General features: G+C 39.4%; 18 protein-coding genes, 3 long non-coding RNA genes and 2 other non-coding genes across 36 annotated transcripts; 13 read left to right on the forward strand and 10 right to left on the reverse strand.

The window, feature by feature from the left end:
* Nucleotides 1-17,053: 17,053 nt before the first annotated feature.
* LOC121635407 (thymosin beta-12-like) lies at nucleotides 17,054-18,980 on the reverse strand. Its single transcript, XM_041978529.1, has 3 exons — nucleotides 18,829-18,980; nucleotides 17,589-17,702; nucleotides 17,054-17,485 (listed from the first exon to the last, which is right to left on the reverse strand). Exons 1-3 carry the CDS (start codon nucleotides 18,938-18,940, stop codon nucleotides 17,457-17,459), a joined length of 255 nt encoding a protein of 84 aa, XP_041834463.1. The 5' UTR covers nucleotides 18,941-18,980; the 3' UTR covers nucleotides 17,054-17,456.
* Nucleotides 18,981-19,778: 798 nt separating this feature from the next.
* Nucleotides 19,779-30,191, reverse strand: LOC121635406 (ribose-phosphate pyrophosphokinase 2). Its single transcript, XM_041978528.1, has 7 exons — nucleotides 29,895-30,191; nucleotides 25,761-25,944; nucleotides 24,188-24,286; nucleotides 23,917-24,041; nucleotides 23,472-23,645; nucleotides 23,133-23,292; nucleotides 19,779-21,744 (listed from the first exon to the last, which is right to left on the reverse strand). Exons 1-7 carry the CDS (start codon nucleotides 30,014-30,016, stop codon nucleotides 21,652-21,654), a joined length of 957 nt encoding a protein of 318 aa, XP_041834462.1. The 5' UTR covers nucleotides 30,017-30,191; the 3' UTR covers nucleotides 19,779-21,651.
* Nucleotides 30,192-31,093: 902 nt separating this feature from the next.
* LOC121635506 (histone deacetylase 4-like) lies at nucleotides 31,094-97,922 on the reverse strand. Of its 4 annotated transcripts, none has more exons than XM_041978710.1 (27): nucleotides 97,674-97,922; nucleotides 94,536-94,849; nucleotides 79,283-79,351; nucleotides 69,708-70,033; nucleotides 65,425-65,575; nucleotides 63,222-63,345; nucleotides 60,890-61,008; nucleotides 52,607-52,735; nucleotides 52,400-52,509; nucleotides 51,774-51,908; nucleotides 51,449-51,641; nucleotides 49,538-49,761; nucleotides 43,195-43,413; nucleotides 42,618-42,813; nucleotides 41,868-42,001; nucleotides 41,675-41,777; nucleotides 41,545-41,591; nucleotides 41,349-41,456; nucleotides 40,091-40,146; nucleotides 39,736-39,823; nucleotides 39,505-39,624; nucleotides 37,851-37,948; nucleotides 37,509-37,627; nucleotides 37,223-37,356; nucleotides 36,858-36,942; nucleotides 36,578-36,722; nucleotides 31,094-34,328 (listed from the first exon to the last, which is right to left on the reverse strand). In XM_041978710.1, exons 2-27 carry the CDS (start codon nucleotides 94,555-94,557, stop codon nucleotides 34,289-34,291), a joined length of 3,294 nt encoding a protein of 1,097 aa, XP_041834644.1. In that variant the 5' UTR covers nucleotides 94,558-94,849; nucleotides 97,674-97,922; the 3' UTR covers nucleotides 31,094-34,288. The 4 variants fall into 4 exon arrangements, with proteins under 4 accessions (XP_041834644.1, XP_041834642.1, XP_041834643.1 ...); XM_041978708.1 differs by having other exon boundaries at nucleotides 31,094-34,331; XM_041978709.1 differs by having other exon boundaries at nucleotides 31,094-34,331; nucleotides 97,663-97,922.
* An 8,788-nt stretch (nucleotides 97,923-106,710) lies between these two features.
* On the forward strand, nucleotides 106,711-111,305 carry LOC121635508 (angio-associated, migratory cell protein). Its single transcript, XM_041978712.1, has 11 exons — nucleotides 106,711-107,068; nucleotides 107,228-107,368; nucleotides 107,455-107,574; nucleotides 108,388-108,527; nucleotides 108,860-109,004; nucleotides 109,667-109,750; nucleotides 110,057-110,172; nucleotides 110,269-110,363; nucleotides 110,443-110,533; nucleotides 110,776-110,930; nucleotides 111,113-111,305. Exons 1-11 carry the CDS (start codon nucleotides 106,978-106,980, stop codon nucleotides 111,186-111,188), a joined length of 1,254 nt encoding a protein of 417 aa, XP_041834646.1. The 5' UTR covers nucleotides 106,711-106,977; the 3' UTR covers nucleotides 111,189-111,305.
* Nucleotides 111,306-115,784: 4,479 nt separating this feature from the next.
* LOC121635788 (G-protein coupled bile acid receptor 1-like) lies at nucleotides 115,785-122,569 on the forward strand. Of its 2 annotated transcripts, XM_041979120.1 has the most exons (4): nucleotides 115,785-116,268; nucleotides 116,902-117,039; nucleotides 117,547-117,960; nucleotides 119,708-122,569. In XM_041979120.1, the coding sequence occupies exon 4, from the start codon at nucleotides 119,763-119,765 to the stop codon at nucleotides 120,780-120,782; it is 1,020 nt and encodes a 339-aa protein (XP_041835054.1). In that variant the 5' UTR covers nucleotides 115,785-116,268; nucleotides 116,902-117,039; nucleotides 117,547-117,960; nucleotides 119,708-119,762; the 3' UTR covers nucleotides 120,783-122,569. The 2 variants fall into 2 exon arrangements, with proteins under 2 accessions (XP_041835054.1, XP_041835055.1); XM_041979121.1 differs by lacking the exon at nucleotides 117,547-117,960 and having other exon boundaries at nucleotides 115,785-117,039.
* Nucleotides 122,570-123,398: 829 nt separating this feature from the next.
* On the reverse strand, nucleotides 123,399-127,867 carry LOC121635787 (intermediate filament protein ON3-like). 2 transcript variants are annotated; one of them, XM_041979118.1, is made up of 9 exons: nucleotides 127,645-127,867; nucleotides 126,204-126,412; nucleotides 126,026-126,086; nucleotides 125,850-125,945; nucleotides 125,593-125,757; nucleotides 125,387-125,512; nucleotides 125,072-125,292; nucleotides 124,946-124,971; nucleotides 123,399-124,111 (listed from the first exon to the last, which is right to left on the reverse strand). In XM_041979118.1, exons 1-9 carry the CDS (start codon nucleotides 127,798-127,800, stop codon nucleotides 123,912-123,914), a joined length of 1,260 nt encoding a protein of 419 aa, XP_041835052.1. In that variant the 5' UTR covers nucleotides 127,801-127,867; the 3' UTR covers nucleotides 123,399-123,911. The 2 variants fall into 2 exon arrangements, with proteins under 2 accessions (XP_041835052.1, XP_041835053.1); XM_041979119.1 differs by having other exon boundaries at nucleotides 123,969-124,157; nucleotides 127,645-127,866.
* A 260-nt stretch (nucleotides 127,868-128,127) lies between these two features.
* On the forward strand, nucleotides 128,128-131,841 carry LOC121635786 (keratin, type I cytoskeletal 18-like). Its single transcript, XM_041979117.1, has 8 exons — nucleotides 128,128-128,573; nucleotides 128,659-128,741; nucleotides 128,831-128,987; nucleotides 129,066-129,227; nucleotides 129,318-129,443; nucleotides 129,808-130,037; nucleotides 130,200-130,234; nucleotides 131,393-131,841. The coding sequence occupies exons 1-8, from the start codon at nucleotides 128,187-128,189 to the stop codon at nucleotides 131,677-131,679; spliced, it is 1,467 nt and encodes a 488-aa protein (XP_041835051.1). The 5' UTR covers nucleotides 128,128-128,186; the 3' UTR covers nucleotides 131,680-131,841.
* A 610-nt stretch (nucleotides 131,842-132,451) lies between these two features.
* arpc2 (actin related protein 2/3 complex, subunit 2) lies at nucleotides 132,452-140,954 on the reverse strand. Its single transcript, XM_041979153.1, has 10 exons — nucleotides 140,733-140,954; nucleotides 138,986-139,020; nucleotides 138,294-138,406; nucleotides 137,014-137,059; nucleotides 136,627-136,813; nucleotides 136,361-136,454; nucleotides 134,670-134,796; nucleotides 134,463-134,563; nucleotides 133,987-134,087; nucleotides 132,452-132,949 (listed from the first exon to the last, which is right to left on the reverse strand). The coding sequence occupies exons 1-10, from the start codon at nucleotides 140,804-140,806 to the stop codon at nucleotides 132,928-132,930; spliced, it is 900 nt and encodes a 299-aa protein (XP_041835087.1). The 5' UTR covers nucleotides 140,807-140,954; the 3' UTR covers nucleotides 132,452-132,927.
* Nucleotides 140,955-141,915: 961 nt separating this feature from the next.
* On the forward strand, nucleotides 141,916-150,412 carry LOC121635899 (C-X-C chemokine receptor type 2-like). Of its 5 annotated transcripts, none has more exons than XM_041979299.1 (3): nucleotides 141,916-142,006; nucleotides 148,920-149,128; nucleotides 149,211-150,412. In XM_041979299.1, exons 2-3 carry the CDS (start codon nucleotides 149,005-149,007, stop codon nucleotides 149,975-149,977), a joined length of 891 nt encoding a protein of 296 aa, XP_041835233.1. In that variant the 5' UTR covers nucleotides 141,916-142,006; nucleotides 148,920-149,004; the 3' UTR covers nucleotides 149,978-150,412. The 5 variants fall into 5 exon arrangements, with proteins under 5 accessions (XP_041835233.1, XP_041835235.1, XP_041835231.1 ...); XM_041979301.1 differs by having other exon boundaries at nucleotides 149,214-150,412; XM_041979300.1 differs by lacking the exon at nucleotides 141,916-142,006 and adding an exon at nucleotides 147,916-148,351.
* A 3,924-nt stretch (nucleotides 150,413-154,336) lies between these two features.
* On the forward strand, nucleotides 154,337-165,468 carry slc19a1 (solute carrier family 19 member 1). Its single transcript, XM_041978681.1, has 6 exons — nucleotides 154,337-154,481; nucleotides 155,818-156,449; nucleotides 158,301-159,060; nucleotides 159,747-159,939; nucleotides 161,873-162,014; nucleotides 164,281-165,468. Exons 2-6 carry the CDS (start codon nucleotides 156,147-156,149, stop codon nucleotides 164,473-164,475), a joined length of 1,593 nt encoding a protein of 530 aa, XP_041834615.1. The 5' UTR covers nucleotides 154,337-154,481; nucleotides 155,818-156,146; the 3' UTR covers nucleotides 164,476-165,468.
* A 3,437-nt stretch (nucleotides 165,469-168,905) lies between these two features.
* On the reverse strand, nucleotides 168,906-176,767 carry LOC121635494. 2 transcript variants are annotated; one of them, XM_041978684.1, is made up of 11 exons: nucleotides 176,389-176,767; nucleotides 174,697-174,838; nucleotides 174,462-174,595; nucleotides 174,178-174,338; nucleotides 173,673-173,769; nucleotides 173,433-173,525; nucleotides 173,319-173,339; nucleotides 170,407-170,427; nucleotides 170,269-170,295; nucleotides 170,129-170,188; nucleotides 168,906-170,035 (listed from the first exon to the last, which is right to left on the reverse strand). In XM_041978684.1, the coding sequence occupies exons 1-11, from the start codon at nucleotides 176,462-176,464 to the stop codon at nucleotides 170,016-170,018; spliced, it is 852 nt and encodes a 283-aa protein (XP_041834618.1). In that variant the 5' UTR covers nucleotides 176,465-176,767; the 3' UTR covers nucleotides 168,906-170,015. The 2 variants fall into 2 exon arrangements, with proteins under 2 accessions (XP_041834618.1, XP_041834616.1); XM_041978682.1 differs by having other exon boundaries at nucleotides 174,462-174,587; nucleotides 174,689-174,838; nucleotides 176,389-176,765.
* A 1,051-nt stretch (nucleotides 176,768-177,818) lies between these two features.
* Nucleotides 177,819-182,207, reverse strand: LOC121635670 (cytochrome P450 4F3). The gene is made up of 13 exons (XM_041978954.1): nucleotides 181,834-182,207; nucleotides 181,545-181,689; nucleotides 181,410-181,463; nucleotides 181,077-181,204; nucleotides 180,813-180,934; nucleotides 180,586-180,732; nucleotides 180,067-180,196; nucleotides 179,891-179,957; nucleotides 178,944-179,073; nucleotides 178,726-178,859; nucleotides 178,472-178,536; nucleotides 178,308-178,390; nucleotides 177,819-178,218 (listed from the first exon to the last, which is right to left on the reverse strand). Exons 1-13 carry the CDS (start codon nucleotides 182,035-182,037, stop codon nucleotides 178,008-178,010), a joined length of 1,620 nt encoding a protein of 539 aa, XP_041834888.1. The 5' UTR covers nucleotides 182,038-182,207; the 3' UTR covers nucleotides 177,819-178,007.
* Nucleotides 182,208-183,767: 1,560 nt separating this feature from the next.
* LOC121635669 lies at nucleotides 183,768-190,485 on the forward strand. Of its 3 annotated transcripts, XM_041978953.1 has the most exons (7): nucleotides 183,768-183,920; nucleotides 185,315-185,358; nucleotides 185,810-186,314; nucleotides 187,439-187,688; nucleotides 188,619-188,868; nucleotides 188,944-189,511; nucleotides 189,681-190,485. In XM_041978953.1, exons 3-7 carry the CDS (start codon nucleotides 185,833-185,835, stop codon nucleotides 190,057-190,059), a joined length of 1,929 nt encoding a protein of 642 aa, XP_041834887.1. In that variant the 5' UTR covers nucleotides 183,768-183,920; nucleotides 185,315-185,358; nucleotides 185,810-185,832; the 3' UTR covers nucleotides 190,060-190,485. The 3 variants fall into 3 exon arrangements, with proteins under 3 accessions (XP_041834887.1, XP_041834885.1, XP_041834886.1); XM_041978951.1 differs by lacking the exon at nucleotides 185,315-185,358; XM_041978952.1 differs by lacking the exon at nucleotides 185,315-185,358 and having other exon boundaries at nucleotides 183,768-183,904; nucleotides 185,803-186,314.
* Nucleotides 190,486-194,438: 3,953 nt separating this feature from the next.
* LOC121635679 (probable G-protein coupled receptor 34) lies at nucleotides 194,439-227,236 on the forward strand. Its single transcript, XM_041978963.1, has 3 exons — nucleotides 194,439-194,454; nucleotides 225,709-226,255; nucleotides 226,332-227,236. The coding sequence occupies exons 2-3, from the start codon at nucleotides 225,729-225,731 to the stop codon at nucleotides 226,837-226,839; spliced, it is 1,035 nt and encodes a 344-aa protein (XP_041834897.1). The 5' UTR covers nucleotides 194,439-194,454; nucleotides 225,709-225,728; the 3' UTR covers nucleotides 226,840-227,236.
* Nucleotides 197,140-198,371, forward strand: LOC121635678 (probable G-protein coupled receptor 34). The gene is made up of 2 exons (XM_041978962.1): nucleotides 197,140-197,681; nucleotides 197,803-198,371. Exons 1-2 carry the CDS (start codon nucleotides 197,155-197,157, stop codon nucleotides 198,311-198,313), a joined length of 1,038 nt encoding a protein of 345 aa, XP_041834896.1. The 5' UTR covers nucleotides 197,140-197,154; the 3' UTR covers nucleotides 198,314-198,371.
* Nucleotides 211,307-213,108, forward strand: LOC121635684. The gene is made up of 3 exons (XR_006009510.1): nucleotides 211,307-211,598; nucleotides 211,723-211,780; nucleotides 212,403-213,108. It is a non-coding gene; the product is annotated as an uncharacterized LOC121635684 (long non-coding RNA).
* Nucleotides 227,237-229,724: 2,488 nt separating the features above from the next.
* On the forward strand, nucleotides 229,725-229,840 carry LOC121635941. Its single transcript, XR_006009572.1, has one exon. It is a non-coding gene; the product is annotated as a 5S ribosomal RNA (ribosomal RNA).
* Nucleotides 229,841-234,450: 4,610 nt separating this feature from the next.
* LOC121635940 lies at nucleotides 234,451-234,569 on the reverse strand. The gene has a single exon (XR_006009571.1). It is a non-coding gene; the product is annotated as a 5S ribosomal RNA (ribosomal RNA).
* Nucleotides 234,570-242,849: 8,280 nt separating this feature from the next.
* LOC121635190 lies at nucleotides 242,850-243,826 on the reverse strand. The gene is made up of 3 exons (XM_041978274.1): nucleotides 243,822-243,826; nucleotides 242,940-243,567; nucleotides 242,850-242,876 (listed from the first exon to the last, which is right to left on the reverse strand). Exons 1-2 carry the CDS (start codon nucleotides 243,824-243,826, stop codon nucleotides 242,943-242,945), a joined length of 630 nt encoding a protein of 209 aa, XP_041834208.1. The 3' UTR covers nucleotides 242,850-242,876; nucleotides 242,940-242,942.
* A 40-nt stretch (nucleotides 243,827-243,866) lies between these two features.
* LOC121635677 (probable G-protein coupled receptor 34) lies at nucleotides 243,867-246,835 on the forward strand. Its single transcript, XM_041978960.1, has 2 exons — nucleotides 243,867-244,400; nucleotides 244,477-246,835. The coding sequence occupies exons 1-2, from the start codon at nucleotides 243,874-243,876 to the stop codon at nucleotides 244,985-244,987; spliced, it is 1,038 nt and encodes a 345-aa protein (XP_041834894.1). The 5' UTR covers nucleotides 243,867-243,873; the 3' UTR covers nucleotides 244,988-246,835.
* A 6,173-nt stretch (nucleotides 246,836-253,008) lies between these two features.
* Nucleotides 253,009-255,133, forward strand: LOC121635686. Of its 2 annotated transcripts, XR_006009513.1 has the most exons (4): nucleotides 253,009-253,070; nucleotides 253,718-253,854; nucleotides 254,417-254,516; nucleotides 255,072-255,130. It is a non-coding gene; the product is annotated as an uncharacterized LOC121635686 (long non-coding RNA). The 2 variants fall into 2 exon arrangements; XR_006009514.1 differs by lacking the exon at nucleotides 254,417-254,516 and having other exon boundaries at nucleotides 255,072-255,133.
* Nucleotides 255,134-258,787: 3,654 nt separating this feature from the next.
* LOC121635685 lies at nucleotides 258,788-260,434 on the forward strand. The gene is made up of 3 exons (XR_006009512.1): nucleotides 258,788-258,875; nucleotides 259,984-260,044; nucleotides 260,301-260,434. It is a non-coding gene; the product is annotated as an uncharacterized LOC121635685 (long non-coding RNA).
* Nucleotides 260,435-269,625: 9,191 nt separating this feature from the next.
* LOC121635192 lies at nucleotides 269,626-271,828 on the reverse strand. The gene is made up of 8 exons (XM_041978275.1): nucleotides 271,808-271,828; nucleotides 271,629-271,672; nucleotides 270,960-271,009; nucleotides 270,787-270,867; nucleotides 270,301-270,471; nucleotides 269,977-270,182; nucleotides 269,848-269,850; nucleotides 269,626-269,752 (listed from the first exon to the last, which is right to left on the reverse strand). Exons 1-8 carry the CDS (start codon nucleotides 271,826-271,828, stop codon nucleotides 269,630-269,632), a joined length of 699 nt encoding a protein of 232 aa, XP_041834209.1. The 3' UTR covers nucleotides 269,626-269,629.
* Nucleotides 271,829-280,362: the final 8,534 nt, after the last annotated feature.

The raw sequence follows: 280,362 nt of genomic DNA on the forward strand, positions 1-280,362 counted from the left end.
CAGTGGTGGAGTGCCAGGGCTTTGAAAGGAAAAGGAAGAGAGAGAGAGAGAAAACAGATTTATCTTTATTTGCACAGCGTAGCCCCTCTGTGTCTGGAGGTAAAATTATTAACAGAAGAGAAACGAAAATAAATAGAATTAGATATGACAAGATTACATAAGCGTATGAATAAATCCATTTCCAGAAAAGCATTTATGTAGAAAACACTTATAAACAGCTTATTCCTAAAGTTTAAAGTCAAGTTCACTATTTAAACACTTTTTGATGGTAAAACAGGCCTTGCTTTCACCCTCCAGAAGACATTTTCCATCCAACAAAGTCACACCTTTACAGGGAATTTCTGACAAGTCTGAGCCAGAAAAAGACAGAAGACAACAAACCTTTGCACTGTGTGGTCGCAGCAGGCCTGTGCATGCTTCACCCTTACACTGCAAAGACACATATGCATGGCCCGTGAAACATAAACTGCAAGCAAGTCCAAACACTCTTCCCCCCTGGGTCTGAAGCAAATCAGCGGATCAGCTAGTTTGAGTCGTAGCCATTGATTTTCTCAAGCCATCTGTTCAGTTTTGGCCCTGTTATACATTTCCATGACAACGCAGCATTAATAAATGGAGTCTTATTTAAGTCTGCAGTCTGTTCATGTGGCGAACGTTTTTTTCTTCCTTATTTGTACGTTTATTACACTGAGCTGTAATCTTGTACTCTCTATTCCAGGCCTTACAATGAAAACCTGCTTAAAAAATGACCAAAATACACACTGTTTTGTGACCCGTCTGATTTAATGGCAACCAGATCACAGTGTTATTTAGATTTAGAGGAAGTTTACAGTGCTTTTGAAAATGCAACCCTGGCCTGGCAAGCAAAACAGAACATCCCTGTCACTTGTGCAGTTCCCATGAAAACAGAGCACCTGGCTTTTCTCTGTGAACAGATCCGCTTTCTCCTGACCATATCTCTCGCGTTTTAACAATGAGTTTTTCAATTCCCCAGGGTTTTGGTCAGTCCCAACACTCACGTCTTACACACACACTTAAAAAGTATGTGACCAGTTGTGAACGATAAGATATCACAGTTGTTTAAAAGGTGTGAAACATGTGTTTAACTGTAAGATACACAAACAATAAACTGCAGGCTGATGGTTGTCTCCCACAACAGAACTAACAATGTCTGTCAACACTTAAACTGCTTAATTATAAATTGTGGTAACTACAATAATAGAACAAATCATATAATTAACTAGTACATAACTGATGATGAAATAATGCATTAATTAATGCAGGATCTATCATGAATTCCTGTTGCTCATTATGAACTAATGTTGATTTTAATGTAGATTCATGTGATTACATCACACTCAATAGATCCATCTTAATTCCATTCCATTTTTAATAGAAAATGATTGAAAGTTTTGAAGTCATGACACTTCATGCTTATTTCAACAAGCTTACATACCATTTAAAATACAATATAATACTTCTGTTATTTCAAAATGAACCCTAATGCTAACCCCTCTATTGTTGGCATGTTTATTTTTTTGTTTAGGTTTACGCCATCAAATTCAGCAACTTTATCCAGTCTGAGTTCTGTAATGTTCCCCTAGTGGAATCCTTCAGTAACAAGCGTGGTACAAAAGCAAGTAAGTGAAAAATTAGGCCTGTTACATTCTCCACAAGAACAGAAAACATCTGTTCTTCTTCTTGTAACTTGTTCTCGACACATCAGCCGAGCAGAATTTACTTTATGTTGGGACGCCCAGGAATAACTGTGTGACTGGTTGGAAATTTAAAGTAGGTGAGGTTGATGTAGAAAAGTTTGAAGTAGACAGTTGTCATGTCTGCTTTTCCGCTGAAAGATTGAATAACTTTGAATAAATAGTTTAAACATTGGCAATATTAGGTGGTGAGAAATGTGTAACATGGACAACGCTGCATACACAACCCCTCTTGCCACAAAGGTTTTTGTAAAGTATGCAATAGTATGAAACAGACCAAAATAAACTTTTTTTTTGTTCTTGCCACTTCGAGAACAAGTATCAAGTTTTCTGTTCTTGTGGAGTACATAGCAAGCTTTACACTCATGGCCTAGCCAGTTGCCTATGCAAGCACGAGTGTAAAAGTAAATGTGTCAGCCTTACATGCACTTCCATCCATAATACAAATTACTTATATGCAAGTTTGCAGATGACACAGCTGCAGTGTGGGTGATAACCAACAATGATGAGGTAGCCTACAGAGAGGAGATCCAAGCCCTCACATCCTGATGTTAGAACAATGACTTGCTCAACACCAATAAGACAAAGGAGCTTGTCATTTATTTCAGGAAACACAAGAACACAGGCTAGTTTGGTGGCTTATGGAGAAGAAGTGGAATGGGTGGGGTGTTTTAAGTACCTTGGTATTAATCTCTCAGAGGAGTTGACATGGGGAGTGAAGAAGACCCAGCAGAGACAATTCTTCATGTGTACACTTAGAAAAATTGGGCTCCCACAAAAACTCACTGTAGAAGATTTCCTAAGCGCATTGCATGGTTCTCCAGCTGCACCTCAGGGGAGATGAAAGACCTGCAGTGAATCGTCAATTCGCCTGGAGCACATCTACCCTGCCTGGTTGAGAAATAGAGCTTAAAAAATCAGGTCTGACTGCATACACCCAGGACATACTCTCCTCTGGCAGGCTCAGGGTCACAGGGGCTCAGAAAGAAAGACTGAAGAACAGTTTCTTCCCCCAGGACAATGAAAGCACCCTTGAAAGGCTGAGGCACAGTTTTTTTTTTTTTAATTCATTGTCTTATCATTTTTTTTTCATGATCTTTATGCCTTACAACTGCAATAGTTCTATTAGAATTTTTTTATTAGATCATTTATTACATATGCTGCTATTTATAGGATTGCTGTCACAGACAATTTTGATGCATAGAAATGCACAATGACTGTAAAGGTTACATGTCATTCTATTTTCAATGCATTTGTACAAAGCATCTCCTCATTTTCCTAACTGCAGTTTTATCCTAACAATAGACGCTTAGCATGCTCGCAGAAGATATGACGTCTTCTCACCTGACTGTTCTGGACATCTAATGTAATTTAGTGGAATTTTGATATCAGGGAATCTATTTATTAGATTACATATGCACTTAAAGTCTTTATCTAATTAGCTTCCTAGCAGAGATGACTATATGTGAAGAAACTAAAAGATTTAATTACTTTAGTGGAACAGGCAGGATAATTTCTTTCCCCTTCGGAGTCTTCATGCTAAGCTTCTTTAAGCACAACTTTACAGTAGTTTCAGTCTAAGTCTTAGCAAGCAGTTGACAAAAAAGGGTTTTCCAAAATAGCAACTAAATGCAAAGTACAGCTGTTTCCTTACATCAGCATATGACGCTAACCAGGAAGTCAGGTCCATATATTATCTGTTGCTGCCTTTTCAGACAGCATGAAATTGTCCATGTGAGATGTGAAAAGCTCTTGATTTTGGTATTTATTTTTTCATCTGGTGTTCTAATAAAAGCTAACAATGCAGCTACATTTACATATGGATATGTAAGCCATGTCACTTACTGGTTTCTTGTTGCTTATTTTAATGTTTTAAGTTCTGCACTCCGTCAAAAAATGGAATATCACTTATTAGAAGAATGAATTAAAGAAAAATGAAAATCTGCAACTGTTACTCAGTAATTTGGAGACTAGACTTGGCTGTAAATCTAAAATAAAATTCATTTAACTTTAATTCAATAAAGAGATAATGCTTCACTGACATACAACCAAATAGAAACCTTGTGTTACACTGACAACTGAAAACTGCAGCTGTTGTTATTTCTGTATGTAAACCTAGTCTATATTTCCGTGTGTGAAATTGTCAGATAGATGCTCAGTGTAAGCCATGTCAACCTCAGCACTGAAAGAGTAGGAAACAGGAAAGTCGGAATGTAAACCCCCGAGTAACATCAAACTCCTTTTGTGTGGCAGTCTTTCTGACTGTATGTCATTAGTTATGTAAGATCCAGCTTTAGGCCCCACTCACACAGGCCCACTGCATGAGCCTGACAGGATCTTCTTGTCTATCCAGAGTATCTGGCCACATTTTCTTCAGTGTGATCAGCATGCTGTCAGGGTGGATTAATGTGTGTCAGGGTGTTGGTGTGGTTTCTCTGGCAGGTTGTTGAGTGTCTCTGGACTCAGATCCAGTCAAAACATGCTTGTTCTTTGTTAGGTTCACTTTTAATATACTGCAACTTGCATATGCATAATATTTGAGTGCATTCCTCTTCTAAAAGGCACCAAGATTTCATATATTGAGTTAAGGTCAGGTTTAGCTACTATTATCATGGTTTTCAGATAGTACTTCAAATCTTCTTAACCATTAAAGCTTCCTAATCTGTCAGTGTTCTCAGGAACGTGAATCAGCATGTTGAGTCTGTTTAGAGTAAAGAAAAAATTTAAGCCCTCACTCCCAACTAGTTGCCAGCTTCTACCCAGCACAAGCCCTAAAATGACATGGATGTGCAAAAGTGAGAAGCCATTTAGCAGAGATGTTCCAAATTAATTAGGTTGTATTGACTACAAGACGCCTATGAGACAACATGTCCAGTGGGTGCAGGAATGCAAGAAGATGCCAGTCTCCCTATTGTCTCCCTATCAAGATGCTGAGGAGAATATAGACACAGCATTGTTTGAAAACTTGAGTTTTGGCTGGACCACTATCTAATCTCATTGCCCTGTTAGCTTGAAGGAATGTTTAGAACTGCTAATGTATTTGTCTCCACTGACTCTCTCAATGTCAGCAGACTTATTGAGGTGTCTTTCAGAGTTCCTTTAGCAAGACACAATTAGCTTTTTTCTTACGTACTTAAAAACCAAAACAACACTGCAACCCTTTAAAAAGTATAAAAGTTGCTGCAAGAACAAGATAAAACATTCCACAAAACCTTGTTTGAGGGATACAGCAGAAGCCGAATTACAGATTTTTGTAAGGAAGGATTTCATAGATTGTTGATGTACACAACCAACACACTAGGTGTTTTCAGAATAAACAGTGTAGTTTTCATAGCTGCTGTAGCCAATGCTAACTTGTTTCCTGGATGTTTGCATAGCAATTAGCTCAGTAGTTGAAGTAATCCTTCAAGTTGTCACATTTTCACCAAGACTGTTTCGTCACTCCGCAAGATTTGTTTGCTCGTCTTAAAGAGTTTCTTAAACAGGATTTAGGCACAATCCTTTTGTACAACTCTAAACAATGAGGAAATGGCTGCTTTAGTCTTAAGCAACAGAGAATTGACAGTAATCACAATGATATTTCTGTAAAATGACAAAAAGCACGACAGGGTTTCACACAGGATAAGAAACCCTACAGACTTCAGATGACGTATCGCTTCTCACATGCGCTTTCAACATTCTGTAGCTGTGTGAAACTCTTGCAGTGCTATCAAGTGCAAAGTTTTTAGCTCTTGGGGATATAAGCGCTCTTGTGTTTGCGGAGATTTGTTATGGAAAGACACAGATCGAGGGTGGGCCAGTTTCTGGGAAATAACCCTGTTCTGACCTTTGGGAGGGGAAGCAGGGAGTGGGTGGATAAAGCCAAGGCGGAGGAGGAGGATTCTTTGGGATTTTGTCCCTGTTCGGTACACCCCCACGTCAACCAAATTTCTCCCTGTGTTTCTTATGTTAATCTACCCTTGCTTTTTCTGAAGTTTCCAATCTGAGCTGGGGGCCAAACAATGTTCATAACAAGCCACAGTATGGAGAAATATTCCCATTTAATCAAATCAAAACAAGGTTGAGATTGAGTGGGATTCACTCTCTTGGCTCCCACAGGGAGAATATTTTGGCTGCAGCATTATAGCCCATTTCATGTTACCTACGCATCATCATACTTTGCGTATTTTTAAACCCTCAGTCATGTATTTTCTTTAAATGAAACACTTATCCAATAACATGTAAGAATTCTGTTTTTAAGTGACCTGGAGCAACCTTTGGGAGACAAAAGGGATATAACTGTCACCTCTTTTCTTCATAGAATTATTTTCCAGGCATTTTGGGGGTGTTTTAGCTCTCAGCTGACATTCCCTACCTACCCACTTTTCCCTCCGACATCCCGTGAAGTCCAAACTACACTGCCATTTTCATGTACTCTGTGACAGATTGGAGTGAAACCTCTGCTTCTCTGTGCCAATCTAAATATTTATATTCAGATGAAGGCAGTTTCAGAGGATGAAGCCTCTCTGTCTGTTATACACAGACACACACAACTTTTTGTATTCAGCCATGTTGCTGCTATTATTTCAGTTTTTCTCAGAAACAATTCTTTATGAAAAGTGACTTTGTTAGGTTGTTGTGCTATTGCACACTTGGCTGACATTTAACCCCATAATGCTGCATGTATCATATTTCTGAGACCTTTTGCATCATTTTATGGTAAAAACTTTGCTCAAAACCCTGTACATAATCTGATGCTTGTCTTCTGTCTCCTGGTGGATACAATAATAACACAATAATGCACTACAATAATTTTGACATATCACACAGTAATAAACAGTATTAAAGTGGTAGTAAAATTATTTTTCTTTGTTAAAGGGTCAAATATAGACTTCAGATGTTAAAAATTAGGCTTTTCTCTACCATTTTTTCTTGGCTTTAAAGGGTTAAGGCCTCTTATATTTTGTTGTTTGTGGCAAAAGATTGTTATTCCTGGGATCCCAGCTTTTTTGCATCATGTGGTTTTGGTTGTGATTATGTTGTGTCCTATTTTGTGAGTTTAAGTGTCAAACAGTGGTATTTAAAAATATTGCTTCAGGGAAGAACGGCTGGTTTTTGTCTAATTGTAGATGTCTTTGAAATATGGATGATATTCAGCACATTTGGCAGGTTTTAGTACTGATGCAGTTTAAATGTGGTTCCTGATGCTGTAAAGCTGTTGAGATTATGTCAAAGACAAATTTGTCTTAATTCTGCCAAGCTGGGACAGACCAAACAACAACATAACGCTGTGCCAAATGAAACCGTTACAGCGCAGCACTGACGGCATGATTGTTGTTGTGCCCGTTTTGGCAGCATGCCTACACTTGAATGCAGAGAGGTTTTTCAGGGGCAACACAGGGCATGGGGAACAATGGGGGGGTGGGTGGCGTTTGAAGCCCAGCCCATAGTCCTGGCTGCCAAAGTTACTCATGTGCTAGATTTGCAGACAAAGAGGGTGAGTTGGTGCTCTTCTGGGCAAAAGTCCAGTAGAACTTGCGACGGTGAAGGATTGGTAGTGGGGGTGGCAATGAGGGAATGTAGGCACACGTCTGAACTAAGCTTTTATGGAAGAAAGGGGCCTCAGCGAACAAAAAGACACAGGGACTGGCTGTTTCTCTGAAGGGGGTACTTTGGCATCTGGGTATTAACCCAGCAACGGCCCAATTCTGTAAAGTAAGCATGTGCAGGAAGTGCAGCTTGCGGAAAGCACAAGGAAAATAGTGTTAGCATTACTGCTTCATGAGCACTCTGTGGGGAACCACATGGATCCTCTATACTCCTCTTATTGCTCACTGTTTCCTTTTTTAGTCAGGTGCAACTTCTTCACGTTACTTCCCCTTTTGTATGGCTTGTTTTTGTAGGAAATGTCCACCACAACAAACGAATCCTGTATCCACAAACCTTCATAATTCATTAATATGGACCTCAGAACAAAGTCGTTTAACCTTTGATACTCAAAGAGAGGAAACTTGGCAGAAGACAGTGCAGTTTTCACCCAAAAACAGGAAGAGCAATCAGTTCCTTCACTTCCTTGTGCACTCATGTCGGCAAAGATCCTGCAAAGTCTTACATAATTTCAAACAGAAGACTTAACTGAACAGCACAAAAACGCCTTTTGTTGCAAATCCAAAACAGTAGTGTGTTACCTTGTTTCCACACAAAGTTTTATTTTTCAGTGATTAATAACCTTAACAATAGCTGCTGGACTGTACTTTTGTAACTGAGATTATAGTGTACGCTGTAAGTAAATCAGGTCTGGTTATCTTTATTGATTGGGTGTTGGCCTATATTGCAGACACGCTATCAGTCAGTCTGAGACTACATGCTTTATCAGGTAGTAAAGAGTGCTGATTGTGTCTGTGGTGGATAATTTTATTGTAATGAGTAAGTGAACAGTTAACATTAAACATGTCTATAGCTGCTGGAGGATGTCTTGCACCTTCCTGCAGATGTAATGCTGCAGATTTTATATAGAAAGCTAAGTGAAGGCTTTGCCGCATCAGTTTCCTCTCTGACATTCATGCTCACCACAGGCCCTAATGAGGAAGTATTAAAGCTCTCTGGGTGAACAGTTAAATTTATTGTTTACCAGCAACAAAGACATTATCTCTGCCCTGTTTCTGTTGAGAAATTCCTGATCTGTTGCCACGGAGACCACTTTGACTCAAGTCACACGTGATGGGGACAGAATAAGCCACTGCTTGTATCAACTGACTGTTGAAGAATATAAAATGTCTTAAGAAAGCTTTCCGCTAAGGTCATTTAAAAGTTTGCAACTTCCTAAAAGTCCCCCTTTACATGGTTCTTGTTGTTTAAAGTATCACTTAAACTAATTCTGACACTTTGCTTCCAAAAAGAGCAAGTGCAGTAATTACTGAGAGGAAGTAAAGTGCAGCCAGACTTCTCTTTTAGAACTGACTCCGCTAACAAAGGCCTTTTAATAAAAAAAAAGACACATTTAAAGTGCTGAAAGGCATGCTGAGGCATTCAGGAGACCAAGGAAGCTGAGATCTTGGCTTTGATCACTAAATGCAAGACACAAGAAATGAGCTCAAAATGAATTTAGTAAACCTGATAAACATGTTGGTTTGTGGCAGATTTGTAGATTTGATCTATATTTTCTCCCCTAACACTGATCAAACCTACAGACTCATGACTGTCGTGTAACAGTATTCATGCAGAGAGGCAGTAGGTTATTTTCAGCAACATTTATAATCATTTTGTGTTTTGCCAAAGCAAAGTACTGACTGAGAGCAATGACCTCCTTTAGACAAAACAGCACGTTGTGCAGAATTCCTTGAATGTCAGATAGATTTGTAGTTTCAGGTTTTTGTGTTGTGTATTTCCTGATGTCCTTAACCGTCCCAGATGCTTGACAACAAACCTCAAGTTCAATTTGTTCAACAATCGTTTTTCATCTCACTTTTTCCTGCTTCTTCTTACAGCATGTTTTAATCATGTAATACTGATGTGGCTGAGAGAAAATAGGCCACAACATTATTGTATTTCTATGCACACACTACCTGCATCCTGTTGTAAGCTATGGTGATGTAAAAAACTTCAATAAATCTCAGGGTGAGGCAAAATTTTCCGCTAACAAGGGAAAATCAGCCAATTTTTGCTGTTCAAACAGAAGACTTTACTGAATCTTCTGGCTCTCATGAGTGTGTGTGTGTGTTTCTGGGGATGTGACTGCAGGTGTGGGTGTGGGTGTGTGTTGCGGCATGGTGTATATTACTTCCCTCTGTTAAATTCTCTTGTATTAATTGAATCCAGCAAATTTCCATGATGGCAGTTTGTCCTAAATTAGAAGAGAAAAACCACTTTTATAATTAGCTTTTAAGGATTTTTTTTTTCCCATTATTAGAACGAAAGATTCTTTTCAATTTTTTTAAAACTTAGCTAGTTAGCATAGCTTTTCACATAGAAATCAAAAGATTATAGCATTGTCTGGATGTTTTTTTTTATTATTTATTTATTTTTCTTCTTCTTCAGTGAGTATTTATGCCAAAATATTAAAAAATAAACTACCACTGTCATATTCATGACAATAAAGAAGAAATAAGGTTAGTTTGCATTTTTAATATTCTCTAAACAACATATTAATTCTTATTTTTTTTCTTTGGTTTGCTAAACAAAAACATAACAGGAAATCAGGATTATATTTAGACTTTCAAGACTGTATCTTAAAAAGTGAATGTTGACAGTGTGAGGACTAGTGTTTTGCTTTGTGTGCACTCTTTGGCTGGACTCCAGCTTCCTTGCTGCCTTACCTTGCACTGTAGGTATACTGCTTTGCTGTTGTTGACACAGTTTCCAGCTGACCTTAGCCCAGTGTGACTCACCACCACGCCAGCAGGCGGTATTGCCTCTAATCTGACCTTGCCTACAGGAAAAAAAAAAAAAACTCAATGACATGACAAACAAATACAAAACACGGAGTTAAATGAGATGTGGGTGCAATTTCACCTTTAAATCCTGAGATCCTTTAATTAAAACATATTTTGACCCAGCTATGTGTGTCTTACACCATTCAGCAAGACGCATTGAAGTATATGGAGATAATATCCTGTGTGCATTTCAGACCCCAGGGAGTTGTTGTGCAATGACGACTTTGGGCAATAGTGTTGAAACAACACCATGAGGAGCTTAAACCCAGAGAACAATGAGATGAGGAGCAGAGGGTTACTCAGTGTTATGTGCTATCTTAAAGAGCGGAGTTTAAACACACTATTAACCTGAGTGCCTCATCACAAAGGCATTAATCTGATAGACAACAAAAGGCATATTTGATGTGCTTTCCTTTAGGCCATATACAGAGAAGAACAGTGAGACACTGTTTGGAAATTATAAGAAATACAACAAGTACAGGCATTAAATTATCAGCATGACTCCACCCTGATAGCACAGACACAAACTGGAGAATGTTGGCAACTCTACTGACAAACAGTATTCATTCCTGGTTTAATGTGTAACCAGAAGCATGGGGCAAAAAACCCAGCAAGTTCTTAATTACAGGAGAAGAACGCAGTTTTATTCAGGGACCCACAGCTCGAGTTAGGACAGAGTGAAAAGCTGCAGGCGCCTTTCCAAAAGTGAATCATCATTCAGAATTTGTGCAACACAAACAATGCAGGCTAAAAACGTGTCCCTAGGCATTTTACCAGCATCAAATCAAATTGATCAACGTGTGCTGCAGGCTAAAGCATGCACACGTGTGCCTTTAATGATAACATTTGTATTTTGTTACAAATGTGTAGCCTCATGAAAATACCAAATGTAAAAGTTTTGCTAAGCTTCATCTTTACCTTCAATAACAGCAAAAGGTGAATAAAATCTCCCTATTTAAAGAATATCTTTAAATGTGATGCAAAGTTTACTGGCATCAAAGCAACTTACCATCTTAGTTTTAAATAAAATGGACTGATGGTTGTTGAGATATGCAAGAAGGTACAGACAGAGAAATTTGAAGTTAATCTCTTACAACTACTACAGATGACCACAAAATTATCTATAAATGGGATCATCATCAGCTCAGGTAATCTCCATGTAGTTCAAGTTTTTATAGATCTTTTCAGACTTGCTTTTGAATGCATTATTAATTTTATTTACATCTCCAGTTCCTAAAAGTTGGGATGCTTTGTAAAATGTAAATTAAAGCACAATGCAATCATTTGCAAATCTCATCAACCCATATTTTATTACCAGTAGAACATAAACAACATATCAGATGTTTAAACTGAGATATTTTACCATTTCATATAAAATATGAGCTCATTTTGAATTTGATGGCAGCAACTCATCTTAAAAAAGTTGGAGCAGAGTGTATACTGTTGTGTAGCATCCTCCTTCTTTTATAACTCTCTGTAAACATCTGGAAATTAAAGTTTTAGGAGAGGAATGTTGTCCCATTCTGGTCACATTGAGGAATTTTTTCTGAAATTGTAGTTTTTATTTAGATTATTTTTTATTTTTTATTTAGAGTCCAGATCTGCTTCTGGTTCTTTTACACTGAAATCTTAACTTTATTTCTTTATCTGAGCTTTTTCTTTCTGTTTTTATGTAATAATTTTTTATCTCTTTTAATCTTTGTTTTTTAATAAACTTGTAATGTAATGTTTTTATGTTTTGTGTAAAGCACTTTGAATTGTCTTGTTCATGAAGTGTGCTATACAACTAAATTTGCCTTGCCTTGCCTTAAAATATAATGTTTAAAAATATCAAATATATGTTAGAGATTATTTATAAAATGACATTTATTCTTGAAACAGGAAAAACACCCATTGGGAGCATCTGTTTCTGTGGGGGGGGGATTTCTTTACACAAAAGCTTGTGTCTGAAGAGTAGTTTCCTCAACCCTCGGCTCCACACTGCTGCATGTCACTCTGATTAAGAAAACCTAAATATGGGAATGGCATGACAGAGCTTGTTATTAACAAGGGGTAGTAATTAAGGAGATCCCTCCCGGGATTACCCGGGTAATTAACACTAATGATCAACATTTTTCCAGCGAGGGATTTGGCCTCTCGCTGGCCTCAGGGTGCTGCACTCTTTGTTTGGCTTAAATATCATGAAGTAGAAATATTTTGACCAAGTGAATGCCCTGTTAGTCTGTTTATGTGAAGGATGCTTCCAGTTTCTAATCTACCTTGCTCTGAATAAAAATACTGAAGACCTTTTTCATTGCAAAGTAGCTGTCTTTTTAGTCTTTTACTGGAAAGCTATTTTAAAAAGGGAAGTCAGCTACAGTAAAGCTAAAAATACTTTTTGTAACTACAAAATGCACAACAAGTATTCCACGAAACAAGATCTTTGCAGAAAATTCCACTGTGCTGTCTTTTTAAAACAGAAACTAAAAGTGTCTGCAAAAGCAACATCATCTCCAGTGAGGAGAAAGAGGACTTGCAGATCTGTGCCTACAGCAGGGGAGGAGGCGGTAAGTCTGCATCGTGGCAGTCGCCTGCAGCCTCTGCTCAGAGGAAATGTCGGGGCTGTCGCTTTGTATGAACCCTGAAGACAGCAGTGAGAGCTTCTCTGTGTTTACACCTGACGGTTGCATCAAGGGGACACATCAGTTGCGTGATTTGAGCTGCAGGAGTCTTGTGGTTTGGTATTTTCAGGAGTTTCTCATCTAGTCAGTGATGAGTGCTGCTCTCTATGCAGCTGCATTGATTCTGCACCATGCTTTGGCTAATGCATTTACAAGCAACAGGGACTGTCAACACTACTCGGGCAGCATCGATCGTGGACCCACCAGGGGCCAGACTAATAGAGCATGTCCAGGATAATCAACCCCATCTAGAGACAAGCAGCTGAGCCTGCTGTAGTCTGCAATATGAGGCCACAATTACTCTCTTAGTTCATAAATGTGACAGTGTAATTAACAGTTTAACCAATCCTTTGACTCCAATTATCATTCATGCAATCTGAAGGGTAGCACTCACTTCATAGTTGCAAAGGGTAATTTTTCTCCTTTCTTTTTTCATGCAGCAAGGAATTGGCTCCTGTGAGTGTTTTGCTCACCTTTTTGTGTCTGAGCACTTTGTGCCTTTGTACAGACAAGTGCTATAAAAAATTAGTTCCCGCTTTCCTCCTCACACGGACCCTGAACAGTACTTATCTGTAAACACATTGCACAAAAGAGGACATGACTGGTGAAACATTTTGAAGCTCTTGTTGTTGTGAATATTTGTTTCACAATAGAGCAACTTTGTGATCAGCTTCTGTTAACATTAAGGGTTTAAGTCCTTGTCACTGCGCCATGTCAGGATGTAATGTTATAAAACATGGGTGCCCAGGTTCGGTCCTCAAGATCTACCATCCTGCAACTTTTAGATGCAACCCTTCTCCAACACACTTGAATCAGATGTCATCTGTGTGTCATTCAACTCTGCAGAGGCCTGGTAACGAGTCAGTCATTTGATTCAGGTGTGTTGGAGAAGGGTTGCATCTAAAAGTTGCAGGATGGTAGATCTCGAGGACACGACTTGGGGACCCCTGTTGTAAAAGCAAAAGAAAATGCAGAAGCAGTGTGTAAAAAAAATCAGAAGTACCCTAGTTTGTAGAACTACCTCAAATAGCAGTTAATTTAAATAATTTTCGGCATGATTTTATCAGTTTTTCACATCTTTGTGACACCAATCATTTAATCAATCTTCCTACCTAAAATGTGTAAATCAGAACAAATTACAACTGGAACATTTTTTTCTTAATTTTATAGGTATAAATAATAGATAAATTACCCCTAACAGTTTAGTAAAAAAAAAAACTCATCTGCAGATATGATGATTCCTTCTATTACTTTGCTGTCCATCATATGACTGATTGTCTCGTCAGGCCTACATTACTGATTTCCAGCATCGATATATCAACATTATGGCTAGTCTGTTTCCAAATACATTACGTTACACTTCACTATTATAATGCAAACAGAAAATAAAATAAAATAATAAACTTCTTGTGTTGTTTCTGGCCTACTTCAAAAAGATCCCAGCCAGCTCAACTTTCCTCCATATGAAGACATGGAAGTCCCCGGGTACTTTGAGAGCTGTATTGAATTACTCATCAGTCACATATTTTAAACTGACCTCATGTGCCTAATGCTGCCATATGTTGCCAAAAAAAAAAAGAAACACTATTGGGGAGCAGTTGCATTTGATTAACTCTGATGCAGCAGCAGGGAATTAAATAACAAATGCTGCATATTAGCTGCTTTCAACTAACCTTCTTCTTTCAGTGTATGTGTGTATCACACAATAGGTGTGTTGACAGCAGAGATAGCAGCACACAACTAAAAGATCTCAGACTGTTTAAAGAGATTTGCTTTAAACAGGAAGCTGTAATAATGACACAAACATGCTGCCCTAAACATGTACTTCCTGTTTGGCCTCCTGTTTCTGTTTGCTTCTCTGCAGTTGTGAAGGCAGATATTTTTAACAAAAATAGTCAAGTGTTAACATGTGGCTAGTGGTAGGCGCTTTCCCCCTTTTGATAGAGACAACAAATGTAGCTCCTGGGTGTGTAGTTGCCATGGAAATCCACAGCAGACCCAGTGTTTGTCTTTGTCAGTGAGAATAGATAACTGATTCAGAAGAAGAGTAGACTGCATATAATACTCAAATGATAACCTGTTGGTGGCTCAGCAGGAGAGGATAAGATTGTAATCAGAGCTGTTGTGTTTTATGTCTTCTCAGAATTGTTGATATCATCAGATTTCATGGAAATCTACCCAATTGCTGTAAAATATTTCAGTTTTTATTAAACTGGCTGAAAAAGTTCCTTCCCAAATCAATCACATCTATAAACCTACGTCCATTAAGTGCAGGGAGACAATCGTTTAGCACAGCTGCCTCTTAATAGTGCCACGTGTTTAGTCTCTGACCGTTAATCAATCAGCCACTCTGTTAAGCATGCCAGCAACAAAGAAATGAGTCCAGTAGAGACACAATGCTGCAGGAGCCAGATGGTCAAATACGTTTAAATATAGACAACCCAGTAGAATGGGATGCTTTCATAATCTCCAAACACGCCAGCAGGGCAGGTTTGATGCCGACCACTTGCCAGGGAGAAAATCTCTCCATCAGGATGTGCATCGCGCCGCCCAATACCAGGCAGTGACTCAGCAGCAGCTGTTGCCATGGGTTACCAGACAGGACACCCATGGGGGATCAACTCAGTGCTGACACATCTGACTCCTTCCAACCCCCTCAATAATGATTCCACCCCATCAGCTGCTCCACAACTAAACCCTCAACTTTCTCCAGAGGATCTCCAGTAGGGAGAGGCAAGGGAAGGGGAGGTGTTAATCCCATCTGAGACCATGGAACTGGCCTAGTCTTACTACACTAGCCCACTAACCTGCACCCTCCTCCCTTACGCAGATTAATACCTTATTAGGAACAGCTGATTTAACAGCAATCCACTTACACCAATGAACATGCAAGATCTGCAGACTGTTGTGTTGGCGAAGATCAATCACATCTTCAGCCAGAGAGGGAAGAAACCAAAGTTCTTTGATCATGTCTCCTCTTTGCTTTCAGTAACTGGCATTTATCCACCTGATCAATACTGAAACAAAGACCCATCTGACTCAATGTTCAGTCATATCCCTCGTAATCACTTCTAGCTGTAAGCATAGGATATGGATCACTACAATCAGAATGACTGGAGGGATTTTCTCATTTAAGCTCTCAAGTATTGTCTTCCATTACTTATACACTTTTAATGTATGCCACTTCCAGGTTAACATCAGCGATGGCTGGCTAATGATATTAAGGCTTTGGCTAATTTTAGGACAAAGGCCTAAGTACATTTCCTGCTAAGGCTACACCCTGTACTCTGGGTCAGGTCAGGATAGGATGTCCCATGAGCCACTGCTCACAGCTAGTTAGGTTGCTAGACAGACAATGTGAGATTACCCCAATTCTGACAGCCATTAGCTTAGCTTTAAAGTGCATGGAACTTGAGCTTTTCAGTTGGTGAGATTTATTTCCTGAATTACAGGCAAAGTTTGTGCCTCCCACTATAATTACCAGCTTTAAAGTGAGCCATAAGCTGGCAGTTGTCATCCCTTCAAAGTCCACCTCATATATTAAAGCCCTTCAACAAAACAAGTTTCACTCCTCAAGTAATGTTATTTAGCATCCAACAGCTAACTGGTTCAAGCATGCTCCAAATTGCTTCTGGGCGCAAGGATTGTGCAGCAGTGTTAAGTGCATAAGTGTGAGGATTTGTGCGGCTTGGCTAAAGGAAGCACTCGACAGTACATTCTTTAGTAACAAATTTTTATTACAACATTTCACGGTTTCCATTTCTGGTAATGGTTTGTGGCAGAGTAACATGACTGCTGGAAATTTACAAAACTCCAAAAGAATTTTGATTTACGGTTCAAAGCAAAAAAACCCAAACACACAGAGCCAGTTACTGGAATCATTTTTCCACCCACCCACCCCTATTTGAGACAATTCAGAGATTGCAACATGAAAGCTACCCCAAAAATCAACCCCCCCCCCAAAGAAAAAAGCCATAATGGCCAAAGTACATTACAATTTAACCGTAAATAAGGTCCGTCTTCCAGATCAAGATGGAATCTGTTACACTTAAATCCTTGTGAACATATATATAAAAAAAGAGAAAACATTGTGACAAACACTATCAATTTTGGGGGGCATTTACATTTTGGCCAGCAAACAAGTTGTGCATTTCCGAAAATTAGGTGGTGAGAAAAAAAAAAAAAAAAAAAAAAAGGCTTGAGGCCTTAGCTTTGGCGCAAAAGCAGCCACACAGGAAGTTGAGTGGTGAAGATGGTGTTTTTTGAGGGGGGTGAAGGGGGTGTGAGACGTTGATGAGCTTCCTGGGACGCAGGCCACGCCCCATCCCACACGTTGCACGTCAAAGTTGGCAGTCAAGGCGATGGTATAGAGACAATTTGTTTTGGAACCGTCTTCTGGTGTTTATCCCCGCCCCTCCCTCTCTGCAGCAGACAAAATCATCTCCCGACAGAAAGACGAACATGAAAGGTGACATTTGCGGGGGGGCGGGGGGACAGGGCCCGACTGCCCCGACGAAGGCATCATCCGTCCACGGGCTGTGCAGCTTGGTTACTGTCGTCGTTTCATAATTTCGGTTACAAAGTTATACAGCTATAAAGAAGTGACTGAAAACAAGGCAATGCAGGAGGACGAGGTGGGGGTGTACAGTGCATGTCGGGAGAGAGGGGCTTCACGATGCTGCCTTCTCCTGTTCGATGGCTGTGGAATAAAAATAAAAAAAAGGTTGATACCAAAAATCAGAGTCATATCCAAGCATAACAGGATTTTTTTTAAGTAGTGATGCAATGCAGCCTGAACTCACTCTCTTTTGTAGGCAGGGGATTCTTCTCCTGCGTCTCTGTCTTCTTCAGCTTGGTTTTGTCGAATCTGTTCACCTCTGAAACGTCGGGCTTGTCGCTCATTGTTGCAGTTAAGTCTGTAAAGAGGGAGACAATTGAGTTAACATAAGTCTGCAGAGAGGCTAAAAAAGCAGGAGATAAAGCACGATTTGCTTTAAAAAGGCCACAGACAATTGCGTGATAATGGCGCAGTTTAATATAGTAAAAACCAGTCAAGCATGTGGACTACCCTGACGTTTTTAAAAATCAGAAGGGCGTTGCCTAAAATCTCAGACACCGAAAGTCATTTGTTCAGTTATGCTACACGCGCAACCGCAGACTTCGTCAAATGCGCGTCCGCCTCCTTTTGTTCCCCTGCGGGTTTAGCCAAGCCCGATTTGACCGCCATCCATCCCCACTACCCGACACACAGCCTGGGATGTTGCACACGAGGGAGAAGCCGCTACAGACACAATGACACTGAACGCAGTTCAAGGCCGACATTTACATAACAAAAGGAGTTCCCATGGTCGGCACACCGAGTGTAGCTGCGGATACAAGACTGTTTATCTGGACACACATCTTACAAATAATCTAAATAAAAAAAAAAGGGTTACAAGTTATCTTGTGAGGTGAAATGTCGAGTTTTAAGCGTCCACATGAAAGCCGTGCAACATCCGTAAATTCACTTGTAATTTATTTCCCCCCCTTGGGGCGCAGTCTGAAGGAACCACCGCCCAGATTTGCTCTCCTTTTCAATTCACACCTCAGTTTTTAAAATCTTGTTTCACTCCACTTCTCTTTGAGAGAAAAAGAAAGCCCACGCTGAAATACGCCCACATAGCGTTCAGAGACCCATGAAAGCGTCGTGGACTGTTTAAAAAGCTGCGTTTTGATAACGGCACTAAGCGCATGGAGCTCGAGCGCATACACACACAGCAACAAAGGGAGCTGGTTAGCGATTGAAACAAAAAGCACTCATGCTTGGCTTGTTGTCACTTTAAAACACAAACAGGGATTTGTTATTTTTGAATACTGCAGATAGGAATTTAAGAACTTGTTTATTTTTATTTTTTATTTTAATCCCACTTCACGTTCGCCACATCATTCCTCTGCTTCTTCACCACATTCCAACATTAATCCCACAGTTTAGTTCTGCCAGAGCCGCAGACGTGGGGGCGAAGCACAGAAGGTGCTGGAAGTGTTTGATGAAAAAGCGCTTACCGATGTGTTGTCTGATGGCTGGATGGTCTCTGGTCAGTGCGGTGCAGCAGTAGTGGCGCGTCTTTGCGCAAGCATCAGATATAGTCAGAAATATGCTAATGACATCTGACATCACCACATCGCTCACATCCTCCAAATCCCCCAAATCCCCCTGCTGGCGGAGCATAAAACCTCCATCTTCTGGGACCAAAATAAAAAACAACAAAGCAGCTAAATATTTTTATATCACAAAAGATTGAATGGACGTCCGTCCGTTTATTGTCATTTTAAAATACATAAGAAAAAAAAAAGTAAATGCGGTCCTGAAGGGTTCGGCTTTTTTTTTTTTTTTTGCATCATGACTTTTACATATTTTTTATTTTACAAATTCTTACAGCAAAAGACTTTTCTCAAGCAGTACGACTTTAGCTGTGCTTTATCTGAAAATTATTTTCCTGTGACTTAGAACCTGCTTTTCCTCATTATTTGTCTGGCATTCATGCATGTTGAGCTCCACCTGGTGGCAGCTTAACAGCATCTTCACTAAATCTCCATGTTTGACTTGACAACATGCAAGGTCTGTGTGCCTTTATTGTTTCATTTTTGAGGAAAGTTTACCTTACATTCAGTTACAGAAAGAGTAAAAGCAATTTCTTTATATTTAATTATTTTCCACTTATAATTAAAATTCCAGTGTTATTAGTGGAGAATGAAAAACAAACTGGATTGCTGTTCCAGAGAATTTCACCTGCCATTTGTGGTCAATCAGACAGGCTGTTTGCAAATCAAAGCCAATCAGTCTTCCTTGTCTGTGGACAGATGGGACTCCACCTCACTTTAATTAATCAATTCACCCCATAAGGACGTGTGATCAGAGTGTACAAACCTCCCACACTAAACAAGAACATGAAATTTCAAAGGGTCGCTCAAATATAATTAGGTTTTAAAAAAACGAGTCTTTGACAAACAAAGATGGGTAGAAAACATTTATTTGTCAACAAATTATTGAGCAGATCATTAAGCTATTTAAAAGCAACCTGTGTGAATAAACTTTTCTGGGCTCAGATGCATTTAGGATGCACCTTCAGATAGCAACAGCATGAACTGGAAGTGGTCATCTAAAACAAAAAGTCAAATCTATGAAAGAAAACGACTTTTTTTCATGCAGTTGTTTACTTAGGATGATCCTGTATTATATGCAGTGAATCATTAATACTTAACTGACAACAAGAAAAACTTTGAGCCAAATAAGCAGTTATATCAGCTTTAACTGCATGGTGGTCACATCTGGTGACTTTGACTTTTACATCCTCTTCATCAAATGTAAACAGTTGGGACAGATTATCACACATATAGCAGTGGGTAAGAAGCTGATGCTGTATGAATGCTTTATTATGATAAAAACATGTTAGTGTTGATGTAGAACCCTCATATTGTATTAGTACATTGCATGCTGCATTCACTTGCACTTGGACATATCAGCTTTAGCATGGTAAAGGTCAGTTTACACTAAATATTTGCTAGAATTTGAGCACTGAAGTCAGGTGAATGTTTGAGGCAGTTTTACAAAGTTTGGTTTGGAGTATCATCAGGGAGAGAAGAGTTGTGAATGCTCAACTTTATTACAAAAATGTTTATCCAAATTAAAAGTGGAAAAAAAGAATTATCCTTCAATTTAAACAGGCTGAGTGTGAGCTAAAATGAAGCTCAACTGGCACAAGAATTATTCACCCAGAGATGATTACCCCCAGTTTGTAAAGTTGCATTATGGGTAATGCAGGCTGCAGGAAACCTGAAAGCATCGCAAGAGTTGCGTCTGCTGAAGAAGCAAAATGGAGACAACCAAGATGGCTTCTGCACTCTATTTTCATAGCTTTATTATTAAATGAACAGCTTTTTGTGTTACATATATATGTATATATATATATAAACCATTTATCTTCAATCCACGTTTAAGCCACTTTCTGGAGAACAGTGAAACCTGCTCCATTTAAACTGAAGCGACCTGTTAGCTGTCACAACGACCACACATTACGACAAATCGTGGCTGGAATCTGAACACTAAAAGCTTCGGGCCTGATCACATTTCATCCACCTTTTTAGAATGTGGGCAATGCACCCACAACACCTCATATCTTACTAATTTTTAATACAAAAAAAAAAAATCAGAGGGTTGCCATAAGCTGGGACAGTAGCTTTTTGGGAGAAAATGATACAGAAGATGCATCAGAACATTTGGTGAAGTACGATAAAAAGTTTTAAAAAATAGTGTAAATGAAACTGTGGTCACATCAACACAATTATATAACGGCTGCGTACCTTTCAAACTATTGTCAGGGGCCTGGTGATAAAATAAGATTCAAATATTACAATCAAGTCAGACTATTAGTGAGTTAAAGGTTAGTAATACTTGCAGGAGCTGTCAAGACAAACATTTGGGGGGAGTTCCAGCATTTTTATTTCAAATTACTTTAATGCAGAAAGAAGCCTCAATCTTATGCATGACATATGCTTCATTTAGAGTAAATTCTTTGAGGTAAAAGCATAAAGAGAGATGTGACGTTAATGGACCCTTTGGTCGAAGGCTCATGGTTCAGGGCTGAAAATGAAACAGGAAATGATTGATGATGCTCATAAATACAAACTTGGTCTGAAAAGAGAAAAGTGTTTTACTTTGCTGGGTGAAAATGTCACTGACAATGCGTAGGTGTGACCTTTTAAAAAGTCACTTGTATTAGGCCGAAACCCATCAGGACCTTTTTGAGCCTTTTCTGCAGAATGTGAAGCCAGAAGTGCCAGACGAGTGACCTGGTGGGAGGCTTGGTGGGGGCAGGCAGATGGTCTTCACAGAGGCACGTGGCTGAACAGATACGACACAGATTCACCGTTGTGGGTTCTCCTGATGGCCTCTGCCAGGATCATGGAGATGTCGATGACCTAGAGGAAATGACAAGGCTGAAGTGGAAGGAGTGTAAAGCCTGCTTGAGCATTGTTAATCGTTTTCATGTTTGCATCTGCTGCTGGCGAAATAATAAGAACTCCAATGCAGTGTCTAAGTAACTTAAACGTCCAGCTTCAGATATCACCGGAAGTAAAACTTATTCTCCCATTAAATCGCCTCAATAATATATTTTTGTTCACCACACTATTTTGTAATATAGATTTAATCGTGGTGTGTTCAGTGTCCATGAAATCCATGATGAACACAGCTGTCCATCATAGTCAATTATCAGTCTGTAATTAAACGTGTGCATGCTGCAGATTTAGGACTAAAAAGAGCCTTTAACCTGTATGTTTTCTAATGAATAGCAGGGATTGCCTCTGGTTACACAGAAAAAAGGCAGATAGCAATTTAAGAGAGTATAACCCCACATCTTCTCTTGATAACTTCAGGCTCTTAGCAACTTATTTCAAGTCTTTGAGTTGCTAATATATGCTAAACGATCCATGTGGAACCTTAGCTAGGCCGGAGATCTTTAATGGGTTCGACACACGGGAGGCGACGTCCTTCATTCTCCATTCGTTTCTTATGGAACTTGTGCGACGAGGCAAAAATTGCTGCCCTCCTTCAGCCAAGCTACAGGCGACATTCGTGCATGTGAAATGTTGTGCTCGCTCACGTAAACGAGCACATGGGGGCTTGCAACGTGACAAGAAAATAGAAAAGTGTTTAATTTTTGTCGCATGGCACTACAACCAACCAGCGAGGATTTCACCTACTGACCAATAAGCTGAGAGCAGGCTAGAGAACACAGTCTGCAAACACTTTCAACATGGAGGAACAGATCATTTTAGCTGTGTCTGACTTCCCCTACTCCTCCCACTCCTCATTAAAGAGTAAACTATACTCTTTCATGTCAGTCTCCAAAAGTCTCCAATATCACCATCTTGTATTTATTTATATTATTTTTATCTTTTTACTCATCTTTGCTGCTATGTTGGTGCAACACTGAGAAGTTTTTTGTTTTCATTTTTGTCTTGTCACTCGGTCAAGTACCTGTCGGTCAGGTTTAATGTATGTGTGTTTTGTTAGGGAATGCCAAATGCTATCAATGTTTCCGCAAAACAAACTTACCCACAGGTATTAATAAAGTAACCTTGAACCTTTTTTTTTTCTTCGATATTTCAAAAAGTTACTCTGTCATGGATGCAATGAAGTCAGTGTAACTTGTTACTACCCACCTCTGAACACACCTGAATCTACTTAAATAGATCCAACAGCTTGTCATTAAGCTTTGATATGAGTCAGGTATGTTGAAGCAGGGAAACATGTAAAACTTGCAGGACAGTTTTAGTTTATTTCTGGTAAAAGCAGGTGGAGATACCTGTATTTTTGGGCATGCCTTCATCTTCTCTTCCTGTGGGATGGTGTTGGTTACCACCACGGCCTCAAACGGGGCGTTGTTGATGCGCGAGATGGCCGGGCCTGAGAATATGCCATGTGTGAGGATGGCGTAGACCTTTGTAGCGCCGGCATCGATTAACCTAAAGAACAGAGTGAAGCTGTGAACTAGCTGTAAACACAGATGATTTAATGACAAGTTAGGATGCAACATCTGAAAGGATGAAAGCAGTTCAATATGATGGAGTCACCACATCCATGTTCAAAAGTTGGCAGTATTTAACAGACTTCATGTAACAAAGAGGCTTTAAAGGATGCTGACTTGTCGGCAGCATGGCAGATGGTGCCGCAGGTGTCGGCCATGTCGTCCACCAGGATGGCCACGCGGTCCTTCACGTCCCCAACCAGCACCATTCGATCCACCTCATTGGCCTTCTTCCTTTCCTTGTGGATGAGGGCAAAGTCCACGTTCAGACGGTCTGCGATGGACGTCACGCTGAGGAGGAAACAGGAAACAGACAGAAAGAACCTTTAACTTTCATTGTCCTCTTTCCTGAAGGAGCTTGTTCGTACAGAAAATGACTTGTAACTGGAAAAAAGTGCCGAACGAAGCAGATGAAAATCAGAGGTTTTGCTGATGTGATGAAACAGGACTCCGAATGCACATCAGCTGTTTACAACTCTATTAAACTATTATCTGTAGTCTATTAAGATTACATCACACTAAGATGTGTGTTGTTCTTTGACCTTTTACCATGGTGACTTACCGTTTTGCCCCACCAGCATCAGGAGACACGATGATACAGTTCTTCCACTCAGGAATATTTTCTTTGATCCACTGCAGTACAGCAGGCTCTGCATATAGGTTATCTACTGCAATGTCAAAAAAGCCCTTTCAGGGAAAAGAAAAAAAAAGAAAGAAAGAAAGGAAACAACTTTCTGTTAGTCATTTGAACACAAGTAATCTTTTAATAACAATTTTCCCTGTTCCAGCTGACAAAGTGGACTGACAAACGGCTGTAAAGGTTGCAAACTGACCTGGATCTGTGAGGCGTGAAGGTCCATGGTGATGATGTGGTCTGCACCAGCCACAGACAGCATGTTTGCCACCAGCTTGGCTGATATAGGAGCTCGACTCTGGAACAAGCAACACTCAGCTTGAAGTAAGTGAAGAAGGAAGAAGTTTTAAACTCGCTTGCCAAGAACTTAGTTCTGTCTCTATGTGCAAAACTGGAGATCTTGTGTTGTTAGTGGTCTATAAGTTTTCCATCAAAGCCAGTCTGGAGCATCACCTGCTTGGCTTAATGTGTTCAAGGCTTTAAAATTTGTTGACTAAACACTAAACAAGCTGTGGACAAAGGCTGATCTGATTGGAAACTCATGGCAACTGGATGGTTGCTCTATAAGCACCAGCAATGAAGTGAGCGAAGTTTCAGCTGAGTTGAAATTATTCAGATATTTTTGCCAAAATGTTTTCACATTCCTCATTTGTAAACAATAATCCTTTTTATTGAAGGGTATCAGGAAGATTTATTATTATTATTTTATAACTGGCCCAAAGCTAAAGTTTGGGCTTCTTGTATTTCTAAATAGGAACAAAAAGGGTAATTTCTTCGAAACACCATATTTTTGTAATATCTGTTCCAAGCTCGTAAGAATCTTTTTTTCCCCCAAGAAGTTCCCCGAACAAGAGATGACTTTTGAATTCTGGATAAGGAGACTGGGATCAACAAATCCTGGTTGGAAATCAGGAAAAGACAGGGTTAGTAAATATCTGTTCCCATCCACTTCACTGCCCTCTGAGCCAAAGCTGTATTTATTGATATTATGTTGTTGCTATAACTCCTAAGGCTAATTTAGGACAGTGAGTCTGTTCTGGTTTTAAATTTTAGCTTGTCCTTTCTTAACAATAAATATGGTACAAAACAATCATAACCCTAATATGACAATTTAGGCATTAGCAAATGATGAAAACATGCAAAGCCCAAAGCTTTAGCAACACATTTCTCTGCCTTTATTCCTGCCATTTGAAGTGTACAAAACAAAAGAAAAACTCTAATCTTAGGTAAGACGGTAAAAGAACTTGTTTATATTTGCTTTCATGCATTCTCCAGACTGTAATAATTGGTGTCGCAAGTTATTTCCAGTTTCTGTTTTGGCAGAAAACCTGCAACTGTTAAATTTTAGAGAAATCCTTGTCTGTGGATGAGGTAAAGTATTTGCATAGTTTTGACCCTCACATCATGTGAGTAAAACGAGCGTTTATTTTTGGCAACTGAAGCTCATTGCATGTGCAGGCAACAGTGACAAGAAGAAACTAATTCTATCTAATTCTTAGGAAAACTGTGTGCCATCAAGCTGAAAATAACCTTATGGCTTCAAACAAACCTGATTTGCTGCTGTAGTTATATTAACTGAGACAACACAAGATAATGATTTACAAGAGTTGAACCAGATTCAGAATGCAAACCAGCTCTCTGCTGTGACCTTTCAGCTCTTAAACTCTAAGCTTTCTCATTATTGCATCAATGTTTAAACGTGTCCACCTTCACTACAGGAGTAAAATGATGACCTTTAACATGCATTTATCTGTTGCAGCTTTGCAGGTTACCTTGTCTTTCTTGTCCTGCCGGGCGTAGGGGAAGCAGGGGATGACGGCAGTGACGCGGGACGAGGAAGCAATCTTGCAGGCGTTGATCATAATTAGCAGCTCCATCAGGTTGTCGTTGATTTCCCCGCAGCCGCTCTGCACGATGTACACATCCTCTCCGCGCACGCTTTCACCTATTTCCACACTGTTTCAAAAACAAAAATATAATGCATTACACAATCACATTAACTTTTCATCTTTGGACCAGGCACACCTTTACTGATGCCAGAATGGAGCTGGACCAAAACCACACTGTAGCTACTGTAGACTGAACTACATAAGCAATTCTATTGTTACTACCTTGGTGCAACAGCACATCTAATCGATGGTCTCTGCACTCAGACAAAAAACAACAATGGTTACAAAGAGAAAGAAAACCACAAAAAAGACACAAAAGACTTTCAGTCTGGTGGCCCTGTGCAGGGGCGCTGTTTTCTTCAATGCCTGACCCCAGATAACTGGGAGATAACCGCTGTATGGTGTGGCCAGTTAAAAAAAAAAAAAGTTTGTAAGCTTTTTGACAGCTTAAATCAGCTTCCTCACTACAGTTTCCCATCTGGATGCAAAAATACTCCAACAAGCTGTTCACTGGAGATCTGAACTAAGATGGAGAGTAAACCTTAAGGCTCGAAGATTAAGAGATGCTTTGGAAAAATGCATTCAGTGTGAAAGCAGCATGAAGCATTCCTATTTAAAAATGAGCAACATGTGTGTGAAACATTCCTCTGTGGGAGATCATTAGGTCCTCTGGGCCCCAGTCATGTGATCTCTGTACATGGTCAGTTGTTCAGAGGGCTGGGTCTGTATTGACGGTCACAAAGCCTCAAAACTTTTATCTGAAAGTTGAGACAGGCCATAAGCTGTAATGATGATGCATTGTTGCAGCGCCCACAATCAATAAGCATGCAAACCTATTACCTCAAATTAACATGTTTAGTTTAGTGGAATCAAAGCTGTGACCGAACACGGGTTCAAAGAGCAAAATGTGGCGACAAAGACCTTCCCCCCAAAAAAGATGTTATTCATACTGCATCTGTCAACACAAGCTTATGGGAAAACTATTTTTTTTTACTTTTACTTACAAAAACAGTAACTTTTCTTACACAGAAAAAAAAAAAACTGACACTGAAGCCAATATTATAACAGAGTTTAAACTCTGATATTACACTTAACATTTTTTAAAGTAAAAAACATGTGCATGTTTCTCTTTGTGTAGTCCTTTATATAAATAAAAACGAAATAAAGACTAATTCCATTTAATCATTTTTGCAGTACTAGGCTTATATTTTATGTTATATAACTTATTTATATTTAATCTATTTATATTAGTTATCATGATTTCGCTTCAGGGATAAATTAAGCATTTGCTCCACTTTTGTTTAGATTTCTAATTATTAAATTTGAAGCACAACCAGCCAATTAAAAAAAAAAAATAAAAACTTCTGACTGAAAGTAGTTTTAAAGTTAGTTAAGTTCAGAAAGAAACTCAAAAACATTAAATGTAACATCAGATGGTTTTCGCTTTAAAAAAAAAATGTGTTAAAAATCTGACGAGTCAGAGAAATCTAGTCAGTAAATTTCAAGCTTCCAGTCAGTTGGATGTGCTGTAAATCAAATATCGTTATTTTTCTTATTATACAACATATCTTTAACCAGTTGGTCATGCAGCAGTTAAAACTGAAGACATTAACAGAAATATTAATCAGCTCTGACCTACTTTTATTTATTTTTTAAGCTATACAGTGCTGTATATTTGCATCAGTGTAGACGGTCACTTCATTTTGCTACACACCCGTAAGTCTGTGAAATCAGCCAGCTAATGGCTTCAAATCCTTGCTTTGTCCCCCTCTTAATCTCTCCCCTGGTGGGCTTTGTTTGAGCTGAATTTCATACAACAAATATTAAGAATACGGTTATTTGGGGCATTGCTTTAAAACATTTCCCAACACAAACTGAACAGCAGTCAAGGTGAAGACAGAGTTTTACCAAACACTGAGAAGCAAAAGTAATGCCTATCATGAGGAGAATTATAACAATGAGTTTTTCTACATTTTCCCAATTACACTCTATTCCTGAGTTTATCCAGATATACATGTAAACTAAGCTTTTACATTTTGTATGAATCATTGCTCTATGCTCTGTACTCTTAAGGCTCCACAAACATGCCATCTTGTAACAACAAAATACTTATTTTGACGTTTGATTCGTTCAAAACAAACAAAAACTTATTAAACTCGCTCCTTTCACTTTAGTCCTTGACCTCTGCGAGTCACTTGGCAAAACATGGCACAACATTAGCATCTGTGAGACTCAACTCCCTATTAGTGTGAGAAGACAAGGAAATAATCTTTGTTTGCACTACTGTGCCACACAAAACAGCAGTGTTTCCTTGGGGGGGGGGGATTACTCTGTGCATAAATATGAGTTTTCCCTGGATTTTTACCGCTGTGAGTACAAACATCACCAACAGAAAGAGGACTTGTAGGGGGATAAAGGGGTCTGGACACCATTAAATGCTCTGACCTTGTTTAATACATGAGAGTGAGATTAGACATGAAAATACAAAGTACAGTGCATGCTGGGTGCTTTTACCCAGACTGAAAGCATCAGCGAGTGACCCAGCAGGAATAAAACCCAACTCAAATTATGTTAATGCTCACTGAGCCACCACATCACAAAGCACACTGAAAAGTTCTTATTGCATTAATAATGAATGTGCATCTTTGCAATTAGTAGAAAGCTGAAGGCTCATATTTTTTGCCACAGGTGCATGTTAAATTTACAGCTGCAGTGGAAAAACACTTGTATGATGAGGCCAGCAACAAGGCCGTAAGGTCATCCTGCAGACAGGTTCAAACAACATACATGACCTGAACCAACTGTGTTCAAAACCAGCCAGTAAAAGTAATAAAGTACCTCAGCAATGCTGCGGAAAAGAAGGCTAGTTGCAAGCCTACTGACACTCATTTAACAAATAATCAGCCAGGCCAGTTTGGAAATTAACGCAAAATATGTGCATGTGATTCAACCATTGGAGAGTTACGTAAATAACTTTCCTGACATGAGCTGGAAAGTTATTAAGACGGCACTGAGAGCTTCAATCGTGTTTAACTGAAAGCTTCTGAGACACATTCGTCAATAAAATAATAATAATATTAATAATAATACTGCACTGACTATGTTTATCTGTGTGGCATTAATGAAATTCTACTCCTATAAGGTGTGAATAAGAGGACTGAGCCCTTTGTGATCGTCTTTTGCTAGCGAGATAATGTACATCCGTCTCAAATGACAGTAAGCTACGCAGCATCCACAATCTTCGCCTGCGTACAGCGTTAGTTGTTCGCACATTTCGGACCACGAAGGCTATTAACCTACATAAAATTACTATAAAACGTAATTCTGTGTATTTTAACGTTTCAACCAAACACCAAAAAGCCAACTAGCTAGCGAGGTGAACGCAATACGGCGCTGAGTTAAAATAGTTCCCATGCGACAGGCTGCAGCTTTGTGGCTAACCTTACACGTTTTCGCTGTGTAATAATATATATATATACTACTTCTAGTTCATGGGGTATTACTAAATTATTTTAGAACAAAAGAGATGGGTTAGGGGGCGTTTTCAACACGGGCACAAAATGTGACCAGATGGCCACACACCGCACAGGTAACAGTGAAACGAATAAAACAACATTACGCCATCTTTCAGCGACTCTTGTTCTGTCTCTTTTTTGGCTCACTTTGACTTTTTGTGATATGAATCCCGTGTTTGAAATAAATAATTAAGTAAAGACATGTAGTCACTTAATCAGAAAGAGTAATACACCATTATTAGAGCCTTTGTCCGATAAAGTAAACGCCGACATTAGCTAACTAGCTTGGTGTGTTTACATGTGGCTAGCTAATCACGTGTACCCTTTACAAGTCTGCCCGCTAAATAGTAAACTACCGTTAGCTTAAAGCTAACCCTTCCACATGTGATACCGAGGATGAGGCACCTGAGTCATGGGCTCAGGCACGAAAACGCGAATTTAACACATTACATATGTGCCAAATAAATAAAACAGCATCACATTCGCATAAAAATATACTTGCCATGTCTCCTGGTTGCTGAACTTCTTCGTTATCACCTTCCCTAGCTCCAGCCCCAGTCGATCTGCCACTTTCTGGGACAAATCATGGTGGGAGCTCCCGCTGAAAAGCACGATGTTAGGCATGTCCGAAAAAATTGTGCACTTAGTTGAAGAGAAAAATATGAAGAAAATAGGAGAGAGAGGACCTCCCCGCTTGAGGGTGTTGAAGACGGGGGAAAACGAGCCTGCTAATGCTGCGGTTCTGGCATGGCACTGTTGCAGAGCTGAGGAGCGTCGGTAGAGAGGAAATATCAGGTCTGTATTTGCATGGTGACGGAAGTGCCCGCTCCTCATTGGACGGTGATGTCACTGGTACGTGGTACACGTAAACACACACAAGATTTTCCCTGGGCACATAAAACTTTAAAGTAGGTTTAAATCTGCTTAAAAATTCACATCTGTACCTTTCAGTCAAACTATTAAACTATTATCGATCACATCTTAAACAGGCATTTCTTTTAAATTGCTGTTAAGTTAATAATTGGTTTATTTATAGGTTTATTTTAATTTTTTTCATGTGTAATTTTTTTTTCTTGCTAAAATAAAAACCCAAAGATTTACATTTTCCAGCCTGTTAAAAAATATTTGCAACATATCAGATTTTCACTGGCAGAACAAACTAGTTTTTATTGATTGCATCACTTTTTAAAATGATTGTTGCAAAAATTAATCTAAGAAAATCAAAGCCGAAGGGAGTCATCTGACAGCTTCTGCTTGGACTTTGCCTGAATCTTGCATGCACTCTTGTGACACTAGGCTTTATAATTAGATTTTCCACTCAAAAAGAAGTCATCTGAGACTCTTACTACGTCTCCTTTTTTTCCCCCCTCTTCCAAGTCCAGCATCATTGCAATCATGTGCTGGACAGCTAGTTTTCAAAACCAGTAAAGGTCAGAAATTGAAAGAACTTTCTTGAAAATTAAAGATATGCTGAGGAATGCCTCTACATTCACTGCTATTGATTAATTGGCTTGTATTGTGCTAACAGGGACTTTGAGAGCATCTCATCTTCTCATCTCTGAGGTGATAAAGGAGAAACACGATATGAGCGTCCTCAGGTCTTTTAACAATCATCTAGATTAGAGCCTTCACATCTTAAAACCAGTTTGTTGTGAGACATAAAAAAAACCACAAAAACAATGAGACAACCAGAGATGTTTGTATTTTTCAGAAATATATTCTATAGATGATTAAGAGATGAAATGTCCAAAGCGTAGGTCCCAAAGAAAGATAACATTTTTCATCAATAGAGACAAACAACAAATAAAAATAACTTTTTTATCCATTTACATGTAAACCAAGAATCGCTCTTGAGCCACAGTGGTTTTATATATATATATATATATAGAACTGGCCAAGGTGGATGTGACAATCAATCAATGATGCCCTTTTTTAAAATTAAAAAAAAAAAAAATCCCAAACCGTTTCTCAGACAATACCCATCATTTCTGATCCGCTGTAGCTGAAAAAAATCTTTGAAAGAGCAACATTCTTTGGGAGAGTTTTCTTTTTTTTTTTAAGGTGTGACTGTAGCAAAGGTTTGGCAGAGCACATCCCTCTCAAACACAGTCCATACATGTTGTAAGTGCTGAATCGTGTTAAAATCACTTATTGGATAGTCAAAATATCAAATGCTTCTCCGGGAGTCATTTGGACAAAGTCTTTTTAACTGTTTGCCCACCAGAGAGGAAGAAAAACCTTCCCACGTGGTGCATTTGGGGGAGGTTATATTTTAAAGTCCTCCAGTGTTCTTCTTCTATTGTGCAAATACTTTTTTTTTTTTGTTACATAGACAAGCAGGCATGCTGACTCACAAACCATGCAAAGAGTTAAAGTTTGCGCGAGCAGACAGCGAAAAAAAGAAAAAAGTAATAAAGTTTCTACAAAAGAACCTCAAATTCACCTCTAAAAATAAAGCCAAATCAAACAAGTAACAAGTGGAATGTTTTGTTAAGACATGAAAAATATCAACTCAACCTCAAATTGTACAAGTTTATAAAATGATATCAACTTAAAATAAACATGATAGTCACTAATTTAACAAAGCTGTTGACACATGGGGGTTAATTTGAGCAATAAAGTCGTAGTGTGAGATCAGTTGGATTCCAGCAGGAAAAAAAAAAAAAGAAAACAGATGTCAGACGTGAGAGTGCAACATGATTGGCTGATGTTTTTTCATTCATCCCAAGCTGGCTCAAAATACCACTTTCCTGACATCCATGTCCTCGTCTTCTTTTCCTGCTGCAGAAAACTCAGCCAGCTACATCAAAACGGCTTGGAAACCTCTTCATGGATGATGTTGTCACAGTCGAAAGGTAAGTGCATATCACCCATGCACAGGAGGAGAATGTATTGATTAGGCAACAAAGTGATCAAATGTGTTAAGTTGATTGCAGTGCCGTGTAATGACTCACTCAAGGGCAACTTGGAAAAACAGTGCAGTCGATGACGAGTTAAATATGCTGCTTTTTCTTTTTAAGTTCATGGAGTAGCATCATATGCCATACTGTTTTTTGCTCACAATATCATAGCTGTCATTAGTTAGAGTAAATTTATAAATTTTCCATATACAAATCTCCTATAAACAGTACATGTTATAAATACATAAGTTGATGAAAATGCAGAAAGGCTGAGGGAGCCGTAGAAAGAAATAAAGTGTTGCTCCTTGTTTGTGATAAATACAAGAAAGAAAGAAGTCTTGAACAAGAAATGACAACAGCACTACGTACGTGAATGGCAGCCCTATAACTATCCTGAAAACGGATAAAAACACAGAACAAAATCTATGGATGAAAAAAAAAAAGTTAGAAAAATAATCTTATACAATAAAAAATAAAAAGTGGACACGCTTACCAAACACATTTCTGATATTGTAAATTGACAACTTGATGCAGAAATCATACATGTAGATACAAACCGACAATACTCCATTACTGCCTGTCAAAATATATTCAATTCAATATACATGACTAATGTTTAGCTCACACTAAGGTAGTTGCCAACTGGCAAAGCATGAGAGCTTGATCAGCACATGTAAAGAAATGCCTACCTGATCTGCGACGGATTAAATCAGTAAACACTTAACTGGGTATTGGGAGCCTTCTCTTAAAGGACCAATACGTGAAATGTTTGTCGAGCCGTCAGCAAAGAGGAGAGAAACTGTAAATGCAAACTCATGCTTTGGCTTTTCTTGCTTGGCTTTCTCTTTTGGATAACATTCAAAGAAATCTTGCGGTAAAGTCAGGCCTCTGCTCAGATGCATGCTTTAATGTGTCGAAAGCCATGACCTCGGTTAAAGGGAAGCTACATTAAAGGCTAAAACCTGTTTGAGAATTTGCAGTCAAAATCCTTGTTTGAATTTCTCCATGTTTGCACCTTTTTTTCTACTGAAGCTGGCAACTACCTTTACAAAGCGTTTTCTTTCTGTCTTTCTTTGTCTTTTTTTTTGTTTTTTACAGAAAAATAGATCCATCCAAAAAGTAAAGTAACTCTTCAAGAGAGGCTGTGAGAGACATAAATGCTGTCTTCATCACGTTCCAAGTAAACATGCTGAAAGATTGTTTGCTTTTTGTCGTTCTTGCGATCTCCATCTCCCTTCCCTCCCTCCCTCGCACAGGTTCCTCGGGGGGGAGAAAATCTTTTAACTTAAGGCAATCTTTTCCTGAACAATCCTGAAATCAAGTGGACCCTCACCAAGGCACTCCTCTCACTCGTCAACCTCCAACGACAGGCTTCTCTGGGTGAGGCGACAGTCTCGCCGTCAAATCTTTAAAAAAAAATCTCCTCAAACCAACCAGAATCCACAGTGAACGCGGCTGGTAAAATGTTATCTCAGTCTCCGCGATGCCCCTGTTTTGTAGGGAAAGAAGTTAAGAAAAGAAAAAAGAGAATCCCCGAGCTGCTTTCAGACAGCTGGGGGTCGTCTGCTGTCCCTGGTGTCCATACTGAATGTGGTCAGAGGGCAGCTGCGTAAAGCACCGTATGTTTCTGCACATGATGAGACCTGATCTCGCCCCCGCTCCAAAGACACTCGCCCACTGCTGTGATCACTCAGTTAGCCGCTGTGGGCTAACGAGGAGGGTTGCGAAGACTGAAAAAAAAGAGTCTCTGAGCGAGTACTGCCAAGCAACGCTGTTATGTTTTAATTTTCTTTTTCCAGTTCAGTCCTCTGTCTTCTGATTGGCTCCCTACTCTGAGGCTGAGCCCACCCCCTCTCCCTCGTTTTTGGCCGAGGGGCCGCCAATCAAGGTGACTGACGTGGTGAGTGGGGTTAGGGGGACTAAATGAAGGGATCAGTCGAGACTCTTCTCCGGAGAGGTCAATGGTAACACTGCGACACCCTCACGGCCGCCTCCGTTACAGCGGTGCCTCTTCCTCCATGGGCTCATCCTCTGGCCTGCTGGGAAATACAAAAGGTTACAACCCCATGCTTCATCAAAAAACTCATAGTGACCGAGCCTTTATGGACATGGATCAGGTACAAGACTTCAAAAATATTTTTTAATATCCTCTTAATTTCTCATGAAAGCAGATTAAAACCTAGTTTCAAGAAAAGTTGGTAAATTTTCTAATATACAACAAACACTGTAATCTGTAATTTGTTAATTTGTTTGAACCCTTATTCAACAGACACCAGTCCAAATAATATAGAATATGAAGATATATCATGCTGTGCTGCATGATGGGAAAGGAGCGCCATCTTTTAAGGAACGCTCCTCTGTTTACAACCATCATTTCCTGGTTAGATTTGATTTTGCCGTTCAAACCCTAATTACTGACCAAGAAATCTTAATAGTGACCAAGATGTGGAAGTCTTTCAACTGGAAAGAAATTCTGGGGACACACTAAAGAGATTCAGTATCTCCCTGGGCTGGGAATGCCCTGGGGTCCCCCAGGAAGAGCTGGAGACTGCGATGTCTGGCTTTCCCTTCTGAAGCTGTTGCCTCTGCAACCTGATCTCAGATAAACAGAAAACAGATGGATGGATGAAAACGAGCAATCTGGTGGAGCAGGAAAGTGATGGAGAAATAAAAACATAGAAAGAAGATGGACTTTACAGAGAGTTACTAAATAATTCAATCTGTTCCTCATCAAAATCCGATCCCTGTTTTTGGGAACTTTGATCCAGTAAATGAATCATGATACTTCAAAATATATTCAGCAATGTGTTTATTCTATGGAGTCATATATATGGTTGATTAATAATTATCTACATTAATATTAAAGGTGTTTTAACACTAAAACTCATTAAAATGGGTTTTTTAACTTGCAGTTTGTAAGGATCAGAAATAGCCTGAGATGTAATTTTTTTAGAGGTTGATCTTAAAGCTTGAGTGTTGAACCCAGTCATGAATGTAGAATTCAGTGACGTCCACCAAAGGATTGCTCTTTCTGAGTATGGATGGATTAAAAATCTCAATGCAAGATAAAGAATATCTATAGAGCACAATATAAGAAAAGGACATAAATCACTGCAGGATACATGTGACCTTCAAGCCTTCAGGCAGAACTGCATGTGAAAGCATCACACCACCACAATATAGCCACATGGGCTCAGAAGCACCTTGGAAAACAATATTCATTAAATACATTCAAAAGTTCTACTGTAGGCAAATGTAACATGACACTATTACACAAGGAGGAAGCTGAATAGAAACCTGCAGAGTACTCTGGACGTGATGGACAGAAAGACAGTGGACAGAGTCCATGTTTCAGCTGCTTTTGGGAGGAAAAAAATGAGGTCTGGGTCTACGTGACAAAGAAAGACCATTTAAGCTGTTATCATGAAAAGGTGCAAAAGCCACTGTCTGTGATAGGATGGAGTTGCATCAGTGACCATGCCACGGATGACTTACATACCTTTTAAGCTGCAGTTGATGCAGATACTTAAAAGATTTAGAGACACACACTGCCATCAGTTGAGGATGGAAATTATAATCATAAAATAATTACTCATTTATTGCTCTTGTTATGAGCCCTTGAGAAGCTGTCAGCCAATCGTCTGCAAGTGCTCAGTTACAATAGCAGAAGATTCTGAGGCAATGTGGCGGCATCACGCGTTAGAGCTGTCCTACCAGCTCCCTTTAATGATTTAATGACTTCAGTTTAGGTCTTGTTGTAGACTCTGAGGATGACTGTGTCAATAAAACATCTCCAAGATAGGGAGTATCTCAGCTCCAAAGTGCAAAAAATAGCTTAAAAGCACCAGTTTTATATTGATTACAGACACAGATCCTTAGTTAAGTTGTAATACAGTTTGTATTTTTGACCTTTTGGTTGAAATCTTAATATGGATTACGTGATCCTCTGGTTGGCAGCAACAAGTTGGATGATTTTATCCTTCCCTGGCTGGTTGGTTTCTTGTTTCTAACATATTTTAGCTCAACTTCAGAGGCCAGCTTTGAATGCAGATGGCAGTTGGATTTGTTAAACATACAATTTGATCAGTAATGAAACTGAAAATCATGTCTTATTACTTGCGTCTGTTTGATAAAGGTTTAACTATTTGTTGTATTTTTTTAAATCTCCAAACTTCTCTGAAAATTGGGTTTGTATTTTGGAGCTTCTGCTGTCAAACTTATGATGCAGAAATAGCAGAGGAAAAAAAATCCTCATGATCTTTACCAGTGATTCCAGACGTGTTACCTTTGATCCATGGCGTTGGTGTTGGCCACGGACAGAGAGGCCATGGCGCTGACGGCCTCTGCCTCCTCGGAGTCTCCTCGTTTGGCCTCCAACAGGGAGAGCCCCAACCGCGAAGAGTAGCGATGCACAGAGCGCCAGTACTTACCTGAGAGGACGGAGGACAGAGACAGGGGAAAAAGCAGAGACACAGGTCAACAATAAGCCAGAGTAGTATAGTTTTTATATTTCTCTTCACATAACAACTGTGATGAGATGTTTGTGTTTCTGAGGCTGAACGTACTGTGAGTCTCTATAACTTTCTCCAGCGAGCGAACAGCGTTGGGGTTGGGCCTCTGCTCGAGGACGGCCTTTGGGAGCGGGTCCAGCTGGACGGGATAAAAACACGGAAATATAAACATGAACATGCATTTAATATGTTTTTGACAAGGGGTTTTAATGGAAACTGGGAGCCTAATAGTAGATTAATATGACATAAAATGGAATGAAATATCAGGAATAATGAGTTTATGAGCCAAATTCAACATGAAATATGAGCTTCCGTATTAACAACATCCCGCTCTGCCCTATCTGTGTTGTTTCCAGCGTCTTCGATGCATCCTTTCACTAGAGTTCAAGTCTTGTCTGATGACAAAGTGACCTCCCTACCTCCTGTCCGAGCAGGGCGGCCACACAGGCCTCAGAGGCATCGCAGATGGCGGTGAGGTCGTGCCCTCCCTCCAGTGCTAGGACCACCCGGCCTCCTGCAAGGGTCATCAGCTCTCTAGTCAAATAGCCAAAACCTGCAGGGAAGAAGCAAGAATGCAGTGAAAATATGCAAATAAATCTTTAACATGCTGTTCGTTACTACATTTAATCCAGTTTTCTTGCATCTTGTCTGGACTACAGCTGGACTGTGAGATAAGAAACAGACTTCAGATAATCTCATGCTCACATTTGGACGTCAGAGTGTAGCCACCCAGCGGTGGAGGGTGTCCCTCCACAGCGTCGAAGCCAGAGGAGACCAGCACGATGTCCGGAGCAAACTCATTGGCTATTGGCATCACCACGGACCTGATAGTGAGAGGGTGGAGCGTGATGATTATCGGCTGATATGTCAGTGTGAGAAGAAGGAAGAAGTCACTCACATTATTTTTAAGCAAACAGATACTTTTAAAGAGGTATTAAACTTAAAAGCTGTAAAAGTTACACAAAAAAGCCCAATAAAGACAAAATAGTAAACTACTGGAAAGAAATGAACATTTTCCTGGTGTATCTGTGTAATATGTTCTGATACCTGAAGGCAGCCAGGTAGTCTGCATCTCCCATAGGTGGGTCGAGGCCTCCGGTGAATGCAACATTGACATTGAACCCGACTCCAGGTCCACTGCCCACCTGCAGAGAGAAGCACACCTGCCATTGACATTTGTACAAAAAGGATAATATTTAAAAAAAATAAATAAATAAAAATCTAGTGACTTCCAGCCGCCTGGTTTGCATTGACCTAAATCTAAAATGTTTTAATCCATAAGATGTTTTCTTTTAAGTGAATTCCAGCCAAATTTCCGCATAAAAAACCTGAGCTGGGAATATTGTGCTGGAATTGTATCTATTTCTAGCCCTGAATGGTGTGTTGGAACAGCAGAAGCCGTTTCTGTTGTTGCATGAATTTGCATGGCTTATTTTCTTTCCCCCCCAAAGTTTTGTGAAACCAGTATTTCATTTATGAATGACAAAGTATTACAATCATCTAACTGGTTAAACTATAAAGGGTGCAAATAATATGCAGAAATTAAGGAAAAAAAACTCATAAACAGTTGTGTTTCCATCAGATGAGTGTGGTCCGTGATAGAAACACAGCTGCAGAACCATGTGCTGTTTGTTGTTTGTAGGTGGTTGTGGAAGCATGGAGCATGTTGCAACTTCACTTACCAAAGGAGCTATGTTATTATTTTATTATAAAATTTGTCATTTTTTGAAGCCGTAAATGAGAGAGTTGATTAATGCCATGTGGAATTGCTTACCCAAATAAAATTAAACTGAGTGAAAATGGAAACTTAAGAAAATATATAAACAAAAATGTTTTGAAAGGTACGAGCTCAAGGAAGGAGAGCATTTCATTGTCTAATGGCTTGGTTGCATTATTTGTAGTTGTGTTTTTTCTGTCATCTTCTATTTGTCTTTTAGGATCTGCACATCTGAGACCGTCTTTCTACTATTTAAACACTGGACAAATGAGCAAAGGAATGAGGAGGAGCGTTGGTTAGTGAGCGACTGAGTGAACAAATGATTACTGGGTAAAAGGTAAATCAAAAGTATTGATTAATTACAGCAACAAGGGGAGGACCTGAAAAGCTTTTACTCCTCTCACTCCTTTTTGGACCTAAGTGAAAATTGTATGTTTTCTTCTTTGGGTATTGTTGTATTTGTACACTATGGTTTTTGTAATAATTTATGTAGTTTATCTTTCTTAATTTAGTCTTTTGTTAGCAATAAAAAAAAAATAAATAAAAAATAACTACATAAATAGATAAATACAAATTAATAATAATAATTAAAACAGGTTTCATAGGCTTCTACTCTAAAAACTGTCATTAATATATAACAGATAAAATAAAATAATTTCTCAAAGCTGATCAGCAGGTGGCGCTTTTGTACAACAACAACAACTCATTTTCAGTACTGTATGTTGAAAAGCTTCATCTGGCCATCGCTACACTATTCCCAAAGGACTTTAGAGTTCCATTATAATCAACACTGAATGAAAAAAACAAACAAAATAAAAACATAGGTGTAATAAAAGAAACATGACAAAGAAAAAAATAAAAGAGCTGTAATCTTAATCCAGAAGAATAAGTGAGTTGTGCAGTGTTGTGCTTAAAAATGTGTATTTCCTGTTATAAGAGGCTATAATTAAATAAGTTATGAGTTAAAGAATTTCAAACACACACCTCGTCAGGTGCTCCACTTCCTGGAAAAAAGTTGCCATCGTCATAGCGATGAATAGACATATAAAGGACATTAGGGTCGTCGTAAAATGCTTGCTGGGTGCCGTTGCCATGGTGAACATCCTGAGGGAAGATGGTGCACACAAAATAATTACAAACCTCTCCATTCTGACTGAAGAAGCTCTAGAAACTAGGAAAGGTTTTTAAAGAGATGTAAAGACTTAGAAGACTGACCCAGTCCACGATGAGGATCTTGTTGACGCTGAGTCTCTGCTGCAACAGTTTGGCTGCAATGGCCACCGAGTTAAAGTAGCAGAAACCCCTGAAACATCAGCAAACAGAGAAAAGTCACTTTCCGGCTTCATTTTTAATGGTTTTATAGTACATTTTGAACACTTTGCAAGGAGGATATTAAAAATAAATACAACAGTCCTTGAGATGGCTGGTAGAATGAAAGCACTTGGTACTTTATATGCAAATAAATTGATTGTTTTATGTCATTTCTATTCTACAGGAGCCTGTTCCAGAGCTGGTATTTGTACATGCATAGATTGTCTCCAGCTGAGTGCGGTGATGACTGTGGCCTTACATGGGAGTGCTTTCCTCTGCGTGGTGTCCAGGGGGGCGAACCACTGCGAAGCCGTTCTGAAAAGAAGCAGAAACCACAAAAGTCTGTAAAGCCTGGTACACACATAACGATTTTTTTAATCTTATGAGATTTTTTTTATCAGTTCAAGACCTCACAAGTGAAGATAAAAAAAATCAGGCATTAAAACAGTTTTGATCATGTGGTGTGCTCCAATAATCTAATCATAGAACAACACACACATGACAATGCTTTCCAGCAACTCGTCTAGAATCTAGTCCTCCAAGCCAGACAAACGTCGAGACGTAGAAGAAGAACCATAGCAACAACCAGCAAAAGAAACGAAGAAGAAGAAACAGTTACAATCAGAAAACACAACACGCAGCATGGAAGGGGATATATAGGATGAGGGAATGATGGTGGTCTTGGGACTATTGTTAACAGAAAAAGCCAGAACTGAAAAAAATAACAGACTGGAGACGGTGTGAACACCGACTTTATTTACTTCCTTGTTCCCCAGCCATCTCGCTCTCTGATTGGCTACATTCCGTACCACGTCACCACCCACGCAGTCACAATGCACGAGTCGTCAGCGTTCCTCAGAAATCAACTCTGAAATATTGAACATGTTCAATGTTCCCGATTGTCGGCTACGACCCGTTTCGGAGCGGATTATTGGAACAAATCGGCTCGTAACCACAGACCAAATGATGATTGGACAGGAAATCTCACGATGATCGAGCGTTTGCCGCCCGAGGCCGGGATGAGGTAAAATCAGGGCAAAAACAGCCCAAAAACAGTTATGTGTGCTAGGTTTTAGCCACAGCAGCACTGATCACTCAGTCTTTCCTCTTTGTTTACAAAGCAGCGGCAAACCACTGCTAAGAACATTATGATTTACCAGATGGGTGGCTGTAAAGTCAGAAATGCGGCTTTTGAATGAAACACAATAACAGAGAGCATCTATGAGGAATTATATTCCAGAAGACAGCCCACACTGAACCGCTGCTTAAACAATATGTGGTTTTATGTTAATTTAAATGGTTGTTTCATAAAAAGGACGTTTAAACCACGCTACCACAAAAATGTATCATGATGCAAGTTTTCTTTCTCTTCACAAAACTCATCAAACTCATCTGTTTACAACAGCTTCATGCAGCATCATCATCTTGTTTTCTTCCTTTTTTTAAAGCTTGTGAGAAAGCCTGCATCTCTGAGATGATAAATTTGGCAACGTGGGAAACAAATGAAGAAAGTCCACCTTCAGCTCTCCAGTAGCCACTTTGAAAACAAGCTCCACTACGGAGCCGACAGCAAGGCGAGCAGCGCTGGAGGAGTGGACCTCATTCCAAATGGTGTCGCTGTCCACCTAAAATGCACACGAGCACATCAGATGTGACGATATGAGAAGAAAGTGAAATTTAAATTGTTTTTGGATTAATTTAAGGTTTTCTTACTCCAACTCCTCCACACGGTAGCCGTACAAACATTGGAGTGATTGAACCTGGTGGTCAAGAAGTAAACATTAAATGAATGGATATCAAAAGGAGTGATTACATCTTTGAGCATATTTATATGAAAGCTTACAATCAAGTTTCTGTCGAAGTGGGTTGGTTCCATAGAGTAGCACATGGGCTTCAGAGTGAACTGTCTGAAGCTCCTCTAAAGTGGCCTTCCTCCCACGGATGCACTGCACACACAAAGATGAACAGAGCTGTCAAATTCAGTTTATCACTTTGCAAAATGGTACCTTGCTTCTGTATTTCCACCTTAAACATACCTCACACTGTGCTCTGAGCCCGGTCTCCTGCAGCCGGGACCAAATGCTCTGAATGCGCCCGGCGTGCTCCGGATGGCTGTTAGTGTTTCCACACATACACTGGTGCTTCTGCATCAGAGAGTCGTACACCAGGCCTGAGGAAAAACAGACATATGCACTCATTAAAAATGTGCCCTTCATCTTATACACTGTACAGGTGTCTAAATCTACAATGGTTTTATTTTGGCTCTCTCAACCAACTGCAACATATTTAAAAATGCAAAACCTTACAGCCTGATATTTGCACATTTTCCTTGGATTTTCTAAGTACTTTGAAAGTAAGGGGGAGTAAAGTAGGTCAAACTAAAAATACCTTCGATGCATGCAAAAACTGCTACAATATTCAACATCCTCACAGCTAACGGAAGTATTTTTTTACAGCTTCCTTTAATATTTTATTGTTCATTGAGTTAGGAAAAGAAAAAGTTCTAGGATAACTTACTGAGCTCGGTCATTTCTGCTAGCAGATGGCGCTTGGCACCGTTCATCTTTTTTCTGGCCAATTCACCTGCTTTTTAGATGGATTTTTCTTTCTTTCTAGTCCCAAATGCATAAAGCACGCTTCTCAAACTAATGCTCAATCAAATAAAAACTACTGGCAGCTCATCATGGATTTGAAACTTTAACACAAAGTTACAGAACAAACTTGACATCAGAAATTAACGGAAAAGGTAGAAAATGGGAAAGTTAAGCGTAGCAGTGGATGGTAACCTGTGGTGAAGCGAGGCTTGACAGGCGGATCGGACGTGGTGACGCTGATCGGAAAGGAGGAAGCTGAGGCCGGAGATGACTGTGCCCTGGATAGGGGGCGGTGTCCAGGGAAGGAGATGGACAAACCGGCAGCCTCCATCGAAGCCTGATAATTCCTCAGCTGGTGAATCCGCTGCTGCTCCAGCAAGAGAGCCTGCTGCTCAAAAAACACAGAAATTATGAATGATTCTGTGGAAACACTTAGAATGCAAGTCCTCTATTGCGTTAAGGGAGTGAGGGGAAGAAATGTTGCCTTAAATATTTTTTTATGCAAATACAGTGTGTGGCCAACAGATGGCAACCAGAACAAAAGATGTAGCTTCGATTTACTCTTTGAATTTAATCACTGATGCCATTAGCCACAACATTCTCCCAACCCAAATTATATTTCTAAGTGTTCCCCTCTAGGACTTCCCCAGTAACACCTACACCTTACTGCCAAGCAGATGTTGAATCGACTCCCTGAAACTCTGTATTGATTCTCTCTGCCTACGTCATTTTGCATCCGTAAGCTTGTTTAGCAACACCCCCGTCCTACCTGTCGAAAGAGCAGCTCCTGCTCGGCCTGCCTCTCCCTCTCCCTGTGCTGCTGCAGTGCCTCCTCCTGCAGCTCCTGTGGATCGGGGGGCTCCTGCTTGATAGTGACCCCCGGCGGAAGAGCTCCCCCATCCTGGTGCTCTCTTAGCTCTTCCTCCGTCTCCTCGGGATGGCTCTGGTGCTGCCGGGCCACAGGTGACTCGCTGGGCTTGGTGATCATCTGCAGGTCACAGAGGGGACACAGTGAGGACACAGACGGTGGAGGGTGATGATGCAGTGATGTAAAATTCATTTCCCAATCAAACTACAAGATGTGACTAATCCTCTTCACTATGTGAGGCTTCATTCAGACAAAAGAGCAAATCTGAATCTAATTCCTAAAAAAAACATTCTTTTCTCCTTTTAACAGCTTAATTCTTTTTATTCAGTTTGCTAACTCGTTCATCAGAGACATTCCACAATTCCCATTGTGCTCCTGTCAATGACTCATTAACGGCTCTGCTGTTAACTAAGTTGTTGTGTTAACATCTATTGTCTATTCATTCACTTTCCACAACATGAACCATTCCAGGCCTACAGAATACTCCATGCTGTGGCTGTTTATGATGTGAGGACTTATGAGAAGAGAATTGTTTGTTGAATGTCTCAAGACTAGGCAGCATCCTCAGGTGTGTTTTTGTGTACGAGTAGGAGTATATGTGTGTGTTCCCAGAGCTGCGAGCCTCTGGGTCCCCTGGCTCTGTGCCACAGGACAGCATTGACGTCAGAGCACTCATTCACATTCCCCCTCCCTTCTCCTCTTATGTGCTACTGTCAGGGTCCCCTTTGCATTCAAACAGATGTCTGTTTCCCCCCGTTTTTCACGTTTCAACCTTGCTGAATCCCCTCTGCTCTACTTTCCCAGAAAGCTCCCCTTTGTCTGGTTCACACCAAAGTCCCCTTTTTCCTTAATGATCACAAAGATGGGGCAAATGAATGAAAAAATGAATAATAAAGCAGAAGTACTCAGATCCTTTTCTTTCTTCCTGTTTAAATCACTAAAGAAAATGAAAAATGAAATTCTAATTTTTCCTCTAAGCTCATTGGAAGCATCAGTAAATAGCCATTTTCGTGCCTCTCTTTGAGATGCACTACTGCAAGGGGGTCCAGCTCAGGTCCTCGAGTGCTGCAATCCTGCAGGTTTTAGATGTCTCCCTGATCAACACAGATTAAATGGCTCTCCTCAACAGCTTGTTGTCAAGTTCCGCCCAAGCATGTTGACTCATCAGTCTACTTTATGTGTGCTGCAGCAGGAAATATCCAAAACCTGCAGGACAGCAGGCCAACTTTGGAGACCCCTGCACTACTGGGCTCAGGTCCAGAAACTTTTTTTTACTCCAGGACGTACACTTTCACTTTTTTTTTTTGTTTATTTAGCACTGCTCTATATTTTTCGGCATCAATCTTATTTGCTATCCTGACTCTACCAGTTCTATTCCCACAGCATGATGCTGCTATCTCCATATTCCACTGTGTAGACGGTGTTAATGAGATTAATTGGTTGTGCAATCAGTCATAATAATCTTTGTACGATGCCATGCAATGCGATAAAATGGTAAGAGATACTACAATGTGATAGGATGCAATACAATATGATGCGATGCAATAGGACACAATGTAATACTACAGTACCATGTAATACAGTATAGTGCAGTACGATACAATACAACACAACGTGATACATTATGACACGATACTATACAATATGATGCGATACAATTCAATACAACAACACATTATGGACAATACTAAATGAAACAATAAAATATGACACAAACATTATGCAATATTATATGATGGGATACGGTACGATGCAATATATTATGGCGCAATGCATATGATACAGTGTAATACGGCACAATACATTACGATGCAACACAATACAATATGATACAATACCAATTTGATACAGTATCATACTATATAATAAGATCCAATACAATATTATGTAATATAATACCCTACTGTCCCCTTTTAGAATTTTTTCTTGGACTAAAATCCTGTACATATAAATCCTTAAAAGTTGAATTAGAAAATAAACTCAATTCGCCTTTCATACATAAACTATACAAGTCAGTGACACATGCAACTTCAACTACTCTCGGTGTAAATATCCCAACAACAGCTTATAAGCCTGAACCTCTCTAATAATCAGGAAGACATCAGTGATGAATGGCTTTTGTTTGGCCTACAGTAAAAGCCTAACAAGTGCAGTTAGGATTGCCCTACCACCACAAATACAATGAATCACATTTATTGAGACCTTCGGCAAAAACTTGAAGCACATATCGTTCCGTCATTAAAAGTTACATGATTACACCATTTTAAAAAAGCATGGGAACACTAACTAAAAGAAGTTAATAAAATCTTTTCCCACTGCCAATAGTAGCATGTTTATCCTCTGTGCTATGGGAACTGCATCATACTCAGAACTGGGCAACAAACTAACACAAAATTCCGTAACTAACATGAAAAGGGTGGCATTACATTGTATCCAACAGAATGTGTCCAATGCACACTTTAAATGGTGGTGGATCCTTTCTGGACTTGTGCCTGAACATCTCACAAGTCTACAGATACTTCTACCAAGATAATGGTACAGTTTTAACTCTGATGTACATGTTGCATAGACGGGCTTGGACCTTTCCTGATTATGTCAAATGATTTAATTAGTTGACTGAACTCCAATCAAGCTAGCAGGGTGCACCAGAGCTCAACAGCCATAAAAAAAGCAGTGCAAAGTTGAAGCAGACATCTACACACACATTATACATTGACTCAATGTGCTGAATGATAAAAAGGAATAGTTGTTATGCAGAATTTTAAAAATACACAAATTGAGCTGGTCATCAGTGATATTTAGAGGTGACAGTGCCAGATTTTGATAACACAAAGCCAAAGTAGCAGCTTCCCAATGTTAACTGTTTCTCTGTAAATGGGCTCTGTGGATATGTTAAGTACGGCCAATTATTTCGATAAAATATGTTAAAATATGTTAAAAAATGTTAAACGATTTCTTTAGATTTACAACAAAGAGAGAGCATCTCTATTTCAACAGTTTGAAGTGAAAAGAGATTTCATTAATGAGGTACACGTTTTCATTTCTTTACTGTAGAACCTGTTTTTGGTGTGCCAGAGGCTGTTATAGAGGTGTTCTTGTGAAAAGTTGCCACTCGAGAACTCTGAAACATATGGAGGATGTGAGACAGAGTAGAGCGGGGGAGGTGCGGGTGGAGGAGAGGAAATCCCTTGTTTCATCCACCCACCTCTTCTCCAGCAAGTCCTCTGCCTGAATAGGTAAAGCCATCAAGAATGATGGCTGCTTGCTTCCTCCATGCCCATATGAGGCAGAGGCTTCCGCTCTGTTACCATGGCAGCGCATGGTTACCTCGCAGCTCGTCTCAGCCACAGTCACAGAGATACACGCTGCTATACATGTTAACCCATACCTGCTTCCGCCCACTCACAAACAAAAATACTACAGAGAGAAAGAAAAGGGCAAAATAAAGCCAGCGACTTCACACATATCCACAGCCAACACGTTACAGTATTTTCTATGCTGCTGGCTGCTGCCTACACAAACTACTACACTACATCTCCAGAGATCTGCAGCTAACAGCCCTGCCAATTATCTGTTTATCTGAAAGCGGTGTCAGATCCATGGTTCCATCCATCACCTGCCCTCATAAGCATGGTGACAGGCCTACTCATAACATGTCATAAAACAATAAAACTAACACGTACAACTTGCTGAACGATAAACAGCATCATCTGAATTTAAACACAAAGAAGTAGCTGTAATTCTGTAGATTTCAACTGAAGTGCAGCATTCAGCTCTCATATTAAAGTAGCAAATGTGTTTCTGACTAGTTTTGATGTCACAGTGACATTTATTATGTACATTCCTGGAGCTGTCATTTCCCAACAGCTTCCTGAGGCTGAGAAACCACAATTTACAACTTCTTTTTCCAGAATGCTGCATCCCTTCACAGCTTGTGTTGTATACACACACACACACACACACACACACACACACACACACACACACACACACACACACACACACACACACACATATATATATATTAGGGCTGTCAAAAATAACATGTTAACGGTGTTAATTAATTTATGTAATTATTTATGTTAAAATTTTTATCACAATTAATGCTTGCACAGCATGACAAACCCCATACATCCGTCATTTCTCTGTTATGACAGCGGTGTGTGGAAAAAAGATGGAAAAGATGAGCCGGGTGGGTCTAAGGATGGACTTCAGAATAAACAGCATTAATGGAGCAATGGACGTCGCCTCCGTTGAGAATGTAGATTTTTTTAACACACACTCTTTTCCTGGTGAGAGGGTTCCACACCCACACTTTTCCAGCATTCTTTTTAAAACTTGTGACAGCCCAGCTTCGTTTTGCACCAACATGTCTGCTCTGGTGGATCTCTGGTTGTCTCTGTTTGAGCAGCCATGGCTGTCGGTTATCAGCTGATCGGCTTTTCTCTCGTTGAGTTTGTTTATCATTCAGCTGAGAAGGAGGAATCTAGCGTTCATGCTTCATACCCTCACATAATTACCCAAACATATTGTTTTTGGCAGGGCCCTCTCTAACAGTAGCTAATGAAAGGATGTAGCTGTAGAAAGGATTTATACTCCAGCTATGCAGGGGTGGGTCTAGAAAAGTTCTGATCGGTGCCAGGTACGAGCACTGACCAAGAAAATGTGTAAAAAAGTGAAGAAAAACTAGTAAAACAAGCAGCCAATGATGTATTTTACCAGCAAGTGCTACTTTGAGTGATGCTGCTGTAGGACGTTTATCACTGCTGCACAAACACTCACACTTCAACGATTACAGGAAAAACTTGTTTTTATCCAGATCGTCAGTTTTATCAGAGTTTCTTCATCAACGTTGTTTAACTTCAGTCGCCACATCGGCTGGTTTTATGACAGATGTTATCACCATGGAGACGGTTGGTGAGATGATGATATATGAATTCTGCATCATTATCTAGAACATGGTAGAGATGATTTAGAACAACATAGAGACGTACATTACATGCTGCATTTACTGACCATTGGACATGATGTTTAGTCAAGGGAAGGTCAGGTAACAGTAAATATTTGTAGCATCGGCTTGTATTGTTGATACAATACAGTAAAAATGGGCAAATAGTCGCGAATGGTGATTAATCATTTTGAAATTATTTGAAATTTCTTATTAATTTTAAAAATGTGATTAATCTGATTAAAAATTTTAATCATTTGACAGCCTAAACAACGCAGAACATTTGTCAGTGCATGGTTTCCGATACACCGATTAAATTGATGGACACCTCAAAGCTTGGCTAAATCACTGTTGCCAGTTTAACTACTTTGGTGCTATATTTAGTGAGTTTTCAGACCACTCTAGTGGCTATTACAAAGAAGCAACTAGCAACAAATCTAGAGATTTTTCCTGGTGCTAATGGATATTTTTGGAAACTGATGTGGAAGCATGTTTTCTTCTTCTCATTGAGCATTGCCTCCACCCCTCCCCCATCCAGTGGCGCTCACAGCTACAGTCATAGCATGAGATGTTCACCTCTGCTCAATGACCAGACTGAAAATGAAACTCGTAAAGCCGCTGCTGGCTGATCCCATCCTGCCTTACAGTCAGATATCAACGTCTATTAATGAAGAGTGTGGATGAGAACGTTCAAAAAGGTAAATGTACTGTAAAACATTTTGGACTCTTAATCAGAGAACAGCTGGAGCTGCTAGTTAAAGTACTTAAAATGTAACTTTAACTTTAGGTCTGTTCAGTTTTGGCCACTGTACTGTTTTGAACTGAAATGCAATTAAATGCATTTTTCCAGCCATTACTGGAGCTTGAGTTTCACACCTCAGTCTGGGAGAATCTGCAGTATGTTACAGGGCAAGGCTACTCAATTCGGTCCTAAGAGGGCCGTAATCCAGCAAGTTTTCCACGTATCCCTGCTCAAACACACCTTAAATTAGTGAATCATTGTGCAGAGCTTCATAGGCTGTTAAATTTATTTAATTTGATTCAGGTGTTTTGAAGCAGGAATAAATTGAAAACCTGTTGAATTGTGGCCCTCATAGGACCAAACTGAGTAGCCCTGTTGTAGAGACTGCTGAGCACCAGCAGAGCTCATCAAGACTTAAGGAGTAATGGGCAAAATAGACAAAAAGAAGAGACCAAGTTAACTTTACACATGAGTATTTTTTTTTTAAAGGAAGTCTCAAACTACAAGGAGTAGAGGAAAGGTGGAGAAAGAAAGCACACAACTGTAGCTTTTACCTTGTTGAGATGAAGCTGCTGCTGCTGGAACTGCTGCTTGTGCTTCTCCAGGAACTGCTGGTGCTGCTGCTGGACCACCAGCTGCTGCAGGGCCAGAGCCTGGGCATGTGCCTGGGCAGCGCTCCCCTGAGGGAGTGGGGCTGACTGAGTTCTACCAAGGGGACGGTGCTGCCTCTGCAACTTGGCCATGGATGCTGCTGAGGACATAGACAGGCCACTTACACCTAGGACACACACAAAGACAACAAAAGGCCGTTATTACATATGGTGAAACACCAAACTGCAGAGCAGGTAGATCAGATTAATTATATGCTGGAAGGTTAATGTAAAGAGAGATTACACCAGAAATACATAGAAGTATAAAACCAAATAATACCAAAAGTAACGTTTCAGGCTTATTGCTGGTACTTTTGTTACTCAAGCTGTTGCTAATTATGTTTTTCCTCAGTCTGTCTTCCTATAGGTGCTCCCAATGATTGTCTGCCATTAAGTTTCTTTATAGGTGTAGCAGCTGGTTTTTCTGTTGAAGTCATACAGTTGTTGCAGTAACCTTTTGTATCTGTTTCCTTTTTCTTCTCCTCACTCTCCCTCTCTCTTCTCCTCCTTCCCTAGTTTCCCCTTGTCAGGTTCAGCATTAAATGTAATTTAGCAGTATAAAAAAAGAACAACCACGTATCAAGGTTATACAACGTAATAGTCTCATATATGGCAAACCAGTTACAACACTTATGTTTGTGAAGCTCCTTAAGAAAACTATGTTGGACTGTGGAAGCTGTTTTGATTATGATGAACAACTATTTAGACTAGCAGCCTTAATGATTAATAGCTGCATGACTGCATGATCAATTTTAGTGGTGAGTTCAGGGGGAAAATTATAGTGTTTTTCCACATTAAAAAACAGAAGCATCATTGGAAAAATAAAAAAGAAAAAGGTTTGTGTCTAAATGATGGGGCGAATGATGACGTAGCTAAAGTCTGTTCATGCCAAAATGAATGGAGAAAGAACACTTGAGAAAGATTTTGAACTTCCAAAACACACACACACACACACACACACGCACACACACACACACAAATAATTCTAATTCAAGAAAAATAGGAGATGTGTTTCCTTTTTTACTCTCACTGCTGTTGAACCTAATACTATTTAACAGATGTATCTGTAAACTAAACAAAACAACCATCTGTGCTGCCATACTGAGACTCTTCCATTGTGATCGTAAGCTCTGAAAAAACCATCTTAGACCATTTGAAATGTATCACTGAAAACAGACTCTGGTCAAGCCTGTTAAATGATCTTAAAGTTTGACTACTGCACAAATATCAGTGTTTTTAAATCCTGTATAGACAAAGCTTGAGAAGACATGGAATTTTAGCATTAGTGGTACTTGTGAATGAGGTCTTTTTTATGACTTTCTTTCTTCTGGACTAAGAAGTAATGTATCGCTCTCAAAATTCGCCCCCTCCGGTCTTGTCCTGCGCGTGGGTGTGCACATATCCTTGTCTGTACACTCTTATGCGTGGACAGAGACATACATACGTCTGTATGTGCGTCACAGCTCATTCACAGCTAATGCCCCCCTGAAAATAGAAGCTATGTTTTTGTCAGTGAATGAGTTGATGGGAAAGGGCACACAATGCACCCATGTCACCCTCTCATAGCGTATGCTGACATATGAAAGGAGCTCATTAGTTTCAGCAAATGAATGGACGTCTGTCAGTGTGAGGGAGCACAGAGCACCACACATCTCTGGGAGTGTGATGGGTTTCCACTGTTACACTGTTTCCATCAAAGCTGTATTTGCTGATTCCTGCTTATCCCTGTAACTGCCATCAATTTTACCCAAACTGCTACTCATACTTTGAGTATACCACTCCTATGTCTAGTCAAACCCACAATAGTATTCTCACCTGTCACCAGAGGGCTCTGCGCCGGACTTTGCTCTATTAGCACCATGTGTTGGAGCAAGGGGCTGTGCGAACTGTGCCCGCTGGCTCCTGCTCCAGCTTCTGCAAGATAGGGGGTCAAGTGGCCGCCAGAGAGGAAAGGGGGACTAAGGGAAAGGGCTGGCTGCAGACCTCCATCCTGCTGAGCCGATGTAACCTGGAGGAAAGAGGACAGAGGGAGAAGGTGATGGGTTATTTTGAATAAAAAAAAACACAAAACAAACAAAAAAAAACACTGCATCAACAAATTCATGGATGCAAATTCTGGCTTTGAGCTGTTCCTCCTTACATTGGAGGCGGCAGTGGCTGTGGCAGTGGCGGGCAGCCCCAGGGTGATGTTGGGTAAGGATGGTGAAGTGTAGAGAGACAGCTGGTTAATGGAGCCCTGCTCGCCAGCGCTGCACAGCCTCTGGGCCAGAGACGCCTGGAAAGCACATTTAAATGATTTATCTTTGTTTACATAGTGAAATAAACCTCTAGCATGCAGGAAAAACAGCACAGAAGATGTCCACATAGGGCAAAAGAGCTACATTTGCGCCCTCCCAGTGTTAGAACATTGTCACAGCCATAAGCCTCCTCCACACTGCCTGAGTGCCCCTAATGGCTGCCACAAATAGCATCCTGCCAGCTCTTCAGCCTCTCTCTTCAACTTTAAGATGCCTCATTCAGAGCCTTTGTGCATGCAACAGGCTGTAATGATTAGGAACTAAAAAATTGGCTCCCACACAAAAGTACAAGACTAATCTGACAGCTTGTATACACTAAATTTATGCACAGTGGCATGAAAACATTTGGGTACCAAGGTAAAAAAAAAAAAAAAAAATGAATGTGAGTACAACTTTATAACCAAACGGTATTTTTAGGATTCACTTGTAACTTGTTGCATGCTGTGAGTGTGTGTGTGTCCTGTGTTACCTCCGTGCTGTTGGAGACAGACACAGTGATGCCGTTCTCATTGGGGATATTGTTGGAGCTGTTGTTCGGGGAGCTTGGGCCGGAGCCGGGGGCACTGCTGCATGCAGAGTCTGCAACACACACAAGAAGATAACACATGAAAGCTTTGCAACACCAGATATGGCTCTTGCACATATGTGTATGTGGTTACTGGTCTGGTTAAGGTACCTGCCATGTCGAGTGAGCGTTTCTTAGCGGTGCTGATGGGGCTGTCTCGACGGCGAAGCAGCGGACTGCTCCGACGCTCGCTGACTTTCTGCTTCAGCCGGGAGCGCAGCTTCAGGTTGGGCTCTGAGGCTGCAAAAGAGACCAGTTGTTAGAACTCCACATTGCTACATCAGCATAAAACCAAGTCTTTTTGTCTTTTGTTGAACTGAAGAAGATTTTTTGGGTAATCATTTCCAATAAATGTACAATCACACCTGTGTAGCTACAACCAGGTGCATCACTTGTTCTTTTTGCAATCAATCACACTGAAAGACCTCAACAGAAAGGGGTTTCCTCTTTGATATTTGACTCTGATAAACAGCATTTTAACCCATATTTTATTCAAATAACTAAAAAGCTCCAGCTCACACAGCCCTGTCAAGCCCCCTTGTTGCTAAACTTCTAACTGCCAGCAGTGCAACTTTGGATAAATCAATCAGTGGAGCAAGCAGAGTTACCTGAGCTACAGCTTTCAGCTTCAACTCTACACACTGATCTGCCATGGAGCACCTTCCACAAAGCTGCCTTGTTATGAAACCTGTTTGTTAGACAAACTGTACACGTTGCTATTCATTTAGTGTACAATTCATTCTTGCCACTACGATGCTTCTGAACAAGCCAAATTGTAATTTTCCCAAAGACAGCCTAAAAAGCATTTAGCTTCAATTTGGGAGCTGTGTCTGACTGCTTAAATAGCATTTTGGTCTTTTGTGTTAACTGTCACAGACTTGTGAATGGAGACAGGAAGAAGGGAACAGTATGTTACCTTGGCTACAACCACAGGCACTAAATCTGTGTTTATTTTTTCTAGCCAATCAGCAGCCTCGGCTTGTTTGACCATTTGTGTTCTAATTTTTTAAACATTAAAAGATCCCAAAAAATCCAAAAATGGGGCATAACTATTGAGGATTATGACAAAAAGAGCATTAATTTGCTATTAAATCTGTTTTACTTTAAAAGCTGAATGAATACAGAAGCTGTCTTCCTTGCTGCACTTTTTTTTTAGGAAACAGTCATGAACTTGTTCCGTTTTGCAGTGTCAGATAAAAATAAATGTGTTGAAAAAAGAGAAGTGTGAAATATGAAGTGTGAAGGTACAGTAACACAGAGTGGGATGGAGAGTTCAGTCCAGATGGAGTCAAACCAATTAAAGTTGACGGGAGTCTGTTTCTGAAGCCAGTTTACTACAAAACCAATAAAGGATTTGATTCAAAGTTTTACAACCACAGAGGCAATGATCCTCTTTTCATCAAATAAAAGAAACATATAAAACTTCCAAAATGTAGTTAAGATAACATACAATGCACTATTATGTAAAATAAAGTAAAACCATAGTAACAAAATATTTGGTTTATACCATGATTTCTACATAAAACTACATACATAAGGCCTGGATCTAATTATTGTGGGTAAATACAACACATAAAACCTGCTAATAGCTAACTAGCAAGTATGCCAAAGCATAAAAGGAATATTCATTTGTAGTTGATGCTGTCTCACTTTGAAGATTAAGTTTTGTTTTTTTTTTCTTTTTTAAGAAAATCTATACGAGAGCAAACACCTGTTCAACTACTGCTGATCCTTTTTTTTAACATAGAATGAGTCAAATGTCTTTTTTAAAAAATAAAAAGGTGAAAAATCCTTGCAATTGGCATGTAAACTAACCAGTTGCTCAGGTAACTTGAGACCATCTGTATGCTGAATGGTGTATGACTAGTAAGTGGATGGAACAAACTAAAGATATTTATTTAAGTGTATATAAAGCACTTTATGCTTGAATTGCGACAATTCAGGTTTTTAACTTTTCATAGCTCAGGGACTCATTAAAATCGTTGCACTGAAACTATTAAGAAGTGTCCTTAGTTGAAATTTGTTAAGTTTTGTACTGCACTGTAGCGTTTTTTTCTGCCAATAAAATACAATGGTTTTCAAGGCGACTATTCACAGTATGGATAAATGCTTTGACTTTTATCATCTCACACAAGCAGAAAAGATTTTAAAGAAACTGTAGCTACTGGCAGTTTGATTTTATTCTTTTAGTGAATATTGATTTTTATGTTGCACAAGAACTTGAATTCTGCAAAACTATCTCCTCCTTTTCCTGTTTAAACTGAATAATCAACCCAGCATTTACTGACAGTAAGGGGCCGCTGAGCTTCCTTAAATGATGTAGCACACTGTTGGCTTCCAGATATAAAATCACTTGTTAGTAACCAAATGAAAAGATCTTTGAACATAAAGCTGCAAAATGTCAAGAAAGCAAATCCGGCAGTAAATGCTTAATGGAATCATCAACAGTCTGCTGATCAAATCTATGATGTGAAATCACTCTCTTAACATTAGAAGAGTTATAATGATTTTTAAAAGGTGGATAATCCAGCATGAGAGACCCCCAAACAACCAAGGCAAATATGCAGTGAAAGCCAAGTGGAATCAATAAAGAAAATGTCAATGCCTGTGTACGAAAATTTGCTTTGCTCTCGGGGTGGATTAAAAAAGAAGACAATGCAATGTACTAGCAGATTGCGTTGTTTTACAGCATATCCTTTCATACGCTGTAAAGAATTCTGTGATATTACAGTTATTTTTTCAGTTTTCTATTTTTTAATAATGGGGAAATACCAATACCAATCAAATATCAATACTTCAATGCTCACGTTGGTAATGACAGTGAGACCTGGAGGGGCATGATTGCAATTTTGTAATATTGGATATCTGTGCTCGTCATGGATTGTCCATAACAAACACCATGTACATGTGGACACCATAAGAGTGTCCACATGTGCACTTGGCACCAGGACACTCTAGGCTGCAGTTCGATGATCGACTTTGTAGTCGTGTCGTCGGACTTGGGGCCACATGTCTTGGACACTCAGGTGAAGAAAGGGGCGGAGCTGAAGCTGATCACCACCTAGTGGTGGTGAGTTGGTAGGGGAGGATATCGGTCAGGCCTGGCAGATCCAAGAGTGTTGTGAGGATCTGCTGGGAACATCTGGCGGGGTCCCATGTCAGAAAGAGTTTCAACTCCCATCTCTAACAAAGCGTCAACCATGTCCCGGATGAGACAGGGGACATTGAGTATGAGTGGGCTGCGTTCCATGCCTCTATTGTTGAGGCGGCCAACTGGAGCTGTGGTCGTCAGTGCCTGTCGTGGTGGAAATCCACAAACTCGTTGGTGGACACCAGCAGTGAGGGATGCCGTCAAGCTGAAGAAGGAGTCCTATCGGGCCTTTTTGGCCTGTGGGACTCCAGAGACAGCTGATGGATATCGGCAGGCTAAGCCGAATGCGGCTTCGGCAGTCGCCAAGGCAAAAACTCGAGCATGGGAGGAGTTTGGAGAGGCCATGGAGAATGACTTACAGACAACTCCGAGAAGATTCTGGTCCATCATCTGGCGGCTCAGGAGGGGGAAGCAGTGGTCCAGCAACACTGTGTACAGTGGGGATGGGGGGCTGCTGACCCCAACTTGGGACGTTGTGGATCAGTGGAAGGAATACTTCAAATACTTCAGATGAGGAAGAAGAGTCAAGGGACCCTGGCACTGGCTCTCCTATCTCTGGGGCTAAAGTTGCTGAAGTGGCCCCAGAGGTAGATGAGGTCTGCCCAGAGCTCCTTAAGGCTCTGGATGCTGTAGGGCTGTCTTGGCTGAAACGTCTTTGCAGCATCACATGGACATCGCAGACAGTTCCCCTGGACTGGCAGACTGGGATGGTGGTCCCCCTTGCTTAAACATGTTTAAAGCCTGGTACAAAAATCCATTTTAGAATTAATAGGTCAAGTTTACCTTCCTGACAACTGTGAGGGGGCTGAAATCCTTTCTAATTCATCCGTTTCGATGTAATTTAATCTTGAAATTCGGCATAATTAGGGGCGTGTCCTTTTGATTGACAGGTATTCAATTTCTGCGGCAAGAAGGTAGAGTGTTGCACAACCGTGGTTTTTAGCTGGCTAAAAAATGCGCCTTAGCTTTAGCCCGCCTACTTCCGCTGGCTGGTTAGCTACCGTTAGCTCCAGGTTAGCTCAGTTAGCTCTTAGCTACAGGGAGCTTGGAGTTTGACTTATCCCTGGATAAGTGGAGGAAAATGGATGGATGGATAAAATTTACACTTTTTGGCATGTAGTCAGGGGAAGCCTGGAATCGAACCACTGACTTTGAGGTTGGCAGACGGCCTGAGCAACAGCCACAATTGTTTCTATTTGAAATGTAATTTTATAAGAAAATAGCAAAACTGCTAAATTTTAGTTTAACACTTAATATTATCTTACTTTACTGTGAAATTATTAATTCTGTTAATTTACATTATATAAAATTACATGTACATGTAGTGTTGGCCGACAGGTTAAAGAGGTGGACTTGGGCCTGGAAGACTCAGGTTCAGGTAAGCAGACTGGAAAAGAAGATGAACCATTGTAGGACCTCGAGCAAGGCCTTTAACCCCCAACTGCTCCCTGGGAACCAGAATGCATTCTAGATATCACTGCTCCAAGAGATGGGTTAAAGCAGAGGACCAATTTCCCAACTGAGGCTGATAGAGTATATTTTAATCCAAATTATTTATCAATGATATACAAATTTATGACATTGCATACTGACTAGATACAAGAATCTTTCATAATATTGGATAATGAAACCAACTGATAGCAATCTTCTGTCACTTATAAACTAGTTTTTTGTATTTTTTCAGATTATGATCATATTTATGGGTAATTTAATTATTATTATATGAGCTAATGTCTTTCATTAAACATTAAAATTCCAAAACAAAAGATCACAAGCAAATGTAAAGCTATAAACAATTTTTTTATTATTATTGAATTTAACTGTAACTTTACAATTTTTTTCTTCGGTTTTGTCACATCATCGTCCTAGTGTCCCAGCTAACACTATATTACTTTTTTATTTGTTTTATTTTAACTTTTAACTGTGTGTGTGAGAATAGGGTTCACACAGGGCATTATTTATGTAATATTCTCTCAACCCCGACTATGTTCTCCAAAAGAGAGGTTAACAACTTAAGGCCTTGATCAGGCCAAGGCTCAGGTTTCCTAGAAGATACATTTTGTCATGCAACTCTTTTTCCCATCACTTCCCATTTTTGCTTTTCAGAGAAAGTGGCAGTATTTTTATCTAGAACTTTTTAAATTAATTTATTTTCATTCCATGCATTTACACTTCACTTTAAAATCAAAGTTAGTTCAGCTAAATTGTCAACAGATACACCTGCTGCTCTTATGTTCCTAACAGAGTAGTTGCCTCACTTTGCCTGAGCATTAAACCCCATTAGCTGTTACCATGGGAACAAAAGTTGTCAGCAAATCGACTTTAAAACCAACATTTCCCATCATGTTGCCCAGTTTATTTAAGTTACTGAAATGCACAAAAAGGCGTTGTTGCTTCTTTCAGCCATCGCTGGGAGTCCTGGGTTCCAGTCTGCCACTTTACGACCTGCCGTTGATATAAAAGAGCCTCTAAACTCTCCCAAGCTGGCATTACCATAAGTAAACCCCGCAAAGCACGTCACCGGTGTGGGCAAATATCAGGGTGGCACAGGTTTTCTTCTCTCAGCAGCAGAGCACAATCCTGAGCCTTATAAAAACCAAGTAACAAACTGACACTCCAGGTCCGATCTTTTCAGTCTTCTGCCATTTTCCAGCCTTTTTTCCTTTGTGTGGCATTGTTTTGCCACATAACGGTTTAAATCCTGCTAAGCAAATCTTCTTTTCTGCACTTTAATTTTCAATTTCTATGCTTCTGAAAGAGACAAACACACCTTTTTTGTACCAAAAAAAAATCAATGAAGCCACCAAAGGTCTTTTCTGACTTATCACTGTTCTGTCAGTGTTTATGACCTCTCCATCTCGCTTTTTTATTCTATGATTTCTCCTTCTTTCTTCCTTTTTCCTGCCTTCTTCTACTCTACCCGGGTGGAAAGTGGCTGTGCAGGCCAGTGTCAACTGTGGTCTATCTGTTGACGTAGCCAGCAGCCCCAGCGCTCAGAGTCAGCGGGGCCTGGTTGCAGCTGCCTGCCACTGCGCTAAGTGAATAATTGCACTGTAAGATGACCGCTGCTTCACTGCTACACCACCACAACCACCATTCACATTTTGCAGAACCACACAAAGCGACACATACAAACACACCTTTAAAAAAAACATACTGAAAACAACTGGCTTTGCTCTGAGGCCTTAAGATGTTTTATCCAGTGCAACATTCTGTAGTGTTTTAGCTGCTTTTTAGTTTTAACAAACAAAACAAGCAGAAAAGAGGCTGCTTGGTACTATTGTGAAGTCACTGCATAAGGCAATAAAACAGCCAAGGTTTAATTTGTAATAATGCTAAAAACAGCTTTTACGTCAAAAGTACCTGCTACTTCTGGCCACAAAGAGGTTTTTTTTTTGTAAAGGAGCTAAAATGATCCTTCATACTGAGTTTTTTGTTGTTTTTTTTCATTTTAAAGTCCCATGAAGAGTAGGTAGATAAATGTACTGACTCACTAATGTAACATACTTTAATTTCAGTCAGCTGTTTTAATGCACATGTGCTGCTGAACCTTAATAAAAGTATATTTAGCACTGAAGACTGTATATTAGAACTGTCTCTTTGGTTACTTGACAAAAAAAAAAAAAAAAAAAAAATAGAGATAAATATAGTATATCGTGATTCAGGTGAAAAATATCGAGATATAAGATTTGGTTCATATCGCCCAGCCTTAACGTAATGCTACAGCCAGGAGAGTAGAGATGGATAATTTGCATATTCCTGGATGCACACACATTAAACAAGGAAAAGGTGTAGGGTTAAAACTAAGCCATTTTAAGTTCCATAACCTTTGACGGATAAACTGGTATTATCACAAATGCTGTCAAACAGGCACCAATGTGATTTGTTTTCTTTTTATAAAAACAGAGGAAAATCTGTCTAATTTGGAAGCTTCTGCAGCATATGTGGAAGAGCGGACAGACAGGAAGCAAAGGAGAAAGTGAATCAGCTGCAGCTGACTTGCTGCTTAGACCAGGGAGTCTGCAACTCACAGCTTCTGAGACACATGCGGCTCTTCAGCCCTTCCTCACTGGCTCTAGACTAGAGCAAAAGAGTCATTCTGCGTGGACAGATTAATTTATAATCATTGCCAATGATGCTGGCTTACCTGTCTGTTTAATTTTCAGAGAGATATGAGCAAACAACAACAAATGTAATGTAAAGCATTTCCAGAACAATTACAAAGCTGTGAAGGTCCAAACTCAAGACGAGCAAAAACAAATTATTTCAGATGTAAACATATTTCAAAGAAGTGGATCAAGTCCCATGACTTAACTGCTGCTGCAGGTTTCATGGTAATCCAGGGGATAGTAAGGTCATTAACAAATGAAGAATACACAAAAGAATGTTGTAAAATATCAAAATGTCTATTTCTTGATTAGTAGTGGGAATGTAAGGGAAGCAGATGAAAACTGCAATTAATGTTTTTTGAAAGCAGGACATGAAAACATGAAACTAAAGATGTAAAAAACTGATCAGTTCTTTTAACTGGAGATTAGCTGACACGTCTTAGCTATATCTTTTCTATATTACAGAGATATATTTTTATAAAGTGCAGCCAGGGACAGATCTTAGGGTTCACTAAAGGTTTATTAATAAATGAGTTGAAGTTTATATAGTGGCTGCAAAGTACTTGACCCTAAAGCATTATGTAGGTTGAAAACAATAATGGACCAACAATAGAGCCCTGGGGAACCCCAAAAGGTAATTGTTGCAGTGCAAGAGGAAATCTTCCCACCTGGCAAAGCTTTTAATCAAATAAAACTATGTTAAAAGCTGCTTAGTGTACATTTTATCTTAAATTCAAGTGTTCTAATAATTAAAATGAAAAAGTTTCTTAAACTTTTCCAATCTGCAAACCCTGAGAATAAGGAAACATGGCCATCTTATAAAACAAGAGATGCTAAAATGGTAAAAACTCTTACTGTACTCCACTAAAGTCTCACTCTCTTGTGCTGTATATCCACCTACGCTTACACTCTCCAATGCTCTCATGTGGGAGATGCTGGTAGACCCTGACAGCCTAATGTGGATGTGATTAATGGCGCACACCTCTGATGCCATCTAAATTATGCCAGACATGAGTCTACACCGCAGCTACTGGACATAACAATTTCAAAGTATCTGTGCATGTGATCCTCTCTAAATGTGAGCAAGCATGCCTGCCAACACTGTGTATAAGCATGTGTGTAACGAAGATGTACCAGTCTTTCTCAGTGGGAAGTCGTCTCTGGGGTTGTAGACACCCAGCACAGGGTGGTTGTAGGTGGACAGACCAGTCTGTGGAGGTGAGCTTTGGTCCAGAGAGCTATGCTGCGTTTTGCTGTAAAACAAAAGCACAATCTATGTTAGAGGGGCCGCCAAGATCACAAGAGATGACTCAGCACACGTGAGAAAGTAAGCCACACAAAGTAACCAACTCCATGGCTGTTATAGACATAAATGATTAAGGCATCATGCAAATCCCTTGGCAAGGATGCTGACATGTGCTGCCATCTGCTCATGGCCACAAAACAAGGTGGCGTTTGCAGAAAAAGTTAAGCCGAGTTGGATTCGGCCAAACTGCATGTGCCTGACAAAAAGGATGTGCACACTTGTTTCTTCCAAAACTGGGCAGCATGGTGAGTTTAAAGAGTAGAGAAATGTTTATATGAGAAAGGAGACAAGCAGAGGCAGGTATAGACACAATTTGTATTACTGTAAGCCGCTGAAAGTCAACAATTGTGGGTGTTTCACTGGGTCACACAACAGTTATGTAACCTTATTTGTTTAGTTATGTATTGTATTTGTATTTTTTTCTTTAGTCCTTTTATTGTGATTAAATTAAACACAAAATCATGGAGATCATCATTTGGGAAATGATGATGATTTGAGATTCTTCTCGAAATATTCAAGGACTTTGAAGTGTTATTAATCAGCAGTAGTAAAAGAAACATGCAATCCAGCAGTGTACCTAGATCACAGATCTGAGGTATTTGAAAATAGTGTATTTTCTTCACTCGATTAATTTGACAGCTAACATGCATTTATTTGGAAGTGATTTGCTTTTAACCCACACAGCACTTCTCTTTTAATCTTTTTTTTAAGTCTGCTCAGGCATAGCTTACAAACAGCAGACCATGGGAAAAACCTCTCTTTAGAAGTGTGTAAAGCTCTGGGAGTTGAGGAGACTAACGGCTTTATCATTGGGTGAGAAATATTGTCCAATTTTTATTTATATAGGATTCCCACATCTTCTTCTGTGTAGTATTTTGTGTTTAAATAGGTGATAGTTCTAGACTGAAAAGTTTATGTCTAAGAGCACACAGTATGTTGCTTCTATACATCTGCCAGCACTTTCCAGATGTGCAAGCTGCCAGTTCCATAAACACTAATCCACCCCCATACCATTACAGATGATAAGCTCCAAAGAATTTTTCAACTTTAAATTTATCTGACCACACATCAAATCTCCACATTGTCTCCATCCATTTTAAATGAGCTTTGGCCCAGAAAAGACAGCAGTGTTTCTGGATGATGTAAATGTCTGTGGACTGGCAACCTGTCCGAAGATCATTTGCATCTAGCACTGACTTTCAGCATAGCCCCTGCCACATGGAGAAGTTCAGGAACACCAGAAATTTCTATCTGTGATCCACAAATGAAGGATGTTTCAGGTTCTCTGAATCATTTTACCTGTATTTTATTTACTTTTGATGATGGAATAATCAAACTCTGAATGTGAGAAACAATATACTGAAAATTGGTCCAATACTTGAAAATGCAGTTTTCTTTTGTTTGTTTTGGCGTTTTTTTACAGTAATTAAAGTACAGTAGTAAAATATAATACTTTTAGCATTTGTTATGTTTTCTTTGCTGTACTATGAATAAAATATTAGTTGCATTTTAAGCATCATAATGTTTTTGTAGTTGGAATTTTATTTTCTACAAAGTAAATTTTAAGATTATAAACAAAGAGTTATTTTTCTTTTTACTTCCTCTACCTCTAATCTGCAAGATGAATCATCTTACCTTTCACCTCCCTTTCAGCTCCCATAAACAACTAAATCAAACATCCTGTGATAATAATCACAGGAGCTTTATTTTTACATCACCAAATAAGACTGATGTGTATATCTGCCCATTAAAAGTTTACGGTTTGCATGACCTCGCTGCATACATGCTAACACAAAGACAATGATGACAGACGACAACCACAACAAACAATTCGGAAGTAAGAGTGCAAACCTACAAAGAACTCCTATAATAAACATTCAAGGCCGAAACTTCAGCGCAGGAGAACCTATCATCAGGTTCAAATATCCTGCTCCCACATGTGACTGTGTTGCCATGCTTGTTTTCTAACTTTGCTCAATCCATCGCTTACTTGGGCTCACAGAAGCAGCGGCAGGCGAGGAGGAGGAGGAGGAAGAGCACTGACAGATACAATCCAATACATTATCACTGTGGCATTCAAAGCATTTTCAAAGTTTTAAAAACCAAGCAATAATGTTCAGTTCTGCCAGTTACATTATTTTAGATCAAGCTGTTCCTTACCGGTACCAGTATGGAGCATCGTTGGGGAGGCCTCCTTGGTTCAGGCTACGTTGAGCCAGGGCCTTCTTTTTGTTTAGGACAAACTCTTGGAGACGCATTTTTACCTCAGTGCTGGCCACAGCACCTGATGGAAAAGGCAAGCTGAAGGTTTATACATGTACATGTAGCAATAATAATAAAAAAAAAAGAAAGGTAATCTTCCTTAAACTCCACAATAAAAAAAAGTATGGATAGTGTATAAAATAAATCTGAACATAAATACAGATTCTTGATTTTACATATACCTCATTTACATTACAGGCAGTACAAACCCAAGATATTTCATGTTTTGTCTAGTCAGCTTTATTTCACTCATTAATATGCACCCATTCCTGCAACACACTTCACAACAAGCTGAGTCTTTGAGAAGCAAAGATCAGCAAAGGATCTTCAGTTTGTCAACAAATGCTTGAGGAACTTAGTGAACTATGTAAATGCAATGTTCCTAACAGAAAGATTGGAAGGGATTTGCATTTTTCTCTCCATACAGAGCTGAACCTCATTAAACAGTTCAAAGAATCTGGAGGAATTTCAGCATGTAAAAGGCAAGGAGGCGAGCCTAAGCTGCACACCCAAACTGTCTGATCCCATTACAGTAGACGTCGCTGCATCATAGCTGACGCAACTACACAGGGATGACATTACTCTGCGGAAGTAAATTTAGTGGAAAAAAGCCTTCTGTTAACCTTGCACAAAAGTAAAGATGTGGAGAATTTTAAAATAAAAAGTATGACTAAGACAACCACATACTGCTGCACAAGGACACCAGAAATGCTCCAGTGCTTGGCAGAAATCATTTAAGAGTGGTGAGAAGGAATGAAAACATGACAAAGTGGTAAAAAAAAAAAAAAAAAAAGCACTCATGTTTTTCAGGCCTGAATTCAAAAACTGATATTTATCAAGAAATTAAATGAGGCTGATAAGACAAAAGACAGATCTCTTTGGTAATCTTATTATTTATTTATTTTTACTGCCATTTGTTTTTATATCTTCTCATATTTTTTTGTATCTTAATTATTGTAGAGACACACCTAACGTCACAAACATCAGATTAGCCACATAAACGGGACTTGCTGTGACATATGGGATGAGTTGTCATAGGCAGCTAGCACATGTTAGCTAATGGTCTGCAAGTCTCACTCGTTTCTCTCATTTAATTTCTCTTCAGGAGGCTTAAAACAAAAAAAAATGTGTTTTCACCATGTACCTCTGACAGTACACAAGATAGTTTTCAATTCACACCATTTCACAAACAAATACTACCAGTTTTTCTTTCAGCCATTTTAATAAAAAGTTTTGAAATAGTCAAATTATTGTACTAGGACATCACTTTTCCTCCAGCCTTGTAATTTAAGATGACTAATTATGACTATCTGAGTAATATTAAAATGATTGATCATTTCTATGTAAACTTTTGTTTAATCAAAATTATTAATGAGTTGTGAAAGCACAACATGATATCAAGCTAATGCCCCCATTTAGAGTTTTAATGGATAATTAATTTACTGATTGGGAAGAAAATACACCTATGATATAATATTCAATATAATATTCGCTTTTTTCTTATTTATGGAAGTGCAAATTAATGAAAAGTTTGAAAAGTATTAACATTTTTTATAATGTTCTGACATTTTAGAAATTTAAAACTAATCATGCAACTAAGGAAATGACTAAATCAGCATATTAATCAATGAAGTGACAAACTGCTTATCAGAGCAGGAATGTGGCAACAATACACAAAAAAATTACCTAAAATGCTGAGAAATTTGAAAGCTGTGACCACAAATCGTACTCATGTAGCTTCATGTGAGCGCAAACACTGCAACCCTTTATCTGCGTGGACGCGAGCCCGATCCATGACCATTTTCCATACAGTGTGTAAACTAGCTCTCAAGGACTCCTAGCTACTTGCTTTCAATGAACTGTTGAGAGACATCCAGCATGCAGCGGTAATAACTCAGCCCGGCCCCCGCCAAGGCCACCGAGCTAATACAGCCAGTTTACCATGGCAAATATACAGGTTCTCCAAGTAAAATGGAAATGCACACACAGCCATACACGCTTGCAAAGAAGCACACAAACAGCCGTTCTTTCAACCTTCGAACTTTTTGAATGGAGAATACTATTGGAAAGCTCTCAGTGTGGCGAGTCTTGTTCTACTCACTCTCTTGCCCCCTCTCCTTGTTCTTGAGTAGCTGCAGCTTCTGCTCCCTCTGCTGCTTCTCCAGTTCCTGCTCCAGACGGTGGTTCTCCATCTTCCTCTGGTGCTCCAGCAGCTCCTGCTGGTGCTTTAAAGCCAGGAGCTCCTGTTGCTGCTGCAGGATGAAACATTAGATACCTCATCAGTAAAAAAAAAAGCTTAAAGTTTATCAAATGCTTTTTTGCAAATCTCATACAGTATATGAGGAGTTTTGTTTTAGCAGCTTACTACAAAATCATCACTTGTTTCCTGTTTGAAATGTGATGAACTCATAATTGTCTTGTGTGTAAAAATTTTCATTCACGCCCTTTTAAGTTGCTATACTCAAACAGCTACTCAAAGTAATGAAATAAAACCTTGAAATTCCTTGAAAACCTCAGGTCAGAAGCTTCAGCCTTTAAATAAATAAAAACTATTTAACTCGGAGGATGAGGCTTCAGCAAAACACATAATCCAATCTTCTTACTTTCTCATCACTTGAGAAAAAAGGAGCATCTGTTAAATGCTTTAAATGTAAAATTCAGTCCTCGTAAAGCTTTTTACAAAAAAAAAAAAAAAAAAAAAAAAAAAAAATAGAGCCATCTGTGGCCTGACAGCTTGTCCTGTAATAAAAGGTCAAAAACTAAACCACTGTGTTCACAAACACACTGAAGAGTCCTCGCTGTGAGTTCCTGTGGATAAGATCACCCATTAAATGATACAAGTGCACACTAAAACGTGCTTTCACAGTTCTGTAATGCACAATGAATGGAGAAGCTGCCTGAGCTTGCAGCCAGTCAGCAGCTTGATGACTTATCTGTGATGTACTGAGGAATATCCTCCCGGCTTCATCACTGCACACCCAATGGCAATATTTGATCGGTTTACTGTAACGACGTGTAATCAGCTTCTGATGGTGTAAATAGACGCTCCACAGCTGGGACGTGAACTAATTTATTCACAGACTCGTTTCAAGCTCTTGAAAACGAGTGTGTAAATAAAATTGCAGCTGGAGGTGAGAGGAGGCTGAGGCGGTGCTGGGCAGAATACTTGGGTCGGCTCTCTGGCCAGTTTCCAGTCCAACGCCTGGATCCTTTAGTGCTTTTTGCCTTTAAACCCAGGCTGGGGATAGGGGCTTGAGTGGGTGGGAATTTTCAAAGCAACCTCCCCACCCACATATAGCACATGCAGACACACACATGCACACACCAAAAACCCCTGTGGCTCAGTAGACCAGAAATGTACACACACAATTTCCCTTTTTCCCTTCCGAGTAATGCTCTAAGAACTTCAGGATGTCTCGAGCTTTAAAAGAGGGTTCCCTGCAAGAAAACACAGACATGTGAATGAGTGAGTATATGCAAATGTTTGCCTGCGGTGGTGTGTATCACTGTTCCTGATGTGGTAGCACACTGGGCATGAGTTTGACTCTGTTTGGAGAAATGTAAGAGGATGTGTAGTTTTCTAATGGTCGTGTAATTCTGTGTGTGAGTATATGTGTGTGTGTGTGTACACTAGGGGCTGTGAATGGGGCTGATTGAGGCTGGGCCTCCCTGCTCAGGTTGTGCGTCACTGGCTTCCATCTGAGTGGTCCTGCTGCCCCACCACAGGCAAGACAACTCTTTAGACAGCATCACTCATCCCTAAGCATCTCTAAACAACCAAAAAGAAGCACTTGAGAGGCTGCAAAAGATTAAAGTCTCCATGTGAAGATATATCTATAATGCAAAGGTCATGAAAGTTTCCCTCTGAAATAAGTTGTGTTTTACTATTATCACACTTTGCATTACCTACAGCCTCGGAAAGGTGGCATTTTATGTTGTACATAAAAGTCTGGAGGAATCAAGTCTTGCTCGTGGCAGTGAAGTTGGGAGGAATTAATCAAACTGAAGGAATGCACGTGATGTTATCGGGTGTCACTGTACTCGTGTTTGCCTTGCTATGGCCCACTGAGTGTCAGAAAGACAGATGTCTGAACGATTGTGTGCTGTTTGAGTGGATGGAAAACAAAGAAAAGTCATCTAAAATATGGAGATGTGCAACTGACTTTGCCAACAGATTAAGAAAAAAAAGATTTTTTATATACACGTACAAAAAGCAAAGAGAAGAGAGCCAAATAGTTTCATGTAATTGAGAACGGCAACTGGAATCCATGCTTGGAGTGAAACCATTGTCCACATATTCTTAGTGGGCCATGTCCAGATGGTGTCAGGTGTAGTGATGTAGGTGCATATCCTCTTACTACAAGCTGGGAAGAGAAGTTTCTTTGTGTTTGCACTTGTAGTTCAGACGGCAGACCTGCTCTGTTTATGACTGTGACTGCTTTAATATTAAGCCATGAAAGAAGTGGATCAGTTTTTTGGCATATATCAGTGTCCTATCAAATATGCTCCTGCAATCAAGTTAAAAGCCTTTCGGTGAATGAGGCCGATGCTGTGCACTGAGAAAACTGTGGCCAGTAGCCATGGTGATCAGCATCAAGACAGTATCAACGCCGTGTATTGCAAAAGATACACTATGGCATTGTTGCAACCTGAACCTTGATTATCAATGGAGGTGTTAATGAAAGTCATTAAATGTATTTTCCTGAATGAACATTATGTATGGTGCAGTTAGACTGAGGGCAGCTTATTTCTTTACATTTTTTAAAAAAAAAATGCTAAATTAAGTATTAATAAGTCCTCTTTGTTTTAAAGAACTGCATGAACTGACGACTATCTTAAGATTACAACCCCTACTGAACTATTGCCAGTTAACCTCATTAGGTGTCAAATGCTTTTTTTTTGTGCCAGTTACTTCTCCAGCCTTGAGTTGCCCCTCTTTCAAACTGTTTTTAGATGAAATTCTGCCATCAAATTCAAAACGAGCTCATATTTTCCTGGGAATGCTAAAAAAAGATTTGTAAATGATTGCATTCTGGTTTTATTTACATTTTAAATAGCGACCCAACTTTTTTTGGAAGTGGATTTGTACTTTGAGACTGAAAAAATCTAAAAAAAAAGCAAAGAATTCCCAGGCAAGTTCTTAAGTATTCTCTGAAGTGAATGCAGTACACCAACCCTTTTAGGTTTGTTTGTTTTATTCTATTCTAATCTATTGTTTTTTTTTTGTTTGTTTGCTGTTTTTTTTTTGGCAGAATCGCAAATGACAAGTAAAAAGAAGGAAACAAAAGGGTGGAAAAAAAACAAAAAAATGAAAAGATTATAGGATAAAGTACAGATAAGTATGAATTAACTACTAAGTAAGAAATAAATCACATTAAAACAAAAGTAATCCTGCACACTGCAGTCTAATCTTCAGCATCCACATGCCAAGTCATTAAAGACTAAGGAGTTCATCTGTATCTGCTTATAACACAATTCATTTTACAGCAGTAACATCCTAGAAAAGAACAAATATGGGAATATTTTTACATGACATTGCAGCCCCACAGGAGCGCTCCAGTGCTCCTGGGGACCTGATGTATTAAAGCTTCAGACTGAGGGCGTGATGATCTAGATTCAATTTGTATTTCCAGGTCACTTTGACATGTGATCCCAGTTTGAACTAAGGTTTCGTGTAATTTTGCTGATGTTCATGCAGACAAAAGTCCCTTTAAAGAGCAAAAACATCCCCGCCGATACTTGCTTTTCAAATTATGCCATGCACAAGTCTTCAATTCAAGCAAAACCACAATATATTACTGAATACTTAAAGTGAGCTGCAACAGAACTCGTGCATGAGGGTTCGGTTATGTAACTAAAGATTCCATCCTTCACACATTCCCTGAATCCAAACACAACCTTATATTGCTCTCATCCATCCACCGAGTTAAAGTAAATGAAGCCAAAGTGCCTGACTGTTTTCTACACCCTCTTTCCTCAGAGCAAAGTCATTTAAAGCTGACGTGACTGCGTTTTGCTTGCTGAATTTAGTCTGTTACTGAAGGATCCCAAGGCAGACTAAATTAAGAGCTGCCTCTGCTTTGTTTGGTGGATTTAAAAAGGTTTGGGGTACAAGAACAGTGTGATTTTTTGATAGAGCATTTTGTACTCCAGCACCACTCTGTGTTTGTTATGGTTGTTGTTGGGCTGCAGATGTGGCTTCGCCTGTAAATTTTGGAAGACTCTAGCCCATGATTCATCTTTAATGAAATTTAGCTTGACTGTTTTTCCGTAACAGACCAACCAAAACACTGAAATCAAACCTCTGTCTTGCCTTTCTTTCTTAGCAGAGAAAAAACTTCATTATAAAATGTATGTAAACAGTTCTGATGGTAATTAATGTACCTTAATGTGCTCCTGGAGTTGGGCCTCATGCTGACGGGACAGCTGCTCATGTTGCCGCTGGAACTCTGCGATGAGGATCTGCCGCTGGATCTGCTGCTTCTGCTTCAGGGTCAGGAGCTCCTGCTGCAGCTGCTGCTCACGCACCGAAGCCGCCACCACACCCCCGCCGGCCTGGCCCGTTCCTCCGAGGGGTCCAGGTGACTGCTGGGCGGGAGGGGATAGTGAGGATACCTGCTGCTGCTGCTGCTGCTGGTGATGGTCCACGCGCAGATCCATTGGAATGGCGGCTGGAGGGAGACGGATGGGCAGCGCAGAGTTGATGTCCACTGTAGACAAAGAGAAAGCGACAGTTGAACAAAAGTGCTTTTTGGTTTACAGCCAATATTTGCAGGGAAGAAGCCTAAAGATAAGGAACTTAAAGAGACATTTTTATGGAAATAAGTTTTCTCTTCAGACTGACATGAGTCACAGGAAGTTGTTGGTGGAATATAAGACTGTTTATCCCAGAAGCATGGATTCAAGCTCCAGTTGGGCGTTTAAGTTTTAAAGCAGTGGTGGATGCAAGCCACTGCTGGGCCTATGACTTGATCAGATCCAAGAGCACTGTATCATGACTGAGCCCAGATCCCAAGATGGGATGCAATAAAAAAAATGTGTGATTCAATGCTGTGCAAGTCTCGAGTCACCCCTCATTTCATTATGTATGATCCCACACCGCTTCAGTAATGTTGAGGTCCAGACTCTGGGGGAGATTCATCATTCCATAAGACCTGTTGACACTGATTTCCACTCCATTATCTGTTGGTACCAGATATTCCATGGGCGGGACATGACAAGTAAATATGTATGTTACTTTCTCCCTTCCAAGTACCTACATATTATACACCAACGACAAACTAAGATTCTTGAGATGTGAATGATTACACCATTCCAGGCTACAATCAAAACTGTAGAGTCAGTAAACACGTATTTCAGATCAGTTGCAATTTGAAGCCATAGTGTACTCCAGTAGCGGATGATACTGCGACAAAAGTGGTCATGTTACATCATTAAGGGTTCAGTAAAAGTAGTCCAGTAAAATAGTTGGTCCACAACAAGTCTTATATCTATAAAAAATAGTTTTAAGTGAAGAATGGCTTCTTGAAGAATGCCGTGAGAACATGAGTTACAGATACTGTTTATCTGATTCCAGTTTTCCTCAGATTCTGCCACTAGCTTTTTGGGAATCACCTGATCACGGTCTGAAGAACTTCTTGATTCACTGCAGTGTTTATGGGTCAGTGCGTGGGTCAGATACGAGGGCCTTCAGAACTGTTGCTTAGTACAGCTTTTAGATATTACAAGATGAAAATATAAGGAAAAATAATGGGGGGCTCACACCTTGTGCAGGGTAATGTAAAAACAGGCTTCTACCATGTGTGAAATACGTCTTTTATAGTTCACGCACCCAGCCCTATAATTTTACACCTGCCCCATGTGGTTGAACCATATATAGCCCAGCATGTTCTTTAGTGCTGGATCAGCAACTGGCTTTCTATTATAACCTTTGATGCAAAAGGAGGTAAACTCAAAACATGCCTCTGTGCATCACACTGAGCATCCAAGGTATGCTGTGATCTCATATTTGCTCCAACTGCAAGGTTGTGAAGTTGAATAGGATTTACCTGCTAGAAAACTGCCCAAAAGTGATTCAAATAAAATAAAAGAATATTCATATGGGAATAAACATAATTTTACACTAAAGAATCCATACAAAGAAAGAATAAAATGAAGTTTCCTGCAGCAGTAGTACCGTCTAATACGACTTATGCTGCAGTTCCACATGAAGCCCAGCAGCATCTAACAAAGGTTGCATTCAGCCCACGAAGTTCAGGATCTGTGCCGCAAATCACTGCACAGGAAGCCCTCCAATCAAGCAGCTTCCTCCCATTTAATCTGAATAAATAGGAGCCGATTGGTCAATTATTTGCCTACATGTTTGCAGAGAGCCTAGCGAGAACTTTGCGCTAATAAAGAAGCAAACATGACATTGATGCCATGCTAAACTGCAGCCAGACGAATGCTCAAATGCAGAAGTTTGAGACGTGTTTAATAAGAAAACAAACACATATGACTTGTAAGAAGCGTTTTTTACGGAAAGCTGCTGATTTCTTGTCATTCCAGCAAAGGGCCCCGTTTTTATTTGTATCATTTGTTATTTGATACACTTTTCACTGAGACATGCCACAAAGCCATAAAGCATTTACCAAAGATCCTTTTAATGGATGGCAGACGGAAGCTTGGAAAAAGCCTTTTTCCTTTCTGCCTGAGCATCATCTTCAGTGCAGATAAACTGTAATTGTACATCCAAACAGCTTCCTTACTGCTAAGACCATATGTCGGAGAAGTGCTTTGAAACACAAGTTCCTTTTTTGTGCAGCAGGTGAAACACCACCCCTGCAGTTAATGTCATCCATGCTGTAAGAGAACAGCGCAATAACATGCAACAGGTCCTAAAGGACTGCAGTCATGCGGGGGATGACAACAACATGAGTCAGTAGTCGGCCGAGTCTAGTAGACTGCTTTAACCCATCTAATTGCAAAAAAGAAAACTAGTCTATCTGTTTCAGCCTGCAGGACATGAGGCTTCCCAGTCATAAGATGCCTTCTTTCACTACATTTTTCTCCTCAGTCTGCTCCCCTCCCCCCAATGAAACCGTCACTCTGAGAAAAGAACCAACAAGCATTTTTTTTTTTTTTTTTTTTTTGGCCATTTATAAATCTGCCTAACAAGACACAAAGTGTTTAATTTAATCCAGCAGCTCTTTGGCACTTCTTGATAGGAAAGATAAGCTCCGACAAAACAGTTAATCACACATCAGAACGTACGAAATTAGATGTTATTTTGTTATCTTAAAGTTGTTTCTTTTATACATGAATGTGTTTTTAAGATCTGATGAGTCACTTTAAGGTATAAGGATATGAGTCAATGTCTATCTGATGATTAAGGAATATTTGCCTGATGGAGTTAGAAGCAAAATCATTAATATAGGATATTAAAAAAATTAAAAAAAAAGAAGAGAGAGAAGGACAAATCAGGCGAGAGGAGATTATTAAAATCCAAATCTGAACTTATCAAAGGGTTGCAGCTCCACTCTTGGCTAATGCAAATCCATAACTCATCCCAACAAACGGTCACACACACAAACACACACACTCAGCCTGTACAAAATGTTCCTCTGCACGTATTGAGTCCCTGATATGACAAACACAGCCTCACACATTCATTGACAGTGACGCACAAAACACACACCTCATCTGGCATCTCAGTCACACCGGCGGTGCTAATTGCTCGCCACATAAAAGAGGGAGCTAGAGAAAGAGTCAGTGCTGTCGTTACCCATCAGCGCTCTCTCAGCCTCCTCTCTTCGTCCACTCCTCCTTATCGATGCAGCCCCTCCTCCTCCTCCTCCTCCTCTTCCTTCTTTCAGTCTGTTACAGGGAATGGCAACGCGCTCCCGTCCCTGCTCATCGGACTTCTCCTCATGCTCCCGGCCTTCGCCGCTTTTGGCTCGGCCCTCATCCCCTCTCTTGTTTTAACCTGATGGGTGTCTCCCTCTGCTCTTTTCTTTCTCCTCCCCTCGTCCCTCGTTTGCCCAGTGGTGACATCACAGGGCAGTCTCAGGCATGCAGGCTGTTTATTCTGCAGCCCTCTGCTTTTCCAGGAACCAGCGTCACACACACACTCACTCAAACACACACACACACACCACTCCCTCTTACTCTGTCTCCTCACCCTCTCTGCTCTTTTCCCCACTCAACCTGCTTCTCTTGCTTTTGAAGCCAAGGAAAACCCTCCGCACACGGGTTTGCAGCTCATCAAATACCTCTGTCTTCTTCTCCCACTCAACTTGCAGGCGTCCCATCAGGCATGCCCGTCTCCCCCTCTTTATAATAACCACCTCCCTCTTTCTCTGTGTCTCTTGTGCGGTTGGATACTGCACGCTCAAATTCCTGGTCTGGAATTTGCCTACATTTCCCAAACAAATAAAACCACAAAATGGTTTCAGGTGAAGCAGAGTAAGGACTTTCCCCACAGGGAGGCTTGCCTAGATGTTTAAATGCTACAAGGTTATAATAAAATCAACACAAACATAAATTAGCATTATTTTCTTACATATAAATGTGGCATTTCCAATTTCCAACAGATGTGCTGCTTGTCACACATCATAGTGCAAAACATATACATACATACATAACTTTGAGGATCCATCCCGAGATGGAGATCTGAAACTAGGTACATCTAAAATTAACTAATATTTGATTATGTGCTGTTTTCAAACTAAGAATAAAGAGTTTTCTTTTCTTTTTTTTACAGATGAGTACATTTGCTAAATGCTTTCCTACCGGCAGCAGAGGTGTGTTTATCCTCGGTGCTCTGGGGGCTGCGGACGGGACATGACAACAGCAACACGAAGGTATAACATTACACCTCATCCTTGAGGTTGAGTTGCACAACAATTTCTAATAAATATAAATTTATGAGGTAATAGTCGTGGCTGTCTCCCATTTTTTGACTAAGCTTATTTTAACGCTAAAATTCTAAAAAGTTGGCTAAATTTCCTTTGGTATTCTGGTATTTTCCTATGTACTTTTTGCATTAAATCGTATCTTTACTTTTTAGCATATTAAAAAGAAGAAAATGGCTTATTATCCCTCTCTTTCACTCACATTCACATCCTTGTCAGCTGACGTTTTGCTCCATGTTAATTCTGCTGCCCCCAAAAGGGACGGATATTAAATAATCAGCCGCATTTATTTGACAAAATTAGCTAAATTAGTCATTAACTCTGAGCTTTTTGGGTCATTGGGGGTAACCTTCCTATGGTTGAAGAAGGGGGAAGTAGAAGGGGGCATGTACAGAAAGTCCTTAAGGTTCTATAAAAGGTTGCTGCATTGACCGGTTAACCTCAAAACACCAGAATTTATTTACAATTATACAAAAACAAAATGAATACAGCAAAATAACAACAATAATAAAAGGGAGAAATATAAAAAAGGAAAAAAGGAATAAAATGAATTACAATTAATTATTAAATTAAAAAAATATACATATAGCCCTGCGATGCACTGGTGAACTGTCCAGGGTGTACCCTGCCTCTCACCTGTTAATGCTGGGATAGGCTCCAGCTTACCCGCGACCCTTAATGGACTAAGCGGTTCAGAAAATGAATGAATGTTTGAATGATATATATTAAAACATATAATAAATAAATATAAAATAAATACATAAATAATAGTACATAAATAAAAATGAATCAAGTGAATCAATACAATTAAAAGTAATAAGAACTCAAAACTTAAATGGAAGTAGTTTGTCCTAAATTTGTGAAAATAGGTGTCAAAGGGTTAAAACTCGAGGTTTGGAGCACAGACGGCGTCTAACTGTGGCCATTTTGGAGATCTTGCCTGAACCCTCTGCACTAAAACCTCTTATTTTGTTTTAATGTTTCTGAGTTGGAGATAATGTTCAAATATTGTACTATGATTTGGCAGGAGTTTACAAACTTGTTTATTTGTGCTATGTGCCATCTCCATTTTTTCTTCACCAGTAACACATATACTGATATTAACACATCTTAAAAGATCTTCTCTTTACTCTGACTCCAAATGTAGCCACATAGACCGTAAGGTTGCAGAAATATGCCCATTTCATTATGGGTATGCCATTTTTGAGCAGAGGCCTAAAAATAGGCACATGGTTCAAGAAAATGGAAACATGGTGAAATGGACTTAAATACTTTAAAAGTCTTTAAATCTAACTAGTGACAGTATGATTTAATGAGCACCCCTCCTGTTCATAATGGTGTATTGATCAAGTGTGTGTGCATTACAAAAGGGGAGGATCAATGTAAAGCATCTGTGTGTCTGAGAGAGGGAGTGGAGGATGGGGTCTGAATGAAGTGCTGCGTGCAGCTAACAGTGGGTAGAAAACATATTTATTATAAAAGTACATCAAATAGTCAACTATTTGATGTACTTTTCTACATCAAATGAATTGATGTATAAACATTTACTATTGTAATGTGTGACTGCTGGTCAGCATAATTAGCATTAGCTAGTTGCTAGCTGTCTTGCAAACAGGTAAAAGTCTTTCAACCTTGTCTCAGTTTGTCTGCAAGCTGTTGCTCTCAGCTTCAGAGGTTCCATGTAAATCATTCTGTAAATTTATATAGGGAAACTAAGCTGAGTACACTCTTTCAGCTCAGAGCGCAGCACCTGTAGTGGTCTGCACGTTTGCATGGGTGTTATATTTCCATCAATGCCCTTCAAAATTGGGAAATTTTCATGACTACAGCACAGGCATTTGACGTTTTCCTGCTTATCTCCCAAAGCCAGAGGTTAGCAGGTGTGAGGTTTTTTTTTTTTATAACCAGTGCTGAAAGAGCTTTAGTCAAAGCAGGGCAGTCAGGAGTTTGTGGGCTAATTTGCATATTAAATGAGGCAAAGGAGTATGGTTACATATAAGCCATTGTCAAGGATGAATTAATTATTTTTATTTCTGAAAAACTGGTGAGTTGAAGGATAATTTAATAATATGGACAGGCACTTTTTTTTGTATTATTTTCAACACTTTTTGGATATAAAACTAACTAATCAAGAAAATAAACAGATTGGTCAAAAATGCAAATAGTCATGAACAATAACCCTACAACTGGTCACGCTACATAAAACTTACCACAACAGAAGTTTAGTGAAATCTTGTTTTGCTTGAGTGACTATCAAGAAACCTGCTCTTGAATGTCATAACACACACAGTACAAGCTTAACTAACCATGCATGGCAGAAAGCGGGCAAGGAACAAAGAGCTATTACAGTGCATGCAAAGCCTCTAGAACAAACCTGGCTGCTACTTGAAAACGATAAACTCTCATATCACCACATCTTCGTCTACAAGCACTGACGTCAAATGTGTACCTTAGTTTACTGATGTGCACTCGATATGGGATAATGAGGGACCACTTGCTGCAAAACCAAAACAGAGGCAGACGTGCCGTCCCAGGGGAGAGCGGGACAGCTTCCATGAGAATTACACAACTAACAACTTTACCTGTTTGATGAAGACTTTTTTCAGTTCCAGTTTGTCAAACTGAGGGCACATGCTTTAAATAAAAAATTGTCTTTGATCTGCAGCCTGATTCAGCTCAGACGTCAAAGAGGAAATGCAAAGGGAAACCAATGGAGACCACACATTCAGTTCCTGTTCTCTAGTTATGTTTGAAATGAAGGAAGAGGAAATCTGAAAGACGATTCATCATCCACACATAAGAATCCATCATCTCTGATTTGCATTTATGGAGTTATTAAAGGTCTGTGTCTTCTTTCCCCCCATCTGTTCCATCAATCAACACATCTTTCATCCTCCTCCTTCATGCCCTATCCTCTGGCCCTGCTCTGCGTCCTTCCCCACACAGCAACTCCCTCCCACCTTTCTCTCCTCCATCTCCCCACAACAAATCACAATCTGTTTACAACCCCTCAGGCGCACTCCACAACTCTTCTGGCTCCAATTGCGAATCTATTTATACCAGACAATGCGGAGGGCTGGCGTCTCTGATTGGAGGCTCGGTTCGTCGAGTATATATCCCACGGTCTGACTGCCCGAGCTCCACACTCATTAGACTTAACACATATCATACTGAGCCCAGCAGAGATAAAAAGGTTGAGTTCTTCTTTTTGAAAGCAATGAAAAAAAAGATGAGGATATACTCTGCACAGGGTTTCACAGGCCAACATGAGAGGCAACAAGTAGCACATCTGTTGATTGTGGAAAAGAGATGAAGTCGGTTTACTGACTGGTCTTTGAGGATGAGATTCAAGCAAGTTTTTCCAAGTGTGAGAAAAGATAGGAGCTTGTTCTGATCTTCAACCTGCAGCACTACGATCTACTGCAACTTCTGAAGAGCCGAGACAGGGTATGGAGCAGAATAAGAAGGGCGTGGCGGAGATGATGGGGGAAACGTTTGAAGGTGCAGCGCGTCTTGTTCTGCCAAAAGCAAGCTCCTACTTGTCGCCGTCTTAATGACGTCACAAAACAGTCTGCAGCGCCACAGCTTAGGAGCAAAGATATAGCTGAGTTCAAAAAAGAGACATAACAAGACTTTGGGGCAGGTGAGGCGTGAAGGTTGAGGTGCAGTACGTGCGGAGGTCCATCTCAGCTTCTGCACGGGAGCTTTAATCGAGCATGTCACACCTCGCTGCCCAGGCTGACGCAGGAAAAGGGGATGAGAGAGAGAATGCAAAGCTGTGTTCATCTCAATGAGTACACAGTACACATTGTAAGCCTATTCAAAGCACACAAGCACCACCTAGTCCATATGAGATGCTGCGCAAGGATTCCTGCTAGAGATTCTTTTTTATTTATTGGTTGATAAAATTGTTTAATTTCTAATTTAAAGTTAAAAAAAAATCGAGGCAAAAGTTGGAGGCATCGAAAAGAGCACAAGCTTTTTGAAAAGAAGTCAACACTGCATCCACTAGCATCATAAGTCTGGGTATCATTTTAAATTTACTATCAGTATACCATCAAAAATTGTGCCCAAAGGATTGCAGCCGTGTGCATTTTAAAAACTCCAAAACAGGTGCACCCTCTAAGTCGCGTTACTAGATTTGGAAACAGTCCGGGTCAAAACATGGAGCCCCCTTGCAGCTCCGTATCCAAGACAACAGATTTTGAGAATAACTGATGAAGCCACTCCAGTGAATTTCAATATTTTATCAGCCTAGCCAGAGGCATGTAGAACATAACCCCAACAACATGAGACAACAGCGAAGCCTGCGAGGCTTTGACACAGGGGAAGGATGCTTAGGGTGAAAGTAAAAAATTGCTGTCTATTTGTTCTCCAGCAGCAACAGGCAGTGTGTTGTGTCAAACCACAGAACAGCATGGAGAGCAAATTCATGAATCAAACTTTCACTATTTTTATTTTTGTCTGGGAAAATCCAACTTGTTCTCTGAGCTGAAATGCATGGAGCAGTTTAAGCTTCCTCCTTATGGAATTAGAAGATGGGTTATGCATATATTACCTCACATTTATATCACCACTTTCACTCATCATTTTCATTGAAAGAGCAGCAGAATTCCAAGAAATAAAACAACTGTGCTGAGCTTTGATTTGTTCTGCACTACACTGAGAAGATGTACAATAGTTTGCGTTTTTCCTGTAAATTTCAGTTGCCCTTCCCCTTGAAACAACTGACAACAGCCTCACGTAAGCTCAAAAACAGAGCGCATTCAGACTGCTGGATTTTCATTCAGCAAAATGGAACAGTGCATAAATAAAACATGTGCGAGCCAGCGTGGTCTCTTCTTAAATCCAACAACTGTTACTAGACAAACCAATGACTGTTTAAATGTGAGCACACTTCAAAAGGAGGAAAACTACAATTAAACATCCAAAAATGATGAATGCAAAGTCACACAGGATGTGGTTGGTAGTGAAATCACGTACAGTAGATACACACACACACACACACAAGCTGTGATTTATACAACTAATGCTCACTAGCACACACACACTTAAAGAGTGTCCAACCTGTTGGGATGTGGTTGAGCGCAGATGTCTTGAGAACCTCGAGAGGCTGCTCCTTTCCCAGGATTCCCTCTGTGGGAGAAAGAGAACATTCCGCTTCAAAAATGGTTCGCAACATTGAGACGAGCTTCCAGCAGCAGACCTGCTAATCGGCAGTTAAAACAGTCAGAGCAATAGAGGAAGGGAAGCTTCAGGTCATCTGCGCCGCAGCGAGCGCATGCCATGCCGCCGCTCCAACCACCTGAGCTACTGCCTGATTCATGATCAGCAAGAGAGCGAGCTGTGGATTTGCAGAGCTGCTTGGCTGGAGGAGAGCTCTAAAATAAGCCTGAATTCTGAGGGGTGCGGAGCGCTCATCAGCTTGTGCGTGCTTGTGTGAGATGTTGAGGCTCGACTGATACTGACTGTGCTCAGCATAGCAAAATGTGGCTAGTAGCAGCAGCAGAGAGGGATGAGGAGGAGGAAGAGGAGGAGGAGGAGGAGGGAGTGAGAGAGGTAAAAATAGCTCACCCTTTTGTGTATAACAGCACATGCAGAGCACACACACACATGCAGACACAAAAAACACAGTATGCTCCTCTTCTGTTTGTCTGTATGTATGTATGCATGCATGTCCATGTGTGTGCATGTGTGTGTATGTGTGTGTGTAGGCTGTAATTATAGTGGCAACATGAAAAGGCTTTTGTAGCTTCTGAGCCCTGGGAAGACATGGCTATAAAAAGCAGAGCGGCAGAGGGGGTGGAGGATGAAGAGGAGGAGGAGGATGCATTGGGGGGATAGAGAGAAGAAAGAGGTAAGGAGGGGAGAGAGGATAGGGGGAGCAAGAAGGATGAGGTGATGGAAAGATGGAGGGAAAATAACAAAAAATGGCACAAAAACGGACGGAAAAAAAAAAGGCTGGAATTAACACACATCTCCAACCAGATCTGTCACTACTAACACGCAGCTTCTCTGTGCATGTATGTATTTTTAGTAAACACAAGCACCTGATCCATATATATATTCTGTGCACAAGGCTAACAAACATGCAATTATTTTTTAGGGGTGTGAGATAAAAAGCCAATGTGAAATCCCTTTGGAGGAATAAAAGGGAGGAAAAACAGGCAGTGTCTCACTGTCCGTGATCTATTTCTGGAATTCTCTGCAGACCAGACTGCCACACATTTAATTAGCTATGAAGCTGGAAGATGCATTTTCACGTTCATTTTGTATTCATCTTGCATCACCTTGCATGAATGGCTGCACCCTCACGCACAAATCCCTATGAGGTGGTGGTGATATTGAAAGAAATCTAATAGATTTATTCAGCTAGAAACGATTAAATGCCGACAAACATCTTAAAAACTGATGCCATTCAAATTGCACAGGACACTGTGGCTTCATTAATTTGCACACAGCCAGACTTCATGTAAAAAGTGAGGAAATGCTGCAAGAACCGGCACCTCACACACCTCTGCAAAACAAACTCAGCCACATCAGTGATAGCTGATATCTCTTGACGAGCCTATTCAAATGACACACTGCTGCATTTTGCAATGGAAATGAAGTGCATCTGTGCATGTGATGACACCTGCGGCTTTGGAGTAATTCAACGCCAGTTTTTGCCCAAATTGCCGGTAGCAGCTTTACATCTCCTACTTAAGTACCGTGAATTTGGGCAATAGATGTCTTTGTGGTTAGTTAGACCAAGCGTGTTAGCTTTCAGTCCAAACCACACAGTCGACACCTGACACACACGTGGAGGGAGCTTAGGTGTGTGCAAACGCACACATCAAAGCAAGAGACTGGGCCAGACAACGAAGGGGAGCGATAAAAAGAAGCAACAAGCCACATAAACAACCACTGCACACTTGCAGAGAAGAGGTGCCCTATACCTTGGCAACAGGGCCCATCAATCTTAAATGCAGCCTAGTTACCCAGCAGCTCCCCCCTCCTCCCTCATGCTCCCACTTTTCTCCTTCCCTCATATCTTTCTCTCCCTCTTTCCCTCCATTCTTCTATCATTTGGGTCCCGGTGGGTAAGCATCAGGAGACGGGGAGCTATAAATAGCCACAGCTACCCTCAGGCAGAGAGTCAGTCATCTCAAGCTAATGCAGCTACTGCTCATCAAAACATGTATGTTATGATCAGTGCTACGAATAAGGAGGACTGCAGGAGTAATGAGCTACCAAATGGTGGAGAGATCTGTCCACCGCCGCTAAAAGCAGTACAGTGTGGAGACGTTTGAACCGGTCTTGTCATTGACAGCATTCTGTATGTTGACAGAGGCCTTGTTATGCTGGGAGAAATGAGAATGAGACGTCTGTCTGTGCCACTGTGGCGTTTACAAAGACGGACAGTGACAGAGAAAGAGAGGAAGGATGCTCCAGCCTCATTACATTCAGTGCACTTCCGTTCTGGCTGCTTCGTCCAGGGTGACTCCAGTGAGCAAGGTGAACCAGACAGGAACAATACGATTAATCAAACACGCCTCTCCTTGAAGAGCCTTTTCCTCTTGGTCACAAATTTGCTTCCCGAGGGCACCGGCTGACGTCATGGCGACTGATAAAAGAGAATGGGTGACCCTTGTGTGAGCCTTCACCAGTTTGAGTCCCGTGAACAGTCGGAAACAAGCATCTGACCCTCATTTCATGCTGGTGGAGTCGGAAAAACAGTGGTAATGCAATTTGTTTAGTGTCTAAGTGCTTCTTTGTGCTCCTTTGTGAATGCCATCATTTAATATAAAATCAAAAATTAGTTGGAAATTGGTAATTACACTGCGCCCGTCGGTTGCACATCCAAAAGGCATCAGTCATGAGGTGGGTTAAGTAACGGGCCAAGAATGTTAAAAAAATGCACAGATGCTGCAGCAAGTACTGCAAAAAAATCAGAAAAATAACAAGCATGGGAGGGAGCACTTATAACAATAATTGTTTAGATTTTTAATTCAGTGTAACCACGACTTATACAGAGGTGTGAATGAGATTCATTCGCACATTCATAACTTAGGCTCCGAGAGTGCAGAGCTCCAATTCATAACACAGTGATCTGATTATCTGACTGTTAAATCTCAGCAATCAAGACTTTGCTATTTATTGTGACCTGTGCTGTAATTTGCCTTTAACATAATTAAACAGCTGTGTTATGACGCATGCCCAGACAGCCAAACTGGAAGTTCAGAGGTCTTGGTCAGCAGAATGGGAGGTGAGTTTCTGTTCAGAGCAGCCCACTTCACTGCCTCAGGTTAGCCTGAAACGAATGAAATATGCATGCCTTGCCATGTCTTCCCTCAGCCAAAAGCTTGGGTTGTTATGTAGAATGTAGATAGTGTCCATCATTTCCAAAAATGCCTTGCTGAACATTCAACACTTTTTTTTTTTGCCTTAGCCCATTTAAATGAGCTTTGTCCCAAAGAAGATGGCAGTGTTTTTGTACCATGTTCACATTTTGCTTCTTCCTTGGATGATAGAGCTTTAACCTGTGTTTGGAGATGACACGGTGAACTGTGTTCACAGAGTGATTTCTGGAAATGTTCCTGAGCCCATGCAGTGATCTCTATTACAAAATCATGTTCCTCTGAGCCTTGCGCAAAGGGCTGTCTCCCGATTTTCTGAATCCTACTATAATCTTATGCCCTGCTATTTCTTTACTTTTACTTTATTTATCTAATTATAAGAAACAATGCATATTAGCATTTTAAAACCCAAAGTCCCCCCAATTGAGGAACAGTGGGAACAGATGGTGCCAAACTGTGCCAAAATAGCCATTCTGAAGACCTTGCCTGAACTATCTCTACTAAAATCTCTCTAATTTAGTTCTGAGTTGGCCTTAGCAGAGATAATGTTAACACATTTTATTATGATTTGAAAAGAGGTTTAGAACTACAGCTGCATAATTCCACAATTATATTCGTATGTGTGTTTTTAGGCAAGACTGAAACTTTTTTTCATTGATGCTTTGTGCCATCTTTATTTATTCTTCACCAGTAACATGTGATATTTACACATCTTAACAAATCTCACAAGTTTTCCCTTTACTACGGGTCCAAAGGTATTCATAGACTTAGTGGTTACCGAGATATACTTATTTCATTATGGGTATGCAATTTTCAAGCAAAGGTTTGAAAATAGGCACAGTGTTCAAAGGGTTACTGATCATGGAAATGTTAATATGCAATATTATAGTATAGATTATATGTGATGAAGTATTCAAAGTCTACACAATTTTAGATGGAGGAACACAATTCTAAAATTACTCCACAGTTTGTAGAAGCCAAACCTCTGCCCATCCAAGAGACTCTACCTCTTTTAGGTGCCCTTTTTTTTACAAAATTATGTTACTGACGTTCCTGCTAATCAACTTAAGTAGTTGGGACACATTCCTACTCCTGTATATTTTTAATGCCACTTGCTTTTCAAGCTTTTTCTTGCACTCATCATCCCACTCTTTTTGAGGTGTGTTGCTACCATCAAACCCAATTTATGCTAATATTTTTCATGAAATATTAAAATGTTTCACTTTCAGTATGTTTTCTATGTTAGACTGTAAAAAAATTTTTGCTTCATGCGAGTTCAACTACATGTAGTTTAAGGTCGCATATAATAATGGTTATTTATTATTATTAAATATAATATTGAATCTTATGCTTAAGTTGAGACAACATTACTTTATTACTGTGTTGCATCAAGTTTTCTTTTGACAGCACTGTAGTATTTGGTGCCTTCTTTTTTTTTAAAGTTTACTTCAGTGATAGCTGAAGTGAAAACCACTGATTATCTACAGATGCATAATGGTGAGTGGGATACATGATACAGACAGACAACTTGTCCTTGAAACTGATGTATTGGAAGTTAGAGAATTGGCAAGCATAAGAATTTGAGTGACTTTGACAAGGCATTAAACTGTAATGGCTAGACATGTGGGTCATATCACCTGCACAACTGTAGCTCTTATGAGAAGTTTGCAGTCTTCAGAGGTCCAGACCTAACAAATTGTTCCAAGGAAGGACAACTTGAGGCTCTGGAACAAGGTCACGGCCAGAACAGCCTCAGTGAAGCATGTGGGAAGCAAAGGCTGGTCTGTGTTGTTCAGTCCAATAAGGGATGATACTAGTTCTAACAGAAAGGTGTAAAAAAACACAAGCACATTGAAGTTTGTGTATGTGGGGCTGTGCAGCCTCAGACCAGTCAGGCTCCCCATACTGACCAACGTCCAATAATAAAAGCACCTAAAATGGGTATGTCAGTGTTAGAACTTGACCATTCAGAGATCTGGTATGATTAAATAAATCAGGATTAGCATTCATCATACACCTTTGGGAAGACATGGTGCCAGGAAGAACTATGTAAAGAAGGCAAACCAGCAGAGGGAGTGTGATGCTTTGGGCAGTTTTCCACTGGGAAACCTCTGGTCCTCCAGTCATGTGCATGTAACTTTGAGAAGTTATGTACAGCCTACCTAAACATACCAAGTACATCCCTTTATGGAAAAAGTTCCCTGATGGTGAAGGCCTTTTATTTTTTAGTTTGAGGACCACCACAAGGGCTTCAAAGTGTTGCTTAAGAATCCAAATCTTCCAGATCTCAATTCATTCAAGCATCTGGATGTGCCGGACAAGCACATCTGATCAATGAAGGCTCTGTCTCATAACTTATAATGTTCTGCTGACAACATGCTGCCAGACACCACTGCCTCTAAGGGCAGAGCACTGTTTAGGATCTGGCATATTTTGCAATGACTCATATATTTTATGTTTCTGCAAAGATCATTCTCTAATACCTTTGCATAATAGTAGTATTTCCCTGATGCCCTGACCAGACATCCATACTTTGTGTCCAGCACCATGTCAGAAGCCACAAGGTGAGGGCTTCGAGGCAGCCGTGTAAACCATAATTGATGCTGACAGCTTGTTGGCAGAACACAGTGTATCCCGTTTCTCGGCTGGGACTAGACAAAAGACGCAGAGACCAAAGATGTGCCCTTTCCTTTCATTAGCTCATGTTCGCTCTCTTTGTCCCAACACCAATTAAAAACAAGGCTTTTCTAATGTACCCGGACATCAACATGTATAAATGCCATGATTGGGTGTTTGTTTATGGAGGATAGTGGTTGCAGCAGAATGTGGTGGGTGCTGTGCATCGCTTGCACAAGGACAAAGTGGAGCTTGTGCATGTTTGGGTCCAACAGTTGCACAAGAGACCCCCTGGGTTTGTCCTCTGATGGACTGTTCAGCCAAGTTGTGGCACATGGGAGGACAGGGCTGACGAACTGTCTGGCTGGCAAGAACCTCATCTCTGTTCACTGGGTTCAGCAAGGCAGAGTGGGTGCGGCATTGTGGGAACATGCCGCAGAGGAGTATTGTGCAATCTGCCACAATTTTAGCAATTTGCTTTTTTAAGGTCAGAAACAGCATGTTAGCACAAGTGGACGGCAGACAATGACATCAAGGCCTGAAATTACCCACGATGAGGCATGTGCGCCTATCACAAAAGAGACAGCGTTTGTGTGGCGCATGCTCCCATCCTGTGAGCAATTTTTATCCACACGGCAACAAACCGCTCAATCACGAAGAGGAGAATCAAAGCAGGAGACCAAAAATAATGATTGTTTGTTCGCCATGCATGCACGTGCGCATATCTGGTGTGTGTGTGTTTCTAAAAATAGTCTCAGGGATAAGCCGGGCCCTCTTTATTGCAGTGAAAGCTTTTAACCCTTTCACCCCTGGATTTAAGTGGTGGGATGTATATTTTGCATGCATTTAGACAAGAGGATGAAAAGAGATCACTTAAAGGCACTTGAGGACGGAAAGCAGGGCGAGAGAAATGTACATTTAAAGCATAAACATCTATAAAGTTTCATCTCGCATTCACATCTACTGCAGAAAGGCTTTTCCTTCCTCTCATTCACTATTTCCCAGCAGCAGACACTAACCTTTCAGTCACAAGTCAGTTCCTTACATCTCCATGTCACTGCTTAATAGTATCTGGCAAGTGAAATAAAAAGTAAATCCACAATATAGACTTATACCAATCTGAGATCTGTGTGTATACAGTACTGCAATGTTTGTCAAAACCAAGAGGCAAGACCAAAACGGTTCAAAAGGTGGAGGTGAAAATGAGCCATCACATCCAAAGATTAGAAAACAAAAATAATCGATTTTTTATTTTTTTTTATTTTGCATGTATGGTGAGCAACAATGCAAGACAGCCAGGAGTTGTATTAGTGCCCACCCACATGAACATGGTCAAACAACAACCTAGAATGTAGCCGGGAAAGGCTGTGGGGACAAGCAGGGACAACAAAGCATCAATCCAAAAGGTTTTACATGGCTGATGTAAGCAAAGGCAGCTTATACAGTAAACTACAGCACCCGCTCTGCCTCCCTCGAGTCAAATAACCCACAGCAACGAGGGGGAGGAAAACCCTACAGCAGAGTATATGTGTGCATGCCACTGCTTTGCCTGTATTGTGGTTTACGTCAGCAGCAGTCCCTCGGCATTCCTGCCAAAATTCCCTACTGACCAGATAGTAAGAGCGTACTCACAGTTACACACACACACAGAAAACCTGCAGCAGAGCCGGTTTTAAACTGGTGTGTAGAAAATAACAAATGAGCAAGATTACAATCTCACCAAACAGGTTTACTTCCTCTTTATGTCTTACTTACTTTTGAATAAGAATAATAGGTTTATGTTATAGTGGCTGAAAGATCATTAGGACGTCAGTCTTCTAAAAAGTGGGACAGGACGCATGTTAACTGTTTACAGATCTAACGAGAGTCCGGCCTTCAGACCAAAGGGAGTTTCTTCATAGTACATGAAAAAAAAACAATCTGGAAATTTTGGGAATATTAGTCTATTAGACCTTTTTTTTTTTAAAATAGAGAAAGTATTTTGTGCTTGGTATTTATCTTGAAGAAATAATTTAAAAAACAGGGAAGAGGTTTTTTATAGGCATCTCTTTTGCAAGTCAAAAAGATGCCCTGCAGCAACTTGGAAAAAAGCCGACAAAACCAATTTTGAGTGGGAGGTGTTTTGTGGGAACGTCTCATTTGGCACAGTTACATTCACAGTTACTTTATATCTTGATTTGGCCGTTTAACTGAACCACTAGCCTTGTCCCATCCACAAGAAGATAATGGAGTTATTCACCAAAACAAACTGGATAAATCTGGGGAGCAAAGAATCATGCACTAGCAAGATGAAAAAATACTACAACCATCATGATGGTCTCACATTTGATCAGTCAAAACCAAAACACAAAAACGGTATGCATGAACCAACTGTAACCCTGCTCCCCAAATGTATCCTAACTCTACTTTCAGCCTGTTTTCATTACTAAACAACTCAGTAATTCCACTCAAAAAGAGTAAAAAATGGCAGCTACATGCATGTCCAGCTGATACATAGAACGAAACAGAGGCAACACTAGTGCTCATGTTAAGCAGAGGAACAGTGATGACCGTCTCCAGCTTCAGCTCACATGATCTGATGAGGTTAAGCTACTCAGACATTTAAATGTATTAAATGATAGATTTTTTTACACTATCCTGTCCAGCATTGTTGCAAGCAGAATGGTGGTCTGGCTGCTGTGTTGTGAAGAACAAATTTGCTTTGCCAAGAGGAGCTTTATAGATATAAAGCCCCTCTTGATAATTAAGCATTATTCTTTATTTTTAAATTTGTTTGTTGCTGAATTTACATGTTAATGCTGGACCTGACAAGATGGGTGGGGGCAAAATAAAGGAGAGTAAACAGAAGTAAAAAAAGAAAAAGAGAGTTAAGAAACAAGGATACACCAGATAGAAAGTAAGAGTATCAGCTGTTCGATCTAAACAAGAAAAACCAGACAGCCAGCAGCTACACCTGAAAGGCAACTGAAAACCACCTGCAGCATCTTCAAGAAAAACAAAGCTTACAATCATCAGGAGCACCTATAAAAAGACAGACAAGCTGGGAAAAAAAGAACCACAACAACAAAAACATCACAAAGAAAAAACATAACAGAACCGTAGTTGTTGGTGACTGAACCCATCAGACAACGATGATCGGTGATCAGTGATCATGCAAATGTAACGGGGCAGCAGAGGGAGGAGGATGGGCAGCCCCCTGACACCAGGGCCCAAGGCCTGCCTCCCAGCCCACTCCAGAGGAGCCCGCCCAGCCCAGAGCCAGTGCCACCAACCCTGGTCCCACCATGAGCCCCGCACCACCACCACAAAGCATTATTATAGATTTCATCATTTTATCAAGTTCAAAAGTTCAAATGATCAAAAAAGCTGAAACAACATTTTGTTATTAAGTTTTTGTTTGTTTCTGCGGAAAATTGCGGTTCTGAATGCACAAATGATTTTATGTCTATGAGATAAACTAATGCACTCTAATAAATTCTGGGAATGAATCCAATCTGTTAAGCAGGTTATGACGACCTCCTGTTGTTAGAACTTATTCAGATGGTCGGTATGGGACATGTAGTTTTTGAACAGTGCTGAATTAAACCAGAAAACAGTTTCCTACATCACATAAAATCATCTCAATTTCTCATTAAGTATCACTGTAGCTTCAACCTCAAAATGCCAAACAACAACAGAAAATTCTGAATATGTCGAATTAGAGCTAAGTTTTTTTGTTTAAATTCCCAATGAAATAAAAGTAGCTTGACTTTTAAATCACTGGAATTCCATTTTTATCTGTAAATAAATATAATCTTGATTAATGCAGGAGTTTGTCACAAAAGATGTAAATCTGCAAATGCAACGCCACATATCTGCACATCTGAGGACAAAAATAAAAATGATGTCCAAACAATATCTTGACATTCCTCATTAATGCTTTTTTAGCTGGTTATATTTGTCATTTATGCGTGTTGTTTTCAAGCTGAATAAACCTAGAAAAAGGCACTTGTAACCTAGATACTGAGTCTTCGAGGAAAGGAGCATTGTGTCAAGTTCACCAGTTCAGAGCCATAAAAGGCGCTCACACCCACACAGACCCTGCACAATAAAGCAGTATAAATCTAATCTGAGCACCGGTTTATATCCCACGGCAGCCCTCACTTTTGATAGCATTCAGGGAATGTGTTAATTTTTAATTTTCTAACATACAATCATTTAAAGTTCAACCTGATCAGCCACGAATACGGGACATGACACTTGCATAGCAGCTTCTCACTGGCCTCATGGTGTCTGTATGTGTGCAACACACGTGCAGCCACAGCTCGGACTCGTGCACACCATGCAGACTTTCCTGGAAAGCCAGTGCACTTCTGACTAAGAAGGAAACAAATAATTGTCGGTACCTTTATCTTTATCAGCTAAATATGAGCAATTACAATGATATCAGATATTTGCATGAGCAACTGCTTTTCTAATTTTGCCTTTTTTCCAATATGTGGTTTGTGAAGGCTCTGACTGGAGATAGAGGGAGACCCAGACCACCAACAGGAGGTGATAAGAGTGTGGAAAGTGAAGGCAACCACAAGTCGAAGCATTGGGAGGGAAAGAACCTTGAGTTCAGGCAATTCTGAGTAAAGGATAATGAGTTTTAAAATAAACTGCTAAAGTGTAAATGAATCACAAACTGAGGACAATCATTAACTTGTGAAATGCAGTTACTTTAAATAATACTTTGCTGCTAGTTTGACATTTATCCTCATGTCACAAAAATTCTCTTATTAATGATCTAAAATGGAATTTCCACTGCAAGATCACTTTTTTTTATTTAAAAAACACAAATTTAACCTAACTACTATAAATGACTGCAATTAATCCACAGTGTGACATTTCAATAAACCATCACATGCTTGACATGTTTGCTCTTTGCTAAGCGCGAAGGTAAAACAAATTTCTAAAGTGCAACAAAAGAAAAACTCTCAGAAAAATCCCTCCTGTGCAAACCCTGCCGCCTGTTTGCCCATAGGCCGCCGAAAACCGATGTGAGGTCTTTTCAGCCTGGCCCCCCTTTTGTTCTGAGAAATAATAACCCGACAAAGCGTTTTATATTTCCATTTTCTGGGAAGAGATTTATGAAAAAATTATATTTAATCTAAAAATCCCAACTGCTGCTGTAATAAAGAAAATGAGTAAGTCCTGGATCAAAAAAAATGTGCGTTCTAGTAAGCTCATTTACAGATTACAAAAATGGCACATACACAGGCACGCACGCTCGCAAACATCCACCAGAGCTGCTGCAAGCGACATGTGAGGGGGGGCACATACATAAACTAAAGGCTTTACTCAGGAGGCTGGTGGTTGACTGGAATAAATGTGCAAAGTTAGCTCAGAAAAGTTTGGATCACACTGCTAATACAAGAACGATGAGAATCAATTCAGCTGTTTAAAGCTTCCTTAAGTCTGAACTGATGTCTGATTAAACGCATCAAACTGCTCACCCCGATGTTCTCCTGTCTGCAAAAATCACCATCATAAATGAAAAAAGGAAGACATCAGACAAGCCTGACAAGTGCCTCAAAGTCAAATTGTTGCACATTTGTTTTCCTTAAATGTCTCCTGTCTGCCATCCAACAAGTGTGTCTCTAAGCTGTCACTCAAACATCAGTTCAAACTCGGCAGCTCTCTGAGGAACCTCCGTCTGAGGGCCCGATCGACTCCTCTAGAGGCTTTTCAAACAAGGCTGGGAGAAAGAGCAGATGAAGGTATGAATCACATGTCTTGCTCTAACACAAAGGATCATTTTTGTTTTATTGAGAGGAGCGCTAACAAAGGTGACAGCCTAGCAAACTGTGGAGATGAAAGGTAACTAAGAGCTGCACAGGAAATAAAATTTTTTAAAAGACATAAAAAAGAGGGGAGGGGGGCTAAACTGGTTAATGTTTGGCTTGTTGTCAGAAAAGAGGATATAATGTATAATTTCTTGCTTCAAGTGGACAAAATACAGGAAGTGGACTACAAAGTAGGGCTGGGCGATTAATCGATAAAATCGATAAATCAAATTTTCCATTTCTGGTGATTTATTTTTATGAAAATCGGGATTTTTTTTTTCCATAGTTAGCAGCAGACTTAGCTCTCCCTCCACACCAGAACAATGTTTGACAGATTTTCAGTGAAGTGACCCTTCACTCACGCCTGGGATTTAGCTGTGCGTATAGCTGCAATGAGAAATGCTGCTCTCTATGAGATGCAGAAGTCATCTTTAGCCCACAAACTCTCATTAAGAGACAACCTTCATCAGGGGAATTATTTCTGCAGTGGATCCTGTATGATAAGGACCCAGATGGAAAGAGATCACGGATGCAGTTGTGTTGCATATTTCTATGTAAGATATGAAGTCGTTTATATGGTGGAAAATTATGACATTATATGCTTTATTTTTGCTGGCGTTCATTTATATAAATAAATAAATGTTTTTAATAAGTTTATTTATGTTTTGTAAAAGAAAAATAATCGATTAAAATCGGATTTGGTTATAAAAAATCTGAGATTTTATTTTTAGGCCATATCGCCCAGCCCTACTACAAAGCAAAGTGCATTGTGGGTCAGTTAACGGCATTGTGGGTAAACAACACAACCAAAACATAAGTGCATTTTGGACAACAGGCGGTTCTGGATGGGAGAAATGGTCAGACGTTGAAGAACGTGGTCAAAGTTCTGATAGAAATATGGTCAACCGAAGACCGCTAGGATCTATATGTATTAGAAACAGAAGTTGTCTTGGATTAACCAATAGATGAACGAGTTTTCTTCTTTGCTGGGTGTCTCCTCCTCTCCTGCATTAATTCTTGGTGCAGCACCGCTTCTGGCGAGGAGCGGAGAACGTTAATGGGGAAGAAAGAGGATTTAACTGACTTTGAACGTGGCGTGGTTTTTGGTGCCAGACAGGCTGGACTGAACAGCAGTGACGCTCAGTTTGATGTGTGGGAAGACCACAAACCTCCTTTTTAACATCTAAGAATCAACCAGAAAACAGAAGCAGAGGTGATAAGGTTATGATAAGGTGATCTGAAGAAGAGGAGAATGACAGGTGCTGCTAGGCCGGAAACAGACGTCACTCTGAGTCCTTTGGTGCTGCAGGCAGGTACAATCAGGTATAGAGAGAGAAAATGTGGAGCACTGTTGCTGAATTATGGAGAAGTGACTTCCATTTTGATACAAGGTTTAAGTGTTAATGCTGATGTTGGAACATCAGGGGTTCCCTTCAATCCTATTTAGTTCAAATATGGAATAATAAATATGGTTATGAAATAATCAATAAAATAAATAAAGGCTAAAATAAAAAGCTGCATGAGTTCAGGAGTAATGTGTGTCCCTGAGTTCACCTCATATCAATTTAACATGCACAGATGTAGTCAGGCAAGGTTTCCTGCAGAGCAGATCATTACGTAGAGTAGGTGTCATTAAAATATTCAGGACTGGGAATAAAACAGCCACTGTGAGCTTTAAAAGACGAAATTGGTTAAGACAGGTAACATCAATCCGTCTCATTTATTTTGACTGATGGTAGGATAAACAGACAGCAGAGGCGTATGACCCAGTCTGGTTCCAAACAAACAAAAATTGACCCCGTGCCATTCAGTGTAGACTATACTATACTTATGTTTTTTGTTATTACAGAAGCATCTATGGAATCAGCACAGTACTAGCAAGGTGGACCTAAAAAAGTGGCTGATGAGTGTGAGTGTTCATTTCATGAAGCAAAATCAGGAGCAACATGGCTGGACTTTTCATTTGTACACAACTGCAAACAAGCATAATAGTCAGACTTATTTGACTATTATGACTTAAGTATTCCTAAAGATAAATAATTAAATAATGGTTACAAGAAACCATGGACACTACATCCTTTGCCCATGCATTGCAGGCTGTCATCTGCATGCAAATCAGCAACATGTGCACACATTAATACTCATGATATAAACAGGTTTTGGAGCAAAACACGCTGCCACCCAGACAACATCCCTTTCCGGGAAGAACTTGCTTATTTCAGCCAGATGATGCCAAACCTCATTCTGCACACTTTACAACAGTATGCTGCAGGTCTCAAATGGGCCTGTCGGCAGGGTAGAGCAGCTGGGAAAACATTTCACTTCTAAACTAGTTACTGGCCTCAGTTCCTTAAAGCTTAGTGTTGTTAAAAGAGGAGGTGATGCAATACAGTCGTAAACTTGCTCGTTCACCAACTTCTCTGAAACAAGCGGGCGTATGTTAGCGGAGATTACTATTAAATTCTGAAGATAAGTACAGTATTCAGTTTTGATCTGTTAGTAGCTCCTGCTTGAAACAGAGACGAGTGATCTGTAAAGGCACTGGAACAGGCTGTCTAATGGTAACCGTTGAGCCACTCTAATCTGAGGTTGATCTAACAATATAATGCGCTTGCACTTACTTGGGAAGAGGTATATATACAGCTTTAACAGCACCACATGCAGACTAAAGTGCAAGGTATCCACTCCACCCTGTGTGGTGCGTTCAGGTGTGCGAGCGTTGGAGATGTTAGAGGGTTGAGGACGCTGGCCGAGGCTGCAGCTCACTCCAAATCCCTTGGGGCTCGATGGTTGCCTCAGCTGTGATATAAATACTGCACACACTCCCAGGTGTACAAAGTAAACATGGTCAACACTGTCAGGTACCACAGCGACCGGGACAGGAGGCGAGGTTTTTCATCTGCCAGCTGCTTACCGAATAATTTATCAGCTCACTAAAACACAAGCCAAAGCTTCTAAACTGAGCTTGATTAGGTGTCAAAGACTAAAGCAGACTCTTAATGAGATGATCTTATGGACTTTCCCTCTCACACTCTGGAGCTCATTCATATTGAATTAAGCCCATTACCAGTCATAAGACCAGATTAAAATGTTTTATTGCATTTTAGCAAGCCTCGATCCGTCTCTGCTCCTAATCAAAATGTTGGCATTTATCAACACGGCAGATGAAACACTAGACAGATTTCCCCTGGTGTGACTGCACCGAGGAGCTAAATTCTCATTACTCCACGGGTGACACTAACAAATTTTGTTGGAGATTCCCAGTGTGCTCCAGCAGCACACTGACATTGATGGAGAAAACGCTACAAAATCCCATCTGCAGTTCTTCATGATTGTTGTTGCTTCCTAGACTGTTAGTGCAATCGGGTTAAAAATGCTTCAATAATATCCTAAAACACAAAAAATATTTGCTTCTTTAAGAAAAAGCCAACATCAACTAGATGCATGGACCATGAACCACCCCTCTTGTCTTTATGTATCTCCAGGAAAAAAGAAAATATAAAAAATTAGTGGTCATTAGCATAGTATTGCATATGATGCTTTTGACAAAGGTCTTACCTTGGTGACTGTGTGATGTCATCGCTGACAGGTCAGTCAGGTGGGTGTCCACACAGCACAACTAGAAAGCACCTGGCACAGTTTATGTGTCTATTGCAGAATAAATGTGAGTGGATGTGTTCAGGTGCAGGTGTAATTTATGAGGAGGGCTGTTACCCTTCCAAAACTGTGGATGTCTGGGAGTGTGACCTCAAATGTGTAAGAGTGCTCAGGCTGATCCAACACCACACGATCATACAGGAAACAGGTAGCAGACGTCCGCCAGCAGCAGCCAATCTCCATTAGCATAATGATTTGGCTACTCCGATTAGCACCTGTAAGGCAAAACAGAAAACATTACTCTTTAAAAATCAGAACTTCTAAGAAAACAACACCAGGAGACTTTTATAGATGGTACATGGATCTTACATCTGAGAAAACAGCTATGTTGAAGGATAAGAACTAGTACCAGGAACTAAAAAAGTTAGGCAGAAGTATCATTTAAATGTCTCACATTTTCTTGTCATTCGTGGTTTTGATCTTTCAGTGACGCAAAAGTGAAGAAATCAGCTTTGCATGTAAAAATGGTGACAGGTGTATGCAGTTCGACATCTAATATTTTTGTTCTTTTAAAAAATGCATTATTGATCCTTTAATAAAATGCATTCTTTTATTGTTTCCTCTTTGCAAACTGTGGCTTAAATTTCATGAAGTTTGAAGCGCTGAAAAAGGAATAATAGCTAAAAACATTGTGCATATTTACATTACAGTCTGTTTTGGAAGATGCCTTATCCAAATGCCCTTCCAGCCTTAGTTTATGGCTGCTGAAGAGGCACTTTTCAAGGGCAGGAACTTTAGTTCTCATAACTACTGGTTCCGGCTTCCCTTATTGTTTTTAAGGCGACCATTCAGTGATTGACTGAATCAAAGTAGCTGTGTTGGGACAGAAAAACAACTGTGTGATGATTGCACAAGCCCAAAATTGGATGCCACCATTTAAAAAGTAGAAAAAATTGTAAATATAAAAAAAAATTGAGGAAAAACAACCTGATTCTAACTCTTCTACTGGCCACCTGAGAAATAACCCTCAAAGATGTTGTTCTTTGGTGGGAACCCTTAAGCTTATTCGATCCAAATCAAACTATCCCACAGCTCTTTTCTTTTAGGAATCAAAAAGCAGTGCTCGTCTAGCTATCTATATATGACAACTACTTTTTGAGCTCCAAAAGAAAAGGCAAAGCTATCTCTTGAAAACAGAGGGGTGGGGCCAAAGGGAGGAACTGGGATTGGGCTTTAATCCCAGGTTTCAGTTCTCAAACTGTCCAAATGAGAGTACACCAGTATTAGAACACCTGAGGGCCACTCAGCAACATAAAAATATTTCTATTTTTATAATCATCTTATATGTTTCTGTTTTTCACTGTTGCCAATTCAATTGCATTACTTGGTTATTAAAGGTAGAAAGCTGTTGCCATGGTAATTGAAGACCACAGAAAGCAAAAAGCTGTAAACCAATCAGGCGATAAATTGCTTGCCCTGCACATTTTTTTTAACCTTGGTGCTCAAAAATATTAAGTGCTGCACTATCTTCACTGTAGAAATGGGTAAAACAGACGTATTTCTCTCATCCATATGAATTTCACTGAGCAGGAAACATTGATTCCTCTATTTGTTTAGGAACAGCTTTTTTCTCTTTTTTTTGTTGTTGTTTTTATAAGTGTGTGATTGGTTGTGGTGCTGCTTCTACTAATAAATGATTGTAGTTTTCTTTGTTTTTGGGGGAGTAACCTGAATTCTTCATACCCAGAGCGTAAGTGTCAGATGTAATCACAGCTCGGGCCTAAAGCAACCACTACAAATAGAAAGGGGGTAAAACTGCCCAGGCACGAGGTTGGTGTGTGGGGGGAGTTAGCGTGCATGTTCACGCCCTTGTGTGTGTTAGCTGAGGTCTCAAAGGTTCTTTGAAGCAGGATGGATGCACGTGTGTGTGTGTGTGTGTGTGCATTAAAGAGAAGAGGGGGGGGTGTCAAGACAAGAGGGCCAGACAGTGCAGCCGCAGGACAAATTGCCCCCCGAAAAAGTCGGTCACTGCACAGAAAGGCAAAGTAAGGAGGGGGCTTTAAATGTGTGTGTCATGGGGGTAGCTGCCACTTGGTGGGGTTCCTGCAACACCAATTCTCCCAGGGCATCTCATCTGTCTCGGGAGGGGCATTCATCTGACCGTCCTAGGCCATTGTCCCTAAAATGAGTTGGCTTGATGCAGAGTGACAGAACGGGGGAGATGTGCCCTAGAGCCCAATATAAAGAAAGCAGTGTGATGGTGCAAAATTATACCAATGTTACAAAAAAACATCATTTAACATCAAATAAATGGGTGACTTCGATTTATCATGACACTGGCTGCTAAAATGCTTGTCATATAAATAAAGGGGTTAGCCTGTAGCCCAAACATAAACTCCCTGACACGTAATGACAAAAATTCGTCCTCTTCTGCCAAAGATTTATGAACACAACTCACACCATGTGGAAAGCTGCACTTTAAAACTGTCCTAATGTGCTGCTTTTGTGCTGTTTTAACATCTTCAACAGCCTGTACGCCCCCATTCACAAAAAAAGAAAGATTGACGCATGCAGAGAATTACCACCGCCCATCCCGAACCATTCACACACACTCAAATACACACTCACGCAGGCCTGGACCTTTGTTTTGCGCATTTTTTCTTTAATTAACACGACTAAAAAGCGCTAGAGAAGTGTTGGCACAGTCTATAAGACGGTAAAGCCTAAGGCTCGACTGTGTTCTATAAATAGTTCAGCAACAAACAATCGACATAATAAACATCGCCCGTCCATTCCCCCCCTTGTTGCCTACACACTTCCCGCCCGCAATAGTGTAATAACCCGCATGGAAATTCGTAGCTAAATGTTTTTAAAAGATATTAAATCATTCCTACGGCGTTCACATACGATTTAGACCCAAATGCAACCGTTTAAATATAACCTGGAAAGCGAAACCGAACAGGAGTAACGTGGAAAGTTCAGTCGGACATTGTTTTGATGAATCCTGTCTGTGCATCCCTTGCCTGAATATAACCATCAAAGCGGCGCTGCTCGGCAACACATTCATCCAGAGCGGACACAAACGCACCAACAGCTCACCTACACCGGCCAAGAGGAGGCCAGTCTTCCCAACATGTGTCCCTCAGGGGGTTTATATCGCTCCCATGTCAAGACTCCGGGATTTTTTCTCAGCGCACAGGGAGACGAAAAAAATCATCTCCTGACAGATTCCGCCATACTGGATTTTTGTTACAGCCCAGCGTCACATGGAGCGCCCCTGCATTCACCAGAGGCGGGGTCAGCCGGATGAAAATGTGATCATCTGCTTGTATCCGGCGTGATATGTGTGTACTTTCGTGGTCGTTTTGATGAAACGCTGTGATTGTAGCTTTGCCACCGATCAGGAAAACGTCTCTGGGACTGGGCGTGTCCTGTTTTGTAATATTTCAGCATGCAGTGATCATGTCATCACTTTGTTTTAACAACTTTGTCCAGAATCCGAATTTCTGTTGCATATGCAACCATTAATCTTAAATTCCAGTAACTTTCAGAGCCTTTCAGAGCAAAATATTTTATATGTTTTTGTATTTCATCTGTAAAACGCAAAGTAGGGTACTATATCATCCAGTTTGTAATTAATCCTACATCACTGGCAATTAAACACATTTATAGCATTTTTTATCTTGATGACATCCATAATACGTACATAATAGTTTGTGCTACTTTCTGATCTTTTCCCCCCATTCTGAGCTGTTTTTTCCCCATATCATGGTAAAAAAAAAAAAAAAAAAAGACTATACGCGTTCTTGAAAATAACTTGAAGTTATTACAACCAATTTCTCCAAAATGCTGCTCATTGAAAGAGTTAGAAATTAAGTTTTCTTTTAAAATATGTGTTTTGGAATTAATGCCAGCACTGATTTCAAGAGATTTGTTTAAATGAATTTAATCAAAAGATTGAGACAAAGGTAACAAAACCTTTAAAAACCCCTGGAACATCTGGAAAAGAAGATACCTAGATTAACTGACAACAGCTTGGTTATGGATCAAACTTTCTTTCTGAGAAGAAAAGTTTATGTAGGCTAATTCATCATCCATGTAACATAATATAATTTAGAGATTTTGAAGAAATCTCTGTATACTAAGGCTAGTATTTAAAGTGTAACTACACCCCCTGCTTTTTGAATAACTAACCACAGCAAAATGTTGAGAAATGCAAGAGGCTGAGAGGAATGAGGAAGTGAGCAAGGGATGGGTTGCGAATACAGGAGGTAGGATTTATTTGTTAGAAAAATCTAAGCACAACAAACTAGTGTACTCTAATATTAGCATTCATTAAAAACAGGCGACATAATCTTGCAGACTTTGGGTAGTATAATGAATCAGAGGTTTTAGAAGAGCGGAAAGAATGAGGCAAAGATGGCTGTCTGACAATAAAAAACATAACATTTCATAACAATAGTCATGTAATGCTATTTACACCTAAATAAAAAGGGGAGGGCAGGGGGGGGGTGCACTATCACTTTATTATGTATTATCTTTGGACCCCAATAATAAAAACAAGGGGTTTGTAGCTCTGTAATAAATCAATTAAAGTCCAGATTTTTAAATTAGCCTGCCTGCAGTAGAAATCTGTCACTAATTGAAAACATTCAGTGCATTTTAACAACAAATTAGAACAAAGTAGACCCTGAGCTGTCAGGCTGCTCAGATCCTGCATCAAGCAAGAGCTGGGAAAACACTTCAATTTCTAAACTAGAGCATGTGGGTTCTGCACACCCCAGTTGAAACATATTTTTAATGTGTGCACGTCTCTAAAACATCACATTTTAATGGCAAGGGAAGCTGAGATTGGGAGGAGAGCAAATCCAGTCCATCAACAAAATCTGTCTGTTCCAGCATTTCTAAACCTTCTTTCTGTTACTCACTTTCCATAACCAGCACCTGCAAAGTGGAGCAAATATTTTTATCCAATTTTCACATTTCAACATGAAATATCTTCCCTTCTGCCAGCTCTAATCCAATATGTCTTTATTTCCATTACTTTATATTTGATTTGCATCTCAGCCACCACCCACTGGCAAATGTGCAAACACCTGTTTTAGCTGACTAGATTATTGTAATATGCTAACCAGTTTCTATATAGGGTACGTCTGCAGGCAGAGACAGTGTTATTATTCATCAAGTGTAGGTAGACTGCACAGCGCTGCTGTGAGTTAAGTCTACTCTCATGTCCCCAGGCTCCTTAGACAGCTCACTGAAGTTCACAGAGAAATTTCGTAAAGATTAGTTTCTGGCCTGAACAAGGCAGGCCGACACACAGGAGAGCAGAATGAGCTAAAATGTGATGGAAATTCATCAACGCTGAGTTTTGAGCCAGGCTGTAATTCAGACAGGAAAAGAGAAATAATTTAATTAACAGAATTACACTGTGGCTACCACACTGTAAAACTAAAATAAAATTAATTAATTAAAAAACAGTAATATCTACACACCAGGAAAATACAGAGAAAAAAATTATTTGTACAATTACAATAAAATTCTGTTATAAAAATAGTTTGTGTCTTTAGATCTTTAGTTTTTATTTCAGGTTTTTAATATTTAATGAAAAAGGTTAGCATATATATTAATAATCCAGTCCCATGTCCACCTCCCTAACCTCTCGGCTAACACTATATGTATGTATGTATGTATGTATGTCGTATCATAGTGTAAATACATTCACAGGGAAATAGCAGAGTATTAACAGTATTAAACATGAATTTAGCTGTTTAACTATTTTTATTGTGAAATTATGACTGGACACTTTTGAAAATGTATTATTACAGTTATTTTGGATAAATTAATTTATATGTTTTTTATGTTATTTTATGCAACCATGCAAACGTTTAGAAAGACTTTCCCATTAAATCTAATAGGAAACTGTGTCCAAACTTTGGACTGGTAGACTTAAAACTGCAGCCAATTACTGTAATCTTATTTATATAAAAAATATAGGCTATATACAGGTAAAACCTGTGAAATTATAAAGAAAAGACTGTGGCATTACGGTTTTTTACAATGTAGATTTTTTTTATCAACCTGTTTTATTTTATTTATTTCTTTTTTTTCTATTTTCCCTTTTCAAAAATTCAGCATTATTTTACAATGATACCAAAGATGAGCTTGTGATACCTTTAGACTAGTCATAGTGTGTATGATAATTATTTAAATTGGAGCTTGTTAGAATAATGTTTTTACACAGAAACATGTAACTATTTATAACTTGTCAGTTTATCACTCAGTTATTTCTAAAATATTGTAAATGGATCTGGTAAGCTGTTTTCCATTACTACCAAGCTTAATCTAGCTTCTTAATAATGCAACCTTACAATTTCTCACTTCCACTGCATGCACCTTGTATTCCACTAGTTCCTGGTACTTTCCTCTTGTGTACTTCCTTCAGCTTCTTTTCTCAGTAAGAACTGCCTTGTAGCCTGGAGATGATGTCTGGTCTGAATAAGGGCTGAGTAGTTGGGGGTTGGAACTTTCAACTCACTTTCCAGGGATAAAGTCATCATCTATTGGACCTTTTCCTCATTGGAAATTACGATTGTATGGTTGGTTGTCTTAACAATGATCTTGCATTTGAGCAGCCCCTTTAGGATGTGGTCAGTGTTTCAGGTGAATGAGGGTGTATAACTAAGCAAATAAGTTGGAAAATTACTATTTTAACCAATTATAACATTAATAGGTAGTTACAGAGAGTTTTGTTATATTTTTTCCTTTCCATTTCACCTCTTCCTATATTGAGCAAAGAGGTCATGCTCCACCAACAATTACTCATCTTGCACAAGGGCATCTCAGCAGGGCAGATGTCTAATTGCTCCATCACTGACCTCCCCTCTGTCCATATCAACATTTTTATTACTGCTGCAAGACCTTCTTTATTATTTCTAACCTGACCCTGGCTTTGTGCTGCTCCATTACAACTGGCATTTATTAATCGAGGTCGCTCCTCCTTCAGAGTACAAGGGAGGCCCATTGGGACAGCCGTATCCATAGCAACAGAGGATTATACTGTAATTTGTGGATGAGCTGTGGAGCTTCAGTTACATAAGGCAGCAGATCTTGAAGGCATCTCTGATGGTGCGTTTAAGGAAGCTCTTCGGGGTTGTAACCTCAAGCCTGTGTGAGTGAAGACCTTCCTCCTCTGTCTGTACATGTTTACCAATTAAAGGAGGAATTTAGACATGGTTTTAATTAAAGTTTGTGAAGGCCACCTGCAAAGCACATCCTTTAGAATCACACCTTTCTTCAAAGTATAAAATGTAAAATTCAATTGAAATGGTTAAACTGACTTTAAAAACTTTATAAATGAAAAATAAAGCATATTAGACGTGTGTTTTTGATCATACCCATATGACTGTAATGTCACACAAACTTGAAAAAACACAGAGGAGGGAGCAGTAATTGCTTTTGGACATCTGCATCTGTATTGTTTGTGTACAGGCTTTTGCTGACGCAGATGAGCATTAAACACTCTAATGTGTGTATATGTGTGAGTGTGTGAGTGCATCCAGAGCAATGATGTCAAAGCAGGGATTAGATTGGCTTATATTGCCCAGAGCAGCACATTTTCAATTCAGTGAACACACTCGGGTTGCCAAATCGCTGATTATGTTAGTTTAACTATTTTGCATCCAGGGGGAGCAGTCATCACCTCCTTCCTCTTTGACATAACGTCCTGTGTGTCTCTTCTTTTTTGGAGCATGATGCCTTTCAAGCCATCTCTGCTGAAAAACTACATGTAACTATCTGAAAACACAGATCCTGAGTAATGGTGTTCCAGAAATACACTGTGTTTCTGGCCAGCACCTGAGTGAGGAGCAGCAATCAGGGCAGGAAAGTCAACAGAGGAGTGTGCAGGGCCATGCACAAACCTCCTCTTCGCTACCACAGCAGACACATCACACACAGGCTGTGGACCAGACCACTTGCAATACACACACAAGTGGCTGTTAGTGGTTTGTGAAGGGAAGCCATCGTCTCACCCAACATGGACCCACATGAGTCAAATGCAGCACACAGACAAAGCTTGCAAACCTCAGCGTCATAAAGAAGCTTTGCTTTGGCAGCTAAGAGGAAAACACTTGTGAGCATCATGTTGCAATGTACAGTTTGCCATACAGCAGATTCTGACACATAGAAATGTTTTTAAGCATGTTTGTTTATGTTAGGTTGCTAACATGTAAAATTGAGACAAACATTTTTTTCCAGGATGCCTTGGCAGGGTTTTTAAAAGAGAAGAGAGAGTTAAAGCAGCCATAAAGAGTTCTTGTTAAAAAGCAGCAGAGTCAAGGCTTCTTACAGTTGAGCCAGTTAGTCTAAAACTTTCCATCAAAGCCACGCTGAGCTGCATGGAGTAATTACCTCTCACACAGCAACAGCTCCCAGGCCTTATTACTGATACTGCTTTTGTGTGCGTATGCGTGTGTGTAAGGTGCACGTAACTGTGCTCATTGTAGAAGAATATGCGTCCAATGTCTTGGTCAGGGAGTGTGTGTTTCCATGCCTATAAAGAAACAGCAGCCCAGAGTCCCCTGCTTTTTCAGACATAAACCAGCTCGCTGGGGTGATAAACGGAGAAATGTTGTTATGACGGGCCGCTCCTGGTCTCTGCTGTCCTGATGACGGCAGAAAGAAGCCCACCCAATGTGCTGTTCCAGAGAGCCTGAGTAAAAATAGACAGATTTGAAAGTCAAATCCAGACTGGAAAGCACTTGGAACAAGACGCAAGCTCTGAACAAGTTATCATTCCTGTCATCTTTAAATTTAGGGCCGAATCATTTCCAATTAGCTTTCAAATACATTTTTTTACAGCCGCAGATCAAGTCAAAAGGTTAAACTAATGAACACACTGTGACCAGTTTAGTGATTCAAGAAGTATAAAAACTTGCTCTATGTGAAAGCACCTGTTATATTTAAGCAGTCACCCTGCAAAAAATGACTTCAACTGTAATACCAACGGAAATTAAAAGCAGAATTTTACTGTTTTATTTGGCTGAGTGGAAACTAGTTTCATACACCTTATGTAAAGTTTGGTAATTGATAAATCTGAAACATCGGGAGATGAATAATACACAGTATTTACTTTTTAAAAAAATCCAACTTCAGATGAATAATACTATATTCTTTCCCATTTTAGTTGCTCTTGAAATTAAACAGTGCCACAGAAGCTCAGAGGCTAAATCTGCCCTCTTGACACTTCCTGAAGTGCTGCCATCAAGCTGAGATAAAAAATAATACTTCCATCTGAATTATAGTGAAGCAGAAGAACTGAGATTTAATGTTAAATGACATTTAAAGAGAACACATAAACCCCATCTCTTGAGGGAAAGTCCTATTTCTGAGTTCCTATGGCTGAACATGAGAGTAAGTCATTGTAACTTACTATGCTGTAACATTTTGAAAGAGATGACAATACAAAACAAGCTAAACAGCATCTGAATTTTTTTTCACATAAAAATTAAAGTAGGGCTAAAAATTAAAAGACAGAAAGAAAAACGGACATTGTGGCACAAGATGGGGCAAAAAACATAGTTTAGGTCAGATCATGTTGTATTAAATGTTTTATATATAGTACAACTCATTTTCAAGACATTTTTCTAAAGAGATTTTTTTCACAATGATTTCTCAAGTGGCACCTCCAACCTTCTTTAGGTTGAAAACACCATCATCTACCAGCTTCAGCAAGTCCACTCTCATCTGGACAAATCAGGCAGCATCATGAAGTTCATGTTCTTTGATTTCTCTTTAACACAATTCAGCTTGCACTGTTACATTAGAAGTTCCAGAAATTGGATGTGGAAGTGGATGCCTCAACAACTGCTTGTATTTATGACTGCCCAACTAACAAACCACAGTTTGTTAGACTGAAAGGTTGCGTGTGTGAGAAGGTGGTCAGCAGCACAGGAGCACCACAAGGGACTGTACTCTCACCATTTTCTTCACTGTACACCTCAGACTTTTCACTTAATTAATTTACTTTTTATTTACAAGGATTATTTCACCATAACTAAAACACACAAGTGTAATTCTGTTGACACGAGTTTTACTCTCGTCCCATGACTGATGATTTGAATGTCCTGGAAGCTCAGCAGACTGAATCACATGTTTTCTGAGGTCAGATGGCAAGTCCTGACCAGACTGTGCGTACAGTGTATAATTCTGACTGGATTAAGACTGTATATTCAAATCCAACTTTCATTGGTTGTATTGTCAATCTTTTTTATTTATGAGCCCCACTGCTGCAAAGAGCTGTTAAGCCAGAAAGAATTTCCTAAGTCTGGGTTTTAATGGAGTCTGTGAGTGTCTCATGATAGTCTAACTGCTTTTCAAAGGCTTGTTCAGGGGAAAAACAGAGACTACTTGCCATTGTTAAGTATGGAAATTAGTTTATTTGATTATATGGTAAAATATCAGCTTTTAAATCTGTATCATCCCTCAAAATCAACTGATATGTAAGTAAATTTGCCCATAAATCTCATCGTCCCAGACCATGTGACCATGTTCTATGATCTTTCATCATGCAAGCTCGAGCTGAATGGAGTTCTTTGCTTCCATAGAGGCCATAAAAAATAATAAATAAGAAAGAACATGATGACATAAAGCAACTGTAAGCAGCTAATGTCATCTAACTTTCCAGCATGAAGGTTCTGCAGCCTCTTCCAGCCTTTAGTCATAACCAAGTAGAGAGTTTATAAATCTCTCACTCGCTGCAGATTTAAAATGTCTAAATAACATACACCCTGATATTTCCACATCTCGCCACATCTTGAGATGCTTGTCTTTTTCCAGGGAAGGATCAAAATGGAGCGCCTGGGCAGCCTGTAAAACGTATTTGGGCATGCAATCCATGGGTCCTGCCAGCAGCAGCATATAGCAAGAGGCATATAACTTTAACCAAAAGACCTAAGGTAGACAAGCTGGGTTAAGTGTTCATAAAATATCTCAGACTGGGGAATGTTTGATTGAGGGATTAAGGCAGAGAGCAGCTCCTTTACAAAATGGAGAGCAGCCATCCTGCTAATGATGTTTTTCCCTGTGGTTTTATTACCAGTACCTACATGGTAAGAGTGTGGACTCTGAGATCTGTGTTTCTTTTTTTAATCTCTCAGAAGTTTATAGGTCATTCCCAACAGACAGAGTTCAGGCTCCACAGACATGCAGCTAGACATTTAGTTTCATTGTGCGTAGAACATTTTGCTACCACAGATGTTGGGCAAATTGATCCCTGTTAGTGGATATTTATTTACTTATCTTTTTAAAAATTGTATCACTGCAAGGCTTAAGGTCATTGTTCCGCCTGCAATCATGCTCTCCCCACTTTTCAAAACCTTACTTTTACCCCCTGATTATTAAACCATTTCTAAATTATGTGCTTTTGACTGTCCAGGAGTCAATATGTAAGGTCATACATAGTCACATAAACATGAACTTGACCTTATTTTAACAGCTTAGCTACTCTTATTACTAGATTTGTCATTCATTTAGTAAATTATTTTAAATCAATGTAAATGCAACTGATTAAAAGATAGTTTTGTTTGTAGAGGAGAATGATCCCAGTCATACAGTAAGTAATATCACATTACCATAACATATAAAGGGAACAAAGCGCTAATATCCCATCTTTGGGATAGATTTTGAATTCTAAGAGCTAAGAATATGTTGGAAAAAAAGATAAACTAGAAGAACAATGCAGACATCTGTGTGGTGCTGCTGATGGTGATAATGGACCATTAATTCTTATACAGTAAAATATGATCTTTTAAAATTTGGGAGGAAAAAAAGTAAACTATGGCAGTTGTGCAGTTTCACTTAGATTTTTTTTTTTTTTTTTTTTTTTTTTTATTAAAACAAACGTATAACTTTTTTTCATTTTGTCAACAGCGTCATCTCCTGGATTCAATCGTAAACGACGTTACTGTTGTGCGTTTAAGTGCTAGATTGGATCAGCCGTGGGGACAAACCCAGCCTTCCCCAATCAAATAACCAATCGTTCATAGTGTCCTAATCCTAACAGCCAATCACAACTGACTCTTCCTTCTCTGATCTAATTTAGTGATGAACGGCCAGTTTTGAGACTCACTCTTTCGTCATCATAATGCGTCTGTCTCTCAGTCGCGGGCAGCAACATGTGAAGAAATCATGGGTAAACAGCCCGTCTGACATTTAAACGGTCGCTTTTCTGAATTTGTTTTTCATTGAAAGTGACGTCCATGAGTAAATGTGAAGGGTGACACTTAGTTTGAATTCTTAAAGCAGCCGAAAGTGAGGTGGCCCCAAAGTCCAGTTAGCCAACTTAGCTTTACTCGGACCGTTACTTCTTGGTTGTTTAGCTAGCGTTTAGCTTGCTAACAACATGGATAATACTGAAGAAAATGCCATTGAGCTCCACGGAGATGAGGAAATCGTTGAAGTCATCGATCTAAATGACGAGGAGCCTGGTCCAGGTACTGGGAAAGACCCGGCAGTCATTGTTTACCTTTCAACATTCCTGTTAAATTGCTGATCGATAGCTGTGTGGTAAATGTCCTGCCAGTTTTGTGGTTACTTCTCTTTCATTGTCCGTATGAATACTGTCTATGTTAATAAATTGGACTCTCTCCTAGATGATTTAGCTGATGACTTGGAGGACGTTGATTTTGAAGAACCTGGAAACGCAGAGGATAATGAAGGCTGGGAGACAGAGGATGAGATGGAAGCTGAGGCAGAACAAGACGACAGTGAGCTCACCTTCTCCAAACACACAGGTGAATCTCTCGTGCAGAATCATACAACTACTGGACAACCTCTGGTTGTTGAAGCCTGAAACATCTGTTACTGTTCCTTTTTCCAGGCTCAGTGTTCTGTGTGAGTTTGGACCCAGCAACAAATAGCCTGGCTGTGACAGGAGGTGAGGATGATAAGGCCTATGTTTGGAGGGTAAGCGACGGAGAGGTTCTGCTGGAGTGCACCGGTGAGTGTCAAAGGGAGGCTAAAAGGACTTAATTTATGTTAGCTGTAGTTGCGTCCTTTTGCCTAATCTGAAGTACAGAACAAAAAATGTAAGCAATCTGAAAAGTTTCCAGAATTTTCAAACCAGAGAAGAAATTGTTAATATATTCCACAAAGCTGGATTAATCAGAGCTGGAGAATGTGGAACATTGGGTCATGAGAGAAGAAGAATTACTCCAGATATCGAGCTATCTGAGACCTAAAACAACTGTTTGTAAGAAATTATTTAAATGAGCCTAATTTTGATTAATTTCCAGCATTCTCTGTGCTTTACTTTGCTGTCTCTCACTTGTGTTTTCAGCTCTGAGTGGTGTCACTAGTGCAGTGTCTTGCACGATGATGCATGTCTGATCTATAACTATCCAGACTAAATTGTCTCCAATGTTGAAAACAGCTCTGCATGTAGTAAATTTTCATCTCCATGCACATGAACAAGTAAAGCTTTCTGTGCCCGTTCCAACTTAAGATTTACATAGGGACAAAGTAAGTTGTTATGAAAATCTAATGCTCAGTTTTCATTCAATTCAACTGCATTGCATGTATGATTTACAGTATCCTGAGAATGTGCATAGAACACGAAGCCAGTGTGCTGTAACACATTATCCTGCCATTGCCTAATTATTAAAAAGCAGAATAAAATTAAATGACATTCCACTAACATATCAGATGCAAAGATCAGTTCAACTTGCAGATATTTAGGACAATTAGTTTTTTTTCCTGCAACACTCACATAATTTGCAAAACTATCTACCAAGTAGTTTTTCTGTCTTCACAGGCCACAAAGACTCTGTGACATGTGCCATGTTTAGCTATGACTCTTCTCTGGTGGCCTCTGGTGACATGAGCGGCATGATTAAAGTCTGGAAAGTAGAAACCAAGGAGGAGATTTGGTCCTTTGAGGTTGGAGATCTGGAGGTAATGGCTTGAGCGGAAGAGAATTTAAGACTCTTATCCATAAATATGGCATCAGGTGGAGTTTTTGTTTGTTTAATTTGTGCATCTGTAAACACTCTTGTAAAGTCTTTCATTGGGGCTGTAGGAATTTATGAGGATATAAGAGATGATGACAGCTCAGGCTGAGAATTTGCGGTTTCAACCACGACTGCAGAGCAAACAGCCCATAATGTTTAGACGGTCTGCTCACAGACCAGTTATAAAAAGCAGAAGTGAAAATGAGAGAAACTGTCTGTGTGTTTCTGTGTAAAAGTTCTGTACTCTCATAGCTTTTGGATTTATTTCTTCCTCAGTGGTTGGAGTGGCATCCCTGTGCTCCGGTGCTGCTAGCAGGAACAAACGATGGCAGCGTGTGGATGTGGAAGATCCCTGGAGGAGACTGTAAAACCTTTCAGAGTCCTGCTTGCCAGGCCACCAGCGGCAAAGTCCTCCCTGATGGTGAGAGATAGGAAAACAGGACACTCACTAAAAACAGTGTAGAATTACATTAATTTTAAAGTGCCTCTCAGATTCAGTTTATGTCATAGATTTGACAGGAGGGGCAAGATTAATCCAATTTAGTAAGGATGGGTACACATTATCACACTGGATCAACCTTGCACAGTTAAACTCCTCATCTTGTGTCACTGAAAACAACTGTCACTACTAATCATTGCACTGGACTATATTATTTGCTGGCTATTCTCACTTCTTACTGTGTATAGCTAAATACCTCCATGTATAAGTCTTGTAGATATTGAAATTTTTATACTGTTTTTAATTTTTTTCCTACCTTAAGAAGCACAACTGCTAAATAACTGTACCGCTGCAACACCTAAATTTCCCAGCTTGGGATGAATAAAGTACTTCTATCTATCTATCTATCTATCTATTATGCATCCAAAGAAAAGATACTGAAAGTTAGTAAAGTTGATATGGAATAATAGTCACATCCTTAGCAGCTTAGTATTTTTTTCTTGGAAAAAAAATCATATTTTTCTTCATGAGTTTATCAGTGTTTGAGCCTGTGTCTCTTTGACTTGAATTAGTCAAGTCTTTGAAAAGGATATGATTTCTAACAAAGATTAAATGTGCATCTTAAAATGATACTTTTTCTTTAGGTAAGCGTGCTGTGGTGGGTTATGAGGACGGAACGGTACGGGTGTGGGACTTGAAGCATGGAAATGCAATCCATGTTATTAAAGGTACTTTTGATGCACATTTACTGTCTGTTAATCTGTTGATGCACAACTTAAAAGATGCTCATTCACTTAAGAAACTAATGCATATGAAGGATGTATGGACAAAGAAGGGATTTCCTTGTGGAAATCAATCTAGGATTTATCATGATGAGACAAAAAAGCAAAAAAAGAATTTTTTGTAGTGGTTTACGTTTAGTTTAATTGTTTTCATATTACAAAATCAGAGTCTTAAAAAGCCCTGACTGTAAACCACTTAATGCATGCATTGTTTAAATTTGTAATACCGAGTTGTTGTGCATCATTGGTCAGGTCAGGATGGACACCAGGGGGCGCTGACCTGCCTAGCATGCAACAAGGATGGCTCTTTGGTGCTGACGGGTTCTGTGGACGGCTGTGCCAAGCTCATCAACACTGCCACGGGCAAGGTAGGGCGCTGCAATGGCGCAGAACACTAAAGATGGAAGAGGAGGTGTCTGTAAGCAGCTTCTGGTGTTTGTGCTTTTTGTGTTGTGCCTGTGAAGGTGGTCGGAGCGTTTTCTGTGGAGGGAGGCAAAGCAAAGGGATCGAAGGACAAGGAAGAGTCCAACTCCGTCGAGTCTGTAGGATTCTGCAACATGTGAGTTGGAAAGCGGTGTGAAATTGTGTGAAAGTCAGCAACTTCCTGAGATGAAGTGGCACTCTGTTGTCTTTCCCAGCCTGCCTCTCATCGCTGTGGCCTACTTGGATGGGACTCTGGCCATATATGACCTCTCAACACAGGTGCTGAGGCACAGGTGCCAGCATGAGGTAAAAGCAGACAATAAAGGGACAGTTTGGAGTACTTGTTTGTTTAGTAACCCATATTGCAAATATCCTAGCAGCCACCTCTTGTATCATCAGGGAGGTCTGGTTAAGGCAATGTCCAGTCAAGGAATTAATTTGCTTTGTTTAAAGGCTGTTATACTGTGTTAAGAGTATGTTAACTTTGTTAAAACCTCCTTTAGTCTGAGTCCAAAATGTCAACTGTGGTCCTCTCTGTGATCTTCCAGGCTGGCATTGTTCACCTGCAGTGGGAGGAGTCTTCTTCTGTGGTGGCTACCTGCAGTTTAGACGGAGCGCTGCATTTGTGGGACGCTCGCTCTGGTAACATGTTGTCTGAGTACCACGGCCACGCTGCAGAGATCCTTGATTTCACCGTCAACAGGTATGACTGCTGGAAAATGGTGTTGCTAGGGCCAAACACCATCTTTTTCAATGTTTATTATCACGAAAACTTTAGTTTGTCATTCTCATAGCATCCATCATTTTTCAGGTAGATTATCTGTTGAAGCCAAATAGGATTAGCTATGGTGATTCCTTTCTTAATCTCATCCTGTCTCTCCTCAGGGAAGCATCTCTGGCAGTAACCGCCTCAGGTGACAACCAGGCAAAAGTCTTCTGCCTCCAAAGACCTGATCGGTAAAAGAAAGGCTGAGAACAAAGGGAAGAGGAGTGGAAATGCACCAGGAAAAACAGACTTTTTGTTTTCTCACACTGAAAACAAAATTGTACTTTTTTTTCTTTTCTGGATTTTAAATATATATATATATATATATATATATATATATATATATATATATATATATATATTTGACCTAATTTTGTATGATTGCGTCAGTTGTTATTGGTAGATATTTAAACTACTACAAGCACACTTCAAGAATCTGGGACTCTTTCAAACAAAATGTTTCTTTTTTAATCTTGAGGATGCTCATGTTTTAAAATCTGAGACTAAACAAAGTCGAATTTAGAATGATGCATTTTAGTGTCCCATCTTTGACTCGCCTTTAATGTTCAGTCCTTCAAAAGATCTTAGACCTAAAAAGATGCATAAAAGGGCATCTTTTCTATCATTTGAATTTATCATTTGTCAAATGTTAGGACTTTTCCTGAAGGTTTGTGTGGTCTTCAATTTCTCCGACTTCAATTTTTTTCTTGTAAACTCAAATGTAAATACAAAAATTAAACAATATTCTCTGGGTAAAAATGAAAATGGTCAGTGACTGCTTTGTGTCTTGTATGTGATACTGATTTAATTTCAGCAGAAATCTGGTTAATCTTTCTTTTATCAGACATGAGTAATATCAGACCAGTAGAGACAATCTGAGAGAAATAAACTTAAAAAGGACAGAAAACTAAATCTGACATAACAGATTTACATTTACAAATGGGAAACTTAACTGAAACGAACTAATACAAAACAATAAAAAAAAAAAAATCTTACTATATGGAACAAGAAACAACCGGACCGACCACCACCAAAACATCCAGAGTCAGAAACTACGTACTAGCTGGCCGCTATATTAAGTTCACCTTGCTAGTACCAGGTTGGACCCCCTTTCCCTTCAGAGCTTCTTTAATTCTTCGTGTTATGGAACACTGTGTTGGAAACCGTCCTGAGAGGTTTTCTCCATATTGACATGACAGCATCACACAGTTGCTGCACATCCATGATGAGAGTCTCCCATTCCATCACATCCCAAAGCTGCTCTACTGGACTGAGATCTTTGTGACATGGTACATTATCCTACTGGAAGTAGCATCAGAAGATGCTACACTGTGGTCATAAAGGGATGGACATGGTCAGCAACAATACTCAGGTAGGCTGTGCTGGTTAAGCTATGCTAAATTGTGCCCTATTGTGTCAAGAAAATATCCCCACACCATTTCACCCGCAGCAGCAGAAACCTGAACCATTGATACAAGACAGGATGGATCCATGTTTTCATGTTATTTATGCTCAATCATCAATGTGGCGCTGAAATGGAGACTCATCAACCAGGCAATGTTTTTCAAATCTTTTGTTTTTGGTGAGTCTGTGTGAATTGTAGCCTCAGTTTTCAGGTTTTTTGCTTACAGGAGTGACACCCTGTGTGGCCCTCTGCTGCTGAAGTCCATCTGCTTCAAGGTTGAAAATGTTCATCCAGAGATGATATTCTGCATACCTTGATTGTGATCAATGGCTGTTTGAGTTACTGTTGCCTTTCTATCATCTCCAAGCAGTCGGACATCAACAAGACATCTTCATCCAGACAACTGATGCTCACTGGATATCTTATATTTTTCAGACCATTCTCTCTAAACCCTAGAGATGCTTTTGTGTGTGTGTGTGTGTGTTTACAAAATTTTCAGACCAGTCTGTCTGGCACCAACAACCATGTCATGTTCCAAGTCACATAAATGCCCTTTCTTCCTCCTTCTGACGTTTGGTTTAAACTTCAGCATGCCGTCTTAACCATGTTTACATGTATAAATGCATTGAGTTGTTCCCATGTAGTTATTTAACAAGTATTTGAACAAGTGTAACTAAAAAAGTGGCCTGTGTTTATTTATTTATTTATTTATTTATGCTTCATTTTAATATTTTTTCCTTACATATTTTATAACCTTTTGTATATTTCAAAAGTTTAATAAGGTGTTTTAAGATAAAGATAACTGCTGATACTATTTATGTAGAGTTTATAGCCTAGGATTAATTTATTTGAGCCTTCTGCATTAAAATGCGTAAAAAAACTTACTTTTCATTTTACAACAATATTTTTACAAAGTGCTTCATCAATCATTGCAGAAATTGTCAAACCGTTCTGATGTTTTGTGAAATGGTTTACATCTTCTCCAAGATAAAATCCCCGGGGGAATCTTTGTATAAATAAGATATAACTAAGCCCAGTAGACCACTTCATATTTCTATTTGACTTTGTATAAAATGAGGGAATGTTGAGTAAAACTTTAGAGATAGTTTACAGCCCTGACACACATTTCCTACAAGTCAGGAAACACATGAACTCATCACTTGCTTGCTAGAACAGAGGGATAAACGTGACTTTGTATGTTTGTATTACTGTGTAACTGATTGTTGGGTATCTGGTGAAAAGTGAGACAATTACATTGCTACAGTAACTCACTGCTGTGTTTACTCTGCAGCCCAGTGAACTATCACTTGTGTTAATAGCTAAGAGATTCAGAGATAAGTAAACAGAACTTTGATCGGTTACCAATCCAGAAAAATAATTCATTATAATGGCTTAAAGTTAACCTTAAATGTTGTATGTCAAGGTTTTGTTTTGTTTTTTTTAATCCATAAACTGTCTGGTTTTGTCTTCTGGTCTTCCCCTCTTCTTGGTTACTGAGTAGAATGAGGAAAAACATCTGTCAGAGGGTATCCTGTGCCCAAGTACCTCTTCCTTGTGTTTCAGTGTACAAAAAATGCTGTGTACCTGAATGTGTACATGCATAACTCACTTAGACAGGCAGTGAAATGCTTGCACGCACAAGCACCGAGTGGACATTGTTGAGTCTGATGATGTATAAAGATGTCAAATTTCAGGCAAGACCAGAGCAATGCAAAGCCAGCACTCTTCAGTGTCACAACAGGACGCTGAGAAAAGCTTTTACAGTACCTATCTGGTGTAGTGTTTAGGGACAACAGGATATTTTCCTCATCAGTCAGACAAGTTTGTTTTGACTGCAATGCTCACTTCCTGTACTGTTTCTTTCCTCTATGAAAAAACACCTCACGATTCTAAGTTTTTATTCCTAAATTTCATGCACACAAAACCGCAAAGTTACAATGCTTTAGTTTCCGCAATGCAAAGTGAAAAATCCTTTTGAGCAAACTCTCACAAAAAAACAATTTTCTTTAGTGTTTGGAGAAAGAAGAAGCATTACTTCATATTTTTCCAGCTTGTCGTGTTCCTGCTTGTTGTTGCTGTCATTCAGGATTGCCACATCTATCACTACTGCCTTCCTCTGTAGCTTGTCAACCACCATGATGTCTGATTGTTCAGCTATTGGCAGTTATCAGTCTGGATCTGGAAGTCCCACAGGATCTTGGCTCAATCATTCTCCATTATCTTTGACAGTGTCTCCCATCTTGACCCTGAGACTTCCAGCTCAAACGTAATACAGATACTCTTGTTTACCATTCCAGCCACCTGGTTATGATCTATTCCTTACCTCCCGTTATCTTACACCTTACTACTATGTTTTGGACTGTCCTCTTTGTACAGCCTATAGATGAGGTCATGGGACATAATTTTACACACTGGAAAATTATTTAATACATTTTAATGGAGAAAAAGGGTATGTACCTTATGGTTTTTGGTTTAATGGCTAGCAAAAACATAAATAAATCACACACACACACACACACACACACACACACACACACACACACACACACACACACACACACACACACAAAGAAACAGCCTTTAAGTTCTGAAAGAAGATGAGTTTAAAAACAACGACAACAACAAAAAACAATGATGAATTAAAAGATAATTTACTTAAAACATACTCTAAACTGGTGGCTTAATGGAGTTATATTGTGCTTTTCAGTATGATAGCTGGGATGAACTCTGCCACCTATTAAGCTTATAAATATGAAAGGGAAGAAAAAAAAATCTGAAAAATGCTGATATAATGTCTTTTTTTAAGTGTAAATATACCAAATTCTGAATATTTTCTGCAAAATAAGTTTAAATTCATAATCAGTACATTTCAAAAACACATTTCAACTCTTAGTTAATAACAGTTTAAGTGTTGGCTAAAGTCTTCACACACACACAAAAAAAGATTATTAGTATTATTTTTTTTCAAGTGTAAAGCAGATTAGATCATATTTACTATCCCATAGGGCCTGGTGTTCCTGGAAACCTAAAATACTATATCTCCTCCTTTGGAAAATGTGCTTTCATGTCCTGTTCTGCCTGTGTTGTGTCTTTTCAGAAGCTCCCAGGCTCAGGAACGTTTCTGTTTAAAAACTATTATCTTACTGCTGCTCATTCATCTTTACCAGAACCAGGTCTGCTCCAAACTATCAGGGTAGGAGGCTTCCGTGTTTGGCCAACAAAACAGTTCACTGCAGGCCTTCCATCCAAAAATCTGTTTAAACACGAGATGTGTATGACAGCTGTTAGGATTCAGTCAAACACACATTTGTATTAATGTTTAGTTCAACCCTGGGCCAAATAAAAGAAGCAAATACATCTTAAAATATGTTTTAACCTACTTAAAAGAAAAGTGAGCACCATAGACAGATTAAAGATTTGGCTGTGATGGCCAAAAAATGTTAAAGTAACAAGAAATTTACACCAAAAAAGCTGTTAACAGTCTTACAGCAGCAGCAAAAACAGCACAATAGCTTAGTTTCTACTCAAACTAATGTGGAATTGATTAACTAGTCATAAATGTGGAGTATAAAAAATGCTAGATATTCGCTTTCAAGCTAATTAAGATATTGTTAGCTTACTGTTACTGACTGAACCTCTAATTACTTGTAAAAACCTTTCTTCATATTGTTGTTTGTAGAAAATGACAGAATCTGTGAACGGACAATCTTAAGAAGAGTTGATAGGTTTTTTTTTACTTTATTATTATTATTATTATTTCAAATAAAAACATAATAGCTGCTGCTGTCAGTTATGCTAAAGCTATATCCCTTCAATTAGCTTATGCATTGAAAAGAAGAATAGTATTAACCTTCTCATCAAATTAAACAGGTAAATGTCCAATATTAATAAATAAGTATAGTCTGTCAGTTTTAAACTACCTTAATTGACTAAATTATTTAATACATTTTCATGTTCTATGCTTCATACAATCTGATAGCTAAGATGCTAAAGTAGCTGAGGGAAAAGTGGTTTTGGCCCCTAAGATCTATGCAGACTTTTCTCACTTATTTCTGTTCTTTTAACACTACTTACCATGAGGTCATGAGTGATAAAGTTTGTTTATTATGAAGGCTGAAAATCAATAGTAAGTAAAGATTGAGTTGAAAAGTTTAGTTAAAAGTACAACAATTAGAACAGATGTAAAATGTGATCATTAAGATCAGGTCTGATTAAAAATAGTTCCCAGACAGCAAAGTACGTTTGGTCCAAATGTGGCCTTTAACTGAGCCATAAGTGCCAAATCTGTCCCAAATTAGACCCAAATGTGTGTTATAGCATGTTTCCTTGGGTCATTTATTAATTATTGATCATTCACAACATTCAACAGATTTTAAATTTACATGGTCCCATTGAGTGGGATCATAGAAACAAAATATCTTATAATTATAATGAAGACACTCAGCTATAGTACTGTCTCACCAGAGGACTCTGGTTTTATTCAAAGCTTTATTGTGTGCCAAGGTCAAATTAATAGTTGGATCTACCAGAACTTTCTTTAGCTAAGTCAAAAATAAATCTGTAGCAATTCATATTGGAAACAAAAATGAGGATCCAAAGATTTTACCCCAGCCTATCCCACCGTATCCCAGCGACAACCAGGTGAGTAGCAAGGTATACTATGTGCACATCACATCTGTTTGTGTGACTGTTTCTTCTAATCATGTACAGCACATCAGGTTGCATTATGTATGAAACATGCATATGTGTTTAAATAATATACAAAACATTCTTGACCCTCAACTCTCTTTGTCTTCAGTACCAAGGAACCACATTGGCATACTGCATCCTAATAGAATAATAAAAACAAAACAAAATAAAACAAAAACAATCACATATAGGCTATCCTTTAAGAAAACAACATCAACAACAATAACTAACTGACTAATGTTGGAATACTTATCAAAACATTACTGGAAATTATTATTATACCAGCACCAAATGGCACTATATGCTCATTTGTTTCCTAAAATATGCACACTTAATTTTGCACATCTCTTGTTTACCTTTTATTATTTTAATTAAATGCTGAATATAAAGATACACCTGTTCTTATGATTTTCATGCAGCAACAACAGCTTTTTATTCTCTTCTATTTATGGATTTCAGTCCTGGACACCTGGACAGGGACAGATGTTAGTTGGTCAGGGGTTAGTGGATGCTGCCCTCATTCCCAGCAACCCCGCTCAGGAAAAGACACTTTCAGAACAACTGCTGCCTCCTCCTCCTTAGTTTACAGCACACTTCCCCCTTAAAGTATCTGAGAAGAGCGGCTGTATGCTTTGGTGCTCTGTCTCTGTCTGACTTTGTGGTGTGGCTTGTAGAGGCTGACGGGGTCGAGTTTATAGAAATCAGTCGTACATGATAAAGACGAAGCTCCTGTGGTTAATACTGAATCTTATTATTGGTCTCACTGGTGGAAATGATATGCAGGGGAACCCGCTTGACTGTGACAGGAAGCTATATTTCTGTTGAAATATCTTCTCACAGATGACACACAACTGGACTGCTGATCACAAAAAGGTAAATGCCTTTCTAATAAAAAAAAAATCACACTTTTTGTTTATGATATAGAGGGACATACATTCATGTTATTTTATTTTCAACAATTTGTAATTTATTCAGCTATATGTGGGTCTTGTTTTTGTTTTTGATGAAGTGAAGGACGGAAGGTTCTAGAAATTGGCCTTAAATAAATGTAAGAAGACCTGCTATTCTTGCTTTTAAATAAACACATAACCAGATAGAAAGCATCACATAGATTTTAACCAATAAGTCTGAACAAATAATTTACTTCTGTGTATTGAACCTTTTAAGACCTTCTAAAAACACAATAGTTGATGCACATGCTTATTTATATACAGAACACAAATTAATATGATGCATGAAACACAGAGATGCCAGTAACGCGTTACAAAGTAACGCATTACAGTAATCTGACTACATATTTTAACAAAATATAATCTAACGCGTTAGGATGTCCTACAGTGTAATCAAATTACCGTTACTCTTCATATTCGTCCTGCGTTACTTCGGCACTCCCCACTCCTTTCACATATGATTTGAAATCAAGCGCCGTGGACGAAAGTGTATTTATCTAACTCAACACACCTTCTCATTAACGGTGGTACAGAAATTTTATGTACTCGTAAGCATGCAGTTACCTTTCTTCGCTGAAACTTGACCTTTTTTAAATTGACAAACACAAATCATTCACTGCACATGACTTTAGAAAAAAATATGATATAGAAACTTATTACCCTGGTGCATGATGGGAGGTCCGCCTCTCCACTTCCGTCCGTCATTTTTTTGTTTGGGGGGTTTTAACTAATAAAGTAACTAGTAATCTAACTTAGTTACTTCTAAACCTTAGTAATCAGTAAAGTAACTAGATTACTTTTTAAAGAAGTAATCAGTAATCAGTGGTCAGATTACTTTTTCAAGTAATCTGTGGCATCACTGATGAAACACTAGCATGGGTTATAACTGACTGTAAGAACCTGTGCACTTCTTATTCTGACTATAAACTATCCACACCCGGGACATGTATCGGTTCTTAAGATATAATAGACAGAAAGGGCACTGTAACCTCAGAGTCCAAGCTGATAAATTATTAAAATGAGAGCAGCCTAACTTCTATTAACATGTGTTCTTCTATGCTATTCACTTACAAAAAGGCTAAATTTGATTCAGTGGTGAAGAGACAACAGAAAGGAACAAAGTCAATTACAGCTGCAGGGTTTTACAGCTGTTTCAATATGTGACTTTACTTGAACCAATGTGTCTGCTCAAATGACTCAGTGGCTCTATGAGGACATCACAAAGGAAATGTGGCAAATGTAAATAGCAAATTGACTCAAAATATTCTGCTTGAGATGGTTTTGAAGCTGCATGGTGGTCAAGTAGCTAAGAACAAATTTAAGTGGTCCTTTTTTCAGAATAACAGCTCTTCAAAGCAGCAACAATTTCATGTTGATATGAGACATAAAAGGTTTTTAAAAGGGGACACTTTTTTTCTTGTGTCAGCCCATGGAGAGTTTTTTAAGTGCATTATTAATGATTCTATCTCTTCCTGTTTGGTGTGATTTCACAATGAATTTACCAGAATTTACTCTGCTTGGCCTGCTGCTTCTTCAATTGCCCTTCCTGTTCTACAAATCTCTCTATGTTTCTCTCCATGCTGCTAAAATATGAAAGCAAAACTATAGTTGATCTAACAAATTTAGCCCTCACCATTCAGACCACATTAACAAGTTTTTTTTTTTTATAGGTTAGCTGTAACTTGACTGGCTGTAAATGAAAGGAGGCAACAGATTTCAGCCATCATGGATGACAATGACTCCACCTCTTTGCTCTCTGAGAAGCGCCTCATCTATGCCATCACTGTGCCACTATCAACCTCCATCATTCTGGCCAACCTCGTCATTATCTCAGGCATCTCCTACAATCGCCATCTCCACAACACAACCAACTACTTCTTCCTCAGCCTGTTAGTGGCTGATATGTGTACAGGCTTGGCGCTGCCCTTTATCCCACTGATGGGTCTGAACCGGGAGTTGAGTTTTAACTCCTGTCTGGTGGCCCACGTGTTTCCAAATTTCCTCTTCCTGGCATTTTTGTTCAACTTAGTAATGGTCCACTATGAACGCTACATATGCATCGTTGACCCTCTGCATTACAACAACTTGTGGATGCATCGGAGTTTCCCTTTAGCGTTGCTTATCGTGTGGACCCCACCACTCCTTTATGCATCTTTACCTGCTTTTGGGTGGAATAATTGGACAGGACCAGATTGGGATGGCTGTTGTGGGAGTTCCCAGAACTTGTTGCTTTCAAACTGCTCTACAAACCGCACCACCTGCTGCTCCTACAGGCGGGTCTTCCCCAATGCTTTCATCTACTTGGAGGTATACGGCCTTGTTTTACCTGCGATTCTTTTCATTGCTGGTATGACTGGTCATGTTTTATGCATCACCCGAGGCCAGCTAAAGAACATCTGCCGCCTGCATCGTGCAGTGGATAGAGGAAATCAGGCCTCAGACCAGGAGCAGAGGCTCAACCTGCGGTATACCCGCTGTGTGGTGGCGGTGTCGCTGACTTTTCTGGCCTGCTGGATTCCCTACCTTATTTACATGCATGTATGTATTGTGTTCTTAATCAGTGACACCAAGTGGAGTTCCACCACCCACATTGTGCTGTCTTGCACTGGAATCGGAAGCATGTCTGTGGTGCCGCTGGTGCTCGGCCTGGCCAACAGACAGTACACAGAACCAGCACACAAACTTTTCCAGATACTGAGAGACAGGTGGAGAAGGACACGTGGCTCAGAAGAGACTGCAGTCTGAAAGAACGTTCGTTGAAAAAATATTTATTAAGCTTTTTTTTACTTAAAATAAATACATAATTAAAATAAAAAATAAAGTTTACACCAGAAAGACAAGCTTCTATAAACTCTTGGGCTGTGTCCATCTCCCTTTATGTGCATTAATTATTTCTTTACATGGGCAAAAACCAAATAAAGTTAGCATACAAAGCTTTTTCTGCAAAAAATTAAAGTTAAAATTAAAAAATCATAAATTGGGGCTAAAATTAATTTTCTTTACTCCATTACAACAATGGATATAAACTTTGCTGTTTGTCTTGGTGACCCAGCAACACATTACAATGATCATGTTGTCACCTGCTAGCTCACTCTCAGGAAATAAAGCACCTAATTGTACCTTTAAGGGTACAAAGGATTGTCACTTGGGTAATACCTTCAAATAACTCATTTCCACTCAGTCTGGGTTGGGGCTGGACTGTTTGGTCTGGTTTGGTCTGGTAAACCCTGATCTCTGTTGCATTCCACACCCAGCAGTACCCTTACCCAGTTAGTGGCGTAGCAAACAGAAATTGATAGATGTGTCTGCTATAGTGTGATTTAAAAGTGGCGTGACACCTTCCTTGAATAATAGCACAGAAGAACGAAACATAGAAAAAAAGGACAAAAATGGCCACTTTGTTCTTATTTCCAAGTCGCACAGGAAGTGATGATTTTGTCGACCAATTACAGGATTTAAGTGTGCTTAGCTCCTCTCTTTAGGGTAACATCGATTAGAATGAGACCCAACGAAAGGTTCCCAAAATAGTACGTTCAGTCGGATCAGATATTTTGGCACCCTTCCTAATTTTTGCCTGTGGAAATGCAAAACAACACGACCCAACCCATCCTTCACCAACCCAGACCTGTTGGTGGAAACAAGGCTGAAAGTACCGTTGTTGTATACGCATCAGTAGACCAGTACTGTATCTCTGGGGTCTGGTTTTTTATGAGGTACAAATTGCACTGTTGAGGGTACAACAGCAGTACATTTGAGAGTACCACCTCACTGACATTCCTTCGTAACCCTAAAGGTACAATAAGCTACTTTATTTTCTCAGAGTGTTGATTATAAGCAATGTAACTGAGGTTTAAAGAAGATTATTATTTAGGCTAAAATACATTTTTTTTGTAATACATTTGAAGTCTTATATCCAAGAAATATAATTCTGGGTCATATCCTGTGCATGAAAAAAACACACTCATGGAGTCTTGTTTTGGGAGCATGTTGTTATGTGTAACTGCACAGAACAAAGGACATGGTCAATGGGAAAGTGGCATAGATTTAAAGCTATCAATTTCTCTTTAAATGGCAATATCACTGTATTGTGAGAGATAATTGAAAACATTAGAAGTACCAGTGTCAAATAAGGCTAACACCATATTTTAACAGGATAAATAGGAAACAATGTGAATGTAAACTTTTTCTGGGTGGCATTTAATCATCTTCAAATAGGCATTCAGCAGAAATAAAGTAAAGATTAGAACATCGTACATGTAGCTGATATGATAACAGCACAACTAGATTTAGTCTCATTTCCCCTTGTGCTGGTTTCCACAAATAAGCAGCTCTGAACAGGAATTAAGTTGCAGCAGAACCGGAAAGTCGCAGACAAAAAAGTAGTTAATTGCAGCAGTAATTCTTACACTGATGGATTGAAGATTCTGCAGTCTTTCTACCAACGTCGAGCCTAATTACACAATATGTATCTTGCAGCTCTGTTCAGCTGGTGTAACGTTACAACTTCAGTCAATAAAGCGCTCTTGTTTCTGTGTTGTACATCCTATGAATATATGTCAAAGACGTACATTTTCATCCTCATTGCTTAAGTTGCTGCTTGCTTGCATCAGTTGAACTGGTAGATTTTCTCCATCTGTCACCCCCCTGTCTGCAATGTTTACTCCTTTTTCCCTTGCTAATGTTTATCTATATTCTGGAATGCAAGCTGAAGAGTGGAGACGGAGGCTTGCAGAAACTACAATACATCTACCAGACAAGAAAAGATTAGCTCCCACAACAAGAACAAGCAGGGGAGTTTTCATAAGTTAAAAATTAAAGTTGAGTTTACAGTTTCTGTCAAATTGAGATCAATTATAGGAGGCTTAAATGAGGCAAAATAAGACCCTGTCATACTTGTGCTTTTTAAGACTATTTTAATGAGCTGTAAAGACCCATCCAATGGAAATTAGCTATTTTTGTTATGTTTGGTTAAACATAGGATATGCCATGCAACATTGCTCATAAAAATCTGGTTTTAAATGTGTATCCTGTGTATGTGGGTGGATAAGAGACAGCCGGCAGAGGCAAGCCGAGGAGGAAAAATCATGTTTAATCACATTAAAAAAAAAAGAAAACAAGATCTAAACTGTTGAGACGTTTGGAGCGCTGGGGTCATGGGATGGCTGTGTCACCATCCAGTATGTTTTCCACATCGGAATATCATGGTCATGTGTGTCAGGAAGACGGAGGACAACTGGGAGAGCAGGAGGAAGGAACAGGATGAAACTGTCCACTTGGTTTCACTTAGTACACAATTACTTTATTCCTCTAAGTAATGCCTCCTTAAGTGTGTATTTGTGAGAAAGACAGCAGACTTATTAGTCATATTGCTTTATTTATTAACAGTTGACCCAGTAATCTGATTTCTTGTGATTCATTTGCCGGATTTTAGGTACAAAAGGTTTAAACACACATGAATACTTGAGCAAACAAATGTCTTTGTAAACAACCAACAGAACAGAAAAACCTCCGTAATTTTTTTGTCATGAAAAACTACTGTTTTATGAAGACACAATCCTGTTGAAGTCACTTGAGTTGGACTGAAACAGATGCAGAGAACATGTAAGAAAACAGTGAAACACCAGAGGACTCTGAAGAACCAAAGATAAGAAAACCTTTTCAAAACACTGCTGTATTGTAAACAAATTCAAACGCAGATTCAAGGAAGAAATTCAACCTGCCAAGGACCAGGTGTTAGACGTTCACTCTACCAGGAAGCACACAAAATAAAATAGGTTGATTATAACTTTAAAAGACATCAGGAAACTCAAATAGTTTAATTTAATTTGACTATCTAATTCACATTTTGCGGATTTGTTCTAAAGCTGCAGTCAGTCACTCAGTGTAATGGGAGCTTTCGGACACGACTCGGCCTGATTCCACCTCCACCCGAATCAGCAGCCGCTTCTTGGAATTGGGGAACACTGGTGGGATTATGGTGGTGTCCGGAAGGGGAGTGCTGATTTCCGGAACGATGGTGGGTTCTGCAGCTCGTGGCTTCTCTGGAGGGTGTAGGTGCGATGGCGGGTGAACGTCTGCATGCAAGTAAGGACTTGGATTGGTTGGTTTGTTTTTAGAAATCTGAGCAGAAGAGAGGTTTGATTTTAGTGGAGCACGAAACATCAATTAAGCTGTAGATTTCTGGTTTTTGTTTATTTATTTCTATGTTTTGAATGTTTTATCTTACAATAATAATTAACTTTGGTGTCTTGTGCCCTACTAAAAGAGGAAATGTTCCCAGATCACTTAAACTAAATTGACATTTTAAGCTACATTTAAAGCCAACTGTAAATGCAAAATTTTCTTCCTTCAACGTCATGTTTGATTTGGATACAAAGCTCACTCAGCTGGCCTTTTTTCAGCTTTTCTGTATGAGTGCTCTTCGAAAAGCAACAAAACAAACCTGGAGTCATTAAGTGCAGCATGAATTTGACATGTAAAACGATGCATTGCACACTAGTTGAACTAAAATGTATTCTGAAAATGAGTATTGTCATACTGACTTTGTTAGAATAGATATTAAAGAAATCTATATTTTTCAATGAGTAGTTTCCATCTTCATAGTAATGATCCCCACAAGGGGGTGCAAAGGTTCAAAGAGATGATTCAAAGATTTTCTTGTAGTTTTTCCTTTTTGTAGCTTTGAGATACATGAGGGTTACAACACTTTAAACACTTCATCTTGCTATAAATGAAAGATGAAGAATTGCAAGCCAAAGATGTTGGGAATGATTCTTTTAAAAATCTGTCATATTTTTGTCCCATCAAGTTGCACTGACATAACTAAAAGGCTATAGCAACATGCAATATAGAAACCCAGAAATGCATCAGGACTGTTCATTTAAGAAGTGGTATTAAATTCTTCTCACCTGCACGGGGATGACGGGGATATATTCTTCACAGAGATGGAGCAGAAACAGTTGTTAGAGCAGGAATTTTACACTTTTATCTCATACATATTGTGCTCTCACCCAGTAATCTTTCCCTTTACATACCTCTCCTCCTCGCCCTCCAGGAGCTTTTGATAAGTGGCGATCTCGATGTCAAGGCTCAGCTTGAGGTTCAGCAGTTCTTGGTGTTCGCAGATCTGCCGGGCCAGCTCGTGCTTGGTCCGGTTTAAGGCCTCCTCCAGCTTTTTGATGTGCTCTCTGCTCCTGCCAATGTTTTCTTCACCGTCCTGTCTAACATCATCGATGTCCTTCTTCAGGGAGTCTTCCTAAAGGAGAAAAACCGAGAAGGGGGTTGGGTTGGCTGTTTGGGTGGACTGGGTGTAGATGGCTGAGTTATGTGTGCTTGTGGGTGAACCCAACCTTCCGTTTTAGAGAATCGAGGTCTCCATTGAGCCTCTGGATGGAGCGCAACATATCTGAGATCTCCCTCCTAAGGTCGCGCACTTCTTGCTCCCGCTGTCCTGCACTTAAGACCATAGCATCCATCTGAGAGGGAAAGGAAACAAAATTGTTGTGTTTCTGCAGATTTAGATTGACAGACTAAACATTTTCCATCTTTTGCTCACTTTTTTCTGGTTCCACTGCTCAGCCTCATTTCTCGTTCGTGCAGCCATGTTGGCATACTGAACCTCAATGGTCTTGACAATCTCTTCCATGTCTAGGGACCGTTTGTCAGTGTCACGAATGATCACAGTTTCATTTTGGACCTGCGACTCCAACTCTTTGATCTCCTGCAGGAGACAGACATGAGGAGAGCTGTTAACTGGAAAATATTCTTCATTTTCATTATCTTCTCCAGAGCTAAACATCTGTATGTAATTACCTCATCATAGCCAACCCTGAGGAAGTCCAGCTTTCCCATCAGGTCTTCCAGCTCTAGGGCCAGCTCTACAGAGTCCAAGTGTCCATCATCCACACCCTGTTGCACATTAAACGCATATGAGTGCTCAGACGGCATAAAGTGAAAAAACAAAATGTTGCTAACAATTGAGGAATTACCTCTTTGGCTAAAACAAAGTCATTCTCTAGGTCAGTTTTCTTGTGCAGCTCATTTTCATACCTGCAACAAAATGCAAATAAAGGATTAAAGAAACAAATTTTGACTCCTCTGGATACTTAATTAAAAAATAAAGGAGCAAAAAATCCTGTTAACTATTCTCCACTGTGAGCTGCTGACCTCTTCTTGGTGTCTTCCACCTCATCCTGGTTCTTTGCCAGCTCTTTCTTCAGTTTCTCCTGGTCATTGAGCAAGCTCTCAATTTGCTCCTCCAGCTGGTTCTCCAGGTGCTTCACGAGCTCATCCACCTTCCCTTTGTAGTCGTCCTGCTTCTTGAGGATCTTCAGTTTTGTGTCAAGCTTCTTCTTCTCATCCTCCAGGGCTTTTACCTAAAACACAGACAGTCGAGAAGCCACTGAATAGGAATTCAAAAGAAGATATTTTTTTAATCATCCCGCTTTCCAGATGGGGGCGGGGAAGTAAAAAGCAACGGCTGAACTACAAGGGCTCAGCCATGGCTGGGTGGGGACTTTTCTGCCTCAATTTGAAAGTTTTCTAAATTATCCACAAGGTGGAGTCCTAGGTGCATCTTCAGTAATGAGCATGCTGAAAGCAGCTTGCAGGACTGACTTTGTGTGGCCTCAGGTAAAAGAATTAGTATTATTTTGAGAGCAGACAGACGCTAAGTTAAATCATGCTTCGGGAAACAGGTTGTACAGTCCCTGTATTGTTCAGAAGGGTGTGATTCTGCTCCATAAATAATCTATTTTATGACACACTTTTCATTGTTTCAATAAAGGGAATTAACCTCTTGACACCAAGTGTTGCAAACTTGCAACAAACCACTTCAGGTCTTTTTAAATGTTTCTTTTTATTTTATTGATCTAATTTTTTAAAATATATTTTCATGGATTTACCTTTATTGTAATAACTTTTATATTATTTAATGATTACAAATTTATTTAAGATCTAATTGTAGTTTATTTTATTCCAGTTAATTTTTCCTTATTAATTATTTACCTCCACCAAGGCGAAGATTGTACAGTTAAATTATGTTTGTTTGTTTGTCTGTCTGTCTGTTAGCAACATAGCTCAAAAAGTTATGGAAGGATTTTCATAAAAAGCTTCAGGAAATGTCAGAAATAAAGGATGTGGGGGTGATCCGGATAATCCCCCAAATTCAATAATTCCTTTAAAGGGTTCTTTACTATTGGGAGATATGGATAATGTTGCCATTACAGCTTCTAACTCAAGAGATAATACCCAGAATCACTTGAAAAATAAATAAATAAATAATATGCAAGTTGGGCCTTTTGGGGATTTTATCAGGTGATTGACTCTATGGCTTGGTGGAGTGCTTCTAGTTTTTACTGTATTTATTTTTCTTTTAAGTATTAACACATTCATGCTTCAAGAGGTTAATAAACAGATTAAAAGTAGTAGTATTTCAAATACTGATATTTAAAAGAGGCTATTCTAAAAAAAATCTAAATACTTAAATGCACAGCTAAAACAGAAGAAAACAAATAAAAAGGGAAAATTGTGAGTTTAACTTTTTAAATTAGTTTATAAAAAATGTATAGTTGTTTCTTTGATAAAGTATAAAAGGTAATTTCCAAACCTTGTCAATCAGCTGGACGAACTTGTCATTGAGTGACACCATGTCCTGCTTCTCCTTGGTTTTACCCGACGCGTCGACCTTGGTGGGTTCGCTTTTGACCGGTCCCGTGGTGCCGGGCGTGTAGGTCCGGCTGCTGTAATCTCCTGGTTTAGACATAGTGAAGCCTTAAAAAAAGATAATTGAAGTCTTGGTGAATTGGCGAGAGGCGAAGGTACCTACAGCTCTGCGGATCACCTGCTTTTAAGGTGGTCGGCACCACCCATCACCCCACTCAACCTGTGGTTGCGTCCAATCAAAAGAGTCCAGGTGCAAGATTACAAGCACAGAAATAAAAATATCAACATGAAATTCTTGAATTTCAGCTTTGAACCTGTTTTTCTGGGGGTTGTGGCCGGATTCGGGAACCAATAGCATCAGAGGGGGGGCGGATTTTAGCTTATAGAGCAGGTATAAAACTCACCTGTATCCTTTCTATCCATTTACCATTCTATCCGACTCCAGCTGACACTGCATCCCAGCTCTCTTCAATCCAAAAGCAAAAAATGCCTTCAAACACCAGCGCCAGCATGTTTGGTGGAGCAGGCGGAAGGGGCTCCAGGGCCTCCGTGGCGAGCCTGGAGGGGCTGCGTAACGTGCTGCGCAATGACACGGACAGAGACTCCGCTCCGTTGCAAGCGGCTCCAGCGCGCAGCGCTTCTCCTGCTCCTGCTCCTGACGCTCCTGCCGCGCCTTCCACTCGTCCCGACGACAAGCAAACGCTGAATGGCCTGAATAATCGGCTGTCCGGCTACCTGGACAGAGTGAGGCAGCTGCAGGAGGAAAACCACGATCTGCAGAAACAGATTGATGACATTTTGGCCAAAAGGAAAACGCCTGAGGGACGCGACTGGGATAAAGTCCAGGAACCTCTGGAGCCTCTCAAGAAGCAGGTGGGTCTTCTTATTTCATATTTCTTCATTTTAATGTAGTATTTCTGACTGAATACAATCTCCTTTATTTATTTTTCCTCATCAGATCAAAGACATCACCATGGATAATGCAAAACTGCTGCTCCAGATTGACAACACTAAACTGGCCAATGATGACTTCAAGAACAAGTGAGTGGTAGTGCAATACCACAAATATCCTCTACCTTGAATACTTGTGATTTCTTTGATCACTGCTGGGTTCCTCTGTTCTTTTCTAGGCTGGATGATGAGACAAAGGCACGGAAAGATTTAGAAAAAGACCTGGAGAATCTGAAGAACATCTCTGAAGAAACCAAAATCAAACAAGATCAAACTCAGAAGGAGCTCGACTTGGTGAAAGATGAGATTGCTCGCGTTGAACAGGAACACAAGGATGTGAGTCTGGACACAAGCACCTGACAAATATTCACAATTACTGCGAATGAGATTAAAACATTAATGTGTTTGTTGCAGGAGGTGGACGATCTGTGTGAGAAGATCAAGGACTCTGAGGTGAAAGTTGAAATTGAATCCCAGAACTCCAACCTGGCCAAGATTGTCAACAATATCCGCAACCATTATGATAATCTAGCCAAGAAAAACCTACAGGACACAGAAGACTGGTACAACAGAAAGGTACAATCTGTCAGCCAGGTGTTCTGCTGATCTCCACCCACTCATCTGTTTAACTCACTGCCTCTGTTATGTTTTCCCCCTTTCCAATAGTTTGATAACATTAAGGTGGAGGAAGCCCAAAATGTTGAAGCTGTGCAGTCTGGGAAGTCTGAGCACAAGTATCTACTGAAGCAGAAGAAAATACTGGAAATTCAGATACAGACTGAGTTCAGCAAGGTAACCACATACACAAACACACACACACACACACACACGTATTTAAAATAAAAGGAAATAGTAAATTTCACTGCCAGAAAAGGCAACAAACATCAATATTTTCCATGTAATTCACAGACGTGTGTACACATTAAGTACTTGTCAGCTTGATGCTGCAGGGTTTTTAGCCTGTTGGTCCACTGCCCTGTCATTACAATGTAATGACAGGGCATTGTAGCTTCAGGTTTAAACCAGAAAAATGACGGTGAAGCACCTGGATGTGCAGTTTTGTCCTTGCAAAACAAAACAAACTATCAGCATGAAGGATTCCTGTGAAGTAATACGATTTACTGGATGTGCTTTAACCAAGCTGTATTCCCATCAGATCAATACTCTGGAGGAGACTCTGAGGAACACCAAAGCTGAGTACAATTATCAACTGGGCCCACTCAATCAGGTTATTCACGACATGGAGGGGGAGCTGAAGAACATGAGGTCGCAGGTGGAGCAGCAGATGGAGACCAACAAGAACCTTTTGTGTGTCAAGATGAAGCTGGAGCAAGAAATCAATGCCTACAAGCAACTGCTTAATGGCGCAACTGCTGATGCTGACAGGTGAGGATGAGGTGGTGAGGATTTCTAGGATCAGCATGTCCTTCCTTCTTTTAGGATGCACACTTTTAAAAAGGAAAATTATAAGAACACACCAAGATGCCCAGAAACGCAACAAAACTGTCCACGACTTGGTGGGTTATTTATATTCTTCTTCCCCGACAGCTTGGAGTTTGCTTTAGAGGATGCACTGCACAGTGGTAAGTTCTGGATCCGGCCAACAAAGACATAAAATAAATTCACAACCTTCTTACCTGATCAGAAAGTTCACCAAAGCAGACCTGGGTCGGTTACTGACTGAGATCCTTTTGGTTTTAACTTACAGTCTAATTGGATGTTTTCCAAAAGGAAGCAAAGAAGTAAATAAAGAAGGAAAAAAACTGCTTGCTTATCTTCCCGAACAACAAGTTCATAGTTCCAAAGTAGCAACTTGAAAGGTGTAAGCAGTATGATTAATGACATGGAGTGATTACTGAACCAGGCACAGACCAAAAAGCTAAAGACTTAGTGTTTCATGATTCAAAATTGAGACTTGAATGACAGACAATTAGAGAGCTATGAAATTAAGAGACATAAAGTTTGTTTGTTTTGTTAGATCTGCATTTTTTGCTGACCTTTCACAGCAGCTACTCTTTCTGGAACCTTGCCAAAATCAGTTAAATTACAGTTTAGATTAAGACGAAACTGCTACAAATATGAGACAAAATGTCTACAAACTGATTAAATTAATGAGCAAATAAGCTCAAAGAGGCAAAAATGGGAACAAATACAAATTAAAAATGGCCTAAGTAGTATATGGAAAACCAAATGAGACACACACACAAACAAAAAAAGAAAAGACATTCATAGAATTCTAAAAATATTTGTGAGGCATGCGGACAAAAAACAAAACAAAACAAAACAATCTGTGCCTGGGTTGTTTCATAATCCCCCCCATTACTGATGATATCGTTTACACCTCATAGTTATTAGCAGGGTTTAACACAAAAACCTCCCCCTGTGCCATTTTTGGTTAAAGGAATCACTCTAGGAATTACATTTACTGGCTTTCTTTCTCACTGTTGGATGAGAAGATGAATTAATTAATTACAACTTGGCACGACTGCAAATAAGTGCATGTCAGACTTGCTTTAAGGTCAGTGAACTGCACTAAATCGTTGTGAGATTGAAACTGCAACTAATAACCTGATGTTAACACACAAATAATCAAAAACATGATTTTTAATAAGTTAACCATGCATAAACTAATCCCTTATCGAGTCTCTTAGAATCACAAAGCTAATAGGAAGAACCAAAGTGATGCTTAATAAATTTACATGTTTAAAACCTGTAAATAAGTTTCTACTTCCTGTTTACAGACCAGCAAAAGCATGAGGAAGCAGTGAAAGAGGCAGCAGCTCTGGTGAAAGAAGAAAGTTCCCCCTCCAACAAATCCACTCCCCCCAAACTGCCTGAAGATGCTCCTGCTGAAGAGGAGGCGGCAGAGAAGGCCGACAAAGCAACTCTGGTTAGCAGGCCTGCTACAAAGAAGAAAACCAAAAAGTCCAAGGCAGAGAAGGATTCATCCTCCTCCTCCTCCTCCTCTTCCTCTTCTTCGTCTTCCTCCTCTGAGTCTGAGAATGAGTCTTCATGCAAAGAAATTTGATCTTTAACGGCATTTTCCTGCTTTCTGTTCTCTTCTGTGGCTCTGACACGTCATGTTAAAAATGCTGCTGCTGTCAAACCTGTAAAGTTACCACAGTTACGTACATTTTTTTCTGGTGTTGGTGAAATAATAAATAAATAAATGCATTCGGTTTTAAATCCAGAAAACTTGGCTCACTTCTTTTGATTCATGAATATATTTAGCAACTCAGCCACGTACGTTCAGCACATGAACCTATAAAAAACAAAAGCTTTATCTTTCAGTACAAAAGCAGTACAGGTATAAAAATGTTTACATTTAATAATCTATCCTTTTACAAAACAAATTAAGAACCTTAATATTTACACAATATTTAGCCTTAGTTTATCATTTACACATGCATTTGAACTTACAAATCCTAATCTACAAAATCACAAAACATAAGAGAATATAGTATCTCTAATTTTAATTAAAGTACCTAAAACGTTTTAACCATTAACCAGCTTACCTTTAGGGAGCTATAATGGTTAACTAGCCTTAGTCAGCACTCTTCATGCCTCTTGAATAGGTATACGAAATGAGGGCCGATTGCTCTTACAAAATGTACATCACTGTATCTTAAAGCACCAAGTAGCACCTTTAATGACCTGGATTTGCCCCTTAGTCATTCAAGACCTCAATAATAATAATAGCAGCTTTATGCAAACTATATTCAATGCAAAGTCTGAGTCTCTCTATTATCTGTTGATTTATGGACTGAGAAAATCCTAAAAGAAAAAGAGGAGACAAAAACCACTTTTTTAAAGAGTGATTTATTTTTCAAATGACCATGGTACAGACAACATGAAAGCACGAAAAGAAGGGATGGGGGAAGATTGAAATCATCCAATAAATGGATATTACATGGTGAGGGCTGAGGGGCAAGCAAGAGTACCAAATGGAGTAAAATATCGTATCAAAAATTTCATTCAATTTGTTCATATATATATTTATATAGGACTAATAATTCTCTTTAACTATGCAAAGCAAGGAATGCCCTTTTTTCCATTTATCTTAAGCCTTTACTCTATGTAGAGCCGACATTATTACTCATCCAAATAATAATAAAAAAGAAAAAAAAAAAGAGAAGAGACTGGACATATTCTTTTGGGAGGCTGGGCGGGGCATTTAAAGGCGTCCTGGAGTCCTGTCCGATGTGGAGTTGAGTCTCGCTGTGGCGCTTTTTGGCGCGTCCACTGGGGATTTTGATTTCTCGAGTGGAGGTCAGTCTCAACGGGAGAAGGTCTTTCCACTGTGAATCCCAGAGAGGGACATGATATTACATAAGATCATCAACAGGGTGATAATTAAGGTAAAATCTGACCAGTATTAATGTATTTTGCCATTATGCATTCTTTTTTAAACTTTTACTACAATTAATGTGATTTCTTTAACTACACCACATAACACAAAGTACTTATTCCATTCTTCTTAATGACTTCTGTAAATGTTTTTTTTTTTTTGTATGTTGGATAAAATCTCATACTTTGTCATATTTTCAAAGTGTCCTCTTCATCACAGTTAAAATAAATAAAAGATCATGAAACGAACCAACATTGCTTGCGAGTGAATCTTTCAGGATCTAAAAAAAGACGTTTTTATTCTTTGGTAAACAGCCACTGGGATGGTTTCATTTCATTAAAGGGCACAAACTAATAGTGATGGCACGCCTTCATTTAAGCTGTTCATCTTTTAATCCTTTAAGATATAATAATTACTGCAATCACAACTTGTTTTTCTGTGCAAGATTCATTTAAAATGACTGTCTTTCCTTTTAATGGGAGCAGTTTGTCTGCTTATTCCAGTTATACATTAGCTACAGAACAAAGACTCTCTTTGCTCCCACAGTACGCTTATCAGACCTACTTGGGTGAAAAGGACTACTTGAAGATTTAAAGTAAAGCTGAGCATTGTAAAAACTCCATTCTGATTCTTATTTAAGTCGGCAAACCCAGCAAAAAGCGCACAAAGTTTTAGTGCTCAATAAAGATAGAACAAAAATACTTGTGTCTTCGTGACTTCAGATATTGTATCTCCAGACTGAATCTGGGTGATTTTGTTTCTAACTGTAAAACTTGAATGAGACAATGTGCACGATTCAAGTTCACCACTGCATGTCTAAATATAAGGTATGGATGGTGCACACAAAAAGAATGAGATGCTTTCTGTTGAGTTTAATAGTACAGCTACTTTACTTCCTTCTTGCATGACTGCATTTGAACCTTTTAATGTGCACCGATTACATCAATGAGACTGTACGAAGAGATGCTGAGAGCAGAAGCTACTTACGAAATGGTCTTCATCTCCTTCTTCTCTGCGTCGGGTCGGGCGCGGTTCAGCACCTTGAGGAAATCTGACGTCTTGGCCCTCATACGCGTATGAATGTAAGCCTGCGTAAGAGACGACGTTCATGATGAACAGGTTCTACTTTTTAAAAACATTTAAAAGTATGCATTAAGGTGCTTCGAATTGTTTTCTGTCTGCATATTTTATACACGGAGACAAAATATCTTTAAAATGCAAAAAATGCTTTGTGCTCCTAGTTATTGTGTCTGGAGTAAAACACATCAAAGCGTTTCTACCCATGGCAGCCTGTAAATCAACCAACGTTAGTTTAGTTTGACAGCTGCTCATTTTCAAGCTCAAAAACAACATAAAACTAATTGAGGAAATAAGGAAAGTAAATGATCTATTTACACTAACCAATTATTGACTAATGAAGTGGATGTGATGAAGAGATTTAGTCTTGGTAGACACAAACTCACCTTTGAGCACTTTATGTGATAGTGCAGGTAGTCCCTGAAGGTGTGGATGAGGTTGATGGTGTTGTCTCTGGCATTGGCATTGGTGTGACGTGGGAACAGGACTGAAAAATGTTCAATGCAGAGAGTAGACATCAAATAAGACTGCTACATTAGTTGTACTTCAATGGAGGAAAAGAAAGGGGGGTACAATTCCTGCATCTTACTGACCAAAGGTGATGTATCCAATGTTGTCTCCGACAGCAGCATCTGTGTCCTTCAGCTCCAGAGGAGGCTCCCTGTGGCTGAAGAGCACCTGGGGAGCTGTGTGACTGGCTCTCCGACCCTCTTTAAACTCCTACACAGAGAAAAGGAAAACATACACAACAGCATCTTTTAGAGCTTTAATTCATTTCATTAAAATGAAAAGGAGTAAGAATTTGAATCCTAAGCTATAGAACAGTAACACTTAAAAGTCACCATGCTCGCTTAAAAAGTTTATTTAACCAGAATCATAATTGACAAGGACTGTGATTTTCATATATTTTTCCATGAAGAAATTAGCTTGATAAAACAAAATCAAAAATATTCATTAGCTAAATAGCAAAAAACATAAAATGTGTTCAATGTACAACAAAAAAAAAAGAAAAAAAATGTAAACAATTAATAATACAAATTGCTACCAACAGAGTATCAGCTGATTAGTTTATTTGTACTAGCTTCCAAGCCAAAGTGACTTACGTTAGTTAAGCTAACAAAACGTAATATATTACCAGTCAAAAGTTTGGACACACTTTCTTAGTTTTAAGGGAAAAGTGTGTCCACACTTTTTACTGGTAATTCCAAGCGGCAACCTCCTGAAATGTGAAGCCTACGCAGAAGTGCAAAAAATTGCAGTCCAAAGCCTCCAAAGCAGAGTCCATCTTGAAATTTGGGATAATTAGGGGCGTGTCCTTTTGATTGACATGTATCCAATTTCTGTGGCAAGAAGGGAGAGTGCAGCACAACCGCGGTTTTAAGCCAGCTAACAGCATGCCTTAGCTTTAGCCCGCCTACCTCCGTTAGCTGGTAAGCTACTGTTAGCCCCGGGTTAGCTCATAGCTACAGGCAGCGCAGAGTTTGATAGGTGTCAATCATCCACCCCCACCATCACAGTCCCACTCTCAGCTCCACCTCTTTGCCCAATTTTGGATTTTCCAGGAACTGACGACATGCGTGACCGCTGCCAAGATGGCGACGGTGGGAACCGCCCGATGAGCTTCAGTTCAGCTCTTCAGAAACCTACGGGTGACGTCACGGAGGCTCCGCCATCTTTTATTTACAGTCTATGGGTAATACACCTTTCTTCAGTGGCCTTTATCATACACACTACTATGCTAGGTCTCAAAATACATGCTATATAATGAATAACACTCAATCTTTCCAATATTCTGACATGAGATCCTTCATGTGCTTCTCCAAGGTGCTGTCATAACTTCTCTTGTACCCACGTTTAATTTAGATATAAATGAACAGAATTTATTTAAGTGCAGATCTTTTTTTTTTTTTCATTTGCCATCTGGCACCTATTTAGTTCATTTCGGAAAGTGTGATTGTATTACAGCTGCTAGAAATTTAATTTATCAAGTTTTAAGCATTTGGCCTGATGTATGTAGTTGTGTTCTCTTAATAGTAGATTCATCAATCCCAAACGGCTGCTCTTCAAATGACAGGCTGTTTTGCATCTACAATCTTCACATTTTACCAATGACCGTCATTTGGAACATTTTCAAGAATGCCTGCATGCATCTTCTGCATTTTCAGTCTTCAGAGCTATGCAGAGGATCAGAGGCCGTTCATTATGGATTCTACAAATGCCACCAAGTATTCTTGTCTCACCCCCAAATGATGACAGACTTAAAAGTGCATACAGCCTCACTCACCTGCATGAAGACTTTGCCAATGATGACATCATCGTCGTCTTTGAACACTGTGCTGAAGACCACTGTCACTCTGTCTTTCTTGGCCTCTAAATACCTGAGGAGAAAAAATACCTGGGAGTTTAACATCTGCAAAGAAATGAGGATTACCACAATGTCTTATTTTAAAGAAAAAAGTCCAGCAAAATAAAGGGAACCTGAAACCAGGCCCTTCCTCTGACTTCATTAGATGTTTGAAACTAAAAATGTTGAAGCTGTTGCTGACGTACATCGACTCATCATCTCTGTAGTGAACCACAGCCCTCTTCTCGCCCTCTTTTCCCTCTTCCTGGAACTTGAAGTACTTTTCAAACACTGAGGCGAAGCAGTTCCTCTTAAGCATCCCTGCCTGGTGGACAACCTCATCTTTATTGGTTGGTAGAGCATCCAGGTCATAGAGGAGGGACACGTTGTAGCCTGAGAGGAAGCCAGTCAGAAATGAGAAAATATTGCATGGTGGTTTATAGCTCATAAATTGCCACACATTTTAGTTTCACAGTTCATTTAAGGAACAATGACATATCCTGTGAGAAAGATCTCATAAAAGTTGGCACTTAAGATTTCTCTGTGGCAGATTGATATGATTTCAGTATCCTGCCTAATAAATTTAAACTTACCAGACTCTGGTGAAACCAGGAAATTCCCATAGACCCTCTTCAGTAGCTGTAAAACAAACAAAAAAAAAACAGCCATTATCTGTACCGCACTTCTCTAAATGTATTCTTCCTAAAAGCAGCACTTCACAGATAAACCACAACACAGGCTTAAAAAAGGCTAACACAAACTTAAAGACTGAAACTTACATGATGGACAATGTTTTATTACTGTGTTTAATTACTTGAATCTTGCAAGAAAAAGAGCCCAAGAGTTTAAGAAAACTTCATGGTCTAGATGTTTTTTTTAAAATGACTTTAAAAACAATGTTTGACACGTCCTTGATTCGCAGCTGATGTGAATTCACAAGATGAAGCAGTGGTTTAATAGAAAAGTCAACAAGTGTAGGAGCCGTAGGGCATGTAAAGAACCTTCTGCACAATAAAAACAAAAAGGAATGTGACAGGAAGGGAATGCATGACTTCTGGAGGTAATTGAAGGGGGGATGGATTTTCTAATAAATACCTGCGGTTTTGGAATGAGCTTCAGTATGCAAATCAGCTCAGGAATGACAGTGGACTAAAAACTGTCATGGTTTCCATTCATTTTCATCTCCATGTTATTTCAGCAAATTGGAAAAATGTGAGCGCATCTGTAAAGAGTCCTTCTGACAAAACAACTCGCCCATGACGGCTCCCCTGAGAAGACTTTCAACAGGCAGAATAACTGAATGTGCCACCGTTGAGATGTTCACTCATCCTTCTGCCCTTAAGCCTAAGGAAACGAGGAGGGAAGTTGTTGGACGACAGCCAGTCCGTCAACACAGTGTCTGCTGCTCGCAGTCAGCACTTCCTCGCCCGGGGTGAGTCACACAAACTCACTTCCTGTTTCAGACACAAGCTTCAGCAGTTGCTTTCTTCCTTACATGGCAACAGTGACTGCAGTGTAGGTATGTGTGTAAGAGAGAGAGAGAGAAGTCGGTTGTAATAATGACCTTTTTCTTTCTTTAATCATCCGTGCTTGACACTAAATCCCAACATAGACCGCTAACTATGTTTGCATTACTGCAGCTGTGTATCCTTGCAGTTCGCAGGTGTATTATCTGTTAAATCTAAAGTAATCACTGATAACAACCAAGCATTTTTCTTAAACATGTGTATGATTGATTTATTTTGACACCAGAGGAACAGAATGTTAAGCATATTGTTTAAACACAACTTTAAAAATCCAGATATTTCCTCTTATGACACATGAAACCTCAATCCCCCTCCCCACAGATCTTAGTAAGGCCTCTGTGTTTTACCTCATCAGCTCCATGCTCCTGCAGCTCCTTGTAGAACTTCAGGGAGATGCTAACCATCACTTTGGTCTTGTCCCCGTTAGGGTTGGAGATGTGGTACAAGACGCCATCGAAATCTGCAGTAGTAAGGAGCTATTTTAATGCCTGCATGTGATTCTGTCTCACCGCATGACACACGCGATACTGGCAGGGTTCAAACATGGGCAACAGGTTGATTAGATAATTGGATAAGCAGCAACTGATTTTTCTATTTTAAAAACTAACAAAAGGACACAGAAAGGTATTCAGTCCAACCCTGATTGTCTGTTTTTGGTTTAAATCAACCACTGCAGTATGCGTACAGTGCTTTTAGTGAAATTTGAGCAGTTTTTTTTTTCCCTAATGAACAAAATTAAGACCCAACTAACTGCAACCATGTACACACCCATCTCCACAAGTGCTACACAAAATACTACAGGACATACAAAAAACTCTGGCAAACCACATGGTAAGAGGCAGTCATGCAGATTTCCCCCTCAAAATGTAAAGCTATATAGCTAAAAAAATAAACAAACACATACTTAAAACTTTCTTATCAAAAATGCAATTAAATAAAATACACGTCTACATGAACAAATACTGCTTAGGAAAGCTAACAACTGAATTATAAAGGCGTTTGGTGTAAACACACCCTGAAGTAGCAACGGAGCGCTTACCTGCAAATGTCACATCGACAGCTTCTGGTTTGGTTCTGCAAAGAGAAAGGTTTACAAACACATGTAAATTACATTATTAAATTCATGTTCAGTTTTAAGTAAAGATGCAGAAGATTTTTCATTATTAGCTTCTCAACTAAGGATTAAATTTTAACATTGGACATAAGAGCTGCCACAATCATGAAACTTCAGTGCCAGTAATAAAGTAACTACTGCTACCAAAATTACTTTTAAAGATTCAAATTTTTCCTTGAAATATGACTAATTCTGATTAATGAGATCTTCTTTTTCATGTGATTTTAAACCAAAATGAGCACACAGGTTGTTGTTGCAGCTGTGGCTACTAAACCACAGCACAAGTTCATGTCATTCAACCTCTATTGAGCTTAATGAAAACATAATTCCAATTAAGTAAATGGTCTGTACTTATAAAGCGGTTTACATACACGTCACATTCACCCATTCACACACACATTCACACACTGATGGTGGAAGCTGCCATGAAGGGGCTCAACCACAACTCATCAGGAGCAATTAGGGGTTCAGTGTCTTGCTCAGGGACACCTCGACATGAGCTCTCCGGCTGGGGATCGAACTGACAACCCTTGGGCTACAGGACAACCACTACCCACTGAGCCATGCCCCCCCTGATTATGGAATATGGGTACCAATCAACTTAAAAAATTCTTGTCTTCACACACAGGCAACATCTATTTATCTTATTGAAGTTTTAATATCTAGAAACATCAGTCACTAGAGTTTTAACTTGAACTCTCTACTAAAGTCTGTTCTGTTGTCCTTTACCTTTATTAAACACCAACTAAATAATAAACAGCTGTAAATTAACCATTTCTAGGTGGACGCTGCAGAAACTTGTTCAAGCAGCACATTGTTAATGCTCCAAGCAGCTGCTGGCTGCAGACTTGACTCAGCTTGACTACAGGAATGCGGAAGCAGGAGAAAGGAGCAGTGGTTAGCTGACATGCAGCAGCTATATGGTCGTGCAAAACGGCGAGAAGCACATAAAACCCTCTCTCTTCTTATTATTATTTTAGTTTTTTTATTTAAAGATACGCTTCTACCGCACATAATGATCAGTCTTAAGCTGTTAGGCTGTGGTTAATTTACACGGAAGATTATTTGTCATACCAGATTTTTTGTGGTGACAGGCTTGTTTTAACATAATATGGCGCTGGATCAGTGCTTAAAACCTTAATACAATGGGTGGAACTTATTTAATAGGGTCATTAGTGGATGTTTGTGGGTTTTCAAACGAATTGTTTGGTTTCTTTTAATTACACATGAACAAATAAATGTCAGTGTTGGCTATATTGAGGTCGGCTAGCTACTTCAGTGTTTGTTAGACATTTCAAAACGCAGTTTTTAATATTGATTTTCCCAGCGGTGGCAAATTATACTAAACGCTTAGTTTTCTTACTACTACTCTAGAGGTAGGAGAACGACCAGAGGGGTGAAATTCAGTGGGATTACAATTTTTTGATAACACGGCTAGTGCAGACACGCCCCAGCTTCAGGCAAAGGAGCCTCAACGGACTAAATTACTTACATTATCTGTGGAGACTAGGACTTATTTACATCTATTAAGAAAGTATGGCATGATTGTACGCTTCTGTGAGCGTTTATAAACTGCTCATTTTAACGCAGTCGCATCTCAAGTGAAATGCTAAAGGGGAAGCTAGCTGGCTGACGTTAGCAGTGCTAGCCAGGTGTAACAATGATCTCTCACCCGTTGGATGCGCCGTCGAACTTAAGCGTCAGCGTCTCTTCTATGATGCGGTTATTGATTTCTAACAGGATCATCGCAGCGGACGCCGAAGTCGAGGAAGAGGGGGAAAGAGTGGTGCAATTTGGTGGAATGAACCTCTTTGTATCAAATCCTGCTAAATTTTCCTCCCTTGACAGACCAGACCGCTTCCGTCGAAGCTCTTCCGCCTGTGGCTTCCGCGTACTTTACACTCAGGACCCCACAAGATTTAGGTGGCTAAAATATAGCCTGTAGTAAATCCGCTATGATGATATATTGATAATTAGGGGAGATAGAATGAAAGGAAACTGACATTTCACTGAGTTAATAGATGTCAGAGATTGTCTGCAATGTTTATGGACAATCATCCTAACAAATCCGCAGTACTACAACATTCAGTTATACACTTATTTAAATCTATCTATCTATCTATCTATCTATCTATCTATCTATCTATATATCTATCTATCTATCTATCTATCTATCTATCTATCTATCTATCTATCTATCTATCTATCTATCTATCTATCTATCTATCTATCTATCTATCTATCTATCTTATTATTATTATTTCTTACAGGCAATATCATCCCTAATTTAATTTACAACAATGTCATTGTTACTCTGGGTATTATTTTTCCAAAGATTTATTTATTTATTTTATTTTATTTTTATTTTTAGAAAGCACAAGCCTTTAATTGTTAGCATTTTATTTACATAACAAGACTTATTGTAGAAAATCTTCCTATACACATTAGATTATTAGAAACTTTTTTTCTGCGATGGACCCCACAAAGAGAAAAAATAGATCAAATATATAATAGCCAACTTCATAAGTCACTGTAGTTTTTTTTCTGATCAATCATACTCACAGAAAAAAAAGAAAAATGAAAATCATGAAATAACATTTAAATTTCCCAGAAATATATCTGCAGCTATATGTATATATATATATATATATATATATATATATATATATATATATATATATATGTGTGTGTGTGTGTGTGTGTGTGTGTGTGTGTATGTTTTTTTTAATGTTTTGGGGTCTTGTAAGATGATTCCTGATTGTATCAGAATGACAGTGCCATGCCCCTCTGCTCTGACTTTACCGGTTTTACCAAGTAAAAATGTTTTCTTCATAAAATGTTATCTTGTGTGTTTCCTCCTTATTTTCAGATACAGCACTGAAGCTGGTTACAGGAAACCAAGACTCATTGGCGACACTACTTTTGAGGCTTAAGGTTAGGCAATAGGTAAGTGAAGATGGTCTTTTATGTTCATTATTGTTAATAAATCAGATATAATTCTTATAGAGGATTTCACAATTTCTCAAGTAAAAAGTTATTATTTCTTATGTGGATGATTATTTTATTACTTGATGGAAATCAAATCCAGAGTGCTCATATGACAGAGTGAGATATATATATATATATATATGTACACAGTATCTCACAGAAAAGAGTACACCCCTTACATTTTTGCAAGTATTTTATTATATATTTTAATGGGTCAACACTATAGAAATTAAACTTATTATTTATTTGTAAACTATATATTTGGACTATTGGACTTTTTAAATTAATTTTGTGGTCACTTTTGTTATTGTTAGAAATAAAATAATAAAGATTTAAAATAAACAAAATAATAGTTCTACAGTTTCATTTGCCATTTTTGAGTTTAAGGGAGCAAAATTAGGATTTGAAACATCTTGTTCTGCCTTATCATTGTTTATTGTTTTCTTTTATGTTTTCTCTGTTATCCGCCTGCCTTTTTAAAAGTTTTTTTTTTCCAAATGATTTTGTTTACAATATTTAACCCTTTTAATTTTGGTGAATTTTGTAGCCATCAGTTAGTTTGAAGACAATAAACTGAATGTATTTATTATCAGAAATATATTAGAATGTGGGATAGGCTCCAGCTCACCCGCGACCCGAAACGGAATAAGCGGTCTAGATAATGGATGGATGGATATTAGAATGTTGTCAATTATCCAAAGGTTTGACTTCTTATGAAGTGAAAGATGTTCAGAGATGTGAATAGCCACCATGCAAGATTTTTCTCCTCGCATGTCACAGAAACAAAATACCACTGAAACTGGAGATAATCCAGTCTTGGTTCAATGAAAGCCTGTGTAATTGAGTATCAGTGTAATCAGTGTAATAGCAGTGTAATTGAGTGTCTTGATGCTTTCATTTTGCCTTGTTTTCTTTTGTTGTTATTATTTTTTTTCTCTTTTGTACCGAGCATCTTGATCAAATGTTTTCATCTTAAGAGACTAAAAGAAAAAAATCCAAACATATAGCATCTTGATTTGAATGCTGTGACCTTACTGGAACACTGCTTAAATTAAAAAGACTACCTTACGCAAGCTACTCAACTCAATTGTTTAGAAACCAAAAAAATGTGCAACTTGTAAAGCTTTAAGATGGTTATCTATGAGATCAAAGTTTATTCCGGTGCATAAGAATGACGGAATTTGTTTTCAAAACTGTCACCACTGAAACCACTTCATATAAAAAAAGAAAGAGAAAATCTTTCTGTCATAGGCCTCATATGCTAGAACATACAGTCATACGCTAGAATTTAACCTTTTCGTTTTGTGTTTGACTAAATCTTTCCTCGAACCTGTCTTCCTTGTATACAGTAGATTAAAGATCACATTGTTCAGTAACTGCTCCAGTTGTAAAAAGGCTTTTAGCACTGCAAACAAAATTCCACAGAAATCACAGCTGCATGTAAAAGACTGAACTTCTGTATGTTCAGGTGTGCTAAAAGAATGAGTTGGGAGGGGGGCGGAAAGACCCCTTTGTGAGTTTTTCTTGATTAATCAGCTGAAGCCAAGAAACCACTCGAATGTTGCCTTCAGAATAGCAAATACATTTTTGGTGATAAAAGTTTTAGTTAGAGACCAGTAGATGGTGAATGCAGTATGAGTAAGGAAATAAACAAAGCTGCTAAAGCAAGGGACATAGCTATGAAATGAAAAGGAAAGCCATCACATTAACTGCTGTAGTTGCTTTAAGTGCACCTGTCACAAGTTGGAGTTGCCATTTGAAACAGTAACAAAGCTCTCTTAAAGTTTTCTCCCTTTATATAACACCAATTGGTGTTGTTTTATAAATCACTGATAAGCCTGATTAGCCACCTTTACAACGAGCTATAACTTGTGAGGATTGTGGTATGAGCAACACAGTTAAACGTGTGTGTTGCTTTGTTTAGGATACCAACTGCCATAAGAAAGAAGACTCTTGTTTGAGGACTAAGTTAATTTGCATTTAACTGCTTTGGCAAATGAATTACTATGTTTTGAATACCAAATGAACCATTTATATCTATTTCTACAGGCTGTCATTGAAGCTGTCATCTTGTGCCGCCATATTGCTTTGTTTGAAATACCCACTAAAAAGAGAAGACAACTCTTGCTGGAGAACTACACATCTTATGTATTACAAAAAAGGGCACATGAGCTACTCTTGTCAAATGGGCAAGAAAAAAAAGGAAGTGAAGCAAATGTGGAATAGGTGAAAGAAGAAAACAAGAGTAACGTTGGCATGACTTTCTCAGAGGAAATCACTAAAGGAAGAATAAAAGTCAACTGATAAAGATGCAGTTTGTTATCAGATAGTGGGTTAGACTTTGTTTGAGTCGGCTACTATCTTTAAATTGGCCACTAGATGTCAATAAATGTTACAAATATACCAAATATGTGGTAAAAGAAGTCCTATTCAACAAAAAACAAAATGGTTTTGTTTTCAATTGATTCTGCAAATCCTGTTGTATTACTGTGTTTTTTTGTTTTTTTTTTAAATAATGTGAATCCAGATCATTGATTTTATTTCTGTCATAAGCTGTGGGGACCCAAGTGAAGGCAGGAGGCAGACCAGCACGGGTAAAAGGTTTAAACAAAAATCAAAACTTATAAAACAAAAAGACTTGAGTAGCAAAACTTTAGCATAACATGGACTAAATCTAACAGAAACAAACATGGCATGTGATATATCTAACACCAAACAGCACTAACAAACAAAGAGAACACAGAAAGCGATGAACTGGCAAGGAGGAACTGAAACCAATGGAGAATAAAAACACAGAAGAACAAACTAGACACAGGTGAATGAGCTTATCAGACCTAAAAAATACAGAACATGACCCTAAACACCAAATCAAACAGTAAACCAAGGAGCAAAGCATGAATCATGACAATTTCATGAAAATATTATTTAAAAGAATCAATGCATGTTTCAGTTTTAATTGGCCATGTGTGATAGGAAATAAGCAGATTTCTTTAAAATGTACCAGCTTTATTCTGTAATTTAATGTACTCAGAAATCTATACTTAACTTCTAAAACAATTTCATATCTTTAACGTAGCCGTTACAGCAATGATTTCTTATTTAATTATTCCGTACTAAAGAGAAGGCACCTTTACAAAGCACATGCACGACATCATTTTAGGTCATGTCAGGTGAATTTTGCAGAGAGCAAATGGGAATGTTTGTTAAAAAGTAAGTTTCTGCAACAAAACTTTAGAACATGCCTTAAAAAGACGGTTTGGATGCTTTCATACTCCAAATATAAAGGAAATTTATAGTAGACAACAAAAAGGGAGTAAAAATAAAGCAAGAAATATGAGGACAAGGTGACGTAGATTGCACTGCATGTTCATCATGGAATGAAGATCACAATCTGTGAGTAACTGGGCCTGTGTTTTCCACGGAACTGCACGAAAATCTGATAACAATCAAACATTTCCAGAGAAGGAGGCTGAGCTTAATGTTGGTGCCAACTTACCTTCTGCTGGTTGCATGTTTTGCCAGGTGGGTGTGAGAGAAACTGTTGACAACAAAGGTACACCTGTTTTGTTAGTCATCTTTGATGCCTTCAACCATACCATCTATAAGTTCAGCTTGTAAAACAGTTCCCAACACCCGGATACACACTGTTGACCGAAACAGATTTGCACATAGAATGAGAAAATAAGAACTGGCCATTCTTGTTTTGGGACTAATGGAGGTTGGCAGTGTGACAGTTTTGTCATTTACTGGTGCAAAGACTCAATGTGGCCATTAAATTACAGATACCTGACAGCAGGGAATGTAAGACTGCTGTGGCATGATGATTAATCCCCTCCTTTTTCCACTTTAAAACCCAGCTAACAGAGAAAGAGGGGGTTAAAAGAAAATACCTTTGTCTCATGATGCTCATTTATTTACTCAAAGAGCAAAAGGGGAGGAGGAGGAGAGCCCCTGTCAGAGAGGCATCCTGTTATTACTGAGATGTACTGTAGTTTGCATGTTTCTCTTAATACTTTCTGATGTTTGTCTCAACATGCAACACTCCCTCTTCGAAGGAATTCTCACTAAAAGGGCAAAAATAACGATGGACTTATGCTCAATACAAATACTTAGAGAGGGATCGTTGATTCAGTATGAGAAAAAAAAAGCAGAATCAGAGCAACATTTTGCAAAGTGTGAGAACATTTCAGCATTTCATTTCCAGAAAATGTGACAGCTGACATGACGACCTTCTGATTTGTGAAACACCTTCAGCACACAGCTGGTTAGCCAATGAGCCCCTGCAACACTACCAGGAACAGCTCAAGTCGAGACAAGCTTCACCAAAACAAAACATTCTAGCAAAAACACTGCTTATCATGTAAGAAAACATAGGAAGATGGTGAGCAGCATTGATCTAGTGTGTAAAAGTTTTAATTAAAAAGTACTTTCTTCTTCTTTAACTTAGAAATTGTAATTTTACTGGGCCTATAATGGTGAAATAATCCAACAATTTCCTAATTAGAAAAAGAAACATCTCTACATCACATATCTTGTGCATGGATGCTTCAAATTAAAGGTAAAAAGAAAAACATATATTAATAAAGCTTTATGGCTTTATGTTTAATTAATATATGTTTTAGGAATAAAATGTCAAATTCTTTTCATAGATGAATTAAAGAGGAGACGAGAGAATGTCTTTTTCTAAGAAAAAGTATGTGAATGCTGATACTGCTGAATCCTGTAAGCTTTATGATTTTAATTGAAGTAACTTGAAATGTTGAGGAATAATTCGAAAAGCTGATTTGTGTTAGATAAATGTTCTCTTTCAGACATTGTTTTAATAATTTTAAAATGTCTAAAGTAAATATTTCAATGTGATTTTTTTTCTGAAAATCAAAATGCACAAAGAAAGTTTAGAATTCCATCTTCAATCAGCCTGAACCCCTTACGAACAAACCTGAACTCTTGTGACACAGTTTCTCATCACAGGAAGGACGAGGCATTGCTAAACACAGAATTTCTGAGTGTTGAAAACTGTGGAAAGTCTGAAGTGAAAACTATTTACTGAAATCAATGTTTTTAAATTTTGTGATAAAAGCTGAATATTTCTAGAATTATTAAAGATCATTAAAAAGTTCTGTCTAAGCACCCTTCTCCTAAATGACGTGAATATTTTTTTGCTATTTAAATAGTTTAAACATCTTGAATTATGACAAAGTTATAGATGTCCAAAAATGTTCAGCAGTCAGAAGGATCTCAAAAAGTGTGAAAGCAGTATGAGTATTCACTCTGATAAGCTGACCACTCTAAGGCCCCTTGAGTTCAAAAACAATATTTATACCATGGTCTGGGTGAATACTCGATTCTGATTGGCTGGAGGGTGCCCTTTAAAAAGTAATAATGGACACCTTTAAAAGAAGTTCCGGCCAAATAGCCTTATTGCTGTAAATTATGCGCTGACTAAACGGTAGTTGGTAACCGTGGCAACAGAAACTCAGATGCAGGGCTGCAGACGTGCCAGATCAGCTCAGCCTGCAGGCTTATTGAACATGTAGGAAACTATCTGTGGACTTTGACTGAAACAAAATGTTGCATCATCCTCTGGACACACACAAGCTGTAAGAGCTGAACACGCCCTCTGAAATGTTTGTGCCACGTCTGCGGCCGACTGAGCTGCAGGTTCTGTGTCGGAGCCGGTTACCTTGGCAACGCGTAACAAGGAAATAGTCCACTCAGCCGCTTCTTGTGAAAAACTTACGATTTCACCGGTAAAAAAACAACATTAACACATTAATAATTTATTTAATATTTTTTTCTTTCCTAATGGACCGTGGTATAAGCGGGATAATGTCCTTTGAGGTGGCCATTATCATAAATTAATGGACTTCGGTTCAAGCCTCCGCATCGTCCATTAATTTATTATAATGGCCTCCTCATCAGGCATTATCCCTTACATAAATGCATGAGATAATTCCCATCTTTACAAACAAGTTGTACTTTCTTGGGTTTTCTGAAGTTTTCTGATCTGGACGGCCTCTGCAGTTCTAACTAAGCCAATAATATGAAACCTGTGTGTTTCATAAAATGTCTTCTTGTTTTGTTAAGACACGTTTCAGCAGAGAAGATGTGAGGGAAGCTGTGATGACGCAAGCAGTCATATGCAAGAACATACAGTACTGGTTAATGAAACAGGGCATTGGTTCAGCTTTCAGTGGGGACAAACAGCCACCCATATTGAGTCATTTTTATAAAACTGTGTTATTGGTGCAGAATCAGTTTGGTGTTATTCATCTCCGAAGCTTTCAGCTGAGCCTCAAGAAGGTGAGCCTTAAAGTTCATTCTCTTAAAGATGAGGGATGGTAGTTAAGTTAACGGTAGATAAATTGACTAAAATTGTTTGATTTAATTGAAAATTTCATATTGAAATACTTAAATGAGACAGAAAAAATAAACAAAAAAATATTTTTTTACTTTTTATAAATTCTCCATAAAGAAGTTTCGATGATATAGGACTGCTGTAGCCACTGGTGGCTTATGTTGACTTATATTTTGTGTAACTGACATAAAGTGTATGCTTCTTCTGTCCTTGTGCTGCATTCCTGCAGGTTAAGTTATCAATAGTCATTGGTAAAAAAAATAAATAAATAAAAGAAATATAAAAAATAGAGTAATTGGTGTCAGTCACATGTTACTGTTGCTTGTGTTTAGCACAGCTTACACAGACTTCTTCTTGATTTAGTTCACTTAAGTTTACATAATTTTTCATACTTGATTACCCAGAAATGATATGTTGCTTTGACACTGTTCATACACTTATATACACTATGAAGTTATTGTCATATTTGCTATTACTGTAATGAACTAGAATCAGTCTGTTTTCCATCCGTAGCCATGCCATTCACCTATACATTTGGAGAAGACTACTTTGACCAAAATGAGACCACCCCACTTTACATCAATCCAGAGACGGTGGCATGCGAGGCAAAGCAGCTGGAACCTGCAGCAGCTCTCATCATGTGTGTCATCCTCCTAGTCATCTTTGTACTGGCAATCCCAGGAAATTTTCTGGTGGGGTGGGTGATCAGCACCAGCAGACAGGTCTTGACTTCATCAGATGTGTACTTGTTTCACCTGACAGTAGCAGATGGACTGATGGCTCTAACGCTCCCATTCTTTGCAGTAGCGTACGTACGAGGATGGATCTTTGGAGACTTCCTGTGCAAGATCCTCAACCTTGTCACTGAAGCTAACTTCTACACCAGCATCATTTTCCTGGCTTGTATCAGTATTGATCGTTTTCTTGTGATTGTCCATGCCCATGAGGGGCCCAGGAATGTTCAGAGGAGGTGCAGCAGGCTCCTCTGTGCAGCTGTGTGGGCCCTTGGTTGCGCCCTGGCTCTGCCCGCCCTTTTTCATGTTGCCCACCCCAGTGATGACTCAGAAGAGTGGATTTGCACCGAAACGTTTGACATTGGTAGCTCTGTTGTTTGGAGGCTTGCCAGTCGTGGCCTCCGCCACATTTTTGGCTTTGTGGCCCCACTGGCTATCATGATAGTTTGCTATACCATCACCATCGCAAGGCTGCTGCACACTCGGGGTTTCCAGAAATACAAAGCCATGCGGGTAATCATATCAGTAGTGGTTGCATTTCTCCTGTGTTGGACGCCATACCATGTAACACTGGTGGCTGACACGCTGTTGAGAACCAAACTGGTTCCCTATGACTGCGCTATGAGAAGATCAGTGAGCTTAGCTCTGGGTTTAACCAAAGACCTCGCACTGACCCACAGCTGCATCAACCCTTTCCTCTATGCTTTTGTGGGAGAGAAGTTCCGGAAAAAAATGACCCGTTTTGTTCAGAGGAAACTCCGAAAGGAGAGAATGTCGGGGTCAAGGTTCAGCAGGTCAACATCTCTGACCTCAGAGGGCAGTGCAACTGTTTTCTGAAGACTCAGTGGATTTATTTCCAACATACAGAAGGAAAGAATTTTAGCACAGACAATACATTTAATTAGAGTTAATATAGATTTATTTTAAGTTTTTTATGGATTTGTCTTATTTTATTTCATTATGTGTACACACCTTTAATTGCAGAAGATCCATTTTGTATTATGTAGAACACTGCTGCCATCTATTGGTGTCACTCTAATGATACCTCACTTTTCCAGCCTGTGATTACGTCAACTCCATGCTCCTTATTCCTCCTTCATTAGTCTTTAAGATAATCTTCCTACTGTACAGATCCTCAGTTTAATTAGCAATATTTTATCATTGCATATGCCTTTATCTTTAAGTGCTGCTATATTTTTTTATATTAAAAAGCATTGCTTCAGATGTTACATGTCATGTTCTGATACATAAATAAATAAATAATTTCCCCAATTCTCATTGAACCGACTGTCTCTCTCCAAACTCAGTTAATATACACAAGAGTTCTAGTGATCAATAAAATAATGAATAACTCATCTTTCTCACAGGGAATTCATCATTTCAGTGTCTGAACAACATAATTCACTGTAAATGAAAAATAATAAAAACTCTATTATCCATAAAACATCAGTTGGATGAAAACAAATTCTACCAAAGATGTATTATTGATAACCTAAGAGGATTCACTTAATTTGATTAAAAGAAAAATATATTTTGCATTTATAACGTGTCAAATGAAATTAGACTTTAAGAAAGTAAAAATAAAACAGTGGTAAAAATATCCAGTGATGGACTGTGTCGTCTGTTTTGTTTACTTTTTTGTGTAATACAGTGTGAAGGATGCATCTAAATTAACTTTTTTTTTATTATTATTTATTTATCAGGAGAGATTTATAGTTTAGGTTGCATATTTTCGATAACCTGGCTTTCTAAAAACTAGTTTACATGTAATTCCTGACAACTATCTACCACTATTATGCATTATTATAGTAGGTCAAAAACTTTTTTCATGGATATAAACTTAAACTATAATTGGGAATGTATTTAGAATAATCATAAAAAGTAAGGAAATGTGTGTTTTATCTACTATTTCTTTGCTGCAACAATGCTTCTTGACAATAAATCTTAAAAAGCATAAATTCATAAAGCCAGTTTATATTTCTTTTAAATGGTATATTTAATTACCAGCTCATCCCACATTTTCTTTTGCGGGATGAGTATGTGGGTGGTGCCCATAAAAACATTTTAAATATTCTCTGCTAATGCCACACAGTTTATTTTGCGATTGACTCTTGTTTGATGTCCTTTGTTGGATTAGATTATTGAAGTTTGAAGAAACAAATCATATCAAGTGCCACATACTGCACCACAGATATCTACAATAAAGGAGCTGCTGGCCAATGGGGCTGAACGTCCACACTGGTGGCCATCTTGCCACAGTCAGCTTGTTCTATCATAATATTGTTTTAATGGTGCATGCACTTTATAAATAACCATAATTTGCCCAATTTTATAGCAATTTGTTTGGGCTTGGTTTGTTATAAACGCTATGTTGAAGAGAAGTAGCTATGACAATGCATTCTTATGAATAATACTTATGAATAATGATAATGAATAATTATAGCTAATGATTTTAGAGCAGAGCTTTAATCATGGACTTTCATATGAAAATTAACAGATGCAATTAAAATACAAACTCACAAGGTATTTATGTTAAATCAATATTTAGGCTTCTAAAACTCAGCTTAGAGAAAGAGAACATTTCAATAAAAAAAAATATATATATATATATATATGTGTGTGTGTGTGTGTGTGTTTCCTCCTTATTTTCAGATACAGCACTGAAGCTGGTTACAGGAAACCAAGACTCATTGGCGACACTACTTTTGAGGCTTAAGGTCTTAAGGTTAGGCAATAGGTAAGTGAAGATGGTCTTTTATGTTCATTATTGTTATTAAATCAGATATAATTCTTATAGAGGATTTCACAATTTCTCAAGTAAAAAGTTATTTTTTCTTATGTGGATGGTTATTTTATTACTTGATGGAAATCAAATCCAGAGTGTTCATATGACAGAGTTATATATATATATATATATATATATAGTTATATATATATATATATAATATATTATTTATATTATCATAACACATTATAATACATTTATAATACATTATTCTCATTGTTCAGTTCAATGTCAGTAACATCATGGACATAAAAATTATATTTATTTGCACTAAATAAATAGGTATAAGATTTATACATATACACCCAGTAATGCAGCTTGTTGAAATCCCCACCCTGTACAAAGAACTAGACTATAGTGGAGATTTACACATGGAGGACAGAGATAAAAACAGAGAGATGTGTGAGTGAAACAGTGGAATTGAATTTAATACTGAAAAGGCTCCGAGATACACTGATATACGATTAAATGACCCAACTTAAGGTTTCACTAGACAAATACACAGGGCCTAGCAGAGTGAGAGAGAACTTCAAACGAACATAAACTACACCTCAGTAATCAAAGCACAAGCCCTTTTAAAATAAAACAGAAAAGTAATAATAATAATAATGATAATAAAAAAACAGCCCAAAAAAACATGGCTTGGCTAAAACCCTTTGAACAGGACTGTTTAGTTAAGCTTCTGGTGCATGCTCTTTCTCCAGTAGGGGTTGTGGCAACAATAGTGGTCTGGTCCAGACCATGGTCCGTCGATGGTCCGGACCACTGTGATGAGTGGTCCCTGCCACTAGGAGACATTTAAATCAGTGGTAGCTTCATACTATACATTTCAGATACCAATATAAGAAAGGCTAATTTTATTATTTATTTATTTTAAGTTTTTAATGGAAGCAAAATTCATCATATATAAAAGTGACATTTGCTAAAAGAATAGGAAAAATGAAATATTAGAGCATTAGATTTTGAGTCACTGGTAGGTACCATTAAAATTAATTTGTTAAAAGCTCTTTTTCCCCCACACATTTTCACACAACTTTTCTCCCCATGCTATGGAATAATAGAGTGACAACCACTAATAGGAAGCCAATATCTAAACAAAATTGATATGAATAAGGCATTGTCTTTGTAATGGACTTTATGGACATAAATGGAAATATTTTATCAACATTTTTCCACTAAATTTATTTTGTATTTTCCTAAAATAGAATTCATTAAAGTTCGCAAACCATTCCTGTACCCCCTGCTTTTTGTCTTACACAATGGTTTACAATATTCTCTTCTGAAATCAAGTTTAACAGAAACTGTAGTAGGAGGACTTAATTTAACTAAAATGATTACTACATAGTTTAAATCTAAGATATTCCATAATTATGATCAACACATCAGACAAACAGCAGATCCTAAACTTTTCTCAATAATAAAGCCCAGTCTTCCTTCCTACTTTCTGCAATCAGACTTTACAACTCCTCTACCTCTGTCAGAGCCACTGTTACAATTATTATTATTATTATTATTATTATTTACTGTTGCTGCTACAATCATATACTGTTATTATTACACTGTCACTTTTACTATTATTATATTATCATCTCACAAGTGCCCTTAAGTGCATCTATTCTATTTTTCTACTTATCTACTTCATTTTATTGTGCTTTTTTGGTGTATTTTGTGTACTATATCAGAATTGCCTGTAAGACCCAAAGTCAAGGAAACACATTTTATCACCCACAAATGGCAGAAAGAACCCAGTCAGTTCATCCATTTAAAAACAACAGGTGACTAAACTGCTATGACTAAAACAAAATAAAATGATAATAAATAATAGGCCAAAATAAAGTCAATAAGTTCCAGAAAACACAAGTGCAGCCCAGCAGATATTAATGAATGAAAATGAGTTTGAACCATCTGAAACAAAATATTAAACATGGTCATTCTTTTTTAAAAAGCTTAGTAACCCATGGGTGGTGGTTGGGGCATAAGAAATATTCGACTGAATCAAAATCTATCAAGTAACTCTGTGGTGATGAGTCGAAGGACCACAGCAAGGACCGCTGATATAGTTGCCACCCAGTGGCAGGGACCACTCACCACACTGGTGAAGAAAGTGAAATATTATTTTAAAAAGCTGTGGTAATTCTTACCTCTGTCGTGTGTCATTGTGGTAAAGATACTTTAGAATGAAAAAATTTAGAAAAATAAATTATTATAAAACTATGTAACCTGTGAACCGCAAAGAGACAGTAAACCGTTCAAAAACCTCAGTCAGATCTTTTGAGAGTCTAACTGCTGTGGCTCCAAAAAACAAAACAAAACAAACAAACAAACAAACAAACAAAAAAAGAAATCGTCACAAGAAGAACCCCGAGACATCAATTCCCAGAAGTCAGTGCGGCTACAAGACGACTGTACACGTGACTCACGTCTCAAAAAAACACGAGGCAGTAATCTCAACTTATTTTTCTGCAAGCTAACCTAAAATTGCTAACACGTACATTATGCCTAATGGAGAGCCAACCTGGTCTTGTGTAACCGACTTTCAGTAGCTTGCTTCTAACGGTATGTGATTATACTACAATGCTGCATTTTTTTCAAATTATTATAATTTTATCTTCTTTGTTAGCCAGCCATAGGCTGTGAGCTGTGTCCTAGTACTTTTGACTTACATCTAATATTAAATCTATTGTACAGGCCTGATTACTTGTGAAGCAAGAACAATCTAACAGGGTTAGCACGTTAGCAGCTATCGGGGGTCTGTGTAGATGGGCTGCTAAAACCCTGGCATGCTGGTTTGTGTAGCTTGTTTTCATTAACCCAGAAACACTAAACTCTGACCCAAATACTGAATACATATCAGTTGTATTTCTTTTGAATTGTTGTTTCTTGTCTATGTCATTTCTAGAAATTACAAAATTATGCTTTTTTTAAAAAAAAAAATAGCTGTAGCCAAAGAAACCTTATAGTATGAAAGTGTGGAGTACAACTCATGTGAAAATATTTAATTAGAATTTTTTATTATTATTATTTTATGTCACAGAATTGCATAGGCCACAAATTCTGCATGTAAGATATCAGCACGTTTGTAAATAGTTGTCAAAATAAACTCATGAAGGCCCCAAAATGTCTAGGGGTTTCAGAACTGGGTGCTACACCTCTTAGGATGGCTTACTGGCAGATGCAGACACAAGAACTCAGTTTAGATGTAAAAACCTAAAGTTATTTTTATGTACATTTTCTCATTAGTCTTTAGAAGTACGCAAGATTTCATGAATTTTCAAGGACTGTTATGCATTGTGGTCTACTTGTAGTTCACAGGCACATCTGAATTTAAATTTGCACATATCAGATTTTATGTTTACATAACTCTGCTTTAAAATGCCAGGGTTATGCTCTAAATTAACTGCCATCATAACAGCAACAACCTAGGCAAATTTGATGCATAAATCACGTTGCAGAACAAACAGAATAGGCAAGGCAAGGCAGTTTATTTGTATAGCACATTTCATGTACAGGACAATTCAAAGAATAACACAACTTCTGTTCAGACGACCTGTCACAGTTTATTTTAAGGTCATGTTGATAGTTCTAATCTTTTGATCAGTTAATACCTGTGTTCAGGAGTGCGATTGTGCATCCCTAATTCTGTTTTTATTTAGCCAATGTGAAAAGTTTACTGTTGTGTGTATTAGAAACAAAGGAAAATTTGTCAACTCTAGAAGCTCTAACCAGGAAAAAGAATCTTTCTTTGTTATAGAACCCAGTAGTTATTATAAGAACTTACTAAACTTATTCATACATGATAATAAACTGAATAATACTGTCGTGTTTTTTCTCTGTGTCTGCACATACTGCTTCAGAATCGCCTGACTAACAGACAGCATTGTTATCATTTCAGGTTCACAATGACACCAGATTCAGCCGCTGGATAGGCTGCTGTCATACAATGTCACACGGTGGAATGAAGCAAAGGTCAACACTTTCTCTTACAAGCAAGCAGCATTTTAACTGCCATTTCATCACCCTGCAGGATGTTTTGTTTTCTTCAGTTTAGTCCTGTCTGACTCAGAGCAGCAGAAGAGTTGGGAGGAAAGTTTTTACATTTTGCTCAATCATTCCAAACTGAAAGTCAGTAGCTTTTCTCCTGCAAACAAATCCTCACATGGTGATCTGACAGAGCAGAAACATTGCACTCTGCTTCAGAGTGACCACGAACCAGCTGCCACAATGGCAGCAGATGACACTGCAGGAAGTGGGGACAGATCCGAGGGGGAGAAGGAGATGAATCTTGAAGTGACTCCATCTGAGGACGCTGAGGCACATGAAGACGGAGATGCAGAGATGGCCGTCTCTGCTCCGGAGACCCAGTCTCCCTCTGAGGAGCCCCCAGAGGATGTCGGCGAGGCTAGAAAGTGGAAATGGGCTGTAATATTCTTGTGTTTCTATGGGTTTATGTCATCTATTAAGCCCGGGGAGGCTTTCATTACGCCGTATCTGCTGAGCTTTGAGAAGAACTTCACCAGGGAGCAGGTAAGTGATGTCCTACTACTTTGGTATATTTGCTTGGAAGTGATTTAGCAGAGTAACATTTCAGATTTTTTTTTCCCTAAGTGAAGCCATATAGAAGGTTATCCTCTAAAACTATTTAATAAGTTTGCCTTCATGCAGTTAAGCCCTTAATGTTAAGCACATACTGCCTGTGGTAAGTTTACTGATCCATCTTAATGTGGTCAAAGTTCACATTCCTCCAAAGTGGGGCAGTGTAATAGGTTTGTGAAAGTGGACAGATTTGTAGAGATGTGGTCAATATTTTGTTTGCCAGACTTTTTTTACTATTTATTTTTTTATCATGACCTTAAATAAAGAACTGGTTACCTGCCAAAAGGAAGATGGACTCACAGCAGAGCTAAAGATAAAGCTAACAGCCTGCATTTTTAATTTAACTAAACAGGTCTTCTCCACAGCCAGCTGTCCATTTTTCCTTCTATTACAGATCAGCTACACCCATCATAAATATCTGATTATTTTTCCCTTAAATTATGCAAATCTACACCAAAACTAAGCGGATTCTACGGCAGATTTATGACACACAGCTTGGTGTGTGTTTGCATTTGAGTTTCCAGTTTCCCTCTGATACAAACAAAGAATATTTCATTCCAGTTATTGGTAGTTTGTATATAATACCGATAGGCGGATCATGAAAACACGTCACCTCTGGCTTTCTGCTGTCAGACGTGATTGACATCAAATAACAAATTCTGAAGCTCAGAACCATTTAGATGTCATCAATACACTGTGTAAATATGTCGAGATGCATTTCCTTTACATTTTCTGGTATCTTTCATCTGACTGACTATTCTGGCTGATGGTCAAACAAAAACAAACCATATTAGGACCTCACATTTGGCAACTGTTGCCTGTTTTTCTGCACAGCCCTTTTTTCTGGCATCTGAGGCCTTTTTAATATCCTGCCCTGGTTTTTCTGTCAGTAAACATTTGTTACTCAGCAGTTATTTGTCTGTTATATGAAATAGTTGGGCTTTTGGAAGTAATGTTAAACTTGTCATAGTAGTAAGTCAACAGGCTGAGAATATATCTATTTATCTTAACATCCAACCTATTTTTAATCCTTTTCCTTGCATTTATTGGTTAATGTTTATCTAAGTAAGCCGAAGTAATGTGCTAATTTTTTTATTGTGTTATGGATGAGGCTAACTGGTGTGATCTAAAGTAAAATTCTTTTACACAAAATCAGAGGAAGTTGAATGCAATGAATTGAACCCTTAAACATTATATTTGTGTTCTTTCTTAACAAGATGTGAACAAAAAATTGCAGTTTTGCATCCTAATTTCAATAAAATGCAATACTAAATTATCCTCTCTAGACCAGCTTTTAAGCTACAACCTCCAAGATAACAAACGTTAGTGTTCACGATAAAGTGGTTTTGGTGGATTATTTTAACGGAGCACTTGTATTAACTTTGGACATCCGATGATAAAAATTCTAAATGTAAGGCTTTAAAAATATCAGACGTCATAAGGAAGAAAAAGTTGTTTTTAGTAGATTTGGTTCAGTGCTGTAACAAAGAACCTACAACCCAAAATCAGCGTCTCTTACAAATTCGACTTCAAATAATTCATCAACAATTTCACAGACTAATCTCTTTGCAATAATGCATTAATTTTGACATCCTTAATTTATTTAACAAATGTAGGCTACATAAAGTTTTTTTTTTTACAATTATCCTGGAGACCCCTGAACTTATCTTGGGACATCTACGGGGTTTGGGTCCCCCAGTTTGGGGAAAGGCTGCTCTAGACCTGTATGAGTCCCATTACATTTGAGAACTAATAGCTTTAATCCATCTCATTGAATTCCAGGTGACCAATGAGATCACTCCTGTGCTGACGTACTCCTACATGGCCGTGCTGGTGCCAGCCTTCCTGTTAACAGATCTCCTGCGCTACAAGCCAGTCCTGATCATCCAGGCCGTCAGTCAGGTGGTCATCTGGGTCATTCTGCTCCTCGGTGACACGCTACTTCAGATGCAGCTCATGGAGTTTTTCTACGGCATTTACATGGCCTGCCGTGTGGCCTACTCCTCCTACATCTTCTCTCTGGTCAACCCGGTCCTCTACCAGCGCGTGGCAGGCTATTCGCGCTCCTCAGTCCTTTTTGGGGTCTTCACCAGTTCTGTGCTGGGTCAGCTGTGCCTGTCTTTAGGCAACATCACCTTCTACACCCTCAGCGCCATCTCTTTGGGTTTTGTTAGCTTTGTTCTGCTGCTCGCTCTGTGCCTGCCGTGGCCTAAGCGCTCCTTGTTTTTCAATCGAACGAAGAATCAGGAGGAAAAAAAAGATCCCGCTACCAAATCAGAACTGGACAAGATGAACCCGAAAGAGGGTGCACCGTCCACAGGATCCCGCTGGAAGAATTCTGTTTTTCTGCAGATGCTGCTGGAGGTTAAAAACGTGCTGAGCAGGCCCAACCTGAGGCTCTGGTCCTTGTGGTGGGTGTTCAACTCCACCGGCTACTACCTGGTGCTGTTCTACGTCCACATCCTGTGGAACAAAGTCTACCCCCCCACAGAGAACAAGAACGTTTACAACGGGGGCGTGGAGGCAGCTTCAACACTACTGAGTAAGGCATTCATCCAGTTTTTCCAGGAATAACTGGTTATACTTTGGGCAATACTCGGCTGCACGACAATAACAACAAATAAAATGATCTCAGATAACTGCAATGATTATTTCATTGTAAATTGTAAGAAGTTTATTAATGTGTAATTTGGACAGTGGGTGTGTTTCCCACTTGGCCGACACACTAATCTCAGCAGGTCCTGTGCTGCTGGAGGAGGGTCCTTGTAAAGTATATGAGCTTCACCTGTGGCTTTCTCATATTTTCCCTTTTTCTCTGAGTCTGTTTTGAGGTAAACGACACACTCCAAGTGTGATTGAGTGCAGGCCGTGCACATATATTTACATAAAGAGTTTATCACTGTAGATAAGCTGTGATTTGTCAGAACAGCTGTTTGTAGTGAACTGCTTCGTCTCCTGCTCTGGACAGATGACATCAGCTATTGCACTTTAAACAGCTGTAAAGCACAAAGGTAGCAGATTGCTGAAATCATGTGGCAGCAATAAAACCGAATCTGAGAGTAGGCGACTGATAATGTGATGCAATGTTGATGACTTGACAAGCAAAGACTTGTCATAGACAAAGAAAATATTCTTCTAAAGAAAAAGATTAGAAGAGTAGTGTTTGATATTGACTGCATTAAAATGTATTGATTAAAAAAAATCTCAGTAACGATTGTCTCTTTACAGGTGCAGTAGCTTCCTTTGTGGCAGGTTTTGTCAAAATTCGGTGGAACGTGTGGTCGGAGCTGGTCATCGGGGTTATCACGGCGGTGCAGGCGGGTCTGCTGCTCGTCATGGGAACCACAGACAACATTTGGGTCTGCTACGTCTCTTACGTCCTCTTCAGAAGCTTCTATCAGTTCCTGGTGCCTGTTGCTACGTGAGTGTCACAAGATGAAACTTGTTGGTAAACCTTAGGCATAGTCTGTCCTTTTTTTTTTTAATTTACTGAGGTCTTAATGAAGCTTCTGTCAATTGGGATTTCATTTTCTCCCCCTTAATATTGAATTTTTATTAAATATCAAGCAATACATATGTATCACATACTGATTAGTTTAGCTCTGGTCGTCCACTAGACTTAACCTTTTTTTTTTTTAAATAAACTTTATTGAGTAAAGCAAACAAGGATAATTTCTACAACAGTCTGCACGATCCACCCGTCTCAGTCAGAATGAAATATTGATCTGAATGAGTGTGATCAGATCAGAATCTTCTGATTGGTGTTTACATGAAGCATTTTTAATCTGAACACTGTTGTCCATATAAACATGGCTACTCTCACTCCAGTCATCTATGTTTCAAGTTTTGAGTATTTCACAGATGTTTGTTTTGTAGGTTTTGTACTGATGGTGCTTTCAAAGAACGTTAATTCGTTGTCTCTTTAAATCATTAAACTTATTATCTTATTTATTTCTTCTGTTAAGCTAACTGCACTTACTGGTCATTTTATTAGACACCCCTTTGCCTTCAGAGCTGCTTTAATTCTACATAGCATAGAGTCAACAAAGTGTCTGAAACCTTCCTCTGAGGTTTTCTCCACATTGACATGACAGCATCACATAGTTGCTGCATCCATGATGAGAATCTCCCGTTCCATCACATCCCAAAGCTGCTCTACTGGACTGAGATCTGGTGGCTGTGGAGGTCACCTGTGATCTCACTCATTACAGTGAACTGATTATCATGTTCAAGAAACCAGCTGGAGATGATTTGAGCTTTGTGATGTGGTGCATTATCCTGCTAGAAGTAGCCATCAGAAGATAAAAGGACCGATAACGGGTCATAAAGGGATTCTCCTCTGACTTCTGACGTCAGTAAGGCATTTTTTTGTAAACTGTTAATGAATGGAAACTCTGGAGATGGTTGTGTGTGAAAATCCCACACAATCATAGATCGTCAATAAGAATCCTGCCATGTTCGAAGTCACTTAAATCCTCCTTCTTCTTCATTCTGAAGTTAATTTGAGCTTAAGCAAGTCATCATGACCATGTCTACGTGAATACATTGATGCCATGTGACTGGTTGATAAGCTGTTTGTGTTAGCAATTAGCTGAAAAGGTGTACCTGATAAAAGAGTCTGTGAGGTTTTTTAACTGAACAAGTGAGGGGCATTGAATGCAGCATCATCTGAAGTTGAAGTTAAGTGGCAATGCAGATGGAGGAGGCTGGATAAAACCTGCAAATCTAAACAGTTCAATGAAAGTCACATTTCTAGGGATGCCAAGGGCGTGTCTTTGAGTTTCTGAGTTGTTGGTGACTAAAGACAGAGGTCCCCAACCCTGGTCCCCAAAGCCCATTATCCTACAGGTCTTAGATGTCTCCCTGCTGCAACACACCTGATTCAAATTAAACAACTCTCTGACAAGCTCTGCACAAGTCTGCTAATGAGCCATTAATCAGTGGGCATTGAGGACCAGGGTTGGGGACCTCTGATTCAAGGAACCTGGATTAATTTTTCTAAGCATTTCCATTATTTATTCCCTTTGATATGGGATTAAAACAGAAGCATTACCAGTGTTTTCCTTATGATGAAAAAAGGTTAGAAGCAATGTGAGAGCTGCTGTTGTTATTCAACTGATGTCATTAAACATTTACTTAATTTAAATATTTCTATCTGGTTTAGTGAAGTCAAGCAACAACATGCACATGGTATGATCTTACAGGCTGCTAATACAAAGATACTGAACACTGCAGAATTAAAACATCTGTCCCAATTAAGTCAAAATGAGTAAATAAGACTGACTGGATTGCAACTCTCTGCAGATGCATTTTGTTAACATGGAATACATTACTATGTTGTCGCCTCTCCACAGTTTTCAGATCGCCTCGTCGCTCACTAAGGAGCTGTGCGCCCTGGTGTTTGGCGTCAACACCTTCCTGGGGACGATACTGAAGAGCATCATCAGCCTGATAGTCTCAGACAAAAGAGGCCTGGCGCTGGATGTGCAGTCTCAGGTGATAATTCGTACCACTGTTTGATTATATTGAGTACATTTGTAAGGCTTAATCAAATCAAACTTTGTTTATAAAGTGCTTATCGTGCAAAAGCAACACAAAGTGGTTTACATAATAAAAACAATTTATTCATATTAAACTGCAATACAGATAAAACAAGCCTTTACACACTAAAGTATATAATATAGCAATTTAAAAACACACACCTGATTCTTGTCTCTTTCACACACACAATCACACACTCTTGCTCCCTATTCTACGCAAACATGAACTCCAGTCCTTAATTTTTGCCTCCAAACTGAACGTAGATGTAAAATTATTAATAGAAATAAACATCTGGCTGTGAGGAAACGATATCTTGGGGATCCATCCACACCAAGAGCCAGCCCACCCATGGCCACAAACGGTGCCACCACAGGACCACTCATGGCAGGCCAGGGTCCATGCCACAGCCATAGGCCTGCAGCGCAGCACCCCAAGCCACCCAGACAAAGAATATCACCAGCTTGAGCAGGCAGAGCCCCCGTTGTGGAGGTTCCCAATGATGAAAGCACTGGAGTTAAACATGTTAAACAAACATCAAATAAACCTAAAAATAATGAGGAGAGATAAGAATAACAAAAATAAAATGAGATGGGATAAAATAAAGCAGAATTAAATAAATAAGGTTAAAAGCTAAGCTAAAAAGAAAGGTCTTGAGCCTCTTTTTAAAAACATGGACAGTCTTTGCAGCCATGAGGTTGTCTGGCATGCTCACATTCCACAGACGAGGGTCGTAGTGGTGGAACGAGGTCCCACCATAAGCTTTAGTTCTGCAATAAATCCATTAAATGGAACAAGAAGGTTTAGAGGTGACATTTAGGATCTTACATTGCCCTCATTACTTGAATGAAGCTAAATTTGTTTTTAACTAACAATATATGCAATATTGTGTTGCGGGATCAATGCAGCATCACTCAAGACTTAAAAAAGAAAGAAGAGGCAAATATGTAGCTGAGATGGAGATGATGGAGGAGGGCATCAGAATAAATATGTAAACAGATTGAGATCAGCTTCCTGAGTAATAAAAATGCATAATAAAATAAAAGGCTTAACAGAAATATTTTGTCTGAATAGAGGAAAAAAAACTTTCCCCTCAGACTTCAGACAGCTCAGTTTGTTTCCAACTTGTTTTCCCCCCTTTAATCAGTTACAAGCACAAGATGTCCAGGAAGTGAAAACAATGCAGCTGAAAAAGAGTCATGACGTTGGCCAAGAAGAAGAAAGAGGGCTTTTAGGAAGTCAGAGACCGAAGCTAAACTCTTGTTTTAGGGAATAAGATGAGCTGAGGAGCCGCTTAAAGGGCCAGTACAGATAAATAAGGAAATTATTAGACTACCACTCAGGTAAAGTTAGTACTTCTATAGAAAAGTAGATTTGTTCCTAAATGCGGTTTTTTAGTATTTATTTCAAGCACGTAAACAAAATAAGGTGTAAATTTATTTGTCTTTGCCTATAGCTTACATAAACAAGTTAAAAAAACATTGAACAATACCACAAAAAAAAAAAACATTTGAAAGTTGAATTAAACTTTAAAATCAAACTGAACCAACACGAGTGCTGGTTTAATGATGGTTTAAAGTTTTTAATATTCACAAAACATTGACTTTTTTTCCTGATTTTCTGGTAATTTGATTGGAATTAACAGCACCTAAATTTCACCGTCATAACAAACCAGTTCAGTCTTCATACGACCTGCTCTTCTCACCATTATATTCATTTTTACTGCACTATAGTAACAGTCAATGCTGCAGTTGCTAGTTTGAAGCTCCAGGAACATTGCTGGTGTTACTGCGAGGCTGTTCAACTGTTCCAAGCAGAAAAAGCCACATTTTTACTGAGCATGTGTGCCCTCTAGAGACAAAAATACTGCTTCCGTCACCTTCTTTGTACAGCTGCTCCCAGCACATTTTAAGCTTAAAATCTGTTTCTGTCACCACTTTCAGTTTTATGAGCAAATGGGAACATAGCAGCTGCCTAGCTAAACCTGTCTTCTAACAGACAGAAATGACCAGAACCAGCACAGAGAAGATGATTTGGAGGTGCGAATGATCCAAAAATTAAATGTAGCTGTTACCACTGTTGTGGTTTTATCACTATAAGAGCTGCAGGCTTGTTGTCGTGTACACATTTCACCTTTTATGATAATTAACATGGACAAGAAAAACATTATTATATTTGACATGAACAGTGTAAATTAAATTAAAACACCTGTTTTCTCTTGCAGTTTCTGGTGTACTTTGTTTATTTTGCCTTCCTTACGGTCGTCTATTTGATCTGCGCTGCTGTGGTCATCATCCGTCACTTCAGAAACCAGTCCAGGGGAGAAGCCACGGCCAGCGACCGGGCCACAGAGCTCAGCCTGGTGGCTGCAAACTCAGAGGCAGAACCTTTGTCTAATGGCAAAAGTGCCAAAGCTTAATCACAAGGAGCATGCTGTCAGCATCTCATGTTATCTTGATCCCAAGCTCTTCACTCTCAGCAGGATTAGTCGTTTTCAAGTCTCTGACTCTGTCGGAGATGCTCAGTGTTAAGTGCCTCGTCTGTGATGTAAAGCTCCTGCACAGCAGAGTTTTTATTTAATGATCAGACAAAAAAAAGGAGGAAAATCTGTTTTATTTCATGCAAAGTGCTCAGCAGCACTGTGCTTTAGTAAAGCTGAAAAACAAAACCGCTAAAAAAGAGAGGGACCTTAAATGTCTTGGGCAGTTTTTTTTAATATTTCAGACCGAAGAACTTTTCTTATGCACATTAATTTAGACAGGTGTGGTTGTTTTAAACACTCCTGTTGTACTTAATGTTACAATTGCTGTGTTGATCCAGTTTGCAAAAGATCTGACCTCTTTAGTGTGATCACATTGAGATAATCATGAATGATAAATATGTTTATATAAAATGCAGATTTTTATGCACTTCATTTAGTATTTTAATTTTTTAATTTAACTAAAATTTAACTTTTTAATCTTTGCTGTATTTTTTAAACCTTTTTTTCTTTTGTATTGTAGAAAAAGCACAACAAAGACACTTGTAATCTGTTTGATACCTTGGAATAAGATTTGAATAATTTTGAGAAATAATTTCTACATTTTTACACTCAATTTCCTACCAAGTGTTCAATTTTAGTACCTCAGTTAATAATCTAGCAGCTTGTTAGTATGAGGCAGCAAAGAGGATGGCTAATCTCACATTAACATGAACAGGGTTGGTCCTGTAGAGGACAGAGGAATGCAGTGTTACTAAACCCAACCACAGGAACTACAGTGAAGATAAGGAAATGTTTTTCACTGCTGATTAGTTGTCATGTTAGCTCCGTTTTCAGTAGGATTTTACTCATTTTCACAATGTACTCACTATTTGTTTTATTTTGATTTAAATGATTCCTGAGAGAAGACTGTGAGCCTGTCTGAATGCTGTATAAAAGGAAATCAGATGTTTATTTTTATTCACAAATAAATTACATTTGGTGAGTTTAAAAAAATATATGCTTTTTTTTTTTATTGCTTTACATGATGAAGGTTGTCTTGAACAATATAGGTGTTAACTATTAGATATAGGTATTACGTATAGGTAATATCGGTATTACATTGTTTTATAATTTCTTTCACTTGCACAGCTGTGATTATAAAAACAAAAAAATACAGTATAACACAACAAAAACTACTTTGTCCTCGTCTGCCAGATTATTGATCCGAATAATGATTTCATAACTATAAGTTTCTGTTGTGGAAGGAAAAGCAGAAGGTTTATTTACAAGTAAAATCCGAATACAGCTTCCATCATCAGCCCTAAAACAGCTCTAGTCCTGTTTTTTATAGAACCTTAGAGTCCCCTAGAGCGAAGACCTACTCTTGTCTATTACCTCTTATGGTATTGTTAAGTTAACAGTGTATCGTATCCTGAGAAGCCATTCACTTTATAATTACCAGACTTTACTGAGCATCATTTTGAATCACCACGTTGGTACTCAGGGGCCCAAAGTGTGCCGAAAATATCACCCATGACACGCTTTGGCTTACTTCCAGCAGGATAATGCACCATGTCAGGAAGCTCAGATTATCTCCAACTGGTTTCTTTAACATGACGATGAGTTCACTGAACTCCAATGGCCCCCAAAGTCACCGGATTTCCGTAGTGGAACGGGAAATTCTCATCATGGATGTAGCATCGACAAATCTGCTATCATGTCAGGATGGAGTGAAATCACCACCTTGTTGAATCTACGCTATGAATAATTACAGTGTGCTGAATAAAGTGGCCATGGGGGTATTATTCAGCAAAGGTTTTCATAGATTTTTGTAGATTCAGCTGGAGTTGCTGCTCCCAGCATGAAAACAAGAAGAGCTTTTGGATTGTTGTTTCTTGTTTTGCATTCCCTAGCAGGAGGTCTTTTTTTATCTTCTGTTTATGCAGCTGTATCATGAATTTCCTGAGGATTAAACACTTAATTGTTTTGCACTTTATACAACGTTAAGTAACTTCCACATGTTCCCAAGTTTCAGGTTCAAGTCATTAATGCCATATTATTCAACATTTAATCAAAACCAACAAGTTATATATGCTTTTTTGCTACAAACAAAACTAAACCAAAAACAACACAAACAAACAAAAAAAATAACATAAAATAAAATAAAACTATAAAATGACTTTCACACTACGCCCTATCTGTCAGACTTTAACCACTGAAAAAGCTGCAGAACAAAACCCAATAATGGACCTGTTGGATTATAAGGCTTTGCTGCCCTCTAGCTTCAAGTTAGGCTACATATTAACAATTAAGTATTAAGTATGTGGCAGTTTTTAAAGTGGAGAAAAATATCTGTAATGTTACTGTATAACACATTTTGGAGAATTTTTTGTTTTCTGATGACCCAAACGTGTAGTAAGTTGAAGAGACCCAGGATGGTTAAGGAAGACAGTTCCTACAATGGTATTTTCCTCCAAACGAGCCGTCCTCCGAGCTGGGAGACTTGCATTGGGCTCTATGCAGAACCTGCTGGTGCTCGACTGGGCAGGGACCGTCTGCAGTTTGCAACACTTAAAAAATATGAAAGGAAAAAACTATATAAAAAATACTTTACCAAATTAAGAGCTGTAGTATGATCAATATGAGATGATTTATCAGTACTGTGAGTTTGGTGGCATTCCAAGATGTCATATTGTAATTATTGAATATTTTTCCTTTAATTCTTTTGTCCGTGTTATAATTTGCGGACGGTCCCTGGCCAGTCGAGCAGCAGCCGGTTCCGCATAGAAATCTGTGGAAGTCTCCCAGCTCGGAGGGCGGCTCGTAGCTCGCAGTCTAGGTTGCTGTGATTGCGGTGTTGTGTGTGTTTTGCAGAAGCAATGTTGCGTTGCTGAGTTGTTAATCCAGAAAGGCGTAATGTGTGAATGTGTTTGTAAGTTTGCCTTCATGTTGCAGAGATGAGACGCGTGAGTGGAGAGCAAGTTGGGGGATGAAGTTACAGGTGTGAATGAAAGTTTGTATGAGGGATGGTGAATGGTGTTCCTCCGGGGCTGTTGTCGTGCAGGTTGTGTAAGTTTCCGTGGTGCAACACAGCTGTGTGAAATGAAGGGCTAAAGGAGCAGAGTTGTGCTGAGCGTCATGTGCAGTATAAAAAGATGGCGAGAGGGGGAAGCTGTTGCTTACGGCCATACCACCCTAAACACGCCCGATCTCGTCTGATCTCGGGCCTGGTCAGTACTTGGATGGGAGACCGCCTGGGAATACCAGGTGCTGTAAGCTTTTACACTTGTCTTGAAAAACAGCAGAGGGCGCTGCTGCTGCTGCTGCTGCAACATGGATTTATGCAGGACGTCACAACTCGGATTTCATTCATTCATTGTTTTCATTTTCAACGCTAAACATCTGGATAATGCTTGCAACGACACACCCTTAAAGTGCCGCATGATGGAAAAGTTACTGTTAAATCGGCCTGGCATCATGATGTCAGCATATTATTCCTTAGTTACACATGAATCAGTCGTGTTTCGTCTCAGTCCTGTGATGCTCAAATCATTTGCTTTGCAATTAACTTCTTCGTTCAAACATGTTCACTTTAAGCAAACATATGAATAAAGCCTTCTCTTCATATACTGACACCTCGTGTTGTTTTACTTGCACTCTGACATCACAATATTACTGTTGATAACTTTTAAGTGGCCAAAATAAAATGAGGAAATCTGTTCATCCATTGTTTGACTTTTTCTTCTTTGCAAAATGTACAGAGAGGAGCTAAATTTAGCCAGTTAGCAAAAATATTAATATTTTATCCTTTTTATCAGGAAGCCCAACATAAATACCGTTTTTTTCTTTGTTTCACCCCTAGATAGAAGAAAAATTACAGAAACAGGTTTATATTCTGTTGATTTTATTAAATTTGTTGTAGTTTATATTAAAAAAAATCTCTTCGTACAGCTGCATATAGGACAAGAAATATGAAGCCAACACAGTACTTATCTCTCGGTGCCTTTTGTCTGAAAACACAATATGAAAACTTTAGTGTCTGAAACAAGAAAGAAAAAACCAACACTTGTAATGCTTTCAGTTAAGTAGAAACGGCAGCAATGCTAAACACAACTCTTCCTGATCAATTAAAACACATTTAATCACTTTAAGAGGGTTTCTGTTGCCGGTAAGACAGGGGGGAAAAGTGGTAAAAAAAAGATATATATTTTTCTCTTTCCTTGTGAAAACTGGCTAAAAGAAACATTTTCTAATGCTAGAATAAAAACAGAAGCTATATACATACACATAATTTAAACGTTTAGCAGACAAGAGAAAAAAAAAAACCAAGACAACAAACAACATAAAAGGCACACTTTTACTACCTTTAAATTCCTGATCATTTTTAAAATTTGGAGATTTGCCTCAAAACAAACTCACACAAACAGCTCCACGCATGTAGTGGCAGCACTGTACAAAGCTTTGATTGTTTGTTGAACTGGCCGCTTCAACCACACAATGGCTTCCTTTCTGTCCTCCGGTCAGCTCAGGTCCTCCGACATGTTGGATCACAATCACCCGCAGCCCTCGGTTTTTAAGTTGGTGGTACTAGTCTGAGTCAGATATGCAGACCGTCACAGGAAAGCACACTTTGCTGGGTTTCCTGGAATTGTTTAAAATGCTCTCTGGCTCTTTGAGAAAACTTTGAGCCGAAGATAGATCTGCTCTGCTTCTCTGCAGCCCAGCTTCTGTTAAATTATGACCTTCAATCTATTCTGTTTCCTCTTTGTGGTGCTTGTTTATTCTGATCTACAAACTATTGGTCTCAGCAGCTGATGACTTCGTAAAATGTCCCATTTAATATGTAACACCATCATAAAATGTCAAACCTTTTTCAAAGTGCCTAAATATGAGAAATGTCCCCTTAAGTCTCCTTATTTTAACTGCCAATCATGTGCTTGTGTGGCATTTGAAAGCCACTTGTAGATCAGTTGCAGGGCTTAAAGTAAAAAAAAATTCCTGAAAATGAACTTTTTTCCAGGGAGCGGAGGTGCAATTAGGACGTCTTTCTCTGACTTCATGAATTTACTCTACATCTTATTTTAAATATGATTTCGGTGAAACAACCATTGGCTTGGATGCTGCGTTCAAGACCACTCAGAGACAACGTTCACGCTACAGGTGAACTCGGCGGAGAAAACGAAGTGTGGTATATTGTCACTATTTGCTGAACACTGAAAACATGCAGCAGCAAGTTCTGCTTATTTTCGAATATGTGTAATTTCCGACTTTAACATTGTTCATTGTTCAATTCATTTTCTACAATTCAGAGTCTCAACCACTATACCCATAGGTAACAGTTTTGTTTTTTTTTCTGACTCAAAGCGAAAAGCTGGAGATCCGGCAAGGTGCCGGAACACTTTAAGCCCTGCAGTTGTACTTGTAGTTCTCCTAAATCCTTTTAGTTTCAGTCTGGAACTTGGAGATGGTCCAGTTTCAGGTCCTCATCTGGTGCCCATCTATTTCATGGGTGTTTCCTCTGCAAGATGATGAAGTAAAAAAGAAGATAAGTGGTTGAAGTAAATCATAACTAAAGATGAGCAGGAGATTTTTCTTTTTAGTAGCATCTTACCTTCCGTTTGGTCTCTTGGCTGAGCACGAGTGGTGCCGTTGGATTCAGCAATCCTCTCTCCTTTAATAAAAGTACACAGAAGTAAATCATTTTTAGCTTTAAAAAAATAATCTGACATTTTAACCAATGTTGAAACTTACGTGGCCTCTCGTTCCTCTTCCAGAAGTCTGAAAAAAACAAAAGTGACAATAACAGAAAATACAGCATGGAAAGACCCAAAGAAACCGGCGTGTTTGGCACAAATTATTATTTTTAAGTCAGAAAATGATCAAACTTACTTGCTTCCCACGGCATTGATGCTGCAGGGAAAAGATCACAACAGAGAATGTGTTAAAGAGGCCACACTGTGCCTAGTTTTTAAGGATTTCTTCATTTTTACAACTATTATTCTGCTGAGAAGTCAGAATAATCTTAAAATCAGTTGGTCTAAAATAAACAGACGTGTAGATGTGTTACATGTTTAAATAGGCACTTATTTTTGATGAGATAAGCTCTTGCTCCTAATCCCAGTCCAACAGGTTTCGGCTGTGCAGGTAAAAGCTACATTAACAGTAGGAATATAATATATATAATCTGGTAGTAAGAGTGCATGCAGGAGCTGTAAGATTACAGCAGTTAAACAGTAGATGTGACTTCTGAGGTATAAAAAAATAGCAGTATTATTATTGCTAGTAGTGTTAGAAGGATCAGTATAAAAAGTAATGTTAGTGGTATTGGTTGTTAGGTTACACTGTGTCCTTATTTGACAAAAGTAAAACCAAAATAAAGAAACACTGTGAGAAACTAAACCCATATTCAACAGCTTGCAGAACCATCTTAAGTAGTGAGAAGTTGAAGTTTATTCTTGTCTGTTTGTTCTCACTTTTATACTGAAGTTTGATCCAGTCAATGTTGCCTCAGTTTGACGTCTGCAGCCCTTTGTTTATGCAAATCTCAATGTCCAATCACAGCATTTTAGTTTTATTAGGGCCTGGATTTTTCCCGTCTTGTTTCTTTTTGTTTTCAGTTTCAATTCAGTTTGTTTAGATTTGCTGTTGGGTTTCAGATCAATGGGCCACATTCACCAATATCTTCTTATGAATCTTCTAAAATGAGTTCTTAAATTGTACTGAAGAAGTTTTAACGAACATCCTCCATCAGACTGATTAAGTTTTAGTAGATCATTTGTATAATTTGTCTTAGATTACTGAATACCAGGCTCTCTGCAAGTTGCCAGGAGGGTTTGCAGGTAAACACCCAAACATGCCCATAAAAGGTTGAGATTGAGAGCCGCATGCAGAGACAAAGACAAGAAAAATAACAATCAGAATACCAAAAGAATGAATGAAAACAGATATTATTAAGAAAGATGTGCACTGAAACCTGTTTGTCCTCATTTTTAAAAGTGTAGCACCTGTTTATTATTATTTATTAAGATTTAAATAAATTAAAAACAGTTTAATGAACAAATGTATAATGAATAACTTCTGCAACTTAACAGCGAGCTTGCAGTCTGGTTCTATGAATACATCAGGACACACGTCTTTGTGGTGTAGTGGCTAAAGAGGGAATTTATACATCGTAGAATAAATGTTCATCTCTCTTTACATACTTCTACGGTTTGAGAAGCAAATCGCTACCTGCATTGTCCAAACGCATCCAGCATCCTTTTAAGACGCGGAGCGCTAATGTGTGTAAATCTGACGAAATAAAACCTCCTGAGTCTGAAGGTTGGTTGGTGGTGTTATTAACCAGGGGGTTAGGGCATAACCTCCAACTACTAATAACTGCTTTAGTAAATTTAAATTATAGAAAGACCACATTCGGCAGGAGGATCTGGGAGTGGCAGGTGACTTGGATATTTATGGAGTGACATTCTTGTGGTTGAGGGAATGAATCTGGCATGTGTGCAATCTATTGCACCGATGGTGTTAAAAAGGCCAGTAATGAAATCACATCCCCGTCTGACTGCGACTTGTTTATGAATGACTGAAAAACAGTTACATATTTCCCTGAGATAATTATGTTAGGACCTGATCTGCAATATCTTACTGTTTATTTTAAAATAAAAACATCTTTGGCTAAATTTAGACTAAATTACAGTAAGGCAGGGGTGTCAAACTCCGGTCCTCGAGGGCCGGTATCCTGCAGGTTTTCATTGTTTCCCTGATTTAACACACCTGACTGAAATTAATGGGCTATTGTGAAGAAGCTGAAAAGAAGCTGTTGGATCCACTTGATTTTATATAGGTGTGTTGGAGCAAGGAAATAACTAAAACCTGCAGGATAACGGCCCTTGAGCACCGGAGTTTGACACCCCTGCTGTAAGGTGTCCAGGGGCGGTGGCTATGAAACTATCCCATATTATGAACCCCTCACTGCCGTGCTTAACAGTTTGTATGAGGCGTTTGTGTTGATAAACCGTGAATTTTGGTCAAAGAACATTTCTCCAGAAGATGTAATTTTGCAAACCGAAGCCAAGCTGCCATGTTCTTTTTAGAGAGAAGTGGCTTTCTCCTGCAACCCTCCCAAACAAACCTTGTTCAGTATTTTTCCAGTTGCTCTGTCTTGGACTTTAACATGCTAACTGAGGACGTAAAGTCCAAGATGCAGCTTTTGTTTTTTGTTTTACAGTTTCTGTGAGTATTGCATGGTCTGACCTTGGCGTGAACTTGCTGGGACGTCCAGTCCTGGTAAGATTGACATTGTCCCTAATTTTTTAAATTTGCAAATAATCGTTCTTATTGTAAAATAATGGACTGTAAATAATTAGGAAATGGCAGAATAACCATTAACAGATTGAAGTGCAGTAAGAACTGCTTCTCTAAAATTATTGCTGATGTTTTTCCTCCTTGGAATTGTGTTAAAAGACACCAGAATGCTGCAGACCAGCAAACCTCAGGTTGTATTGAGGTGAATCACACAGTTATCCAGGTAGAAACCTGGCTTGAGGAAGTAAAGATGTATTTAAGATGTTCACACAGATCATTTCTGTATTCTGGATTGTTTCCGTTAAATAAACGGTGACTCTGTAATTATGTTGTTGTTAATCTGTTTGTACAAGTTTAAGACCTGGTGGGAACAAAAAGATTTTTGTTATATCCTGATACACAGGCTTTAAATTTAAAGGGTACTTTCTGTTGTATGACTGTGTGTACTTGTGGATTGAGCTTATTTAAACACCGTGCATTTCAGGCTGTGGACTACTTACTCTTTTCATAGAAACACACCCCTAAAAGAAGAAAATAAGAGCAATTATAAATTTACATGTGACAAATTAAGTATGAAGAGATTTTGAGTTTGCAAATAGAAAGAGAATTATCACCCGTTTTGCACTTGTGAAATATGACCAGCAGCAGCACAGGCAGCAGTAGACAAATGAAGACTGTGACTCCTTTGAAAATATTTAGTTTGCTTTCTGGAAAATGAGCAAATATGAGGCTTTTAAAAATACTTAAATCATAAAAATCTAATAGAAGTCAAACAATGAGGAGCTAATGTAGATTTCTCAATAACTGAACACAATGATTTACACGAGAGAGAAAGTTTCTTAGTGTTTACTCACCAGGGGTGGCGAACGGGTTGGGGATGGGATTGCTGCTCTGCCGACTGAATTCATTATTCAGTTCACAGCTGAACTCTTTTATATTTGAAATTTCTTTCTGAGAGTGTGGTGACAAAAAAAAAACATTGCCATAAATTTAATTTGACTTTATTTTTAAAAATTTTGACAAGATTACTTCCCTTGAATAGTAATAAAAACAAAAAAGCTGCCCAAGGCTTTATGCCTTCATTAAAGAACCTGCAAAACCGAGGCTGCTGAGTTAAAGATCACTACCACCTCTGCCTCTTTTTTCACCTTTTAGTTTTACAAACTTTCACCAAACAGACTGAGTCTCTCCCCCTGTTGCTGCACCAGTAACTCGGTCCTCTGCAGGACACATCCACCACGAGATTGTAAGCTGTACTTGTGCAGTAACTAAAGGATCAGTCAGTGAACCAATAACATTAGCTTTGAAGAAAACACAACTACAAACAAACAAAAAACAGCTACACATTATGTACAATACCTTAATGATGTATTCATTCCCAGAGACTTCTGGCACCTCTTTATTGTCTGCTTTCCATGTGTAGCTGACTGGTCCAGCTCCTGTTGTGTCTCCTTCACAGACCAGTGTACATACACTCACTGTGCTGTCGCAAGATTTAAGGGTAGGTACAGGAACATCAGCTGTTGTTATTAAAGAAATAAGAAGAACAAATTACATCATTCAACACTGCTTATTTTTAAAAATGGGAAAATCTAACAATACTTAACTGGAGGAACAGAAAAATGTAAAACTGATGTACTTACAGATGACTTCGAGGAGGATTGGGGTGTCGACTTTGTTATTGATCTCTGGTGTGTACAGTCCGCTGTCAGTTGGGATCAGTCCTGTGATTGTCATCATTCCAGTTGAGATGTTCAGACGGCCACGCTCTTTAAACAAACACAGGAGATGTCAGCTTTTCAAGTAAAGTCACAAATAACAAAGACAAACACAAAATCTTCAAATCTTCTTCAATCTTCCAAAGTCAAACCTTCATAATGGCGATATGCACGTATTTCCTGTCTCTCCCATTTCATGGCGAGATTTTCTCCTTCTTTCCATATGATGCTGGTGTCAGCTGCAGGGACGACTTCTGGTTTGAGGTCAACCTGGCCGCCCAGTCTCCCGTAAACCTTTTTCTCTACAGCGACAAAACAGATGCAGTGTGCTGTTTATTTTGTCCAAATATCCTTAAAAAAATCCTCAGATTGACTGGATGGTGGTAAAACTTTATATTAGCAAAAAGAGAACTATTCTTTAAACAGAATCCCGTCTTGTATAGTTTTACTCAAACTGGACTCACAAAGTGTCACTGGAGGCCTCACACTGAATTTTTCTTTTTTAATTAATTGGCACCACTTCTTCCTTCCCCATTTATTTCTTCTTTTGAAAGGGGAACACAGAAAAACTAAAAAAGTAGCTCAACTACTTCAAGTCTATCTGAAAGGCCTTTTATGATACTATTTACCATGAAGTTTCCTAAACACTTATGCACATTTTAAAGATCTAGTGTGAAGGATGCAACTACATCTAGCTGCAAGTGTAAACGGCCAGGACTAAACACTGGTTTGTCCCTTCTGAGCCACCGCTGTATTCTGATAGTACAGAGATGAAATGACAAGGACCCATGCTTTCTTCATACATAAACTGATTATGCTGAGATTTTAAATCGTTTTATTCTAATGAAAACTCATTTGTGAACAGATTATTGTTTTTCTTCCAATTTTTATCATCATTATAGCACAAAACCTTCCCCATGACACAAGAAAAATGATAAAGTCCAGCAAGTGTTCTGAATGTTTACATCTTTTTGAGTTGGAAAACATGCATATAAATCATTTTAATATCAGAATAATTAAGTACATAGTGCGTGTTGTTGGACAAATTTTAATCTGAGCAAAGTGCAGTCACAATGCTGCAAAAGTGTGAAACTGACATAAAAATGAGCTGAATTTAAAGATATGTGTTATGCAACCCAAGAGTAATAGCCCTAAAAACTTTCAGTCTGAGTTTTGTTTATATTTGTACTATATTTACAGCTTTACATTAGAAATAATGTGTTTGAATGGATCATATTTACCACATGACTGCTACTGAGTCAGTGTGTCATCATGGCAAAATGAAAAAGATTTTAAATATAAAACTATTAGAACTGAATAAAGGAACACTTTCTGCTAAGATCCCACAGCTTGTGACTTAAAATGCATCAAACTGTGGAAGACACTGTATCCTGGTGGATAATGTGATGCATCCTTCTGCAACTGCAATGCAAATGAAATGACTGGTAGTGAGAGCCTCTTCTTTTCCAAGTTATGATATTCTACTTTTTAATTGTTCTATTATGTGCTGTGATAGATTATTATGTTCTTTACTTTTAAACTCTATTCTAATCCGCTTTAGTTTAATAACTGTTCAATTTTCTATTAATCCAAATTATCTTAATTTCTACCATGGTCGATTCTTTCAAACAGTTCTCTATAAAACAATGTCCCCTCTCATTTTGTGTCATATTCTTGTGGTGATTCACCCTGTGGTCGTTTTTTATATTATCTCGTCTTTCCAGGCTTTTTTTTTGTACAGGGTGGGGTCATGACGCGGAAAATAATAAACCACAACACATCTTGCACAGATACACAATTATAATGCGGATTTATAAACACTTCTATGGTGTGAATAAAGCTATAAACTGACCTGAAGCTGCGAACTTGACAAAAAGGATGAAAACCAACCAACCGGCCAACAACAGGCGAGCACGACAGGGCCTCATCTTCGTCAACGAAACCGGGAAAAGCAACAAGATACCCGGCTCCAGCTGTTGTTGACTAAATATACGTGTGAAGTAACGTTAGCTGAAAGCTAATTGCATTTTAGTTTGAGCATAAATAGTCGTTTTAGTAAGTGGCGGTACTACTGTGTGTAGTTGAAAGACGCTGAAAGTGAAACTAGTTACCACCTCAACGCGCTGCCAGTCTCCGCCTCCACATACCATGCTTAAAATAGTACGAACAAATTAATACTGTAGTGTGTTAATTTAAAAGAAAAAACAAAAACATCGTTTAAGGGTTACAGTGGTAACAGGCCACGTTTTGTTTGCAAAATTTATTTTAATAAAGTTAATTTCAGGACTCAGGATTCTCAATCCAAAACGGCACTTTTCCGCCCCCTAGCGGTCTGGGAGACTATTGCAGTCAGAAACTATTGTCCAGACTGGCCTCATTAAATTATAAAAGAGCATTTAAGATATGTCTGAGAATCATCAGCAGTTATTTAAGAAGGGGTAAAAAAATACATCTGTTCATTTTTCTGAATTAATCAAATAGTTGAAAGAAAGAAAGAAAGAAAAAGAGCCGCCAGCCATTCTCTAACACAAGACTTTACGTCTTGTGATTTCATATAGTACTGCAGAATTAATCAAATAGTAAAAACTCAGCTGTAAAGTAAAAAAAAAAAAAAGACCACGGCTTCATGGGGTTTCTGTGTACACTGGAGGCTGAAGTCTCAGGAAAGGACTGAACAGGTGCCCAAGTGTTCTGTGGGTTTTTGATTGTTTTTAAGTCCTCTTATTTCCTGTTTTATTTTGTACAGTTGAACTCCTTTGTGTATTCTTTATAAGTTACATCCTGCTCTGTGATTCTGGTCACACCTTCCTGTTTTACAATCCCTCTCTATTAACTTTCCTTTATTCGTTGCGTTTGCTGTCATGTCAGTCACTGTTGCTGCTAGTCATGTTTGTCACCAGTTTCTTGCTTATTTCAGTTTGTAAGTTTAGCTCTTCTGATTTTGGTCGTCTATTGAGTTGTATTTCCTGCTTGAGCAGTTTCTAAATCCAAACTGATTTTTGGGGGTAAATTTGTAGTTTCCGTAATTTAGTGGCGACATTCTTTGCAACACTATTTCACATTATGAAGCCATTCCACTTCAATCTGGAAAATAGTGTTAAAAGTCTCCCTTTTGTCTTTTTTCCTCATTTTTTAACTACTTTTGTAATCAGAGATGAGCACTGACGTAAATTACCTGTTTATATGTTCCTCTCTCCTTCTAAAACTGGCATAAAGCCTTTGTTTTATATAGAGAAAAAACAAAACAAGATCCTTTCAAGAAAGTATTAAGAACGTAACTTTTATTTAAACCACATTTAAGTGTGTTGGCTGGGTGATAAGACATACAATAAGACAATATAATGTTGCAACAATATGAGTATGCAAATTATTATCATGCTTATTTTTATGATAGAAGCCAAATAAAAATTGCTTTACAAATTCTTGGCTGTACAACCAGATCTTCATGAACCTTTTGTTGGATCATTCATCCTAAAGTATACTCATGCTGGGTGGGTTCAGAGGCTCTAACTGCAGCCACAAGCCTCCTTCGGCACGCAGAACAAGCTGTGGGAGACGGCGAATTTCCCCAGATCCGTTTCTGAGTTCAGGATTCACGCCCAGGGTGAGACGAAACCTGAGCAAGGTCAATGCCACAACGACTCGAAGTTCTGCCATGGCAAATTTCTGTCCGATGCAGTTCCTGTGAGCACATTCATTCATTCAAGTTACATTTTTCACAAACACACCCAGTTATATCCGATCTTATTATGGTTCTGCACAGAATCGAACCTGGGGCCTGAGGAGAATGGGATGAAGGCATGAGATGAGCGACTCTCAGGGTTGGTCGGGTCAAAGCGCAGAGGATTAAACTCCTGATTAAAGGGCAGACTGACAGGTTAGCCATAGCAGGGTTGAACCCAAAAGATAATTAAGTTTAATTTTCAAACTCTTACATGTGGGTTTGTCCAGACTTCAGGGTTGTGGTGTGTTCCATATATGCTAACCAAACAGATCACCCCTGGGAAAGATTTACATGAAAAAAGAGTTGATTTTCTATCAGATTAACAGACTAATCAGTCTGATCAAGTCTGAGCTCCATAAACCGGTTCCAGATGAATTATTTTAGGTGGTATAAAATGGGTTGCTGGCATGCACAGATAACCAGAAGCAAAACAAGCTTTTTAACTTCTAAGTTTGAGCTTCTCACCTTCTGGTACGATGAGATCTCCTGGTAGCGGCATGTCCTGAGTGTACTTCCTCGTCACAGCCTGCACAGGTGAGTGGAGCCTCAGACTCTCTCTGATGCACATGGTGGTGAAAGGAAGACTGGACAGATCCTCCCTTCAGATTAATATATGCAAATCAATTAAACAGAATTCTAAGTGAATGGGCCTGTTCAGTTATTCAGTGTGTGTGTGTTCTAACCATTCTATTTCATGTTCACTTCGTCCCTGCATGAGATCCATCACCTCCTGCCTGCATTTTTCCTGAAAGTGTGCGTGGCATGCTAAATTATACAGCGTCCAGCAAATCGCACTGGCTGTTGTGTCGTGACCTGTTGAACAATAGCAAGGATTCATTTCAGACTTTAAAGGAGGCTTACGCTCTTTTCTAGCTCTGTATTCTTTTATTTTGGGGCTAAATGAGAGTTGTTTTGCACAATCTTTCTGTTTAGAAAAATTTATATTTTTCTTATAATAACTATGAATGAAATCCCTCTCGTCTTCCGCTATCTGAAACAAGACATTTTAGATTTTTTTTTTTCTTTAAAATAGCACTACTGAACTTTTGCAAATGCCACAAAGTGAAATGCTACTGTAAAGTGACATGGCGTCCCAGAAGAAAAGAAATTTGAAAGTGTGGTCTCTCAGCCTTGGGATGGTGCAGGGCAACAGTGGCTCCAGAAATGTTCATAATGAATGTCAGTGAATCATTAGAATGAGTCAGAACCATATTTTTTAGGTAAAAAAGTTACATAATGCTGCCTTAAGAAGGAAGAAAAACCACTTTCTACTAAAGCCCCATTTCCATCAATAGGTCTGACTTGGGATGGGACACATCTTTTTGTTTTCACAGGCAAAAGATAGGATGGGTGGCAGGTAACAGAACATCCAAATTGTCTTACTTTCATGGACCCTTCCACTGTCACGTTCTTTATCATTATAATTCAAGAACGGCGTTGCAACGCTGTCATATTATGCTATAAGATAACTGTGACTATCTGGGTAATAACCGCCTATCAGGTATAGTTGACTGTGGAAATACAACAACGATCAGAGTTTACCACCCCAAAAAAGCAGTTTGAAAGTTGAGGTAATGTAATGATCACCTGTGACCACAGAGGGCGCTGTTTATGCATATTTAGACCTCACCTGCAAACATGAAGGTGTTGGCCTCAGCCAGAATCTCCTCATTTGTTAGACCTTGTCCATCTTCATCCTGTGACACAGTTAGTACCGATGTTTATTTTATCTTTGGCTTCTTCCCATCTCTTTTTTCCCCTCATTATGCTACATTTATTATGTTTATTAAAATCCTTCTGTTTTACCTTTGACAACAGTATAATGTCCACAAAATCTTTCTTCCTCTGTGGTGTTGTGGTGAGATTGGATTGTGTTTCTGTGCCCCTCTGCTGGTTAATGAGGACACGACGCTTCTGAACCACTTCCCGAGTGAATCTGTGAACCATGGACACAACAATATCATACAGTAATTGAAATAGATACCACTAGACTGGATTTTACATTAAAGTGCATTTAAATTTAGTGTGGATAAAAGCAAAACATTGTAAGATCTTGGGAGATACTGCACAGAGAAATATAATTCGTTCTGCTACTAAATTATAATACTTTTGTTTTTAATTGTACCTTAAAATCCAGTAGATAACAGTGTAATTAACCAGAATACAAAAAGCAATGCATAGAAAAACACACGTTTAGTAATATATATTTAAGATTTAGCTAGTTTTTGGTCACTTTCCAGTTAAAATGTACCATTATACTTGTATACTTCTACATTAACTGTACAACACAGCAGGATAAAGATTAAACCAGTGCATGCAAACTACCTGTGTACAACATTTAAGGCCTGTTTGAATCGTTTTCCCTCTTGTGTTTTCCAGTAAATCCAGTCCCAGTGGTGTAAAATCCTCAGGCGGCGATCTATTATCAGGTCACTGAGCTCCACTATGGCTGACACATACTCACTGCTGGATCTGTAGAAATGATTTAATCTTAAAACCACAGAACTAAAACAAGAATTATATGTTTTAAGTTAAAATAATGGAGACCTCACTCCTGACAGTTGCTGTTGTAGCTAAAGGCGCATTTCAGTAAACTGTCCAGCGTCATCAGAGTCACGTGATCAAACATCTCCAAGTTGTTTTTGCCTTCTGCTACCAGACGACGCCACTTATCCTTACAGTCAGTTGAAATACAGATGCAATACAATTCAAGAGAAAACAGAAAAATCACGACTTCATAAATCACAGTAGAAATGCAGAAATAAGTGATTTGTATTTGTGTATCATACATTTGTGTCTGTGTTTGTTCGTCTTACATGCATGGTGTTAGTTGAAGAGTTAAAAGTGGCAATGTAGGTTTTTAGAATATCAAAATGAAAAGCCGGAGTCAGGAGTCGTCTTTTGCGAGACCATTCCTCTCCGTTGCTCAGCAACAAACTTTGTCCTGGGACAAAAGAAACCGTTTTAGCATGAAAATATCACTTTGTAATTATGAAAGCAATAATTTGATTTAAATAATAAAGACTTAATTAATGTCTGATATAGTTAAAACAACATAAATTACACAAAGTGCTTTCTCATTATCTTAAAAGTGATTAAACATACAAGCAAATGGACAAAGGGTTTCCAGAGGAACGTCTTTGACTCACCCAGCCATGGACGTAGGTGGCCATAAATAAGCTCATCTTTCATTGTGATGTTGGCTTAAAGAGGCAAAGCAATGTGATGAAGAGAAACAAACAATAAACATCAGCTTAAACAGCTATTTTCTTGTTTCATCCTACCAGATGCCATCAGCAGCGGTTTGACGTAGTCAGGATGGAAGATTCTGACCAGGTGGTAGAAAGGACCGAGGAACCAGCTGCAGGAGTGTTTGTAGGTCTGAACTAAGTCATCCACCTGCAAGAGACCTTCTTCTGTGCTCTGCATCTGAAGGATTAAAGTTTATTTTATACTAAAGCAAACCTAAAATATTGATGCCTACATTGACGCAGACATGCTGTCATTGTGTTTTACTATCAGTATTTAGCAAGCTTTAAATATGTCTGATATTAAACTACATTTGTGTCCTACCTGGCCCATATGGCCCATCAGCCATGAGCGTGTTTGTGGCTTATTGAAGCAGGATAACTTGTGGGTGTACCAGGCATGACACACCAGCAGTTTCACAGTCCAAAACCCGACCACAGCAACCAGCACCGCTCCAAGCATCTGTGGAAGCAGACAGATGTCCATCCAGCTACAGATCTGAAAGAGGACACTGTGGATGAGAGCCATTCTGGCTGAGCAGGAGAGCAATTACTATCCAGGCGTCCTGGTTTGGTGGCAACTATTCTGCTGTGACAAGAGCTGCTGACTGTGGGAAGTCACTGATGTTGAAATATACGGAAGCCAACCTGCTCCGCCCCTTTATTGAAAGTATTTCAACATGAACACCTGCTGTAACTATTATGACACCACTTCCTGTTCAGTTAAAAAACACAGCCACACACACGTTACACAAAATAAAATACACAATTTCCACTTCATCACTTATCAATCAATATAATTATATCTTATCATGGGACAACACTGACGAAATAATGCTTTGATACAGTGCAAGTCAGTGTACAGCTGGTTTAATAGAGTAAATGTACTGTCCCCTCAAAATGACTCAACATGCAGCCATTAATGTCTAAATAACTGGCATTTAAAGTGAGTACACCCCTAAGTGAAAATGTCCAAATTGGGCCCAATTAGCCATTTTCCAATTAGCCAGAGTCATGTGACTCCTTAGTGTTACAAGTTTTCAGGTGTGAATGGGGAGCAGGTGTGTCAGTGCTCAGACTATACACCGTTCACTGCACCAAATTGGTCTGCATGGTTGTTGTCCCAGAAGAAAGCCTCTTCTAAAGACAATTCACAAAAAAGCCCTCAAACAGTTTGCTAAAGACAAGCAGACTAATGACATGGATTACTGGAACCATGTCCTGTGGTCTGATGAGACCAATATAAACTTATTTGCTTCTGATGGTGTCAAGCGTGTGTGACGGCAACCAGGTGAGGAGTACAAAGACAAGTGTGTCTTGCCTGCAGTCAAGCATGGTGGTGGGAGTGTTATGAGGCTGCATGAGTGCTGCCTCTTCATTGAAGGAGTCATAAATGCCAACATGTACTGTGACATACTGAAGCAGAGCATGTTCCACCCCCCTTTGGAAACTGGTAACAACCCCAAACACACCACCAAGACAACCACTGCCTTGCTAAAGAAGCTGAGGGTAAAGGTGGTGGACTAGCTAAGCATGTCTCCAAACCTCAACCCTAGTGAACATCTGTGGGGCATCCTCAAACAGGAGGTAGAGGAGAGCAAGGTCTCAAACATCCACCATCTTCATGAAGTCATTATGGAGGGATGGAAGACGCAACCTGCTCTGGTGAACTCCATGCCCAAGAGAGTTGAGGCAGTGCTGGAATATAATAGTGGCCACACAAAATATTGACACTTTGGGCCCAATTTACATGGCTAAATTGGGCTGTGTTGAGTTATTTTGAGGGGACAGTAAATTTGCACCTTTACACTAGCTGTACACACTTTACATTGTGGGATGCTATATATATATATATATATATATATATATATATATATATATATATATATATATATATATATAGGTTTGTTAGTTTAAATCATTTAACTGAAATGCATGTTCTTGTAAAAACTTTGTTCAGTGTTCAGATCACTAAATAAATAAATAAAAAATAAAAACATTAGGATATATCATAAAATGCACTGAGAGAAAACCTGAAGCACTCTTTATTGACAAAACAAAAAAGTCAAAAGGACAACTGCAGATATTTATTTTGCAAATATTAATAGTGTCATTAAAGTGCATAATTGTCAAATAACATTTGTAAAGTCACTGAGTTTTATTTTCTACCTTCTTCCGTATGAAATGGTGTGGTTGTGTAATACTTTTTCTAGTGAGCGTTTGTTTTTACGGGGAGCTCCTGAAGGCCACACTGATTTGTACCTTGTACACCTGCGAGACTGAAGCCACGGAGTTCCGGAAAAAACTTGTTTGGAAACTTCATCTTGATTTCTATAAGCAACCCTGGAGGAAGAACTAAAAACAGGACGCAGAGGGTGTTTCAGGTGTAATGTGTACGCCTATCAGCTTCAGGTAAGTTTTAATAAATTACATTTGTTTGGAAATTGAGGAGAAAGGTGGGTGTTGTTAGCTAATCAGGATTATTGGACAATTTAGCTACTCTGTAATACTCGAGAGAAAAAAATAAATATATATATATATTATACGTTAAACGCATTTTAAACATCAATTTAGACTTTCTTTTTATTTTTCGATTGTGTAAAAAATACTACAAATCTTTAATTTTGTACCATGCAGGTTATTTTATGTATGAAAAAGTCCAAATTAAATTTATTTAGTTAGTAATGTTCATATTAAAAACACGAGCCGCATTATTTTAGTTTGTTTTTATTAAAAGGAAACTGCTATAACTATTGTCATTTATTGTATTTCAATAAACAGTTCAAACACTTATAAATCATCCCCATTTGTATGATCTGTTTAATGTAATTTAGTAGGTACAGGTCAGCAGCATAAGTAGCGTCACTTACGTAGCTTTATGTCAACAATTTTGTTTTGATTTTTTTTAAAATTGTTTTTATTTAATTATATTTAGAATAACTAAAATATTAAAATGACAGATCACATAATAGCTGCTGGTAATACTTTTTAAAATATAGCAATATTATTTTCTTAGCTCAATCTTGCATCAACATATATTGAAATATTAAAAATTAGGGCCATATTTACACAGAGATAAGTTAAGATGTAGCCTATCTATTTTAGATTTTGTCATATGGAAATTTGCTTCACATGGAAGCAGGTTTTTGGGAGCCTGGCAATATTAAACAGTGAATGCCTTTAAATTTCTTTAAAAAATCAGAAATAGCAGTTTTGGCAATTCTGTAATTTCCAGATGTTGAAAGTGTTCTGGGCCCCTTATTCTTTTTGTCAGAAAAATGTTAAAAATCTTGAGTGTTCCTGGATGGTGCATTAGGCCAAGCTAGCTTTTTCCATCCCATACAGTTAGCTAAGGTAAAGCCTGTTCACTACCTGCAGATTAGATTGCTGCAGCTATATTTTGGTTTGGACCAACTCTCTTTTCATCATCTCCTGTTGGTCCAAAATGCAGCTACTTGTCTGCTTACTGGTGTAGGTGTAGGTAATATGTATTGCAATACAACAATATTTTAAAAGATATTCATTGTAAAAAACAATAAAGCTATTTAACTGACCTTTCCTTGTGTGTTCAGTCAGTTTTCATCCATGTACTGTGTAGTTTAGTGAGGCTTTTTGGTAGCTGCATGAAGGCGATCCTCAAGGAATTTCGGTTGGGAAGCACAGAAAGTATAGTAAAGTATATCCAAGACCAGATCAGAGAAGCTGGGAGATCAGAGATGAAACTTCATGGTTATTGTTGCAGTACACAGTTGATCTATCACACTTGTAAAATAAAATTTGAACTTTTTTTTTTTTTTTTTTTTTAGATTCTGATGATGTTTAAATGTTCTAAAAAGCTTTTCTTCCTGTTGTAAGTCTAATATAAGAACTGATTATTCTGCCAGAATCCTGTACTTCAACCTGCCTAAAAAACATCTGAGCTGTGATCACCTTCACTAAGCAGTTACATCAGTGCTTGAGGTCATTTTCACTATTTTGGTTTAATCCTCATGGCTTGATTTGACTTTACTAATAAATGACTTGAACACAAAGTATTGATCATAATGAGTCCTCACAAATGGATTATTTGCAACTATTGCATATTGATAAAGACTGGGATGTTACTTCATCAGACTGTATATAAAGATCTAATTAGCTTAAATATTTAATAAAAAAAATCACAAACAATTCAGTTTTAGAGCCTTTTAATAAAAAAAAAAACAAAACAAAAAAAACACAAAGCTGTTAATCTTTTCAGTTTTTTTATTCAGTAGTAAACTCAAAGGCTTTTTTAGCTTATTTTTCTTCTTGTCATGTTTCAGGTGTTTAGTTTTAAGCAAATGAAATGGCAGAAGGGCATGACGATTATATCAATCAAGGACGAGCTGTCCCTGCTTCCGGCTCCCCTCTGATGTCCCACAGCTGCAGATCCCCCCAAACGCGACTGCCAGTTGAAGCTTCTCTGTGGCCTCCCAGGAGTAATCGTCACTCAGAGCAGGATGAAGACTCTGGGGATTGTCCCATCGGGACGCAGTCAAGTGAACGCAGTTCATCGAGATTCTATGAGGAGCTCTTCTGTACCAGTCAGTCTTCCATCCCTCTGGTCCCTCTGGCTGGTGCCTTAATGGGCTCCTCCGGACCCCAGAGCGATGTGACGAAGCAAGGCTATCTAGGAAAGGTGGAGCGGAGCCACAGAAGATATTTTGTCCTGAGAGCAGGAAGTCACACTGGCCCGAGCCGACTGGAGTGGTTCAAAAACAAGGAGAAGTTCACTGCAATGGAAAAGTCTGCTGGGAAAACTGGGCTGTTCGGGTTGAACAAACAAGGGTTGGTGAAAGTAATTTCAGTTACTCAAAAGGATTTCTATGAAGCTTCACATTTAACTTGTGTCTTCAGTTAAATGTATCACAAAATTTTATCACACTTTAATTAGCCAAGTTAACCAGCTTTCACTGGGCATTTGCTATAAATTCACATTCAATAAGCAGCTATTGGAGTTCGCATAGGCTTATGGGTCATGGTTTTGGGTAGTTTACAGTAATAATAAACTATTCGTGTTGCTGCAGTACAAATGTGCATGGTCTCCACACGGCCTTTTATTATCTGTGAATCTGAAAAAGTTTCCTGCTTTTGTTTGGTTGGTAATCAAACCTTGAAAACCTTCTAGTACATCCACTGTGTTGCTCATTTGGTTAAAAAAAAAATCACAAATGTCATGTTTTAGTCTGTATGACTGGGTATCACTAAGTTCCTGAATCGAATCAATTTGATTCACAACATTTTGATTTAAATAAAATCTGATTCAATTCGATATTCACTTATTTACAGATATTTATGTATGGTCACAAATTTTTTATTTATTATTTTTTTTAATATTGAAGACATTCTTAGATACCTGTTTTTATAAAACTCTGAGCCCATTTACATGACCATCATAATCAGATATCTGGGATTAATCAGATAATTGTAAAAATCTGAAATGATGCGTCTGATGCTGATCTGAAATAATTTCTGATTATTGTCTACATTTACCAGTGCATTATTTACAGTTATACCTTCTACACCTTAATTTTAAAATATTTTAATGTGCACTGTAGGTGCTTGTGGTGTGGCCTAAACATTAACTTGTACGGTATTCTTTTTAAAGCCTAGTATCTATACTGCTACCTGAATAATGAATGTGAACACTTGACACCTGGTGATGCCACTTCCTGTGACTGTTGTTTGAGCATGGCGGAGTACATGGTCTTATTACTGTTTGCTAACATGAGACCCAATAAGCTGCTAAACCGTTTACAGGAGAATGTAATCCAATGATGAATGATAAAATCCAAGTTTGGGATTATCTTGGAGAGAGAAGCAAACATATTTTCATTCATTATGAAGCTGGATCATGTTTTCTATTGATTAACATACCTAAATAATAATTTTTTACTATCTTTTATTTTCAGGACGATTTACCTGCGCTGCTGTCTTGGCGTGAGTAGAATTGGCAATTCGTGTAAAGGCCACACGGTGGCGCTGTATGCCAATGATCAGACCATGGTTCTAGTGACGGAAGACCAGCAGGAACAGGACGACTGGTACGTAGCCATAAAAAAACTGATGGAGGAAGAGCAGAAGGATGAAGAGCATGGAGAAGGGGCTGATGAAGAGGATGATGGGTATTGTACTCTGCCACCTGCAGCTTTCTTCAAGGAGGTTGGACCAGATTTTTCATTTTATTATGTCACTATAGATCTTATCAATCACTATAACAAGTATAAAAGCTTGATTTAAGATTTTAATTTGGTTCTGGTTCTGGTTCTTTATTTATTTATTTTTTTATATATGCAATTAGAAACTGCCATAGATTTGGTTACATCTTTGTGGACAATAATATCAAAAGAAACACAGTGGGGAACAAGCAGATGTATGATACTATAGATATATTAAACAAAAAATAGTGTAATTAATAAACAAAGAAAACTAGTTTCAGCATGTAGAATAAAATTTTACTAAAGTAAAATACAGACAAAAACAACCAAATACCTCGTTGGATGCATGCTCCTTTCCAGAGCCCTCAGAAAATGTCCAAGCCCAAAATTTTCTTTGCAACCTGCAACATCTCCTCTAGACTGTTACGGGCGCATGCTTTCACCTACCACAAACTCTCACAAGAGCAGCCCAAGAGGATGTAATTGGGTTGTGGTTTAAAAACAGAACAAATACTTTACTCCCCCTATAGCTGTATGAAAAACAAAACTTAAACTCTTAATCTTTTTTTGGCATGGAACAGATACACAAAGATACAATCATGGAAACAAAAAGTATTTTAAATAATATGTTTGTCACACTTACAAAATAGATCCAACCGCTTATTATGTTTACTCCTCAGTGACCCAATAATTGGTGGTGGGGGGTAGTACAAAAAAAATTAATTTATTTATTTCAACCAAGGCTTTAGGTTCAGTGACTTGTGATGTCATAAGTGATATATGACCCCTTATTTTGCACATAGTTTAAAAAGCTGATTGCTCTTTTGTAACACATCAAATGGCTGAAAAACATTTATCAAAGTCTTGAAATATTACCACGATGTAAGAATATTGCTGCCCTGCTTGGTCCCTCCTCCTTTAATCTTCATCCAAGGTTTGGCCCGTCACAGTGAAGCCCAGAGGTCTGGGTAGTTCCAAACCTCTCACAGGGGAAAACCGGCTCTGTCTTACAACAACTTCACTTGTCCTGGTCCGACTCGGAGCCAGCAGTGATTTGCCATCTGTGACTATACCTTTATTGAGCGTTCGCCGCTTTGGACACCTGGATGGCCTGTTCTTCTTGGAGCTCGGCAGGTCGGCACCAAATGGTCCTGGAGAGATTTGGATGGAAGCAGGGGAACAAGGTAATTAGTTCATTTTCATTCATCTGTGCTAAAACTTGGAGATGTGACTTTTCTTTCTCTGCTTGTTCTGTAAAGGAAACTTAGCTCTGGCCCAGCAGATTCATGAGGCAGTTCGAGAGACGGTACGAGCTCTACGAGCTCTTCCAGACTTCAGTAGATCACCGACCTCAAGTCAAAATCAGCCTCCAGGCCTTCTGGCCTCAAAACGCTGCAGATCCAAATACAGAGACAAGCTGGTGAATGTGAGGCCACTTTGTCCCATGGTCTTATACCCCAGAAATCCTGACGTCCAGACCAGTCCTGCAAAATTACCCCCAAGGCCCCACAAACCACATGAAACAAAGCCCGAACCCTCCCTAAGCTTCCCCTTTCATGACGACCCTTCCCAGCCACAGCAGTCATCCTTACTCAAGACTGAAATGAACACGGATCAGTGCAGAGCTGCAGACTGGAGGATGCAGAGCTGGGACTCAGCAGAGGATGAGGAACGACTGGGGTACATGATAATGTCCCCTCAGACCAGCCACAGTTCATCTGGATTAGCACAGGATGACTATGTTACCATGGAGAGTCCACAGAAGCCCAACCGGCCAGCTTATTCTTCTTCATCCTCCTTCTCGTCCATTCAGACAACATTCAGCAGGTAAACGCTTAATTTACATCGTTACCGGTGGAAACCAAAGTTCACATCAGACTAAAAGACATTTTGCAGGATATTATACAGATAAATGGACTAAAAGAATTTTTAGACATTAATTTTTGCCACTATTTGTGTAATATTTTGAGTGATATGATGTTCTCCGTCTTTGCAGCACAACTGGTGACAGCTACCTTCCTCTGTATCTGTCACATTATCAGACTGAAGACAGTCAGCCACACTGGCTGGTGTCTTCAGCCCAACAGTCAGAAACAGAAGTGGACCAACTGGACACAAGCACCAGCTGCTCTGCTTCTCCGAAGGACGATGCAAAAGAAGAGCAGAAGTCTGAAGCCACTTCTCCGGATGGGTCTGTCTTGATCACTCCATTTGTCTTGAGTGAAGCAGGCAGCATAAGGCCACCACTGTCCCACCCAAACATCGATACGGGTCAGTCTAGTCCAGTCCAATGTGTCCTAGACCAGTCTGCTGACAGGAAATACTGGCTGTCAGCTTGTCTCTTTGCTTGCCTTCAATCTGAAGCCCAATCCTGAGCGTTTGGAGTCACGAACTGTGATGTTAGCATTGCAATGATATAAACTACATTTATTTACTTAGCCAACTGTAGCAGATGACCATGTAGTTTGTAGATGGCATATGAATCCGAAGCTGATGTCACCACCTGCTGCACAAGCTGACTGGTGTCCCGCAGTGTGTGGGCGCCAATTTTTAAAAGGGAGGAAAAAATAAGAAAAGACCAAGCTGATTTAAAAAAAAAATATATATATATATATATTGATATATTGATGTTAATTGCTGCATTGCCATCTCTACTGTTGTCTTGTGCTTTATTACATTTGTACAATGGACAAATGCTTTAAAATTCACATGCTTAAACAGTGTGGGGCTATCAGGTCTTAACATTGTGAGTTGTGTTTCAGTGCTGTATGTGAGAAAAATAAAGTTGCCTTTCTTGATAATTAAGGTGTCTCAATAATTTATTTGTACTCTATGTGACATGGGAGTTATATGGTTTTGAAGGAAATGTAAAACCTGTTTCTTGAACCCAATCCACACAATGCTAAACAACTTTTCTGTATTTGAAATAGAAATGATTGATATCTAGGTTTTAGCTCTAATGTCATACAAAGAGTACGATAAGTGACATGCAATAGTTTTTTTTTCTTGGAAATGTACAAATTCTAGGTTTAAAAGGTGATTTGTACCAAGGTAAAACAAAAAAAATTACAGCTTATGAAAACCCAAAAATCAAAACCAGAACATTAGAAGTTCCACAAAGAAGGAAAGCTTTAAAAGGTTATTCAGAAGAAGTTCAATGCTCTCAAGTGCTGCATCAAAGCACACCAATAAAAAGTTGAGTGGAAAAAAAAGGTGTACAACCAGCAGCTAGAGAGGATGGTCAGGAAAAGGAAAAGGCAATTCAAAAATGTATGGGAGCTTCACAAAGAGTGGACTAAGGCTGGAGCTAGAGCTTCCAGAGCCACCACACACAGACGGATCCTAGACATGGACTTCAAATGCTTTATTCCTCTTGTCAAGCTGCTCCTGAACAAAGCATGTCAGAAGCGTCTTATCTGGGCTAAAGATAAGATGAACTGGTCTGTTGAGGTTTGGTCCAAAGTGCTCTTATCTGAGGAGAGAAAAATTTGCATCTCATGTGGGAATCAAAGTTTCTACAGTCTGTTGATTTGGGGAGCCATGTCATCTGCTGGTGCTGGTCCACTGGGCTTCATTAAGTCCAGAGTCAACGCAGCATCTACCAAGAGGTTTTAGAGCCCTTCATGCTTCCTTCAGCAGAAAAGCTTTGAGGAGATGCAGACTTTATTTTCCATCAGGACTTGGCACCTTCCCACACTGCCACAAGAACCAGAACCTGGTTCAATGGCCAAGGATTACTGTTCTTGATTGACCAGTAAACTCTCTTGACCTGAACCCCACAAAAAAAGTAGACAGAGCAATTCAGAAGAGTTAAAGGCCGCTGTTCAAGCATCCTGGTCTTCCAACACATCTCAGCAGGGCTGCAGGCTGATAGCATCCATGCCACGCCGCATTGAGGCAGTTATTCATGCAAAAGGGGCTCAAACCAAGTATGGAGTTCATGTGCATGACTATGCTCTTCAGATGGTCACCATTTCTGTTTTCATATTTAAGTTGTTTATACAACAAGTACTCTCGTTTGACCTAAATAATATTTTGATGCAAAAAGTTGCCTTGATTTCATTAAGTTAAATTAAATTATATCAGTGCATGTAACAAGTCTATATAATATATTTGTTTCTCCTTTTAAGGTCAGTCACTGAAATAAATTTAATTTTGGTGATATTCAGATATTTTGAGTTTCACCTGTATATCTTAAAAGCATTTTAGTTGTGAGCATTTTTCAACTTTACTGTAAAATATAAAATATTTTGGGTGTTGCAACATCAGTCGAAACACAGATTCACGCTTGAAAATAACGAGATGTTAGTAGATATTTACATTTCAACAGCCTTCTTTATATTTGTTATAAATCTGTTTTGAACCTTAATATAACAGCAGACACTTGACTATAACCCTCTGCTTGTTCTGCAGATCTAGTAGTTTCACTTTCAATAATTTTTACTGCATTTGTTAATTCTTTGTCTTATCAGTCCTTATCCAAAGTGGAATATTTCCGAAAACAAAACTAGGAAGTGAGAAACACGATTTAGTCAAGTGTGTTATTTATGGTGACTGAGAAAGCAAGAAAAATCAAATTTATTAGCACATTTCATGTACAAGACAATTTAAAGTGCTTATAAAACATTAAAAGCATTACAGCGGGTGCAGGAAGCAATAACAAGTGTATTAAAAGAAATTGAATATAAACAGAAAGAAAAAATGACCTGAAATGAAATAGATAAAATGCACAAAATAAAGCTCCCGTGTGGGGACTTAACAGTTGTTCTGATAAAAGGGAGCAAATAGAAAAGTTTTAACCCTGATTTAAAACTGCTGAGTCAGCAGACCTGCAGTTTTCTGGGAGTTTGTTCTACATGTGAGGAGCATAAATGCTGAACGCTGCCTCTCCATGTTTAGTTTTGACTCTGGGAACAGAAAGTAGACCTCGACCTGATGACCTGAGGGATCTGGTTGCTTCATAATGAACCAGAATGCATTCTGGTCTTAAACAATTCAGGTCTTTGTAAACTAACAGCAGGATTTTGAAGTTAGTTCTTTTCCAGAAAGGAAACCAGTGTAAAGATCTGAGGACTGAAGTTCTAGGATCTACTTTTCTGGTCTTAGTGAGAACTGGAGTTCTAGGATCTACTTTCCTGGTCTTAATGAGGACTGGAGATCTAGGATCTACTTTCCTGGTCTTAGTGAGGACTGGAGCAGCAGCGTTCTGGACTAACTGCACCTGTCTGATGGACTTTTAGGGAGACCTGTGAGGACAGCATTACAGTAGTCCAGTCTACTAAAGATAAATGGATGGACCAGTTTATCTAAATCCTGCTGAGTCATCAGTCCTTTAATCCTCCAGATGTACTTTAAGTGATATTAGGCCAACTTCACAGCTGTCTTAATATAACTGCTAAAATTCAGGTCTGAGTCCAGGACTACTCCCAGATTTCTAGCTCGGTTGTTGGTTTTTAACGTTGCTGTTTGAAGCTGAGAAGTGACTTTTAATCTTTCTTCTTCGGTTCCAAAAACTATTATTTCAGTTTTGTCTTCATTTAACTGAAAGAAGTTCTGACACATCCGATCTTTAATTTGATCGATGCAGTTGATCAAAGTATGGAAGTGTAACACAGTTTAAATTATGTCATGCATTTAGTCTGGACTCTTCTAACATAATGTGACCCTCACATAGCCAGGATCACATTTCTGTTAGCTATCACAATGTGTGACTTTACTGGACCTGCATTATAATGAACTTAGACTTCAATAAAAGTGTTTTCAAGACTTTATTCGTCTTCTAAGACGTACATGCAGAGAAATGTGTGCATGATTTTAGTGAAACACCAGGTCATATCTTTGTAATTGTGTTGACCAAACTTTTTTTTTTAGTACAGGTGTTTTTATTGGAATGTAAAGTTGCTTAGTCCTTGGTAAAAGTGTTTCAGCATTGTACTTTTGTTTTGTAAATGTAAATATGGTTTCTATGATGTAAATATGCATGGCGAGAATGTAAAAGTGTTTCACTCTATGTAATATTGTTTTGCACTTCCCAGCCACTGTAGTTTTGACAGAAACCACGTTTATCTGGATCTTAGGTCAAATAAAGGCCCATGACAACATTACATTATGCTGTCATTCCACCTTTTAAGATTTTGTGCCTTTTTGAAATAGAAAAAAACCCGAAACACTGTTACTTATCTGACATGGAAACACTTACATGAGTGGTATTACCCTCCTGCCACCTGTAGAATCTCCTCCTAAAGCACAATGGGTCCCTGCTCCGATTATGTGAGCAGAGTCTTACCCTTACTGAGGTGCTGGTGGACAGCATTTAATGAGGAAACATAGGAGGCAGATTCCTGCTGTATCCTGACTGTTGTCTACATTCAACCTTTATATTATTTTTCATTTAAATGCTGTTACTTACTTCTGCTACTTCTTCATACTGGGTGTACTCTAAGTTAACACCTTTCGTTTGTGGTCAAGCATGTCTTGTTTGCTAGTTGCTGTGTCAGAAAACTCTTTGTAGACTTGTCAAAACACATTTTATTTTTAGCTTGTCTGGTTCCTTCAAAGCAGCATAAAAATTCTATGTGGTTTTCTTTGCTATGAAGAACACCTCCTGTACAAAAGGCCCTTACATTTCATTGTGTATTAAAGGACATGCAAACTGAAAGGAAACATTTCTGGAGAACTTTGTTTAAAAATCCATTTGACCTACTGAACACACAGACGACTTTCTTCTTTTTTTTGACTCCTGTTCTTCAACAGATTTTTACTTGATTCAGGTAAAAATCCATTTTAACGTTATTGTCTTGAATGTTTAGTGAAGAAGATTTTTATTTCTTAAATTGGAATGATAACATTATCATTTTTGTTTATGGCAAATCCTGTTGTTGCCTTTGTCCTTTATTAATTTCCTAGTGAAACAGCTGTAAAATCTGCTAGTCACCAGACAGCCATGCACACATCTATAAACATAGGATAGGTTCAGATATCTAGTGAGAGTAAAACAACAAAAGGAAGCAAGGGTACATAACTGGTGCTGTGGAGATGTTGGAGACACAGGTTTGATGATTTAGGGGCCATGAATGTGATGAGAGAAATTATTCTGAGATACAAATCAAATAAAGTAGCTGACAGGTAGTAGAAAGGATTTATTTTCAGATATGCAGGGGCGGGTCTAGAAAGGTTTTGATGAGGGGGCAGGCAGGTTGGCATAGTTTTTTAAGGTCTTGATTTCATGTAATATTGAACTGATTATTAAAAGTAAAGTTCATCTAATGTTAAAAAAGTGAAGATAAACCCAAATGAGCATTGGCTCTTTCTGTTAATACAATACAGTAAAAGCAGGCACATTTCAGGCATAGTGATGGTGATTAATCATGATTAATTCATTTGTAAGCTGTGATTAATCAGATTATCTCTCTCTCTCTCTCTCTCTCTCTCTCTCTCTCTATATATATATATATATATATATATATATATATATACACACACACACACACATATATATATATATATGTGTGTGTGTGTGTATTAGGGCTGTCAAAAATAATGCATAAATGGCAGTAACTAATTTAAGTAATTAATTACATTAATATATTTTTTAACACAATTAACACATGCATGGCATAACAAGCCCAATACATCCGTCATTTCTCCGTTATGACGGCAGACATGGAGGTGTTAAGCAGCAACATGGACAGGATGTGCCTGCTAACTGTATGGAGGGGACCAGGCAGCAGCACTAGCCAGGAAAAGGGGGGCACAAACAAATGCTGGCCCCCTTCAAAACTTTTCTAGACCCGCCCCTACATCACTGAAGTATAAACTCTTTCTACCACATATCAGTTACTGTGTTTCAGAAGGGTCCTAACAAAAACAGTTCTTTGGGGTAAATATGTGCTGGTATAAACCATGAACTGCTAGAATCTTCCTTCTCACCTGAACGATAAACTAATATGCTACAAGAGAGACAGTACTTGCGACAGAAATACTGACCAGCTGATCACCACCAGCTGTCATGATACCCGGAACAGCAGGAGATGGAGAGGAGGATCAGACAGAAAAGACCAGAGAGGCACAAGATCAGCCATGTTTGTGCACAACACAGGAAAATAGGGGATGTTATATTGATGCATGCAGTCAGATGTTTTTTTTAAAGGGGCTGACCTCCACTCCAGTTACTTCACAGTATTGTCATTGCTGCAATGGTAAAAGGTGACAATGAGGCAAGTGACAACTTGACAGTTTGCAGAGCTCTTCTCAAGAAAAACAGAGCTGCAGTTTCTGTGGAGTCTTCTGTGGAATCATTTCTCCACAGATGTTAGGCCATGACAATCACCTGGTGTGTCTTATGCTGAAAGAATTATTAACACAGCAAGTTGGACAGTTTCTCCCATAAAAACTGTGTGGGATTTATTTTATTGATCCACCAAGAGACAAGAGCAGTGCTTCCTTTCTAAATGTTTTCTAGGAAAGTTCAAATGGCTGTGATCTGTGAGCACAAAAAGAAGTTAAATGGGTTTACTGTCTACTACGATTCCATCAGTTTTATTATTTTAGTTCGTAGTTGTTTAATTTGATTTTAATTTCATTCATTCATTCATTGTCTTGACCGCTTATTCCATTACGGTTCGCGAGTGAGCTGGAGCCTATCCCGGCATTTTAACAGGCGAGAGGCAGGGTACACCCTGGACAGGTCACCAGTCTGTCGCAGGGCCAACACAGATAGACAAACAACCATTCACACGCACACTCTCTCCTAGGGAGTATTTAGATTAACCAATTAACCCATCATGCATGTCTTTGGACGGTGGGAGGAAGCTGGAGAACCCCGGAAAGAACCCATGCATACACGGGGTGAACATGCAAACTCCACACAGAAAGGCCACTGCCCTCAAGGTTTGAACCTCCCCCCAGCCGAGATTCGAACCGGCGACCTTCTTGCTGTGAGGCTGTGGTGCTAACCACCACACCATCTTCAGCTAAAACCAGTTGCTACTGCATAAATTATCATCATTATTAATATTACACTTATCATTCTATGAAGATATGAAGCAGCACTTCTGAACTTGAGCATCTTTGCAGTTTGGTGCCCTCTAAAAAAAGCTAATTCAGCATCCGTTTTGCATCCTTACTCTTCTCTGAGCTCTCTCCAGCCAGTAAAAATCAGACCACTGTTGACTCTGTTGACATGCATTTTTTTAAAAATTTGCTTATTATTCCTCCCTTCTGTAATGCTTCTAATGTTTTATGTAAAGCACTTTGAATTGTAATTACACGAAATGTGTGTAACAAATACAGAAGCACAGTCTTGAGGTTTATAAACATCTGTTCAGTTGCTGTAAAGTGAAACCAAAAGAATAGACTTGAACTACTTGAGAAAGGCCAACTCTTTCTTAAGAAACCAGAATAACTTCAATTGCTATACAACATTTCACTCTTTTCTTCATCTGTCAGCAGGACTGAGGGTCAGAGCAAACATGGCCAACCCAACTCCCACTAACAGCATTGTGCCTGCCAACGAAAGCTCTACCTCACTAGACGACTGTACCGACACATCGCTTCATGTCCCGCTAGCGGTGGTCTACTCCGTGATCTGCACTCTGGGTTTTCCTGGAAACATGGTGGCTCTGTGGGTCTTCTTTTCGGTTAAAAAGAAGAAGAACTCTATTCACGTGTTTCTCATCAACCTCGTTTTTGCCGACCTGCTGTTGGTTATCTGTCTGCCATTTCGTATTTTCTATCACACCCATAATGGCACCTGGAATATGCATCCTACCCTGTGTAGAATAGTAAGCTGCCTCTTCTACACAAACATGTATATCAGCATCATCCTGCTGGGACTGATCAGCGTGAATCGCTACTTAAAGATCAATTGCAGCGTAGGGATGCAGCGATGGCTTTTTTCCCCAAACTCAACCCGTATTGTCTGTGCTGTTGTCTGGTTTGGTGTCTCAGCTTTGACGTTCTCTACCTACATGTGGAAACCGCCAGACCCAGATAATAGGTAAACATCTAACCTTACATTTTCTCTGTGTTGCTTTCTGTATGTTTTTTTGCTGTTTTGTTAAAAACAAAAACCAAATATGTTAAATGAGACAAGACAATAAATGTTTTGGTGTTTTCAGGTGTTTCCACTACAAGAAGCTCCTAGATGCAAAGTGGAGAGCCTACATCAACATGTTGGGGCTGGTAATCTTCTGGATTGTATTCATAGCTCTGATGGTATCTTATGGGAAGATCGCCCTGAAGCTCCTGAAGAAATCAAAAGAGAGACCAGAAATGCCCAACGCACCTCACTACGCTCGAAGCGCCAAGAAGTCCTTCTTCATCCTCTTCGTCTTCACCTTCTGTTTCGTCCCTTATCACATGTTCAGAATCGTCTACATTGTGACACAGATCACAGAAAGCTCCTGTTTCTTGATTTACTTGGCAGACAAAACCAACGAGGTGGCGTTGTTATTTATTGCCTCCAACAGCTGCCTGGACCCCATCATATATTTCCTGTTATCCTCCTCAGTGAGAAAGGAGATGCTGCACATAGTGAAACGAGTGTTTTGTGTGCATAATGTTGCCATCAGTGAGAGCACCACCTCCTATGAGAACCATGAGATAATTAGACTAGAAGAGTACCGTTAAACATGAAAATTTAATCAGCGTGACAGTATATTCCAATGAGATTTCCCTCGTCTTACATTCTCAGTGAGAGCCTCCGAAAACTAAATCCACTTCTAAAATACATATTAAAAAAACTCTGGTCTACATTGTCAGTTTAGTTTTGGACTTCTTTTTAAATACATACATAAGAAGTGATGTAATTCTCAAACTTACTGTTATTTTCAAAACATCTGGTCTTTGTTGAGCACGGCGGTGCCTACTGTTCTCAGGTTATGTGTGCTATTGTGGAAGCTAATAAGCCTGCAAAATAGACCAAACATTAATGCTTTACTTTAATCCAATATCACATAATCAAATAATTACCGGATAATTATTAAGACTTTTTGAGTCCATGTTAGCAGGCTTGTTGTCTCCTTGGGTTTCCAGGATGGACAACAAAGTTGTGGAGTGTGATTTATCAGCCGTGGGCTGCCACCGGGAAACGACAGCTCCAGGAATGTACTTAATGAATGCTAATGTGCCATCAAATCGAGTCAGAAGCAGTTGTAAGGGTGGAAATGAATGTAGCGTTGCTTTAAAAACAAGCCTGGGAATAGTTTACTGTACATGTGTAAAAAGCATGAGCCAAGTGTTTACTTAACTCCTTTAGACATGACTAATATGCTGATTTTATGCCGATGTGAATGCACGCCCACCCTTAGAAACCACACCTTCAAGGGTGGTGATTCTCCACTTCCAGGATCCGGGAACGTCTCATCGTCCATGATGGGGGGAAAAAAAAAAAAAAAAAAAGGATACCCATTGACTAAAACCGTCACGTACAGCAGCGGAGGCCGCGGCACAGCCGTAATGAGCCATGCACGCACCCGGTGGAAATCAGGGGTTATACTTGTGTAGCGTCTGCGTCATCGCCATAGGCTCAGAGTAGCTCTGCAGAGGCTTGAAGCAAACCTCTTCCAGACCAGAGCTGTCGATATACTCAGAAGGTGTGTCCCAGTTCAGGGTCTCCCTAAATTGGGACACACTGAGAGCTGCAACATCTGTTGACCTTGCTGTAAGAGCGGTCACGTGGGTCATGGAGCCTCCAATAGTTCCAAACAAAGCCCGTGCTGCTGGACTCTACTACGGAGCAGACAGCAGTGATCGGATTACTGAGGGTGAAAACTAAATAAACACATAAAGATCAGACATGATGGTCCTCATTAGCCTCTATATTTCTTACTGCTAACTGTCCTTACAATTCACTTTTGTAAGATTAAATGATTAGGTTGATACGGCTTACTTTCATCTATTAAAGCCAGCCGTGTGGTAGCATGTAATGTCCTAGCAGTATGGACTTAAAGTCAAAGACACAATGCAGAAAACACCGAAGATCCCCTTCAGACAGGATTATGTCTTTCAGCTGCATTTCAATGGCTTTTATTTAAAAGTCCAAATCTGCACCGTCTCTATTACGCTGGATTTTTAAAAAAAAACTTGATTATGCTTAGTTTATGTTCTTCCCTTATTATCTTGTTTTTATTTTTAATTATGCTCCATATATTCATATGTTTTTAATGTCTTTGTATAACCATTTGAATCGCCATGTTGTTGAATTTTGCTGTACAAATAAAGTTGCTTTGCTTTGAATGTAAAAGGAAAAGTCTCACTGAGTAACAACTTGGTTTAACTAAAAACCCATCTGACCTACTGGTGGGACTGGCACCGACAGGACAAGAAAACAAGTGAAACCTTTCAAAAAACAAACTTTTTATTGACATAAGACAATAGGGCAAATAGGGCATAAAGTAAATAAATCAGTTTTAGTGTGCATAATGAAATGATAAAAATAAACCCTGGGGAAGGAAAAATGACAAACAAACTGGATGTGGGTGTTCCTGCCTGCTGATCCTGAATAAAGATTTTTTAATGGCTAAATTAGCTACATAACGAAAATGTAGAACAGCTGTAACATGAGCTAATATCAATGAGTGTTACCATATAAGTCAACAAGTATGTGTGAAAAAGTAATGCAAGAATAAATAAAGAAGATAAAAGAGTGATAATGTCTAAATAGAGATGCACAGGGAATTGGTGAAATATAAGTTAATTAGGAATAAATTTAGGTGATTATTACGAGGACAAGGTAGTTTTAATAAATATTTAAACAATTTAAATAAAATTCAATGGAGAAAAGTCAGTAGGCTCTGGATAATTACCTAACAGGTCAACCAGTCTGCGATTTTCTATTATATGTAATAGTTATAGAACATTTTACAGACAAGAAAACAGTCAATTGTGGTGAACTGTGCAGCATTTGGATACTCCAACCGGTCTGAGAGGGGCTTCCCAATGTACCCAGAATGGAGGAAGAGGTGGCTTGTAATGGTGGGTAGGAAGGATTTTAATATAGCTGCACAAATAAGCAACAATAAGAAACTGTGTAAGGTATGTTACATCTACAGAGCTGACAGAACAATACCTTTTTATTAATTTTTTTAATACGTTTCCACTAACCTAAGTCATATGGAACATAAAATTCTATGAATCTATGTATAACAATGCACTTGATCAGTACACTGAAATAAATAATATAAGACCGTGACCACACTTTATTCGAAATAAACAAGAAAGCTGGGAGGCCATGGGGTAAAAGGACAATATCTATAACATACAAAGACAAAATACATTTAAACAAAAACTTATCACATTGAACAGACACAATTATTTTGCTGCAGGACGTCTGACAGAATGTACATGCATTTTCGTTACTTTTAAGACCGATATTGCATCGACTTCCCACTGAAAATGAATGAAATGCATTGTCTGATCCAGTGTTTGGAACTATTGAACGTCTACAGCAGGGGTAGCCAACGTTGGTCCTCGAGGGCACCAATCCAGCAGGTTTTCCAGATTTCCGTGCCCCAACACACCTGACTTAAACTAATGAGTCATTGTGGAGATCCTTATAGGCTGTTGGATCCATTTAATTTGAGTCAGGTGTGCTGGAGCAGGGAAATCTAGAAAACCTGCCGGATTGGTGCCCTCGAGGACCAACGTTGGCTACCCCTGGTCTACAGTAACCCAGAAGTGCTCCGCCACTTTTTGTACAGGGGAGTCAATGAGAGTGTCGCGACTCTGAGTATATCGACGGTTCTGTTCCAGACTTGACTGCACCTCTACTATGCAGACGGCTATGTGGAGGTACTCCCTTGTGATTGGTCAGTTTGGGATCATGTGTTGCCAGATATCTGGAACTTTGCTGAATTTGTGTGGTAACCACCGTTTTTAAAAACAATACCCAGTGGATCAAGTTGATGAGACGCTAATCAAATTATTTCTTTGTTTTCTTCCACAAGTTAATAAAGACACTGACCACAGTGGACGCCATTGTTGTTTTAAAACAGAAAATATGTACCAAACTGAAGTGAACCATCAAAAGAACACCGACCTTGTGTTGGCTGATACCACACTTGCTGCCGCCTTCAGATTAACTTCAGGAGAAACTTCAACACGGCACCAAAACGGCATGTACCCCTACGGTCTAATGCAAGAGCAAACTCACCGCACGCATACACCGCACTAGTATAAATCCGCCTTCATACAATATGTTGTTTAGCTAAATGTAACATAGATGTCGGAGTCCAATTGTGACGGTTGCAATGATGCTTTTGATGAGGATAGGAGGGAGAAAAGAACTGAACTGTTAATAAATAATTTTAGGGGTCTGTGTGAATGTCGGTCTATATAATTGATGAGCTTTGATGTTTTCTTAGCCAATACACTGTATGTGTGTGTATGTGTGTTTTGAGATCACATGCATGCAGTATATGCGTAGCGGTGTCCTGATTGAGTGTATGACCACTGGCCTGACTTTTTGTCCCAGTCCAGCCCTGTTGTCTCCATAATGCAATTACACCATCGAAGACAAGAAATTCAACACAATCCACCTGCTAGCTGAAAAATATTCAGTACTTCATGTTATGTCTTTAACTGAGAAGACAGTCAGTGTAAATAGTAGAGGTGGAAGTCTCTGGGCACCTCACAAGTTGATTCAATTTAAATCTGATTCAAAGGACTATGATGTGATAATAAAATGATTATCTGTGTATCTTGATGCATTTTTTTTTCACTGGGTGACAACGTAAAGCTTTTTGTTCTATAAATTAGCATCTAATATCTTACATAAATAAAAACTAAAGAACTGTTGGAACCGAGCAGTTTCATTTTTTGTAATTCTACAATCATTACTTTACCAGTTCACATTCAGACATTTTCCTCCTCTCCTTGTAGATATTATTTAGACACAGCTGTTATGAGCCTGAGAGGCCCACAAACACAAAGACTTTGATTGATGCCTTATTATTAATCCTGCTGTGTCCTGAATATTTGTCAGCACTGATCTCATACTGTATTTGGCTTCATTCTTCTATTTTTCTCATCAAGAAACTAAGAGAATAGTTTATTTTTTATAAACACATACTTTTAAAATTTAGTTAATTTTAATTTTAGTTTAATGTTGGTTGTGTTTTCACTCTGAAACGAAAGCAGCAGATTCAGACCAAACAGCACATCCATCACAATTTCAACCCTTTAAGCCCTAAAGTTGCAAAAAGTGTGACACGCGACAGGCCAGAGACCAACCCGGACAACCAAAGTAAAAGAAGGCTGGAGTATTTGCAAGCTGTGAAAGCTGCAGTAACCACAACAGTTGCAGTTGTGGTGTGAGGCAGAGAAAGAGGACGCAGGTGTTTTCCTGTAACACATACAGTCACTGGTGAGGAAATCAGTAAGCTCTTTGAACCCTAACCCCTTTCAAAAATGTTTCAAGGTCTTCTGAGACACATTTTGGACAATACAGATTAGTTAGCCATAACCGGCTCATTCAGGTCTGTCTTTCAAGTGACCTTTGAATATATGTGTATTCCAATAAAGAGGGGTTATGCTGCCCACGTCTCATTTGAGTCTTGCGTTACAATGTTTGTGTGCTTGTGGAAGAAGGTCAGCAGAGAGGATATGGTTACTGTATGTCTTTTTATCTGGTTCACAGGTACCAAAAAAGAACATAGAAATGAATCAATGGATCAATGGTTCAGTTCAGTTTATTTTCCATTTGCAGTATATAAAAAAAAAACAAATTGGAAAACAGTTGCAAAGAGCTCAAGTGTACTGTCAACATTTAAACAGACAAAACATTCAAAACACAAGCATAAAAAAAATACAACACATGGACACATCCTAAAACATATAAATACTAAGAAACAATAAAAACACTGTATAAATAAATAGCAGTTAAAGAGGTAACTAAAACAGTAAGGTGCATGTCTTAGGTATTTCAAAGTGCATTGTTCAAAGTCATGACAACTTGTGGAAAAAAACTTTTAGTATGACGTGATGTGGTGCATTTAATTGCGCAATATCGTTTTCCTGAGGACAGGAGGTTGAACAGGGTGGTCAGAGGGATTGTTGATGATCTGCAAAGCTCTTGTAAAAGTCCTCCAGGACTGGTAGGTCACAGCCTATTGTCGTGTTAGCAGAGCGATCCACTCTGTTTAAAGTTTTCTTTTCTTTCACAGTGAGAGTACCAAACCACACAGTGACAGAGCTGGTAAGAAAACTTTTAATACCACACTGAAAAAAGTTTAAAAGAAATTTTTTTTTTTGATTGAATTCCCTTAATTTTTGTAAGAAGAAGAGACGCTGGCGAGCCTTTTTAACAATGTTACTAGTGTGTGGTATTTCACTTTCTTTCTTTTTAGTATGACATGTAGGTTTTATTTTGTGTATGTAATTTTATCACCAGTCAGCCGTTTCACAGTGTTAGCTTGAAGCGTTTTTTTTTTTTTATGTAAAGTCGGGTGGTGAGGGGGTTTGTCCATCCGTGCCTGTGTGCCGGATCCTCCTTTTCTTTATTGATAGAGTTATCGCTGTTTGCTGGTGAGACAGAGCTGGTGAGTCACGTAAAAGTTGTTAAATATATGGTTGTTTCCACAAAATGTGTAAGCGGTATGCTGCCCTCCAAGTGTACATGGTGCTAATATTGTGTTCTGTTGTTTGTGTCATTATAGTTGTTTACCTGAAAGCGACACGGTTACAAAGGGATGCTAGTTGCTATTAGCAAGTAGCTCCTACTGGTTGCAATAAACGTGAGTGATAAAGTAACCTGGCGTTTGAGTGAGACACTGTTTCACCAGTTAAACACACCCTTTACGGTGGGAGTTATTGGACTAAAGGTAGTTAGCCTGATAAAACCGTACAACTAGTGTTTGACTGCCAGCTCAGATTTGTGGAGAGAGTGACACCCAAAAACTTACATCTATCAACCATTCGTACCTCAGAATTATAAATGACAACAGCCATGTTGTTCTTACACCGACTAAAATCAATAACCAGTTCACAGGTTTTAGAAGTGTTCAGAACAAGGTTGTTTTCTTCACTCCAGCAAACAACATTTTCTACCTCTGCTCTGCAATGAGATTCATCATTTGACCTGATCAGACCGACAACAGTGGTGTCGTCTGCATACTTGACAATCAGATTGTTAGGATGAGTAGCAGCACAGTCATATGTGTACAAAGTGAAACGCAAAGGACTTAAAATACAAACTTGTGGGGAGCCTGTGCTTACAGAGTTCATCAGAGACACAACCATTAACTTTGACCTTCTGTGGTCTGCAAGTTAAAAAGTTTAAAATCCATTTGCAAATGGCATCACCAAGTCCAAGAGTTTTCAGTTTGTGAATGAGCTTCACAGGAACCAGAGAGTTAAAAGCAGAACTGTAGTCTAAAAAAAACATCCTTGCATGAGATTTTCCTTTATTGGATAAAGGAAAATCTCATGCAAGGATGCTTCCCAGCCGGCAGCTTGCCTTGTTGATTGATAGTGAGTGCCCAATCGGAAGCTGCCCTCCCTTATCCAGGATTGGTCAACATGCTTCCTGGATCTCAATCGGCTGGCCAATGACGACGCCAGTGCTCCTATGTAGCAGCCTCATCCACTTCATTCGAGGCAGCTGTGGACAGTGGGACTCAGCTGGCCAGACTGAGAGTCAATTGTGTGAAGTTCCCCTGTGTGGGTTACATGTTGAATTCTGGTACAAGTAGTAGTTTGTTTGGTGGTTGGGACTGACGTATCTTTTCCCTGTTTGAGGTGAAGTAACTTTTTGTTTGTAATAGAAGTTTGGATTTCATTTTTGGTATTCTGCCTTAGAGCGAGTAATCTGTTTTTGGGACACTTTTAGTTTGTTTGTTGTTTTTGAATTGGAAATCACCTTATTTGTGACTATAGTTGACACAAGATGGACGTGTTTGTTTGAGAACCCGTTTGTGTTAACTAATAAATTCTATCTTTTTATTTAAATCTGGTATTCAACTTTGTGTTCTGTTCTTTCACCCCTGGTCATATGAGGATGTAACATTCATATACAGAGTTCAGAAATTGTGTCTTCAACGCCCCTGTTTTGTCTATAAGCAAACTAGAGTGGATCCACAGACACAGGAACCTGTCCTTTAATATAGTCCAACCCAGTCGCTCAAAGGTTTTCATTAAAACAAAAGTTAAGGCCACTGGCCAATAGTCATTAAGACATGTCACAGGTGTCTTCTTAGGCACTGGCATTATGACAGACATTTTAAAACTAAGTGGAACAGCGCAGTAGCTGAGTAACATGTTACACAGGTGAGTTAAAACAGGAGCAAGCTGCTCTGAATACAGTCTGCAAACACAACCGGGAACTTTCCTCACCTTGGTCCTGGACAGGACTCTCATTACATCCTGCTGACTGACAATTAAATCACTCTCCTCACAACAAAGAGAGAAGAGGACAGCAGACTCCTTATTCCCAGTTTCAAATGCTCCATTTCCAGGAGGTGATAGTGTTCACTCCCATCCACGTGCTGTGGGTTGTCCTCTTTAAATATCCTTCTATCCTGTCTCCATAGGACCGCTTTGCGGCTTTGATAGACCGCTCCAAAGAATATCTGGCCTGCTTATAGGCAGCAGCATCACCAGATTTAAAAGTTACAGCTTTGGAGAGTCTCTGTGTACATGAAACGTCCACTGAAAGCAGGTGGCTCAGGAAAATCCATTGCTTTGACGACGGTGTCATCCCAGAGTCCACCATACACTTAAGTCCTTTCCCTCCAATGTTTAGTTTGTAAAATGGAAATGTTTCATAAACTTGCTGAGAGTATTTTATTAAGTACTGGCCAGAGGAGCATTCTTCTGCTCTAAATATTTCATTGTTTGTATCAATGTAAATGTATCAGAGTTAGAAGCAGGCAATTGTTCGTTGCCAGAGCATGTGTGTGTATGTGTGTGCTTGTGTCCAGCTGCTTGGTCTGCAGTCGCATGGTGTTCCACAGGTTAGCAGGGAGGATCAGCATAGTGTTCTGTTCTGTGGTGGTAATAAGCCAGGTGGCATAATCGATTTAAAAAAAAAACAAAAAAAGAAGCATCTGCAAGGTTAGTGGTGGCAGATTGCTGTCTCTGTAATCTGGCAGATGTTTGGGCAGTCTCATCAATAACCTCTCTGAACACCACCCCTGGTCTGCAGGATAGAAGAGGGAAGGCCCAAAGCAATGTGGTCTGTCCGTCTTTCTCTCAAATCTAAGTGAACTTGGAGAATGGAGTTTTATTGGATGATCAGTCATCTCAAATGATCAGCTGATGAATCCCACATCTAAACCCAGTTCTGCTAAAAAAGAGTGTTATTGGAGACTTGAAACACAACAATCGCTTCTTTGTTGTCATTAGACATGTTGGTTAAGCCACAGAACAGCACTTCTTAACACAAGGGCATCAAGAAAAGACAGATTAAATGAAGGTCAGCTCTAGGAATGCATAAATGAGGGGGCAAGCAGAAATGTGAAGGAGGCTTTTAGAAACAAAGTTTCAGCACAGCTAAAAACTGAATTAGAAACATTAAGAAACGACGGGTAAACAGAAACTATGAAGACCCAGTTTGCTTTTTTTGTTGCTAGTGTTCTTTCCTGCTGTTCTCTCATTTCAGACATATTCAGAAAGCAATGCATAGCAAGGAAATGAATGTACTCATGAGATCAGCAAGATAGTCCAACACATGGCAGTAAACACTTTCATAATTACAAGAATTGCCAACAATTGCCTGAATATTTTGTGAACAGTGCTCTCTCGACTGTCTTGATTCCTTCACACTTCCTATGAAGAAACTAAGTTCATTTTTGTACAGAACAGGGTATGGCCGGGTGGGGGGAGGGTATGCACTTTGTTTGTATGTGGGTGAGTTTGTGTGTGATTGTGCCTTTTTACTTTTTGTTATCTTCTGTGATGTGTGAAGGCTTTAAAATTTTGTTTTTAATATGCTTAATTTGTTTTTATTGTGTACAGCACTTTGTGCTACTTTGTGCATGAAAAGTGCTCTATAAATAAAATATGATTTGATTTAAATATACATATATAATATAATACTTTGATTGCACCATCATACTGCTTTCACACTGACGAACTCCACTAATTTGTGGTTGTTTATCTCCACTTCTCAGAAAACTGTGGGTAAATGTGTCCAGAGAAAAAAAACATGTTTTATTTTAAACTTGCATCGTTTCTACAGGCCAGGATGGAAACTTTGTGGTTTTATTCTGCAACATAGATGCTCTCTTTAAACTAATTATGCATAATCTGCACATCGACTGATAAGATTTTTATCTTAATTTGGTGCCGTGGGCAAACGTAAGCTTTTGATAGGTTAATTACCAAACTCCTCCTTCAGCTCTTTGTGTATTAATGAACTTGTCAGCTGAGGAGAAACAGACTTTTGAAAGACATCATTAATCCGCTGAAAAAGGTGAGGACTTCATTTTTATGGACTCTTTTTCAGATGATAAAAAACTTCTCTCATTTAATACAAAAAAGGGTTTCTTAACATTATTCACTGAAATGTTGAGTTGGGCTTATTTCTGTTTATTGATGTGGAAATACAACAAAAATGCTGCATGGGTAATCAAGCATGTTGTTGATCATAAATAAATACTCACCTCACTTTATAAGCTAGCTGTTGGCAGTTTTGTTCCAATCTTAATCAAAGTAAGTATTTTCCCTGATGTTGAGCAGGTATCGTATGATTGAACTTTTACCAACCGGCTGTCAGTTGCAACCAGGTTTTTTAACCCCAGAGTTTTTTTTCACCCTGTACTGAAGCTACTTATTTCTAACACTACTTACCTTTCATTGATACAAAACACCCCCAGTCTAGAAATTTTGTCATCTGCATGTGTTTCAGCCATTCACTTGACTCACTGACATCTTTTTATTTACGATAATGCTCAAACTGTATGTTAACTGTAGGTTTATATATGTATTTTCTCATATAATTTATTTTAATTTTAATTATTTCAATTATTTCAATTGAGATATTGTCCTGCAATTCCATCAGTTTTATTATTTTAACACACACACACAGAAAATCAGAAAGAATAAATTTATTCTAATGTAACAATGCTAATAAAGTAAATATATCATAAATAAGATTTATATATATATATATATATATATATATGGAAGATGTGGAAGATATCATGTATTTGTTTTTATAGTAAACTCAGGACAAGACTTACCTCTCCTCCCTCAGCTCAGGGTTAACAAACTCTTAGTTTCAACATAAGCTTCTTTCTGGAAAAAGCCCCTAAATTTCAGAACACTTGAGCTACGCACAACAAGAAAAAGGTTTTTGTATTTCAGTTTTTCGGGGTTAAATTCTGGACCAGTTTGTAGGGGACACTCAGGGAATGTCCAAATTTAAACCTTTTTTTTTTTTTTTAAATTACAAAGGGATATTTGTACAAGGTACAGAAATGAAGAGTGTATTTGATTATCTATACAAGTATATACAACTTCTACTTGGACTACTTAGAAAAAAAGGGAAGAGTGGAGTAGAGTGGGAACTTGTTAAAAACCAGAATTCATTTGAGGAGGAGGAGGGCAGATAGAAGACATTTTCTGATACCTTCTAAGTCCCCACCAGCAGCAACAGGAAGTGAGTTGACTGGTTAATAAATGAGTGTGGTGTGTTACAAGCTGTAAAGTGAACAGAGCATCTGAACATAGCATGATGATCACTAGCTGAGATTCTCCATGGACGTTTTATGTAGTTGAAATAAAACCCTTGTACTTTATCTGGTTGTAAATTATGTGGTTGCAGCCTTTTATGTGTTGCACACAGTGTGTGTGAATAACGACTCAGTGTGTTGTCTTTGCGGGTTTTATTGTGGTCGGCTGTTGCAAGAAGACATGAGCACAAGCATCCGCAATTTTCAGCAGCCGACACAGCGCTGAACTAACGCCAGGAGAGCTCAGAGACACGCCCTCCAGTGGTCAAATAGAGCAATTACATTTACTGTTCAAAGTCTGTGTGAGAACATAACATAAAAATAAATAACCAAGTGTGTAGCTTGTGTCCAACCTCTATACTCTCACATATGCTTGTTTTAAATATGTTTGATGTCTGAGATTTTTCTTCACATCTCCATATAAAGTGTGTGTTTGTGTTTCTTTTAATATGGTGATGATGGTGTTTATTTAATGCATGAAATATTTGATGTTGAACTGTTGGAACCGAGCAGTTTCATTTTGTGTAATCTCCAATCATTACCTTACCAGTTCACATTCAGATATTTGGTATTGATAGTTTAATTTTCCTCCTCTCCTTGTAGATATTATTTAGAAACAGCTGTTATGTGCCTGAGAGGCCCACAAACACAAAGACTTTGATGCCTTATCATTAAACTTGTCTTCAAAAACAGCAGAGGGCGCTGCTGCGACATATGTCAACACAGAGTGATGAAGACCACATGGACTTTTAATAGTTGACTATTCATCCTTTCCTTCTTTCTTAATATTAAAGTTATTCCTACATTGGGCAGATTGAGAAAGATGCTGCTGTTCTTGAATGCATCACAGCTGTGGTGTGTATGAAGCAGCAGTATCCCTACTTTTGCTTTTTATTTATTTGTTTATTAATTCTTTAATGATTTGGTCAGTGTGTGTATTTTAAGTGTGTGTGTGTGTTTTACAGTTTCCTCTGCTGTAAATTGGTTAATTGGTAGTTGATGTTGAAGTTGCATACTATAAATGAAGTGTTGCATTAGTGTCGTATTCAGAATTGTGTAATTCTGTATGATGGCAGATCACACATGTAATGGAAAGAAGTTAAATGGGCAGCCTGCATGTTTGATCATAATAGCCTCCATACCTTGAGCCATTCTACAAGCAGCTCTCCAGGGATCCCATTTCTTCTTTTTAATTAATGTTTTTAACCGGCATCGCGAGAAAGTAAAAGTGGTGCAGTGAATGTAAATTTACATCCACAAAATGTAAAAGCGTTTCATTCAATATAATATTGTTTTGCATTTCCCAGCCACCGTAGTTTTTGACAGAACACACGTTTATCTGGATCTTATGTCAAATAGAGGCCCCTGACAACATTACATTATGCTGTCATTCCACCTTTTAAAGATTTTGTGCCTTTTTGAAATAGAAAAAACCTGAAGCACTGTTACTTATCTGACATGGAAACACTTACATGAGTGGTATTACCCTCCTGCCACCTGTAGAATCTCCTCCTAAAGCACAATGGGTCCCTGCTCCGATTATGTGAGCAGAGTCTTACCCTTACTGAGGTGCTGGTGGACAGCATTTAATGAGGAAACAGCAGCTTACACACCTGATCAGAACATGAATTGTGCTTCAACTGTTTCACCTGCTAAAGTCACATAGGAGGCAGATTCCTGCTGTATCCTGACTGTTGTCTACATTCAACCTTTATATTATTTTTCATTTAAATGCTGTCACTTACTTCTGCTACTTCTTCATACTGGGTGTACTCTAAGTTAACACCTTTTGTTTGTGGTCAAGCATGTCCTGTTTGCTAGTTGCTATGTCAAAAAACTGTTTGTAGACTTGTTAAAACATGTTTTAATTTTATCTTGTGTCATTCCTTCAAAGCAGCATGAAAATTCTATGTGGTTTTCTTTGTCACGAACACCAAGTGATTATGCATATTGATCATACGAGTCCCGAATAACCAGTCATGAGTTCTTTAAACTAATTATGCATTAATGTACATCAAGCAAGACTAGAATTACTTCTTAATTTGGTATTATGTGGACAGCGTAGCCTGTTGATAGGTTAGTTAGAAAACACCTCCTACATTTCATTGTGTATTAAAGGACATGCAAACTGAAGGGAAACATTTCTGGAGAACTTTGTTTAAAAATCCATACGACCGACTGAACACAGAAGACTTTCTTCTTCATTTGAATCCTGTTTTTCAAAAGATTTAAACCTGATTCAGGTAAAAACCCATTTTTATGTTGTCTTCAATATTTAGCGAAGTTGAATTTTATTTCTTGAATTAGAAATATAACATTATCATTTAGGTTTATTTATGTTTACTGTTGTTGTCTTTGTCCTTTCAGCTCCATTTTTCAGGGCTGTAGGCTGAACTGCTGTGGGTGAACCAGCCAACTAACCAGTGTAAATATTTTTACTGATTTATGTCAATAGAAAAAGCATCCATGATTTTAACATTAAACAAAAAATAAACTTTTCTTAATTTCAACCTTCATTTAATCTATTTACTCCAAATCAGCTATTTTATTGATGAACTTCTTGTTTCTTGATTTTTTGTGTTTCCACTGGTTTTATTGGAAAGAACTTTAGTTAACTTCCTGGGTGTGCTGGGTGGTTGTTCATCTCAAGCTCGGGTCCTCTACCAGAATCCTGGGAGCTGGAGGATCCTACGCAGTATCTTAGCTACGTTACACACAGATTTCGTACCCAGGTCGACCAGGTACAGACCTGACCAGGAAAAACTAATGGACAAGAATTTTCTGTAGGATATAAATTCAGAGATCTCAGCTAACATTTAGGTGTTAACAGCCATCTCCAGCCTGCCGTATAATTATCACCCATTTGTTTGCAGATCACTCCGATGATGATAATGATGAAGCACGTGTCCCATAAAACAAAGAGAAATGTAATCATGCAAAAGTTGAGAGTAGAAGCAATGAAAGAACAACCTCTGATTAATGAGAATTACTAGATGCACTTCAGTTGACAGATGATTGAACTGTGTTCATGGTGTGTGTGGTTACAGAGGGACTTGAACCACTGCAGGTGAACCAAACAACCACTCCTCAGTCACACAGAAAAATCTGGTAAGTGACTTCACTTGGAAATGTCATTACATGTGCTTGGTAAGCCGTAGAGCAGCATTTCTACTCTGATTTAAACATTTAACAAGTACGAGCAGACTGGACTGGAGCTGTCATGAAGGCATCAAGGAAAAGCAGACACAATATCTGGAATATGTTTTTATTATAGAGCTAAAAGATTTAGAAACAAAATAACAGCAGCAACAACTTTGTAAATTAAACATTTTACAGATTTAGCAAAATCAGATTCTTCTATATTTAATTTTATCTTTATAATAACATTTAATGCAGCTTCCATAGCAGTTTCTCAGTTTAACTGTAGGCTGAAATTCTGCAGTAATTTAAACTTATTCATTCCCCCTCATCTGTATCATTGAGATATCCAGAAAACTACAACCAGCTAACAGAAGAAGAGTTTAAAGATAGCAAGTTACTTAAGAGTCACATCTAAAAACACACAAATGAAGAGTAACATGTAAAGAATTTCCTCTTCTGGATGTGGCTACAGCATTTATAAAACTGATCACAGCTCGGCGCGATACTTTCTTAATTATACACCTGATGTACGCATCTCAGATTTTGAGATGGAAGGAGACCGCTTCTGTAATTCAGATTATTTTAAACATGTTCTAAACCCCCCCCCCTCAAAAAAAGAATATATATATAAAAATAATAAAAAAAAATCAACTAAAGATTAAAGAAGTGTTGGAAAAAGCAAAACCTTTGACATTACACTGTCTGTATGTAAAACAACTTTGTTTTTTGACTGCATTTTTTACTTTCTTCACTGAAGTTTGTCACCAGTTGGTCAGACAAGTTGGTTATGAAGCTCAATAATAGTGAGTTCCTATCCATCCATTCCATCCATCTATCCATTTCAAGAAATAACAGTTTGTCTGTTTTTATGCTTCAGTTTCATACGTGTAACTCAAATACAGCCTTAATAAACAGGTTTTTAATTTCATCCTTAAAACCAGCTTTGCTGAGTCATGTTTTCATGACCTTTCAGCTGTAACAGCTGTCCGTTACACCATTACAGTGATAATATGACACGTGATAATGACAAAATATCCTTATTCACGACAGCTAGACTCAGTCACATCCAAACTTCCAAACTTCATAACAGACCAGATCTCAGATAACGTGTTGATGTTAATACACCCTACATTTTAAACCAGAAAACATCTAGAAATAACTACAATACCTGTAGATTCTTAATTTAGTGTTGTGTGCAAAAATCAGAGATTGTAGAAACGCTAGTTTGAAAACTCCTTCAGTTCTTTAGGTATAAATTCACATGTAGAAGTAGAAGTAGAAACCTGGTCAAGCATGATAGCTGTTGTTTGTGTTTTGGCCGAAGGTAACTCACCAAAAGCATGAACAATAAATAAAGTTATTCACATGTTGTAGATTTTATAATGAAGGAGCAGAGTTTAGCATTAAATCCTGAAATTTCACCAGAGCTGTTGCAGAGGTACACTACTGCATGTGTATCTTAGCCACGCCCCTTTCCCCTTGGTCATATTCCTTATCATGAAAGAATTAATATAACTGCTAAAATTCTGGTCTGAGTCCAGGACAACTCCCAGATTTCTGGCTCGGTTGTTAGTTTTTAACATTGCTGTTTGAAGCTGAGAACTGACTTTTAATCTTTCTTCTTCAGCTCCAAAAACTATTATTTTAGTTTTGTCTTCATTTAACTGAAAGAAGTTCTGACACATCCGATCTTTAATTTGATCGATGCAGTTGATCAAAGTATGGAAGTGTAAAACAGTTTAAATTATGTCATGCCTTTAGTCTGGACTCTAACATAATGTGACCCTCACATAGCCAGGATCACAGAGCTCATCATTTCTGTTAGCTATCAGAATGTGTGACTTTACTGGACCTGCATTAAAATGAAATTAGACCTCAATAAAAGTGTTTTCAAGACTTTGCTCATCTTCTAAGACGTACATGCAGAGAAATGTGTGCATGATTTTATTGAAACACCAGGTCATATCTTTGTAATTGTGTTTACCGAACGTTTTTTGTTTTAGTACAGGTGTTTTAATTGGAATGTGAAGTTGCTTAGTCCTTGGTAAAAGTGTTTCGGCATTGTACTTTTGTTTTGTAAATGTAAATATGGTTTCTATGATGTAAATTTGCATCGGGAGAATGTAAAAGTGTTTCACTCGATGTAATATTGTTTTGCATTTCCCAGCCACCGTAGTTTTTGACAGAACACACGTTTATCTGGATCTTATGTCAAATAGAGGCCCATGACAACATTACATTATGCTTTCATTCCACCTTATAAGATTTTATGCCTTTTTGAAATAGAAAAAAACCTGAAGCACTGTTACTTATCTGACATGGAAGCACTTACATGAGTGGTATTATCCTCCTGCCACCTGTAGAATCTCCTCCTAAAGCACAATGGGTCCCTGTTCCGATTATGTGAGCAGAGCCTTACCCTTACTGAGGCGCTGGTGGACAGCATTTAATGAGGAAACAGCAGCTTACACACCTGATCAGCACATGAATTGTACTTCAACTGTTTCACCTGCTAGAGTCACATAGGAGGCAGATTCCTGCTGTATCCTGACTGTTGTCTACATTCAACCTTTATATTATTTTTCATTTAAATGCTGTCACTTACTTCTGCTACTTCTTCATACTGGGTGTACTCTAAGTTAACACCTTTTGTTTGTGGTCAAGCATGTCCTGTTTGCTAGTTGCTATGTCAGAAAACTGTAGACTTCTCAAAACACTTTTTATTTTTAGCTTTTATGGTTCCGTCAAAGCCGTAAAATAATAATGTGTTTTTCTATGCTATGAAGAACACTGCCTACATTTCATTGTGTATTAAAGGATATGCAAACTGAAGGGAAAAATTTCCCAAAAACTCCCAAAAATCCATATGACCGACTGAACACAGATCTCATGTATGGCGGTGGAGGTGAGGACCCAATTGCAGACAGTCAGGGCCAGACCAAAACAGGCCACAGGACAAGGTTTCTGGCGGACGAGCAGGCTTGGACCGGAGCTCCGGATGGGCCGGCTGGATCTCCGGAGGCTGAGCAGGCTGGATTGCAGGCTGGATCTCCGGAGGCTGAGCAGGCTGGATCGCAGGCTGGATCGCAGGCTGGATCGCAGGCTGGATCGCAGGCTGGATCGCAGGCTGGATCTCTGGAGGCTGAGCCGGCTGGATCTCTGCAGGCAGAGCAGACGGATCTCCTGCAGGCTGAATCTCTGAAAGGCAGACTGACTGGGACTGACTTTCCGGAGGGCTCAACAGGCACCATAACGCGATGAGCCCTGGAACCAGAGAACATAGCATAGTCAAATTGTCAACCTCAGGCAGCGAAGTAGGAGCGATCTACTAGGCACCGGGGAACAGAAGAGGAAGAGGAGCGTCTTGAACAGGGACCTACTCACGAACAGGACCAGAAGAGGGAGAGGAGAGTCTTGACCAGGGACCTCCTCAGGAACAGGGATCAGAGGAGGGAGAGGAGCGTCTTGACCGGAGACCCCCTCAGGGACAGGAACCAGAAGAGAGGCGTCACAACCGTTGACCCCCTCAGGAACAGGGACCAGAAGAGAGTTGTCACAACCGGAGACCCCCTCAGGGACAGGAACCAGAAGAGAGGCGTCACAACCGGTGACCCCCTCAGGAACAGGGACATGAAGAGACGGGCAGGACCTGGGCGCCGGCGTGGGATGCCAAAGAGCTGGGCAGGACCTCGGGGCTGGCGTCAGATGCTGAAGAACTGGAGTAGGCCTGGGAGCCGGCGTGGGGTGCTGAGGCACAGGAGCTGGAGGCGACACTGGAGACGTGGGCCTGGGACCTGGTGGTGACGGTGTCCAGTGAGGTCGTCTACAGCCTTGTCTCCTTCTACCTCCCGTCGCAGTTCGTGCAGACCCATGTGGTGTGGGTCTGCCTGGCGGTGTCCAGATCGCCAGTCTGGACCCCCAGAATGGGAATCTCTCAGGTGAATCCTCCATCTGAGAAGTCCGCCACTCAAGCCAGCTCACCATTTCAGCCTCATCTGAATGAGACCAGTCCATGTCAGGGGAACCACCCATCGGGACATCCCTTTCCTGTCATGAATGGCGGGCGTCGGAGGAGGTGAGGACCCAATTGCAGGCAGGAGGCAGAATTGGTGCAGGTAAAAAGGGTTTATTTCCAAAACATAAACCAGAGGGAACAGGTATCCATGAATGGTGATGAAATAATGATGAGGATTCGACCAGGAACAACAGAAAACCAGGGGTACTTATACACTGAGGGAATAACAAGACACAGGTGAAGTGGATGACTAATCAGACCAGGTGAACTAACGAGGCAGGAACAGAAAACCACAGAACACAAGGGAAAAAACTAACTAAACATAACCAGAAACCCAAAAAACACCAGCATAGAGTCCACCGTTGTCATGGTTCACGCTTCTTCACAGCTCCGACTTCCGTATGACCTTATTTGGAACACCATCACCAGCAGCTGTTTGGACAGCGCAGCTGGAAGACATCAGCCTCATCACACCTCCCGCATATAAGCTCCAGACCGACATCCAGTCATCGCTGGATTATACTACTCACTGTGGTAACCAGTCGAGCCCAAGGTCTAATCTCTAACGTGGTGAAACCGAAAGCTTACCTGTGTTTATTCTCTCTCCCTCAAGCATCCGACCTGGACCTCGCCTGCCGTACCAAGAATCCTGTCTGCCCGCTCCAGCCCGTCCTCCAAGCGAACTCGCCATAACCATCAGTACATTTGACAATGAAAGTGTTCTCTGACTTTTCACCGTGCTCTCTTCTCCTTGGATCCTCACACACCAGCCGTGACAGAATAATCCAGCCAAAAACATGGATCCAACGGAACGCGCCGCATCAGCCGCTACGACGTCCGACTCGGCTGACGGATTACATCACGCAGTGGCGGCACAGGGAGTTCTACTGGGTCAACACTCACAGGCTCTCCGGACTTTAGGTGAGGGACAACACGAAGTACGGAAACAATTGGATGAAATCACCCGGGCTTTGACAAGTTTGTTTAATCAACTTTCTCAGTCTTCTGCTCAGTCTTCCGCTTCCGCAGCCGCACCATCCGCCGCTGTGTCATCTCCGCTCCCTCCTGTACGCGAAGTACACATTCCGGGTCCTAGGCCTTTTGCCGGAGAGTTGGGAAAGGGCAGAGGTTTTTTGCTTCAGTGTACGATAATCTTCGATCAGAAACCACTCACCTACTCCACCGATCGTTCCAAGGTATCGTACATCATTGGATTACTCACTTCTCGAGCGTTAACCTGGGCAGAGGCATATCTGGAAACCACGCCCCTACATACTCTCTCTCTCCGGACCTTCACGACGGATCTATTGAAGGTATTTGACGGCCCTGTTCGGGGGCGCGAGGCAGCCAAACGTCTGATTAGCCTCCGACAGGGTTCCCTGAGTGTAGCGGAATATTCTGTAATGTTTAGGACATTGGCCGCCGATGCTGGGTGGAATTCAGCTGCACTTATGGATCATTTCTTGCATAGCTTAACAGAACCCCTGAAAGACGAGCTTGCAACTCAGGACCTCCCGGAGAACCTGGACGACCTGATTGACCTGGCCACTCGTTTGGATAATCGCCTCCGGGAAAGACACCGAGAACGTCGCGGTGTTTGGTCAGCTCCGTCACCATGGGCGGCGTCGCCACCTCCTCTTGAGCCTCCTCCGGTTACCCCTTCCACTTCAGCCGTTGAACCAATGCAGGTGGGTCGTGCACATCTAACCCCTGCAGAACGACAGAAACGGCTGGAAGCGGGAGAATGCCTGTATTGTGGTGATGTGGGACATTTCCGGATTTCCTGTCCCGTTCGGCCAAAAGATCGGGCCCGTCAGTTCAGGTCGGGATTCTGACGGGCCAGACCCTGACCAAAAACCAGATTCCGGCTACGATATCCTTTTCCGACCAGACCCTCCAAATCCCGGCGTTGATTGACTCTGGGGCTGAAGACAGTTTTTTGGACGCACGGTTGGCTGAAGAAGCCCAGATACCCCTGGTTCCATTATCCCAACCCATAACGGCCAAAGCCCTGGATGGTCGAATTCTCGCTCAGGTAACGCACACCACTGTTCCTGTAAAATTGAAACTGTCTGGTAATCACTCTGAACTAATCGAGTTCAAGCTCATTTCAGCTCCTGACTCCCCGCTGGTTCTCGGTCATCCCTGGCTCTAGCTCCACAACCCTCAACTCAATTGGGTCACCCGGACCATTTCAGGATGGAGCGAGGAGTGTCATCGGTCGTGTTTACGGTCAGCCTTGCCGCCTACAGACACGGATAACCCACAAACCGAGGCTCCGGATCTGTCATTAGTCCCAGAAACATATCATGACCTGGCAGAAGTTTTCAGTAAACTTAAAGCCTCCTCTCTACCACCCCACAGGCCCTACGACTGTGCAATTGACCTCTTGCCTGGCTCCTCGCTTCCTACCAGTCGACTGTTTAACATCTCCAGACCAGAACGGGACACTATGGAAAAATACATTCAGGAGTCTCTTGCCGCAGGTATCATCAGACATTCTTCTTCTCCGTTGGCTGCAGGTTTTTTCTTCGTCACCAAGAAGGATAAATCCCTGCGGCCCTGCATCGATTATCGGGGTCTGAACAAAATCACCATCCGTAATAAATACCCTCTTCCCTTGATCGACTCAGCCTTCGATGCATTATTGGACTCGACCGTTTTCACTAAACTGGACCTCCGAAATGCATATTATCTGGTTCGTGTGAGAGACGGTGATGAATGGAAAACCGCATTCAATACCCCTCTGGGTCACTTCGAGTACCTCGTCATGCCTTTCGGACTCACTAATGCCCCAGCTACATTTCAAGCCCTTGTTAACGACGTCCTCCGTGACTTTCTCTGCCGTTTTGTATTTGTATACCTTGACGACATATTGATTTATTCCAAGTCCCTGTCTGAACACAAAAATCATGTCCGCCTGGTGCTTCATCGACTCCTCGAGAACAAACTATACGTCAAGGCCGAGAAATGTCAGTTTCACTCCGATACCATCAGTTTTCTGGGCTATGTGTTCGCGAGCGGGCAGATGAAGACGGACCCGGCAAAAGTTCAGACGGTTCTGGCCTGGCCCACACCTGATTCTGTTAAGTCTCTGCAACGTTTTTTGGGTTTCGCCAACTTTTATCGCTGGTTTGTAAAGAACTTCAGCATGGTGGCTGCCCCGCTCACAAAGTTGACCTCCCCCAAGACGCCTTTCCTCTGGTCAGTGGACGCTGACTCCGCCTTCAATGACTTAAAGGCTCGTTTCGCCTCAGCCCCGGTTCTCACTCAGCCAGATCCATCCCGGCAGTTTGTGGTTGAGGTGGACGCCTCCGATACCGGGGTGGGGGCGGTCTTGTTTCAGCGGTCTGCACAATCGGGTGAATTGCACCCGTGCGCCTTTTTTTCCCGTCGCCTGTCCCCGGCAGAACACAACTATGATGTGGGTGAACGTGAGCTGCTGGCGGTGAAGCTAGCTTTGGAGGAATGGCGTCACTGGCTGGAGGGAGCAGCTCAGTCCTTCATTGTGTGGACCGATCATCGCAACCTGGAATACATCCAGTCGGCCAAGCGGCTGAACTCCCGACAAGCCAGGTGGGCGTTATTCTTTGGCCGGTTTAATTTCTCTTTGACCTACAGGCCTGGAACCAAGAATGTGAAGCCGGACGCCCTTTCACGCCAGTTCAGCTCGGAGGGCCCATCCACGGAACCGGATACCATCTTGCCTGCATCCTGTGTGGTGGCCGCCGTCACATGGGAAGTGGAGCAGAACGTTCGGGAGGCCCAACGACTTCATCCTGACCCAGGTACCAGTCCGCCGAACAGACTGTTTGTCCCCGATGTTGTCCGCTCACAGGTGCTTCAGTGGGGGCATTCATCCCGGGTGGCCTGTCACTCTGGCCGGGCACGCACGGTAGCCTTCATCAGACGGCGTTTTTGGTGGCCCACCTTGGAGAAGGACGTTCGGGAGTTCGTGGCCGCCTGTCCGGTCTGTGCTCGGAGTAAATCCACGTCTCAAGCTCCTGCGGGACTCCTGCGTCCGCTCCCCGTTCCGGGTAGGCCCTGGTCGCACATCGCTTTGGACTTCGTCACTGGTCTCCCACCTTCCCGAGGTAATACCACCATACTGACAGTAATCGACAGGTTCTCCAAGGCCGCTCATTTTGTTGCCCTGCCCAAGCTGCCGTCGGCCTTGGAGACTGCGGATATCATGTCTAATCATGTTTTCCGGCTTCATGGCATCCCTGCTGACTTCGTCTCGGACCGTGGGCCTCAGTTCGTGTCCCATGTCTGGAAGGCGTTCTGCACTGAACTGGGGGCTTCTGTGAGTCTGAGTTCCGGTTTCCATCCACAGACCAACGGTCAGGCTGAGCGCCTTAATCAGGAACTGGAATCCGCCCTGCGCTGTGTGGCTGCTGACAACCCCTCCGCCTGGAGTAGCCACCTGTGCTGGGTGGAATATGCTCATAATTCTCATGTCTCCTCTGCCACTGGTCTCTCTCCTTTCGAGGTGTCCCTGGGCTACCAACCTCCGCTCTTCCCGGATCAAGAGGCGGAACTCACTGTCCCCGCCGTCCAGCTGCATCTGAGCCGGTGTCGCCGGCTGTGGAGGTCGGCTAGGACGGCCCTGGTTCGGGCTGCTGACAGGAACCGCCGGGGTGCTGACAGGTGCCGGGTGCCCGTGCCTCCATACCGTCCTGGGCAGCGGGTCTGGTTGTCCTCCCAGCACATCCTTCTGCGAACGGACTCCCGGAAGCTGTCCCCTAGATACCTTGGCCCCTTTGAGGTTCTGGAAGTGCGGCATCCGGCTGTCGTCAAGCTGCGGCTGCCCTCTGCTATGCGCATTCACCCTGTCTTCCATGTTTCCCAGTTGAAGCCTGTTTCCTCCAGTCCGTTGGTCCCTCCTTCCGGACCCCCTCCGCCAGCCCGGGTCGTTGACGGTGGTCCTGCCTTTTCTGTCCGTCGTCTCCTGGATGTTCGTCGCTGGGGTTGTGGTCTGCAGTATCTGGTGGACTGGGAGGGGTATGGTCCGGAGGAACGTTCCTGGGTTCCCCGTTCCTTCATCCTGGACCGCGACCTCGTCCGGGATTTTCATCGCCGCCGGCCTGGTGGGTCGCCTGGGGGCTCCCCTTGAGGGGGGGGCACTGTCATGGTTCACGCTTCTTCACAGCTCCGACTTCCGTATGACCTTATTTGGAACCAAATAAATAAACCAGGCCAAAACAAGACAGGCCCCACGACAGAGTTCAGTGGGGACCACCTGGAGGTGGAACAGACGGCAGGACCCGGTCAGGAGGCCGGCCGGGGGGCCGGACGGACCAGGGCAGAACCTCCGGCGGACGACCCGGAGGCTGAGCAGACAGCAGGATTAGATCAGGAGGCTGGCCGGGGGGCCGGATGGACTGGGGCAGACCCTCCGGAGGGTGACCCGGAGGTCGTGAAGACCTGGACCTGACCTCTGGACAGGCAGGCCGGATCTCTGGGGGCGGAGAGGCAGACTGGGTCTCTGGCAGGCAGGCAGGCTGGGTCGCCGGCTGCGGACGGGCAGACAGGATCTCTGACAGGCAGGCAGGCCGGGTCGCCGGCGGCGGACGGGCAGACAGGATCTCTGACAGGCAGGCAGGCCGGGTCGCCGGAGGCGAACGGGCAGGTTGGGTCTCTGACGGCGGACGGGCAGGCTGGGTCTCTGGCGGCGGACGGGCAGGCTGGGTCTCTGGCAGGCAGGCAGGTTGGATCTCTGGCGGTGGCGGACGGGCAGACTGGATCTCTGGCGGTGGCGGACAGGCAGACTGGATCTCTGGACGGGCAGACTGGATCTCTGGGTCGGGCACCAGTAGCGGGTAAGGGGCGTCTCGGCCTGAGACCCCCTCGGGAACAGGAACTCGAGCAGGGCGAGGAACGTCTCGACCGGAGACCCCCTCAGGAACAGGAACTCGAGCAGGGTGAGGAGCGTCTCGACCGGAGACACCCTCAGGAACAGGAACTCGAGCAGGGTGAGGAGCGTCTCGACCGGAGACCCCCTCGGGAACAGGAACTCGAGCAGGGTGAGGAGCGTCTCGACCTGAGACCCCCTCAGGAACAGGAACCCGAGCTGTGGATAATAAAGGTGCCGACACAGGGGAAGAAGACCTGGACACTGTCGTGGGACGCTGCAGAGCAGGGCAGCACCTCGGAGCCGGCGTCGGACGCTGCGGAGCAGGATAGGACCTCGGAGAAGGCGTGAGATGCGGTAGCGCAGGACAGGACCTTGGAGCAGGTGTGAGATGCGGCGGCGCAGGGCTGGACCTCAGAGCAGGCGTGAGATGCGGTGGCGCCGGACAGGACCTTGGAGCAGGTGTGAGATGCAGCGGTGGACCTTGGAGCAGGAGTGGGATTCTGAGGCACTGGAACTGGAGGCGAAGCTGTAGGCGTGAGCCTGGGAGCTGGTGGCGGCAACTGTGACAGTGCCGCTGATGGCGTCACCCGAGACGTGGACCGAGGAGCTGGTGTCGACCTCCGGGACGATGCCTGCCCCAGTGGCCTGGGGCTTATCGCCAATCCAGTCCCCCAGAAAGGCGACCACTCGGGACAGTCCAACGGCTCTGGCTCCGTGTCCAGTCCCAGAAGAAGTCCCACCAGTTCTCTCGATGTCATGATCTCGAGGGGCTGCCGCCCCCGGTGCCTGGACGTCCTCCTCCTCCTGGACTTTGTAGGAGGAGGGTCAGGAAACCACGGGTCTGGGTCCACCACAGTCGGGAGGCTTTAAGCTGCCTCACGGCTGAAGTATTCAAGTAAAGTCATCATACCGCCTGCTGGGTCCATTTGTGGTCGGATCCTACTGTCATGAATGGCGGGCGTCGGAGGAGGTGAGGACCCAATTGCAGGCAGGAGGCAGAATTGGTGCAGGTAAAAAGGGTTTATTTCCAAAACATAAACCAGAGGGAACAGGTATCCATGAAATGGTGATGAAATAATGATGAGGATCCGACCAGGAACAACAGAAAACCAGGGGTACTTATACACTGAGGGAATAACAAGACACAGGTGAAGTGGATGACTAATCAGACCAGGTGAACTAACGAGGCAGGAACAGAAAACCACAGAACACAAGGGAAAAAACTAACTAAACATAACCAGAAACCCAAAAAACACCAGCATAAAGTCCATAATCGTGACACTTTCCCATAGCCATCTCTCCAGTACTGCAGATGGAATGTAGGGAGGGCCCGCTTGGTCGGTGCTGAGCTGGTCTTTTCTGCCTGCTGGGTCCATTTCTGGTCAGATCCTACTGTCACGTGTGGTGGTGGAGGTAAGGAACCAATTGCAGGCAGTCAGGGCAGGAGGCAGAATCGGTGCAGGTGAAAGGTTTATTTCCCAAAACTCAAGACAGGGAAACAGGGGATAATCCATACAACATGTACCACATATGACCACATAAGAGGATCTGACCAGGAGTGACTGAAAACCAAGAACATATTTACATGGAGGGAGTAATGGCGAACAGGTGAAGTGGATGAGTAATTAGACCAGGTGTTCTAACGAGGCAGAAACAGAAACCACAGAGCACACAAGGAAAAAACTAACACAAACCAAAAACCCTAATCATGATCTCAAAACAGAAACTAATGACAAAAACCAGAACCACAACCCAAAACTTCAACCAGAAAATGACAAACATGACCCCCACACAGCCCATGATCGTGACAACAGAAAACTTTCTTCTTCTTTTTGACTTCTGTTTTTCAACAGATTTTTACTTGATTCAGGTAAAAATCCATTTTAACGTTATTGTCTTGAATGTTTAGTGAAGATGATTTTTATTTCTTAAATTGGACTGATAACATTATCATTTATGTTTATTGCAAATCCTGTTGTTGCCTTTGTCCTTTATTAATTTGCTAGTGAAACAGCTGTAAAATCTCCTAGTCACCAGACAGCCATGCACACATCTATAAACATAGAATAGGTTCAGATATCTAGTGAGAGTAAAGCAACAAAAGGAAGCAAGGGTACATAACTGGTGCTGTGGAGATGTTGGAGACACAGGTTGAATGATTAGGGGCCATGAATGTGATGAGAGAAATTATAAACAGGTTCTGAGCTACAAATCAAATAAAATAGCTGACAGGTAGTAGAAAGGATTTATTTTCAGATATGCAGGGGCGGGTCTAGAAAAGTTTTGATGAGGGGGCAGGCAGGTTGGCATAGTTTTTAGCGTCTTGATTTCATGTCATATTGAACTGATTATTACAAGTAAAGTGATCATCTAATGTTAAAAAAGTGAAGATAAACCCAAATGAATATTGGCTCTTTCTGTTAATACAATACAGTAACTGCATGCATCTGATTAACTATATACATATATATATATATATATGTGTGTGTGTGTGTGCGTGTGTGTGTGTGTCGGTGTGTGTATTACGGCTGTCAAAAATAATGCAGAAACAGCTGTAACTAATTTAGGTAATTAATTACATTAATAGGATCAAGATTAATCATTTGAAGAAGTGATTTACTAATATTACTACTGTAATATTTGTTATTATTAATAATGTATTCATCTGTTATTATTTTTTTTAATGATTTTTATCATTATTGTCTTTATTATCATGATTAATGATATTATCATTGGACATTTATTTACAGTTTAGAGATTATTTTAATTAGTTTACAGTCCTACCTACAATTTAACCAGTTTTAATATTTTAGTTTCTAGTTGTTTTACTTGATTTTAATTTAATCTGCAGCTAAAACCATTTGTTGCTGCATAAATTATCATCATTATTAATAATACTACTATCATTATATGAATATTAATGATGTTTTAAAGCAGCACTACTGAACTTGAGCATCTTTGCAGTTTGGTGCCCTCTAAAAAAAGCTAATTCAGCGTGAGTCTTGCATCCTGTCTCTTCTCTGAGCTCTCTCCAGCCAGTAAAAGTCAGACCACTGTTGACTCTGTTGACATGTGCATTTTTTTTAAATTTTGCTTATTATTCCTCCCTTCTGTAATGCTTCTAATGTTTTATGTAAAGCACTTTGAATTGTAATGTACACGAAATGTATGTAACAAATACAGAAGCACAGTCTTAAGGTCATAAACTTATGTAGAGTTGCTGTAAAGCGAAGCCAAAGAACAGACTTGAACTACTTGAGAAAGGCCAACTCTTTCTTAAGAAACCAGAATAACTCCAATTGCTATACAACATTTCACTCTTTTCTTCATCTGTCAGCAGGATTGAGGGTCAGAACAAACATGGCCAACCCAACTCCCACTAACAGCATTCTGCCTGCCAACGAAAGCTCTACCTCACAAGATGAATGTACCCACACATCGCTTCATGTCCCGCTAGCGGTGGTCTACTCTGTGATCTTTATTCTGGGTTTTCCTGGAAACATGGTGGCTCTGTGGGTCTTCCTTGCGGTTAAAAAGAAGAAGAACTCCATTCACGTGTTTCTCATCAACCTCGTTTTTGCCGACCTGCTGCTGGTTATTTTTCTACCATTTCGGATTTTCTATCACACCCATAATGGCACCTGGAATATGCATCCTACCCTGTGTACAATAGTAGGCATCCTCTTCTACACAAACATGTATATCAGCATCATCCTGCTGGGACTGATTAGCGTGAATCGCTACTTGAAGATCAGTTGCAGCGTAGGGATGCAGCGACGGCTTTTTTCCCCAAACTCAACCCGTATTGTCTGTGCTGTTGTCTGGTTTGGTGTCTCAGCTTTGATGTTCTCTGCCTACATGTGGAAACTGTCAGGCCCAGATAATAGGTAAACATCTAACCTTCCATTTTCTGTGTGTTGCTGTTAAATGAGACAATGTCATTAAATGTTTTGGTGTTTTCAGGTGTTTCCACTACAAGAAGCTCCTAGATGCAAAGTGGAGAGCCTACATCAACATGCTTGGGCTGGTTATCTTCTGGATTGTATTCATAGCTCTGATGGTATCTTATGGCAAGATCGCCCTGAAGCTCCTGAAGAAATCAAAAGAGAGACCAGAAATGCCCAACGCACCTCACTACGCTCGAAGCGCCAAGAAGTCCTTCTTCATCCTTTTCATCTTCACCTTCTGTTTTGTCCCCTATCACATGTTCAGAATCTTCTACATTGTGACACAGATCACAGAAAGCTCCTGTTTCTTGATTTACTTGGCAGACATAACCAACAATGTTGCGTTGTTATTTACTGCTTCCAACAGCTGCCTGGACCCCATCATATATTTCCTGTTATCCTCCTCAGTGAGAAAGGAGATGCTGCACATAGTGAAACGAGTGTTTTGTGTGCAAAATGTTGCCATCAGTGAGAGCACCACCTCCTATGAGAACCATGAGATAAGATTAGAAGAGTACCATTAAACATGTTAATACACGTTTGTCGCTGAATGCATTATTATGTTAATGTTGATTTATGTGATGGTCAAGTCACATTTGACAATAGATTTAATAAGTGTAACCAGCACAATAATTTCAAACATTATTGGAGGGAAATATTCATCTCAGCCAACAAGCTAGCATTTATTAGCCTCTATATTTCTTACTGCTAACCGTCCTTAAAATTCACTTTTGTAAAGTTAAATGATTAGCTTGTTACGGCTTCCTTTCATCTATTAAAGCCAGCAGTGTGGTAGCATGTAATGTCCTAGCAGTATGGACTTAAAGTCAAAGACATAATGCAGACAACACCGAAGATCCCCTTCAGACAGGATTATGTCTCTCAGCTGCATTTCAATGGTTTGTATTTAAAAGTCCAAATCTGCACCGTCTCTATTACGCTGGATTTTTTTTTTTTTAAAAACACGATCATGCTTAGTTTATGTTCTTCCCTTATTGTCTTGTTTTTATTTTAAATTATGCTTCATATATTCTTATGTTTTTAATGTCTTTGTAAAATCCTTTGAATCACCATGTTGTTGAATTGTGCTGTAAAAATAAAGTTGCTTTGCTTTGAATGTAAAAGGAAAAGTCTCACTGAGTAACAACTTGGTTTAACTAAAACCCATCTGACCTACTGGTGGGACTGGCACCGACAGGACAAGAAAATAAGTGAAACCTTTCAAAAAACAATCTTTTTATTGACATAAGACAACAGGGCAAGGCAATAAAGTAAATAAATGAGTTTCAGTGTGCATAATGAAATGATAAAATTAAACCTTGGGGAAGGAAAAATGACAATATGTGTTACCAGATAGGTAAACAAGTATGTGTGAAAAGTAATGCAAGAATAAAAAGAGAAGATAAAAGAGTGATAGTGACTAAATAGAGATGCACGGGGAATTGGTGAAATATAAGTTAATTAGGAATAAATTTAGGTGATTATTACTCAGTTATTGGTGGAACACGGAGAGCAAAAGGGGACAAGGCAGTTTTAATAAATATTGAAACAATTTAAATATAATTTAATGGAGAAAAGTCAGTAGGCTCTGGATAATTACCTAACAGGTCAACCACTCTGTGATTTTCTATTATATGTAATGGTTATATAGAACATTTTACAGACAAGAAAACAGTCAATTGTGGTGAACTGTGCAGCATTTGGATACTCCAACTAGTCTGAGAGGGGCTTCCCAATGTACCCAGAACGAAGGAAGAGGTGGCTTGTAATGGTGGGCAGGAAGGATTTTAATATAGCTGCACAAATAAGCAACAATAAGAAACTGTGTAAGGTATGTTATGTCTACAGAGGTGACAGAACAATACCTTTTTATTAATTTTTTTAATACGTTTCCACTAACCTAAGTCATATTGAACATCAAATTCTATGAATCTATGTATAACAATGCACTTGATCAGTACACTGAAATAAATTATATAAGACCGTGACCACACTCATTCGAACTAAACAAGAAAGCTGGGAGGCCATGGGGTAAAAGGACAATATTTATAACATACAAAGTCAAAATACGTTTAAACAAAAACTTATCACATTGAACAGACACAATTATTTTGTTGCAGGAAGTCCGACAGAATGTACATGCATTTTCGTGACTTATAAGACCGATATTGCAACGACTTCCCTCTGAAAATGAATGAAATGCATTGGCGATAAACGCAGTCTGATCCAGTGTTTGGAACTATTGAAAGTCTACAGTAACCCGGAAGTGCGCCACCATTTTTTTGTACAGGGGAGTCAATGAGAGTGTCGCGACTCTGAGTATATCGATGGTTCTGGTACTCCCTTGTGATTGGTCAGTTTGGGATCATGTGTTGCCAGATATCTGGATCTTTGCTGAATTTGTGTGGTAACCACCATTTTTAAAAACAATACCCAGTGGATCAAGTTGATGAGATGCTAATCGAATTATTTCTTTGTTTTCTTCCACAAGTTAATAAACACACTGACCATAGTGGACGCCATTGTTGTTTTAAAACAGAAAATATGTACCAAACTGAAGTGAACCATCAAAAGAACACCGACCTTGTGTGGGCTGATACCACACTTGCTGCCACCTTCAGATTAGGAGGAGAAACTTCAACACGGCACCAAAACGGCATGTACCCCTACGGTCTAATGCAAGAGCAAACTCACCAGCGTCAGCTACACTGTAGCCGGCCGCACACCGTGCTAGTATAAATCCGCCTTTATACAATATGTGGTTTAGCTGAATGTAACATAGATGTCGGAGTCCAATTGTGACGGTTGCAATGATGCTTTTGATGAGGATAGGAGGGAGAAAAGAACTGAACTGGTGGCTTTTAGTTCTGTATGAATGTCGGTCTGTTTAAATGATGAGCTTTGATGTTTTCTTAGCCAATACACTGTATGTGTGTATGTGTGTTTTGAGATCACATGCATGCAGTATATGGGTAGCGGTGTCCTGGTTGAGTGTATGACCGCTGGCCTGACTTTTTGTCCCAGTCCAGCCCTGTTGTCTCCATAATGCAATTACACCATCGAAGACAAGAAATTCAACACAATCCACCTGCTAGCTGAAAAATAGTCAGTACTTCATGTTATGTCTTTAACCCTTTAACCCTTTAAGCACTAAATTGCGACAGCGACAGGCCAGAGAGCTACCTGGACAACCAAAATGAAAGAAGGCTAGAATATTTGCAAGCTGTGAATGCTGCAGTAAACACAACAGTTGTCAGGGATGGTGAATGGTGTCCCTCCGGGGCTGGTGTCCTGCAGGTTGCATAAGTGTCCGTGCTGCAACACAGCTGGCTGAAGTGAATGGCTAATGAGCAGAGTTGTGCTGAGCGTCATGTGCAGTATAAAAAGATGGTGAAAGAGGGAGGATGTCGCTTACGGCCATACCACCCTGAAGCCCGATCTCGTCTGATCTCGGAAGCTAAGCAGGGTCGGGCCTGGTCTGTACTTGGATGGGAGACTGCCTGGGAATACCAGGTGCTGTAAGCTTTTACTCTTGTCTTGAAAAACAGCAGAGGGCGCTGCTGCTGCGACATCTGTCAACACAGAGAGACAAAGTCCACATGGACTTTTAGTAGTTGACTAGGCATCATTTCTTTCTTTCTTAATATTAAAGTTATTCCTACATTAGGCAGATATTGAGAAAGATGCTGCTGTTCTTGAATGCATCACAGCTGTGGTGTGTATGAAGCAGCAGTATCCCTACTTTTGCTTTTTTAATTATTTGTTCATTAATTTTTTAATGATTTGGGCAGTGTGTGTATTATAAGTGTGTGTTCGTTTTACAGAAGAAAAACTACAGAAACAGGTTTATATTCTGTTGATTTTATTAAATTTATTGTAGTTTATATTTAAAAAAATCTCTTCGTACAGCTGCATATGGGACAAGAAATATGAAGCTAACACAGTACTTATCTCTCAGTGCCTTTTGTCTGAAAACACAATATGAAAACTTTAGTGTCTGAAACAAGAAAGAAAAAAACCAACGCTTGTAATGCTTTCAGTTAAGTAGAAACAGCAGCAATGCTAAAAACAACTCTTCCTGATCAATTAAAACACATTTAAACTGTTTAATAGGGTGCCAGGATCCACCTGAAATTTAAATCTTTCAAATGGAAAACCATTAACGGGCTATACAGAGGAAATCATTTTAAATGTGTTTATTTGATTCCAGAAAAGATGGGTTCTGATAAATAAAAGAAAATTACTTTGTTCTTAACCCTTGTTGGTCCTTAGAGATGTTTTCTGCCTTTTCATGTCATTTTTCCTTGAATGTTTTGGCCACTATTTAGGGTTGTGCTACCCCATATAGGATGATTTTTTTTTTTTAAAGAAAGAGTTTCTCTCAAAGAACATTAAAAATTTGAATTAGATTTTTCTTAAAGGCCAACAGGAAGAAATTTACTGCCGTTTCTGGTTGTTAGAGGAACAAAAATGTTCTTAACCAAAAACTGCAAAAAATCATCAGATCATTTTATTCCACTTTTGTTCTCCTCAAATCAAATACCAAATCAAAATACCACATGTATTCACATTTATTCTGATTTTAAATTATAGTTTTATCATGTCCCTGTTTTTTTATGAATAATGAGACTTAAGAAAAACACTCAGCGACCTCCAGCCCTACTTCACAATGGCTGGCAACCCTTCGTTGCTGACCCATAGCGTGCAGCATGATGCTAGTCCTGGTAACTTGCAGGTTTAACTGATTCATGAGTGTTCTGATAATGAACGTAGCCGTACTTCCAGGATCTATAAAAGCATAAGTTTTCAGCACCTTGTCTCCTTTCTTAGATTTAATCTCAACAGGAACAATAGAAAGAGTATAGTCCTGGTCTCCGGCCCCAGTACAAGCACCAACCTGATGAGACACAAGTGCGCTGCTCACAGATGTTCCAGGTGGTTTAGCCTGCTCTTCTCTGCACTCTTTATGCAGAATAGTGGGATGTTTTAGACTGCATTTGTCACAGGTGAGACAACTCCTACACTTCCTGCTGATGTGACCGACCTTTAAACACCCAAAACATACTCCTTTTCCTTTAAGGAGTTCCATTCTCTCCCTTTGAGAGATCCGATTTAGTTTGGGACATTTTAGCATGGAATGAGGCTGCTCACAGCAAAGACAGGCTTCTGAGGGAGGGCTCTTAAAAGCTGTTGGCTGCTTTTGTTGCTCATGCATCAGGTTTGAAGATGCTGTGTCACTGTTAGTAGTTGTAATAGATGTTACAAAACTACTACCTCTGATGGTATTCTTAAACGGTATCCTGTTCTTCTGTGCACATTTCATTACAGGGCTTGACTTGGCATCAGAGATGTCTCCAAACAGAGGATGAGACAGGATCTTTACTTGCTGCTCAAGAAAGTTGACTAGGTCTCTGAATGTAGCTCTGAAACCTCACTGTTCCTGTATCTCTCAAGCCTTTGTTCTCCGTCTTTCATGCAGCTTATAAGGCCACTTCATAATGATCTGCCGCATGTGAGATGGAACATTCAGCTCCTTCAAGTACTGCAGCTCAGTGATTGCATTACAGCATCCACATAAGAACAAGGCTAAGTCCTGCAGTGCTTGCACATCCTCTGATTTTATAACTGGCCAGGCAAAAACCTTGTCCATGTACGCAGCGGCAATGTGATGTTCATTTCCAAAATGCTCAAATAAAAGTCCTTTAGCTCTCTGGTAACCCTGCTGTGGTGGCATGGCATACAGCTCCTCACCTGTTCCCATGGCTGCCCTCTAAATACTAAAATAATAAAACTGATTAAATTGTAGGTAGGACAGTAAACCAGTCAAAATAATCTCTAAACTGTAAATAAATGTCCAATGATAATATTAATAATCATGATAATAAAGATAATAATGATAAAAACATTAAAAAATAATAACAGATGAATAAATTATTAATAATAACAAATATTACAGTAGTATTATTAGTAAATCACTTCTTCAAATGATTAATCTTGATGCCATTAACGTAATTAATTACCTAAATTAGTTACTGCTGTTTATGCATTATTTTTGACAGCCTTAATACACACACCGACACACACACACACACACACATATATATATATATATATATATAGTTAATCAGATGCATGCATTTACTGTATTGTATTAACAAAAGGAGCCAATGCTCATTTGGGTTTATCTTCACTTTTTTAACATTAGATGATCACTTTACTTGTAATAATCAGTTCAATATGACATGAAATCAAGACGCTAAAAAACTACGCCAACCTGCCTGCCCCCTCATCAAAACTTTTCTAGACCCGCCCCTGCATATCTGAAAATAAATCCTTTCTACTACCTGTCAGCTACTTTATTTGATTTGTATCTCAGAACCTGTTTATAATTTCTCTCATCACATTCATGGCCCCTACATCATCAAACCTGTGTCTCCAACATCTCCACAGCACCAGTTATGTACCCTTGCTTCCTTTTGTTGCTTTACTCTCACTAGATATCTGAACCTATTCTATGTTTATAGATGTGTGCATGGCTGTCTGGTGACTAGCAGATTTTACAGCTGTTTCACTAGCAAATTAATAAAGGACAAAGGCAACAACAGAATTTGCAATAAACATAAATGATAATGTTATCAGTCCAATTTAAAAAAACAAAAATCATCTTCACTAAACATTCAAGACAATAACGTTAAAATTTACCTGAATCAAGTAAAAATCTGTTGAAGAACAGGAGTCAAAAAAAAGAAGAAAGTTTTCTGTGTTCAGTTGGTCAAATGGATTTTTAATCAAAGTTCTCCAGAAATGTTTCCCTTCAGTTTGCATGTCCTTTAATACACAATGAAATGTAGGAGGTGTTCTTCATAGCAAAGAAAACCACATAGAATTTTCATTCTGCTTTGAAGAAACCGCATGAGATAAAATTAAAACTTGTTTTGACAAGTCTACAAACAGTTTTCTGACATAGCAACTAGCAAACAAGACATGCTTGACCACAAACAAAAGGTGTTAACTTAGAGTAAACCCAGTATGAAGAAGTAGCAGAAGTAAGTGACAGCATTTAAATGAAAAATAATATAAAGGTTGAATGTAGACAACAGTCAGGATACAGCAGGAATCTGCCTCCTATGTGACTCTAGCAGGTGAAACAGTTGAAGCACAATTCATGTTCTGATCAGGTGTGTAAGCTGCTGTTTCCTCATTAAATGCTGTCCACCAGCACCTCAGTAAGGGTAAGACTCTGCTCACATAATCGGAGCAGGGACCCATTGTGCTTTAGGAGGAGACTTCTACAGGTGGCAGGAGGGTAATACCACTCATGTAAGTGCTTCCTTAATAGATAAGTAACACTGTTTCAGGTTTTTTTCTATTTCAAAAAGGCACAAAATCTTTAAAAGGTGGAATGACAGCATAATGTAATGTTGTCATGGGCCTCTATTTGACATAAGATCCAGATAAACGTGTGTTCTGTCAAAAACTACGGTGGCTGGGAAGTGCAAAACAATATTACATTGAATGAAACACTTTTACAGTTTGTGGATGTAAATTTACTTTCACTGCACCACTTTTACTTTCTCGTGATGCCGGTTAAACACATTAATTAAAAAGAAGAAATGGGATCTTTGGAGAGCTGCTTGTAGAATGGCTCAAGGTATGGAGGCTATTATGATCAAACATGCAGGCTGCCCATTTAACTTATTTCCATTACATGTGTGATCTGCCAACATAAAGAATTACACAATTCTGAATACGACACTAATGCAACACCTCATTTATAGCATGCAACTTCAACATCAACTACCAATTAACTAATTTACAGCAGAGGAAACTGTAAAACACACACACACACAAACACTTCAAATACACACACTGACCAAATCATTAAAAAAATGAATGAACAAATAAATAAAAAGCAAAAGTAGGGATACTGCTGCTTTATACACACCACAGCTGTGATGCATTCAAGAACAGCAGCATCTTTCTCAATATCTGCCTAATGTAAGAATAACTTTAATATTAGGAAAGAAAGAAATGATGTCCAGTCAACTACTAAAAGTCCATGTGGGCTTTGTCACTCTGTGTTGACAGATGTCGCAGCAGCAGCGCCCTCTGCTGTTTTTCAAGACAAGTGTAAAAGCTTACAGCACCTGGTATTCCCAGGCAGTCTCCCATCCAAGTACTGACCAGGCCCGACCCTGCTTAGCTTCCGAGATCAGACGAGATCGGGCGTGTTCAGGGTGGTATGGCCGTAAGCAACAGCTTCTCCCTCTCGCCATCTTTTTATACTGCACATGACACTCAGCACAACTCTGTTCGTTAGCCATTCATTTCACACAGCTGTGTTGCAGCACGGAAACTTACACAACCTGCAGGACACCAGCCCCGGAGGAACACCATTCACCATCCCTGATACAAGCTTTCATTCACACCTGCAACTTCATCCCCCAGCTTTCTCTCCACTCACGCGTCTCATCTCTGCAACATGAAGCTAAACTTACAAACATATTCACACATTACGCTTTTCTGGATTAACAACTCAGCAACGGAACATTGCTTCTACAAAACACACACAACACCGCAATCACAGCAACATAGACTGCGAGCTACAATCGTATTTTCCTCTAAACGAGCCGTCCTCCGAGCTGAGAGACTTGCATTGGGCTCTATGCAGAACCTGCTGCTGCTCGATTGGCCAGGGACCGTCTGCAAGTTGTAACACAGACAAAAATAATTAAAGGAAAATTTTCAATAATTACAATATGACATGTTGTAATGGCACCAAACTCACAGTACTTATAAATCATCTCATACTGATCATACTACAGCTCTTATTTTGGTAAAGTTTTATTTTTATATTTTTTCCTTTCATATTTTTTAAGTGTTGCAAACTGCAGACGGTCCCTGCCCAGTCGATCACCAGCAGGTTCTGCATAGAGCCCAATGCAAGTCTCCCAGCTCGGAGGACGGCTCTTTGGGAGGAAAATACCATTGTAGGAACTGTCTTCCTTAACCATCCTGGGTCTCTTCAATTTACTACACATTTGGGTCATCAGAAAACAAAAAAGTCTCCAAAAACTATTATAAAGTAACTTTACACATATTTTTCTCCATGTTTTAAAAAGATTATTCAGAAAATCAAAACTGCCAAATATGTAATTATTCAAATTATTTTAACCCTTTAAATTCCAGTTTGATCAGATGACATCAGTTTTGATGAGAAAAGGAAGAAAAAAAGAAAGGCAGCTGGAGCTTCCAGAGGTCTACACGCAGGAAAGCATTCCCGTTTCAAAGGGCAACATTCCCCAGCAGCAAGAGAAATGGAAATATTTGAAATCCATTAAGATTCCAAAGCTGGATGCAGATGTGGGGCTTTTGATTGGAACAACAACAAGTTGCTAGAGCCATGGAAAATTATTAACAGCAAGAATAATGGACCTTATGTTGTGAAGACCCTGTTAGGATGGGTGATAAACGGACCTTTAAGAAGCACAAATGGTGGGCAGAAAGGCTGTCAAACTGTTTACGCTAATCGAATTTCCATTGTCAAGTTGGAGGAGCTGTTGGTATCCCAATACAATCAAGATTTTAATGAGAAGGCTTTGGAAATGGAGCACGGAATGTCAGTGGAGGATAAGAAGTTCGTGGAGATTATGGAAAGATCCGCCCGTCTGCAGAAGGACATTACTGTATGGATTTACCCTTTGATAAGGATAATGTAATCATGTCCAATAACAGGTGTATTGTGGAGCAGCGCATTCAGAGTCTCAAAAGAAAGATGGAGAAAAATAAGACCTATAAGGAGGAATATACAGCCTTCATCTCTGATCTTATCGACAGGGGCTATGCCGAAGTGGTACCTCGTGAAGAGCTGGAACTAAAGGAAGAATGTGTGTGGTATTTGCCTCATCATCGTGTCTACCACCCAAGGAAGAGGACGCTTCGAGTGGTTTTTGATTGTGGAGCAACCTGTGGAGAAAGCTCTTGGCCTTAGCTGGTGTGCCAAGAGTGATATGTTAATTTTTCAGCTCATACTGGAAAGAGGACGCTACACAAGGCGTGGCATTCTATCTATGGTTAGTTTCATCTATGACCCTCTTGGCTTCTTGGCACCGTATACTCCGACACCTAAGCTGCTGCTGCAGGAAATGTGCAGACAAAGTTTGTCCTGGGATGATCCTATTCCCCAGTCGATGTTACAATGTTGGACAGCATGGCTTCAAGATCTGGAAAAAAATAGCTAAATTCAAAGTGAGGCGCTGTATCAAGCCTAGTAACTTCGAAGGACCCCTACAGGCTCAGTTACATCATTTTGCAGATGGCAGCGATCCCGGATATGGTACAGCGTCTTACCTGAGACTGCAGGATGTGAGAGGACGTGTACTCTTGGCATTCATGCTAGGAAAGGCAAGAGTGGCTCCATTAAAGCAGACAACTATTCCCCACCTTGAACTTACTGCTGCTGTATTGGCAGTCAAGGTGGATAGGATGTTGAAAAGGGAGCTGTCACTTCAATTGAACAGTTCATGTTTTTGGATGGACAGTCAGACAGTACCCAGGTACATCAATAATAACACCAAGCGATTTCACACCTTTGTTGCTAATAGAGTGGCTGCTATATGGGAAGCTGCAGAGGTGTTTCAGTGGAGGTACGTTGGCTCCAAGTCCAATCCAGCAGACGAAGCCTCCAGGGGTTTGACCGCAGACAGCTTTATGGCCTGTCAGAGGTGGATAAATGGACCCAACTTCCTCAGAAGGCCAGAGCAGGAGTGGCTAGAACCCTTTGTACCCCAGCCGGTTCCTCCTGAGGACCCAGAGGTGAAGAGGGACATCTTTGTTAATGCAACTGACACACAACCGGAGGATCCTACCACCAGGCTGATGCATTATTTTTCAAGTTGGACCAAACTAAAGACTTCAGTCACTTGGTTCCTTAAACTAAAGGACATCCTCCTGGGCCTGAGTAAGAAAAGGAAGGAATTGGTGGCTGTTTCTTTGACCACTGACCCATCTACGGCTCCTGGGAGGATAGAGAAGGAAATGAAAAGGATCAGAGCTACTGTTGGTAAACAAGCTCTCTCAGTAAATGATGTCTTCAGAGCAGAAACTGCCATCATCTGTTTCAGCCAGCATACAAGCTTCAAAGAGGAAATCAGTGACCTGCAAGGTGGAGCACCATTCACAAAGGGCAAAAGTGCTATCTACAGGCTTGATCTGGTACTGCACCATGGTTTACTGAGAGTAGGTGGAAGGCTCAGTCCCTCAGCCTTACCTGAAGAGCAGAAACATCCTGTCATTCTCTCTAAGGACCAGCATGTTTCCAAACTTATCCTACGACATGTACACTGACATCTTGGACATGCAGGAAGAAATCATATGCTCTCTGCTTTCCGAAAAAGATACTGGATCACTAACGCCAACTCGGCATGCAGAAAGAATATTTCCGAATGTGTTCTTTGTAGACGTGACCGATGACCGCTATCGGACCTAAAAATGGCTGACATGCCCGAGGAATGAATTTGTATAGATTTGCCGCCTTTCACCAATGTGGGCGTGGACTATTTCAGGCCTATGGAGGTTAAGAGAGGGCGAGCAATGGTCAAAAGATATGGGGTTATCTTTACTTGCATGGCTAGCTGAGCTGTACACTTGGAGGGGGCACATTTGTTGAGAACTGACTCTTGTATCAATGCCACAAGACGTTTTATATGTTGGAGAGGTCCAGTACATCAAATGAGGTCAGACAATGGCACAAATTTCATTGGTGCAGAGCGTGAATTAAGGGAGGCTTCGGCAGCTTTAGATCATACCAAAATCCACCAAGCTCTATTGTCAAAGGAGATTGACTGGATTTTCAACCCACCTACCGCGTCCCATGATAAAGGTATGTGGGAGTGTCTCATCAGAATGGTCCGAAAGGTGCTGTTCTCTGTTCTACATCAACAGACATTAGATGATGAGAATCTTCAAACCATGTTATGTGAAGTGGAAGCCATTCTTAATGGCCATCCCATCACATGAGTTTCAGAAGAAGTGAACGATTTGGAAGCGCTCACCCCAAATCACATTCTGCTGCTCAAAGAAAAACCTATTCTTGCTCCTGGCGTCTTTCAAGAAAACGATTTGTACATCAAAAACATTGGAGACAGGTCCAATACCTCTCAGATCTGTTCTGGAAAAGATGAACAAGAGAATACTTGCCTTTACTACAAGAGAGGCAGAAGTGGTCCAAGCCTCGGAGGAGCTTCATAGCTGGTGATATCGTGATAGTCGTGGATCACACCGCTCCTCGTGGTTCCTGGGTTCTGGGAAAGATTATTAATACTTACCCGGATAAAGACAGACTGGTGCGGGCCGTATAGCTGAAGACGAAAACTGGACAGCTGGAAAGACCCATCTCCAAGATCTTCCTCCTGCACGAAGCAGTTTGAAAAGGACAATGAAAGAAGAAAGAAGAAACTTGGGGCAATACACTTTAGGGGCTCGTTTTGTGGTGTTTGGTATCTTTAGGGCTCCTTTTTGTGGTGTTTGGTAAATTGTGTTGTTTACACAATTGGGGCCGGTGTGCAGGAGCCATTATTTCTCTTTGTTTGGTCCAGGTTTATTGTGGTGGTGGTGTTTGTTTATGTTTGGAATGGCCTAGGTGACCTATATTCCCCTCCACTATTGGTGGCGGTGTGGCGGGGAAGTGCATATAGGCATGGAGGTGACAGTGCACGGGGTGCTTGGGTAACGGGAGGTCGCACATTTTTTTACAGCTTCAAAACGCCTTTATGTCTAGACGCTTCTTACTGTTTTTCCACCGCCACTCGCCATACCTCCATCCTTTTCATAACCTCAGGGCCATCTATTCATCCTGTAGCTATACCGCTATCCTGGACTTAAAGCCATTATTTTCATTCATTTAATAAATGGGAACACACCCGAACTTACCTTTCAGTCTGAACATTGATTTAATGAAGCGCGTCATCACCAGGATCCCCCGTACCCAGAGCGACTAAAGAGGATAGGACCAGATAGTCGCTACAATCAATATGTGTTACCAAATAAGTCAACAAGTATGTGTGAAAAAGTAATGCAAGAACAAAGAGAGAAGATAAAAGAGTGATAGTGACTAAATAGAGATGCACAGGAAATTGGTGAAATATAAGTTAATTAGGAATAAATTTAGATGATTATTACTCAGTTGTTGGTGGAACATGGAGAGCAAAAGGGGACAAGGCAGTTTTAATAAATATGTAAACAATTTAAATAAAATTTAATGGAGAAAAGTCAGTAGGCTCTGGATAATTACCTAACAGGTCAACCACTCTGTGATTTTCTATTATATGTAATAGTTATATAGAACATTTTACAGACAAGAAAACAGTCAATTGTGGTGAACTGTGCAGCATTTGGATACTCCAACCGGTCTGAGAGGGGCTTCCCAATGCCCAGAACGGAGGAAGAGGTGGCTTGTAATGGTGGGCAGGAAAGATTTTAATATCGCTGCACATATAAGCAACAATAAGAAACTGTGTAAGGTATGTTACGTCTACAGAGGTGACAAAACAATACCTTTTTATTAATTTTTTAATACGTTTCCACTAACCTAAGTCATATTGAACATCAAATTCTATGAATCTATGTATAACAATGCACTTGATCAGTACACTGAAATAAACCATATAAGATCGTGACCACACTTATTCAAACTAAACAAGAAAGCTGGGAGGCCATGGGGTAAAAGGACAATATCTATATCTTTCACAGTGAGATTACCAAACCACACAATGACAGAGCTTGTACGACAACTTTCGATACCACACCGAGACAAGTTTAATAGAATAGTTTTGTTTTGAGTGAATTCCCTTAATTAAAAAAGAGACGCTGGTGAGCCTTTTTAGCAGTGTTACTAGTGTTTGACTGCCAGCTCAGATCTTTTACATCTATCAACCATTCATACCTCAGAATCATAAATGACAACAGGCATGTTGTTCTTACACCGACTAAAATCAATAACCAGTTCACAGGTTTTAGAAGTGTTCAGAACAAGGTTGTTTTCTTCACTCCCGCAAACAACATTTTCTGCCTCAGCTCTAATGTGATTCATCATTTGACCTGATCAGACCGATTACAGTGGTGTCGTCTGCATACTTGACAATCAGATTGTTAGGATGAGTAGCAGCACAGTCATATGCATACAAAGTGAAAAGCAAAGACTTAAAATACAACCTTGTGGGGAGCCTGTGCTTACACAGAGTTCATCAGAGACACAACCATTAACTTTGACCTTCGGTGGTCTGCAAGTTAAAAAGTTTAAAATCCATTTGATTGCTTGGTCTGCAGTCTCATTTTGTTCCCTAGGTTAGCAGGGAGGATCAGCGTAGTGTACTGTTCTGTGGTGGTAATAAGCCAGATGAGATAATCACTTAAAAAAAAACAAAAAAACAAAAAAAGAAAAAACACATCTGCAAGGTTAATAACAGTATGTACATATGCTGCATTGTCTAGTTCAGCGATGGTGGGCTTTAACTCTTTGCAGAAGGCCACCAGAGTGGTGGCAGATTGCTGTCTCTGTAATCTGGCAGATGTTTGGGCCGTCTTATCAAAAACCTCTCTGAACACCACCCCTGGTCTGCAGGATAGAAGAGGGAAGGCCCAAAGCAATGTGGTCTGTCCCATCTTTCTCTCAAATCTAAGTGAACTTGGAGAATGGAGTTTTATTGGATGATCAGTCATCTCAAATGATCAGCTGATGAATCCCACATCTAAACCCAGTTCTGCTAAAAAAAAGAGTGTTATTGGAGACTTGAAACACAACAATCGCTTCTTTGTTGTCATTAGACATGTTGGTTAAGCCACAGAACAGCACTTCTTAACACAAGGGCATCAAGAAAAGACAGATTAAATGAAGGTCAGCTCTAGGAATGCATAAATGAGGGGGCAAGCAGAAATGTGAAGGAGGCTTTTAGAAACAAAGTTTCAGCACAGCTAAAAACTGAATTAGAAACGTTAAGAAACGACGGGTAAACAGAAACTATGAAGACCCAGTTTGCTTTTTTTGTTGCTAGTGTTCTTTCCTGCTGTTCTCTCATTTCAGACATATTCAGAAAGCAATGCATAGCAAGGAAATGAATGTACTCATGAGATCAGCAAGATAGTCCAACACATGGCAGTAAACACTTTCATAATTACAAGAATTGCCAACAATTGCCTGAATATTTTGTGAACAGTGCTCTCTCGACTGTCTTGATTCCTCCACACTTCCTTTAAAGAAACTAAGTTAATTTTTGTACAGAACAGGGTATGGCCGGGTGGGGGGAGGGTATGCACTTTGTTTGTATGTGGGTGAGTTTGTGTGTGATTGTGCCTTTTTACTTTTTGTTATCTTCTGTGATGTGTGAAGGCTTTAAAATTTTGTTTTTAATATGCTTAATTTGTTTTTATTGTGTACAGCACTTTGTGCTACTTTGTGCATGAAAAGTGCTCTATAAATAAAATATGATTTGATTTGATTTAAATATACATATATAATATAATACTTTGATTGCACCATCATACTGCTTTCACTCTGACTAAGTCCACTAATTTGTGGTTGCTTAACTTCACTTCTCAGAAAACTGTGGGTAAATGTGTCAAGAAAAAAAAAAAACAGGTTTTATTTTAAACTTGCATGATTTCTACAGGCCAGGATGGAAACTTTGTGGTTTTTTTCTGCAACATAGATGCTCTCTTTAAACTAATTATGCATAATCTGCACATCAACTGAGAAGAGTTTTTCTTAATTTGGTGCAGTGGGCAAACGTAAGCTTTTGATAGTTTAATTACCAAACTCCTCCTTCAGCTCTTTGTGTATTAATGAACTTGTCAGCTGAGGAGAAACAGACTTTTGAAAGACAACATCATTCATCTGCTGAAAAGGCTGAAGACTTCCTTTATTCCATTTATTTCAGGTAATTGTTTCTTCTTCTATTTATGTTTACATTAGAGGTTAATAATAAATAAAGACTCACCTCACTTCATAAGCTAGCTGTTGGCAGTTTTGTTCTAATCTTAATCAAAGTTAGTATTTTCTCTGATGTTGAGCAGGTATAGTATGATTGAACTTTTACCAACCAGCTGTCAGTCGCAACCAGGCTTTATAACCCCAGTGGGTTTTTTTTTTCTCTCACACTGGTCCTGAAGCCGCTTGTTTCTAACACTACTTACCTTTCATTGATACAAAACACCCCCTCAGTCACGCTGAAAAAGGTGAGGACTTCATTTTTATGGACTCTTTTTCAGGTGAAAAAAACTTCTCACATTTAATTCAAAAAAGGTTTTTTTTAACATTATTCACTCAAATGTTGAGACTCTACAGTGTTGACATGTGCATTTTTTTAAAAGTCAAAGTCAAAGAGGTTTATTTGTCACATGCACAGTTATACATAGTACAATTGTACAGTGAAATGTGTATTCTGTACCTGCATCCTTTAAGAATAGGAAGAATAAGAATAAGCTAAATATTTATAAAATAGAATAAAATAGAATAGAATAAAAAAGATAAATCTTTTCTTTTAAATAAGATAAAAGAATAGCAGCATATTTATGTATATTTACATTCATATTTACATGTGCAAATAGGAGTGAGAAGTGGCTTTTGTTTTGTTCAGTGCTCAGAGTTGAGCAAGCGGACAGCCAGGGGGAAGAAACTCTTCTTCAGCCTCTCAGTCTTAGTCCTCAGGCAGCGGAAGCGCCGGCCTGATGGCAGTGGAGAGAAGAGAGAGTGTGCGGGGTGGCTGGGCTGACTGAGGATCCTCTTAGCCCTTGACCTGCAACGTTCCACATAAATGTCCTGCAGGTTGGGGAGAGTTGTTCTGGTGGTCCGCTCAGCTGCTCGGACCACCCTTTTTAGGGCCAAGAGGTCCTGCTTTGTGCAGTTCCCCATCCACATGGTGATGCTCCCATACAGGATGCTCTCAATGGTGCAGGTGTAAAAGTTCTTGAGCACCCTGAGAGGGAGCTTAAAGTCTCTCAGTCGTCTGAGGAGGAACAGACGCTGTCTGGCCTTCTTTACAGTTGTTGTGATGTGTTGAGTCCAGGTCAGGTCTTGTGATATGGTCACTCCCAGGTACCTGAAAGTGTCCACACGTTCCACCTCAGAGCCACTGATGAGGAGTGGATGGAGGCTCCTCGGCTGTTTCCTGAAGTCCACTATCAGCTCTTTTGTTTTGCTGACATTTAACAGGAGATGGTTCTCCTGGCACCAGACCTCCAGGTGGGAGACCTCCCTCCTGTAGACAAACCTCCCTCCTGTAGACTTTAAAATTAGCTCATTATTCCTTCCTTCTGTAATGCTTCTAATACTTTATGTAAAGCACTTTGAATTGTAATGTACACGAAATGTATGTAACAAATACATAAGCACAGTCTTAAGGTCATAAACTTATGTAGAGTTGCTGTAAAGTGAAGCCAAAAGAACAGACTTAAACTACTTGAGAAAGGCCAACTCTTTCTTAAGAAACCAGAATAACTTCAATTGCTATACAACATTTCACTCTTTTCTTCATCTGTCAGCAGGATTGAGGATCAGAACAAACATGGCCAACCCAACTCCCACTCACAGCATTGTGCCTGCCAACGAAAGCTCTACCTCACAAGATGAATGTACCCACATATTGCTCCATGTCCCGCTAGCGGTGGTCTACTCCGTGATCTGCACTCTGGGTTTTCCTGGAAACATGGTGGCTCTGTGGGTCTTCTTTTCGGTTAAAAAGAAGAAGAACTCTATTCATGTGTTTCTCATCAACCTTGTTTTTGCCGACCTGCTGCTGGTTATCTGTCTGCCATTTCGGATTTTCTATCACACCCATAATGGCACCTGGGATATGAATCCTACCCTGTGTACAATAGTAAGCTTCCTCTTCTACACAAACATGTATATCAGCATCATCCTGCTGGGACTGATCAGCGTGAATCGCTACTTGAAGATCAATTGCAGCGTAGGGATGCAGCGATGGCTTTTTTCCTTAAACTCAGCCCGTATTGTCTGTGCTGTTGTCTGGTTTGGTGTCTCAGCATTGACATTCTCTACCTACATGTGGAAACCGTCAGACCCAGATAATAGGTAAACATCTAACCTTCCATTTTCTGTGTGTTGCTGTTAAATGAAACAATGTCATTACATTTTTTGGTGTTTCCAGGTGTTTCCACTACAAGAAGCTCCTAGATGCAAAGTGGAGAGCCTACATCAACATGTTGGGGCTGGTAATCTTCTGGATTGTATTCATAGCTCTGATGGTATCTTATGGCAAGATCGCCCTGAAGCTCCTGAGGAAATCAAAAGAGAGACCAGAAATGCCCAACGCACCTCGCTACGCTCGAAGCGCCAAGAAGTCATTCTTCATCCTCTTCGTCTTCACCTTCTGTTTTGTCCCCTTTCACATGTTCAGAATCGTCTACATTGTGACACAGATCACAGAAAGCTCCTGTTTCTTGATTAACCTGGCAGACATAACCAACAATGTTGCGTTGTTATTTACTGCCTCCAACAGCTGCCTGGACCCCATCTTATATTTCCTGTTATCCTCCTCAGTGAGAAAGGAGATGCTGCACATAGTGAAACGAGTGTTTTGTGTGCATGATGTTGCCATCAGTGAGAGCACCACCTCCTATGAGAACCATTCGAAGATTAGATTAGAAGAGTACCGTTAAACATGAAAATTTAATCAGCATGACAGTATATTCCAATGAGATTTCCCTCGTCTTACATTCTCAGTGAGAGCCTCCGAGAACAGACCAGTTCTCATGATGGGAAATACTCCAGAGTCCTTGGCGTGTCAGCCAAAATGAGACAAAAGCATGATTAGGAGTTATCCGCACACGCACTCATTTGCTGCCAATTCTCTGGAGGATCATCTGTTCTATTAAAACAAATTTCTGAAATTTTTCAGACTTATAGCAGCAGCACTGACCTTTGTCAGATCTTTGCACTTTTGCGCCCCCTAGCAACGGTTTATTCAGCATCCATCTTACATCCTGTCTCATTTCTGAGCTCTTTTCCACCAGTTAAAGTCAGTCTAACGTTGACTCTTGTCTCATCTTCTGCTCTATCACTCTGTAATCAGTAGATCTGACACGACTAAATCCACTTCTAAAATACATATTAAAAAAACTCTGGTCTACATCGTCAGTTTAGTTTTGGACTTCTTTTTAAATGCATACATAAGAAGTGATTTAATTCTCAAACTTACTGTTATTTTCAAAACATCTGGTTTTTGTTGAGCACGGCGGTGCCTACTGTGCTCAGGTTATGTGTGCTAATGTGGGAGCTAATAAGCCTGCAAAATAGACCAAACATGAATGCTTTACTTTAATCCATGTGTGCACTGCAGCTCCGTCAGACGTGACTAATATGCAGATTTTATGCCAATGTGAATGCAGACCCACCACAGACTATGGTCTATTGTAAATGTACAGAAGCAGGACCATTTTGATGGATTCTATCACATCAGCTGATGTCTGTGTTCCAGAAAAATGATGTCTTCATGGGCTGTGTAGGTGAAATGATCACATGATGAATTCTTCATTTCAGTTCTGGAGAGAAGGCGAAGGTTCATTTCATATCTATCAGTGGATTAATCTGGTTAACCAGCAGATAAAGCAGTAAACAGATGTGGAATATTTATCTAAATCTGCTGTCCAGTACTGCTGACATAAAACCACTGAGACATATGTCAAAGCTTTTTGTCTTCTAGGAACATTGACAATTTATATGTATTTTATATGTATAAGTGTTTCTATGTGTGGTGGAAAAGGTTTTCACCTCGCCCCCTCTTCTAAATTGCACTTTCCAGCAGTGACTTGGGGGGGAGCTGAGGGCCTGTATATTTAGTAAGCTCTTGCTGGTCGGTGTGCACTCCCTTGTTTCTGGGTGGTCCTGGTGGACCTCTAGCTGTCATGGCAGAGGTTGCTGAGCGTTAGCTGCTAACACCATGTGTACTTTGTCACTTCTGTCTGTGTTAGGTGCTGGCAGTTTTATGCTCACTTTGGACTTTTTGCAGTTGGGTGGACAGCTGATCAGGTTGGTGTTACCCTGGGCAGGTTAACCGCAGGAGTCATTTGGCAGCCGAGTAAGGGGAAGATCATTGGCAGTAGTGTATCTGCTTAATTCCTCCTCCTGTGGGAACCTATACACGGGTGAGAATCTGGTTCCATTAAGGGTGATCCTTGATTGTTATCAGTAACCTAGATTTGTGGGTGTGTATTCTCATAGCCAGACAAACGAGCGCGCATTGAGGGGCATCACATTCTGGCAGAGGACACTGCTGTTTTGTTCAGGGCTTGTTTTTTTTTTTACACAGTTCAACAATTTGTCCTGACTGTGTCCTGGGGTAGTGGGTGTGGCACTAAAGATGATTACCTGGAGTTACTGCTTGTGTTGTATTTTCTTTCATTTATTCAGAGGGCACCATGTTTTGTGGTTATTTTTTTGCATGTGTTAACCCTCTCATTGTGTTTAAGGTTGCAACTCCCAGTCGGACCACCCACTTGCTGCTTAGTAAAAGGAGATTTAACTGTAAGGATCGTTTTAATTGTGATTTTACTTCATGTGTAAATAAAATTGTTAAATTGTGCATCCATCTGCCCTGGTGCATTGTTCAAGCCTGTGTGTGTGTGTTTTTTTTTTTTTTTTTTTTTTTTTTTTTTTTTAACTGGAGTATCCAGTTGTCCTTTTCTCTGGTGGGTTTAAATATGAACTGCCACAGCCTTGCCACATGTACAACCCTAACTCTTTCTTTTTTATATCTCTTTTAATAAATCTAAATTCAAACAGTTATGTGTTTATCAGTACATATTTTACAGTGAGGGGAATGTGAGGAGAAAATTACGACACACTCAACTCCTCTGCCCCTAAGTTAGAGCAGCAGCGCCTCCTCCAGGACACTTAAATATAGACTAAAGAAGTTTTTCAGGTTTTCTAGAGGCAGATCTACTGTGCATTCTGCTTTTGTGAGAACAATTTCCAAGAGCTTGGGGGGGGTAAACAAAATTCTCAAATAATTATATATTATATAAGCTAACTTTGTACAAACAAAGCTGAAAATAAGAAATGTATACAAATACAAAAAAAAAAGAAAATACAAATTAGAAAATATTTACATAAAAAATTTACCACAAAGCAAATGTCAAATTAATAAAAATTCTATTAAAACACACAGAATAAAACTTATTCTAACTTAACAACCTAATAAAGTAATTGTATTTATTTATTTTTAATATCTATATAATTTGTTGGAAGATACCCTGAATCTGTTTTGATGGTAAACTCAGGACAAGACTTGCCTTTCCTCCCTCAGCTCAGGGTTAACACACTCTGAGTTTCAACATAAGCTTCTTTCTGGAAAAGGCCCCTAAATGTGTGATACAACTATGAAACACATTGCATTCCTAATTTTTTGATGTATATGGTTACAAAGGGACTTAAACCACTGCAAGTGAACCAAACAACCACTCAGAACCAACAGAAAAAAATCAGGTATGTGATTTTGCTTGAAAATGTTTGCATCGCATGTGCTTGGTGAAAACCATAAAGGAGAAGCTTGTTTTTGTTTGCTGCTGGTGCTGTTCTTTCCTGCTGTTCCCTCATCCCAATACATCCCAACAAATTCATAAGGCAACTCATCCATGGCTGGATGCAACGTAGTGAGTGCACTAATGAAATGGATAGGATGGTCAATAGACCAAGCCAATGCAAGGCAATAAACACTTTCATCATTACAAGCATTGACAACCTTCTTAAATTCTGCAGAAATGTCAGAAACATGCTGAACACAACCCGTGAATTTGACATATGTATGTAGAGTGACGTCTTCTAAACCTTGTGCATACAGAGGTTTGAAAGCTTGCCTTAAAATCAAATGTGAAAATAAAAGTTCTGTTCACCTAGAGGGCATTTCATGAAACCTATGTGTCATCTATTTCACCAGCCAAAATGATCTGAAATGTGATAAAAAAAATAAATTTACACGGAGCAGTATCAGGTGTCCGTGTAAAGAGTAAATAAGGGGATTTCAAAACCATTTACATACATCTGTAACTTTGATTTCAAACCGGTTCATTTCCAGACAAAATGAAAATAACAAAGGTCATACCTTTCTACAAAACTGGGGGAAAAAACACCATTTAGCAAAGTACAGACCTGTTTCATTTCCATCTCAATTCTCCAAAATTCTAGAAAAACTTTTCAATAACCGACTGGACAAATTCATAGAAAAAACATAAATTACTCACTGAAAGTCAATGTGGATTTAGATCTAACAGAGCTACATCAATGGCATTAATCGATTCAGTGGAGGAAATCACCAATTCAAAGACCAAAAACAGCATTCAGTGGGGAGATACATAGATCTAAAAAAGCTCCCATATTATTGAAGAAACTAGATCAGCATTGGGGGAAATCATTAGAATGGATCAGAAGGTTTTTATCTAAAAGGAAGCAGTTTGTGAATATTTGGACATTAACTGTGGCGTCCCTCAGGTGTCAGTGTTGGACCCTGAACTCTTCATACTTTATTTCAATGATATTTGCAAAGTTTCCAAAGTATTAAAAGGGTATTATTTGCTAATGATATTAATATTTTAACTATTAATATTGTATATTAAAATTAATATTTTTTAATAATGTTTAAGTTCTTACTTCTAATGTTTATTAGTTTTAATTTATTACTTTTAATTATATATATTAAACGTAATATGCAGCAGTAATGTAATTTCAGAACACTTTTTTGTGGTTTTTGTATTTCAGTTTTTGGGGTTAAATTGTGGACCAGTTTGGAGGGGACACTCGGGGAATGTCCAAATTTAAACCAGTTTTTAAAAAAATAATTTACAAAAGGATAAGGGGAGTAGAGTGGGGACCAGAATGCGTTTGAGGAGGAGGTGGGCAGATAGAAGACATTTTCTGATACCTTCAAAGTCCCCACCAGCAGCAACAGGAAGTGAGTTGACTGGTTAATAAATGAGTGTGGTGTGTTACAAGCTGTAAAGTGAACAGAACATCTGAAGATAGCGTGATGATCACTAGCTGAGATTCTCCATGGACGTTTTATGTAGTTGAAATAAAACCCTGGTACTTTATCTTGTTGTAAATTATGTGGTTGCAGCCTTTTAAGTGTTGCACACAGTGTGTGTGAATAACGACTCAGTGTGTTGTCTTTGTGGGTTTTATTTTGGTCGGCTGTTTCAAGACGACAAGAGAACACAAGAAGCACAAGCATCTGCAGTTTTCAGCAGTGGTGAACTAACGCTGCGGCACGCTGCACCAGGAGAGCTCAGAGACACGCCCTCCAGTGGTCAAAAAGAGCAATTACACATTTACTGTTCAAAGTCTGTGTGAGAACATAAAATAAAAATAAATAACCAAGGGTGTAGATTGTGTCCAACCTCTGTACTCTCACATATGCTTGTTTGTTAAATATGTTTGATGTCTAAGATTTTTCTTCACATCTCCATATAAAGTGTGTGTTTGTGTTTCTTTTAATATGGTGATGATAGTGATTATTTAATGGATGAAATATTTGCTGTGTACTACTGGAACAAACTGACCTCCACAGGTCGTTTGCTGTCTGAAAAAGTTTGGGAACTCCTCTTAAGGTTGGACAGTCTCTTATCTGTCTAAGTTGAGTTGACTTTTTCATTTTCTAATATTACTTAAACCACGTACGGGGAGGTTGCTGTATTCTGCTTTACTGTTGTATTAAATACTGATGTTGGCATTTAATATGTACTCTGGTAAACTGGCATCTAAATGATTTGCTGACAAACTTGTACAACTATGTTGTTTAGATCAACTTAATATTTTATTAATGTAGGTGTCCAGTTGTAACTGTTGCAATGAGGGTTTTGATGAGGACAGGAGGGAGAAAAGAGCTAAACTTGCGGCTTGTAGTTCTATGTGAATGTCGGTCTATATAAATGATTTGCTTTGGGGATTCCTTAGCTCATATACTGCAGTGACGTGCATTAAGGAGGGGCAGGTGAGGTAGTACCTTACCTCTCATGTTACATAAGAAAAAAAGTAGATAAAAAATATGAATATTTTCCACAGATCTGTTTTAAAAATGCATTCAGAATGACTCTACACATTTTTGACATTTTATTAAGTAAATATTGCCAAAGTTGAGTATTTTCCAACCAAACCCCAGGTGAGGCAGTGGCGAGTTGTACCTCCTCTGATGCAATTAAAGTCCATCAAAGACAAGAAATTGAACACAATCCACCTTTTAGCCGAAAAATACTCAGTACTTCATGTTATGTCTTTAACTGAGAAGACAGTCAGTGTAAATAGTAGAGGTGGGAGTCTCTGGGCACCTCACAAGTTGATTCAGTTTAATTCTGATTCAAAGGGCTATGATGTGATAATAAAATGATTATCTGTGTATCTTGATTCATTTTTTCTCACTGGGTGACAACGTGAAGCTTTTTGGTCTATAAATTAACTTCTAATATCTTACATAAATAAAAACTAAAGAACTGTTGGAACCAAGCAGTTTCATTTTTTTGTTATCTACAATCATTACTTTACCAGTTCACACTCAGATATTTGGTATTTATGGTTTAATTTCCAACCTGCCATATTCTTATCTTGATACAAGTTTAATTTTCCTCCTCTCCTTGTAGATATTATTTAGGCACAGCTGTTATGAGCCTGAGAGGCCCACAAACACAAAGACTCTGATTGATACCTTATCATTAATCCTGCTGTGTCCTGAATATTTGTCAGCACTGATCTCATATTTGGCTTCATTCTTCTATTTTTCTCATCAAGAAACTAAGAGAATAGTTTATTTTTTATAAGCACATACTTCTAAAAATTTTGTTCATTTTCTTTTTGGTTTAACATGTTTATTATGTTTTCACTCCTCACTTGCCTCCTTAATAAGATGAACCAATAAACCAATCTCATATTGATAGTAAATCTAAATAATTACTTCTATTTTCCTTCACACTGCTTTTACTCTGAATTAAAACCTCACTTCTCAGGAAACTGTGGGTCAAGCTGCTGAGTAATACATAAAAACTCTTTCTGTTACACAGATGCTCTTAGAGCTTATTAAACATAATGAGCATTTTTATCTGTTAAAAGATTTATTTCTTAATATTGTGTGTGAACATAAACTTTGGATAGGTTAGTAACAAAACTTATCCTTTAGTTCTTTATGTATTTGGACAACCAAAGTGAAAGAAGGCTGGAGTATTTGCAAGCTGTGAATGCTGCAGTAACCACAACAGTTGCAGTTGTGGTGTGAAGCTGACAGAGAGGACAGATGTTTTTCTGTAACACATTCAGTCACTGGTGAGGAAACCAGTAAGCTCTTTGAACCCCAACTTCTTTCAAAAATGTTTCGAGGCCTTCTGAGACACGTTTTGGACAATACAGATTAGCTGGCAGGAAAAAAATCAACCTCTGATGAAGATGCTGAAACATGTTTTTGTGCTTGTGGAAGAAGGTCAGCAGAGAGGATATGGTTAGTGTATGTCTTTTTGTCTGTCTTGCAGACTTTGAGGCCATCTGGAATGGAGATAAGGATACATTTAAATGCACATATCACCTGGACAACAACACCCCCTTCCCCTCACCAGTCGTCTCATCAGCCCAGGTAAACAAAGCTCTGAGGAGGATCAACCCCTGCAAGCGGCAGGGCCAGACAACATCCCTGGACGAGCCGTCAGAGCATGTGCCAACGAGCTGACCGCCATTCTCACCTACACATTCAACCAGAGAACTGGTCCATCTTGCTTTAAGACCACTACCATTGTCCCCCTCCCCCAAAAGAGGATGCTCTTTATTGACTACAGCTTGGCATTCAATACAGTCACCCCCCCACAAGCTCAACCACAAACTGTTTTCTCTGGGACTACACCCCATCCTCTGACTGGCTCCAGGACTTTCTGACTAGCAGGCCTCAGTCTGTCAGGATTGGGAACAGGACTTCAGCCAGCATCATCACTAACACTGGCACATCACAGGGGTGTGTCCTCAGTCCCCTTCTCTACACCCTGTTCACCCATGACTGTGATGAATGATTGTTGATTGTTGAATGTGGCACAACAGCTTATCTAGCACGCTGCACATTTATGTACATAGATTATTTACTCAGTTTTTTTTATCTCAAGTTTTTATTTTATTTTATTTGATCAGTTTTTATGGCATTCAGTATGGATGGCAAAGTAAGAATTTTATTGTTCAGGGAAACTTGTTTCCTTACTTTGCAAATGACAATAAACACATTGAATCTTTATCCTTTTATTTTATTTTTCAACCCTTCTTTCTTCATTGGTGATAATCTCAATCTTGTATAGGTTGTAAATATACATATATAACACTCTGCACCGTCATACTGCATTCACATTAAACTAACACCACTGGTTTGTGGTCACCTAACTTCACTTCTCAGAAAACTGTGGGTAAAGGGGTCCAAAGAAACCAAACAGGTTTTATTTTAAGCTTGCATTGTTCCCACAGGCCAGCATGGAAACTTTATGTGGTGTTTTCTTCAACATAGATGCTCTCTTTAAACTAATTATGCATAATCTGTACATCAACTGAGAAGAGTTTTTCTTAATTTGGTGCAGTGGGCAAACGTAAGATTTTGATAGGTTAATTACCAAACTCCTCCTTCAGCTCTTTGAGTATTAAAGAACATGTCAGCTGAGGAGAAACAGACTTTTGAAAGACAACATCATTCATCTGCTGAAAAGGCTGAAGACTTCCTTTATAAGGACCCTTTTTCAGGTGATAAAAGACTTCTCTCATTTATTTCAGTTAATGGTTTCTTCTTCTATTTATGTTTACATTAGAGGTTAATAATAAATAAAGACTCACCTCACTTTATAAGCTAGCTGTTGGCAGTTTTGTTCTAATCTTAATCAAAGTAAGTATTTTCCCTGATGTTGAGCAGGTATAGTATGATTGAACTTTTACCAACCAGCTGTCAGTTGCAACCAGGTTTTTTAACCCCAGTGGGGTTTTTTTTTTCTCACACTGGTCCTGAAGCCGCTTGTTTCTAACACTACTTACCTTTCATTGATACAAAACACCCCCAGTCTAGAAATCTTCTCACCTGCATGTGTTTCAGCCATTCACTTGACTCACTGACATCTTTTTATTTACAATAATGCTCAGCTGTATGTGTGGCAATGCATTTTTCTCATAAGAAATGTTAAACCCAAAGTATGAAACTAGTGTTTTACCTTCTCTCAACATGCCTTAAATGTAATTGTGTATAATCTACTTGCATATCTTACATAGTTTGTTCTTAAACTGGTTTCTGTTTGAATAAATGTTAATTGTTAATGTTAATTCTTTCTTTCAAATTGAATATATTAATAGTTTTCGGACCATCTTAACACTATTTAGTATGATGTTTTTAATTCAACCAGACCACAGATTCAGAGAATTTCCTTTGCTGAAGTTCTGTACTTGGTGCCTGAGACGGCCAAAATCTGCTTAAACCACAGCAGGTCAACCAACCGACCACCTGACCAACCAACTAATTAATACCTGGGAAAGAAATAAGGTCAGTAAGTTTCTTTAAAACTCTTATTTATTGAGCTAAAGGTAAATCTCTACCTGCTTTGCTCTGTAATTTTCAGTTTCTCAGTTTATTAGTTGATCATGTAATCTGATTTTTGTCACATCAGTCCTTCTCATCCAAACTGGAAAGTATGTTTACTCTAAATCACTCTGGTCTTTACATTTTTTAATTCTACTGAAATTATATTTTGTCAAAACCAAAACATAAAGTGAGAAACAGGATTTAGTTAAGTGTTATCGTGTTATAAAAAGAACATATACTGTTCTGGATCTCATGTCAGACAAAGGTCCACAACAGCATTAACTAAAAAAAGAAGATATCAGCTCTGATATAGAAACGTGAGTCATGTTACCATCCAGCTTTTTGTAGAAGTCTCCTCCTGTAGCACAATGGGTCTTCTGCCTCCTTTATATGAGCAGAGCCTTACTTTTACCGAGGCCCTGGGTGGGTAGCAGCTTACACTGGTGAGTTGTGTGTTTGGTTGAGTTTGTTTATATTTCCCAAACTGGAGATATAACATTAGCATTGTTATGATCTCTGTTAGTCTGGCGCTGTGGCCTTTCTGGCCAGTTGAAGTCCAGGATACTGAAACAAGGTCAAATAGCTGTTTTGTTAACAGCTGGTCTACACAGACCCTTCAACTGGTAAGTAAGTTTACCACAAACCTCTCATATTCTCTATGACGAGGGTCAGGGCCTCCCATCAGGTGGATGCTTCAGGGTGCCCATTAATTTATTCCACGTTCCATCACACTTCTTAACCAGAATAATCACGCTAGTTTTTATCTGTAAGATCTTAATGGATTGAACGGTAAACAATTTTAAGGTCTTTTTTTTTTTTTTACAGATTCTATGTTTTAAAGATATTTTGTTGTTTTTTTAGTGACTGTGATGTTTTTTGTAATGATTCTTGATTTGGTACTACAGTGCAATTTTCATGCAAGTGGACAATAAAGTTTTATTAAATGTTAAAAACTGAAATTTATCTGAATTCCTGGTCTGTGCTTCGCAGTAGAGCTAATATTAGACACTTGCATTACATTTTGGAGTCCAGTGGCGTAAAGATCACAAATGTAAAACCACAAACTGGATTTTAAAGAGACAAGTCAGTGGTGCAAACCTAGAGCACACTGACAACCACAACTGTCTGAACAGTGTTTCATGTTTACATAAAACCTGTAATTTTGTTTTTCCTTTCAGCTTCATTTCCAAGTGTTTCTGACTGAAGTGCCGTGGGTGAACAAGCTAACTAATCAAAGTAAGTCTAAGCCACCGCTAGAGATGTGATTTATTTCTCATTACAAAGTATCCATGATGGATTTTAATATTAAACAAAAGTAAACTTTTAATGCTGTTGGAGTACAAGTTACTGGGTATTTTAATAAGTGTTCCCAAAGGACTTTCTTTGTTACGCATTAATTACTGAATCAGAAAAAAACATTGCAGTGCTAATCTAGCTCACACATGCTCAAACTTGATCTGAAATGAACTGTGAACATGAGTCATTTTATGAAGCTCAAAGTTGTCGCTATAAGTCATGGTGAGTTTCCACGCTCAGAAGTTTACTCCAAACATATTGCCAATCATCTCTCTGCTAGAGTCTTTGTTGCACACATTCAAAATCTAGTGAATTTGGTCTTTTGTCTCTCACCAGGGAAACATGAGGATCCTGTTTGCCTGTCTGCTGCTGGTGCTGCTCTTTGCCACGGGGTTCTCACAATGGAGAGGCAACCAAAATCCAGAAAAGAAAAAACTCACCCATGAAACCACGAACAATAAACGTACACAGGAGCGTTATGAGAAGTTTAATAGACAGCATATAAACCAAAAAATGACTGCCAAAAAATGTGATTCAGTAATGAAAAGTAAGAAAATCTACAATAATGACAACAGCTGTAAGCAAACCAATACTTTCATCCTCAGTAATCCAGAAAAAGTCAAATCCATTTGCAAGGGTAATGGAGAACATGATAAAAAAACTCAAATGACACGTAGCAAAGAAAAGTTCAGGATTGTTGTGTGTAAACTAAAGAATAAGAAGGCTAGGAAACCCAAGTGTCTGTATAAAGGAAATGAGCTCACTAATAGATATGTTGAAGTGAGATGTGAAGGAGGTTTACCTGTTCACTTCAATGAAAACATAGTGAACCTTGATATTCTTCAGCTGTATCTGATGTGATGCTATCTTTTTTCACCATCCTTACTCGATGTGCACATCTGGTACATTTTGTACAAGCGTACAGTTAGTTGATATGAACCTGCATGAAGCTTCTACATTTCAATAATAACATATTGAGGGAGAAACTCTCCGAAGTTGTGTTTCCATTACAATTTTTTTTTTTTTGCTAAATAAAAGCAATATTTGTAAAACTTTGACAAAATACAATTTAGCATGTAAGCCGTAATTCTCATTAATCTCATCCTTTGAGACTCCACTTTGATGAGGAAGGAGATTTCTAATTCCTTGTTAAACATGTCCTCCATCCATTCACGCTGCATCACCTGATCACGTGACCCCCTACGTCACGTCCTGTGACATGAAAAAAAGTGTTTCCGTTATATTTTTGTGATATACTTCTATATCTACTCGTCACACCAAAAACTTTTTTAGGGATATTTGATTTTTTTTTTTTTTGACACGTAGGTGTTTCCATTACCAGTTCTTTTATTGTGATATTTAGGTTTTGCACAATTCTAGGGGTAATGGAAATGCAGTTTGAGACTCGTCTGCAGAGATCAGACACATCAGTGAAGAGATCTCAGTGGGACTTCATGATTCTGCTCAAATATGAAAGTTTGTTGTTATAAAATAATTCATTAGTGCTGCTGCATCATCATCATCAGAATCAACGCAGAGACTCATATAACAACATATATTTCAGTGGACAACACCATAAAAATTAAAATGATGCTCTTCTGTTATGATGAGTGGGATTTTGTTTGGTAGTTTTGATGTCTGAAGCCAGGTACCAAAGTGGATCGGTTTGAGTCCGCTACCGTCTGCGGTACTGTGCGTACGGCAAAGCCGCACAACTCGAGGATATGACGTCAATGTGACGAACACACGCCCATTCCCAATCCACCCTTCCTTGAGTTTTGATGCTTTGTAGTCAAGCATTTTTTGAAGAAGCTCGACTTCTTTATTAGTCCAAAGAAATGTTTCTTTTTTGCCTCGCAGTAAATCCTCAGTTTTCTTCTCTGCTTCCAATGTGTACTTTCTGAAACACGCAGTGAGCATTTATCTGCGCATGCGTTGTTTTGCTCTAGCATTGTTACTCTTTAGCGCCCCCCACAGCCTGTAGTATGTATTACAGCGGTGATGTTGAAGCCTTTCTACTAGATTTCGCCACCATTTTCACACCTGAACCGGCTTCAGTGCCATGTGGACATAGCCTTCATGCCTCGCTTATGTGTCGTCTATGTCATCATTTATTCCTGCAAACCGTCTGCCTCCTGCCTCTTCCTCAGCCTACATTTGGATCCTCATCCACGTCACGCAACCTTGACACCTTCCTGCAGTTTATTTCATGCTTGTACATATAGATGTCTGTTGTTGCCGTTAAATTCTCGCACTTTGAATCCTGCATGATTACTTGTAAAAAGTATATTGCTGCTCCGCGAGAAGGAAAATGTATTTCTGTAAGTTTGCTTTAATATGAAATAAAGAATGAGATGGATCATCGCTGCATGGAATTCTTATATCGCTTTTCAGTGGGGTTTTTCATGATCTTCTTCCTGTCCAGTCTTGAGCTTTTTTTCAGTGTAAAAAGCTGGAAATGTGGCAACTTTTGAAATTACTTCCCTTCTTTGGTTTGCGCTTAGATTGAATCTCTAATCCACAGTTGAAGAAACAGTGAGATGTATCCGTGTGAACGCTGTCTCACGCACAGTAAAACATAACATCAAAGGCAGAGAAAGGAGAAAAATTCTTTGTAAAATCATGCTCATTAAGAGACTTTTACAAGTCATATCAAAATAATTGAGGATTAATGTAAAGATGTGAAGGTTTAAGCAGCTCTGTATCTTAAACACGAGGAATACAGTCAGACTGATGTCAGGAAAAACAGGAAAAACTGGAGCCTCTTTGTTGTTTAGAAGCATTAAGACATGAAATTATACAGAAAAAAATGTCAATTTTCTGATTTTTTTCCTGCAATTGACTCAGCAGCAGCGCTCTCTGCTGTTTATAGAGAGAAGTGCAAAATCTTACAGCACCTGTTATTCCCAAGCAGTCCCAGTACTGACCAGGACATGTCCAGAGAGGAACTGGAAGGGGAAGCTCAGTTCTCACACTTTTACCCTGTAATGCCATATGTAATGTTGATAAATACAGTTTCTGATACCAGGACAGAGAGGACGACACTACAATAATTTAAATACATAACATGGTAATAAATCATAATTATAAAAAAACTTTATTTATTTATTTATTTATTTATTTATTTTAAAATCTAACTTTTCTTGGGTCGGGCTTTAAAGGGTAAAGTCTTTTCTACCTTTTCTTCCTCATACTGATATGAGCCTCATATTTGTAGTTAAGTATATTTATTTTGCTTCCTGCTTCTTTTCTCATGAAACTGTGCAGAGTTCCTGGAATAAGGAATTTATTTTCACCCTGCATAGTTTCTACAAGGCAGTCGTCACATTTCATAACACCTTCAGCTACAAAGACAGTGATTTACAAATGTGACTGTACAGTCTTGTGTTTGTGACATTAAATATGTGCTTTTATCACTTTTGATCACTGGAGCATAAAATCATTGTTTTTTTATGTACTTTTAGTAACATGTGAATGATTTCTTAACTCCTACTTGGAAACAAGGCATTGGACAGGTTTGTAACAAAACTCCTCCTTCTCCTCTTTGTGTATTTAAGGACATGTAAGCTGAAAAGAAAGAGATCTTTGCTTTGCTAGAGGAAAACTTATTAACCTGCTGAAAAAGCTGAAGACTTCTTTCTCTTTTTTGACTCTTTTTCAGAAGATTTCTCACTTATTTAATTCAGGTAAAAGATTATTAACATTATTTTCTTAAATTTTAAGTTAGGCTGATTTCTTATAGCGGTAATAAAACACAAATGCTGCATGGGTAATTAACCATGTAGTTATTAATTGTTTACATTACTGATCGGAGACGTTAATCATAATTCTTTAAGATTAGATTAGATTAGATTAGATTTTATTATCTCACAGTGGAGAAATTCACTTGTTACAGCAGCTCTTGTTATAGAATAAAGTGCAGAAAGCAGACAGAATAAGGTGAACATGCATCACAACAAGAAGGTGCAATATAAATTATTTACGAGAAAAGTCTAAGAAAAGCAAAAAATATGTAGCATTATAAATATAAAAGATATAAATATATATACTATATATATATATATATATATATATATATAATTGACAGTGCAAAAGAAAAAAACCTCACAGACTATATTTATATTTACATGGTGATGGTTTAAATCTGATTTACCACCACTTGACAATGTAGTTGTTGGCAGTTTTGTTCCAAGGTAATCTTAATCCTTCAAACTACCAGGAAGTTCTTTAGAAAAGTTAAAGTTACCTCATTTCCTGGTGACTGGGCTGGTATTTAAAATCAAAATATGTTATGTTTTTTCTTTATGGTAAGCCGGTACTTTATGTTTGAACATTGACCAGGCATTTTTAAAAACCAGGTGTATGTTACAAACAGACTTTTTAACCAGGTTGACCAGGTACAGACCTGACCAGATTTTTCAGATGATAAGATGTCGGAGGAAAAACTAATGGACAAGAATTTTCTGTAGGGTATAAATGTAGAGATCTCAGCAACATTTGAGATGTTAACGTCCATCTCCAGCCTGCCATATAATTAAGACCCATTTGTTTGCAGATCACTCCGATGATGATAATGATGAAGCATGTGTCCCATTAAACAAAGAGAAATGTAAAACAGATGTTCATGTGTAGACATTGTTAGAAAAATGCAAAAACACATCAGAACTGTGTGATCCGATCATGCAAAAGTTGAGAGTAGAAACAATGAAAGAACAACCTCTGATTAATGAGAATTACCAGATGCACTTCAGTTGACAGATGATTGAACTGTGTTCATGGTGTGTGTGGTTACAGAGGGTCTTGAACCACTGCAGGTGAACCAAACAACCACTCCTCAGTCACACAGACAAATCTGGTAAGTGACTTCACTTGGAAATGTCATTACATGTGCTTGGTAAGCCGTAGAGCAGCATTTCTACTCTGATTTAAACATTTAACAAGTACGAGCAGACTGGACTGGAGCTGTCATGAAGGCATCAAGGAAAAGCAGACACAATATCTGGAATATGTTTTTATTATAGAGCTAAAAGATTTAGAAACAGATTAACAGTAGAACAAAAAACTGAATCAAAACCATTAAGAGAAAAATATTCATGTTTTTTTTCCACCAGGAAATGATGAAGATGCAGATTCTTTGTTTGCTGCTGGTGCTGCTCTTTTCTGCTGTTCTCTCACAAACATACAAGGACTTCCAAAGGAAACACGTCTGTGAGAAAATGAATCCTGTAGACTGCACTAAAGAGATTGAGAAGAAAAAGATCAATAAACAAAACGAATGCAAGGAAAAAAATCATTTCATCCTTACAAAAATTGACAACATTAATAAATTGTGTGAAAACGTAAAAAACGGTGAGATCACAACCCCTGAATTTCATGTTGTTTTATGTACAAGGACTTCTACTAAACCTTGTACATACATTGGTAGCAATGACAAAGTTGGTGTTAAAATCAAATGTGAAAATAAGCGTCCTGTTCACTTCGTAGGTGTTGCTTAATCTACATCACCACCCACAAAAAGCTGAAATGTTCGTTGTCTGCTCATGAACTAAATACAATCTGGTCATAATGAAAACCACATAAAACAACAGAATGTTAGTGAATCATACTGTATAAACATTAATAAAATGACTTAAATCCACATTTCTGTTGTAGATCATTTTGTTTAGTGTTTTATCAGCTGATGTTTAAATCTGAGGACAAAAATGGTAACTTTCTCTTTTTTAATAATAAAAAAAAAACAAATAAAATAAGTAATTCTTGTGATTCTATATTTACAGGGTGTTTTTTTCTTTCCATGAAGCAATATTTTTGGTGTAACAATTTTCCAACCAGCCTTTATGCAAATTAAAATGAAATGTAAAGTAAATTAGCTGAAATAAAAAGAGTATGCACTACTTTCAAGTTTCAGACTGCACTGATCTCATGACCTGGATGCTCTGAACTTGCTTAGCAGGTATTTTGCATGATCCACTATCATATCTCACATAGTTCTTTTCAACTTGTTTCTGATCTTCTGAAATATCACACCCACCCTGATTGTATAAACATGTGTTTCCATCCACCCTCAACTATCTTAGCTAAAGATCTTCACTAACCCAGATACACCAACTCTTATTCAAGAAACAGAAGGTTTGCCAACTTAATCTTTTAATCCGTTGTTTGGCTTTAATTCAACAGTTATTCTATTTCTTATTTCCTTAGAAAATATGATGAGTTTTCTTTATTCCTCCTTTTCCTGCTCTCAGTCACTGAGCTCATCCAGCTTAATTCTTTCAAGAAGTTTAAAATCATATCGTCAACAAATTGCATTAAAATTAATGTGATCGTGTTATTAATGAAAGAAAATTGTAAAAAATAATTCCCTCTGTAAACCTGTAATACCTTCATCCTTTCCAGTATTCCGAAAGTCATTTCTGTGGAATAAAAGATTCATTCATTTATTATCTTAACTGCTTATTCCATTACGGGTAGCGGGTGAGCTGGAGCCTATCCCAGCATTTTAACAGGTGAGAAGCAGGGTACACCCTGGACAGGTCACCAGTCCATCGCAGGACCAACACAGATAGACAAAAAACCATTCACACACACACACACACTCACTCTCTCTCATAGGGAGAATTTAGAATAACCAATTAACCTAACATGCATGTCTTTTGGACGGTGGGAGGAAGCTGGAGAACCCGGAGAGAACCCACGCATACACGGGGAGAACATGCAAACTCCACACAGAAAGGCCACCGCCCTCAAGGTTTGAACCCCACCCCTCAGCCGAGATTCAAACCGGCAACCTTTTTGCTTTGAGGCTGCGGTGCTAACCACCACACCACCATGGTCACCGTCATAATGAAAATATTTTTGAAATCAAACTATTTTAAGACTGTTGTTTGTGAACTGAAAAGCAAAAAACCAGACAAGCCATGTCAGTACAATGGTGAGAATAAAACTATTAAAATTGCTCATGACTTATTTCCATCACTTTAATTAACTTCAAATGAAATGACACATTTCTGATCATAGTTTGTCTTAAAGTTGTTTTACAAATGTTTAGCATGACTTATAGCTTCAATAATAATGATGATGATAATGAGAGAATTTTTCCAAACCTTTTGAAATATTCATACCCACATGCTTCACGTTGCTGACACATTATGTAAATATATCATATATCAGTAAATCTGTTTATTATGTACACATAACTCTTTGTATTTTACTCTGTCATTTGTTCCCTTTTCTTACATTTTTGTCTAGACAAACTAATAAACTCAAACAAAGCTGTTATGTCAGCTTTTTATTTTACTCAAAGTTAAATACACATGACATAACATGCTCAGCCATGCAGTCCTCACAGAAGAGGAGCCGTGTGCACATTGTCTGTAGGTAGAAACAGAGCTGGGTTTGCAGTTTTTATTAGACCTGATCTGAGTTTTAAGACATTGAAGAATTATATTTTATCTTAAAAAAAAAAAAACACCTCCTAGTATATTAAGTCATGTTCAGTAACACATTTAACTTTTACCATCACATGAAACTGTCCATAACAGATTTATGTTAACATAAATATTCATCTTTATTCACAGCATGTGTTGGTCTGGTGTTCCCACATCCACTTGTGTACCTTCTAAGTGACTTATCACCATCAGGTCCATGAAAATAGAAGCGACTGGTGATTTAGTCTTGAGAAGACAGAGGTAGAAAACAGCAGCAGATACACTCACAGGATCCTCATGATTCCCTCGTGCCAAAAAAATATTATTTTAGAAAGCATATAGCAGTATAAGAAAGTATACAGATGACGTTATAGCACACAGTTACTGAGACCATGATCGTAACTTAATGATACTCATAGTGCCATCAGATGGATGGATGTTAGGTAAGGATGTAATTAATGAAAGCTGAAACATAATCAGAATTTTATAGCCAGTCATGTCATGGCATTTTAGTCTTAGCTTACAGTCTTTTGAAGTATAGAATATAAATATAAAAGAGAATATAAAAGAAGTGTTAATAGAAAACAGGCCTAAAATACCAAAACAGAGAATAGCTCTCAATGAAACTCAAAACTCCTCAAACCAAACAAATACACAAGCACACACATAAAAGCAAAAAAATATACAAACTGAATTTTACAAGTCCCCAAACATCACCAGGATACAAAGTAAAAAAAAAAAAAAAAAAAAGATCACTAAAGACAGAAGATAACAAAATCACAAAGACTCCTGCAGATCGAAGCCGCTCTACAGGCTGTCAGGAAAACTGATGATTCCAGACAGCTGCCCTGAACTCCTGCCAGCCTGCTTCTTAAATAGGACTGATGAGCAGGGACCAGCTGGGAAAGAAGAGGAAGCAGCCAATCCAGGTTCAGGGACGTCACAGCCAGCCAACCACAGCAGTTGCAAGGGACCAGACAGCCGTCCAATCCTCTCGACAGGATCACACACTCAGTTCATTACATGCAGAGGCTGTGGCCTTAACATCAAGGTTGGCCTTTCATAAAATAAAGAATTTATTTCCAGATAAATTTATTTTTGCCTTACACCACTCACATCCATACAGTGTTTATATCTTTATCAAGTCCATCTTTCACTAAAGACAAAAGTAGTTATCCCAGAAATTCTTTGAACACCAAAAACCTGATATTGCTGCAGAAAAAGAGTTGTCCAAAATCCAATTCCAAACAGGAACAAAGTTAACAGTTATGAGGATGATTTGACCGTGGTAGCAAATAAAGGTCTTGCCCCTAAATACTTGAACAGGTCATGGTTTGGAGCCTCTTTTGGATCAAAAAGGTGGAGATGGTGGACCACACAAGCTTCCAAGATACAAGTCAGGGACCGATCCTCACCATCTGAATGAGGGTGTGTGATGCTCTGAAAACCTGATACAGTATATCCACGAACTTTCATGACGAGTTAGATGAGTAATTAGATGCATCCCAATTAACATAAACTACACTGTACGCTGCATGATGATGATGTTGTGAACTCGGCTGAGAAGCATAGTGGCTCATACAAACCAGCTCATATCTGATTTCTGTTGAGATAAATATTCATATTTATTCAAACAGGATTCATGCGTGTAGTGTTTCCTCATTCATCTCAGACTTCTAATTCTTGTTTAACAACATGTGGACTAACTATGACGACCTCACACCTCTGCTAGCAGTTACATTTTTATCTCATGTGAATGTTCTTTAATCTAATTTGTTACCTGCACTTCTTTAAACACCCATCACTGAGATCTGTGTTCTCTTGTCAACTGGTCATCTCTTCATTCCCACAGACAGATCGACTGGTTCAGTTTATTTATAAAACCTTAAGAGTCAAAACTCCATGTTTTCTTCAGCTCAATACTCATTACACACAACAGTGACAATAACTTATGTTAAAGTTCACGTTTATTTTTATAGCACATTTACTGCAACCTGTTGCCCAAAGTGCTGAACAATAAAGCAACTTCAACATAAAACTCTACACAGTAAAACAACAATAAAACACATAAACTGGAATAAAAAGTAAAAGCTAGCAAATGTCAGTCTGAACTATGTTTGAAAGCCTGTGTAAAGAAGTGGGTCTTGACAAGGACTTAAAACCAGAAACAGACTGGGCAGCTCTAATGTGAAATGTTGCAGTTAAGTGTAAAAGAACCAGGACAGCAGGACTTCCAGAATCTGTAGTTAAAAGAAGGTCATTAAAAACTCTTAAAAGTACAGTTTCAGTACTGCGGAGGGACTTAAAACCAGACTGAAATTTTTCTAAAACTTCATTAAAATCTAAATGAGCCTGTAAGTGTATGTGCACTATTTTATCTCACACTTTGACAGAACAGGAAGTTTAGAAATCAGCCTGTAGTTGGTAAGAATGGAAGGATCCAAATTAGGTTTCTTTACAAAAGGCTGCACAAGAGCATGCTTCGAAACGGTTGGGACACACCCTGAAGACAGCCTGATGGAGCTAAAAGTACTTTTAATTAGTTCTAGTAGCTACGTAAACTTCTTCATCCCAACAGCCCCGCATACTTCAGCCATTTTCCATTCCAGTTTGCAGCATCTAATTACTGGAATCAGTTACTATAGAAACTAAAACTTATCTCCTTCATTCTGTTTTCCTCTTATAAACTTGTAGGAAAACATTGTGGTGGCAGCTTCTGCTGTTACGTACGTACGTCAGATATTAACTCATTGCTGCTACTTGTATGCACCAATGTTGCCTCTGGCCCAGGCCAACGTTTATTCTGATATATGATGAAATTGCATATCTCACACAGAGTGGCATTTCTCTGGCCTATCTGTTCAGATATGATCCATTTGAGTATTCAGTTACTCTTTATTCAAATAAGTGCAGAGTTTATCTCCCATATCGTGATCTTCTTTTGAATAAGTTATAAAGCAGCTGGACTGCTGAGACCTGTTCTGTACATGGGTTATGTTATTAGCATTATCAGTTGAAACACGTCTTTTATTTTCAGTACAAATGAAGAAAACATTTCATATTAAACATTTTAACAGCCATGTGCATTTTAAAAATAAACATTTTATAGATTTTACAAAGCTCACATTCTTGTATATTTACGTTTATCTTTATTATAACATATAATGCAGCTTCCATGATAGTTTCTCAGGTTTAAACTTGTTCACTTCGCCTGTGGTCCTCCATGTCATTGAGATATCCAGAAAACTACAACCAGCTAACAGAAGAAGAGTTTAAAGATACCAAGTTACTTAAGAGTCACGTCTAAAAACACACAAATGAAGAGTAACATGTAAAGAATTTCCTCTTCTGGATTAAAAAGTATTTCTGAATGTGGGACCAAGAAGAATTTTAAGTCTGAATATCTATCTGTATTAAAGACAAGACTCTTGTGGCTACAGCATCCAAAATACTGATCCCAGCTGTGCTCGATACCTTCTTGAATAAACACCTGAGGAATGTATTTCAGATGTTGAGCTTGTGTTATACTTGTTTTACTTGTGTTATGAAATACCACCAGCTTTAACTTGAGAATTTCTGTCCATATTCATGATTTATGGTTGAACTGCTCCACTCTGAGTCGAGAATTAAAGAGCGTTACTCATAATATTCAATCACTTGTGCACACATACAGTTTAACCACGACATGATCACAGTTTACATGCAGCTATACAGCTAGAACTCGTTCATTTACAGTACTTAATGTAAATGAACCTCACCACATAGGAGATCAGGTCCAGCCTTCTGAAGACAAAGCTATGATAAAAGAAACTGCATCACTTTCTATATATGAACAGAACTGTGTTAAATTATCTTCATTTAGTGAACTTGTCTAACTTGTTTTGCATTATCTACTTGGATATTTCAAATGAAACTGACTTTAACTGATTTCTGTTCAGATAAGTTCGTCTTCATTCAAATGTCTAAGATATGCAAGTCTTTCCATCCACTTGGACACTATATAATAAACTCACTTCAGCTTGACTACAGCTCCAGAGACTTTCTTCACTGAAGTTCGTCACCAGTTGGTCAGACAACCAAGTCATCCCTTGACCAGTGAATCCAGTCAACCATCTAACCAGTTACTGATCAGCTGAGCAAAGGAAAATAAAGGTAAGTTATCTTTTCTTTGCACAAACTAAATAGTTTGACTGTTGGCATCAAAACCACAAAGAGGGAAATGATCATGTATTGTCTGTTTTTTTTTTTTTTTTTCCACAAGGAAATGATGAAGATGCAGATTCTTTGTTTGCTGCTGGTGCTGCTCTTTTCTGCTGTTCTCTCACAAACGTACAAGGACTTCCAAAGGAAACACATCAGGGAGACAATCAAACCTGAAGACTGCACTAAAGAGATTGAGATGGAAAAGATCAATAAACAAAACGAATGCAAGGAAAAAAATCATTTCATCCTTACAAAAATTGACAACATTGATAAATTGTGTGAAGAAGTCAAAAACGGTGAGATCACAACCCCTAAATTTCCTGTTGTTTTATGTACAAGGACTTCTACTAAACCTTGTACATACATTGGTAGCAATGACAAAGTTGGTGTTAAAATCAAATGTGAAAATAAACGTCCTGTTCACTTCGTAGGTGTTGCTTAATCTACATCACCACCCACAAAAAGCTGAAATGTTCGTTGTCTGCTCATCAACTAAATACAATCTGGTAGTAATGAAAACCACATAAAACAACAGAATGTGAGTGAATCATACTGTATAAACGTTAATAAAAGTACTTAAATCCACATTTCTGTGGTAGATCATTTTGTTTAGTGTTTTATCAGCTGATGTTTAAATCTGAGGAAAAAAAGAATAACTTTCTCTTTATAAAATAAATAAATAAATAAATAAAAGAACTATTTCTTGTGATTCTATGATGTTTACAAGGTGTTTTTTTCTTTCCATGGAGCAATATCAGGTATCAGTGAAATGATGTTTAGTATGTCAGTTTTAGAGGTTCAGGATCAGGACTTATTAACAAGGACTTAGAAAACCAGAGGAACGTATAAACTCAGTCATCAGACGGATGGATTAATAATGACCAGCAGTGCAGCTCAGAGCAGCTCAGTTAAATAAAATAAAGTGATTTCATGACTGATGTGAAATGTCCTGAAGCTGTCTCTGCTGATGGTGCAGCAGCACTCTCTGCAGTTTGTAAAGAAAATTGTAAAAGACCCCAGATCAGAGCAGTCATCTTCCAGGCTTAGTGGTCAGGCAAGTGAAGACCGGGTTTTAACATCAGCTGTGATGTGACGTCCCAAGTCAACTCTTGTTGGACAAACTGAGGTTTTGTGAGGCTAGCTTCATGACCCTCAGCTAGATGATTTAACAAAAATATTGCAGAAACCTCCATTCAGTCAGTTCAGGTCCTCTGATGCCTTCAACAGCTTTAGGTTTCAATGGATATTGTTGTTGACTTGGTCTGTCATAAGATGTTGGAGCAATAAAAACAGCGTTACGTAAGTTTTGTTTGAACATTTGCTTTAGTTTTCATCAATCCCACATGGCAGCACACAAACTATGTTGTTTTCTGTTATACAGACGCTGTTTTTGCTTAACTGAAGAGTTATTTCTTCATTTGGTATTGTAAATAAAGCAGATGTTGTGGAAAGGATTGGTAGAAAACTACACCCTTATTTTATGGGGTATAAATGCACATAAAAGCTAAGAAGAAATACATGTTGCTCAAAGTGATTAGAGCTTCAGAAAAGACAGTTAGTTCTCTTTTTGGTTCCTGTTCTTCATCAGATAAAGACAGATCTGATTCAGGTAGAAGACTCCTTGTTCCTAACATTATTCTCTCAAATATAAAACTAAACTTTAATTATCAGTTTGGAGATATAACTTTAGAATTAGTGTTAGACAGCCCTAAATGGTGAATAAACAATTGTGTACCATTCATCACTCCTTAGACCAGAGGGGTCTCATTTTCATCATGTCAGTACTTTTTTTTCTTGGTGTAACAATTTTCCAACCAGCCTTTATATAAATTAAAATAAAATGTAAAGTAAATTAGCTGAAATAAAAATTAAGAGTATGTTTCAGACAGCACTGATCTCATGACCTGGATTCTCTGAACTTGCTTAGCAGGTATTTTGCATGATCCACCATCATATCTCACAAAGTTCTCTTCAACTTGTTTCTGATTCTTTGAAATTTCACACCCACTCTGATTGTATAAACAGGTGTTTCCATCCACCTTCAACTATCTTAGCTAAAGATCTTCACTAACTACAGATACACCAACTCTTATTTAAGAAACAAAAGGTTTGCAAACTTCATCTTTTAATCCGTTGTTTGGCTTTAATTCAACAGAGTTATTCTATTCTTTATTTCCTCAGAGAAAAGTGATGAAGTCTTATTTATTCTTCCTTTTCCTGCTCCCTTTCTTGAAAAAGGTAAGTACAGTAAGCTTCATTTCTCTCCTCCTCATATGTTGAGTTTGGCATCGGCATCCTTCTCTTTAACATCTGCTTCTGTCTTGACAAGTGATGCCATCTGAAAGCCTCCATAATTTGTCTGCTGACGTTTTTCAACCCTCCAACCCTTCAACACCAAGCCCTGAAAATAAAATAGCACCAACGTGTTGTTTAATCAAAGTACACAACAGCTCTCTTTGATCACGTAAGGACAGTGAACTCACCATCTCCACCAGGTTCAGAAGGCCAGACAGACATGACACAAAGAGCACGATTGCCATAAATACAGACTTCTCTGTTGGCTTTGGTAGATGACACTCAGTTGTAGTGGGGCATGGGATGGCTTTTACAAAGTTGGTGATTGACAGGGGGCGCTGGAAAACCAAAGCTTGTTGTCCACTGCAAATCCCACCTGGAGGCACAGAAAATCAGGGCAGAATAAGCAACATTAAAAAGTGGTTTATATATAAATCATCAAAATTCCATTTTCTATATTATAAATGTGTTTTTATGAGAATGACATGTACAGCTCCCTCCTCTTGGAAATGCATCTATAATGTGTTCATATTAGTTTTGGAGCTAAAACTCACTTCTAGCAGAGTGACAGCTGATAAGATTCCCACATATGCCCGAAGTAGGCCTGCATGACCTTTAACCTCCACTTCTGCTCTGTCCTGGTAGAAAAGCATTAGAGACATAAATGTTTTTACAGGTTGGAGGTAAAAAAAAGGTTTAAATGATGAATATGATCTTGTGTTAGGTTTTCTACCTTCTTTGCCATGACAACAAGATGGACCAAGTAGGAGAAGAAAATCAGACCAGGAGCCAAAACTACCAAAGTCACCTAAGGACAAAGTCAGTATTACTAAATGAAACTGGTCTTGTTGTTTGTACTTACTGTTGCTTGTGTTGTATTTCTAAGCACCTGCAGTGTCCAGTACTGATACAAAGAAAAGGGGAAGATTGTGTTAAAAGCAGCTTGGCTGCAGCCTGGCTGCATAGATTCACAGACAAAGTGTTTTAATTCGTTGTCCCACACTGGCTTCACTGCTGCCCCGACAATAATGAGTCGGATCAGCTGCAACACTGGTAGAATGGTTTTACCTTGGAGACAGATAATAAGATTCACTAGGATTAGATGCTTCTTATGCATGTTTTTCTGGCTCTGATGACCCCTCTCTGTATATTTTTATCACTTTCATTTCCTGTTTTCTGTCCATACCCAAGAATCCAGCACGGGAGTTCCACAGAGCCAGCAGCTGAACTGGGAAGCTCTGACTCTCCTCCACCTCTGGCTCTGATTGCAGGGCCTCTGCACCGTCCTCCTGGCTCGGTTTGCACCACAACACATAAACGACCTCCAGCACACACAGCAGGATGAAGATGCAGGAAGCTGCAAACACAGTTACCAGGAACACAGACTTCTCGGGTGCACAGGGAACAACACAATCAGTTGTGTGAAAACAGGGTTTGCTTTCACATCGATGACGAGTTTCAATCTGGAAGCCACAGAGTAAAAACTGAACCAGGACAGACCCAACCTGTAAAAAAAGATGATTTTACCTATTAAAATACATCGCTTTACTGGCAGTTATATAACAAGACTGTGACAAGAAATGGACATTTTTCTTTGTTTGTAAAACTTAGATTTTTATTGTATTAAATCTATTCATTATTATGGTATTAAGTATGTGAATTGAAGCCTCACCTCTACCAGTATGACAGAAGCCATACAAGCCAGATATGCCCCCCGAATGTGAGCTTTGACCTCTCCTCCCCCAGTCCTCACCTTCAGGAGAACAGAAAAGTACCATTTTTATAGATCCCCTGATTACTTATTGAATTCAACTGAAATTATCTTCATAAATCCTTACCCCTTACCTGGTTTTCCTGGTTGATGAGGTGGATTAGGTGGAGGAGAAAGACAAGACCTGGAGCCAAAACCAGAAGCAGCTGAAGTAAAGTTGAAGCTCTGTTAGCATTTTAATTTCATGACACAGCATGGTTAGTTGCACAGTTCATTTAACCACCATCCTTGTCCCAGTATTCCTGCACAGGAAGGTAAATCACTTTTTTTCCTCTACAGGAGAGCAGCATAATTTAAATCAGATAATTTAAAGTGAATTAACTCGTCTGCAAAGCATCACGAGAAGGTGGCGGTATAGAAAGCATTGTTTGTGGTTGTCATTCAGTAGAAGAAGTAGTGGTCCTAAACTGAAGTACGTGATTTTAAAAAGCCATTATTCCAAATGGGCATCAAGTCTTATGTGAAACAGCTAAAAGCCAACTCATACATGTGATCATATATGATCATCAGATTGCAAATAAACATATAAACTCATTTATGTGTACATGTAAACTCTTTCTCTTTAGTAAAAAATCTTTTATGCAATCTCCATGAACCATTTCTTATTCACATCTTATGTGTGCCAGTCAAATGTAGCATCAGAAACTAGATAATATGGATTCATATCCAAAGGAATGTTGACAGATTTGGTTCATTTTCAGTCAGAAATATTTGTTTTAGAAGCATTAGTGAAATATTGTCACCTGTAGTGTCCACAAACGCATGGGGGATACAGGCATGAGCTTATCTAAACAGCCCAAATTACAGCCTTGACTTTGTGTATTGCAGACAAACTGCGAATCGTCGTCATGCCAGGCAGTTTGTGCTGCAGCTCCCACTGTCACCAGTCTGATGAGCAGGAACACAGGCAGCACTGATCGACCTGGTTGGAAACAAGCTCCATCGAATCTCGTTCTAATCCCTGAATATTAAATCTCTAGTTTAAAAGCTGAGAGAAATATAAAGGAACTTACCAATAAAAGTTGCCTGTGATTGACATTTAAATAGCAAGTAGCTCAGGAAACTCAGTTTTTGGCTCTTCATTGTCTCTGTAATGAGAAAGAAACACAAATAGCTTGTTGTATCTGCTTGACAGAGGGGTCGAGGTATTTGGTATCAGCTTGTCCAGTAATATCAACATTTTTCTCCGACAGCAAACTTGCCCCTCCTATTTCCTCCAAATGTTTTCCAGCTCTCCATGCGACTGTGCATGGAGTTTTAGTTTAGTCAGATTAGTTTAGTTTGAATTAAATTAAGACTAAAACAGAAAGTGGTGGATTAAAAGCTCAAGACTTTTGTAATTTTAAGCATAGAAATGTTATGTGATGTTTCACATATCACTGGATGGTCCTCCCATAGGGGAAGCCTGCCAAAAAAAGTTTGTGTGTGTGTGTGTGTGTGTGTGCATTTCTGGAAGTCAGTGTTGGGATCTGCCAGGGGAATGAAGTGTATTTTGTAAATGGTACGGCATCTTTACCTAGATGTAAACTGATATCTTTTGGTTTAATGTTTCTTGTTAAAGGTGTACAGACAGTATAAACAGCCCTGTGGAATAAAGAGAATTGTTCAGTGATAATGGTTAACACACTGTTTAAGCCTTATGCTCCAGCTCTGGCAAACATGTTCCCTACAAGGGTTAGGTTTAGTAAACACAGTCTTCCTTTCCACTGCTTCACTGATGATGTCTGGGTCTTTTCCTTGGATAAGCAGATCGTTGTAGTTGTTAAAACGAGCTACTTCAAGCTGAACGTGTTGTTATTGATGTCAGGAGAGTCTGCAGATAACTGCTGGTGTTTAAGCTTTGAAATGAAGATTCATGTCAGGTCAGCCTCAGATTCTTTGTAGGGGCCAGTTTGCTATGAGAATATGATGGATGAAGCAACAACAATGGTAGGGACGAGTAATATTCCAGAAAAAAAACATCATGCGCTTTATACATTTTAACAGGAAAATTACCCACGAGGGATGTTAGCAATTCTGTTCCTGTTAGTTTGAAATATCAGTCATTATCATTCCCGTCCTCATCATACTTTCACTTCTTTCTCATCTCAGCCTGATTTATTGAAGCTAACAAGTGGCATAAAATCATTCTTTTTTCCTTTTGCAGGTTTTACCCACTAGTATATCCTTTAAAACATGTTGGGTGAGATGAGTTACTGGAGGGGTTCTCACTCCTGCTTGGGGGGAGAACCACAGCAGGTTCCTACTTTAAGTGAGGTTGACCGTTTCTATGTCATTCTTTCATTGTTGCAGGTGGATCGTGGGTTCCAGTAACTGAAGGTTTGATTACTTGTAATGAAACAGCGCCCTCTGCAGTTAATAGAAAAGAATTGCAAAACCCTGCAGCACCCAGGCGGTCTTCCACCACATCTAAGTCCTACTGACCAGTACCATTTAAGATTGGAGCACTCCGGTACTGACCAGCTCTGACTCTGCTTAACTTGGAGATCGGGCGTGTTCATGATGGTATGCTACTTTAAAAAAGTGATTCCTATATTTTAATTGACTAGTCCAGTAGATTTCTAGCTCTGGTTTCGATTTGACCTTGTTTTTCACTAATGTGTCTGTACTCTGTCGTCTTAAAGATGTAACTGGTAATTTGTTTTACTTTTGGGGTCAATGAGACCCTAAAAGGGCCGTTAGGGGAGTTGAAAATGGGGGAAAGAAAAAGTTGAAGGAAAAAGAATCAAAACTCTAACTTCAGTTTTATACTATTTTACTATGTGTTTTTGAGTCATCATGATGTATATTCTCTATAATACTAAATAACCAATCATTAATTAGTCATTCAATAATCAGTTATTGTATTATATATAAAATTTTGACCAATTTTTTTTTTCTTTTCTCTTTGTAGAATTATATTTTTACATGTTGCCAACTTGCAAATGATATATCCTTTTGTATAAAAACTTAAGACAGTATTAGCTCTTAAGGAAAACAAACACTTAAAATAAATCACAACAAATATCTACAGTATTTCAACACAATTTTACATGTAGACCTTTACAGTTTCAGAGTGAATTTTTCCTCTGTGTGATCGTCTGTCCAGATGAAGGACAGTACCATTTTCTCCGTAGCTGTGTATGGCCAGTAATTTTGCTCTTTGCTTACCACACATTTTGCATTGATAGTGGTAGCTATCTTTGGTTTGCCGCTTTTTTGGGGTCTCACCTCTCATTTCTCGTTCCTGATCCTCAACGGCTGCCTTTCGCAATCGCCATTCTCTGAACCGATTGTGAGAAGTTAGTGCTGCGACTGGCTGAGATGCTGGAGCTGACAGTGGCTCGAAGAAGGTCCAGTTCTGAGAATAAGATGTATCTTTGTGGGATGTTAAAACCTGTTTTCTGCCACAGCAAAGTGGCCGAATCACTGCTTCACCCTCCAGGTTTTCAGGTTCTTGGAATTCCATAAGTGGTGAACAGGCTCAGATGGCAGGTCCTGGGCTTCCAGGAGGGATTCTTTTGCCAAATCAACCTGTTGAGGAAGCTGCACCCCTTGAAGCAATCAATCATGGTCCGTTCTCTTCTGCCGATCCTGCAGCCCAGAAGGAAAAAAGAACATACACAAAAGAAGCATTCAGAGGACCACATAGTTTTTTTTGTTAAAATTTGATGGGATATTATTATGGGTGCCAATGCTGAAGGCATTGGCCACATATTACTATCGCTCTGCGTATATTCCGCTTATAATTCTTCCGTTTCTGCCCGGACTTTGGCGGCTATCTCCTCCTACAGCTTTCACTCTACCCCCACAAAAGTTACATCAAACTGTGCGTCTCGATCGGGACATGTGTGGTATGACTTTTCTTGTACAAAAGTCTGGCGGTTCGCGAGTAAATCGCAATAAACCGCGATTTTCGGTCCCATAGGAATGAATGGGATTTGGGTCAGATCAGCCCAAAAACATAGGTCACTTTGGAAGCCTACAGCTCAGCCATACATTCACCCAGAAACACCATTCAAAGTTTAAACGGGTCACGAAAGATAAATCTATAACTGGTCTGAAGGGCAGTTTCACATCTCTTACAGTTTGTTCACAATCACTGTTTAAGTTTTAGCAAAAACTGCCAAAATCCTCTCCCTCAGCTCCACTCTGGTCCACTCAAGCTTTTCCTTCAAAAACACATGCTTAAACAAAGTTCTGTCACGGCCACAGTTTTTGCTCTACAGACACAATTTTTACATCAAAACGTAGGTTTTTTTGTTGGCTTCAATTTATCAGGAGCTCATTTTGGGCTAGGACGTACAAATTTGGAGCTATGAGGCTCAGAAAGACCCAAACTCTTTTCTCCCCATGCAAAATTCCCATTGACTCTGCTGAGATGCAGCCATTTTTAAAACTGCTGCCATTTAAGTTCTGTTTGCAGTACAGTGGCAAGACTTATATCCTCGTGTTCCTCAAAGCCTACTGCACGCAACGGTGAAAGAATTATTTTGATATGTATTACGGTTTGCTTTCAGCGGCAAGAAGTTCGGAGGCTTGCAGACAGTGATTTCCCTGTGCTCTACAGCTGCCTATCTCTCTGTGTGAGTGTATGTAACCTGAGCCCCTACATGTGTGGCTGTCTGCTAACTGTCGGGGGGAAAGGGTGGGGGCTCGGTTGCCATGGAAGCAGCTGCTGTCATTGCAAAGAGCCGCTGTTTAGCCCTTTTCTGCTGCCATTTAGGTTCTGTTTGCAGTACAGTGACAAGACTTATATCCTCTCGTTCCTCAAAGCCTCCTGCACGCAACGGTGCTGCTGTCATTGTGCAGATTGCCACTGTTTAGGCCTTTCATACCTGTCAATCTGCAGATTTTGCAATCATGCTGAGATTAAACTTTTTTTTTCTCTATGACTTTTCTATCCTGGACACATCTAGATGTCCCCCCCCACAAAAACAGGAAGTGACTCTAACTCTGGACTGGGTTGACCATGCACAGACTTGCTTTTTTTTCCCCCTGTCACTTCTCATCCTGACCACATGTAGATGTCCAGTGGTTGTCAACACCATACCTCCCCCCCCCCCACACACACACACACACACAAACCAGGAAGTGCCTCTAACTCTGGACTGGGTTGAGCAAACAACTTCAAACTTGGCAGTTTTATTGAAAGTCGCTATGTAAACATTTCTGCACATGAACAATGACTACAGCGCCACCTAGTGGCCGCCTGATTTCTGCAGATTTTGCGATCACGCTGACGTTTGGCAGTTTTCATCTGACACCTGATCCGAGCACGCTCGTGCACGCGCGGCGACTGTGGCGCCACCTAATGGCCGTACGGGATGTTTAACGGCATCGCATTCGCGGGCGGGTTTGCCTCCGTCTCGCGCCGTCTCCCTCGCGCCGGCTGGCTTCCTCGCGGCGGCAGCACGGCCGGCACGCCAGGGGGCGGCGGGGCAACGGGCGCATTGGCACCCATCAAAATTTCTTTGAAATTTTCTAGTTTTCTATTTACTTATGTTTTAATTCCTAAACTAAAGCAAGACTAAATATTAACTTACCAGGACACTGTTGTATTGTTTATTGTCACTAGTACCAGGTTGCTGTTGTCCAATATTTCTTTGCAGTCCTCAGTCAGCTGTTTAATATGACAATAGGCTGTGGGATTGCAAATGTTTTGCCTTTATTGTCCTTTGGCCTGTTTCTGGCTTCCTTGAACTCTTTGTAGAGTCTGAGTGCAACACACTCAGAAATCCTGTTAAAATCAGGTCTATAGGCAGCCTGTTCATGAACCATGAACAATCTGAAAATAGATGACAAGATGGTAACTGTAAGCCTATAAATACTTTCATCATTGCTGATATTACAGCTGTCATTCCTGTTTGCAAAAAAGGACAAAAATTTAAAAAAAGGCACTGATAATCTATTTGAAAGCACTGATGATTTTGTGAATTGTATACTGGCAGGAAGTAAAGACGATTCTTGTCAATACGATGGTATATACACTGACAAAGCAAAAGTTGTAATTGGATGTAATTGGAATAATGAACCTGTACACTTTGAGACATATATCACTTAATCCAGTTAAGGATCTTCACAGGGGTCCTCCAGCCAGCTTTTATTACAATATAATATCATCTCTAAAGGTGTTGTTATTGTAATAAATTCCTCAAATGATACTTCTGGATTTTTGGCAGCTTTCACTGTTCTTCTACTTACTTCTACTTTATTATTTACTATTTTCCTTTCATTACACAGGGGAGATGTGATTTAACAAGGTTCCAGTAGATTAAACTATGTGCTGAATCCTGTATTATGACTCTTATAAGGATTATATTTACAGCTTATATAGCACATAATAAATAAATAATTACAGTTTTTAGAAGCCTAAACTCTACTGGACACATTTGGAAATAGAATATAAAAACCATTTGCACACAAAACACAATAACTTCCATTCATGTACCTGAAATTGCTATGTTATATAATTAAACTATTTTAGTTCTTCTTCATACTGCATGTGCACTGAGTTAACACTTCGTTTTATTTGCTTCCTAATAGACTTCTCAGAAAACTGTGTAGAGTTGTTGAGAGAAGCAAAGTGTGTTTCATTTTTAGCCTGCATCATTCATACAGGGCAGTGTGCAAACTCTATGTGATGTTTCTGTTAATTACACCTAATGTGCACTTTAACTTACAAAAGACATATTTCTTAATTTGACAAGTGTAAACCAGGGGTGGTGTTAAAGTAAGCAGAAGTGTTGACATTGTAAAGTTTCTCTTTCAAACTTGTGTAATGACTAGCAGTCCTGCTCTGCAGACAACAGAATGTGGCTACATCTGCTCTTCATGATAAAGGTTATGAAATGATGAATGCTGTGTTTTTCCATTCTAACTTGCTTGCGCTACTGGTTCATGTGATTTGCATAATCTGCTCAATAAAAAGGCTGCACTGGGGCTAAAGCTTTGGAGTTGACACCAGATACTCGCTGAGTGCTGAACCACTGTTTCTCCCCATCGCGATGTTGAAAGCCTCAACCTGAGTTCGTTGTGTCTTATTTCTTGATAGAAAACAAAACCTATCAGGTGGTCTCCCTACGCCAGAGCCTCGTCCCTCCAACTTCTGTGTCTTTAAATTATACTTGTAAAAACACATCACTTGTTTGTCCAAAAGCCTTTCATAACATTGAAATATGAGATGGATTTAAAAGGATAATAATATCTAGAAACTTTATCTTCATCAAACAGCGTCCCACTCTGCAGTCACATGTGATGGTGCATCATAGTACTGCTCCACTTTCAGGGAAGTGTCTGAAGAAAATAAGTCATAATGTTGAATGATTTGTACATCAGTATAATGCAAATAAAGTGGGTTTGACCACTATAGTTCAGACATTGTCAAGGTTTAGACACAGCTGGGATACAGCTAGTTTTATAGCAAGTTTTCATGTCTGCAGCTGGTGAGAAACTTGAGGGCTAAAATATAAAAATAGGTATGTGTTTGATCAGCTTTCACCTGCATTGCATTTCAACTAACTAACTAACCGATAACTAATCAGCAGAGCAAATTTTAAATTAAAAGAGCTAAATAAGATAGTAAATGATCTCATTTAAGGAAAAAAGCTTTAAAATTGCTCACTGAGCTTACTGAACACAAACTAAATCCTTCTGTTGCTGTTATCAGATCTGGAGTCCAACACAACCTGGACAGGAATCAGTCATTGCTGTTTCCTGAATTAATCTTTTGGCCTTTTGAAGGCAGAGAGTACATCTAAGATAATCAGCCTGTACTGTACATTTAAAGATAATCTCTGTGTTGTTTACCTCAACCGTACAATAACGGCTCTGTCCAACGCTGAAATAACAGAGATATAAAGATTGTACTCTTGCCTGGATGCCATTGACAAGTCTCAAACCAAATACTCTGAAAACCAAAAAGACGACCTTGCCAAAACTTTGAGGAAGCGCGGTGGCTCTGCTCCAGGCCAGCAAGCAGCAGAGAGGTATCTGTACAAAATATATTTGTTATATTTGTGTGTCTTTAGTGGTGTTCTTGTGTATGTGTGTGCATGTGTATTCAGCACAAAGGTGTTTGCATATAAATGTGTTTTCAGTACACACATATAATGTTGATGAGATTATCTTGTCATCTATTTTCAGATTGTTCATGGTTCATGGCCAGGCTGCCTATAGACCTGATTTTAACAGGATTTCTGAGTGTGTTGCACTCAGACTCTACAAAGGGTTCAAGTAAGCCAGAAACAGGCCAAAGGACAATAAAGGCAAAACATTTGCAATCCCACAGCCTATTGTCATATTAAACAGCTGACTGAGGACTGCAAAGAAATATTGGACAACAGCAACCTGGTACTAGTGACAATAAACAATACAACAGTGTCCTCCTGGTAAGTTAATATTTAGTCATGCTTTAGTTTAGGAATTAAAACATAAATAAATAAAAAAAATAATATCCTATCAAATTTTAACAAAAAAACTATGTGGTCCTCTGAATGCTTCTTTTGTGTATGTTCTTTTTTTTCCTTCTGGGTCGCAGAATCGGCAGAAGCGAACGGACCGTGATTCATTGCTTCAAGGGGTGCAGCTTCCTCAACAGGTTGATTTGGCAAAGGAATCCCTCCTGGAAGCCCAGGACTGCCATCTGAGCCTGTTCACCATGGCCATAAACTTATGGAATTCCAGCCACTGTTAGCTCCAGCTTCTCAGAGCTGGTTGCAATCCCAGTTGCCGCCAGTGCCAGCGTCACACTCTCAGGGTGATCAGCCTGATCAGCAGCCACCTGATCTAATTCAGCCAGCCACAGCACCAACTTTTCACAATCGGTTCAGAGAATGGTGATTGCGAAAGGCAGCCGTTGAGGATCAGGAAGGAGGAATGAGAGGTGAGACCCCAAAAAAGCAGCAAACCATAGACAGTTACCACCATCAATGCAAAATGTGTGGTAAGCAAAGAGCAAAATTACTGGCCATACACAGCTACAGGGAAAATGGTACTGTCCTTCATCACACAAGATCACACAGTGGAAAAATTCACTCTGAAACTGTAAAGGTCTACATGTAAAATTTTGTTTTATTTTAAGTGTTTGTTTTCCTTAAGAGCTAATACTGTTGTTTTACAAAAGGATATATCATTTGCAAGTTGGCAACATGTAAAAATATAATTCTACAAAGAGAAAAGAAAAAGAAATCATCCTCTGAAAATGAGGTGTTTGTGAAAAAGAACAACAACAACAACAAAAAAAAAAACTCTTGTGGTGTAACAGTAGCACAGCCATTCTCTGGGTGGAAAACTCCAGGTGCAAATCCTGGCAAGAGTATGAAATTTGTTTAACATATCTGTCAACATTTTATATATAATACAATAACTGATTATTGAACGATTAATTAATGATTGGTTATTTAGTTTTATAGAGAATATACATCATGAAGACTCAAAAATACAAATAAATTCTTTTCTATTAACTGCAGAGGGCGCTGTTTCATTACAAGTAACCAG

This window comes from Melanotaenia boesemani, chromosome 24 (assembly GCF_017639745.1).
Source record: "Melanotaenia boesemani isolate fMelBoe1 chromosome 24, fMelBoe1.pri, whole genome shotgun sequence".
Lineage (NCBI taxonomy): Eukaryota > Metazoa > Chordata > Actinopteri > Atheriniformes > Melanotaeniidae > Melanotaenia > Melanotaenia boesemani.

What these genes read in the sequence shown, in the direction of transcription:
- LOC121635407 (XM_041978529.1), bottom strand. Translation starts at nt 18,940, where the DNA reads ATGTCAGATGTCATTAGCATATTTCTGACTATATCTGATGCTTGCGCA. An exon ending in AGCCATCAGACAACACATCG is followed by an intron (nt 17,703 to 18,828) that starts GTAAGCGCTTTT and finishes CCCTCTTTACAG; the next exon opens with ACTTAACTGCAACAATGAGC. An exon ending in TCCCCTGCCTACAAAAGAGA is followed by an intron (nt 17,486 to 17,588) that starts GTGAGTTCAGGC and finishes TTTATTCCACAG; the next exon opens with CCATCGAACAGGAGAAGGCA.
- LOC121635406 (XM_041978528.1), bottom strand. Translation starts at nt 30,016, where the DNA reads ATGCCTAACATCGTGCTTTTCAGCGGGAGCTCCCACCATGATTTGTCC. An exon ending in ATCTGCCATGCTGCCGACAA is followed by an intron (nt 23,293 to 23,471) that starts GTCAGCATCCTT and finishes TCTGTTCTTTAG; the next exon opens with GTTAATCGATGCCGGCGCTA. An exon ending in AGGCATGCCCAAAAATACAG is followed by an intron (nt 21,745 to 23,132) that starts GTATCTCCACCT and finishes CATTTCCTCTAG; the next exon opens with GTCATCGACATCTCCATGAT.
- LOC121635506 (XM_041978708.1), bottom strand. Translation starts at nt 94,557, where the DNA reads ATGACATCACACAGTCACCAAG. An exon ending in ACGCTCACTCGACATGGCAG is followed by an intron (nt 52,510 to 52,606) that starts GTACCTTAACCA and finishes TGTGTGTTGCAG; the next exon opens with ACTCTGCATGCAGCAGTGCC. An exon ending in CAAGCCTCGCTTCACCACAG is followed by an intron (nt 42,002 to 42,617) that starts GTTACCATCCAC and finishes GTTTTTCCTCAG; the next exon opens with GCCTGGTGTACGACTCTCTG.
- LOC121635508 (XM_041978712.1), top strand. Translation starts at nt 106,978, where the DNA reads ATGGATAATACTGAAGAAAATGCCATTGAGCTCCACGGAGATGAGGAA. An exon ending in CACCTTCTCCAAACACACAG is followed by an intron (nt 107,369 to 107,454) that starts GTGAATCTCTCG and finishes TCCTTTTTCCAG; the next exon opens with GCTCAGTGTTCTGTGTGAGT. An exon ending in TTGAGGTTGGAGATCTGGAG is followed by an intron (nt 108,528 to 108,859) that starts GTAATGGCTTGA and finishes TTTCTTCCTCAG; the next exon opens with TGGTTGGAGTGGCATCCCTG.
- LOC121635788 (XM_041979121.1), top strand. Translation starts at nt 119,763, where the DNA reads ATGGATGACAATGACTCCACCTCTTTGCTCTCTGAGAAGCGCCTCATC.
- LOC121635787 (XM_041979118.1), bottom strand. Translation starts at nt 127,800, where the DNA reads ATGTCTAAACCAGGAGATTACAGCAGCCGGACCTACACGCCCGGCACC. An exon ending in TCGATTCTCTAAAACGGAAG is followed by an intron (nt 125,293 to 125,386) that starts GTTGGGTTCACC and finishes TTTCTCCTTTAG; the next exon opens with GAAGACTCCCTGAAGAAGGA. An exon ending in TCCCCGTCATCCCCGTGCAG is followed by an intron (nt 124,112 to 124,945) that starts GTGAGAAGAATT and finishes ACTTGCATGCAG; the next exon opens with ACGTTCACCCGCCATCGCAC.
- LOC121635786 (XM_041979117.1), top strand. Translation starts at nt 128,187, where the DNA reads ATGCCTTCAAACACCAGCGCCAGCATGTTTGGTGGAGCAGGCGGAAGG. An exon ending in TTGAACAGGAACACAAGGAT is followed by an intron (nt 128,988 to 129,065) that starts GTGAGTCTGGAC and finishes TGTTTGTTGCAG; the next exon opens with GAGGTGGACGATCTGTGTGA. An exon ending in AAGACTGGTACAACAGAAAG is followed by an intron (nt 129,228 to 129,317) that starts GTACAATCTGTC and finishes CCTTTCCAATAG; the next exon opens with TTTGATAACATTAAGGTGGA.
- arpc2 (XM_041979153.1), bottom strand. Translation starts at nt 140,806, where the DNA reads ATGATCCTGTTAGAAATCAATAACCGCATCATAGAAGAGACGCTGACG. An exon ending in TTCGACGGCGCATCCAACGG is followed by an intron (nt 139,021 to 140,732) that starts GTGAGAGATCAT and finishes TTCTCTTTGCAG; the next exon opens with AACCAAACCAGAAGCTGTCG. An exon ending in AAGGAGATGAAGACCATTTC is followed by an intron (nt 132,950 to 133,986) that starts GTAAGTAGCTTC and finishes TGGGATTCACAG; the next exon opens with TGGAAAGACCTTCTCCCGTT.
- LOC121635899 (XM_041979297.1), top strand. Translation starts at nt 148,922, where the DNA reads ATGCCATTCACCTATACATTTGGAGAAGACTACTTTGACCAAAATGAG.
- slc19a1 (XM_041978681.1), top strand. Translation starts at nt 156,147, where the DNA reads ATGGCAGCAGATGACACTGCAGGAAGTGGGGACAGATCCGAGGGGGAG. An exon ending in GGCAGCTTCAACACTACTGA is followed by an intron (nt 159,061 to 159,746) that starts GTAAGGCATTCA and finishes GTCTCTTTACAG; the next exon opens with GTGCAGTAGCTTCCTTTGTG. An exon ending in TTCCTGGTGCCTGTTGCTAC is followed by an intron (nt 159,940 to 161,872) that starts GTGAGTGTCACA and finishes GCCTCTCCACAG; the next exon opens with TTTTCAGATCGCCTCGTCGC.
- LOC121635494 (XM_041978684.1), bottom strand. Translation starts at nt 176,464, where the DNA reads ATGAGGCCCTGTCGTGCTCGCCTGTTGTTGGCCGGTTGGTTGGTTTTC. An exon ending in GAAATACGTGCATATCGCCA is followed by an intron (nt 174,596 to 174,696) that starts TTATGAAGGTTT and finishes TCTCCTGTGTTT; the next exon opens with GTTTAAAGAGCGTGGCCGTC. An exon ending in ATTTCACAAGTGCAAAACGG is followed by an intron (nt 173,340 to 173,432) that starts GTGATAATTCTC and finishes TTCTTCTTTTAG; the next exon opens with GGGTGTGTTTCTATGAAAAG.
- LOC121635670 (XM_041978954.1), bottom strand. Translation starts at nt 182,037, where the DNA reads ATGGCTCTCATCCACAGTGTCCTCTTTCAGATCTGTAGCTGGATGGAC. An exon ending in CCACCTACGTCCATGGCTGG is followed by an intron (nt 181,205 to 181,409) that starts GTGAGTCAAAGA and finishes CTTTTGTCCCAG; the next exon opens with GACAAAGTTTGTTGCTGAGC. An exon ending in CCATTCTCCTCAGGCCCCAG is followed by an intron (nt 178,219 to 178,307) that starts GTTCGATTCTGT and finishes ATGTGCTCACAG; the next exon opens with GAACTGCATCGGACAGAAAT.
- LOC121635669 (XM_041978953.1), top strand. Translation starts at nt 185,833, where the DNA reads ATGGCAGAAGGGCATGACGATTATATCAATCAAGGACGAGCTGTCCCT. An exon ending in CTGCAGCTTTCTTCAAGGAG is followed by an intron (nt 187,689 to 188,618) that starts GTTGGACCAGAT and finishes TCTTCATCCAAG; the next exon opens with GTTTGGCCCGTCACAGTGAA. An exon ending in GATGGAAGCAGGGGAACAAG is followed by an intron (nt 188,869 to 188,943) that starts GTAATTAGTTCA and finishes TGTTCTGTAAAG; the next exon opens with GAAACTTAGCTCTGGCCCAG.
- LOC121635678 (XM_041978962.1), top strand. Translation starts at nt 197,155, where the DNA reads ATGGCCAACCCAACTCCCACTAACAGCATTGTGCCTGCCAACGAAAGC. An exon ending in CCGCCAGACCCAGATAATAG is followed by an intron (nt 197,682 to 197,802) that starts GTAAACATCTAA and finishes TGGTGTTTTCAG; the next exon opens with GTGTTTCCACTACAAGAAGC.
- LOC121635679 (XM_041978963.1), top strand. Translation starts at nt 225,729, where the DNA reads ATGGCCAACCCAACTCCCACTAACAGCATTCTGCCTGCCAACGAAAGC. An exon ending in CTGTCAGGCCCAGATAATAG is followed by an intron (nt 226,256 to 226,331) that starts GTAAACATCTAA and finishes TGGTGTTTTCAG; the next exon opens with GTGTTTCCACTACAAGAAGC.
- LOC121635677 (XM_041978960.1), top strand. Translation starts at nt 243,874, where the DNA reads ATGGCCAACCCAACTCCCACTCACAGCATTGTGCCTGCCAACGAAAGC. An exon ending in CCGTCAGACCCAGATAATAG is followed by an intron (nt 244,401 to 244,476) that starts GTAAACATCTAA and finishes TGGTGTTTCCAG; the next exon opens with GTGTTTCCACTACAAGAAGC.
- LOC121635192 (XM_041978275.1), bottom strand. Translation starts at nt 271,828, where the DNA reads ATGGAGCTTGTTTCCAACCAG. An exon ending in CTTCTGTCATACTGGTAGAG is followed by an intron (nt 270,472 to 270,786) that starts GTGAGGCTTCAA and finishes CTGTGTTTGCAG; the next exon opens with CTTCCTGCATCTTCATCCTG. An exon ending in CTCCCGTGCTGGATTCTTGG is followed by an intron (nt 270,183 to 270,300) that starts GTATGGACAGAA and finishes TCTGTCTCCAAG; the next exon opens with GTAAAACCATTCTACCAGTG.